The 288358-nt window shown below is 44.3% G+C and overlaps 3 protein-coding genes across 19 annotated transcripts; 1 reads left to right on the top strand and 2 right to left on the bottom strand.

Moving 5' to 3' along the window:
- Positions 1-4351: 4351 nt before the first annotated feature.
- On the top strand, positions 4352-104484 carry AP3D1 (adaptor related protein complex 3 subunit delta 1). Of its 5 annotated transcripts, none has more exons than XM_068108314.2 (33): positions 4352-4602; positions 11473-11568; positions 11676-11756; positions 13604-13684; positions 21394-21501; positions 22359-22488; positions 28401-28540; positions 32343-32416; positions 38658-38707; positions 39320-39348; positions 46955-47003; positions 47370-47515; positions 47649-47797; positions 49169-49399; positions 49531-49798; positions 51926-52071; positions 52174-52327; positions 53407-53478; positions 53856-53925; positions 60687-60889; positions 60983-61062; positions 61305-61455; positions 61745-61936; positions 67507-67566; positions 79798-79872; positions 85283-85429; positions 85979-86026; positions 87329-87518; positions 87645-87733; positions 88675-88760; positions 88986-89107; positions 93598-93680; positions 102758-104484. In XM_068108314.2, exons 1-33 carry the CDS (start codon positions 4507-4509, stop codon positions 102851-102853), a joined length of 3792 nt encoding a protein of 1263 aa, XP_067964415.2. In that variant the 5' UTR covers positions 4352-4506; the 3' UTR covers positions 102854-104484. The 5 variants fall into 5 exon arrangements, with proteins under 5 accessions (XP_067964415.2, XP_078623979.1, XP_067964408.2 ...); XM_068108307.2 differs by having other exon boundaries at positions 4361-4602; positions 39299-39348; XM_078767853.1 differs by lacking the exon at positions 67507-67566.
- A 570-nt stretch (positions 104485-105054) lies between these two features.
- Positions 105055-192239, bottom strand: LOC137415187 (carnitine O-palmitoyltransferase 2, mitochondrial-like). Of its 6 annotated transcripts, none has more exons than XM_078767913.1 (11): positions 192199-192239; positions 174064-174123; positions 158968-159135; positions 158550-158630; positions 140534-140640; positions 140082-140289; positions 139686-139890; positions 136380-136730; positions 136018-136221; positions 123780-124062; positions 105055-107377 (listed from the first exon to the last, which is right to left on the bottom strand). In XM_078767913.1, the coding sequence occupies exons 1-11, from the start codon at positions 192222-192224 to the stop codon at positions 107031-107033; spliced, it is 2040 nt and encodes a 679-aa protein (XP_078624039.1). In that variant the 5' UTR covers positions 192225-192239; the 3' UTR covers positions 105055-107030. The 6 variants fall into 6 exon arrangements, with proteins under 6 accessions (XP_078624039.1, XP_078624189.1, XP_078624162.1 ...); XM_078768063.1 differs by lacking the exon at positions 192199-192239 and adding an exon at positions 188748-188914 and having other exon boundaries at positions 174015-174162; XM_078768036.1 differs by lacking the exon at positions 192199-192239 and adding an exon at positions 174305-174341 and having other exon boundaries at positions 174015-174123.
- A 16474-nt stretch (positions 192240-208713) lies between these two features.
- Positions 208714-287040, bottom strand: LOC137412770 (carnitine O-palmitoyltransferase 2, mitochondrial-like). Of its 8 annotated transcripts, none has more exons than XM_078769695.1 (11): positions 286920-287040; positions 284429-284547; positions 281513-281680; positions 278762-278842; positions 273810-273916; positions 273383-273590; positions 272982-273186; positions 263238-263582; positions 260362-260565; positions 214273-214555; positions 208714-209371 (listed from the first exon to the last, which is right to left on the bottom strand). In XM_078769695.1, exons 2-11 carry the CDS (start codon positions 284470-284472, stop codon positions 209025-209027), a joined length of 1992 nt encoding a protein of 663 aa, XP_078625821.1. In that variant the 5' UTR covers positions 284473-284547; positions 286920-287040; the 3' UTR covers positions 208714-209024. The 8 variants fall into 8 exon arrangements, with proteins under 8 accessions (XP_078625821.1, XP_078625778.1, XP_078625827.1 ...); XM_078769652.1 differs by having other exon boundaries at positions 286914-287015; XM_078769701.1 differs by having other exon boundaries at positions 286893-286958.
- Positions 287041-288358: the final 1318 nt, after the last annotated feature.

Here is a 288358-nt window from a genome sequence, read left to right on the forward strand (position 1 = left end):
CACTCACTTCAATCACACTCCTCCCTCCAGGTCTTCAAAACAGCTGTTCACCACCATCTCTTATCTTCCCCCATCCAAAACCTTGATCTTTTCTACCCCCACTAATTCACCCCAGATCCACCTTGTTTGAAATTCCAACTTCTTTCCTGGAAGTCTTGGCAGTGTCCATATGTTTTATACCTCTCCCACCCCCCCCCCCCTTCCCATGCCTTCCCCCCAAAGCCCTCTCCCTCCCACAGTTCTCTCGATGTCTCCATGTCTCTCGGTCCCTGCTCTCAAATGTTGTGTTTGTGTCCTTCCCCCTCTCTCCCCATCTTGTCTACCGCTCCCGATGTTACTTGTTTTGTGTGTCTGTTTGTCTTTCTGTGTGATTAATGTTCGCTCTTTCACGAGCCTCGATCTTGTATACAAAAAAAAAAAAAAAAAAAAAAAAGGTTTAAAGGGTGTAAATGGTCTTAAAAGGTCCAAAGCGTATAAAAGGTTTAAAATGGTCTAAAAGGGTTTCAAAGGTCTAAAAGGTGTAGCGGGCTCTCAATGTCTACATGTCTAAAAGGTATGTTACAATAGTCTGTAATTAATGTAGACGTACGCACTCCTGGCACAACTCACGTTCAAACAGTAGGTATAATTAAGAGACATACTCACAAGGGTCGACCCCTCACTTCGATGAGGTTTCACCATCCACCCTTTTTTCAGTTTTACATACAGTAGATACATAGATATCATGTGAATCGGTTGAAAATTGGCGATTTCTGTGAGCGTGACCTTTGACCCATTGCCCTTAAAAAACAATAGGCTTACAGCGTGTCACTACCTCTACCAGGTAGGTGGTGGAGTTTTGTAAAGATCAGAGTAAAAATGTGACCTGTAGACAATTGACATACATACAAACAAACAAAAAAGACAGACAGACAGACAGACAGACAGACAGACAGATAGATAGAATAACAGACCAGACCGACCAATATACTTGCGAATATTAGATTTCGCAAGTAAGAATCAGACAGTCAGACAGAATAGCACATGCGACCAACCAAAACACTCGAAAAATCTTCAGTTTTCGCGAGTAATTACAGACAAGACCACCAATATACTTGCGAATCTTCAATTTCACAATACCAAACAAACAAACAAACAAACAAGAAGACGTCATGCAGAGGGCGATACTTGCAAAATCCACTTGCCCCCCCCCCCCCCCCAAAAAGTTGAAATGGATACATGAAATTGTTCATTTCATTAAGATTAAAATTGATGATCTAAATCAAAGCTTGGGTCAATCAGATTAAAATTGATGATTTTTCAGATGAAAATTGATATTAGAAGTTTGATGTTGAGTGGACCTTTGACCTTGAGTTGACATTTTGCCCTGAAATAGTTGGTTTCCCAAATCAGTGATACAATATGTAATTGCTGTTAAAATTTCAAGTCAATCGGATGAAAATTTACGGTTTTTCAGATGAAAATTGATGATTTTAGAAGTTTTACCTTGAGTTGACCTTTAACCTTTTGACCTAAAATGGTTGGTTTACCAATTTAGTGACTCCATGTGCAAATGCTGTTCAATTTTCAAGTCGATCGGATGAAAAATGGCGATTTCCAGATGACCTTTGACCTCAAAATCAATAGGCTTCTTACAACTTGGTGAAGTTTCAAGACGATCGGTTTAGAATTGTGACCTGTAGGCGAGTAACAAACAGACAGACAGACAAACAAACAGACAGAATAACGAACGCAACCGACCAATATACTTGAAACATAGGGGCAAAACCCCTGGTGCTCACCTGAGAGAATAAAGAGTACACTACACTTACGAAAGGTATTTTAAACCAACTTCAATGGTCGCTAGAAGACAGGGCAGCATGTACAACCATACTAACATAATCATAAAACAAAAAAAACAAACAAAAAAAACAACAAATAAAAAGCACCTATTTTGGGGGCAACCCGCCTCCCCCCTCCCCCTCCCTCCTCAGACCCCAATTTTTCTAATGCCTTGAACAAACATTGGTACATCACGGGCGATTGAGGTTTTTTTGAAGTTTCATTGAAATCGGTATGCAGTTTCAGAGAAAAGACCAAATACCTACTTTGGGTGAAGTTGGGGTGAGGGAGTGTGGTGGGGGAGAGTGGAGCAACATGCCCTCCCCCTAGACCGCCTTAGACCCCGATTTTTTTTAATGCTGTGAATAAACTTTAGTCACAACACAATAAATATCATTTGTGCTAAATTTGGTCGCAATCCCATCAGTGGTTTTGGAGAGGTTTCAAGTGTTTCCGGACGGATGGACGGACTGACGGACGGACGGAATGATGGACGGACGATGCGCCATCGCATAAGCTCTCCTGAACTTTGTTCCAGGTGAGCTCATTAGGAAATGTCTGTATGTCTGTTCTTTATGTAATCTAAAACCGCTTGGTCGACCTCCACCAAATTTTGGATTTGTCTTATGGGTACACAGGGTCAGGTCCTGGTCATTAAATAAATGTCCTCCCAGACCCACTGCGAGTGTGGAGACGACTTGCCATTTCCGCCTGTGTACGTGGAATAGTGCGAGTGCTTCCAGGGGTTTTGTTGGTGGAAATCGAGGCTAATCCTGAAAACAAGAGTGAACAGGTGTTTGTGACTGGTATGGTGAGTATGGTGCAATACGTTTGAGACCACCCACAAGGCGGTGTCGGTGTCTGGTACCGTAAAATGGGGTGAATAGGGACACAAACTGAAAAAAAGTTCGGAAACTTTTTTCACTGAAAATTGATAACCATACTGATTTGTTGATATTTGGGTTGAAAGTGTTCTCTTTTAAAAAAAAAAAAGCAAATTATAGTTCCTATTAACCCCATATATGGGTTAAATAGGAATAAATAGAATTTTTATGGCTGTCCCTATTCACCCCGTTTTACGGGTGAATAGGGACAGTCACTAATACAAAAAAATAATAATCAAGAAACAATCCTGAGTTTCCAACTTATTGCTAAATTGATAGCTCAGATGGATGCACATAATATGCACCCATAATATAAACCACGGTGCCAATGAGAAAAAATATGGGGTAAAAAGTTTCTCCAAACTGTCCCTATTTCTTGATTATTATTTTTTTGTATTAGTGACTGTCCCTATTCACCCGTAAAACGGGGTGAATAGGGACAGCCATAAAAATCCTATTTAACCCATATATGGGGTTAATAGGGACTATAAGTTGCTTTTTAAAAAAACAAGAGAACACTTTCAACCCAAATATCAACAAATCAGTGTGGTTATCAATTTTCAGCGAAAAAAGTTTCCGAACTTTTTTTCAGTTTGTGTCCCTATTCACCTTGCTGTCCCTATTCACCTTGCTGTCCCTATTCACCTTGATGTCCCTATTCACCTTGCTGTCCCTATTCACCTTGCTGTCCCTATTCACCTTGCTGTCCCTATTCACCTTGCTGTCCCTATTCACCTTGCTGTCCCTATTCACCTTGCTGTCCCTATTCACCTTGCTGTCCCTATTCACCCCATTTCACGGTAGACATTAAAGACCCCAAGGTGTCTTTCGTGAAGAGTAGGCCATTGTGTACTGAACTAATGGACAAATTACCAATTCCTGTCTTGACTTCGGCTAGGAAGGCAATGGCAAACCATATAATGAATTTCTTGCCATGAGATTGCTTGGATAACCTGCCTACGGTAAGACTACACCACAACTCAACAACTAACTTAAACGTTATCCCGCAATCCCCACTTTTCTTTTTTTGGTATACAAGATCGAGGCTCATGAAAGAGCTAACATTAATCACAAAAAAAACAAAAACAGACACAACAATAAAGGGAGCGGGAGACAAGATGGGGAGAGAGAGGGAAGCGCACATAAATATAATTTAATTATAATTTTTAATATTAATATTTATACATATTTTCCACATTTCATAGGCAGGTTTTTAATAAATCGGTAATTTTTATATTCCTAACAAAGCTTTACGTATACAGTATATGGAGAAAATTTTCTCTGAAGAAATTTACTCACGTGATGCAGGGATAATGTTCGACCCATTTATGTATTACGTACGCACATAGATGCTCGGTGCGTATGGGAGGGTGGGGGAGGTATGGATATTATGGTGGGGTGGGGTGTGAGGGAGCTGAGTGGGAAGAGGAGGAAGAGTGCCAAAACCTCCGCCGTTTTTGCGTACATAATAAATAGATGGCCTCATACAATTTGCGTTGCCGTGTCGTTACAAAATACTGTATATGTCGTCGTTATTTAGCGTTAGGAAATCATTGTATTTGCGTCTTTAAAGGCTGTGGTGAAACGGAACCTGAAAAGGGAGGGAAGGAAATCAGAAGGAAATGCGGAAGGCGAGCCCTCGATTCACGATTGTCACATCGCGTCACGTGGTGTTTGCTCCTGGCGCCATCTTTATCGGATCCTTCGTCCCTGACGTCCCGCCGCCCGCGTGTCTCCGCTTCTGGCGCCCTTCGGTCCACTTGCGATGCGTCTCTAGTTCGCGGGACGAACCCCAGCCGCCATGGCGCTGCGCATCGTGAAAGGCAGCTTGGATCGCATGTTCGACAAGAACCTCCAGGATCTCGTACGTGGCATCCGCAACCACAAGGATGACGAGGTGGGAGACGAGACGAGGGGCAATCCTCTCAGAGTCGTGTCCAGTCTTTCCGCAATGTCGTCCGTCGGCCGCGTCACAATAACCGTATTGCGGTGAGGGAACCTGCTCGGGCCTGACGCGTCACGCAGGTTCATCTCGACCACCTCCACCTCGTCCTTTTGCCTCCGGCGTGTGACGTTTGCGGTTTGCGGCGGTTGTGCCGAGTCACGTGACGGCTTCACCTGTCCTGTGAACAGTCACGTGGGCTCACGTGATCCGGTATTGCTGCTGTGAAGTTAAATGGGAAAAATCTGCAAATAGGTGCGCAGGTATCCTTGGCCGAGTGAAGGTGTGCAAGCTGTTAAGTTAAGTTCTATCTAATTAATTATTAAGTAAAGCAGGGCATGCTTGAGGTTAAAGTTTCTTTAATAACTTTAAGGTATAAGTTGCATATGCATGGAGATATTAAACAGGAATTCTCTCTGGATTTCAGGTTGGCAATATTTAGGAGCTCCGCTCATCCAAAGCTTGCACTCAATATACGGATAGTCTGGCCAGGTATATCGATTACAGGATATGTGAGACCCAGTGCACTTTTTACTGTGGACTACAATAGAATATATATACTGTACTTACTAGTACTGTATACTGTACTGTATATACTGCACTGTATACTAGGGGGTATATAGGGATCACGTGACATCTGATGATGAGCATGGAGGATCTGCTTGCTGATGTGCCTGCGGGTTCATACGCTCTCACACTCACCTGCACACAGGTGACCTCTCCCATACCTTCAGGAGTGGACACGACAAATTAAAGCGATTTCTTTCCCTTTGTCCAAAGAAAATCCCACAATTGATCAGGTATGAGATCGGTGCTGCGATCGGTGCTGCGATCAAATGGGTCATTCTAGTCTCTCCTAAAATTAGACAGCCAATCAGAAGTCACGCATTGTACACCTATCTCTCATACTATATCACGTGCCCGTGCCGCATGCATGCTTCAGATCATTCTAGCATGCGGCTAACGATGTGATGCCTGCATGTATTGCAAGCTCGCGGCCTTGCTTCTATCCGGAGGCGGCGATAGGGGAATGCAAACCAAGTGCGGTCTAGCATGCGTGCTGATCAATTTGAAATTGTTTGTCTTTCACAAACACGACAAGATCTTTCGAAAAAACATTTGGTCGTTTTCCTTGTTTGTGCATTGAGGTTGCCATGGCGTCCTGTTTATTACCCAACACACGCAAAGCGAAAAGCATGGTTAGGCATTCAGGTGCGTACGCGTAGCGTGCGTGTCTGCATTAAAAAAATGCATTTTCTCAGCAACCGTTGGTCCGATTGCCACGACATTTTACCACAGGAGCGCCTCCGCCTGTATGATTTTTTTTATTCATAATTATGACGTCATATGTCACGTGGTACGGACGCCATCTTGTTTGAACGTTAATCGGAAAACGAATCTGCACTTTTGCAGTACTTTGGCTCTAAATCAGTCCCTATCGCACGTGTACAGAATGAGACAATTTTTATACTCTGTCTTATCTGACACTCAAAATTGAAAGTCATTCCAAGCAGGAAACTTCTGTTTTTAAGGATGTCATAAAGGACACAAACAATAGGCACGAATAACTCGTGTAACGTGTTAAATAAGGCGTTGTAAAAGATGGTGCATCAACGATGGTAGACCTCGAAATTTTGTTTTCTCCAACCTTTAAAATATTTATTTAATTATATACCTGAAAACTAGAACACAAATCCTCTTTTTAGCATTTTCAAAACCTTTTCTGTTTAGCAGTACTTGGACAAAATATTGCAGCATTTTACGTCATCACCTCCAATCAAATTTGCCGCTCGCAGACCCCGCCCTTGTCCTTGTTTTTCAAGACCGTGCGGAGTAAGGTGTTCTATTAACTGTAGTTATGTAAATAAATGACTAATGCTTTCGATTTTATAACCTTTGATTGCCAAGTGAGTCAGGCGATGATCTGCGGCCTTTGCAGCAAATTATTTGCATTTAGTGAGGAGTCTTCAAGTTCATTTGTTTTTTAAAATCGAACTGTATGCTCTCCGGTCGATTTGTATAACCTGATGAAAATGAAAAATTGGTTCTGAATCGACGAGGTAGTTTGCAGGTAGATTTTTCTATATAGATTTTGGAGGTAATTTGTCTTATGTTGCTAAAGCAAGACCAACAATCAACAATGATGTGTTTCCATCACAGATCAAGATGTTGGCAAATGAGATGATAACAGAGGGTGAAACAGCAGGATTTATGAAATTTGTGGTCTACAAAAGCATCAAATTTGTTTATATTTATAAACAATTGGCTGCCCACTCTGGTGGTCATTGTCTGTAAAATACATTTTTGTCCCCCGTCGCACCGCGGAGCGAAAGGGGGACTATGGCTTTCCCCTCCGTCCGTGTGTCCGTCCGTCCGTGCGTGCCGGCATGCGTGCGTGCGTAAGCAAAGGACCGCCTTCGAATTTGGTGTGGGTGCAACCCACGTCAAAATCCAAGATGGCCGCCGCCATGTATGTCTGATGCCATGTATGTCTGAACCTTGTGAGCTGAATATCTTGAAAAATAAGCGAAGTACCAACTTCTAATCCGGTGTGTGGGTGTATCTAGGCATAAGGAAGAACGCTATTGAAAATTGGGTCGCCACGTCAAAATCCAAGATGGCCGCCTTGCGTCTTCCACTTTGTCAACTCGCATCACTTCACCGACGGGGGACCTAGGCGTAACGCTTGTTAAAATGTACAAAGCTTCCCCTCAAACGGGCCAAGAGTGTTTGAGTTTCCAAATCTGGATGATACGTTAAAAGTAATGCAAGCTGAACTACAATGACACTCTGTAGAGCACATACCTCCGTCGGGCTGAACAATTTATGTTTTGTATCCCACCGATAGGTCGGACCTGGATCCGGACCTGAACCTAAATCGAATCGGCATCTTCTTCTCAACCATCCAATTCATCTACCAAGTTTTAGCCAAAATCCATGCATAACTTTTTGAAACGTCATGCTAAATATTGTTTTTGGCCCTATCACTCTGGTGAAGAATCGCTTAAAAAAATTCTCGTATCCGCATTCAGATCTTCAACAAAATCGAATTGATTCGTCCTTATCACACTCCAACCTGTCCACCAAGTTTCATTCAAATCCGTCAACTTTTTGAGATATCCTGTCCACAGACACATAGAGAGATAGAGATAGGTGTGAAAACATAACCTCCGTCCACCTTTGGTGGCAGAGGTAATATTATGAGTAGGAACAAAATGTGAACTCTGCTTGAAGCACAAAAGATGAACTCAAGTTGAAGGATTGTGTCCATGACTTGGACATCGTCCTGCATTGCCTAGAAGTTAGAAACATTTCCCATCTTTTGACATTTTAGAGAATCTGGTTTATGTCCTCATTAATGCCTATTTAGACGCTTGTGAGCATCTGCTCCGTATGAACCAGATTTTTTTTCTTTTGTAATTCGCACTTATCATTGCACATTGACTCCGTACACGCAAAAGCTATCTCCATAGCAATTGGTTATTCTGAGGCACAGATTTGCCTCATTGTTTCTTATTTTGACTGGGCTGTGAATGTCGCAGCTTTGACTCAGCCAGAAGTACGAAAACCATTTCAGTTTAATTCAAGTCATTGGAGTATTTCAAGAATTGACTTGCAGGCATTTATTGGCCAGTATTTTATTCTTGTTTCAAATTATTTGTCAAGGGTGAGGGGGGTGGAGTGTTCTATTTTTTATGGCACTTGAAAGATTCCTATTTCTAAGTTTTGCTTTTATCATTTTCTGGATTTGGTCATTTTCATTACCTCCACCACCAAAGGTGGATGGAGGTTATGTTTTCACCCCTGTCTGTCTGTTTGTGAACAAGATATCTCAAAAAGTTGTGGACGGATTCGGACAAAATTTGGCAGAGAGATGGTGTATGTGACAAGGACGTAATGATTATATTTTGGTAAATATCCGGATTGGGATCCGGCGAGTAGAATTTTTTAAAGTGATTCTTCACCATTAGGAGTTAGGGCCAAAAACTATATATAGCAGGATATCTCAAAAAGTTATTTACGGATTTGGACGAAACTTGGTGGACAGGTTGGGTGTGTGACAAGGAAGAATCGATTTGATATTGGTGAAGATCTGAATATGGATTCTGATACGAGAGTTATTTAATTCTTTAGTGATTCTTCACCATTGAGGCATCGGGCGAAAAGCGATATATACAACAACAACAACAACAGGCATTTTAAAGGCCATTTTCCCTGCTAGAGCGGGGGTTAGCCTTGCGGTCCCCATTACAATCTTCTCCATCTTGCCCTATTTTCTGCATCTCCCCTTGTTAACCCCCTTGCCCGCATTTCTTCTTCCACCATCTTTAGGCAAGGCTTTCTCAGTCTTCCTCGTCCTCTACTTCCTTCTACATTCATTTCCATCACTCTTCTCAACCAGTCACTTTCATCTTTCCTCAACACATGACCAAACCATCTCAACCTGTTCCTCTTCACAGCATCAATCACAGGCTCTATTCCCATCATCTTTCGCAATTCATCATTTGTCTTCCTCTCTCTCAACGATACTCCGCACATCCATCGAACCATTCGCATTTCCACCCTTTCCAACCTTCGTTGCTGCTCTACGTTCATTACCGATGTCTCGCTTCCGTAAATCGTAACACTTCTCACACATGCAGCATACACCTTTCCCTTCAGCTTCAATGACACTCCCCTCCTCATCAGCACGCCACTCAGTTCCCGAAACTTCTTCCATGCACATCTCACTCGAGCAACCGTTGCCGAGTCTGATCCACCTTCTCCAGTGTGATCCACCAGGGATTGTTTGTCGTCGAGTCCGGCAAGAGGGATTGTTTGTCGCCGCCTCCGGCAAGGGGGATTATTTGTTGCTGCCTCCAGCAAGGGGGATTGTTTGTCGCCGCCTCCGGCAAGGGGGATTATTTGTCGCCGCCTCCGGCAAGGGGGATTGTTTGTCGCCGCCGCCGGCAAGGGGGATTGTTTGTCGCCGCCTCCGGCAAGGGTGATTGTTTGTCGCCGCCTCCGGCAAGGGGGATTATTTGTCGCCGCCTCCGGCAAGGGGGATTGTTTGTCGCCACTCCAGGTCTGCTTGTGTTCTTTTCATTATTGTTTGACACTTATTTTATGCAATGAAACTTATGCAATTTATGACACTTATTTATCCCTGGTGTTGGGCTAGCGGCTAGGGTGCCGGCTTAGGATCCTAGTATCCTGGGTTCGAATCCCGGTCGATCGCTGAATTAACGCCAGGGGGGTTGACTCAGCCTGTCATCCTTCCGAGGTCGGCTAATTGAGTACCAGTTCACTGGTAATTCCCTGTTTGTCGTTAAAGGTGGCAAAAAGGGTTGGCGTCAGGAAGGGCATCCGGCCGTAAAACATTGCTTCAAAAAGGGGACCAAAAAACAACAACAACCACGGTTCCCGAAAAAGGCCAACCCCCGCTTGCGGGGAAAAATGGCCTCTAAAGGTGGTATATATACTTATTTTATGCAAGGGAACACTCAATTTATTTTCAGGTCTTTTATATAATTCTGTCGTCATTTTATATCATTTCTTTTATCATTTTTTATTGTCAAAATCTATCATTCCAAGCACACAGAAATTGTGGTCATATGTGCCGAAGTTGTGACCATATGCAGTTGAAGAGGATAGCAGGGACTTGAGCTAAGATAATTGTGTGAGTTTGAGGGAGGCTGGTATCTTGTTTAAATGTCTATTTGAAGGAATCGTGCTTTATATTTATTTGATGAGTTACTGCAGTTGTGTGTGCACAGAATTTCCAATGTTATAAAAATGTGCTTTTCAAAAGAAAAACAATTGGCAGTTAGAGCTGAAATAAACTTTCATGATTTAATGTTTCCATTACGAAGTAGGAGGTTTGGGATTTGTTTTAGCCAAGATAATGAATCTGAGCATTGTGAAGGTGGTACCACAAACCCCCTCATTACTCTTGTCGAACGAGAGGGTATTGCATTTTTGGTCCGTTTGTTGTCCCCTGTCACACCGCGGAGCGAAAGGGGGACTATGGTTTGTCCGTCCGTGCGGGCGTGCGTGCGTAAGCGAAGGACCGAATTCTAATTTGGTGTGTGGGTGCAACTAGGCATATGGAAGAGCCCTATTGAAAATGAGGTCGCCACGTCAAAATCCAAGATGGCTGTCACCATATCTAAACCTTGTGAGCACGATATCTTGAAAAGTAAATGTCTGAACCTTGTGAGCGAAATATCTTGAAAAAGAGATGAACTGCCAACTTCTAATCTGGTGTGTGGGTGTATCTACGCATAAGGAAGAACGCTATTGAAAATTGGGTCGCCACGTCAAAATCCAAGATGGCCGTCACCATATATATGTCTGAACCTTGTGAGCGAAATATCTTGAAAAATAAACGAACTACTAACTTCTAATCTGGTGTGTGGGTGTATCTTCGCATAAGGGAGAACGCTATTGAAAATTGGGTCGCCACGTCAAAATCCAAGATGGCCGCCTTGCGTCTTCCACTTTGTCAACTCGCATCACTTCACCGACGGGGGACCTAGGCGTAACGCTTGTTTGTCTTGTTTGGCTGTCTTTCCGCACATAATTTGCCAATGTAAACTACAGTTTTTACACGTTATTTTTTTCAACCGAGTACCTCTATAAAGTATGTGCAATTAGAATGCAAGTACGTCTATAAAATACGTACTATAAATCCACACAAGCCAAGTCTGGGCGAAGGTATGTAATCTTTCATTGCTCATTCTAGTTGGCTAATTTGTACAAGCATGTATTGCCTTTCCTTGAATCGTAGTTCATTTGGTTATTAACTTGTTAACAATAACTTCCACCCATTTATGTATTCCACAGCCCAAGTACGTGGCTCAATGCATTGATGAGGTGAAACAGGAGCTGAAACAGGACAACATCGCAGTCAAGGCGAACGCGATCGCCAAGCTTAATTATGTATGTAACAATTCATGAGAGGAGGGTGGTGGGGGGGGGGGGGTGGGGGGTCAGAGTTGAATTTGAAGGTTCAGTGTTGATCATTTGTTGTCCTACTCTTTGAACAGCTTCAGATGCTGGGCTATGATATTGGATGGGCGGCTTTCAACACCATAGAGGTGATGAGTTCACCCAAATTTGCTCACAAGGTGAGGAATGTGTTCTGCTTTCATTCACATTTGGTGGAAATCATTTACCAAAAGAGCTGCTGATAAATGTACTGGACTCTACATTATAGTGCAGGTTTTGAGAAAAAGGGGTTTTATAAAATTTCATTTCCCCATTTAGAAGCGCATTCAACGCCCAATAAAAATATTAGCAGACCAGCCTCAAACATTTTGTGGGAAACTGCTGTTAACAGAAAAGGTGTACTGATCTTGAAAGATTACTCCAGTACATTTGATTTGATTAGACTCTCGATGTGGAACAGAGCGGTTTGTATCCCAGGGCCATAGATTTACAAACTGCCCATATTGTAATCGGCCGTCAGTCGTTCCTCACTCCCCCAAACCCCACGCTATTTCCTCCTAAATGGTTGTGCAGAAATTCACCAAACTTGGTAGTTATCACTACATGGGAAGAAAGTGTGGGAACAGTATCATTTTTGGCCCCAACCCCAGGGCCCTGGGTTCAAATATAAAACATTTTAAAATGAAACTTAGTATATGCAATGAACATTGCAGGGCATATGAAATATGTAACGATTTTTTCGGTTCATGCCCCATAGGGTGGGTCACGGGTCAAAACGGGGGGGGGGGGGGGGGGGGGAAATTAACTTCGAATTGGATATTGGGTCATTCCTGGTGTAACTTTTGCCATCTTCAACCTTAATTTTGGTGGGAAGTGTGGGTATTTGTGATGGTGTGCCAGCGGCTTTGCTCTAATTAGGCTTGCCCTGAAGGGGATGCGAGACTATTGCAATGGCCTTGTCTGTCTGTGTGTGTGTGTCCGCACCTATATATTTTCGTTTTAAAAATGGTTTTCTCTGCAACCGCTTGTCCAATTGATGTGAAACTTTAAACATGGAAGGGACTCCCCATGGAGAATATTTGATTGCAAACTCTGACATCATAGGTCACATGGCATGGCAGCCATATTGGATTAAAGGAATAAAATTTGGACATACCTTTCTCAGAAAACACTCAACGAAAAAAAATTAGAAACTTGGCATATGTCATCGACTTCCCATGGTGTATATAGAGTGATAACGATGTCGTCATTGGTGAAGTGGTATTCCAGCCATAATTGGTTGAATTGAAATTCTTATGTGAAATAACTGAAACTTCATATATCTGATACATGACTCGATGTGAGTGAATAATTAAATTTATGACGTTCATAACCCATGCCATTAAACTATCTGACATAAAATATGGTATATAGGCCACAATATGGGCCAGTGTATGAACCAGAATAGCAGTGGGCCATAATAGTAACGTGTTCAGTTAACGATGGTAGTTTTGTTCAGAATGCACGTGTGAGGTGAGACTATACGCTCTACGAGTGATGTTCTCGTTTATTTGATATTCCGGTTTGTTTACGCACTTCATTTTACTTAATATTTAGTAATATATATATATATAAATAACCACCTTCAGAGGCCATTTTTCCCCGCAAAGCGGGGGTTGGCCTTTTTTGGGAACCGTGGTTGTTGTTGTTTTTTGGTCCCCTTTTTGAAGCAATGTTTTACGGCCGGATGCCCTTCCCGACGCCAACCCTTTTTGCCGCCTTTAACGACAAACAGGGAATTACCAGTGAACTGGTACTCAATTAGCCGACCTCGGAAGGATGACAGGCTGAGTCAACCCCCCTGGCGTTAATTCAGCGATCGACCGGGATTCAAACCCAGGATCATAGGATCCTAAGCCGGCACCCTAGCCGCTAGCCCAACACCAGGGTTAATATTTAGTAATACTCCATCAATTTCGCAAATCTTCACTCATTGTGTCACCCACCTTGCTTCCATCCCTATATTCCTTTATTTGTGCCTTCTCAGAGAACTGGCTACCTTGCAGCTGCTCAGTCCTTCCATGAAGGCACGGATGTGCTAATGCTGACTACAAACCTGATTCGTAAGGTGAGGCACTCTTCATAGCAAATCTTGTACTTTATTGTAGACTGCTTTTTGAGTTTAGAAACAAGCCAATCAACCATGTTCAGAATACTTTTCCCTGATTTGTGATGACTAAAATTTTGCCTCCTCATGTATTACGCATATATCTCCTCACATTGAGTTTGATTGCAGTAGGATGTTTTAGCAATGTGTGATGAATAATGATTGGTTGATGGACTTGGAATTGACTTGGAATTCTGCAAATTACATTTTGAAACATTTCTACTTGGGCATTCCATGTCCAATCCTCATGCCTCAAGGAGGTTATGAAGAGTTTAAAAGAAGGAACGTTTATTCCAAAGTAGTTGATTTATTTATGGTCGAGTGACTTAATTGAACTTAAAAACGATAGGGGATAAAAGTATGCTTTAACTGTCATTGATTTAAGGTCAATATGTGCGTGGGTTGTTCCTTTGATAAATAAAATGGGTGTCAGTCTTGTTGAAACTTTGAAACATACATTTAATAAAAGCAAAAGGAAGCCAAATAAATTATGGATCGATGAAGGAACAGAGTTTTATAACAGACCGTTTATGAATCCTTTGGTACACCCCAGCCCTGCTGGTGCACCCCAACACATTCTCATTGGTACCGACCTCCCGCACTTCTTGTCCACCCTACCCCACCCTCAATGCCTGTGTACCCCACCTCCACCCACCACACCTCCACTCCACCCATGGTACACCCAACTACACCAAAACCCTCAACATAGCGTTTTTTCCAACCTTTTTCCTCCATTTGCAATTGATTTAATTATCGGTGAGATGAAGATAGAGCTTACTGTCATTATTGTTCCTGTTGCATCTTGTAGCTAAGTGTAGATGTAGGAGCAAACTGTATATAAATGTCTGTTGCATTGCGATCAGGAACTCAATGGAGGAGGAACTCTGGGAGCTCTAAGATAAATCCTGCTCATGATGATGATTATAATCGGAGCATATATATGGGCGTTTGTCGCATTGTGATGTGGAACTCAAGAGATGAACGCGGGGAGCTCCAAGATCCATCCCGCATTCCACTAATAATACCTGAAAAATAAAGAAATAAACCGTTTTTTTTGTATTATTTACTATATGATTAAATAATACTCGTATATTTGTTGAAGAGATGTATCTCACCTCACATAATATCTTCCTCATGTGGAATGACTCGACAACTCCAATGTCGGTCGAGCAGAACCCGTTTTGTGGGTCTTTCAATAAGTCATCCAACGAGGTCATAATGCATCATATCATGAGCTATGATAGAAGGGAATGCTCGTTTTGAATTTCACAAAGGATTTCCTGTCGAAACAAAATTTTATTTAATGTTTATTGAGGAACTTTAACATTCATCCAACATTCAAATACCTGCTTGTTTATAGGAATAATAAATTTTTACATTGACGTTCTTGTTTCTTATCAAGTTCATCAATTAGTTCATAACAGGCCAGGGAAGCATAACTTCTGAGGCATGCTTCCACACAGCATGGGTTTTGGGAGACATCCAACTCTCCCGCAACCCTCCCTGAACGTGACTTGCACAACACGACGGTGAGGCGCATCATATAGTTCATAACAAGCAGATGATGGAAAAACACTAATAACAAGAACGGCACTTGGTAGAGGGTATAGTCATGGCCAAAATATTGGCACCCTTGCACTTTTTTCAAATAATTCACCATTTCATTCACAATTTTCTCAAAAATAAGTTGACATTGACAAAAGTATTTGGTCTCCACAATTCTTTATTTCTTAGTTAATATTACAGTTAATATTATAGAACCTTTGTTTTTGATTCAGAACTTAATATATCCTTTTAAATCAGAAAATAAAAATAAATGGCATTGACAAATTTATTGACACCCTGGACTTAATATTTGGTAGCTCAGCCTTTGGACAAAATAACTGCAGTCAAGAGCTTCCTCTAGCCATGAATGAGCTTCCTACACCTTTCTACTGGCAGTTTGCCCCATTCTTCTTGTGCAAACTGCTCCAGTTCTCCCAGATTTGAAGGGTGCCTTCTCCCAACTGCCGTTTTTCAGATCTCCCCACAGGTGTTCAATGGGATTTAGATCTGGACTCATTGCTGGCCACTTCAGCACAGTCCAGCGTTTTGTCTTGAACCATTCCTGGGTGTTTTTTGAATTGTATTTGGGGTCATTGTCCTGCTGCAAGACCCATGACCTTCGGAGACCCAGCTTTCTGATACTGGATTGAACATTGCGCTCCAAAATGCCTTGGTAATCTTCTGATTTCATGATGCCATGCACACATTCAAGGCACCCAGTGCCAGGGGAAGCACAGCAACCCCAAAGCATCACTGAACCTCCTCCATGTTTGAAGGTGTTCTTTTCTTTGAAGGCTTCCTTTTGTTTTCTGTAAACATAGAGATGATGTGCTTCACCAAAAAGCTCTAATTTGGTCTCATCTGTCCAGAGGACATTCTCCTGGAAGGATTTTGGCGTGTTCAGGTGTGTTTTGGCAAACTCCAGTTGGGCTTTCTTATGTCTCTCTCTCAGCAGTGGGGTCCTCCTGGGTCTCCTACAATAGAACCCCCTTTCATTGAGTTGGCGACGGATGGTGCGAGTTGAAACTGTTGTACCTTCTGTCTGAAGGTCAGCTTGGATCTGTTTGGCAGTTGATTGAGGTGCTTTCTCCACCATTTGAACAATCCTTCGCTGCAATCTTATGTCAAGTTTTCTCTTGCAGCCTCGTCCAGGGAGGTTGGCCACAGTGCCATGGGCCTTAAAGTTCCTGATAACATTGCGTACGGTGGACACAGGAACATCAAGGTCTCTGAAGATGGACTTGTAGCCTTTAGATTGTCCATGTTTGGCTACAATCTTGTGTCTGGCCTCCTCAGACAATTCCCTGGTTTTCTTTCTTTTCTCCATGCTCATTGCACTTGGTAGAGTGCAATGTGCGCTGTGCTTGGTCATTTGGTTGGTAGAGTGCACTCATTGTACAATGTGCGCTGAGTGGGTTCATCAAAAATGTAGTGGTTTGAGAGGGTCATTAACCAGTGTGGCAGCTACATTCAAGTGTAAGGTGTGCACAGAGGGAGGAAATGTTGAGTTGGATTTTGGAGAGGGTGTGAAGCTGGAAGGTGTGAAAACATTTTGCTACCTATGAGACATGCTGAATGGAGAAAGTGGATCAGACTCGGCAACGGTTGCTAGAGTGAGATGTACATGGAAGAAGTTTCGGGAACTGAGTTGTGTGCTGACGAGGAGGGGAGTGTCGTTGAAGCTGAAGGGAAAGGTGTATGCTGCATGTGTGAGAAGTGTTATGATTTATGGGAGCGAGACGTGGGTAATGAACGTAGAGCAGCAACGAAGGCTGGAAAGGGTGGAAATGCGAATGGTTCGGTGGATGTGCGGAGTATCGTTGAGAGAGAGGAAGACAAATGATGAATTGTGAAAGTTGATGGGAATAGAGCCTGTGATGGATGCTGTGAAGAGAAACAGGTTGAGATGGTTTGGTCATGTGTTGAGGAAGGATGGAAGTGACTGGTTGAGAAGAGTGATGGAAATGAATGTGGAAGGAAGTAGAGGACGGGGAAGACCGAGAAAGACGTGGCTAAAGGTGGTGGAAGAAGAAATGCGGGCAAGGGGGTTAACAAGGGGAGATGCAGAAAATAGGGCAAAATGGAGAAGATTGTCATGGGGACCGCAAGGCTAACCCCTGCTCTCGCAGGGAAAATGGCCTTAAAATGTCTGTTGTTGTTGTTGTTGTTGTTGTCTCCATGCTCATTGCAGTACATGCAGTGACATAAAACAGCAGAATCACTCCTTTTCTCTATTCAAACTGCTTGAAAGAGTGATTTTTATATTGCCGGCACCTGCAACTCACCATAGGTGAGTTCAATTCCAAAGTAAAGGAGAATCACCTGCTTATTTCTAACAACTTCTAAAAGGTGCCAATAATATTGTCCGGGCTATTTTAGGATTTCTGCGTGAAATACGCTAAGATTTAGTAATTTTTTCAGCTTTTTTTGTTTTGTTCACTGCAAACCAAAGAAATACAGATGTGGACACCAAAATATTTTTTAATTTCAACAATTTTCTCGAAGAAATGGTGCATTATTTGAAAAAAGTGTAAGGGTGCCAATATTTTTAGCCACGACTGTACCTCCACCCGGCTTAACAGTTTACGTTTTGTATCCCACTGATCTGCTGACTTGAACCAAAATCTAATCGGCTTGTTTTTGTCATTTAACCAACTCGTCCACCAAGTTTTGTCATAATCGATCCACAATTTTTTGAAATATCGAGCTATATATCCTGTGTGCCACCAACTCTCAGTGGTGATTAATTATTGCAGAAATTAAAAAATTCTCGTATCTGGATCCGGATTGGGTCTTCACTAAAATCGAATCACTTTGTCCTTTTCACACACCCAACATGCTCACCATGTTTAGTCTGAATCCGTCCACAACTTTTTGAGTTATCTTGCACACAAAGAGACAGACAAACAGACCGATGCAGGTGTGAAAACATAAAGGTGGACAGAGGTAAAAAATAAACAATTAATTAGAGGCAATGTAAATACATCGACGTTGAACATAGTTATACAGGAGACGCTTCAGCTGGGACTTTCTCTCCCAGGCACAGTCGTGCGACGGCGTGCGCAATGGATCCTCACCCATCCACTGGCGGGCCCGCTTTCGCTAATAATATAAAATTTATAAAGTAAGGAAAACCTACCTGTCTTTTCATGGAAGTGCAAAAACATCCCACTTCATCAAGTAGAGGTTTAAGTGAAGAAACTGATCGGGAGTTCCTGAAACTCATATTGCCAGTCCATTTCAAAGTCTTGCCTTGGCGAACTATGCAGAAGGCGATGGAGAAACATGACTTTTTATATTCTCTGACAGTCATAAAAACTTCTCTGAAGACTGTCTAGACATGCTCCCTCGTAAAATGTTTTCAGGGCACCACAAGTCCGGGTAGGGGCAGATAAGTTTTTCTTAATTTGTAAATCCAACTAATGATACGTAATGAGCAGTTCATGCAAGCGTAAGAGATATTAATCATTCATTTGGAAGCCTCCTTTTTAACTTTAAAAAAATACTGACTTGTTATTTCAAATGACTACATAAATACCAAATTTTGAAGGATGTATTTAAATTATCTTGGGGGCATGGGGGCTATTAAAGGTCAAATGGGCAATTGTCCCAGAACTTTGTTTTTTTGTTATTTTTTTTAAGCACAATAAAAAAAACAAAGATGAATAAGTAAATATAAATTACATGGTTATATGATCATTGGAGGGTTGGAGTTGTCTCAGGTCAAGTGACCCAGAACTGTCATTTTCACCCAACTTTCCGGCCAATATAGTAAAAAGTGAAGACGGATTAAAACATTTTGATGGAGACTCTACAAGACGTCTAGAGACTGTGTATGGAATGAGAATCGATGTGAGGAAGACCAAAGCGATGATGATAAATAATAATTTAGGTAAAGGCTTAAGGATAGACATCAATAGATATGAACTGTAGCAGGTCAGAATTTTCAGTACCTATCTAGCTATCCTGCCAGCTCTATAGGGGAGACAGAGAATGATGATGTTTGATTGGATGGGGATACAAAAAATGAGACAAAAAAAACAAACTTTTATCGACTTGAAAAAATACTTACAAAAAAGAAGTACCAAGTGTTACGGATTCGTCACTTCCGTTGTTGTGGTTTTCATCCACTGTAAACATTTTTGATTCCATGTACTATTATTGTTTTCAAAAGGTTTATTGTGTATGAACTGTTTTCAAAAGGTGAAAAAGTTAGAGTTAAAAGAAACAGGAAACCGGATCGGGAACCGGACGACGACGAAGAGGAAGAGGAAAAAAAAGAAGGCGGAGCGAGTGAAGTCGGACAAGACGCCTAGTCGCTTCGAGGTCTAGAGCGAACTATTGACGAATGAGAGTCACGAGTGAACTTTGGGTTTCCCAGGAAAGGGATTCCTGCGACGGAGTTGTTATCGCTGTGACAGATCAACCTGCGTGTCAGGTTTTGCGGTGGATTCTGAAGAGAATCATTGTCATCATCGTCGTGCCGTTACGTCTCGAGTACAGGCCGTCGGCCATTTTGACTCGCGCGCTTTGCGCGTCACGCAAGGTTGCTTTGCTTCGCTTCAGCCGTTTTCACCGCATACAGACGTCTATTTGGCGTGTGTGTGTGTAACGCGGATTTTGAAGATAACTTGCGGTTCGCCGACTGTGAGCCGTGAAACGTCCATACCCGAGGGTGTGATTTCCCAGTCGCCTGGAGGGCACCTTTGGATTTCCCAGTCGCCTTGAGGGCGCCTTTGCGCAGCTTTGGCAGCGGGACTGTACTTGTCATCCGAATGGGATTCTGGTCTCGATTGGACATCGTTCTGACGATCGCTGGAGCGGATCGACTTTGGCTTGAAGCCAGAATCAACTTGGGCTTGAAGCCGGGAAAGAGACAACGACTTTGGTTTGAAGCCGGGAAAAGAGACATTGGGAATGTTCTTGTTTCACTCACTTGGAGCACAGTGAGTTATATATTACGAAACTGATGGTACCATCATAGGATATATATTGATTGTACTTTTGATTACTATTATTGTTGTACTGTTATTCTTGTGTGATCTTAATACAATATTTGTTTGTTGGTAACAATTGGTGTGGCTTCACCATTGATCTTTGACATACAGAATAACACATTTTCTGCCGTGACTCCTCTCGGGGCTCGGAGGTACACCGTGACCAGGGGGTTGGGGAGGAGCACGTAACACAAGCTTCAATAATACAGAGATGTTCAAGTTTTATGGATATTTTGAGGTATGGTTATACAGTAAACCCCCAGCATTCGCAGAGGATACATTCTTGAAAACTATCGCGAATCCGCGAATGTTGGGGCATTGTTTCAAGGGGGTTAGGTTCACAGTGGTTTGTGATTCATAAGGGATAATGTTTTAAGTTTAAGAACACCAATGCACAAAATTACAGTTTCATTGTCAACAAGCCACACATTCAATGCCTTCTCCATTCTATCAATATGGACATCCCTGACCTGTGAAACGACTTTGGCACCGGGTGCTGTGCTCGCCGCGACACTTTCACCAATCGCCTTCTTGTTTTTCTTTATGTATCGGAACGTGGACTCATTCATACCATAATGTCTGTCCACCCCTCGCTAGTCGGTTAAGCAACTCCACTTTCTGGCTCAAGCTCATAACATTTTCTACCTCTTGGGAGCAGAGGTATCTCCTGCACTACTCTTACACTTAGGACCCAAGATTGAATTGAAACAATAAAGCACAAAAGTTCAAAAGCGCGAGAATCACAGCGGGACAAGGCCGCAGGACGAGAAGAAAATCCAAAAGTTAGGCCCAGGACATGCTCTGCAGACTGACCCACACAAGGGATTGTGCATAAGGGAATTATCACGAAGGGGAATGTGGGTAGATAGAGGAGGGGTGAGTAGTGACCATTGTTTGTGGGGGGTGGTTTATGCCCACAAAAAACACAAGTAGCTGGTGCAAAGGGGCCACAAAAGTAAAAACAGTAAACAGTACACGTTTTTGAAACCGCGAATAGCTTAGTTCCACTAATTCACGTATGTCGGGAATTTATGGAACAATGCTTTGTTATTCTTTACCATCATGTTATGCCAAACTATGTTACAACAGCTTCTCCTTTCCATTCCTCTTCTTATACCCCTTCACAAGGACTTGAATAGTCAGAACCAGTTTGAGGCTGGATTGGCGCTTACTGGAGTCGCATGCTTTCTGACCTCTGACCTTGCACGTGACCTTGCCAATGATGTAATGACATTGGTGAGTAAAAGAATGTGCTATATTGTATTGTTCAAAAAGTTTCTCTCTCTATATATATATATATATATTTTTTTTTTTTGCAAATATTTTAGTGCATTTTTGTTTTAAGAAATGTTTTCTCAGTTATTTGAAATGGAAATATTTGGTTGAACTTATTTTCCATTGTTTTTAGGTCATCACATCTCGATTCTTGAAGAGATTAACTTATAAAATGTGTCGATGTCTGTATGTCCGTCAGTTAACATTTTTCTACTCCTCCCTTATCACCCGGCTGATTGGTATGAAATTTGACACATGAACACAAGACAGTAGCCCCCACAATCGCTCAGACTTAAAATTTTCGATTTCGGATCATGGAGACTCCCGAGGGATTATGGTATGAATCCATGTGTTTGCATGGATTATAGGATTTTTCTCGCTGCATTAAGGACCAGTCTATTGGGACAAGTCATTCTGTTTGTTTTTTGCTCTACCGGAAGATGGTGGTGTAACTACAGGTGTTTCCTAATTGCGGTGTTTATCTCGAGTGTTTTACATGCGCATTTCCCAATAGACCCGTTACCGGATTTTGTCACAGATAAATGACCACATTGTGTTCAGTCTTGTTACATAGAGAGAACTGCTGTCCTCCCTTCCTCCCTACTGAATCTCCAGGACTTTGAATTCCCCCCACCCTCCATCTAAAACCCTCCCATGCACACCTCAAGGACAAACACTTTTTTCAACTCATTCCATCCAGCAGTTCAGGAATGCATTGAAGCCAAACAAACAAATTAACACACAAACGGACAAATCGCAAATTCTAGTATGGTATATAACTCAAGCACAATGTAACCCTGATCATCACTGCCTCTCAGATGGCCTCATCTCGTCCATATGTGCGCAAGAAAGCGGTGCTTCTCATGTACAAGATTTTCTTGCGGTACCCAGATTCCCTTCGCCCAGCTTTTCCACGACTAAAGGACAAGCTGGAGGACCCAGATACTGGTAAGTGTCTACCGCTCAATGTTTGCTTGCAGCACTCTGGGACACCCCCACCATGCCATTCATTTTTTTAGTGTGTGCGGGTGCGTGCATGATTTATTTATTTATTTTAAAACTTTTGTACGTGTTATTATTAAATTATCTCATTATTTGCTAGTTATTTCAACCAGGCACTGCATTAGCCTCATCAGTCGTTAGCGTGAAGTTAAAAATGTCAGTTTGAACAACATGAGGTCATCAAGTGTAACACAAAAACAGGTACATCTGCCACCCAAGGCATTGTAATTGTTACCTGGTGTCTATGGACTGGATGCTTTGGCAAGTCTTTTGTGGATGTGCAGTTCACAATATGAATTATCCATTTCAGAAAATTGTGAAAATATATTGCGTGACTTCACACTTTGTTCCCAAGACATTGTGAAACAATCAGAAGTAGCAACGGCTTTATTCTTTCAGAACATTGAAAACAGCTGTGCTCAACAACCCATCTATTTCGGACAGCATCGTCACAAGGAGCGAAAGATTGTATAGAGCATCGGCAAATATCAACCACAACTAATCTGTGGTTAGTGTTTGCCGGAGATTTGGTGCCTCTAAAAACCCATAAAAAGCATCTTCCTGGCTCTAAAAGCCTCTTTGTATAAATGTGATTTTGAAAATGGAATGATCTCCAAATAAAATGTGATCCAGTTCTTTATGGGTGTAAGCATCGTTGGAGATCCAGGTGAATCTGTGTATGTCTCTCCTTCTGAAACAAGAACCCTTGACGGATAAGTTATGGGAAGAGCAGAGGGTGATCATACGAAGAGAGTCGTCGTTCATATAGCCTGATCCGTAGTTCCCGATAACACTTTTGAATCCTGTATGATCTGTGCCAGATAATGCATTTAGGTCAGCGAGAATCAAAAGTTGGTCATGGAGGGGGAGACCGATGCTACAAGAGACTCCAATTACTCATAGAATGTGTCTTTCTCTGAATTTGCAGAGATCTCGGTAGGGGCGTATGCCACAATCAGAGCTAGGGCGCCATGTCAATGCTTTTGGCAAGCCAAAAGGAGACGGCCTGAAACAGGGAGCCATGATCTCACTGAGTGGCTCATATCACTTGCCAGTAGTAGGAATGTTATAATGCTGATACCAATTTGGCTTTTTAATCTAAACGTTTGTATGACACCTGGGCCAAGGCCTGGAGAACCAAAGGGGAGGAGGATTGGGTTTGACATCTAGGAATAATTTATTCTAAGATAGAATTATCATTACTGATCATTGCAATGTACATTCATAACTTGTACCTATCTGTCAAGTCTCTTAAAATAAGTTAGTGTCGCCGAGCGGCATTCGGTGGTGTGATGGCGAGAGTTGACCCTTCGGTAATTTGAATTCTTGCTGGGGCAAATTGGAGGTGGTAGTGAGAGGCGTGACTAGCAGCAGAAAGGGAGGCTTGTAATTAATAATCTCTACCTACCTTTCAAGGCTGACCTCTGCTCCTGGCTGTTCTAACTTTGTGTGGGATTAGTGGGGAAGGCATACTCGACCATGAACGTCCAGGAGATAGAAAATGCATCAATTGTCCAAGTCGCCAGATCCTGTGTCCGAGAACAGTACACCGGAAAGTGGTGGCAGATCTACGACACAAACAAGTCAATTTGTGGACACCCGGAACACTTGAACATCGTCATTACGACTTTTAGATGGATTTATGGATGGAGTGGTCTTATGTTTTTCTGGGACATGTGGAGGCTTATTGTGGTTGTATGGGCCAGGCTTTCCGACCTTCATGCAGGATGTTCTGGGCACTGATCTGATTTAAAGTCCATGTGTGGCTGTGCACTGACTCATACTTGCTCCTCTTGTCTCACAAACTCCCCTCAGTCCTTTGCTAAGCCAAGCGGCAGCTGATGACGATAGCAGCTTGGCAGGCAGCTTACAACCCTCAGCTCACACCTCATCACTACTGAATATGACCACACTAACTCCTCGGTGTCTTAGGGTGGGTGGCTGCTTTAAAGCCACAGAAAAAGCAGAGGGTCCAATACTATAAAGGAAGAGGTGTCTTTTAAATATTGCTCATCTGTTTTGCTGAGTTTCTTTGGCCTTCCAATCCGCTTCTATCATTAACTTCTCCAGTCTTGATTTTGTGGGATATTTATTTCTGGGAACAGGCAAATCTTGTAAAGCTATTATTACTTGCAAAATCGAAGATTTTTCAAGTATATTGGTTGGTCTTGTGCATTATTCTGTGTGTTTGTCTGTTTGTTACTCGGCAAAAAAAATAATTTTTGGACAAGTATGATGAGCACTCGGGTTTGTGTGTTTGTTTATCTGTCCACTCACTTATACTTGCCTATTGGTCACAATTTTAAACCGATCTTCACAAAACTTTAACCAAATAGTAGAGTTTGTGGTCCGACAAAATCCTATTTATTTTTGAGGTCAAAAGGTCAACATAGGCCATGTAAAAGGGGCGCCATACATCTGGCAAATAAAATACATTTACGTCTTCATACAGCTGTATGAATCAGATTGGCACCCCTTTATATGAAATTTTCTGGAGCATTACTTGGTTCCTCCTAAGAACACGAGGGTAGTACAGCATGCAAATGAGTAAGTGAAGGACCGTATTCGAATTTGTTGTGTGGGTTCAACCCACATCAAAATCCAAGATGGCCACCGCCATGTATGTCTGACGCCATGTATGTCTGAACCTTGTGAGCGGAATATCTTGAAAAAAGCATTCTGAGTATTGCGCTGCAATACATGTCCCCTACCGGCAGTCTGTCGTCCGGAAAACTGTTCAGGAAATTACCAAGGGTGATTTACCCACAGGTTCTGAATCGTTCTCGTTCCCAATCGCTAATTACCTCAGGACGGGCTCACCTGTGATTCGCGCTCGGGACTTCGATTTATACACCTCACAGACAGGTCAGCAGAAGCACGAGAAAATAAGTTGTTGATAAAGAACCTTTCGAGTCGCCAAATATCAGCAATTTATTATATTTTCCGGTTCACGATCAATGATCGATGTGTATATATATATATATGTGTTGCTCGGCTTGGCTCCGCCCCTCCCGAAAGCGCACGCTGTGTCGCGCTTTTGACGTTCGCAGTTAAGGCTGAGGGCCTTAAGGCTGACGGACCTAACTTAAGGTTAAGGCTGACGGACTGGTGCGGCTTGAGGAGAACTCTAGAATAAACAAGAGATATCCATTTAAAAAAAATCTTTTCCTTTAATTAACGATATCTGCCATACCACGTGACCTATCGCAAATTCCAAAAGGACATTTTAGTAGACTGACATGCTGAACAGATCTGTGAAGTTTCCCCTCGATTGGATCAATAATGAGGGAGGAGCTCGGTTTCAAACGTTCATGCTTAAAAACGTCATAACTCTGAAACCATGTGACGCATGACGTCAAGCTCGTTGACTTTTTTGTTCGGCATGGGTATGCGATTCTGTATGCAAAGTTTGGCCTCGATCTGTTCAGCCGTTGCAGAGAAAAAGGGGTTTTCGTGTTTTCATGAAAAACAATATGGCGGCCGAACCACGTGACCTGTGACGTCATAATTACCATTAAAATATTCTACAGACCGAGTCCCTCCTATGGTGAAAATTTGATCTCAACCGGTCCTATTATTGCAGAGAAAATCTTTTTTAAAGGAAATTAAAACTTAAAATGGCACTTAGTTAAGGATCATCAAAATTATCAGAATTCCCAAAGTGCCATAACTTTGTCAAAAATGATCGAAACGTCGTGAAGTTCGAACTTGACCTGTAGCTTACCATGAGGAAACCATGTGCCAAGTTTGAAATCATTAGCATTAAGCGTTTAGAAAAAAACGTCCGGAAAACTGCTCTTTGCATGACGGACGGACGGACTGACGGACTGACGGACTGACGAACTGACGAACTGACGGACTGACGGACTGGCGGACTGGCGGACTGGCGGACGGACTGACGGACTGACGGACTGACGGACTGACGGATTGACTGACGGACGGACGGCGTGCAAACCTATAGTCCTCTCCGGTGTACACCGGTAGGGGACTAATAAGCGAAGTACCAACTTCTAATCTGGTGTGTGGGTGTATCCAGGTATAAGGGAGAACGCCATTGAAAATTGGGTCGCCATGTCATAATCCAAGATGGCCACCACCATATATATGTCTGAACCTTATGAGCGAAATATCTTGAAAAACAAGCATTCTGAGTATTGCGCGGCAATACACGGTTGATGCTGGTTTTCAAACTTGATCTGAGGTATGCTGAGACACATGTGTCACGCCTCGCCTCGTTGATAAGCCCGCAAGGTCGCTCCGTGGAGCAGCCTGCACGTATTGCACTGTGTGAATTATATAAATTATTACCAACTCACGGTCTGAGGTACCAGCGATTCAAGAGATATCCATAAAAAAAATTTTTTTTTTCGTTTAATTAACGATATCTGCCAAACCACGTGCCCTATCGCAAATTCCAAAAGGACATTTTAGTGCTGAACAGATCTGTGAAGTTTCCCCTCGATTGGATCAAAAATGAGGGAGGAGCTCGGTTTTAAAGGTTCATGCTTAAAAACGTCATAACTCTGAAACCATGTGATGCATGACGTCATGCTCGCTGACCTTTTTGTTTGTCATGGGTATGCGATTCTGCCTGCAAAGTTTGGCGTCGATCTGTTCAGCCGTTGCAGAGAAAAAGGGGTTTCCGTGTTTTCACGAAAAACAATATGGCGACCCAACCACGTGACCTGTGACGTCGTAATTACCATTAAAATATTCTACAGACCGAATCCATCATATGGTGAAAATTTTATCTCAATCGGTCTTATTATTGCAGAGAAATTGGTTTTTAAAGGAAATTAAAACTTAAAATGGCACCGAGTTAAGGATCATCAGAATTATCAGAATTACCAAAGTTCAAAGTGCCATAACTTTGTTAAAAATGATCGAAACGTCGTGAAGTTCGAACTTGACCTGTAGCTTACCATGAGGAAACCATGTGCCAAGTTTGAAATCATTAGCATTAAGCGTTTAGAAAAAAAGTCCGGAAAACTGTTCTTTGCGTGACGGACTGACGGACTGACTGACTGACGGACTGACGGACTGACGGACTGACGGACTGACGGACTGACGGACGGCGTGCATACCTATAGTCCCCTCCGGTGTACACCGGTAGGGAACTAATAAACGAACTACTAACTTCTAATCCGGTGTGTGGGTGTGTCTACGCATAAGGGAGAACGCTATTGAAAATTGGGTCGCCACGTCAAAATTTAAGATGGCCGCCTTGCGTCTTCCACTTTGTCAACTCGCACCACTTCAACGACGGGGGACCTAGGCGTAACGCTTGTTTTATATTGCTTGGCATTTTCTACAAGCTATAGAATGTCCCTTCCTTTCTGTACTTTGCCACATGGCGCATATCCTTATATAAATGGGCCTTTTCGATGCCCCTGGCATTTTGCCCAAATATGCCAACAGCAGGACAGAGGGAGAAAGTAGACATAGACGGAGACGGACAAACAAGGGATGTGGGTGCCGATTAGGGTTAGGGGAGTATGCAAGGGGTGGACAAGATGGATACATGAGCAAAAGTTTGGGAGATAAAAATACAATTCATTTTTGTTTCTTCAATAAAACATGATAATTGTAAGTTTTAACACCTATTTATCAAAAAATATGTCAATGTGACAATAAAAATGTTTATTTTCAAGGTTGTGTGTGTGTGTGTGTGTGTGTGTGTGTGTGTGTGTGTGTGTGTGTGTGTGTGTGTGTGTGTGTGTGTGTGTGTGTGTGTGTGTGTGTGTGTGTGTGTGTGTGTGTGTGTGTCACGTGTGTGTCACGTGTGGCGCGGCGCCATTATTCACTGCTTTCATGATTTCTGCATACTTGCTTTTAGTTTGTCTATGCGTGGTGCTTAGGTGTACAGTCGGCAGCAGTGAATGTCATCTGTGAACTTGCCCGGCGAAACCCCAAGAATTACCTTTCGCTGGCTCCACTTTTCTTCAAGCTTATGACTTCCTCGACCAACAACTGGGTGCTCATCAAAATCATCAAGCTGGTACACGCAAGGAAACATTTGGGGTGGGATTTGCAGCAAGTTTGGTATCCTCATTTCTGATATTCCAACGTTTGTTGTAGTATTTTATGAAATGCCTTCATCGTTTTCACCGTGGTTGCATCAGCACGATTTCGTTTATGGGGACGTATCCCTGGAATATGTAGATGAATTTTGTTACCTTGGTGATGTGATTGGTACAGGTGGTGGTGTCAAGGCAGCAGCGATTGCAAGAATTAGAAGTTAGAAGTGGTTGTAGGACATTTAGGGAGTTGTTACCCCTATTGACATCAAGGGGGATGTCTCGACAACTGAAGGGAAAACTTTATGTAGCTTGCATTAGAAGCACGATGTTGTATTATGGAAGTGAAACCTGGGAAATCAAAAAGGAGGATGAACAGGTGTGAATAAAATGAAATCAGAATGGTGAGATGGATGTGTCATGTGACACTGAATGATAGGAAACCTAATGTGGAATTAAGAGATAGTTTAGGTATAGAGTATTAGTGAGGTTATATGTAGGGTTAGGTTGAGGTGGCTTGGACATGTGGAAAGGATGCGGGTGGGCAGCTGTGTGAAGTGGTTTATAAATATGAATGTGAATGGAAGGAGGACTAGAGGCCTTTGAGGATAACACGGAATGAGTTGCTGAGAGAAGATTTCATTGTAGAAAGCCTATCGAGACCTAACGAGGGATCGTGAAGCCTGGGAAGCAGCCATTCTGTGAATCATGGCTTACATGTAATCATGTAAACGGCCGTAAAAGCGATGATGTTGCTTTGAATGAATTTGGATTGGCTTTTGATTTCGAATGAATTCTTGATGGGAGTATGAGTTAATGTTCATGCATCCGAGTTCATGCAATTAATAATTCCATGATTATTGCAAACAAAATCGATTTATTCACACTGCAACAGTAATATTGTTACATTGGAAGTTGGTATGAAATAAGTAGAATGTTAAGTGGGTGTGTAGGTGAGAACACTTTCTGTAACCAATGCCCTCTTATCGTGAGTGACTTGTTCTCTTTTTATGTATCCTTATGCGTGTCCGTATAGTTGACTTTTTTTTCTTTTTTTTCTTGAAATTCCTCTGAGGAAATTCCTCACTCCAAATTCCTCTGAGGCTTAACATGGTGAAAGTTGTTGCCACTTGTAAGAGTGGAAAATAATTATGATTACAACATTTCAGTGTGAAAATAAAACGAGGCCAAATATCATTTAAAATCACAAAAATCACAGTTATACAAGTAATTCTCAACCTGTTGTTATATCTGCAATGAAGAAATTATTACAAAAGGTAAATTATGGTTAAACTGCCAAAATCTAGGCTCTCTGCTCACCTTCAGTCTTTCATTCCCCTTTTCTCCCACCTCTGGAACAAACTCCCCCACTCCCTTCAATCCCACTCCTCCCTCCAGGTCTTTAAAACGGCTGTTCACCACCATCTCTTATCTTCCCCAATCCAAAACCTTGATCTTTTCTACCCCCGCTAATTTCACCCCAAACCCACCTTTTTGAGGTGACTCTTGTCTTCTTTCCTGGAAGTCCTTGGTGTCCTTGTGTTTTATACCTATCCTGCCTCCCCCCAGGCCCTCTGCCTCCCACACATCTCCCGATGTCCCTGCCCTCAAATGTTGTGTTTGTGTGCTTCCTCCCCTTCTCTCCCCATCTTGTCGACCGCTCCCACTTTTATATACTTTGTTTACTTGTTTGTTTGATTTGTTTGTTTGATAAATGTTAGCTCTTTCACGAGCCTCGACTCTGTATACAAAAAAAAACAAAAAAAAAACACCAGGCACGCTGAGGACTGAGTGGGAACAGATTTGGTTTTGGACGTGTCTGCGTCCTGTGGCTTTTAAAAACCTCCCCGCAACCCGTGTTGGTTCGAGGGGCACTGTGATGCCAACCGGCCTGCATGATGCCACCGAGAAGGCAACTGCGCTCCATATGATTGGCGGAGCCATACAGGGAGTGAGATACGCTTGGGCGTGGCCGCGGGGCAGATGATAAAAGGGGCCACACATGGGAGGCAGGGAGTTAGTCGGAGGTGGCCCTGGAACTGAGTGAGTCAGGGGCTTTTGTTGCCCATTTCGAGGCTCATTGCTCTCTTTGGTAGTCTGGGCAGCCATGATTAATGTTGGCACCATGACTGGCGGCTCCTGTGTTGCCCATCCAAGCCTGTTCACACCCTGTATCCTCAGCTGTTCCTGTAGGTTTCCTCTGCTGGGTAGCGCATTTCACAGCAAAGAATCGACCATGAGCACCAAGGAGCTTTCAAAATATCTCTGGGATAAAGTTGTGGAAAGGCACAGATCAGGGAATGGGTATAAAATATTTCAAAGGCCATGAATATCCCTTGGAGCACAGTCAAGACAATCATTAAGAAGTGGAAGGTGTATGGTACCACCAAGACCCTGTCGAGATCAGGCCATCCCTCCAAACTGGATGACCAAGTGAGGAGACTAATCAGAGAAGCCACCAAGAGGCCAATGGCAACTTTGAAGGAGCTACAGACCTTTATGGCAAAGACTGGTCACTGTGTGCATGTGACAACAATATCCCAAGCACTTCACAAGTCTGGCTTGTATGGTAGGGTGTCAAGAAGGAAGCCATTCCTCAAAAAAGCCCGCCTTGAGTCCCACTTGAGGTATGCAAAAAACCATTCCGGAGATTCTGAAGCCATGTGGCAAAAAGTTTTTTTAGTCTGACGAAACCAAGATGGAACTTTTTGGTCTAAATACAAAACGTTATGTTTGGTGCAAACCCAACACCGAACATCACCCAAGGAACACCATCCCTTCTGTGAAGCATGGTGGTGGCAGCATCATGTTATGGGGATGTTTCTCTTCAGCAGGGACTTTGGCACTTGTTGGGATAGAAGGGAAAATGGATGGAGCAAAATACAGAAAAATCCAAGAGGAAAACCTGCTGCCTTCTGCAAGAAAGCTGAAATTGGGACAGAAGTTCACCTTTCAGTATGACAACGACCTGAACCACACAGCCAAAGCTCCATTGGAGTGGCTAAGGAATAAAAATATTAATGTCCTTGAGTGGCCCAGCCTGAGCCCCAATCTAAATCCAATCAAAAATCTGTGGCATGACTTGACGATTGTTCTCAACACTTCCCACGTAACTTGACTGAGATTGAACAGTTTTGCACAGAACAATGGGCAAATATTGCCCAATCAAGATGTGCAAAGTTAGTAGAAACTTACCCCAACAGACTCCACAACTGCAATTGCTGTCAAAGGTGTTTCCACCAAGTATTAACTCAGGGGGTGGGGGGGGGGGGGGGGGTGGGTGGACACTTATCCAACCAAGATAATCTAGTTTTGTATTTTTAATTAATTTTCTGATATTTGTAGAATTTGTTTTTCACTTGGACGTTGTGGGTTACGATGTGTAAATAAAGGTGAAAAAAGCCTGACTTAATGCATTTAAATTCCAGGTTATAGGGCAACATTAGGTGAAAATTTCAAAAGGGGGTGTAGACTTTCTATAGGTACTGTAACTCCTTCCCTTTTCTTCGACTGCAGCTCTAACTCGTATCATTTACCTGTCTTAATAGCCCTCAAACCTTTTTATGATCACTCATTTTTCCTTCCCTTTTAATTATTAACATGTTCATTAACCAAGTAAGCTATTTTGTCATTTTGACGTCATTTCAATTTAATGTTAAGATGTTGAGAAACTAAACCAGTGTGATTTGCTGTATTTTGTTTATGATGCTGCAGTGTGAAGAATGGTCAAATATATGTGAAGAATGGTCAAATTGATCTGTTGTTATCTGGCTTTGGCTACAGTTTGGAGCATTGACGCCTCTGGAGCCACGACTTGGCAAGAAACTCATTGAACCATTGACAAACCTCATACACAGGTAGGCTGCTGAGGTGAGTGGTGTGAGTTGTTGCTGCACTTCCTCGTTGACGAGGATGAGAGTAATTGTGGGGCTGTGACTTTGTAACAAAAACTCAAAAAGTAGTTTGGATTCGGCTCGGTAATTTTGGGAGAAACCTAGCAGGGTCACGCATAAACTCGGAACTTAGATAAGTTTGCATTATATTTAGCCTATATAAATCGATTGAATGGCCTCAATCTAAGTTGCAGTGCCTGATTGTGATAATCATAATCCTGCACATTGCTGATATTACAATTGTTTGTACTCTCTTTATTCTCTTCTCTCTTCTTTTTTTACTCTCTTCTTTTCTTTAAGCGCCATGTGCAGGCAACAACTCGACACATTCCTTATTTTAGAGCTCTTTCAACCAATGCCAGAATAAAACTTTTTTTTCCTTTTTTATATCGTAGTATTTTTACCATGAGCTTCTGTTCCTACAAATTAAAATGCAAGTGATTTGATTCCAGACAGTGAATTCCGTACGAACACTGAAGCGCAACGGCGCAAGCCAAGCCTCACCAGTCTCCCCACCAAAGCGTACACCTGACATACGGCGATCAATCGGCCAAAACGCTGTTGTTTCATGCTTTAACATCAATTTGATTAATAATTGAAAGTTTTTATTGTGATGTTGACCTGTGAGTGTAAATGTTGTGGTACAGCAAATTTTGGGGGAATTGGCCCAGGGGTATGGAATTGTATAAAAATCAAAGAAAAGGCTTCATATAGAAACAAGTTGCTTTTGTACACATTGTATACAGTGCATTCAGAATGTATTGTTATGTCTGGGGGTAGAGCAAAATCTAGAGCCAGGTAGATCTGAATAGGTAACATGCTTCGACTGTCGCAATAGGGAATCTACCTGTAATAAGTTCTATGTTAGTCCGGTTTGTCAGGTTAAGATGTCTGCTTGTGAACATACCAGGATGTTCGAGTGTTAAATAGTGTAGGGATTAAAGAGAAACCCCTGTGTGTCACACCTGGTAATCAAACCTTTGTCCCTTATGGCAATGCACTCATTTAAACACTTAGACAGGCCCTTAGTACAACATTAAATAATTCCCTTCCCTGACACGGACTTCGGAAGAAAAAAGGCAAGAGGCCAGTTCGGGGCACCGCCGCATGGGCTGCAGCCAGCTACACCTCCGGCAGGCCTAGCCACATCGAGTAGCACGAGCTATGACCACGCCACAGGCCTGTGATTCGGTGGAGGGCACTGATTGGGTGGCGTGCCAAGGCTGACGTCACCGCCGCAAGGTTATATGAGGGGGCGGCGAACGACATTTGCGGTCTTGCACATCCGGCTCTTCTTGCTTGCGCAGCACGTCTCTCTTGCAGTTTGAACTCTCTTGCGCAGCACGTCCCCCCCTGGCTGCCTTGTGCTCTCTGCGCTTTTCCTCTTGGTCTTGAGAGGTCCTCGTGGTCTTGGCTCGCCATCTGCGTGGTGCTTGGAGCGGTGCTTTCGGAGCGAGGGACCTCGTGGTGTGCGATCGATTGGAGCGAGGCGTGGTGGCACGCGAGCGGGGCCGGAAGGAGCCGTGTTTGGACGGCAGACAATACAAGACGACAGACGAGATAAGGCTGCACCCACACCTCACATTTACAAGGACACGACGTTTCCTTTTATTAATTCATCTTCCCTTGTTCGTTTCTGAAGTGAGTTGTGGGGACGTCCAAATTTAGGACTTTTATTTAATATCGCGTTTCCCTGTCCCGACCTTTGCAAATAAACCCTTGTATTATTTTCCGTTCCCTGCAAATCTTGTGCCGTTTGAGTTCATTTGCCTTCCACAGTTACGCACTCCCGCTTCTTTCTCTTCCCTTCTTCTCTTCCCACGTTTGATAGTAAAATCCGTATTGATCGTCGCCTCCGTTAAAGCCGTTCTTTCCCTGGTATTAACCGGAAGGGTCCGCGCGACAGTATTCAGACTCCTTCACGTTTTTCACATTTTGTTATGTTGCAGCCTTATGCTGAAATCGTTTAAATTCATTTTTTCCCTCATCAATCTACACTCAATACCCCATAATGACAAAGAGAAAATAGGATTTTAGAAAGTTTTGCAAATTTATTAAAAAGAAAAAACTGAAATATCACATTGACATAAGTATTCAGACCCTTTGTTGTGACACTTTAAATTTAGCTCACGTGCCTCCCATTTCTCTTGATCATCTTTGAGATGTTTCTACACCTTGATTGGAGTCCTTCTGTGGTAAATTCAATTGATTGGACATGATTTGGAAAGGCACACACCTGTCTAAAAAGTCTCACAGCTGACTGCATATCAGAGCAAAAACCAAGCCATGAGGTCAAAGGAACTGCCTGCAGAGCTCAGAGACAGTATTGTGTCGAGGCACAGATCTGGGGAAGCCTACAAAAAGATTTCTGCTGCATTGAAGGTTCCTAAGAGCACAGTGGCCTCCATAATTGTAAAATGGAAGAAGTTTGGAACAACCAGGACTCTTCCTAGAACTGGCCGCCTGGCCAAACTGAGCAATCGGGGGAGAAAGGGCCTTGGTAAGAGAGGTGACCAAGAACCCGATGGTCACTCTGGCTGAGCTCCAGAGATCCTGTGTGGAGATGGGCTAAACTTCCAGAAGGACAAGCATCACTGCAACACTCCACTGATCTGGGCTTTCTGGCAGAGTGGCCAGACAGAAGCCTCTCCTCAGTGAAAGACACATGAAAGCCCACTTGGAGTTTGCAAAAAAGCACATAAAGGACTCTCAGACTGTGAGAAACAAGATTCTGTGGTCTGATGAAACCAAGATTGAACTGTTTGGCCTCAATTCTAAGCGTCATGTCTGGAGGAAACCAGGCACCGCTCATCACCTGCCCAAATACCATCCCAACAGTGAAGCATGGTGGTGGCAGCATCATGCTGTGGGGGTGTTTTTCAGCAGCAGGGACTGGTCAGGGTTGAGGGAACAATGAACGAAGCAAAGCACAGAGATATCCTCAATGAAAACGTGAAACAGAGTGCTCAGGACCTCAGACTGGGCCGAAGGTTCACCTTCCAACAGGACAATGACCCTAAGCACATAGCCAAGACAATGCAGGAGTGGCTTAGGGACAACTCTGTGAAGGTCCTTGAGTGGCCCAGCCAGAGCCCTGACTTGAACCCAATCGAACATCTCTGGAGAGACCTGAAAATGGCTGTCCACTGACGGTCCCCACCCAACCTGACAGAGCTTGAGAGGATCTGCAGAGAAGAAAGGCAGAAAATCCCCAAATCCAGGTGTGCAAAGCTTGTTGCGTCATACCCAAGAAGACTCGAGGCTGTAATCGATGCCAAAGGTGCTTCAAGTAAGTACTAAGTACTGAGTTAAGGGTCTGAATACTTATGTCAATGTGATATTTCAGTTTTTTCTTTTTAATAAATTTGCAAAACTTTCTAAAATCCTGTTTTCTCTTTGTCATTATGGGGTATTGAGTGTAGATTGATGAGGGAATAAATGAATTTAAACGATTTCAGCATAAGGCTGCAACATAACAAAATGTGAAAAAAGTGAAGGGGTCTGAATACTTTCTGAATGCACTGTATATATTTTTATTATTTTCCCCATGCTTTTTAAGATAAACAAAAATGTAATTATAGGCACATTTTACCACATTTTAAATGATGCTTTGTGTATGTAATCACCATTATCAAATACGTAGTGTGTTCAAAAAGTATCCGACCTTTATTTTTCGTGCGTTAAAAAAAAAGAAGCTAGGGAGGCGTTGATTGGTGCACGTATGTAGGCGATCCTAATGCGCACGCGTGAATTTTTTCCCACCTGCAGAAGCTGTCATTCGACGGCAGACCGCCGATGAGTGAGGACATGTAAGCGAGCGCCGTCGGATTTTCGTTTTTGACAAAATGACGGAAAAACTTGAACAACGCTACTGCATCAAATTTTGTGTTTTTTGGTCTCGGGGATGTTGGATGCTTCCATTGTGATGACTGCAACTTGGTTTCTGGGTCGTACCCATAAACCCAGGACTCATCGCCAGTGATAACTGTGTTGAGGAAGCTGGGATCGCTGTTCACAGTCTCCAGCATGTCCTGTGCGATCTCCAAATGGAGTTGCTTCTGCTCAATCGTTAGCAGCTTTGGTACGAACTTCGCTGAGATTCTCCTGAAGCCCAAATCCTCCTTCATAATGGAATGAACGGTGTTGAATCTTGCGGATCGTTTCCACTTGGGAATCGCCAAGCTTTACACAAAATTTGATGCAGTAGCGTTGTTCAAGTTTTTCCGTCATTTTGTCAAAAACGAAAATCCGATGGCGCTCGCTTACATGTCCTCACTCATCTGCGGTCTGCCGTCGAATGACAGCTTCTGCAGGTGGGAAAAAATTCACGGGTGCGCATTAGGATCGCCTACATACGTGCACCAATCAACGCCTCCCTAGCTTCTTTTTTTTTACGCACGAAAAATAAAGGTCGGATACTTTTTGAACACAGTAGTATGTAAAGATTTTTTGGATTTGATCCCCAGTTCATGCCCCTTGGATCACATGGGTCAAAACAGAACATTTTTTTCTCAAAACTTAATATTGAGTTATTCCTTAGGGAACTTTTTGCCATCTTTGAAATTTTGCTTTAGTTGTGAAGCGTGGGGATTTGTGATGGCTCGCCATCGACTTCACCCTGCTTTGAACCTTGTAATTGAGTTACATTGCAAAATAAGCTGTCTTTCAGAAACTTGGAGATGCTTGGAAAAGTTTCAGATGGGTCACCCTTCTACCAGCTGTTAGATATTGCTCCTTTGCTTTTGAATTGTTTGATCCATTAATATAACTAGGGCATTGCCCGTACTATATCTATATCTAAAATTATATCCCCCCCCTCTATTTACATGAAATGGTTTGGTCCAAAGCGAACGGCTTGCGAGTACGGTGACAATCCCCCCCCTCTATTTACATGCAATGGTTTGGTCCAAAGCGAACGGCTTCCGGAGTTTGGTAAAGAAATCGCCATCGCGTGCACAAACGCGCAGGAAAGCGAATGAATCGCAAATTCGGTTTTATTAGTTTTAAAACATAGTTTAACGCCAACATAGTTTGCAAACGTGAAATAAATGAATACGCTCTCAAATGTGCCATCCGAGGCAGAGTGTGTCCTCCACGTTCGGCACACGCGATCGTTCGCTGCTCTCTGATTGGTTGAATCGTTTTTTGGACATAGCTCGGTAAGTAATTGTCCGATTAATATGAAACCTTGAAAAGGCACATCCTCGGGTCCCCAGCAATATACCTGGCAAGTTTCAAGTATATCGGACCGGTAGTTGTCGAGAAACAGCGGTCACAGACAAACAAACAAACGTACAGACGTACAGAGATTACTGGAATTATAGATAGATAATTTATGTTGTTATGCTGTAATAATGTTAATAAATGATAAGAAACGTTAAAGAAACCCTGCACAGCAGGAGACGGGATATTGTAATCGTGTGTGTGTGTGTGTGTGTGTGTGTGTGTGTGTGTGTGTGTGTGTGTGTGTGTGTGTGTGTGTGTGTGTGTGTGTGTATCTGTCTGTGTGTGTATCTGTCTGTGTGTGTATCTGTCTGTGTCTGTGTCTCTCTGTCTGTCTGTCTGTCTGGCCCATAACTTTTTTACCATTTGAGCTATGGTCATCAAACTTTCACCAAACCTTTATTATGACAACACAGAGAAGGCAAATTAATAATTTGGTTCAAAGGTCAAAGGTCAGCATCACATAAAATTGTCAATTTGCATCTGATTGACCTGGAATTTTAAGAATTTGTATATTGGGTCATTGAGTTGGTTCACCAATCAAAAGCAACGAGCCGATTGTTTTTTAGATCAAAAGGTCAAGGTTGCGTAAAATCACTAATTTGCACCCGATTGACTTAAAATTTCAGGAATTTGCATATGGGATCACTGAATTGGTTCACGAATCAAAAGGCAGGAGTCGTTTATTTTTTTTTTTAGATCAAAAGGTCAAAGGTCAAGGTTGCATAAAATCATCAATTATCATTTTGTATTAAAAAAAAACTGTTTTCATTATTTTGAGCACACGGTAGAAGAAGAAGATGACTAAATACAAACGGATGTGGACGGGCTTTGCATTTTCATATGCTTTCTAGTTTATTTTTTGTTTTGCTAACCTACAGAATTATTTATTTTACACTGTTTTTTCCCCATTATTTATTTGCCTGTCTGACATTTCTCATGCTGTTTTAACAAATCGTTTTTCTCTTCTCTTCACTTGCAGCACTTCAGCGATGTCTTTGTTGTACGAGTGCGTGAACACTGTTATAGCAGGTATAACTCTCTATCTTGTGTCTTTCTTAAAAAAAAAATGTTTCCAAGATTTCCTTAATTTACTTCCTTTGTCATTCACCAATCTTTCATTTTCTTTCCGTATATTTCTCCTCAAAATCGATATCCTACCTAACCCTTCATCGTCATTTCTTTTGTACGCCTGTTTTGATTTGGTAATCTCGTATCTGTGCGGAATTGGTCTTTGCATGCATGACACATTTTGCATTTCCCATTCATGACAAATTATTGGTGTTTTCCCATGTTTAACAACATTGGCTTATGTTCATCCTTGCTTCATTCATCGCAAATTGCTCTCGGTGCTCTCTTCCATGCTGTAAAGCTCTTGTTTATGCCACGAAGTTCCTTTGCCAATTTTTAAAGGCCAGTAAAGCTGGAGCTTGTTTCTGCCGAAACCCTCATCGTACATGCAACAGCGCAGAATTGTGCACAAGCTTAACCATGGACCTCTGGATTCTGGAGCCTAACCCGGTCATGCAAGGCGCCTGCAGTTGCTTTCCTCACGACTCCTTTGCTGCTAACCTTTCTATCTTCTCTACTTCTTTCTCTTTTCCTTTGCTCCCTTGCTCACAGTTCTCATTTCCCTGTCTTCAGGGATGCCCGACCACAGCGCAAGTATTCAGGTAAGCCAAATCCGCCCTACAATTTATCTTACTCTTTTTCCTCCGCTTTCACACTTTCTGTCATCTTTTTTCTTTTTCGCTGTCTGTTTAAAATCAATTGTTATCTCTCCCCCTCCACCCCATCCACTGTTCAGATGAAACCCATGCTTGCACAATCCTTTACTTTTACTAAAGCAGGACCTTCATACTCTCAGCTGTATTTCTCTTTGTTGCAGGAGTTTTTGACTCTTTTGGGTTTGCCAAACCTTGTTTCTTTATGAGGGGTATGTTTTTTGGCTTGTAATTTCCCGTATTTTCACGCAAATAACCAGCCCTCTGTCATACCCCACACCTGGAGAAAAAAGTGCTCTTGGAAAATTTCAGGAACGTATAACCTGCATGTGGGTGTACCCCACATATTAGGGGTGTGTTCAGTTACCAAGTTTGTTGTAAAGCGCTCACCTAATGGCTTAAGCACTCCATTCAAAACAATTGATAAGGAGCGGCTGTCTTGGCAAGCGCTAGCTATAGCTCCTTGTTAACTGAACACCCTTGCTTTCCTCTCCACATGACCGGGAGATGCGAGATCTCAATATTTCCAGCAACCGGCATGGCTTAGTCGTCAATGGCCAACGAACGGCTCTTGTCAAATATAACTGCAGTAAATAACCAATTGACATTAAAATGAATATTTTGAGAATAGGTTATTATGATAATTAAATGAAATTGTTTTTTGATAATTTTTTATTGTGATATTGTGGTAATTAATAAGTAAAAATAAGAGAAAACTTTCAAGTTTCACAGCCGAATTCAAACTGAAAGTTTACGAATAAGTGGGCTGATTTCTGTAGAAGAGGATGAGAGTGATGACATGAATTGTGACAGAACAGGCATGTATTCAGTTACCAAGCAGCTTGCCAAGCCGTTTTGAGTGCAATGCTTGCTTGAGTGCTTATGCCACTTGGCGAGTACTCTTCAAGAAACTTGGTAACTGAACACACACCCCACACAGACTCTGAGCTACTTTACAGCTGTTTCACAGCTACACAGAAGACGAGGACTTTGTGGGCTTTACGGAACCTTACGGTCTCGTAACATTACTTTTCCGGAACCTTGTGGGCTTTATGGTCACGACTTACCGGGGTCCTTGAATAGCTTTGCAATTGTATATATATATATATATATATATATATATAATATATATATATATATATATATATATATAGATATAGATATATATAGATATAGATAGATATATATATATATATATATATATATATATATATATATATATATATAATATATATATATATATATATATATATATATATATATATATATATATAATGTTACGAGTTATATATATATATATACTAGCAGAAGTACCCGGCATTGCCGGGCGGGGGAGGGGAACGGGGGGGGAGGGGAGGAGGGGAGGAGAGGGGGGGGAGGGGAGGAGAGGGGGGGAGGGGGGAGGGGGGAGGGGGGAGGGGGGAGGAGAGGGGGGGAGGGGAGGGCCAGTCAACAATGACGTTGCAGTTCTCATGGTCGGAGAGCAGCACAACAATCGCGACATCGTCCTGAATCTTCGCAATAGCACGAAGCGGATTTTGGAGACTCACCGATCCTGTGACGCCCTCCAGTACCGGCGTTGCCGGGTGGGGGAAGGGAGACCCGTACATTCCCAACCCGTACATTCGCCCTCTCGACTCAAGCTCACTCGGACAAAAGCCTCGCACAAATTACACCGTGAAGGCCCAATGGCCATGTCTATGCCACAAATCAAGTACGTGAGCGAGTCGGCGCACTGAATTGAAAATATATAGAACGCTCAGTGAAAGCCAATATATAGAACGCTCAGTGAAAGCCAATATATAGAAAAGTGAAGCCAACTGGCGGCAGAGATGGAACATCACGTGATTGCTCTGAGCGAATCAGCGCGCTGCTCTGCCACCGGTCAGAATCCGTGAAAAATATTCCTCGCTGAAAAAAAATCTGTGTGAAACATGCTACTATCTATGCTAAATCATGCTAAATCATGCTAAATTATGCTAAATCATGCTAAATGCTAATCATGCTAAAATCTATGCTACTTGCTGTGAGTTTATGGCGGCAAGGAACATCACGTGATCGCGTCACGAACATCATTCGTGATCACGTCATCACGTGATCGTGATCGTCATCAATGAGCGCGAATGAGCGAATCAGCGCGCTGGAAATTTTCCTTCCTTACTCATGGCGTAAATAAATATACTGCCGTAAATATGGTACATTATTAAAAAATAAATGTACTACAATATTTTTGAAACTTTCATTGGTTGCTAGGAGACGGCAGCATGTAAAAACCGTTTGAATATTTGAAATACAGTTTGATCCAGAGGTAAGTGGTATGGGCTTGCTGGTTGGTGGACACGATATGTGTAAGGGAAATTATTTTGGTGTCCTGTATCTGGTCGTGCTAGTTGGTGAACACGGTAAATTTAAGGGAAATGATTTTCTGTCATTCTTCTGAGTGGTTGCTTCTCCTTCCCCGTATTTTTGTTCATTTTATTGTTTTTTTCCACTCTCTTGAGTTGTGGGCCTTCCTTGAGTGGTATTACATTTATCATCATCATCATTGGAATGTCTGTTGTAAAGATACGGACATCAAGTCCGTATCTTGACGCAGAGAGCATCAAGCACCATCTTTTTATACCAGGCAACGGCAACGCACTAACGCAGACCTCGCTCGGCCCGCCCACAGCGACCTCTCTCAGCCCCGCCCATAGCTGCCTCGCTCGGTCCCACGCACAGTGACCTCGCTCGTCCCGCCCACAGCGAACTCGCCCGGTCCCGCCACAGCGACCTCGCTCGGTCCCGCCCACAGCTACCTTGCTCGGTCCCTCCCACAGCGGCATCACTCCGCCCTACACGGCACTATCTATATATTATTCGTACAATGACGGGTACTTCTGCTCGCTGAAAAAAAATCTACGTGAAACATGCTACTATCTATGCTAAATCATGCTAAATCATGCTAATCATGCAGAAGTACCCGGCAAAAACGCAATTGCTTTTCGCTCTGAAATACGTGCGAAGTTAATGGCGGCAACGAACATCACGTGATCGCTCTGAGCGAATCAGCGCGCTGCTCTGCTACCGGTCAGATTCCGGTCATAATATTTCGCGCTGAGGTAAAAATATGGTAAAAAAATATTATGAAATCAATTTTTAGGTCGCCATGTTCGTCCCAGGCTCAATGGCCATGTCTGTGCCAAATATCAAGTACGTGAGCCTCTCCGTTTAGGAGTCTACCGGTAACATTACACACACACACACACACACACACACACACACACACACACACACACACACACACACACACACACTCACACACACACACACAGTCACGTGAAAAAGTAAGTACACCCCATGTAGAGTTTTGGCTTTTCAACATATTTCAACACGTAGCTATTTGATCTTCATTTCAACAATATTGACGGATAAAGGTGATATGATATAACAAATATCATGAAACATTTACATTTTGTAGTCCATTGTATAATTTAAATAAACATAAATGCAAATTTCGCATGTGGAAAAAGTAAGTACACCCCTACATTTATCACTACTTCAAACACCTAAAATTAGAATCAGGCGCACCAGCTCAGGTGCAAATGATTAGAACATCTTGAGAGAGGATCTTGAGGAACCTGTCTTATTTAAACCTCAGACATTTACTTTGGTTTGCTCTTTGTTGTTGATGTGTGTGGCGTCACCATGCCTAGATCAAAAGAGCTCTCTGAGGCCTTCAGAAGGAAGGTTATAGATGCGTACGAGTCTGGGAAGGGATTTAAAAAGATCTCCAAACAATTTGAAATCAATCATTCGACTGTCCGGAAGATCATCTGCAAGTGGAGAAGATTCCAAACAACTGCCAACTTGTTCAGGCCAGGCCGCCCCAGCAAGTTCAGCCCGAGAGCAGACCGCAAGATGCTGAAAAAAGTCTCCAAGAACCCCAGAATGTCATCACGGGACCTACAGGTATCTCTTGCCACTGTTGATGTCAAAGTGCACATGTCTACCATGAGAAAGAGGCTGCACAAATTTGATCTGCATGGGAGGTGTGCCAGGAGGAAACCTTTGCTGGCCAGAAAGAACATCAGGGCAAGACTAAAGTTTGCCAATGAACACCTAGGCAAAGACCAGCACTTCTGGAACAATGAGCTCTGGACAGATGAGTCAAAGGTAGAGCTATTTGGCCACAGTACCAGAGACATGTTTGGCGAAAACCAAAGACAGCATTTGACCACAAGAACCTGATACCAACTGTAAAGCATGGTGGTGGAAATATTATGGTTTGGGGCAGCTTTGCTGCATCAGGGCCTGGGCAGCTCACCATCATAGAATCCACTATGAATTCTTCATTGTACCAGAGGGTGCTTGAGGATAATGTGAGGCCATCTGTCGGAAAGTTGAAGCTCAACCGAAGGTGGACCTTGCAACATGACAATGACCCTAAACATACCATTAATCCACCAAGGAATGGCTGAAAAGAAAGAAAATGGAGGGTTCTGGAATGGCTAAGTCAAAGACCAGATCTAAATCCCATCGAGATGTTGTGGGGGGATTTGAAACGAGCTGTGCATGCAAGAAACCCTCAAACATTGCACAGCTGAAAGAATTCTGCATGAGGAGTGGGAAAAAAATTCTCAGTCGATGTCAGAGACTGGTAGACAGTTATAAGAAACGCCTACTTGAGGTTGTTTCTGCCAAAGGGGGCAATACCACCTATTAGAGCCAAGGGTGTACTTACTTTTTCCACATGCAAAATTTGCATTTATGTTTATTTAAATTATACAATGGACTACAAAATGTAAATGTTTCATGATATTTGTTGTATTATATCACCTTTATCGATCAATATTGTTGAAATGAGATCAAATAGCTGTATGTTGAAATATGTTGAAAAAGTCAAAACTTTACATGGGGTGTACTTACTTTTTCACATGACTATATATATATACACAAATATAGAGATACATACATACATAAACACACAAGCATATATATATATATATATATACAAATTGTATACAAATATAGAGATACATACATACATAAACACACAAGCATATATTCATATCCCATTTATATTCATATAATATATTTATATATTTATATAAATGACATATAAAGGTAGAATGAATGAATGGGTGAATGTATGAATGAATGAATGAATGGGTTACGGTTAACAATTTGATTGGGTTGATGTAGGAACATGCTTTAATCATCAAAATTTATACCATGAGGGATTTTTGTCCGAAGTTTATGTATCCAAAAGGACTCACGTTTCAGAATCGTGGTGTGTGATCGATTTGTGATTGATTCAATGGCAGAGATTTGAATGTCATTTATCGAGTGATCGGTTGATTAAAGTGTATCGTGTAAGGTAGAGATTTGCCCTGACTGGTGTGGAAGTTATTGATTTCTGACCGGGGTGTTATTAAATCGTGTGTAGAGTGTATTCTCAGTTTTTCCAACATATTGTTTGTTGCACCTTTGGCAAGTGATTAGGTATATGACCCATGTAGATTTGCAGTTCATATAGGAGGTGATGGCGAATTTTTGTCCAGTGCTAGAACTACAAAATTTGTTTCCTTCTAGTAAATGCTTGTGAATAATACATTTGTTTGCTGTGCATTTATAGAAGCCAGGGATCCTAGTTTGTTTGTTGTGGGGCTGTGGGTGCTTTGCTTTTACCAAGAGGTCCCTGAGTGTCCAACCACGTCGAAATGATGTTCGTGGAGGTTGAAGAAATGTGGTGCCGAGTGTTTCTGATTGATGGAGAGGAAGGGCCTTATTCAGAATACTTGGCAATTGGGATGAGGTAGCAGAGTAGGTGGTTACCAGTGGGACACGGTTAGTTGCAGGTTTGGGTTTGTAAGTCAGAAGGTCTGCTCTCGGTATGTGTTTTGCTCGGTTTATTGCTTCTTTCACAGAGTGAGGGTCATAGTTTCTTGCAATGAAGTGTGTTTCTAATTGGCAGAGAGAAGTTTCTTCTGCCATTTTTGTTGAGCAAATGCGTCTTACTCTGAGTGCTTGACTGTATGGTATGCTTGCAATTGTATGTTTAGGATGAGATGAAGAAGGGAGAAGGTAAGAGTGAGTGTCTGTTGGTTTGGTGTATAGTTCTGTTTCGAGTCTGTTATTTTGAAGCGTGAGTGATGTGTCTAGAAAGTGAACTTCGGACTGTGAGCTGTCGAATGTAAACTTGATGGTCGGATGAATCAAATTTAATTCATTTTGGAATTGTGTGAGACTACGGGGGGATTTTGACCAGATGAACTGGATGTCATCAATATAACGTACCCAGGATTTTTCCAAGATGCCGTGATGAGGTTGTGCATTGACTTGTATTTCTGTCCCTGCCTACCCTTCACCATTCTCACACACTTCCCTTCCATCTCGTCTCTTGCACACAACATATGTCCACTCTTCTTCTGACCAATACTTCCACCACTTCTCCTGATCTCCCTGTCATTGTCCCTACATTCCATGTCCCAAACCTCAGAAACCGATCTCCACTTCGGGCTGTACCCTGCCCATATGTAGTTGTAATTGTCATGGTTCTCTTTTTGAGGCAATGATTTTATGGCCGGATGCCCTTCCTGACGCCAACCCTCTTAGTCGTCTCTTACGACACGCAGGGATACGGTGTACCTATTCTAATCCAGGGTACACACTGGGAAACGTTTAAAACATTGAAATTTCTGGGGGGGGGGGGGGGGGGGGGGGAGGGAGGGCGGCGTCAGCATCACGGCTGCGGTTTAAACATATTTAAATAATATTTAAACAAAACCATGAAAAACAATCTGGGAAAAGTCTCTAAGTGAGAACGTGATTTGAGAAAGCAGGAGCAGAGGTGGAAGAAAAACGAGATATAGGGGGCGGGGCACAAGTCGAGACGAGGAGGAGAGCGAACAAGCACGTGTCCGGGAGGAGAGAAAGAATTAATACAAATTTTTTTTTGTTTGTTTATTTGTTTGTTCTGTTTTCAAAACGCTGGACAAAAAGGGTAAGATGTTCGTGAGAGGTAGGGGGGAGAAAAGAAAATCAAAGAAACAAGCAAATACTCTGAAGGAAAGAACCCATATTCACAAATCACGTACGGGGGGGGGGGGGGGGGGGAGGGAGCCCGGAGAGTAACATATATATATATATATATATATGTATGTATTTTTACATATATATAAATTTGTGTGTGTGTAGGTAAAATATGCGAAAGAACTGTAATAAAACTATGTATTACAATTAACTTGTAAAAAAAACTGCTTCATTTTTTATATCCTTGATAATTAACTTGCCTCCCTGTGGTATGGCACGTGTCATAAAGTGAAATACCATATAACCCGCACACGAGTATATCCTGCATTTGCAATTTTTGAACGAATATAACTTGTAGCCCATGCGTTATTTACATAAAAATACGTAGCAGTTTCCTCTCGGAGAATCTTGGTGGAAAATGATGGATTTTTTAATGCCCTGCTTACATCAACCTTGTTTCTGAGAAAAAGGAGGTATAAATTAAACATCTGTTATTTATTTGTCAATAGAAATATTTGTTTTTGTTTTTTCTTCTCTGTAGCTTTGTGTCCAGAAACTTCGCATTCTCATTGAGGATTCTGACCAGAATTGTAAGTTTCGATCTAAAGTGAACATTTATATTCCTGACTCAACCAAACTTTAATATCCTTTACATTTCCAGCCAAAGGCATTCTTCGTGTGTGTGTGTGTGTATGTGTGTGCTCGCTCGTGAGTGTATAGATATAGTCAAATTCCGTTGAACTGATTGCAAAGACCAATTCAGATTTTAGATATGAGTACTGCACTCCCTGAATCTTTAAAAAGCAGTAGAGATGACAGTCCCCATCCATCATTAATATCCTGTTCTCATTGCCATAACTGTCAGGTGTCTGCGCCATAACTAATCTTCTTTGCCCTTCTCTTTTTAATGTATTTTTTTTGAATTCCTACTTATTAATTAAGTATGCTTTTTTCAGTGAAATACCTTGGGCTGTTAGCCATGTCCAGGATTCTACGTACCCATCCACGCTCAGTCCAGGCACACAAGGACCTGGTGTTACAGTGCCTCGATGACAAGGATGAGTCGATTCGCCTCCGTTCACTTGACCTCCTTTATGGCATGGTATGGTAGACTATCCTGTGCAAGCTGCATCTCGCTGGCGTTTACATGGGCGTCACAGCTCAAGACTAGAAAAGGCATGTGTGACACATTTGACCTGGTTGGTTTGAATGGCTGTTCATGTTGTCTGCGTCAGGTGAGCAAGAAAAATCTGATGGAAATTGTACGCAAGCTGATGGTGCACATGGACAAAGCAGAAGGCACGGCATACCGAGACGAACTACTCACCAAGATCATTGATATCTGCAGTCAGAGCAACTACCAGCATGTCACCAATTTTGAATGGTTGGCTCTTACAAAGATGGAGCATTCACAGTGGACCATTTTGAATGCTCATGTTTGATCTGATGTTTAAACTCTGTATACATTTGTGGTATTGTAACGAAGAAAAAAATAATCAACTTGTTTACCTTATTTGATCTAAAGGTAGAGAATCTAAGCAGGGCTCTGTTGCACAATTTCCTTATCTTTTTGAAAGTTGTAGGATACTTTAATGTTCACAAGGCAAATGCAGGTGGGCCAACCAGACTTGCATTCCTTTCTGAAGAACAGAGCGCTTTGAAATGTGTGTATTTTTCGGCTATTGTATGAAACCTAAGCATGTTTTTGACTATTGTAAGTATTTTCTTAATGCAATTTTTTGAAAACCACTCATTAAGATGAGTGGAGGAGAGATCTCTTCAAAGACAACATATAAGGAGAACTTTACATCTGCAGCATCATAAGCATCACTGTTGGATATGTTTTAAATATATACTTGCTTAAAATGCAGAGCCTACAGCAAAGCAGTACAGTAAACCCTTAAATATTGCGGGGGTTACGTTCCTGGAAAATGCTGCGATGTTCAAAACCGTGATAGTTAAAACCAATTTCCTATGTGAATCAGGAGGTTATGTTCCTGGGCTTCGAGAAAATGTTGAGGAAGGAGGGGGGCAAAATAAATGCATCACAATTGAAATAAACATACGTGCACTTTTTTTAAATTATCGTGTTTTTTGTTTTATATTGTAAATCATTCACAACTCAGCTTCTGGCTGCAATGATTTGATAATAAAACCATGGAATGAATTTGATTGAATTTGAACGTGCTTCAAAATGAAGTCTCCTGCTGCGTTGAAGCAGATTAAACATGCCCCTCTGCCCCACCATTCCTCCCCTATTAATCTCTTAAAACTTAAATTGTTTCCTTTGTAAACTGTCGGTGTATTTATTTTATATATCGTTCTGCAGCTCCATAAGCCAGTGGATAAATAAAATAATGACTTGTATCGATCGTTTTACATTTCGGCGCCATTCCATTACAGTAGTGTAACTGCGTATGAAACAAAAGGCTCAGTGGTGCGAGATAATCACAGTTCGGCTCAAAACCTGCAATTTGTCGAAATTAAACGCCTCGATAACTAAATTGGCACATAGAGGTTTCCCACGATTGGACATAACCGTGATGTTAAAGCCCGTGATATTTAAGGGTTTACGGTATACTGTCTTGAAAGGACATACCATGGAGGGTTACAAGAAACAAATTGAAGTAGGATGCCCTGGCCAGGCTATTGAAGATGTTAAATAAAGGGTGATTGACTAATTGCTTGTGACTGTGGATAGCAGGTTACTTGCTCATATTTAATGTGAGAAGTGACCGGTGCCATTGCATTGCAGGTATGTGAGTGTGCTGGTGGAACTGACAAGAGCGGAGGGCACGCGGCATGGCAAGATTATCGCAGCTCAGCTGCTTGACGTTGCGATCCGCGTGCGTGCTGTGCGGCCGTTTGCCGTCATGCAGATGGCTCAGCTTCTGCAGGATGGCCCACAACTCGCCAGTTGTGCTCAGCGAAATGGCATGTCCGACGTGCTTTATGCCGCTGCATGGATCTGTGGAGAGTTCGCACAGTAAGTCTGCAGCATGTTGTCATGTAGCGTTTGCCCCTCTGTATTATACCCTTTGTCCTGTTATCTGTCATTATAGTGGTGTCTTTGCCTCCTATGTGTGTGAATGATGTGCATCATGTGTACGTACACAGGCATCTACAGGATTCACGACGAGCATTAGAGGCCCTGTTACAACCTCGTGCCTGCAGCCTTCCCAGTACAACGCAGGCTGTGTACCTTCACAATTCTCTAAAGCTCTACGCTGGTCTTCTGTTGCGATCCAATGGGTGTAGTGAGGAAAAAGATGCTGACCAGCTGCCCGATACTCCACCGGCTGAGGAGATGGCTGATCCGAGCCAATTAATGCTCGATCGACTTTCAGCTTTTCTCCAGAGTGGGAACCTTGAGGTTCAAGAGAGGGTGAGTGATTATTGACCTGCAAACTGCTCTCCTTTTCATCATAGGTGATGCTTTTGACATTTTAATATGTGTGAAAAAAAAAAAGCTGAAACACAGTGGACTCTTGCCCATTCAAATTCAACAACTTGAAAAGGGGAAGGTGTGTAGACCACTCTAACCTAAGATTATATGATTTATTCACCGACAAACAATTTCTTGATAAACTAGAACGGCACTCGGTAATGGGTATAACTCCACCAGGCCGAGCGGTTTACGTTTGTATCCCACTGGATCTGCATCCGGACCTAAACTAAAATAGAATCAGCTCGTTCTTGTCACCTACCCAACTCATCTACCAAGTTTTGTCATAACCTGTTCATGACTTTTTGAAATGTCCTGCTACATATCGGTTTTGGCCCCATCTCTCAATGCTGATCTTCACGAAAATCGTTCGTCCTTGTCACCCAACCAACCTGTCCACCAAGTTTCATCAGAATCCATCCACAATTTTGAGATATCCTGCTCAGAGAGGCCGACTTGCAAATACGAGACAGAGGAAAATGAATTAATAAAATAACTGTCCCATCGTGTAGTGTTCTGTGGGGTGCGGCCTTAACTGTCAGTAGTCGTGTCCGCCGTCAAACGCGACTCCGAGCTCCGGCGTGAAGATACCCTCCGTCCGCTTCGCCCACGCTCTGCCAGGCCACAAGCCAACTCGCTAGCCCCAGCCTCGTCCGCTGCACGGCACGCCTCGCTCCAAGTCCAAACTCCTCGTCGGTCGCACACAAGGTCCGTTCGCTCACAGCACTGAAAGCACCGCTCCAAGCTCCGAGCACCAAGCACCTCACACCGCACCAAGCACCTCACACCGTACCAACGCAGGGCTAGCGATCTCCACGCGAAGCCGATCTCCAACACGAGGCACGAAGAGAGACAGGAACGGAGAGAGCATGGGAGGAAGGAAGGAAACGAATCAGCCCAGGCCAGCAGAGAAGAGTGCAATTCCAGCGAGCCGGCAGTTTTACTGCTCGCCCTGTGATGTCAGGCCTTGCTTTTTCCAACCAGCGCTGCGACCCTCGTCTTCTAGAACGTTCACACTCGCTGGCTTTCTTCCATTTGTCGAGTGCCTCCCGCTCCAACCAATCACCCGTTCCCTGGGCGTGGCTATAGCCTGCCACGAGGCTGGTTGCTAGGCCAGCTGGTGGTGTGGCTGGCTGCGGCCCCATCGGCGGTGCCCCGGTCTGGCTTCCTGCCCGTTTTCCAAAGTCATTGTGGTAAGGGAGGGGAATTATTTAATGTGTACCAAGGACCTATCTAAGTGTTTAAATGAGTGCGTTGCCATAGGGGACACAGGTTTGGCGACAGAGGGGACGACGAACAAAGGAATCTTATCCATAATCCCTGCACTATTTAGCACGCCCTGCTCCCTCGTGGCGGGGACACCAATACAGCTTATACCGACATACCAGGCTAAACATAGAACGTATTACAGGTAGATTCCCTGTCACGACAGTCGAGTGCCTACCTATACAGATCTACCTGGCTCTCGATATTCCTTTACCCCCCGACATAACAATATGTTAATGATGATGTCATCGGTGCCTCCATTATGACGTCATAATTCGACAAGTACAAAACTTCATCCTATCAAGATGAAATTTCTTGAGCGTCATGCAGGCATAAATTGGTGAAGAAAAAAAATAATGATGACGTCATCGGTCACGTTGTTCGGCCGCCATATTTGTTTTAACACAAAAGCCTTAAAACCACTGAAAATACATCCTGGCGAGGGTTTGCAATCTCTGATTGCTCTTTCTTGTTGTGAGCGTGTATCACCCTCACTTCTGCATTTAAATGCTGCTTGGAGTCAAGTTTGATGGACATGTTGGCCAATTTTGGGCCACGGTCTATACACATATTGAATCAACAACAGCATCCACATGTTGAATCAAACGCTTTTCATTGGAGGAAATGAGGGCTAAAGATTGCTCCCCCACACAAAATATAGATATTTTGCCCTCCTCAAATTAACTCCCCAACTCCCTCGATCCTATTATTTTGTTTTACAATGGAAGAATGCATCAGTTTTTGAGCTTTTGCCACTTACTTCTTGTATCCATTGCCATACAATTGTTTTGCACTTCCCAGGCATCTTGCGCGCTCCAGCTCGTACGCTACGTTCAGAAGCTGCGTGCACGCGAACCCAGCATTGTGAATGAGGTGCATTCCCTCTTCCTTGGCGAACTCAATCCGGTTGCCCCAAAAGCTCAGCGCAAGGTTCCAATCCCCGAAGGGTGAGAGACATCCGATCAGCTTGCCCCTTAATCCTCCAAAGTTTGGTGTTCATCCTCACAATGTTGTAGCCTGGATGTTTATGTTATGCTATGCTGATTTAGGTTGGACTTGGATGCTTGGATCAACGAGCCGCTGGGTGAGAGCTCATCTGAGGAAGAGGCTGAGAGCACGTGGCCATGTCAGTCTTTGGCTGGATTGGACACCCGGTCGACCATGACTCTGAGAGTTGAGCCGAAACCTGAGGAGATTGCTAAGGTGTGTTGCACATCTCGTTAGGTAGTTCACATCTTCCTTAGTAATGTGCAGGGCTTCATATTTGCATTTTTCTTTGTTTTATTGAATTCCAGTTTTTGTTTTGCATGTCTTTTTACCCTGTGTTCACGAAGCAAAAAGTGGGGTTAAGCGACCGTGTGCATATGTACTTACGTATGTCGTATGTGTCTGCATTTTAAAAGTTCATTTTCTTGGCAACTTGTGTTGGTCTGATTGCCAGGAAATTTTCACCATAGTATGCGTCTACTCGTGTATATTCTTTTTCGTGATAATTATGACACCATAGGTCACGTGGTATTGGCGCCATCTTGTTTAAATTCATTTCATCATTTTCTTGGCAACCTTTGGTGCGATTGGCACTAGATTTTCACCACAGCATGTCTACTCATGCAGGATTTTTAGTGATAACTATGATGTCATAGTTCACGTGGTACGGGTGTCATCTTGGAAAAACCGAAAAACTTTTGACCTCTATCTCTGACACTGCTCCATGGAATTTTTTTTTAAGCATAGCACATTGTAAAGATCTCCACAGGGAGAATAAGTGTCGTTAACGATGATGTCATTAGTGCCTTCATTATAATGTCATAATTTAAGTACAATGCTTAGTCCGATAATTTAGAAATTTCTTGAGCGTGATCTACACAATGATTATATTGGAGAATGTAAATTTATGATATCATCAGTCACATGGTCTGGCAGCCATATTGGATCAAAGAAAAAACAAAAAAACAAAAACCAGAAGAGTTAGCCTGCGTCAAGTCGACTGCTGTGTAAGTCTTTTATCCCTGTTTTCAAAACGATTAAGACTGGAGGCTTCTTTTTTCATTTTAAGTTTGAGTTGATTGTGATTTTTGGTAAAAGGGAGAAATGCTTGCTTTTCTGCCTCCCTCCCATCCCTCTAATATAATTCTGTCTTTTCTTCAGAATATTTTTTATGAGTCAAAAGTTCCATTTAATATAAAAAACGATCTGCTCCCTTTGTACTTTCAAAGTGCAAACCTCGGCATGTGACCTAACTATTTGTGTTTTGCCATTTTACCTGATTTGTTTTCGGACAGATGCGGGAAATACGCAAGAAGGAGCAGGAGAACAATCCGTACTACATTAAGAGCTCTCCTTCCAGGCGCAAGGCACTTTGCACGACTTGCTCATCTACGCACTGCCTGTTTTCTGTCATTAAACGTTTGAGATGCTTATTTATCCTCATACATGTGCTGTGCTCATCTAGTGGTAGTAACTAACATTTCAAACCATTGGAAAAAGGAATCGAATAAAACATTTTTCAACACAAGTTTTCACTTAACAAGTTTAACAGCAGAGAGGATTTCCCTTTAATCACATTTAGTGTTGTCCGCGATGCAAACTTGTTCAGTTTGTTATTTCGTGCACCATTCTTATTCATAACCCATTATAGCTCTTAGATTATTTGTGAATGTGGAACATTTCTCTACTTTGCACAATCGCAGAATTTATCATCCGTGTTTTGTTTTTTTCTACTTGTTACCAGGATCCATTGCCAGGTGTGGATCACATTCCTGTTGTCCAAATAGACCTGACTGTGCCCCTGAAAGTGCCAGGTAAGTCGGCAAGCAAAACATGCAAGTTTTGGTTGGGTGTGATCTGACTTTCTGGTTTTTTTTATTTGCAAAATCAAAGATTAGCAAGTATATTGGTTCATCTGATTGACTTGAAATTTGATTGGAATTTGAATATTGGGTCACTGAATTGATTCACCAATCAAAAGTTAGAAGGCTATTGTTTTTGACGTCAAAAAGTCAAAAAGTCATTTACATCTGATTGACTTGAAGTTTGAAAGAGGTTTGCATTTTGGGTCACTGAAGCCTATTGTTTGAGGTCAAAAGGTCATGGTCACATAAGATCATCAATTTCCTTCCTATTATAAAATTCAAACAGGGTTTTTACATTGGATCACTGAATTGGTTCAACAAATATAATGATTGCTTTAGCTGTTTTTCTTTCTTGTGCTAACGGTTCATTGTGAATACATGCACCAGGTGCGCTTGTGCTAATGCGAATAAGCTGGTTCATTGTGACTCGGCCTTGTATGATTCACCCTCTTTCTTTCTAAAGGTGTTTGTCAATGCAAACTTTATTGATTGAAATACATGGTAGAAAGCAAACAGATTTGATTACACACTTGTAGACATTGATAGTTATTAAATGAATACTGAGGATCCAATTCCAGGAATTGCAACTCTGGAATGCAAATGTAAGTGCAAGTAATTGGTGCATGTACAGACAATTATGGTTTTGCATGAAAGGTGTTTTTAAAATGCGTTAATTTTTCTCATGGAGGAGCTTGCACAAGACAGTTATTTTGGGGTAAATCACAAAACATTCAAAGGAAGATTGAAGACTGAAATACACAAACCTAAGAGCTTCTAAAGAGCATGTCAAAGGATGTAACTCATCCGTCGCTTGACTGTGGACTCGACTTGCACCTTCAAAACCAGTTTTAAAGCTAGCATTTTCTGAAGAAGTCTTCTTTTTGATGACCTTGATATAATTAATGAGCATGACTTACAAACTGCCACATTGGCTCATTAAAGGCCCAAGAACACTGATCCTTCATTGGGGGAGTCATGACATCAGGGAGGTGATCATAAGGCATGCTTACTAGGCAGAGCTTGCGTGATGTATTAAATACAAATTGCTCCTCCATAACTTTTTTTTATTTAAAAAAATACAAGATCGAGGCTCGTGAAAGAGCAAACATTCATCACACAAAAAGTCAAACCGACACATAAAACACAAAATAAGGGGAGCGGTAGACAAGATGGGGAGAGGGGGAAGGACACAAACATAAGATTTGAGAGCAGGGACATCGAGAGAAATGTGGGAGGGTGAGGGCTTGGGGGGAGGTGGGAGAGGTGTAAAACATATGGACACTGCAAGGACTTCTAGGAAAGAAGTTGGAATTTCAAAAAAGTGTATCTGGGGTAAATTAGCGGGGGTAGAAAAGATCAAGGTTTTGGATGGGGGAAGATAAGAGATGGTGGTGAACAGCTGTTTTAAAGACCTGGTGGGAGGAGTGGGATTGAAGGGAGTGGGGGAGTTTGTTCCAGAAGCGGGAGAAAAGGGGAATGAAAGAGTGAAGGTGAGCAGAGAGCCTAGATTTTGGCAGTTTAACCATAAGAGGGTTGCTGGCAGATCTTGTGCGACCTGCAGGAATATTTGGGGGACAGAGCACAGAGAGAGCTGGGGGAGCAAGGCCGGAGAGGAGTCTGTAGAAGACAGAAAGAACACCAACCTGCCTGCGGTGAGTGAGTGAAAGGCCCTCAGAGATAGCTTCATCGCAGGAGATTCCAATGATTCTGAAAGCTTTGGTTTCAACAGCGTGAAGCCGAGCTAGGTGTGAGGCAGGAGCACCGGCCCAGAGGGGGGAACATTATGCCATTGAGCTGCGGATGAAAGCCTTGTATGTGGTGAGGAGCTCAGGTGTGCCAAGGAAAGGAGCTCAGGTGTGCCAAGGAAGGAATTCGCATGACGGAGGATGCCCTGTCGGCGACTGGCTTTGGAGGCCAGCTTGGAAATGTGGTTTTCTCAAGAAAGATCATGGCAGATAGTGAGACCCAAAAGCTTGAGTGACAGAACTTCTTGGAGAGGATTGTTGAGAAAGTGGATGGGAGGGTTTTCCAGTCGGTCTTTTCGGAGAGATATAGTAAGAGTGTGAGATTTGTCAGGATTGAAAGACATGTTCCATTTGTTTGACCAGTCTGTGATTTTGTCCAGGTCTGCAGAGAGTGAGGAGGCTGCAGACTGCCGATCTGAGGGATGAGGAATGGAGCGGCAGAGAGTGGAGTCATCAGCAAAGAGATAGAGAGGATTTTCCAGAGAGTCAGAGAGATCATTAATGAGGACCAGAAATAGCACAGGGCCCAGAAAACTACCTTGTGGAACTCCAGCCAGAACAGGAAGGGGAGATGATAGAAATCCATTCAGGGCCATATGTTGATTACGACCAGAGAGGAAGTCCGCAAGCCATGAGTGGAGATTTCCATGGATACCATAGGAGGAGAGTTTGGTGAGCAGACCTGGGTGCCAGACCGTATCGGAGGCACGTGATATGTCAAGGGAGACAGCTGTGATTTCCTGTTTGGCATTGATGACCTCCATCCATTGTTGAGACAGCAGAAGCAACATGTCCAGAGAAGAATGACCTGGTCTGAATCCAAATTGATGATCAGAGATCAAGCTATTGGAGAAGAGGAAGGATTTGATATCCGAAGCAATGACGGATTCCATGACTTTGCTGATAATTGGGAGAAGGCTAATTGGTCTGTAGTTGCAAGGATCTGTTTTTGCACATTTTTTGTGTAAAGCGCTAATGTTTCCTCATTTCCAAGATGCTGGCAGATGACCTTGAGCAAAAGAAAGGGTGAAACGAACAGAGAGAGGGTGAGAAAGAGCGGCAGAGCAGGATTTTAGGACCCGTGGGCTGATGCCGTCTGGTCCAGTTGCAGAATCAGAGTTGAGGTTTGACAAAAACTTCTCCACCTTGTTAGGAGAGAAGAACACAGTCCAGGAGCAGGTGGGTTCGACTGTGTAAGGTGGGAACAGAGAGAGATGGGTTTGGGACACAAGATTTTGAGGCAAACACAGAGTTGAGGCATTCGGCTTTGTCACGTGCGGTGTCAACTGTGTCGCCATTTGAGGTAAGGGAGGGGATGGAGGGGGAACAAACACCAGAAACGGATTTGACCAGACGCCACCAGGATTTGGAGGAAGGAGACAGGTTTGAGAGTTCATTCTTGAGTGTGGAGAGATAGTGCTTCCTGGCACTCCTGAGGGTAGACAGTGTAGACACACACTTGTTCCGAGCTTGGTGGAAGGAACTGAGATTGCCTTCAGTTGGATTTGCCTTCGAAGAGGCAAAGGCAAGTTGTTTCAGGGCAACTGCCTCACCACAAGACTCAGTGTACCATGGACGGGAGGAAGGGTAAGAAAACTGAAGACGAGATGGGATAAATTTGTGCATGAGAGAGAGCAGTTTGCTTTGGAATAATTCCCAGGAAGAATTGATGTTAGAGGCAGTAGAGATGGGAGACCAGTCCAGTTGATTGATGGCTGCTTGCAGACCGTGCCAGTCAGCCTGAGTGAAATGCCAGACTCGTCGGCGCTGAGGAGGCTCTCTGAGAATGGTCAGAGAGATGTCCACTTTAACAAGCACATGATCAGAAGAACCGATTGGAGCAGAAGAAGAGCAACAGACATTTGCAGGGAAGTTTGTCATAACCAAGTCTAGAAGAGAAGATACTCCATTGACTGAGATCCGGGTCGGGAAATTGACGGATTGTGTCAGTCCCAATGAGTCGCAGAAGTCCTTTGCAGAGGTGCCATGCCTGGTGAGAGAGGAACCCACACACAGCCTGCTGGCATGATGACAGTTGAAGTCGCCACATATGAGGAAGAGAGAGTTTCCTTTTTAATACTTTTAGGCTCGTGAAAGAGCTGACAACCACGAGGGAAAGACAGCACAGGGGGAAACATTCATTAAAACACATTCAACAAAAAGACATCCAGGAACACAGCACAAGGGGACCGCGAGGGAAAGACAGTACAGGGGGAAACATTCATTAAAACACATTCAACAAAAAAACATCCAGGAACACAGCACAGGGGGACCGCGAGGGAAAGACAGCACAGGGGGAAACATTCATTAAAACACATTCAACAAAAAAACATCCAGGAACACAGTACAGGGGGACCGCGAGGGAAAGACAGTACAGGGGGAAACATTCATTAAAACACATTCAACAAAAAAACATCCAGGAACACAGCACAGGGGGACCATGAGGGAAAGACAGTACAGGGGGAAACATTCATTAAAACACATTCAACAAAAAAACATCCAGGAACACAGCACAGGGGGACTGCGAGGGAAAGACAGTACAGGGGGAAACATTCATTAAAACACATTCAACAAAAAAACATCCAGGAACACAGCACAGGGGGACCGCGAGGGAAAGACAGTACAGGGGGAAACGTTCATTAAAACACATTCAACAAAAAAACATCCAGGAACACAGCACAGGGGGACCACGAGGGAAAGACAGTGCAGGGGGAAACATTCATTAAAACACATTCAACAAAAAACATCCAGGAATACAGTACAGGGGGACAGCGAGGGAAAGACAGTACAGGGGGAAACGTTCATTAAAATACATTCAACAAAAAAACATCCAGGAACACAGCACAGGGGGACCGCGAGGGAAAGACAGTACAGGGGGACCGCGAGGGAAAGACAGTACAGGGGGAAACATTCATTAAAACACATTCAACAAAAAAACATCCAGGAACACAGTACAGGGGGACCGCGAGGGAAAGACAGTACAGGGGGAAACATTCATTAAAACACATTCAACAAAAAGACATCCAGGAACACAGCACAGGGCGACCGCAAGGGAAAGACAGTACAGGGGGAAACGACATTTTATCAATGAGTTGATAGATATCAATGAGTGATATCAATGAGTTTGAATGAGTTGATAGAAGTTGGTCCATGTTCTCAGACAGCGAAATGCAAATGGAGCCATCACTGTTTGGAGGACGGTACAGAACACATATATGAACAAAAGGTGGGAGTGGAGAGGAAGCCGTAGCCAGAGGTACTCCTGGGGGTGGGGTGGAGAGAGGGCAGTTCAAGGAGAGTGAGGAAGAGTTTTTGATAAAGATAGCAACCCCACCACCAGGACGAGGCTCAGTTCTATCATACAGGAGGAGGGAGTAACCAGGAAGAGATATTAAAGGACCAGAGACATCTTGAAGGAGGAAAGTTTCTGTTAAGGAGATCAAGTCTGGATTGTCAGAAGCAACCTGAATGGAGAGATCAATCAGGTTTGAGCGAAGGCCCCGGTTGTTTGAGGCCCATACCGTTAATGAGGAGAGAGGGGGAGCATCGGGTGCAGGACAGGGGAGGGAAGGGGTAGGGTCAGATGAAGGATGAGAGGGGGAGGTAGGGAGAGCAGATGATAGTGTGTCAGAGATTACAGAAGAGTTACAAGAAAGGGAAGGATGAGCAGGATGAAAGGTTTGATGGTGATGGGATGAGGTACAGTGAGGGGTTGTTTGAGGGGGGGGGGGGGCAGAGGAAAGTAGAAGGTTGGGGGAGGTGGAGGTATGAGATAGAAGGGAGACGAAGTGGGGAGGAGGCAGCTTTGAGGAGGAGGGGGGAGGGGTGAGAATTGGAGAGGGATGGTCGTGGGGGAGATTTGAAGGGGAGGGGTTGGGGGGAGTTTTGAAGGGGAGGGGCAAGGGGGGAGTTTAGGAGGGGAGGGCAAGGGGGGAGTTTAGGAGGGGAGGGCAAGGGGGGAGTTTGGGAGGGGAGGGGCAAGGGGGGGAGATTTGGAAGGGAGGGGCAAGGGGGGAGTTTAGAAAGTGGATGATTAATGAAAGATGAACATTTATAACAAATTGGGTTTATTATGATTTTCAAGTTAGCGATCCGTTTGAGAACGATGGAGGAGGGGTGGAATGAATGTGAATTTGGAGCATGTAGTGAGGAAGAATTGTAAGAGATTGAATTTTTTTTTGAAGTGGAATGAATTGAAGAGGAAATTGAAAAAAGCTTTTTAAATCGGAAGAAAAACAGCGTGTTGTAATATACCACTGAATAAAACACTGCAGGGGAAAGTTTAAACATATTTAAACAGAACCGTGAAGAACAATCTTGTATTCACAAAAATACCAACGGGGAGAGGGCCAAGAGGGACAACCACGAGTTACATGAACAGGGCAAAAGGTGGAAGGCAAGGGGATAATGGGGGCGGGGCGAGACAGCGCATGTGGACAGAAGCACACGGTGGGACAACAACACACGTGGAGAAAGCGAAATAAATGTTGTTGTTTTTGTTTGTTTTTTTGGGGGGTGGGGGGGGGGGGGTTAAAACGTTAGACAAAGAGTAGATGTTCGGGGAAGTTCGGGGGAGAAGGGAAAAATCTAAGAACCAAGCAAAAACAGCGAAGGAAGGAACTTAAGTGAACAAACTTCGATGGGGGAAGCCCCAGGCTGCAAGGCCGCACTCGGGGCAAACAAACGATTAATTTATGAAAGATTAACACCGAGAATCTTCCTAGGGACACACTATAGGTACACACACCAAAAGATAAATACAGTTTCGACAAAAATACAATTGTGAACAATTACTTAACTTCGAAAACGTGGAGAATGTGTACAGTTTCGAAAAACCGTGCCGTCGCCGGCAAGATCTTGCGAGATCTGAGATCTCGTGCGAGATCCGAGAACTTGAGCGGTGATGCAAGAATTATCAGCATTCAAAAGACTTTGATAATTGTTGAATGTCATTTGCACACGCAGGCTTACCAAAGTCTGACCAGTACATCAAGCTTGAGGAGGAGAGGCGCAGGAAGCAGCATGAAGAGAAGAAGAAGAAAGCGGTAAAAAGGAAAGAGAAAGATAGACGGCATGGTCGACGGCGGAAAGAAGCTCCTCATTCGGAGAGTGATGAGGATATCGCACCCGTACACACCGTTGACATCTTGACTGAGGAGATGCCAGAGGTTTGTCTTTGTAAAACTACTACGTAGATAATTGCTAAATTGGGCATCTATTTTCTTCACTTACCATTGTCCAACGCTGCACATGTGTGACAGAATGCACTGCCCAGCGATGAGGAAGATAAGTCGTTTGACCCTAATGACCCTTACAAGGCCTTGGACATTGATTTGGACATGTAAGTTCAAATATGGTTCGTGGAGTGTTGCAAAAATGAAGCTTATGCTTTCTGTAATTGATGATTACTTTATTTTGTGAACTTTTCAGTTGGCATTTAAGCTTGAATAAATTTTCTGGTTTTCATTTTGAGGTCATCCCTCCTTTTGTGTAGAAGTGCATTTTTTGTGATTTGTGTAACAACATTTACTCCTGCCCTAACATACTTCTGCAAGTTTTATGCCAATATGATTTCTCTCTCAGGCCGGTTGAAAAACCTGCACCTTCAGTTAAGAAGCCTGAACAACTTGGTGAGACACAGAAAAATGTGTTGCCTGAAGAACTGGTTAAAGTCAGCAAGAAGGTGAAAAAGGAGAAAAAGGATAAAGAGAAGAAAAAGAAAGTCAAAGTAAAGGTCGGCGATCCTTTATTTTGACGTTTTGATCACCTTGACGTAATATTGCTCTGACCGATGTAGTTGTCGCTTCAGTACTAGATGGAATCTCATTTAAACTAAAGATATTAGTTAATTTTTTCAGGAATAACGAATTGTATTTTGCCCAAAATTACAATCGTTTGAGGTAGCAAATATGATGCTTTGCTGTTTTTGAAAAGGTTGATACATCGGCTGCGGTGCCAGGATGAAGCATTGCTGATATTGCATTTCTCCATTGTTGCTTGCTTTACATCTCTTTTTTCTGCAGAAAAGCAAAGGCAAGTCATGGGAAACGAGGGCACCTGTGCTGAGAGAGGAATCTGTGAAGGAGGAAGAAGAGGAAGATGAAGTTATGGAGGAATTGGTAGAAGGCACTGTGGGCAATGGAATAATGGCTGCTCAAAGCATGACTTCACCAACTTTGGATGGAGAGGACCCACCACAGGCAAAAGAGGTTGACGTAAGCATCATTTAATTTTACGATAAACAAGTCGGGAGACGACGATGGTTCACGAGCGAGCGGTATTCAATGACAAAGGACGGACTATAACCGAAACAGGCCCGGACAGGCCCGGACAGGCCAGGTCCGGAAATGTCAAAACGAAGGTTACCGACCTTGAAATGAGATAGAAAATAATGTATAATCAGTTATGAGGTTAGTTAGCTACACAATACCGAAAATTCGGTTCGATTCCGACAACTTTGAAACTTTTACTTTTGTGACCTTCTAAGGTCGAAGATTCTGAAATTTGTTGGAAAACTTGTATTTCATGATGTATGTGATAATATAAGATCATGTACGACATTTCACCCTTTCATTAAGCGAACAATCTAATTACACCATAAAAAAATAGACTTTTCTAAATTTCGTGACCTTGTGACCTTGGGGCGAAAATGAAAAATCGAGCTCCTTGGGGCTAGACACATGACATTGGCCTAACCCAATACCGAAACCCCTGTCAGATTCCACCAACTCCCTCGGAGAAGATGTAGCTTGAACTCGATTACCCCCTAAAAGGACATCTTTTTCGGGCGTCGCTCCACCCACAATGGGCGCAATCCGCCCACTCGAGGCAGGACACAACTAGATCATGATATCAACGTCCCACCCAAGTTTCATCAAGATCGGATGATATCATCGGGTAGTTATGCTGCCGACAGACAGACACACAGACAGACACACACCCATGACGAATATAGGGGTCACTGTTTGATAACTCGTGAACCAATAATTGGTGAAGTGTCTGTTTGTTTATGGGTTTGCTTGTTGTATACAGAGTCGGGCCTCATGGAGGATCGAGAAGACACAATAGACAATGACGTAACCGAAAGATAAGAACTGTAGAACAGTAGAATGGAGTGTGGGAGGATGTTGGGGGTATGGGGAGAGGGGGGGAGGGGGGAGGAGGACACAACAATAGCAGAATAGAGGGAGGCTTGCAGGAATAAAGGACATGAAGAGGACACAGGTGAATGGGAGCAGAGGAACTAATGAGCGGAGGTGAGTAAGTACCCTGTAGAAACCTGGTTTGGAGGTGCAGGGGGGAAATGAGATGGAGCACGCAAAAGACAGAGGGTGAAAGATCGGTAAGGAGGCAGGAGGCAGGAGACAATGGAGAATCCACCGACTTGTCTGCGATTGAAAGTAATGGGCCCAGAGATTCAGCATTGTCGTGGGGAGATACCAATCATTTTGAAGACGTTGGTTTCCACGGCATCAGGCTGAGCAATGTGTGAGGCCGCGGTGCCAGCACTCAGGGTCCTAACCAAGCTGAGAAGAGTAGTACTCCATCGGAGCAGAATAGCAGTGCCCCTTTGTATGCATTCCTAAACCGCTGGATGGAATGAGGTGAAAACTGCTGGTTGTACTGGTAAGTTTTTATTATTATAATTTTTATGACATGATTAAATTTCATATCCCCCAGGGTTCAGGGTAGGGTGAGCATGCAAATGCTCTATGTAAGTATGTATCGCATCGCACAGCTCCTGGTGAGGATATCACATCTCATATTAAAATATGCCAATTCTCTGCATCAAAACCATAGACATCAAGGTAGTGGGAAACTATCGTACTATGATATCATTACCTGTGTGTTTGTTTTACTAACATGTTTGTTGGGGGTTGAGGGGATGGTTCCTTCTACCTTTGACCTGACCCTGGGTACTGCCAACACTTATGCAAAATTTAGTGGAGATCGGGTCAGCCCTGTTTTTTTTCTATGATTTTTAGATGTACATACATACAGGAAATTGCCTTATTTATTTAATATAATAGGATTCATCATTAGAATTCAGCTTCACCTTGGTACGCATCAGCCATGCTTGAATGTCATCGAGGCATTTAGAGAGACGAAAGTGAGCACACGCAGCGTCACCAAGTGTCTGATCAGGGCAAACATTGCATATAACTGAATCCCTCAGCATGTCCTCAGCATTATCTTTAATGAGCAGTTCCAATCAAAGCTCCATACAGCTGTTGAGATTCGAGAAATCTATATGAATTTTTTTACAAGGGTTATCGATGCATTGAATAACGATGCCAATTCTATCGTGTGCTGCAGTCGCAAAATCAAGGTTTATGGATACACGGTATGAAATTGATTTTGTAAACTTTGACATAAACACAAGCCATATATACAATAATAATGCAACTTTTAAAAGGAGATTTGAGGGAATTTCTGTGCTGCAAGTGGTAACGGAATCTTGAAGTACCAAAGGTGATTTGGAAAATGGTGTGGTGAATAAGTGGTGTATCACCTCTTTGTTACATGCAAGATTTGATGTACTTCTCATCACATATGGAGCAGAAACTGGAGTTCCACTCCCTTTAGGTGACTTTTTTTTTCTGGAAGACTTTTTATTGGCAAAAAACAAGGCAAGTGAGGTCACTTTCCACAAGCAAGATAAATTTGACATTGGGTGTAGTAGGGCAACAATTGGATACAAGCAGCAAGGGAATAAACGAATCGGAAAGGAGGAGAGAGGGAGAAGGGGATGAAACATTGAAACCAGCAATTAAAGGGGTTGAGTTAATAAAGGTTAATGGGGGTAATAAAGATCATGGGTCAGGGTGGGGGATGACACAGGGTGGCAGTGCACTGCCTTCTTGAACTGTTGGAGGAATGAGTGGGAAATAATGGCCACTGGAATGCAAATTTGCTTGCTTTTCTTTCAGACAGTTCTCTGGTCTTCACGTTGGTTTATGCCGACTGACTCCAAAGGCAGACCCCAAGGCAGACCCCCAAGGCAGACCCCCAAAGCAGACCCCCAAGGCAGACCCCCAAAGCTGACCCCCAAAGCAGACTCCCAAAGCAGACTCCCAAAGCAGACTCCCAAAGCAGACTCCCAAAGCAGACTCCCAAAGCAGACTCCCAAAGCAGACTCCCAAAGCAGACTCCCAAAGCAGACTCCCAAAGCAGACTCCCAAAGCAGACTCCCAAAGCAGACTCCCAAAGCAGACGCAAAGGCTAAAACCAAGACTAGACATTCACAGCTGTTTTATAAAGACTTGGCATTTAATATGGAATATTTTTTTGTGGGGGTGAACTTACTTTTCAAGATGACTTACAACCAAAAGTTCATTGGAATTATGTTGAAATTATTCTTGATTTTGTTAATGTGACCTTTAAAAGATACAAAAACCACATTTGACATTTCGAAGTAAATAAATTGATCCTTGAAAGTGATGTAAACTGATATCGAACTCAATTCACGGACAGTACTGTGTTAAACTTCTGTACGTTTTCCAGAAGCATCTCTTTATTTTGCACATTAGCCCAATTTTTTTTAAACAAAAACAAAAGTTAAATTACGACTGGGATTACGGACAGTAAAATTACAGTTCAGTACTGCGTGTAACCCCCACGAGCATTCAGGAGAGCACGTACATGTTGAGGCATGCTGTTCACAAGATTTGCCAACGTTTGGACAGGAATTGCTTGCCATGCAGCGACAATAACCTGCTGCAATTCACGCACATAGGCAGGCTGCTGGCCCAAGTTGTCGATTTGACGCTTTAATTCTGCCCACAAGTTCTCTATCGGATTCATATCCGGGGACATGGCAGGCCACTCCATATGCTCTACACCACGGTCAGTAAGAAAGTGTTAGATCATGCGAGCACGATGAGGCCGTGCATTGTCATCTTGGAATACAAAGTTTCCTCGAAAGGCTGCACAAGCAAATGGAAGCAATGTTTCTTCCAGAATGGCCCTGTACTTGAACTGGTTCAGGTTTCCATTCAGAACAACCAGGTCAGTTTTGCCCCCTGCATGAAAAGCAGCCCAAACGGTCACCTCACCACCTCCAACTTGGACTCTTGGCACTATACAATCTTCGTTGTAGGCTTCATGCACTTGTCTGCGCACTTGGTCGTGGCCATCTTGACGATAGACCAGAAATCTGGACTCATCACTGAAGATCACGTGATGCCATTGTCCTGGCTGCCATTCACGGTGCTCTCTGGCCCACTGCAATCGGCGCTAGCGGTGTTGTCTGGTCAGGCGTGGCTTTCTCAGGGGATGCCTGGCACGATAGCCTGCTTGAACCAGTCGTTGGTTGACTAGCCTTCTGGATACAGGCACATTTGTCAGTTGCTGCCACTCAGCCCTAAGCCGATTAGCTGACTTGTTACGGCCATTGCGGACTAACCGGTGCAGCTGGCGATCATCCCTCCTTGTGGTTCTGTGTGGATGTCCTGGCCTCAGTATTGAAGTAGGGACACCCCTCCGAGCATTTCGTTTCAGGATCTTTGACACCTGACCTTGAGTGATGCCATACTGCCGAGCAATAGCACGCTGTTCCATGCCGGAATTTCGTAAAGCCACCACTCCACGACAAACAGCATTGTCGAGTTGACGGACCATCTCCAGAGGAAGCGGCAATAACTTTTGTAGATGTGCAGCAGTTGTTTTCCACTAATACAGAACAACCCTTATATACCCGATTGTGAAGCCCATCGTCAAATGTACCTGTCCGTACATTTTGTCACGCCACCTGTGATATAATCTTGTTATTGACTTCTTGCTGCGACAGTCAATCAGTGACATATTTTTGTTTTAACAAAGAAATCACTGAAGCGTAAAATGAACTCCCCAGATTGATATACTGAGTTCAGAAAGTAAACCCAAGTCAAGAAACAAAAAATATTCCATATTAAATGTGAAGTCTGTATGTGAATGATCAATGCAACATGAACCACAGAGTGCAGAGCAACAAGAAACACCTGTCAGTCCTTTGTTCCAATACTTATGCTTATCGAAAATGGATGGACTGAACATAAAAAGTGTTATTGTTCTACAATGGTAAACCATATAATATAAATAGCAAGAAATAAAAGCTGACCTTCTGAACTCTTGCCTCATATTCATCTTTGGATCTCAAATCCAAATTTATTGAGTATATAGCAATAATAACACATTTGACGTCACTGTTCCAATACTTATGGCGGGGCACTGTACCTGCATAGGACAGGTGTCTCGTTGCTGCCAAACGATACCAGAAGCACTGTCCATCAGAGTGCTGGTATTTACCATCCTTGTATTTATATGAGGAGCACCTTTTTCATAACACGTGCTTTCCATTTAGTCATTCGGAATACCTTTTTAAAATTGGAAACAAATGTACTCAGTTTAGGGCCAAAAGGTAGTGAAGTCCCTGTACTTCACTTTAGGGACTTCACCAATACTATTCTTAACTTGAATAAAAAAATCGTTGGTTTACATATTTTGGTGACAACGGTGAATAGCAGGGAATCCTGGGATTCACACAAATGTTGGCAAACGGTTGGTTTTCACCTTAAATTTGACTAATTAAAAAACAATCTCTGCTGAAGTATAGATAGGAGGATGTATGACCTCCTTTTGTTATTTGGAGGTTTGATGTGTTTATCACTGGCTTGTTCTTAAGTGATCTTTGTTTTAGTTTAGTTGCTTCCTCTCTTCTTTTATTGTTCTTACCTCTCGACGTTTCTTTTTCCTACCTCCTTAACCAACCCCACCCCTTCTTCCCCTCTTTGGCCAATCTCTGCAGCTCGATGACTTGTCATTCTGGCTTTCTGCCTCTGATGCCCCGCAACCCTCAAAATCTAAGGTCGGTCGGCTGTGTATTCGGCAGTCGCTCTCTCATCTCGCATCTCAACCATTTACTGTGCTTGTTTATACATATGGATGGTTCATATTTTAATTCCTTGAGCCGTTCATCTTATTCGGATCTTTTTTTAAGCAAAACATTCCTCAAAACTATTGCATGGATGAATTATCTTGTACCGTCATTCTTATTCCTTGAAAGGTCATTCACCTTGTTGAACTTTAATACATTTGGTTGACAATAATCTTGGCCAATCTGATTTGCATTGGTTGCATTTGCATTTGCATTTGGTTGAAAATTTCCTTTCGATTTTAGTCTCAGTCCGTCTTTGATAATCAGACAATGTCAGTCAGACAGGTGATAATCTGTGGCAGGAAATATATATATATTTTTTGTTACGGAATCGGGCGACGGCACTCCCCTTACCGAGGGGGGTTTAATCCCCTCGTCTTGTTAAGCTGGCCGTCTCCGTTCCTGGACCCACCCCGCTCCTTTGTGGGATAGGATTGGCCAAGCTGATTGGTCAAGGGATTCCCGGACACCTCCGCCAATCCCTCCACAAAGCAGGTGGATGGCCCCGCTCGAATCCCGGACAAGATGGTAATTGCCGAGCGGTTTAGCAATCCAGAATCCGAGCCGTTAGCAAAGGACTAACCCGATTCATAAGCGGTTCGGCCAAAATTGTGCCACAGGAACTCAATGGGGAAATCACTAAAGCGGTCGGATGAGAAAGAAAGCCAAGGTAAGGAGGAACAGGTATTTATTACTATTATTTACACAACCAAAGAAACCAAAGGAGAGAAAAAGAAACGAAAGTAATTTACAGAAGAAGAAGAAGACAGTGCAATCCTTATACAAGCTTACTTATTCCCAGGGACAAGACAAAACAGAACAAACTCACGTACACTAATGTCAGTGTACGTACACTAATGTTTGGCAGGGATGTCAGAAATTTATATCTGCACAGCTCGGCAGAACCAGTACAAGTTTACCTTTCGAAGATTATTCTAATATCCTTTGGCTTCCAGAACAGGAGAGTGTGCATGGTGTATGATTAGTATGATTTATATTAAATGGTGGAATAAACTATTGATGATTGCTTTGATAGCATTATTGTACCTATCTATCGATAAGAAGCTAAAGATCTGTTACTCGCTTCATCTTATTGAGGGATCAAATTGTTGGAGCAAACCTTGAAAATGAGATTGGGGAAAAATTAAGGGAAGTTGTGTATAGATGGAAACCAGTTTGGATTTATGAAAGGATTGTCTACAATTGATGCAATCTTCATTTTTAGACGGATCCAAGAGTAATATTTCGGGAGTAAAAAGAGGAAAGTGTATGATGTATTTATATTTGTATACAGAGTCGAGGATCATGGAAGAGCTAGAACGCAGAATGGATCAGCATGCAACAGCAGAAAGAGAAGGGGTAATGCCAACAGCATAGCTGAGGGAGAAAATGGACAGAGATGGGCAAGCAAGGAATGCAGGTAACGATGAGGGGTATGGGAGAACACAAGGAATGGACAAGATGGATACGGAAGCAACTAGAATGACACTCAGTAGAGAGCATACGTCCGCCAGGTGAACAGTTTACGTTTTGTATCTCAGAGTAGACCAGAAAATCACAATACAGAATCACATTTGATCAAAATCATCCGTCCACAGCTTTTTGAGAAATCCTGCTGTATTACGGTTTTGTCCCCATCTCCCAATGGTGAAGAATCACTTTAAATATTCTACTAGCTGGATCCGGATCTTCACCAAAATTGAATCGATTCTTCCTTGTCACACACACAACCTGTCCACCGAGTTTCGTCCAAATCCTTCCATAAATTTTTGAGATATCCTGCTATATGCTGGTTTTGGCCCTATCACTCAATGGTGAAGATTCACTTAAAATTTTAAATAATTCTCATATCCGAATCCATATTCAGATCTTCACCAAAATCAAATCGATTCATCCTTGTCACACACCTAACCTGTCCACCATGTTTCGTCCAAATTCGTCTACAACTTTTTGAGATATTTTGTTCACAAACCAACAAACAGACAGACAGACAGGGGTGAAAACGTAACCTCCATCCACCTTTGGTGGCGGAGGTAAAAATTGGGGGGTAGAGCGGGGTTTAGCTGCTGTGGAAAAGATGATGGTTTTTGCATTGGGGATGATCTGAGATCGTGGTGAACAGCTGTCTTGATGATCTAGACCCTAGAGGGAAGAATGAGATGGAATAGAATTTGGAAGTTGGTTCCGCAGGTGAGAAAAAAGTGGAACAAATGAGTGAAAATGAGCAGTGATTCTGGATTTTGGGAGTTTCTCGAGAAGGGGTTAAAGGTGGACTGCATGCTCCCTGCAGATACCTTGCGATTGGGGACAGGACCTTGGGAAGGAAGGATTGGGGACAAAGCACAGAGAGGGCATAGGGTGCAAAACTAGAAACGAGGTCAAAGGAAACAGATACCTTTCAGCAATGGCAAAGTAATAGGCCCATAGGTACAGCTTAATTGCAGGGGATTCCATTGATGTTGCAAGCCTAGGTTTTCACGGTGCCAAGTTAAGCAAGATGTGAGGCAGAGGAGCCAGCCCATACAGGGGAACAGTATGCCATCGAGCTGCAGATGAAAGAATTGTAGGCGGATAAGAGTTCAGGTGTGCCATGGGAGGACTTTCCACGACAGAGGATGCCCAGTTGGCGTTTGGCTTTGAAGGCCAAGTTTGAAATGTGGCTTGCCCAAAAGAGATCATGGCTGAGAGAGACCCAAGAGTTTAAGTGACTGAATCACTTCAAAACGGATGTTGAGAAAGCAGATGAGAGGGTTTGCGGAATGGTCCTTTCGGAGAGGGAGAGGGAGAGAGACTGAGACTGAGAGCGTGAGACTGGGAGAGTGAGACTGGGAGAGTGAGAGAGTGAGAGTGAGACTGAGAGAGTGAGACTGAGAGAGTGAGACTGAGAGAGTGAGACTGAGAGAGTGAGACTGAGAGAGTGAGACTGAGAGAGTGAGACTGAGAGAGTGAGACTGAGAGAGTGAGACTGAGAGAGTGAGACTGAGAGAGTGAGACTGAGAGAGTGAGACTGAGAGAGTGAGACTGAGAGACTGAGAGACTGACTGAGAGACTGACTGAGAGACTGAGAGTTTTGTCAGGATTGATAGACATTTAAAATGTTTGACCATTTTGTGAGTTTTGTCAAGGTCTGAAGAGAGGGAAGAGGCTGCTGCTTGTCTATCTGAAAGACGAGGAATGTTACAGCAGAGGGTGTTATTTGTAGTTCTTTGTAAAGCGTACGATAAAATACCATGAAAAGATGGTGAATGGGCACTAATATGGCACGGAGTGACAGCAAGAGCTAATAAAATTGGTGACGTCAATTCAGGAAAGTCGAAAAACCGCTGTGAGAATAAAATAATTATGTACAGAATCCTTTGATGCAAGGGTTAGTTTACTTCAGGGATACAGTCACGTGAAAAAGTAAGTACACCCCATGTAAAGCTTTGACTTTTTCAACATATTTCAACATGCAGCTATTTGATCTTCATTTCAACAATATTGATAGACAAAGGTGATATAATATAACAAATATCATGAAACATTTAGATTTTGTAGTCCATTGTATCTATCTATAATTCCAGTAATCTCTGTGTGTTTGTTTGTACGTTTGTACGTTTGTACGTTTGTACGTTTGTTTGTTTGTCTGTGACCGCTGTTTCTCGACAACCACGGGTCCGATATACTTTAAACTTGCCAGGTATATTGCTGGGGACCCGAGGATGTGCCTTTTCAAGGTTTGAAATTAATCGGACAAGTACTTACCGAGCTATGGCGATTTAGCCGTTCGCCGTTCGCTTTGGCGTTGCGAATGGACCAAACCATTGCATGTAAATAGAGGGGGGGGTTCTGTGGTCGTTGCGAATGGACCAAACCATTCATGTAAATAGAGGGGGGGGGGGGGGGGTTCTGTGGTCGTTACTGCCACGTGGTTTCAAAGTTTTTTTTTGTTGTTGTTGTTTGCACGCATGTTTTTTTGCACCCACGTACGGGCACGCCCTAGGATGTTTACACACACACACCCCTACACAAATTTTTTTTTTTTTTTTTTTTGGCAAGGAACGGGCACCCACGTACGGGCACGTCCTAGCTTATATATAGTACGGGCATGCCCTAGTAATTTAAATAAACATAAATGCAAATTTCGCATGTGGAAAAAGTAAGTACACCCTTGGCTCTAATAGGTGGTATTGCCCCCTTTGGCAGAAACAACCTCAAGTAGGCGTTTCTTATAACTGTCTACAAGTCTCTGAGATTGACTGGGAGAAATTTTTGCCCACTCCTACATGCAGAATTTTTTAGCTGTGCGATGCTTGAGGGGTTTCTTGCATGCACAGCTCGTTTCAAATCCCCACACAACATATCGATGGGATTTAGATCCGGGCTTTGACTTGGCCATTCCAGAACCCTCCATTTCTTTCTTTTCAGCCATTCCTTGGTGGATTTACTGGTATGTTTAGGGTCATTGTCATGTTGCAAGGTCCACCTTCGGTTGAGCTTCAACTTTCCGACAGATTGCCTCACATTATCCTCAAGCACCCTCTGGTACAATGAAGAATTCATAGTGGATTCTATGATGGTGAGCTGCCCAGGCCCTGATGCAACAAAGCTGCCCCAAACAATAATATTTCCACCACCATGCTTTACAGTTGGTATCAGGTTCTTGTGGTCAAATGCTGACTTTGGTTTTCGCCAAACATGTCTTCTGGTACTGTGGCCAAATACCTCTACCTTTGACTCATCTGTCCAGAGCACATTGTTCGAGAAGTGCTGGTATTTGCCTCGGTGTTCATTGGCAAATTTTAGTCTTGCCCTGATGTTCTTTCTGGACAGCCATGTTTCCTCCTGGCACACCTCCCATGTAGATCAAATTTGTACAGCCTCTTTCTAATGGTCGACTCGTGCACTTTGACAACAGTGGCAAGAGCTACCTGAAGGTCCCGTGATGACATTCTGGGATTCTTAGAGACTTATTTCAGCATCTTGCGGTCTGCTCTCGGGCTGAACTTACTGGGGCGGCCTGGCCTGAACAAGTTGACAGTTGTTTGGAATCCTCTCCACTTGTAGATGATCTTCTGGACAGTCGAATGATTGATTTCAAATTGTTTGGAGATCTTTTTAAATCCCTTCCCTGACTCGTAGGCATCTACAACCTTCTTTCTGAAGGCCTCAGAGAGCTCTTTTGATCTAGGCATGGTGACGCCGCACACTTCAACAACAAAGAGCAAACCAAACTAAATGTCTGAGGTTTAAATAAGACAGGTTCCTCCAAGATCCTCTCTAACGATGTTCTAATCATTCGCACCTGAGCTGGTGCACCTGATTCTAATTTTTAGGTATTTGAAGTAGTGATAAATGCAGGGGTGTACTTACTTTTTCCACATGCAAAATTTGCATTTATGTTTATTTAAATGATACAATGGACTACAAAATGTGAATGTTTCATATTTGTTATATTATATCACCTTTATCTATCAATATTGTTGAAATGAAGATCAAATGTTGAAGTATGTTGAAATATGTTGAAAAAGTCAAAACTTTACATGGGGTGTACTTACTTTTTCACGTGACTACATTATAAGTCCGCTGTTGTTTATTTTAGTGTTGGAGAAACTCATGAAAGAAGTTAGAGGAGCGTTTGCTTGGGGATTATTACATGTGGATGAGTTTAGCTTTTACAGCCGAGAAAGCAACGATGATGTTTTATCAATGGAACGCTGGAGAACAAAAGAGAATGTGGGTAATATAAGACCAAGTTTATGGTTAGCAGTGAAGGAAAGGGGAAAGTGGCGTTATGCTCTTTGTGAAAAGATTGGTGGGGAAAATTTAATGAATTGCCGGCTCATGAAAGACCATGCCTCAATAAATGTAGCGGAGTGAAAGGTCGTTTGAATTAGGCTGCCCGCAGTTTTAAATGTAAAAGTAAATGTAAATCCTGCTTTATAAAATGAGGTGTGTGTGTGTGTGTGTGTGTGTGTGTGTGTGTGTGTGTGTGTGTGTGTGTGTGTGTGTGTGTGTGTGTGTGTGTGTGTGTGTGTGTGTGTGTGTGTGTGTGTGTGTGTGTGTGTGTGTGTGTGCGTGTGTGCGTGCGCATGCATGCGGTGTATATGTGTACGTCTGATAATTATATAATTTAAAACAGCTTTCCCAATCTCCACCAAACTCTGCATATGTGCTCGGGGTACCCAGTGTCAGCTCATGGGCACGAAATAACTCCCCTCTATCCCAAGCTAGATTGGTTGGATGACTTGCGTTTTTCACCCATACACGGAGAATTGTGCTAATGGTGTAACTACTGAGCCCTGCCAGAAGGAGGGGGTATTGACACCATATTTTGTTCCCAACGGGAGTGTGGATTACTAGTTTAAATGGAACTGAACACTGCGGTCACAGTACAGTGGAGGAACTTATGCGATTTGGAGTGAAATTGAAAAGGTGAAGGATTTTTGTTACTTGGGAGACATGTTGTATGTCAGCAGGGGAGCGGACATGCTGTTCCAGCTAGGATTAAGGTGAAAGAGTTAAGAAGTATCCTAACAAATAAGCATATTCCAAGTGCAGTAAATACGAGAGCATTTGGCCTGTGCAAGGTCAGTCCTACTGTATGGGAGTGAAACTTGGGCAGTGACGATATAATATGAAAGAAGAATAGAAAGAACAGAGATGTGATGATGGATGTGTGGCATCTCATTGGAAGATAAATGGTGGAGTGAAGATCTTAGAAATACTCTAAGGATTAGTTGTATTGACATTTAATTGAGAAAGAGAAGGCTTGATTGTTTAGTTAGGTCGTCAGAAGGACAGAGGATTAACCATTTAAGAAGACAGCAAGTTTTGATTTGAAAAACCAAGAGGAAGACTGAAGAAAACATGGCATGAATGCATAAACGCCTAGAACGGCACTCGGCAGAGAGCATACCTCTGCCAAGCTGAACAGTTTACGTTTTGTATCCCACTGATAGGTCGGATTTGGATCCGGACCTAAACCAAAATCTAATCGGCTTGTTCTTGTCACTTACCCAACTCATCCACCAATTTTGTCATGTCATCCACAACTTTTTGAAATGTCATGCTATATATATATATATACATATATATATATATATATATATATATATATATATGCATACACACACACACTGTATATAGTTTTTGGTCCTATCATTCAATGGTGAAGAATCACTTTAAAATTCTCAGATCCAGATATTCACCAAAATCAAATCATTTTGTCCTTGTTGCACACTCAACCTATCCACCAAATTTCATCTAAATCCATCCATAACTTTGAGAAGTGCTGTTCACAAACAGACAGACAAACAAACAAGAAATATATCGTGCATAGCACGATACTTGCTGAATACTTAAAATAAGTTGTTGACCTTTGGCCTATGTTGACCTAAAAATAATTGGTGGTTGAATTCAGTGACCTGGTATGCGAATCCTCTTCAAATTTCAAGTCAATTGGATGAAAATTGGGCCTTTGTTGACGTCAAAAGTAATTGGTGGTTTAAGTTGCAGACATGATTTGCAAATCCTCTTCAAATTTCAAGTCGATCAAATAAAAATTGATGATTTTAGAAATTTGACAAAGTTATTGACCTTTGGCCTTTGGCGGAAAGCGAGGTCCATGCAGAAATGGTTTGTCGAGATCGGTGTGGAGGAACTTGACTGTGGAAGAGCTTGAACTTGACAGAGCCCTGACCTCAACCCCATCGAACACCTTTGGGATGAATTGGAACGCCGACTGTGAGCCAGGCAGAATCGCCCAACATCAGTGCCCAACCTCACTAATGCCCTTGTGGCTGAATGGAAGCAAATCCCTGCAGCAATGTTCCAACATCTAGTGGAAGGCCACCCCCAGATGAGTGGAAGCTGTTATTGCAGCAAAGGGGAAACCAACTCCACATTAATGCCCATGATTTTGGCATTGAGATGTTCGATGTTCGGGTGTCTACATACTTTTGGTCATGTAGTGTATATATACACTGTATGTATATATACAGTCACATGAAAAAGTAAGTACACCCCATGTAAAGTTTTGACTTTTGACACCGTTTCCCGGTGTGTACCCTGGATAAGAATAGGTACACCGTATCCCTGCGTGTCGTAAAAGACGACTAAGAGGGTTGGCGTCAGGAAGGGCATCCGGCCATAAAAACATTGCCTCAAAAAGGGAACCATGACAATTACAACTACATATGGGCAGGGTACAGCCCGAAGTGGAGATCGGTTTCTGAGGTTTGGGACATGGAATGTAGGGACAATGACAGGGAGATCAGGAGAAGTGGTGGAAGTATTGGTCAGAAGAAGAGTAGACATATGTTGTGTGCAAGAGACGAGATGGAAGGGAAGTGGTGTGAGAATGGTGAAGGGTAGGCAGGGACAGAAATACAAGTTTGTGTGGCAAGGGTGCCTGGAGGGCGTGAATGGTGTTGGTGTCCTGTTTTCTGAGGAGTTTGTAGACAGTGTGGTGAGTGTGACTAGAGTGAGTGATAGGTTGATGATGGTGAAAATGATAATTGGAAAGCTCTTGGTGAACGTCATCTCGGGATATGCTCCGCAGGTTGGTCGAAGCGATGAAGAAAAGGACAGGTTCTGGTGTGCGATAGAGAAGCTGATGGAAAACGTGAAAGATGAGGAAGTTGTTGTGGTAGGAGGAGACCTAAATGGACATGTGGGAAGGAGTATGGACGGTTTTGACGGAGTTCATGGGGGTTACGGATATGGTGTGAGAAATGGAGAAGGAGAAAGGATTTTGGAGTTTGCTGATGGAGCTGATTTGTTGATTTGTAATACTCAGTTCCAGAAAGAGGATAATAAGCTTGTTACATACACGTCAGGTGGGTCGACGACAACCGTTATGGTGCGTAGGCGAGATAGGGGGGGGCCCCTCCGGGACACAAAGGTGATCCCGGGGGAGGAGGCTGTTTCACAGCACCACTTGGTTGTCTGCGACGTAAGGGTGAAAGGTGCGAGGAGAGCTCGGCGGGTGAAGTACCAACCGAGAATGAAGGTGTGGAGGTTGAAAGAGGTGACAGTAAGGGAGGCATTAAAAGAGAGGCTGAGTAGGGTCGAGGATGATGTGGTTGAGCTTGAAAGTGGTTGGATGTCAATGAAAGCTAGTCTGTTGGGAGCCGTTGGTGAGGTATGTGGATGGACAAAAGGACCACCGAGGCACTCGGAAACATGGTGGTGGGATGATGAAGTTGGAAAGAGGATTGACGTGAAGAGGAAGAAGTTCAAGGAGTGGCAGAAGGCGAAGGGTACGGGAGCAGAAACAGCAGAGCATGAAAGTTATAAGGCAGCCAGGAAGGCTGCAAAGAAAGAGGTAGCAAAGGCGCAGGAGGCATGTAGGAAAATGTTCGGAGAACGCTTGGATTCGGAAGAGGGTCAGAGAGCGGTATTCAGGATTGCAAAGCAGATAGCGAAAGAGAGGTGTGATGTGATGGGGGTGAGTTGCTTGAAGGATGAAGTGGGACAAATCGTTGTCGACCCAGATGGAATTAAAGGAAGATGGAAAAGATGTATGGAAATGCTGTTGAATACAGAGAATGAATGGGATGGCAACATAGAGAGTAACCCAGTTTTAGGACCGGCAGAAAAGATAACTGAGAAGGAAGTTGAGGAAGCGATAAAAGCAATGAAGGGTAGAAAAGCGGGAGGGCCAACGGGAGTTGTGGGAGATATGTTGAAGGCAGCAGGAAGTTGGGGTGTGAAGAGAATGACAGAGATCTGTAATCTGGTGGTGAAAGAAGGCCGCATTCCAGTGGATTGGGAAATGAGTACCCTCGTCCCTCTATACAAGGGGAAAGGTGACCCTCTGGAGTGTGGCTCGTACCAAGCGATAAAGTTATTGGAGCATGGAATGAAAGTCTTGGAAAGGGTGTTGGAGAGGAGGATAAGGAAGAAAGTGAAGATCGACGAAATGCAGTTTGGATTCATGCCAGGAAGAGGAACGACAGATGTGCTTTTCATTGTGAGGCAGTTGCAGGAGAAGTACATGGAGAAGAGGAAGAAGTTGTTTCTTGGGTTTGTTGATCTGGAGAAAGCATTCGATAGGGTTCCATGCAAAGTATTGACATGGGCATTGAGGAAGTTAGGAGTGGAGGAATGGTTGATCAGAGTAGTGATGGCAATGTACAAAAGAGCGCGCACAGCTGTAAGGACGAAGGACGGGAACAGTGGTGAGTTTGAGGTGAAGGTGGGAGTGCATCAGGGGTCGGTACTAAGTCCACTACTATTTGTAGCTGTGATGGAGGTGCTGGCTCAGAACGTAAAGGATGGTTTACCGTGGGAGTTGTTGTATGCAGATGATCTGGTGTTGATTGCGGAAAGTATGGATGGACTGAAGGAAAAGATGAACACGTGGAAAGAATGTATGGAGACAAAAGGTCTGAAGGTGAATATCGGAAAGACGAAGGTGATGGCAAGTGGTAAAGCATGTGGTGAGGTGGAAAGAACTGGGAAGTGGCCCTGTGCTGTGTGTAGGAAGGTGTCGGAGTGAACTCCATTCAATGTACAATGTGCGCTGAGTGGGTTCATCAAAAATGTAGTGGTCTGAGAGGGTCATTAACCAGTGCGGCAGCTACATTCAAGTGTAAGGTGTGCACAGAGGGAGCTGCAGATGGAGGAGATGTTGAGTTGGATCTTGGAGACGGCGTGAAGCTGGAAGGTGTGAAAACATTTTGCTACCTCGGAGACATGCTGAATGGAGAAGGTGGATCAGACTCGGCAACGGTTGCTCGAGTGAGATGTGCATGGAAGACGTTTCGGGAACTGAGTGGCGTGCTGATGATGAGGGGAGTGTCGTTGAAGCTGAAGGGAAAGGTGTATGCTGCATGTGTGAGAAGTGTTATGATTTATGGGAGCGAGACATGGGTAATGAACGTAGAGCAGCAACGAAGGTTGGAAAGGGTGGAAATGCGAATGGTTTGACGGATGTGCGGAGTATCGTTAAGAGAGAGGAAGACAAATGATGAATTGCGAAAGATGATGGGAATAGAGCCTGTGATTGATGCTTTGAAGAGGAACAGGTTGAGATGGTATGGTCATGTGTTGAGGAAGGATGAAAGTGACTGGTTGAGAAGAGTGATGGAAATGAATGTAGAAGGAAGCAGAGAACGGGGAAGACCGAGAAAGACTTGGCTAAAGATGGTGGAAGAAGAAATGCGGGCAAGGGGGTTAACAAGGAGAGATGCAGAAAATAGGGCAAAATGGAGAAGATTGTCATGGGGACCGCAAGGCTAACCCCTGCTCTAGCAGGGAAAATGGCCTTTTAAAATGCATGTTGTTGTTGTTGTAGTATTGACCTTTGGCCTATGTTGACCTTTTGAACTGAACATCAATAGGCTTCTTACTTATGACCAACTCTACCATTTCGCGAGGTTTCGTGAAGATCGGTTTAAAATTGTGACCTGTAGGTGATTGCCATACAGACACACAGACAATAACGCACACGACTAACCAATATACACCTCGACCCCAACATTTGCGTTCCTTACATTCGCGCCCCCGCGCATCCACGGTTGATAAATTGCGACCTGCTTCTACGTTCGTAATAATTGTATTATAATGATGTAGCTGACACTGTCCTGAGTTGGTATTCTAATATCGAGCCGTAGATCAGGTGAGGACTTCAAGAAGTTTTGCAGTCATCTCATGGCTGACATTAATCAGACATTGAATATTTTGTATTTTTTTTTGTTTTGGTTTGGTTTGTTTGGCTGTTGCATCCACACTATATTCCTTATCTTCGACTTTAAACTCTTTACCAAATGTGCATATTAACGTGTTCAGTTATCAAGCGCTACCTGTGGTGTTGGAATTCTTGATCAGATAATGGAATTGGTTTCCTATTATGCAGGCAATGGATGACCTTGATAACCAATTTTCTCAAATGTTGAGAAAGGTTTGCTCACCACCTTGATAAATAGGTGAAGTGATGTTTAGGGCATGAGCCCTTCTTAAAAGCTCCTTACTTTGAAGGCCTTACATCTGGACCGTTGCCTCACCTTTTCTCACGGCGGTTAGCATACCTTTGCCAACATTAGGGTGAGAAAATCAGTTGTCGTTGTCTTTATGTAGTTAGTGCATCAGAATCACTGTAACGATACTAGCTGTGATTGTCAAATATGATTTGAGGACTTCACTGCTTATGTTATCATTTTTTCTTTGTACCGACAGTACGAGCCAATCCTGGGAACGCCAAAACAAGAATCCCCAGAAGCTGAGAGGCTTTATGCAGAGAATAAAGTGCAGGTGTGTGCAGTATTCATTTTTCATTTCATTTTTTGCACCCTTGTGACCGCACGCATGCGAATCAAAAAGTGGGTTATGATTGAGGAACAACTTTATTTCAATTTATTGTTACATTTCAAACACAAATCAGAACATTAATCTGAAAACGAACCTGTAGTTTAGCAGTTCTTTGGCTCTGAATTTGTCCCGACCACGTATGCGCAGATAGGAATGAGATAATTTTCTTATGGTGTCTGTCTGGCTGTCAGGCAGGCAAACAAAATTGAATATCATTCCAAATGGGAAACTTAGTTTTTAAGGGCGTCATAAAGGGCACAAACAACAAACATGAAAAACTGGGGGAATTTATAAATAAGGTGGTGTAAAAGACGCTGCATGAACGGTGGTAAAACTTCCAAAAAATTTTTGTTTTACGATCTTTGAAATCTTTATTTTGTTTATATTGAATTATATACTTGAACACTGGAACACAAATCCCTCTTTCAAAACCCTTCTTTGAGTACTTGGACAAAATATTACAGCATTTTACGTCTTCGCGACCAATTAAAATTTAGAAATTGATATATGCGGGAAAATTACACACCTAGACCAGGAATCGAACCAAGGTCCTCTGGTGAACTGCACCAGTGCTCTACCATCTGAGCTATCAATTTATCTGCCATCTGAGCTGGCGGGGGTTAGCCTATAGCTAGGTTAGGTTAGCCGAGGTTAGCCTGAGCTATAAATTTAATTACCCATAATCCTGTTCATCTATCTATAATTCCAGTAATCTCTGTGTGAATGTCTGTGTGTATGTCTGTGTGTCTGTGACCGCTGTTTCTCGACAACCACGGGTCCGATATACTTTAAACTTGCCAGGTATATTGCTGGGGACCTGAGGATGTGCCTTTTCAAGGTTTCATATTAATCGGAGAAGTAGTTACCGAGCTATGTCCAAAAAACGATTCAACCAATCAGAGAGCAGCGAGCTATCACGTGTGCCGAACGTGGCGAACAGACTCTGCCTCGGATGGCACATTTGAGAGCGTATTCATTTATTTCACGTTGGCAAACTATGTTGGCGTTAAACTATGTTTTAAAACTAATTAAAACTAATTTGCGATTCATCGTAACTGCGATATGCGACCTTCCGGACAGTCAAATGAGGACGTCACTTCCGGACTTACGGATAGTCATAGTGACGACGTACTGATGCTGAACGTGGCGAGCAGACGCTGTAAGGTACGATCGATTGTAGTACACGTTTATAATAACTCTGCCGATACAGGCCCGATTAACTGCAGCGCCATCCGAGCTGCGGCGTCGGGACGATACATTCATTGTACGGTCACATCATGCACTTACGGGCACGCCCATGGGCCCATGGGCATGCCCATGCATGCATGGGCGAAGACATTTTTTTTTTTTTTTTTGGCAAGGAACGGGCACCCACGTACGGGCACGTCCTAGTTAATGTAATTGTGTTAATACGCCCCCAGTGGTGTTTGTAATAGCGGACATTGATTTGTCCCCCCCCATTGGAGGAAGACTCTCTCGTGTTCAGACCGTTGGTGTTCCTATGGTTGGCAGCGAGTGCGCCGGAAGCATTGACCGAGAGAGAGTGGCAGTCATATGTTTGGGAAAATTGCATGCTTGGTCAGGGTCGCCCAGATAGCTCAAATGGTAGTGCACTGGTACAGTTTTCCAGAGGACCTGGGTTCTATTCCTGGTCTGGGCATGTAATTTTCCGCATATATCAATTTCATTATTTATAATCCTCTTCATTAATGTAATAATTACAATTTTGGTACTCATAAAACCCGCCCATGTCATTGTTTTTCAAGACTGTCTGTGGTAATAGTCAGGTTCACTATGTTAACAAATATAATTTCGTTCAAAATTTTGGTAGATTAGCAAAACTATACATTTTTGGAATATTCAGAGCATGAGGAATCCAAAAATTAATGTTTGCATTTGCGTAGACACCTTTGCGAAAATGACACTCAGGACAGTGATGAAGATAGTCAGGTTCACTCACTATGTTAACAAATATAATTTCTTTCAAAATTTTGGGATTAGCAAACCTGTACATTTTTGGAATCTTCAGAGCATGGAGAATCTGAAAATCAATGTTGGCATTTGCACAGACACCTGCATGGCCGCCATTTTGGATTTTGAAAATGGCCGCCATTTTGGATTTTGAAAATGGCCGTCATAAAATACATATTTTGCGCGATCTCGGCTTCTAGTCAACCTAGAGACTTAATTAAATATGCTAATCCTATGTTTTCTGGGTCAAGGAATCCAATAAAGGCCTCAAAATAGTGCTCAGGATTATAGAAAAGCAACAAACAAAGGTGATTGAAAACCATTGTCTTTATATTTGTGATATAACTGTATTACATAATACATGATATTGCAAGTCCTTTGAAGTTATAGGTTGTTATAGGAAGTTATAGGTAGTATCAGATTGAACTATAAGTCCTATACACAGGATCTACGAGGTCTATACCGTTCAGGAATATGCTTTTACAGATCTTCATCACTGTCCTGAGTGTCATTTTCGCAAAGGTGTCTACGCAAATGTAAACATTAATTTTTGGATTCCTCAAGCTCTGAATATTCCAAAAATGTATAGTTTTGCTAATCTACCAAAATTTTGAACGAAAAAACATAGTGAACCTGACTATAAGGTGTTCTATGAACTCTCTAGTTATGTAAAGAAATGACATGCCAAAGACATTTTATAACCTTTGCTTGCCAAGTGAGTCAGAGGTGATGATTTGCTGCTTCAGAAATCGGACTTTGCATTATAATAAAATAAAATAACCACCTTTAGAGGCCATTTGTCCCCGCAAAGCGGGGGTTGGCCTTTTTCGGGAACCGTGGTTGTTGTTGTTTTTTGGTCCCCTTTTTGAAGCAATGTTTTACGGCCGGATGCCCTTCCTGACGCCAACCCTTTTTGCCGCCTTTAACGACAAACAGGGAATTACCAGTGAACTGGTACTCAATTAGCCGACCTCGGAAGGATGACAGGCTGAGTCAACCCCCCTGGCGTTAATTCAGCGATCGACCTGGATTCGAACCCAGGATCCTAGGATCCTAAGCCGGCACCCTAGCCGCTAGCCCAACACCAGGGTTAAACTTTGCATTACTGCACACAAATCCGTTAATCTCTAGTCTCTAGTTCTATGACCTCTCAAGTTTGAATTCTGTATCTCAACCAGCTCTTGCATAATTTAACTCTATAAATATAATGTTGTTATTTTGTAAACATAACTTATTTTGATTTGTGATTGTTATTGTTTTACATTGTTCTTCCACATGAAATGCTTTGCAGTTCTCCTATTATATACATGCTAAAGGCATTGTTTCAGTCGTTGAACCCTTTGTAGCACTGTTTATGGTGGTTTGAGTGAGATGTTCCTCGTTTGTTTTAAATGTTTGCGTTTAAAGGTCGAAATAATGTGCAAAAGACTTCAAGAGAATGTGGGTTACAATAGAAGAAGCTTCTTGACCTACAACCGACCTACAACAGAATTTTATCCGGGGAAGGCATTTGGGAATGGCCAATAAGTAGAGCTAGTGATTTTCCATGATTGTGGAAAACGGACAAAATTAACAGAACAGAAAACCGACCTGCACCAGAAAACCGACCTGCAAAAGAAAACTGACCTGCACCAGTTAACCGACCTGCACCAGAAAACCGACCTGCACCAGAAAACTGACCTGCACCAGTTAACCGACCTGCACCAGTTAACCGACCTGCACCAGTTAACCGACCTGCACCAGTTAACCGACCTGCACCAGAAAACCGACCTGCACCAGAAAACCGACCTGCACCAGAAAACCGACCTGCACCAGAAAACCGACCTGCACCAGAAAACCGACCTGCACCAGAAAACCGACCTGCACCAGAAAACCGACCTGCACCAGAAAACCGACCTGCACCAGAAAACCGACCTGCACCAGAAAACCGGCCTGCACCAGAAAACCGGCCTGCACCAGAAAACCGGCCTGCACCAGAAAACCGACCTGCACCAGAAAACCGACCTGCACCAGAAAACCGGCCTGCACCAGAAAACCGGCCTGCACCAGAAAACCGGCCTGCACCAGAAAACCGGCCTGCACCAGAAAACCGGCCTGCACCAGAAAACCGGCCTGCACCAGAAAACCGGCCTGCACCAGCAAACCGACCTGCATCAGAAAACCGGCCTGCGCCAGAAAACCGGCCTGCGCCAGAAAACCGACCTGCGCCAGAAAACCGACCTACGCCAGAAAACCGACCTACGCCAGAAAACCGACCTACGCCAGAAAACCGACCTACGCCAGAAAACCGACCTACGCCAGAAAAACGACCTACGCCAGAAAACCGACCTGCAGAAACTGAATGTAGCAAATTGCAGAAAAAGTTTATATTCGTGTATTTACACGTATATAATGTGCATTTGTGCATAGGTTGTGACTTGACATGGTCTTACTTAACACCATCTCCTTACTGGATGGCCGTTGGCTTACTAAGGGACCTCATCCGCCCTTTAACAGGTGTTGTTTTAGTCCTGCAGGGTGTCACAGTCGCCCTCCACACTGGCAAACCAGTGAGGGTATATGGCAAAAATGCCTGCAGGTTGGCTGACGCAAGCACATACATACATACATACAGACAGACAGCCAGCATAATATTATTTCCCGAGGATGGCAAACATTTGATGTAATGCAGTATGTTCGAGTTAATAATCAAACTCAGATTAGACAGCTGATTTATTGATTATGCTACCTCTGCACTATTTTGCCAGCCCGTTGCAATTTCAGAAGTATTAGCCAGCCAATGTTATTATTTTCGTTGCTTGTCAGCTCATGGAGGAGCTTGCAAAGACATCTGGAGACGATGGAGAAATCGACAGAGTCGATGGAATGTGAACATTGTATCCCAAAATCCTAAGCTTGGTGCTCAGATAGGAATGCAAAAGAGGCCAACCCAAGTTGTTGGTCTTGCGCTAAAACAATTTGGATTTTATATTCCAGCTCTATTTGTTGTTGCAATTTCTGGGATAGCTTGCCGCGGGAACACCAAGTTACCCTATGTGCATTATGAGGCATATAAGATTTTGTTCATGCTGACATATTGTACACTACTCACAATAAGTTGGGGATATTGTGGGAGTGAGTTTATTTTTTTTTATAGGGGTTAGGGTTAGGGTATTGAAATCAAGAATGCTGTTTTTTCACACATTAATAACCATAGAATTAGGACCAACAACTTTTTTCAACATAATTAATACACAAAATCAACCACACCGAAGAACCTGCCAATATCCCTAACTTATTTTGAGTAGTGTATATTGTTGTTGTCTACTTTGAGAATCCATCTGATTGAATAATTATAATAGCATCAATGCCCTTCTTGTGTTTCCTACTTGTTCTCATGCAGAAGGCTCCAAAGCAAAAGAAGGAAAAGAAGTCTAAGGAGAAGGGGGATAAGAAGAGCCATGAAAAGAAGAAAAAGAGAAAAAAGTCAGAAGGCGATGAGGCAGTTCAAGCTGTACAAAATGGGGGGCTTGAAAGTGAACCACTGCAGGTTTGGCTTGAACTCATTGAAGTAGATTGTATGCAACTTTTGCATTGAGTCTTCCTTTGCGGTTTTATATCCTTGCAGGCGAAGGAGCTGAATGCATTGTTTCAGAGCTGTCTGTGTCTGCAACAGAGTTGTCTGTGCTTGCGTAGCAGATTTCCGTTTCCGTGATAACTTGTGAACCGTTGAAGGTGATTTTAATTGGGTACCTTCACCTTAATATAGAGGTTATTTACGTTTCATATCTAGTGCAGGTGGGTTGGGGTTGAAGAAAACGAGACCAGAGAAGGGACTGGATAGGGGACAGAAGGAATCAAGAAAATGAGGGAAAAGAGATTTGTTGGAGTAAGAAGGAAGAAATTGTTTGTGGAATAAGGTGGGGGAGGGTGGCGGCTGGGTGGGAAAGGGGGGTGGGGGGAGGGAGGGCAGAAGGGTCAAAGCTTTGTCACTTATGCATATGTAACTATCACACTTTGATGTTTTTGAGCTTTTATGCCACTATTTTTTTTGCCATGTTTATCATACAATTTCAACTTACAGAGGTATCTCCCTCAGGCATTGTCTCCATACAAGCTGCTTACACAGAACGACGACTTGAGACTAGTGAGTCAGACTGCTAGTTTCAACATACTGCAAATCTAATCTATTTTGATGTCTTGCATTTCTTTACCTCACGTTTATGATCATCACTAAAGACTTTTAATTATTTTTATCTCTGCGATGGAACCTGGAATGACTGATTTTCAGTGGCCCGTCCCCCGTGCAGCGGGCGACAGGGTTTGGCAATCACTTCTGTGTGTGCCTCTCTGTCTGTCTGTCTGGGCCAAACTTTTTTTTAACCATTTGAGCTTTTGGCATCAAATTTTTAACAAAGCTTTATTATGAGAGTATGAAAAGACAAATTAATAATTTGGTTAAAAGGTCAAAGGTCAACGTCACATAAAATGATCGTTTTTCATGTGATTGACCTGAAATTTTAGGAATTTGTATATTGGGTCATTGAAATGGTTCATCAATCAAAAGCTAGAAGCCAATTTTTTTATTTTAAGATGAAAAGGCCAAAGGTCAAGGTTGCATAAAATCGTCAACTTTCATCCGTTTGACCTGAATTTTTAAGAATTTTCATATCAGGTCATTGAATTGGTTCACCAATATAACACTAGAAGCCGATTGTTTTGAGGTGCTCAAGATCACAAAATCATCAATTCTCATCTGATCGACTTGAAATTTGAGCATGGTTTGCATATTGAGCCAGTGAAGCCTTTGCTTTTGAGGTGAAAAGGTCAAGATCACCTAAAATCATCAATTTTCTGTGCTTTTTTTTGGCTCTTTTTGTCATGTTTAGCTTACGGAAGAAGTCCGAATACAAAGCAGACACAGACGCTTTGCATTTTCAGATGCTTTCTCGTTATGATTGATTTGCTATGTACACAATATGGTATATTGCATCAAAAGAACATAAATTCTATCAAATGCCGTCCTCACGTGCTCGACCCACCCAATATATTGCATCAAAGAAGAGTAGTATACTTTTTACCATTCATTAAATTTCTGGTTGAGGAAAGCATTTTTCTCATCCTCGTATTTGGAACATGTAAGAGCGTCCAATCTAAATCTGCGTACTTATTGTGCTGTTCCTGCTTTTATTACTTTTTTCATTTGGATGGTGTATGTTAGGTGTGGAATCCACTTTATATCTAGAATACCATATTTTTGGTGGCCTGTGGAGTCTCAACCCTATTTTAATGAGAGGAAATGAGAGGTTGAGGATGAGAGGGAATGGAATATATACCAGTGATTTAAAATACGTACTATGAAAACATAAAGGTTGTGACAATTAATAATTTCACTGTTTACAAGACTTGCTGATCACATAATAAGACTGTAATTCAACCATTGTGACAGACTTACGGCGTTCACTGCAGCACAGCCAACACTGACCACGTCACTGTCTCTGTGGTCATCGAGAACAACTCTGTAGGACTTCTGAAGTCTATGGATTTTGAGGTCCTGGACTCGCTAAACATGCGGCTGGTGCGAGGGGCAGGAGAGTTGAGTAGTGCTGCAGTTTCGGTGCCTTTCCAGCTTCCTCCGGGTGAACCTCTTGGCCTAGCAAGCTTGCATGGCTTGCAAACCAGATCAGCAAACAAAAAGCTATTATCAAACAAAACCATGTTAATTTATTTAAAAATAATTTGGGGGACAATTTTCCTTGCTCCAGGTGTTTCCAATGAAGCCCATTTTACCTTCACCGTCCAGAGCATTGTGATGCCTCAGAAGCTGAAGGGGACCATGTCCTACATTGTTAAGGTAAGCTTAATTGTTGTGTAACATGATTAGCAACACTTAAATGCCATCCTCACGTGCTCTACCCACCTAATATTTAATGTACACTCTTCAGCACTTTACCAGTGTATTTGCTTTATCAACTAACAGGTTAATACATGCCACCAACTGTAAAATCCACAGAACATGTCTGCGTTGTGAATGCATTGTGGACGTCTGTATTTTTTTTGATTTTTTTTTTGCAAAACTTCATTGAGTAAAGAAGGAAAGTTAAAATTCAGCCAAACAGTTGTTAAAAAAAAGTCGTTGAACAATTGTTTTTTTTTCCACTTGCTACGTTTATTTTGTTTAGTTGCATTCCAAGGGATAGGCTAACCCCCTATTGTAAGCACTCCGATGTCTAGCATGGAAAATGGCCTGAAAATGCCTGTTGTTGTTGTTGTTGTTGTTGTTGTTGTTGTTGCATTCCAAGGGATGTATCAGGTAATGTTTTATCTGCATAAGCTTAAGAGTCATACACAGGTAGTGGACAAAAAAATGGAAACGCCTGAGTAAATGACAGACACCAAGTAACTGTTTTCACACAGGTGTGGCTCATGTGTTAATTGAGCAAATAACATCCCAGCATGCTTAGGATCATGGATAAAAATGCTGCACAGGCCTGGTTGCATATAATTATGGTTAGCACGAGGAGACCCCCCCACCCCCCTCCCAATGCCCCCTTCCACAGAGCATGTGTGGTCACCCAATGGTTTGATGAACATGACACCTATGTTATCCATATGTCATGGCCTTCTCAAAAACAAAGCCAGCAGACATTCTTGTTAATTTGAATAGTAACAGTTAATTTTGAATGATTTTTATTTATTTATTATTGAGCGATTGCTTCAACTCTATTGGTATTTGTTTTCTAATGTGATGGTTAAATTTCAAAAAATATATGGTGTGTTCTTAAAACCCTTTAGTTGGAAGAGGAATCTCGGCAGGAAAAGATTGACTTCACTCTGCTCTTCTCCTGCTCTTCTTACCTCCTCTCTACGCACCTGAACAGGTATGTTACTTTCAACAATATACTCCAAAGTGTTTGCTCAATTGTGAATTCAAAGTGTTTGCAGTTCCATTCCTCTTGGCAGTCGACACTGCTTCCATCTGTGTCATGATGGAGTTCAAATCACATGATGGAATATCATACAATTAAAATAATAAATGATGACCAATACACTAACAATAGCACAACAAAAACCCACGATCAAACTATGGTCGTTTGCCTGTGCAGTGATGATTTTGGAACGCTGTTAGCTGAGGAGGAATTGGCTACCAGCTCGGTGAGGACAGGCACAGGAGATGTCACATTCCCGCAGGTCCTATCACGTTTATGCAGTTTCCACCACCTGACAGGTAAATCCATTTCCTTTGGGATTGAGATGCAATGCAGCTGATTGTATAAATCAAAATGAGCAAACACTACATTATAACGATTGTATCAGTCATCGGAGTGCTTACAATCATTGAAGGGCAGTTGGTATGTTATTTTAAATACGCATTTATAATTATTTTTCAAATCGAGCAATGTTTGCTGGTATTTTAGCTGCATTTCTGTATGTACACAATCCCACATTGCACTTTTCCTTAGGCTTATTACTCCCGCCAGGGAGTAATGCATTCACGTGTGTGTGTGTGTGTGTGTGTGTGTTCGTGTGTTTGTGAAAAAGATTTTTTTTTTTTTTTTTTTTTTTTTTGTATACTGAATCGAGGCTCGTGAATGTGCTGACATTTACTTCACAAACAAATCAACCAGACAAACAAAATATATAAAAAGAGGGAGCGGAAAAACAAGATGGGGAGAGAAGGGGAAGCACACAAACACAACATTTGAGAGCAGGGAGATGTGTGGAAGGGAGAGGGCTTGGGGGGCGGAGGCGTGGGAAGGGGGGGGGGGGGGGGAGGGAGAAGTATAAAACACAAGGACACCAAGGACTTCCAGGACAGAAGTTGGTATTTCAAAAAAGTGGAATTGGGGTGAAATTAGCAGGGGTAGAAAAGATCAAGGTTTTGGATGATGGGGGAAGATAAGAGATGGTGGTGAACAGCTGTTTTAAAGACCTGGAGGGTGGAGTGGGATTGAAGAGAGTGAGGGAGTTTGTTCCAGAGGCGGGAGAAAAGAGGAATGAAGGAGTGAAGGTGAGCAGAGAGTCTTGATTTTGGCAGTTTGACCATAAGAGGGTTGCAGGCAGATCTTGTGCGACCGGTAGGAATATTTGCGGGACAGAGCCCAGAGAGAGCTGGGGGGGCAAGGCCAGAGAGGAGTCGGTAGAAGACGGAAAGACCACCAACCTGCCTGCGGTGAGTGAGTGAGAGGCCCTTGGAGTTAGCTTCATCGCGGGAGATTCCAATGATTCTGAATGCTTTGGTTTCAACAGCGTGAAGACGAGCTAGGTGTGAGGCAGGAGCACCAGCCCAGAGGCGAGAGCAGTATTCCATTGAGCTGCGGATGAAAGCCTTGTATGTGGTGAGGAGCTCAGGTGTGCCAAGGAAGGACTTTGCACGACGGAGGATGCCCAGTCGGCGACTGGCTTTGGAGGCCAGATTTGAAATGTGGTTTTCCCAGGAAAGATCATGGCAGATAGTGAGACCCAAAAGCTTGAGTGACAGAACTTCTTGGAGAGGATTATTCAGAAAGTGGATGGGAGGGTTGTCCAGTCGGTCTTTTCGGAGAGACATCGTAAGAGTGTGAGATTTGTCAGGATTGAAAGACATGTTCCACTTGTTTGCCCAGTCTGTGATTTTGTCCAGGTCTGCAGAGAGTGAGGAGGCTGCAGACTGCCGATCTGAGGGATGAAGAATGGAGCGACAGAGAGTAGAGTCATCAGCAAGGAGATGCAGAGGATTTTCAAGAGAGTCAGAGAGACCATTGATGAAGACCAGAAAAAGCACAGGGCCCAGAACACTGCCTTGTGGAACTCCAGCCTGAACAGGAAGAGGAGATGAGAGAAACCCATTCAGGGCCACACGTTGACTACGACTAGAGAGGAGGTCCGCCAGCCATGCGTGGAGATTTCCATGGATACCAAAAGAGGAGAGTTTGGTGAGCAGAGCGGGGTGCCAGACCGTATCGAAGGCACGTGATATGTCAAGGGAGACTGCTCTAATTTCCTGTTTGGCATTGAGGACCTCCATCCATTGTTGAGAAAGCAGAAGCAGCATGTCCAGAGTAGAGTGTCCAGGTCTGAAACCAAATTGATGATCAGAGATCAAGCCATTGGAGAAGAGGAAAGATTTCATATCTGAAGCAATGTTGGATTCCATGACTTTGCTGATAATTGGGAGAAAGCTGATTGGTCTGTAGTTGCTGGGATTTGTTTTTGCACCTTTTTTGTGCAAAGCGGTGATGTTGGCAGATTTCCAAGCAGATGGAAGATGACCTTGAGCAAAAGAGAGGGTGAAGAGAACAGAGAGAGGGAGTGAAAGAGCGGAAGAACAGGATTTTAGGACCCGTGGGCTGATGCCGTCAGTTCCAGTTGCAGAATCCGAGTCTAGGGTTGACAGAAACTTTTCCACTATGTCAGGAGGAAAGGACACAGAGTCCAGGAGCAGCTGGGTACGACTGGGTACGGTGGGTACAGAGAGGGATGGGTTTGGGACACAAGATTTAGAGGCAAACACAGAGTTGAGGCATTCAGCTTTTTCATGTGCGGAGTCAGCCGTGTGGCCATTTGAGGTGAGGGAGGGGATGGAGGGGGAACAAACACCAGAAACAGATTTGACCAGACGCCACCAGGATTTGGAAGAGGGAGACAGATAAGAGAGTTCGGTCCTGAGAACGGAGAGATATTGTTTCCTGGCTCTCCTGAGGGTGGACACACGCTTGTTTCGGGCTTTGTGAAAGGAAATGAGATTTCCTTCCGTTGGATTTGCTTTCCAGGAGACGAAAGCAAGTTGTTTCTGGGCAATAGCCTCACCACAAGATTCCGTGTACCATGGACGGGAGGAAGGGTATGACAACAGAAGACGAGATGGGATAAATCTGTGCATGAGAGAGAGCAGTTTGCTTTGGAAGAATTCCCAGGAAGAATTTATGTCAGAGGCAGTAGAGATGGGAGACCAGAAGACCAGATATCTAGAAAAGTTCTGAACGGATTTGGATGAAAATTGGTGGGATGATTGCCCTTGGGATAAGGAAGAATTGATTAGTTTTTGGTGAAGCTCAGGATATTATTCCCGATCCAGGAATTTTTTGAAGGATTTTTTACCATTGGAAGATAGGGCTCATTTTAAAAAAACATTATCTTCTATATATTCTATATTTAACATTGTGATATGAAAATAGTTTTCATATTTGTTGTAAATATAGTTTAAACTTGTGGTTATGCGTTAGAGCGATGTATTTTTTTAGCAGCGTCATCTTCAATGTTCATTTTTTAAAATTATAATAAAGACATATTCTGTCATTTTAAAACCACCAATGTGTGTATTAGGTTTCCCAGTTTCATAAAATGTATCGTTTGATACGTATCATGCTTTAAAACTGTTTTTTTTTTTTTAACCTCAGAAGAGATATCAACATTTAGCTCAGCGAATGTCAATCGCGGTGTCAGTATTTGATGAACTTATAAAGACTTAGTTCCAGATTTGTCAATGGCTGAGGTATATTAACAAACAAATAAAACAGATTTGGCAAAATTCCAACTTTTTAAAAAAAGATCGCATATTCACCCAGGGTAGTGAGAGCCTGAAGAAGAAGATACCTCGCATGGGCTTCCCAGACCAAATAAATAATTCTGGTTCTGGCTCTGCGATTTTCAGGTTTATTACTCCTGCTAGGGAGTAACGCATTCGATCGTGTGTGTGTGTGTTCGTGTGTTTGTGAACAAGATATTTGGAAAAGTTCTGAACGGATTTGGATGAAAGTTGGTGGGATGATTGCCCTTGGGATAAGGAAGAATTGATTAGTTTTTGGTGAAGCTCAGGATATTATTCCAGATCCAGGAATTTTTTTGGGAAAGATTTTTTTCTGTTTTACTGCATTAAAGCTTTTATTCTTATTCTTAAATGATGTTTTTCTCCTCTAATTCCGAGATATATCAAAATAAATTCTCTGACAGTTAGGGCTTACTTTCTTTTTCATTTATTGTTTTGTGGAGAGGGGATATTAAACAAAACGTATTATTCCAACTAAACCCACGGTGGGAGTATGCACTCTACTGAGTGGTGTTCTAGTCATTGATATGGTTTTAATGGACAAATTAAGATTTTTTATTTATTTTGCAGATACAGTTACTTCAGTATAAACTTGACCCATAAAAATATTTTGAGAGAAATATCCAGCAACTGGTAGGAGGATGGGGGATTGGGGAGGGATTGGATACAAAGTCTAGGTTCATGGAAGATCTAGAGTCTAGAGTCTCGACTGTAGAACAACAGAACAAAACATAACCTGGAAATAATCCAGTGGAAGTGGTAAAACACGCCAATAGCATGTTAGAGGGACACAACAAAGCTACACAGAGGAAGAATGGACGAGGGGATGAATGAGAGCAAGGGAAGGGGGAAGAGTACAGGTAATCCAGGTAAAAGTACAATAATGACACAAAATGTTATTTTGCCTCCAGGTGATTGTATGTACAAGCTACTCAATGCACCTTATGTCGTTGTTTAAAAATGGCAAAGGTTCATTTTGGATACTTGTTCAAAGTCTTTAAAATTCTTAGTCATTTTGCTTTTGAAGGCCGTATTCTCAAGTATAAAATTTTGAAGGTCGTATTCTCAAGTTAATTTTTAAACCTCATTTTGAAAGTTGAATCTAATCTGTGTATTTTGAAGTGTTAAATGACCTTTGAGGTAAACTGTCTTGTGTTCTTGAGTAATTGCTATTGCTTATATTCCGACAGTGGTAGAACGAATGGCATCTTGTTCCTCCCTGTATGCAAAGTCCATCCAAGGTCACCACATCTGCCTGCTCGTCAAACTACTGGTAAAGGTTTATTGCAAATAATGTTATGGTAGAGTATAACATCACAGCTTTAAAACAACAGATTGCATTTGAACAACAACAGTTCACTTTCCATTGTTAGTATTAAATTACCCATCTGCCTCCTCTCCCTTCCCCCCACCCCCCAACCATGCTGATCAGGAAAAAAAAAATCGCACCCATGTCCGAAGGAAGCGATTTCGTTTGGTATTTTTAATATGAAATGGGCAAAGCCTAGAAACGAACAAAACCCATTATAACTACCCTTTTGAATCCTATAGAATTACCCTTTATAACCCTCTAGAATTACCCTATAGAACCCTTCAGAATTGCTCTTTAGAACCCATCAGAATTACCCTTTAGAACCCTCTAGAATTACCCTTTAGAACGGTCTAGAATTATCCTTTAGAATTCTTCAGAATTACCCTTTATAACCCTTCAGAATTACCCTTTGGAACCCTTCAGAATTACCCTTTTGAACCTTCTAGAAATACCCTTTAGAACCCTCTGGAATTACCCTTTAGAACCCTTCAGAATTGCACTTTAGAATCCTCTAGAATTACCCTGAAGAATTCTCTAGAATTACCCCCTTAGAACCCATCAGAATTACCCATTATAACCCTTCAGAATTACCCTTTAGAACCCTTCAGAATTACATGTGAGAACCCTCTAGAATTACCCTTTAGAACCCTTTAGAACCCTTTAGAATTACCCTTTAGAACCCTTCAGAATCTTTCAGAATTGCCCTTTAGAACACATTAGAATTACCCTCTAAAATCCTCTAGAATTACCCTTTAGAACCACCAGAATTACCCTTTAGAACCCTCTAGAATTACCCTTTAGAACCCACCAAAATTACCCTTTAGAACCGTCTATAATAACCCTTTAGAACCTCTAGAATTACCCTTAAGAACCCATCAGAATTACCCTTTAGAACTCTCTAGAATTACCCTTTAGAACCTCTATAATTACCCTTTAGAACCCTTCAGAATTACACTTTAGAACTCTCTAGAATTACCCTTTAGAACCAACAGAATTACCCTTTAGAACCAACATAATTACCCTTTAGAACCAACAGAATTACCCTTTAGAACCCTCAAGAATTACCCTTTATAACCCTCTGGAATTACCCTTCAGAACTCTTCAGAATTACCCTTTGGAATCCTTCAGAATTACCCTTTAGAACCCTCAAGAATTACCCTTTATAACCCTCTGGAATTACCCTTCAGAACTCTTCAGAATTACCCTTTGGAATCCTTCAGAATTGCACTTTAGAACCCTCTAGAATTACACTTTAGAACCCTGTAGGATTAAACACGGTGGGGTAGAAAGGTTTTTCTTCATTTTTTATGGACAGGACATAGCCAAATATTGAAGTGGTTTCACCACTTTAAAATAATAGTCTCTTGGACCAGAACTCTACTATAGTTTGTCAAGTTTCATGGCGATGCATCAACCTGCAGTTAAATTGTATAGAAAAGTACATCGCAGGTAGGTCAGTGGTCTCTGTTTTCTACCATTTATTATCCAACATTGCTCCCTCCCCTTTCTCAGTCTTCCGACCCTCCCAAGTAACTCCAAGATGCACGCATATGTAAATCATTGCCTGGAACGCTTGCCAGTTCCTTGAGCAATTCAATGTTGAATCCACTCACGAGCGCAGGCAAAATTATCCAAATAACAAACAAGCTTGCACTCACCAATTACGTTTGGTTCATTCCTTTAAATCCCAATCGTATGTATCCATCCTTACTACGCCATCTCAAAATGCCTCCCGTAAAGTCAGGAAAGTCGTACACGGCAGCTTTTAAGTTCAAAATTGTTGGTTCGCTGAGGAAAATGGTGGGATTATGGCTGCACACAGGAAATACGGTGTCGGTGAGAAATGTGTCCTGGCCTGACAAAATGTAATGTGCTTTGAGCCAATGCTGATGATTCTGCAGCTTGTTTTATATACTGTACCTATACATGATAACAAACATGTTGAAAAATGATTTACATTCCTAATTTATCCAAAAGGTCGTCTCATAGCGTAGTTCAAATAATATGGACAAAGCAGCTCGTGAATATTGTCGTGTCCCCGAGGTTAAGACCCCTGGGTGACGAATGACCAAAACGATGCTTTAACTCCGAGGCGTATTTTGAAACTTGGCGGAATTATCTTTTCGCGCGCGCAGGAAGGTTCGAAGTCTTACCTGATCGGACAGCCGCCACGGGGTTTAATGACTCAACGCACAAACACAAATACGAGACAGCAGAATTCACAATACAACAATGAAATGCAAAAATAAAGGATTAAATGAAAATATAGCACGGAAATAAAATGAATAGTGAGTAAATGTATAATCCTACTGTGAGACATCTCCACGAGACACATATACAGACAAGGGGAAAACTAAAGTAAAAATAAATAATGGCTTTTTTTATGGTGCCGGCACTTATCTCTCTCAACGAGGTCGTTGAAGGAAATGGCAGTGCAAGGTGGCCCGAAGCCGCTCCAACAATGGCGCGGAGTCGCTCTTCACAGCGCCACGTACGTGAGGTGCCAAGAGCTTCACAAGCTGTCGCCCTTACCTTCTCCTCACGGGCAAACAGGCCACAAAGGCTAACACCGCTCTTTCTCAGCACCAGCGCCCCAAACCAGAAACAGCGCAGCCGAGCGACCCGAAAAGACTAAGAGACCAAGCGTGTCTGCTCGCCACCAACCCAGAACAGACAGAGAGACAGAGAGAGAAACTCACCCTCCTCTCTTCACGCTGACGTCACACTCGAACCAATCCCCACGCCCCACCACTTCAGTCTATAGCCATGACCAATCGTTTCCCTTTGGGGCGGGGCCTCACGGCCTTTCTTGATGCCCATCGAGAATGTTCGGGGGCGGGAGTCCCTTGCCGATTGGCAAATGTGTTGGGTTTCTGTCAGGCTTGTCGGTGTGGTTGTGGCAATGTGCCGATTGCTTGGCTGGGCGAGTGACTTTTGTAAGAACAAAGGGAAAATTACAGGAGGCATCACACTGGGGATTATTAACCATAAGCCCTATTTAACTAGCACAAAACCACTGTCCTTTTGGCAACATGCAAATGCTCTTACCCGCACAGTTGGCCTAATTAATACAGAGATTCTTATTTTTCGCGGCATATGGTCCATTCTAAACTCCATTCTAAACTATACATTCCTGACTTTACTAAGGTATTTCATCTCCTACCCCCACAAATGTAACAATATTCATGACCCTGAAAGTACCACAGACAACGATATTTATTTAATATTTAAAAGTAGGTTTTCATTTTTCAATTGGCATTATTGGATCGGATTGCCTGATTTGTAAATCCTTCTCTTTTGTCTGTAAATACTGTTTTCCAAAATTGAATTAAATGTTTCACAGTTGTGTGCATTTGGAATTACCATGTAGAATTACTAATTGGTGCTTTAAAAGCAAAAAAATTTTTTAATGTCCTACAGTTTTTTTGGGGGGGGGGGGGGGGGGGGTTTTACAAGATCGAGGCTCGTGAAAGAGCTTACATTTATCACACAAAAAAATCAAACGGACATAAAACATTTAATAAGGGGAGCGGTAGACAAGATGGGGAGAGAAGGGGAAGCACACAAACACAACATATGAGAGCAGGGACATCGGGAGATCTGTTGGAGGGAGAGGGCTTGGGGGGAGGAGGGTTGGGAAGGGGTGGGAGAAGGGGGGGGGGGGGGACACATGGACATTGCTAGGACTTCCAGAAAAGAAGTCGGAATTTCAGAGTATACCCGACCAACTTGTCTTGCTGTCACAGATCTGCTTATTTTTGCAGCCCCAAGTACGTTATTCACATCTGGCTGTTGAAAAAAAAAATCATTTGGTTCTACTTCAACAAAGTAGTTTTTTAATTTTCGTAAAATAAAGACATTTTTGGTTCAATCAACCCGAGTGCTTGAGTAAATTGTTTTACAAGCTTTGAAGAGTAATTAATTAATAACGAGCAGAAACCCACGGAACTTCCACGTAGTATCCCTTGCTCGAGAGAATTCCACATACATGGGAGAAAACAGGTTGAGGTCAGTAAATGCCAACCTTATCCAATTTATGGCCTTGAGCTTTGTTGGATGTCAGAGTATACAATACGTATTGGAACCTGCATTTTATTGTAAAAACCACTCCTTCATCAATTCTAGCAATAGAGAGGTACTGAATCTTGGACTGATTAGTTTGATTATAGCAGGGATTAGATAAAATTATGCTAGAAATCTGAATCTGCTAAAAACAGAAATCAGATGGTGAATCCAGCCAGGATTCAGGTGTCTGCTACACCTGGATAACCAACAACACAGAATATGCATCAGTCAGTACACTGAGCAGAAAGGCCGTCACAATGACGGGCGACTGTTCTGTATTTCCGCACAATACATTCGACCGGTTCGGCGTTTCACACTATTTCAAGGCATGCCTTGAAAAGTCGGGATAAAGGCAAAAAAATAAAACAAACAACTCGGTTTATTTCGCCGGTGTGTAGCATCGTTCAGTCAAAAGGCCGTCAAAATGACGGGTTGAAGTTGTTTTATTAAAAACTTGAAAAAAACACTATGTAGCAGCAACATGCATTACCTCCAAGACTATGTTCTTTCCTCTACCTGTGTTGTAATCAAAATGTACCTTTCTTTTATGATATAAGACGTGTGGATCGGTCTTGAAATGTACATAGTCTGAAGTCCTCTTGAGTGTGAGTGCAACTTAAAGCAGTTACCTTATATTACCATCTTTATTTGCGTGGTGTATAGGCAACAGACAGCTGCCCCGTTCACTCCCGATACAAAAAACTCTGTTTATGTAGATGAAGCAAAAGCATGCCTACTGCTCATGTGCGTATACTGTATAATACATCATGGTTATATAGCTCGGATAGTTTACAATTGCACTGGCATATAGGCTGACATCAGGGGCCTGAAACCTGAGGCCGATACGGACTGTGTCCTTTACAAGGCCTGTGACGTTTATCAGCTCCAATCCTTCCGTATTTGATTATCCTTTTTTTAGTCGCTCTTTGGTTGTTTTACACTGATCGGAAAACTTGTAGTGGCGTGGTGATTGTGAAACAACAGCAACACACAACACCATCAGTCAGTGTGCAGGGGGCGGAGCACAAGCATTATAGTGTTGGAGCGTATGTCACTGTATTGGGGCCCGTGGGCATTTTGTGAACATTTTGTTTTCTTTGTTGGGATTTGTTATTTAGACCTAGCTGAATAATTTAAAATATGGCGCCAATTTTCTAATGCATATTTTCGACCATTTTTATGCAGATTAAAGATTACGTCATAATACCTATTGTATAGGACTAGGACCATATGCTCCTGTTATTGTTCTTGAACACTTCATAGTTTTAAACATTTTAATGCTTCCTTTTGGTAGTTGTTATTTAGAATACGTTTAGCCACTAAAAAATAGTAATTGAAATCAAATTGCCTAATTTTAACCCTTTGTATGCAAATTGCATTTGATGTAATAAAACCCATTGGACAAGTTCATACATGAGCGTCAATTGTTCTTTGAGTATTTAAACGTTTCAATAATTTTTTGGGTTTAAAGAGTACATCTTGCTTCTATCGAAGATAGAACAAATACTTTGATTATGCAAATTACATTTGGGATAGGAATGTACATTTGAACAATCTACTAGTTTGTACCCATACCTGCGTTTATAAGTTAAATGTGGAGATCTCCATCGTTGCTCTCGTCTTCATCGCCAGCATTCCTCAATAGTTCGTTTCTGTTCTCACAGTTTTTTTCACAAGCGATGTGTTGCTTTCCTGTGCCCAATCGTACCAACGACTGTCCTATCGCCCATGCGAAATCATCTTTCTGTGAAGCTTCTGTTACATCGATTGATGGATTTATATTCATAGGATCATACTTGGGACACGGAGGATGTGTATTAGCAGGAACGTGACAAGGCAACAACTCTGTAGTAAGGCCTGGACCAAGCGGAAGTGATCTGGCTGTGGGAGTCTCATTCACGTCAACTGTTACAGCACTGGTAGCTTCAGTAGTTCGTTGGTACACCACCATTGCTGGAGCATGCAGGGTGCCTTTTCCCTCTGGGGTATCTTCTGAAAAGTCTGAATTGTCAGCAGCAAAGAAGATGAATTCATTTCTAACAAGACTTGGTGGCACATATACATCATATTCAGCAGAACGGTTCAGAACAGCCTGTGCTAGTTGCGTTTCAATGCGCAATATACGGTCATAGTCTACAGACAAGCCGAGATGGTGAAGATAGTGTATTAATGTTTTGCTTCTAGTTCTTTGGTGAACAAAGATGCCAGTTCCAACTTGGACAGGGTACTCCCGCCGATGGCGAAATGAAGCTTCTTCTCCTGTTGATTCTGGCCAGTAGCGCACCTGTCTGTCAGATTTTGCTTCATACATAATGTTGTGCTATCGTTGATGCTTTCTGATTTGCGTAATTTCTGCGCTTTTCAGTTGGGAGCTCAGTTGCCACGCCTCTCATAATCCATTGGAGAAATGTAAGAAGCCTTGTCGGAATGTTTGCACTTAAATCTGACCCTAGTGTGCCATCAAAAGACCAACGTGGGGCGTCAAGAATGTCCTTTCGCAGAACTTTGGCACAGTTGAAGATCATTTTCATGTCATCGATGATATTGGATTCACAGAGAGCTGCTTCAATTGCGGCTATCTTAGCTGCACTGAAACAGAACCGATCTGACTCATTTCGACGTGTGGCAGGGATAAAGTCAATGCCCTCAATATTTTCTGTGAGCAAACGTCGCGTGCTTTTACGACTAGGCGTAATCTCGCAGTTATGTTCTTCTAAGATCGTCAGGTAAGCTGTATGCGCAGCATCCATCGACAGTATCTTACTCTTTTCAAGCAAATCTCGTATGATATCAAGATATTCCACCTTGGCAGTAACCTCTTTCTCATTTATCGGCTGTTTCTTAGAGGCGGTACCAGAACTTGAACATCCAGAACCATGAGCAACCTGACTTTGCCAGCAAATTCGATGATATTTCACATCTATGGAGAGTGTATCTTCGGAATGAATAGCACTACTTAGGTACACTTTGTAGATATCTTTGTCACAATTTTTCACGTAATCATGAAGCTGCTTTCCACGGCTTGCACTCTGTATAGCATGGACAGGTTCTTTCTCTTTATGCGTTTGACAAAAAAGCATAGATTCTTGTCATATCTAGCAGTGAACGAACGGGAAGGGCGCTGTTTATATGAAGATCCTGCAGGCTCAAATTATTGAGGGGATGACGAAGTCGATGGCCGCCCTGATGTCCGCAATAGTACGTTGACGTTCTTGGAAGTGAGTGCTTTTTGATATCTTCTTTTGGCCCTGGAAAGTTTCTGTAAATTCACAAGATCTTTTCGACAACTGACATGATAAGTTGCACCGTCACGTTTTAGCGTATCCTCAGTGGCATTTTCCAACCGTTTACTTGCTTCATGGTGTTGGGCTAGCGGCTAGGGTGCCGGCTTAGGATCCTAGGATCCTGGGTTCGAATCCCGGTCGATCGCTGAATTAACGCCAGGGGGGTTGACTCAGCCAGTCATCCTTCCGAGGTCGGCAAATTGAGTACCAGTTCACTGGTAATTCCTTGTTTGTCGTTAAAGGCGGCAAAAAGGGTTGGCGTCAGGAAGGGCATCCGGCCGTAAAACATTGCTTCAAAAAGGGGACCGAAAAAACAACAACAACCACGGTTCCCGAAAAAGGCCAACCCCCGCTTTGCGGGGAAAAATGGCCTCTAAAGGTGTTTTTTTAAATTTTTTTACTTGCTTCATGGAAGACAATTTCACCATATTTTGCTCGGTCTGTCACATAGTGAAGAATGTTCTTTAAAGTTCCTTTATCAGGTTCCTTCACAAGCCGCTCACTAGATATTTTCTGACATATTATACACATACTGTAGTCGTTTAAAAGTTCTATCCGTGGCCGTTTCACAGGAGGACTCTCCATGGTTGAATCTCACAGTAGTAATGGTTTGCTTGGGCGTGCCTTTTATTTCTTAATTGTTCAATAGTCTTGAGATACCTGAAAGAAAGCATAAAGATTGACATCACATTTTAGGTATTGCATTTGTCATAGACAGTTACAACATTAGAAACATGAGTTGTTTTTGTAGTGATCTAACAATAATAAAGGGCTATTCAGATTTGTTAATTGTTGTGACGAAAGACCAATTCACTTATAATTATATAATAGTAATAACAGTACAAAATAAAAATCTGAGGCAAGTTTGATACATTTTCACTCGTATTAGGAGCGAAATAACTGAATACATACCATTGTCAAATTTTGGGGGCATGCCAGGGCACAGTATTTTTTCAGGCACAGTACCCTTATAGACCTACAATAAGCAGAACAATCCACAAGTATCAGCTGTTCAAATGATGAACAAGAACCAGGAATTTGTATGACCAGAGCATGGTGGTGAGTTGAACCGCGCTCCTCCCATAGACATACGTGTGCAACGCGTACCCTTATTTACATAGTTAATTATTCAGCGCTATACGATTCGGATACTTGTTTACTTTGCGAGAAATGACGTCATAATTCATTTGCATAAAAACACACTAAAACTCGCTGAAAAAAATTGGCGCCCTATTTCATTTGTTTTCTAACATCCTAAACTACAATTTCCAGCCAAGAAAGTAAAATGTTCAAGAAATGCCCACGGGAAAACAAATGCTCCAACACTTACATAAGGACGGGTGGATGAACAAGCATGTTATTATTTTTATTTAGATTAGAATTCCATACCACACATGTATGCAATATACCATGATGACAGTTAGCTGGACTGAGATTCCAACCCAGGCCAGACAGTTCAGAGGCTAGGACCACATCTCAAGGCCATCCTCCCAGCCCTGAGTACAAATAAAGGTAAATGAAATGGATCAGAATTACTTTCATCATTGCATTGGGAAAATGCTCTGGCATTGTAGCAGATGATGATCTGCTTTTATCTTGACTTGCATAAAATACCCCAATGCCACTATTACTATACTTTGTGAGCCACAAACTGCAATGATGAGTCTTCTTCTTCACTTTTCCCAACAGGACGATAAGGTTGTGTCCATTGAGGGAAAAGCGGTTGACCGTACTCTGCTTACCAATGTGCTGGAAGAAGTTAAGCAGACCCTGGCTGCCCCTTGAGCTACTTTCCACCTTGTGACACCCCTTCCTTTGGACTTTCTGTCTGTCAGTGCAGTTTTTTTTTTGGCAAGCTGTATTTGTTGAGATTATTTTGTTTGAGTTCAGTTGTCATCCTGTCTGAGGCAGAGTTTGATGGTGTGGGTGGACATGCTGCACCAGAAACTTTAATTTCTTGAGAAGCTACACCAACAACCGTTAATGGAAGTAGAGCGATTGGGATCAGCATGGGAGTGTTCTGATAGCCAGCTAAGCCATAAAGACCCAGCTCCCCAATAATGGAATGCACCTTGGTACAATATTGTCCTGATCTTGTATTTTTCGCAATTTTGTTGGTTACCGTTTGTATATCAAGCATCTTTTTGTTCTTTTCTGGAACATTCCAACCAAAGGCATCTTTCCAATCTGTTCCATCTTTATTTCTGTTTCTATATCTTGATGCATTCAACAATTGGAGGTTCAAACCCAAAAGATGCAACTCTTTTTGGTATTGGACAAAGTTAGCAAGCTGAAGTTTCGCAACACGAACGTGGTACTTGTGAACGGTCACACAAATACTCGTGAGTGTAACCATTTGTTTTGCTGGCAGGTCACAAATAGTCATACGGTTTGTAACACAACAAAGATTTTGACATCTGCACTCAACAAAATAAATGCAGTTTTTAATTTATCCCAGTTACTGCACGAGGGTGTAAATTATGCTTTCCTCCAGCACATGCCAGGTTGCTGCCTGCACCTTGCTTGGAACAAAAATCTTCCATTTCACCTTTTTTCTGATGAGGGCACCGTTTGAAATGCTTTGGAGGAGTGCTCTTTCTTGTGGTTTACAAGTGTAGTTTAAACAACTTTGGGTGATTGTTTTTATTTCTGAGCACAATGGTTTTGTTTGCAAAGTATTGTACATAAAATTGCCACCAATTTACTTGCTTGGTAATTATCCCCCTTCCTCCCCCGACAATAATTACTGTGATTCCATTGATCCTCCTCCCCCCCTTCCCCCCTCCTCTCTCTCTCTCTCTCTCTCTCTCTCTCTCTCTCTGCATGTGTACATACTGCTGTGGGCAAAATGATTTGTAAGCTTTGCTTTCTGTCTGGCTCTTTGTCATGGTGTGAATTGAACAGTATAGCTGTATGGGATGGTCCAACAAATTTTGTCCATGGAAGTCGAGTCTTGCAACTGTAGTTACGAAGCTGCAAGTCGAGATGTGCACAAATGGTTCCAACAGTATAGCTAAAGCTCCAAATAGTAAGTATTTTTTTTCTTTGCACCATTTGCATCAGACAAGAATAATTGGTACTTGAAATGTTTGTACTTTATTTTTTCCATAGTGTTACCTTTCCAACAAAACCTTACTTTCCCTTTTGTTTGTGTTGGTTTGTGATTGGATTTGCTGTTTTGTTTTTTTAACCTTTGACATTTTGAATCCAAAAGCTGTTGTGATTAATTGTACATGTGTGGTTCTCCATAAAGCAGGGCAGCCAGGAGAACTGTTTGTATCAAGATTGTTGTAATTGTCAAACGGGACCGATTTTGGATGCATTTTGGGAATCCTGTGTGCCGTGCATTTGCCCGTGGCTCATACGGTGCATTGTTGCTGTACGAATGTGAAATAAAATGAATATGAATGAATATATATGGCTCTCCAGATCTACATTAATTATACAAAACAGTTTAAAATAATTCTTCCAGCGCTGTTTTTATTTTTAAGAATGCCTTTTTAACTCAACTGGACTCCCGTCCAGTTGAGTTCATCACATACTGAACCTTCCGGCGTCCGTCGTCTGTCGTCGTTGTCTGTCGTCCGTTAACTTTTCGACATTAACACTCCAGCATCCACAAATATCAACCGATTCTGATCAAACTTGACATGCAGCATCCTTACCCCAAGGACCAGGTTGGTATTACATTTCAGCCCGATCCGTTGAAAAATGGCGGACTTAGGCGACCATTTTGTTTTTGGTCATGAAAACGACGTTAGCATTCTAGCGTCCACAAATATTAACAGATTTTGATCAAACTTAGAATGTTTAACCCTTACCACACAAGGTAGGTTGCTATTGCATTCCAACCCGATCCGTCACAAAATGGCCGCTATAGGCCGCCATATTGTTTTCAGCTCCGAAACGACATTAAGACTTTAACGTCCACAAATATTTATGGATTTTGATCAAACTTGGTGTGTGAAGTTGTCCAGTCAGTTCAGTTGAGTTCTGCTTCCCTGGAAGCTCGTTTATTGATTCCTTTTCAAGAAAACAAAATGTTGTTAAAAAGAATTCATGAGTGCTCTTCAAAATTGTTTGAAGAATATTCAAGTGCTCTATTTGAAATGTTTTTTTTTTTTAAGAACATTTTTCATCAACCAACTGAAAATCTTCATGGAACACGAATTATTCGCTGTTTTTGTTTACTTATCTTTGATGGATACTAGAATGTTTCCGAATAAGACAAAAACACCATAATGATGGGAATTAAGAAACCGTTTTACCAAAAATTATAAACAAACAAAAAAAATTCTATATATACAGTAATACCCTGGCCTACATCATTAATTGGTTTCATAAGCCGTGACGTAACTCGGTTTTTGATGTAAACCGGGTATTATGTCTTAAAAATGCCTTAAAATGAAGACAAACATCGTAATTCGTAAAACTAGAGTAAATAACTGGAGGAGGCTGCGGCTTCGCCCTGAATCTTTGCCGCTCCCCGTTGGGAGTCCCTCCGTTGTTTTCTATCGGTCGGGTTTTCTCCTCGAACGGGGTGACCGGCACGGACGTGTTGACCGTGAGCTGGCTTGTGTGCCGAGTGGCCCCGCGGCCCGCTTCACCACGGCGTGCTTTACCCAACGTGTCTGAGCAGTTCCACCGGTGGTGGTCGTGTCGTGTCGTCTGTGACGAACGAACGAGCTCAGGGTTCCGTGAACGAGTGGTAATTATCCGAGTCGTAGGCGTGCCCCGTCTTTCCTCGAGCGGCCGAAGTTGCTTGCTTCTTTATTTTTGGACGATGCGATATATGCAGAAATGACGACGTACAGGCAGGCATTTGCAAATCCATGCACATGTGCACATGCACACGTCGATCGGTTCTTTACAAGGATATGCATCAACAACAAATTGCTACTCCCTGCATCACAGATGTCAATTTCCAAACAATTTACCTCCTCCCTCTACCTAACTTTAAACTACCCTCCCCGGGTATTCGTGAAGGGGTCCATCCTCCCCCATCCACTCCTTCGCACCATGCACTCCACACCACTCAATCCACACTACTCACTCCACATACCATTTATTCCCACACACCAAGTATTCTCTCCATTTATCCACTTGCACCCCATGCAAGTCAATCACTCAACACCATTACACATGTCTTCAATACACCACTCATACACTTTCTCCGGTCATCCCAGACCATTGCCTCATTTCACCAAGTTCAACGATAACCAGATTCTCACACACACAACCATTCTCGACCAATGCCTCATTTCACCAAGTTCATTCCAAAGATCCTCATTCAATTCCCCATTTGCACCTAAAGCTCATCCTCATACTCACACACATGAAACACCAAGATACACCAAGAGCGGCTTCAGCTTGAAGTCGCCGGTGCAATTACCCCCAAACATTAGCGTTAGCCGCTCCTTCGCGACTTTGTAGCCTGGCATGGTCTTCTCCTCCTTCGAGATAAAGGAGATGATGATGTCGGAGTGATGTAAAGTCGCACATAATGACGTTCGCTGAACTCAAATTTACTCTAGAAGAGTGGTGTAAAGTCGGATTTGACGTAGGTCGAAATGGCGTAAAACGGGGTATGGCTGTATATATATATATATACACATACACATATACACACATCTGACTATTTATTGTGAAGAATCCCCACACTTTGTCAATGTGCAGAAATGGTTATGTCGTACGGAGCTATAACCTGGCTGCCAGTATGAGTACAATTAGGCCTTGCTCTATTGGCCAGTTGCTGTCCAGTTAATTGGATAAATAGTTTTCACACATGACGTATGTCGCATTCAAGACGGACATTAAACAATGAGTAGACAATGGAAAAATAATCACATATATGGGATCTAAATATGACATCCTGAGAAAGGTTATCACACAGGTTCACGAGTGTTTCCACTGAAGGAAAAGAAACATCCATCGTGTTTCCAAGTCAATCTTATTCAGTCAATTAATACATTTGTTTCTGGTGCTCACCAGCTAGTACGTCCCCTATGTCCTTTAGGCTCAATTCCAGAGTTTTACTATAAGCCTGAAGGTCTCTGCTGGTCGATACCGTGCAAAGGTAACAAGACACACTTGTGTCCCTTATGCAATATACAAAAACGATTCCTTCAGGAACCCGTGGCAAGCAAAGCGATGCTTGAATATTTGGTACATGGGTGGAGAGGATGTCCTCATGGTATTGCAGTTGGTATGCTGGATCCAAGAAAAATTCTGGAAGATCGGATAAGTGTTGTTGGCTGCGCCTCAAGGCAAGGAAGTAGAGAACAAACAGGTGTCGCTCAAAGCTCTGACCTGGGGTGGATGGTGGGTTGGGACATAGTGGGTGTATGATGGGATGGGTGAGTGTTAGGTGTTGGGTGGAGTGGATGATGGGGGTGTGTGTGGGTAGGGAGGGGGGGCGGGGGTGGGAGGGAAGGGGGTTGGTGGATGGTGGGGAGTGTTCAGATCAAAAGCAATATTGCTTGGCATCGTCTCTTGGTAAAAGGAACAGCGTCGGTGTGTGTGCCACATTTTTATTGTAGTTTTCCTGCTCTCGTGGAGTAATAAAAATGGGATAGTTGTAAAGTGAATAATTGATTTACTTGGAACAAATTTTTCAAAGTTGTAAAATGTCATGTGCCGTTTTCTTCATAAAGATGCCTTTTAGCAGGATTGGAATTTCTGTAATGGTTCCAACGGTACCATTTTTATTATTCCATGACAGCAGGAACCTTTTAGAGAGTAATGCGCGATGTACACAGGAGCACACAACATTATATATAGCAATACTTCTCAAATTCATAGAAAATATATAAAAGTACACAAAATAGTAGTGTGGGAATCCTTCAAAAGTATCATACCTATTTCTCCCACTGTCAAGCAAGCTGGATGGATATTAAATTACCGCTAAACAAATATTGAGGATATTTTATTATTTCATCAAGTAAACAATTGTTGATTGATTAATTAATTATTCTTATCCTCATTTTCCTTTTATAAGGGGTGAGGTCCAATGGTACCAAGCTTCTGCCTTGCCATGACCACAATACTCCTCCACTTCCTTCTGTCCTCAGCCAACTTTACCCACCCTCCAACTTTCCCTCCCCCCACCTTACTGATATCCCTCTTCACACAATCCTCCCATCTCAACAGCGATCTACCTCTTTTCCTCTAACCTTGCTCCTTCAACCTATCCACTCTCTTTGCCATTTTCTCTTCCACCACCAACACCAAGTTTCCAGCCCATCTCAGCCGACATTTCACCAATATCCTCGTCAAGCTCATCTGCACACCAATCTCCTCCCTCAGTTCATCCATCCTCCTTCTATCCACCTACTTCACTCCTGCAATCCTCCTGACCCGTTTGTTCTCGCAAACCTGCAGCCTCTGTTGTTGTCTCTCTGTCAGTGCCACAGTTTTAGTCCGGGAGCCCAGGGGGGTCAGCCTAGCTGGAAAGTTAACCAATTTTCATGTATATAGCAATGGTCCATGTTAGGAAATGGACGTCTGCTGGGCACATTCTGGTGGGTGTGGTCAGAAGGGCCATTAGAAAGGGACCACAAAATTGAGCTCGATCAGTTCTGTGAGTTAACCTGATGAAACCTACTGGAAAATGTTCGGCGTAGTCCCACATATCATGAATGACCACTGCCAGACATTTTCAATGGTGGGGTGTGCCTGCCAGAATTACATAACCGGTACCCCAAAATTGAGCTAGATCAGCTCTGTGAGTTAACGTGGTGAAACCCACTGGAAAATTTTCGGCATAGTCCCAGATATGATGAATGACCACTGCCAGACATTTTTAGTGGTGGGTTGTGCCCGCCAGATGCCCCCGAATGCCCCCACCCCCAAAATTGAGCGAGATCAGCTCGTGAGTTAACCCTGTGAAACTTACTGGAAAATGTTCGGCGTAGTCCCACATATGATGAATGACCACTGCCAGACATTTTCAGTGGTGGGTTGTGCCCGCCAGATGCCCCCGAATGCCCACACCCCCAAAATTGAGCTACATCAGCTCGTGAGTTAACCCTGTGAAACCGACTGGAAAATGTTCGGCATAGTCCCAGATATCATCAATGACCACTGCCAGACAGTTTCAGTGGTGGGGTATGCCCACCAGACACCCCCGAATGCCACTACCCCAAAATTGAGCTATATCAGATTGTGAGTTAACCTGATGAGAATAAAATTGAGAATAAAATACTATGGAATAACAGCAACGTAACTTTTGAAAATCAGATGTTCTATTTCAAGTCATGGGAAAAGCAGGGATTTATAAGATATAACACGTCATTTGTCGTGGGTATTATAAAGACGCTGACGTTATCTGTTAAATGTAATACGTTGCCGAAACTATTATTTCCCTTTAAGTTCGTAAAATTAAAGAAAGCGTTTCCGATATCATGGTTGGATGAATTGCGTATTGCTGAAACAGGTATGGATTAATCAGGGGAACAGTTTATAGAAATGTCAACTGGAGATGCTGTCAATGTTTTAAACATGAAAACAAAACACCTCTACTCATTGTTTGTAGAGAAAAAAAAAGATGAAACCTGATGTATTTAATCTTTGGCAACAACGATGAGCTGTGGTACCAAAACACAACGATGAGCTTTGGTACGAAAACGCATGCCAGAGCTCTTTTGCACGAGTTGAAATCTGAACTGATATTTTATTTGAGCAGTAAACCAAACGAAAGAAATAACAGAAGCCAGGTAGAAAGATTGTTTGACATGCTACTGTACAGAGTTTGATTTAATTTGTCTGTACATTTATGTTTTGTAATGTGATTCTCATATGATGAAACAATGAAGTCCCTCGAATGAGGCAAAGAAAAAAAATTGAAAATGAATGGCCACTTGACATTTTCTGTGGTGGAGTTTGCCCACCAGACACCCAGAACCCCCTTCCCCAACTCCAAAATACAGAACTAGATCTGAGCTCATGAGTTACCAATCCCGATGAAAGTGACTGAACAATGTTCAGCATAATACAGCACTGTATAGCCCATATGAATGACCACAAGCAGATGTCAGCCATTCATTCAAACAAATTTCAAATTCTTTCGAGGTGTCTCCTATCAGTAATCCGCGTCTTCCTTCTCTGATTCTGAGTCTTCACTTCATGCTTCGCCATCTGAATCTCTCAATAATCCATCAATACTTTATACTTCCAACTCCGACTCGCTGTCACCTACGACCTCCATGTCCTCTGCGTTGTTTCTGCCATTCGCAAACAAACTGCCTGGTATGACTGGCCCTTCAAACCAGGTTGGCTTCAGGATGTTGTCATTCACAGACCATCCATAATCGGTTGGTGACAAACCGTCCCCAGGAGATGCTGTCACGGCATGTGTCCACAATGCTGTTACACACTGCGTTCGCCAAATCATGTCAAGGGTCCGACGAGAAGGTGGCAACAGGGCAGAGTCGATCCGTTTGATGTTTGCCAGTGGATTCTCATGAAAGGTATGATTAGAGCTGTTGTGAGGTATTCTGATTTTATAATGATGATCATATTCTCAGTTTCTCGTGCCTTAATTACCTGATCAACTTTGCCAGTCATTTGCATCAGTTTGTTGTATCGTGCTTCATTGACATCTCGAGTCTTGCTTTGTCCGTACATGCGGCAGACAAACGCTGATGCGACATCCGGATCAAGACTACCATCCACCTCACCCACAGTGATGAAGAGGTTGACGTAGCAGCCAGTTTTGTCCTCTACGAGGTCGAGGGGTTTACTTTTGCCTTTCCTGAAAAATCAAGTACAAATTCCAAATGTAACCATTCAACCACTGCTCCAATGATTTTACTTTGATAGAAACATTTTATTGAAACGCAAATATCTTGTGCCTACCTGTAAGAGGCCGAGGTGAAGTCTCATCCAGTGAAGGCATGGTGTCCGGGTAGTGCTCTGGGAAGTCCAGGTTTGCGCTCTTCAAGGACGTCAGCAATGTTGGTCACGTTGATATACCTACTGCGGTTTTCCCATCCCGCAGTCCATGATGTTGGCCATCGACCGGACTTCTCTGCGTTGCTGTCCAAGGGCACCAATCAATATCACAAAGACATCGGTGTCGGATGCCCTCACCATGACATTCCCTGCTGTAATATTTGCGATATGGAAAGCAATCAGCGTTTCGGCCTCTTCATGGTCGCCTTGAAGGTGTGCTGGGCTGATTACAGGAATATGATGGTGCTCCTCGGGGACGTACTGGAAGCATTCGCCACCATAAGAAGCAAGCAAGGTCTTTCCACCAAAGATATTCCAGTAATGATCTTTACCCCACTCTATCAAGAGAAACTTGGCGAGTTCATTCTTGAACACTATTGGTGAGAAGTTTTTGCCCGCTCTGTCTGATTGTCTCATATGGCCCGGTTATTACTTATACCGAGTCAACTACACCCCGCAACTTTCTCTCACTGTCCTTTATGGAGTTCTCCACGTACTTGTCGAGACAAACATGTGCTTCACTAGCTCTCCCTGAACATACCACTGACAGCATGGTCCGAGCAATTGATGCATGTGATGCTCCCATGTTTTGTTGCGAGAGGACGGAATGGAGAAGAAGTCCTTCGTCATAGACCTGTACATAACTCCTCGGTAACTCGGTTTCTGTGATCGTTTCCGTCTGGAGGGACTCAAGCTTTTTCATAAAGTCTGATTTTTCGGTTTTCACATGCGCCCCATCACAGTGTGTGAGTGGCAGTGGGTACGTGGTAATAGTCAAGTTAACTATGTTTTTTTCGTTCAAATTTTTGGAGATTAGCAAAACTGTACATTTTTGGCTTATTCAGGGCATGAGGAATCCAAAAATTAATGTTGGCATTTGCGTAGACACCTGCATGGTCGCCATTTTGGATTTTCAAAATGGCCGCCATAAAATACATAATTTGCGCTATCTCGGCTTCTCGTCAACCTAGAATCTTAGTGAAATATGCTAATCCTATGTTTTCTGGGTCAAGAAAACCATTGGTGGGATCATTAGACTTATAATCCTAACACTTGCTTCACTTTTAGGACTTTCCAGATGACACTCAGGACAGTGATGAAGATCTGTAAAAGCATATATTCCTGAACGGTATAGACCTAGTAGATCATGTGTATAGGACTTATAGTTCATCTGATACTAACAAGGCTGCTTTCTTGCTTTATAAACCCATACCTATAACTTCAAAGGACTTGCAATATCATGTATTATGTAATACAGTTATATCACAAATATAAAGACAATGGTTTTCAATTACCTTTGTTTGTTGCTTTTCTATAATCCTGAGCACTATTTTGAGGCCTTTATTGGATTCCTTGACCCAGAAAACATAGGATTAGCATATTTAATTAAGTTTCAAGGTTGCCTCGAAGCTGAGATAGCGCAAAATATGTATTTTATGGCGGCCATTATGAAAATCCAAAATGGCGGCCATGTAGGTGTCTGTGCAAATGCCAACATTGATTTTCGGATTCTCCATGTTCTGATGATTCCAAAAATGTACAGGTTTGCTAATCTCCCAAAATTTTGAACGAAATTATATTTGTTAACATAGTGAACCTGACTATAATTGGGTAAGAGAGAACCTTCGGAAGGTCAAATGTTGTCTTCTCTGCAACGACTACGATCATACGTACAAACATATCCCTCAGGCTCTCAGCATTTGTCTTGGCTTTCTGTGAGGCGGGTAGCCTAATTTTGTTCTTCACGTTCTGAGCAGCGAAGTTCTGTACACGCGTGCGTTTCACAGGTTCAAGAAATCGACTGCTGTTGCTGTCCCACTCATCTTGAAAATTCTCTCTTTCATCCTGACCCCTTTTCAGCATATTGAGTAGATATGCTTCGGTAGCCTTAGATGCTGCTTGATCGGTTGCAACATTCACCAAGGAAGTTAGAGCATCATCTGTGAACGGATTGCAGAATTTCAATTTTTGCACTCAGTTCAGCCATCTGACTATTGTCCCTTTTCATTCTTGAGGGACGGCATTGAGCTGTTGCATTTTCCCCCAGTTCAAGCCCAGCGAATGTTCTTAGCTCGGTGACTGCCATAGCCCGCTAGGTTACAGTCATAGACCACCGGCGCATTGCGTTCTCAGAATTCCATCTAGCTCAATGGATGGGGTGGGGGGAGGAGGGGCATTCGGGGGTGTCTGGTGGGCACACCCCAACCCTGAAAATGTCTGGCAGTGCTCATTCATGATACATTGGACTTTGCTGAACTATTTCCTGTAGGTTTCACCGGTTAAGTTACGAGCTGATGTAGCTCAATTTTGGGGGTGAGGGCATTCGGGGGCATCTGGCGGGCACAACCCACCACTGAAAATGTCTGGCAGTGGCCGTTCATGATACCCGGGACAACGCCGAACATTTTCCAGTAGATTTCATCAGGTTAACTCACAGAGCTAATCTAGCTAAATTTTGGGTCCGTTTCTAATGGCCCTTCTGACCACACCCACCAGAATGTGTCCAGCAGACGTCCGTTTCCTTACATGGACATGCACATGGACCATTGCTATTTACATGAAAATTGGTTAACTTTCCAGCTAGGCTGACCCCCCTGGGCTCCCGGACTATTTCCAGACCCTAAAGGTAGGCCAGCGTTACACACAGCATCAGAACCTTCTCTTTCAATTTCCTTGATATCCTTGTCTGCGATTAATCCCTCCACCACCCACCATGCATTCGCACTCACCTGGATCCTCCGCAACTCTGCCTCTGACTTACTATCCCTAGTCACTGTTTCCCCCAGATACTCGAACCATTTTCCCTGTCTGATGTCCTTCCCCTCTAACCTGATATTCATTTATCTTCTCGACTGCCCAACCTCCGTCTTGTCCATACTCATTTTCAGCCCATGTTTCTCAAATGTTTCCTTCCACTCCCCCAGTACTTCCTGCACCTTCCACCCACTCTCCACCAGAACATCCGCATCCGACATCCTTCCCAGAATAACCCTCATATTTTCCTTCTTGCTTTTCAGCTCCATCACATTGATAACTAGAACGACACTCTTTGACGTCACGGCATCGACTGATATGCCTCCACCCACATTATTACATCATTATACATGCTTGTACCAAGTTTGAGTTAAATCCCTTCAGCTGTTCTCAGGTTATCACATTTTATCTGACATGACCTCTCATCTTTCACCTCTTGATGGCATAATCCAATCAGTTAATCTTTGCATAATATTTTCCTACCAAGTTTGTTCAAAATTCCATCACTTGTCAAAAGTTGGTATGGCAACATAATTTTTATTTAACATGACCCATTGACCCCAAAATTTAATCAGTTCATCTTTTCATCATTATACATACCTGTACCACGTTTGACTTGGATACCTCCAGCCATTCTTAAGTTATGGTGGTAATGATATAATTGTAACTTAACATGACCTCTGATCTTTGACCTCTTGACCCCAAAATCGAATCCGTTTATATTTGCATCATAATATATAATTATACGATTTTGGTGAATATCCCATGACTGGTTCACAAGTTAACGCAGTAACAGAATTTCTACCTGACGGGAGTCTGACATTTGACCTTTGACCTCTTCATCCCAAAATCTAATCGGTTCATCTTTACATCATTATACATACCTGTACCAAGTTTGACAAAGAACCCTTCAGCCGGTCTCAAGTTATCGCGGTAACGAAAACCTATCACGGACGGCTGGACAGACAATCCAAAAACATAATGCCTCTGACGACTTCTGCGGAGACATAAAAACGAGTAAACTGCCAAATTCGCTGGCACATTTGGTTTGAAGTGGATTTAAAATATCCTGAAGAACTCCATAACAAACACAAACTTGCCCTTTGCTCAATAAAAAGAAACCCCTAAAGAAGAGTGGTTAAGTAATTATCAACAATCATTTCTTACCACTCATTCTCATGAAACATCAAAATCAAAACGAATGAGCACACTATATGATAAAGACGTCTATGTAAATTCACAGAATTTTATTAAGTTTAATCAGTGTACCATAACTGATAAACCCATTCACATAGGAACTTCAATACTTGAATTGTCAAAGTCATTAATCTATATAATAATAGCATAAGGACTCGACTTTGTTATCCCTTTTACGCCGCACCCAGTGACCCGATGCCCACGGCACTAATGGATTTACGATCTATGAACTGCGCTCTTTGTTTATCACGTACAGACATACTCGAAAAATCTGAATTAGCCGACGTTGGGGCCCAAAAGCATCCGATTAACTGCCGATACGACGCCATCTTACGACGCCATCGTATTGGCGTCTGCTGGGCGAAGGCGAAGCAAGCCGTCCGCTGATTGGACAGGCGAAGGCGAAAGCAAGCCGTCCACTGAGTGGACAATCCTGAGCATGCATTTGTGCTGGTGTCGGCGATCGTTGTTCATAGACGCACTCTTCATTCTCATCTTTCTTCCTAACTCTTACTCGGACAAGCAAATCCCCTATGCCATCCATAATGGTACACTCTATCCATACACCACATCCTCCCTTCCGTGGATGTTCCACGGGTTTCGGCTAGTGTATAACTATTTCCCCAACAATTTAAAGAAGAAATTTGGTGACCAAGTTGATCTCCTCTATATGATATTTTTATTTTGCAAATTTCTTACAGACGAGGTTTATAAACATATGAAAACAGACAGAAATTTACGACACAAGGAACTATGAAAATGAGAGTACTTATTGTTTATATAAAAAATAAAAAAGTTATTAGAAAATTTAAAGATGAGTTGGGTGGAGCAATCGTGAGTGAATTTGAGGGATTGAGAGCAAGAGCTTGTAAATAGAAATATTATAATTCAAAAGATGGTGTTCCTAAATCTAATTTTAAAAAAATTGAAAGGGATAAAGAAGAATGTAATCAGAGACGATAAATTTTAAACATTATTACAACTGTTTAATTATGTGGAAGAGGAATGTATAAATATCAAAAATATTGTCAAGTCCGTGGCCGATGTCAGACGAATAGCCGAACGTTGTTCCTCCGAGGCATATACCTGAACTTGGTGGGATTATCTTTTCGCGCGCGTGGGAAGGTCCCAAAGCCTTACCTGAACGGACAGCCACCACGGGGTTTATTACTCGAACCCACAAACAAGTAAACGAATACAACACCAAAAGTAAAATGCAACAAATATACTTCTTCTTCTGTCGCGATAGCTGTTCTTATTCTTCTTTTTTTGCGTGTGCTCGCTGACTGGCACACGTGAAATTATGCATCGCCTGCCAGGAGTTTGGCTATACTGTATGTTAAAACGTGGGATCATCCAGCAGGAAGGTGGGCTTCATCACTACACATGGTACCACAAAAAGACAACTGGGGATTGGTGTCCTTGCTGGGATTACCGGTCTTTAAAGAACCCGACTAGTCCAGATCGTTACCCTATTCCACACATTCAGGATTTAACCGTTATATTCAGAATCAGGTGCTCCAGGAATTACACCTGCTATGTGCATACAGGTGATATTCTAATAGCCAGCGCAACTGCTGAGAAACATCCGGAACACCGACATCTCCTCTTCATCCATTTTCCAGACTTTGGCATCGTCATCAATCCCGCAAAGTGCACATTTGGCGTTCCGGATTTGAATTCCCTCAGCCACTGTATTTAACCGCTCAGGCATCCGTCTGCTCGAGGAGAAGGTGCAGATTATTGTGGATTTCCCATTACCATCATCTCAGCTCAAACTGCAAGAGTTTTTTTGGCCTTGCCAACTTTTTCCATGATATATTCCAAATGCAGCAACAACACTGCAGCTGCTGAGCGAGTTAATCGCAACTGGTAAGCACCCTGAAGTGTTTGGATGGTCGGAGCAAACCGTGTCAGCCTTCCACACCATGAAAGACGCACTAGTCAATGCCTCACTCCAGAGTCATCTGAAGCTAGAGGCACTAACAAGCCTGATGATCGACACATTTGAGGTCGCGGTGGTTGCGGCCCTTCACCAGTTCATCGTTGCAGACTGGTGTCCACTGGCCTTCTCGAAAATGCTGAAACTAACAGACGCTCTCTCATGGCCGACACTCTCTCATGCATCAAAGTATTGGCATTGTTTTCTACCAACACACCGGCCATTGATTTTAATGCACTTGCATCGGTGCAATGGGAGGACTCGGAGCTCCACCATCTACAGTTTGCAACCAGTTCCTTTACATTTTGCAAGTTACCTCTCCCAGCAACAAACACGACCTTCATGTGTGATACATCATTGAGACAGCCAAGCCCTTTCCTTTCTGTGACATTCCATCGTACAGTCTTCGACACTTTTCACTCACTCGTGCTCCCGGGTTTTGGAGCAACTCAGCGACTCCACACCATGCGCTACATCTAACCACACATCAACGCCGACGTGCGTCGTTGGGCCAAGCAGTGTCTTCAATGTCAACACTCCAAGATCCATCGCACCACTAGATAGCTTTTCAACACCAGATAAGTATTTCAACAGGGTCCACGTGGATCTTGTCAGTCACCAACCACCTTAAAACGGACACTGCTAATTGCTGACTTGTGTTTACCACATCACCCATTGGCCAAAGGTTACGCGATAGCTGGGCTACGATAGCTGGGCTACGTGATAGCTGGGCTACGCAATAGCTGGGCTACGCAATAGCTGGGCTACGCGAAAGCTGGGCTACGATAGCTGGGCTATGATAGCTGGACCACGATAGCTGGACTACGATAGCTGGGCTACGGTAGCTGGGCTATGCGATAGCTGGGCTATGATAACTGAGCTACAATAGCTGGGCTACACGGTAGCTGGGCTATGATAACTGGGCTACGCGATAGCTGGGCTATGATAGCTGGGCTACACGGTAGCTGGGCTACGATAACTGGGCTACGCGATAGCTGGGCTACACGATAGCTGGGCTACACGATAGCTGGGCTACGCAATATTTGGGCTATGATAGCTGGGCTATGATAGCTGGACTACGATAGCTGGGCCTTTGTCCAAGCCTGGATCGCACATTTTGGTGATCCATCAACCATCATTACGGATCGTGGTAGCCTTTTCGAATCGGCTCTATTTCGCAAGCTGACTCGACTCCTGGGCACAGTCCATGTGCAACCCACCATTTACTGTCCAGCAGCAAATGGTATGGTGGAGCGTTTCCACCACCAACTCAAGTTAGGCTATGAGCCAAGGGGGTTGGTCGGTACCATACAGATGGAGTAAGGCTCATTGTGATTTTTAGCAAGATATATGTCCCTAGATATGAAAAAAAAGTGATAGCAGTGTATAACTCTCGGCCATCTCTGTGTTATCACCCGAAATATTATTATAGGCTATGAGCCAAGGGGGTTGGTCGGTACTATACAGATGGAGTAAGGCTCATTGTGATTTTTAGCAAGATATATGTCCCTAGATATGAAAAAAAAGTGATAGCAGTGTATAACTCTCGGCCATCTCTGTGTTATCACCCGAAATATTATTATACGCCTGCTTCGCTTCGCCAAAAAATGTGATATTTGCTAAAATTGGAATAAATATGTTTTTAAGGACCACCGAGTGCCAATAATTTGCATACTGGATGCCAACTAATATAGTAATAGAAATATAGAACATTTGTGGGGGTTATTTATCAAAATATTGATATAATGACAAAACATATGTTAAATTTAGTGAAAAAGTGGTCGAAATCGCTTCGAGTTCAGAATTGACATTGTACATTTTTGTCAATATTTCAAAACTGAAAACTCCCAGAGTAACATTTGACCCCTCAAAATCTTCGCAAGGAACCACTGCATTGGAATATATCATTACTTTGCAATATGGTGGTTGTTTGGGGCACATATTTTGGCAAAGTTCAAAATATGTTCAACCATACCCCCTAATTTTGATATTTTGGAACGAAACATAGCTTTTCAACATTTTAGGTTTATTCGTCTACTACTTTTGGTATCTCAGTGTAATTTTTGGTATTAGCTAGTATTCTAAAGTAGGTTTGTAACATCAGCTACATTATATTTCACAATGCATGCAAACTTGCTCCACACTCTAGGTTTATCATGATCTCTCGAACAAATACGATCTCGATCTCGATCTCGGCACTCTGTGGTCCTTAAAAACATATTTATTCCAATTTTAGCAAATATCACATTTTTTGGCGAAGCGAAGCACGCGAATAATAATATTTCGGGTGATAACACAGAGATGGCCGAGAGTTATACACTGCTATCACTTTTTTTTCATATCTAGGGACATATATCTTGCTAAAAATCACAATGAGCCTTACTCCATCTGTATGGTACCGACAGGTCAATTTGGGGGGTCTGGCTCATAGCCTAAGTCTTTGAAAGCACCTGACAACTCCATGCATAAAACGAATGTTGTACCTATCGATGGGAGCCTGGTGTTGACTTAGCGGTTAGGGTGCTGGCTTGGGATCCGAGGGTCCTGGGGTTGAATCCCGGTCGATCGCTGAATTAACGCCAGGTGGGTTGACTCAGCCTGTCATCCTTCCGAGGTCGGCAAATTGAGTACCAGTTAATTGGTAATTCTTTGTTTGTCGCAAGAGGCGACTGACAGGGTTGGCGGCAGGAAGGGCATCCGTCCATAAAACGTTGCTTCAAAAAGGGGACCACGGTGCCCCAAAAAAGGCCAACCCCTGCCCTGCAGTGAAAAATGGCCTCTAAAGGTGGTTCTGTACCTATTGATGGTCCTGCTTGATATGTGAGCTATTCTAAAAGACGTTGGATGCCAAAGATGTATTATAAACCACAAACACACATGATTAGCTTTTCAAACAGTTGCTAATGCTGCTTATAACATTAAACATAGAAATTTGGAGGAATCCCGACATCGGTGAGGTAAGTTTTACTTACAGAACTGAGCAAAGATCTACTGTGATCTATATACCCCCCAAAGGTTGAAGGTGTGCTCATTTACCAAGCAGCTAGCTAGCGCTTGCCAAGCCAGCCGTTCCTTAAGGGTTTTAAATAGAGTGCTTGCTCGAATGCTTAAACCACTTGGCGATCTCTGCACAAGAAACTTGGTAAATGAACACACACCCAATGTTCTTGAGACCCGTCCATAGATCGACTATAATCTATATACCCCAAAAGAGGAATGACCCTTCCTGCCCCTCCCTGCGGGTGTACTAGTATATATAAAAGCGAAATGTCCGTTTGTTTCTTTGTGAACCTTCTCCTCTGAGCTCCCAAGGTTAATCGGCGCGAAACTTTACAGGATAACATATTTTACCACCCTGCACATAAATAGGGGTTTTAAAATAGTTCTTTTTTATCACAATTCATAACTTAAAACCATCCGAGCCGCCACCTGTCGCAATGATCTTCGAGGGTCGATCCACATATCCAAATCTTTATAAAAAGCCCAATATTTATCGGATTTAAACACGGATATCGATATAATTTGTTTGAATTGTGAGTTGCAATCATCAAATATGTTATCATATGTGAGCAACAACCCTTAATTAAGACGTTACCATGATCGGTAAGTTCGGCAAAGAAGGGGTCACGTGACCTCTCAAATGCGCTAATTATTCAAAAAAACTAAAATAGTACAACACAACTTATACATCGTTTTAAAGTTAATTTTACGGCTCATTTAACATCACTCTCAAGTGTGAAAATAGATTGTAGAAAGAAGGACCCACGTGATGCCAACTACAAACCACCACTTGACAACGGGTGAACCTCCAATGAATACCTTGTGGCGGACACAGTCAGTGGGCAATAATTCCGCGCACCAGTGGGTGGCGCGAGCGTCCGGGCGTGGAAGCGCGGCTCGGGCCACGCCCGGAGCAAAGGCGTCACGAGGCGCAGGGTGGAACTGAGATACAGGCCCCGCCTTTCGGCCGACCGGCCACGCCCAGGGGCAAGGCGTGGCCTCGGGACATATATGCGGGCTCGAAAGTCGAGCCCGCCCAGTGCTTACGTGCGAGCTGATAATAAAGTGTTTCGGTTTGTTCAACGCGTTGTGGCCTACCTTCTTGGCAAACGAGTTGTGTGTGCACATAGCTTTGTCTCTTCACCTGATGAGATCTCCAGAAATGCCTTTGGATCAAGGCACAGAAGGCAAAACAAACACAAGTGCTTTGCTGGATCGCATGGAGAAAGGTGGAAACAACATGGTCCAAATGCAAAGACAGCGAAGGTTTGGGCCCCCACCTGACTGGATCGGCCCTCCCCCTCCACGGGGTTGTGAGGTATTCATCGGGAGGATCCCTTATGATGCATTTGAGGATGAGCTCGTGCAATTATTTGAAAGTGTCAGTCAAATATACGAGTTTCGACTCATGATGAACTACTCAAGGGAGAATCGTGGCTACGCTTTTGTGACCTACACAAATCAGAAGGATTCTCAGTCTGCCATTGATACTCTCAACAACTACGAACTGAGACCGGGCCGCCAATTTGGTGTTTGGATCAGCATTGACAACCGCCGTCTTTTCCTTGGAGGAATACCCCGGGGTAAAGGTCAAGAGGAACTCCTAGAGGAGATGAAGAAGATGACAATTGGTGTCAAAGATGCGGTGGTTTATCTACCCAAAGGGAAGGCAGCTGCAGATCGCAAAGATGCCTTTGCTTTTGTGCAATATGAATCCCACCAATCAGCAGCCACGGCATGCAAACAATTGCAGTCTGGATCCTTTCATCTCTGGGATCATCCAATACAGGTTGGGTGGGCCAACCCAGATGTGTCTTGTACGCTAACCTTAAATGTGAAGAACTTGTCACATGTATCACGCTTTGCTTAGCATTCCCGCGTCGCCCAGCTCCTGCGCCCCCTGCACGAGGCCCTCCGGGGGAACCCGGGCAAAGGTGACCGCCTGGACGGAGCAGATGGCCGCGGCGTTTGCGGGCGCAAAGCCCGGCCCTGGCCAACGCCACCATGCTGGCGCACCCGGTGCCCGAGGCACCGATCGCCCGAGGCACCGACGCGTCGGACTATGCGGTGGGTGCGGTGCACGAGCAGTGGGTGCGTGGTGCTTGGCAGCCGCTGGCGTATTTTAGCCGGCAGCTTCGCCCGCACGAACGCCGCTATAGCACCTTCGACCGCGAGCTGCCTAACCCGAACCCTAACCCTAACCCCCCCCCCCCCCGTCATTGACGGATACCTTTGCTAGTTCACTATATTATTAGTATTACCGCTATTATTATTATTTCGAAAACAATACTACTGTATTAAGAAACCTGGGCTAATTTGTCCGAAGCTGCCTGAAGGTGAGCCATGAAGGTATGAAGCCTAAGGCCTCTAAGTACTGTGTCGTTGGAAGACAGGTAACACCGATGCTTTCGATATTTGATGATCATTTTAACAATCGGTTTGTTTGTGTTTCATACTGAATGAAAAACGTAGAGGTAGAGCATGGCGATTGTGATATATGACAGGTTCGACGATATGTTCGGCCTGAACGAAATTGGAATCAAAATGGTGGTGTGCGGAGTCAGCCACCATACTGCCGTAATGACATCATATCACCCCTATCATGTGACCAGATCCTCAGCTCTGATTGGTGTACGTTTGAGGAGACATACGGACAGACAAACACTGTTCCAGACGGCTTTGCCCAGTGGGCTACGCCATAAAAAGTTGTGGACGACTTATGACAAAACTTGTTGGATGAGTTGGTTTGGCAACAAGAACAAGCCAATTAGATTTTGGCTCAGTTCTGGATCCAGATCTGACCTATCAGAGGGATAGAAAACGTAAACTGATCTCTCTGGCTGAGGTATGCTCTCTAGTTTATGAGTGACATTCTAGTTTATAAATGTTGTAGTCCAAACTTGAAAGATGTACTCACATTGTAATGGTACACTGTACAGCACTGTATACACTTTATAGAAGATCTAACATTCTAATTAGTACATACGGTCAAATGTGTTTTGTGGTCCCGCCCCATCAGGCTGATTGACAGTCGTCCCGCCCACCCCGCTTGGCACTACATTGCGCAATGTGTAAATATGCAAAGTCATGCCTACTTTTCGTGGAATCCTTTCAAGTTGTGAAGAATTTGAATTTCAGTTGCTGTCTGAAAAGAATAATTACAAACGGGCTATTATTTGTTCTGTCAATTTTGTAGTTCAGCGATGCTGTCCATACGTTTAACCATTTGTGTGCTGCTGTGTCACAAGATGAAAAATCTTTTTTTTTTTCAACGACAAAAAAAAATGTAATTTTTTAATGAAAAAAATAATAATAATAATAATAGAAGATGCAACACATAAAGGGTTAATGAGTGTTATTTGATGTGAAATCCCCCACAGACGACTGATTGGTTGGCACTTTTATAGGTTTACAAGTCCCTATCTTCGTATATTTTATTTTTTGATGAATTGTGTGTCATTCCTACATAGGAAGTCTTCCAACTTCCTGTTATATCGTCATTTCAATTTCAAATTTGATATAAGATTTCAAATTGGTGACTATTTATGCGATTATATCAAATTTATGAAAATGACAAAAAACATAATCATCTTCTTCATAGCCACTTCAAAATAATTTGCCCCCCTCCCCCCCCCCCCCCACACTTTTCAATAGCGATCAACGCCCCTAGATGACGCCATATTGTATTTTCTTTGTACCTGTTTGATTAATGCACTAGGAGGGAGAGTAGTGTACGGAAAAATTACATTTGGTCCGTCATGCTTGTTGTATCTACTGTGTAACCCAGGTAAGATGATTACCTCCTGTGCAAGCTTTCATGTGTTTATAATCTCAATTTTTCGATAGAAGATGCAATAAATGGTATACCTGTGGCAGCTTCTGAGATGAGTTGCTTGTGCTCCGCGGAGGTTGCTTCAATCAACTGGCGCAGAAGTGTAATGCGATGCGAGCCATGACTTCGAGAATCCGCACCGAAAGCCTTGCAACATTCAAGAGCCTCAGTCGTGGCTGTTATAAACCTCTCTGTGCGGCCATGTAGGAAGGTGCCTGTGCTGCAAGGTTCGACTATTACAGCATGGCGTCCATACATGCGGGTGAATGCCAGTTGTAGTGCTAACTGCACAATACTGTCTGGACTCACACCACATCCCTGGAAGGTGAAAATGAAAGGCAGATAAACCGATAAAGTTAAAGGGGGAGGAGAGTGGTGTCGGTCAGGGGGGAGAGGAGAGAGGGAAGGGGGGTTGGAATTGGTGTTGGAAGTGGTAGTGGAGGAGGGGGGAGGGATGGGTGGGAGTGGAATGTGGAGGGGAGAGGTATAGGGGGAAGATGGTGGGAGGGGAATGGGGAAGTGAAGGAGGAGAAGGGGTGAAGGGAGAAAGAGGGAAAGGGAGAGTGGGAGCAGGGGGGGGGGGGGGGAAGGGATAGGGAGGGGAGGATGACAAACTTAACCATGCAAAGAGTGCTTTAACCTCAGCATTCCCCAGCTAAAAAAGGAAATTGCAATATCCTGTGCCACCGCCACCAGGTGGCGCTACACAGCACACATTTACATCGATATAATTTATGCTCCCTTCCCCTCCCGGCCCCCCACACCCTTGCGTGAAGCCGCGGCCACTTCACCTATGTTGACCGCCACACAAAGTTGTATACAAAGTTGGAGACAAAGTTGGAGATATTGGAGACGGTGGCAGGGGTTTTCGACGGTCCACACGGTCTCCACGTTTTTCAAAGTTAAGTCTGTTCACAATTGTATTTTGTCGAAACTGTATTTATCGTTCGGTGTGTGAACTAATAGTGTCCCCCTTGGAAGTTTCTCGGTGTTTATCTTTCATAAATTAATCGTTTGTTTGCCGCGTCGCGAGCAAGGCCTTGCAGCCTCAGGCTTCCCCCGTCGAAGGTTGTTCCTTCCTTCGCTGTTTTGCTCGCTTTTTTGATTTCCCCTTCTCCACCAAGCTTCACCAAACATCTACTATTTGTCTAACGTTGTAACCCCCACACCCCCCCCCCAAAAAACAAACAAAAAAACAAACAAAAAATACTTTTATTTCCCTTTCTCCTCGTGTGCTTTTGCCTCTGACCACGTGCGCTGTCTCGCCCCGCCCCCATTTTCCCCTTGCCTTCCACCTTTTGCCCTGTTCAAGTGACTCGTGGTCGTCGCTCTAGGCTTCCTCTCCCCATTGGTATTTTTGTGAATATAAGATTGTTCTTCACAGTTCTGTTTAAATATGTTTCAACTATCCCCTTCAGTGTTTTATTCAGTGGTTTATTACAACATGCTGTTTTTCTTCTTATTTAAAAGGCTCCTTTCAATTTCCTCTTCAACTCATTCCATTTCAAAAAAATATTCAATCTCTTATGATTCCAAATCACTCCATGCTCTAAATTCTCATTCATTCCATCTCTCCTCCATCGTTCTTAAACGAATCGCGAACTTGAAAATCACAACAAACCCAATTTGTTATATATGTTCATCTTTCATGAATCATCCACTTTCTAAACTCCCCCCTTGCCCCTCCCCTTCAAATCTCCCCCCCAACCATCCCTCCCAAATTCTCCCTCCTCCCACCTCCTCAAAGCTGCCTCCTCCCCACTTCCTCTCCCTCCTATGTCATACCTCCACCTCCCCCAACCTTCTACTTTCCTCTGCCCCCCCTCAAACAAACTCTCACTGTGCCTCATTCCATCACCATCAAACCTTTCGTCCTCCTCATCCTTCCCTTTCTTGTAACTCTTCTGTAATCTCTGACACACTATCAACTGCTCTTCCTACATCCCCCTCTCACCCTTCATCTGACCCTACCCCTCCCCTCCCCTGTCCTGCACCCGATGCTCCCCCTCTCTCCTCACTAACGGTATGGACCTCAAACATCCGGGGCCTTCGCTCAAACCTGATTGATCTCCCCATTCAGGTTGCTTCTGAAAATCCAGACTTGATCTGCTTAACAGAAACTTTCCTCCTTCAAGATGTCTCTGATTCCTTAATATCTCTTCCTGGTTACTCCCTCCTCCGGTATGATAGACCTGATCCTCGTCCTGGTGGTGGGGTGGCTATCTTTATCAAAAACTCTCTTCCTCACTCTCCCTGCACTGCCCTCTCTCCACCCCACCCACAGGAGTACCTCTGGCTACGGCTTCCTCTCCGCTCCCACCTTTTGTTCATATGTGTTCTGTACCGTCCTCCAAACAGTGATGACTCCATTTACATTTCTCTGTCGGACAACATGGACCAACTTCTATCAACTCATCCAAACTCTCTCTTCCTCATATGTGGTGACTTCAACTGTCATCATGCCAGCTGGCTGGGTGTGGGTTCATCTCTCACCAGTCATGGCACCTCAGCAAAGGACTTCTGCGACTCATTGGGACTGACACAATCTGTCAATTTCCCGACCCGGATCCCAGTCAATGGAGTATCTTCTCTTCTGGACTTGGTTATGACTAACTTCCCTGCAAATGTCTGCTGCTCTTCTTCTGCTCCAATCGGTTCTTCTGATCATGTGCTTGTTAAAGTGGACATCTCACTGGCCATTCTCAGAGAGCCTCCTCAGCGCCGACGAGTCTGGCATTTCACTCAGGCCGACTGGCACGATCTGCATCAATCAACTGGACTGGTCTCCCATCTCTAATGCCTCTGACATCAATTCTTCCTGGGAATTCTTCCAAAGCAAACTGCTCTCTCTCATGCACAGATTTATCCCATCTCGTCTTTAGTTGTCTTACCCTTCCTCCTGTCCATGGTACACTGAATCTTGTGGTGAGGCAGTTGCCCTGAAACAACTTGCCTTTGCGTCTTGGAAGGCAAATCCAACTGAAGGCAATCTCAGTTCCTTCCACCAAGCTCGAAACAAGTGTGTTTCTACCCTCAGGAGTGCCAGGAAGCACTATCTCTCCACACTCAAGATTGAACTCTCAAACCTGTCTCCTTCCTCCAAATCCTGGTGGCGTCTGGTCAAATCCGTTTCTGGTGTTTGTTGCCCCTCCATCCCCTCCCTTACCTCAAATGGCTACACAGTTGACACCGCACGTGACAAAGCCGAATGCCTCAACTCTGTGTTTGCCTCAAAATCTTGTGTCCCAAACCCATCTCTCTCTGTTCCCACCTTTCCCAGTCGAACCCAACTGCTCCTGGACTCTGTGTCCTTCTCTCCTGACAAGGTGGAGAAGTTTTTATCAAACCTCGACTCTGATTCTGCAACTGGACCAGATGGCATCAGCCCTCGGGTCCTAAAATCCTGCTCTGCCGCTCTATCTCACCCTCTCTCTGTTCTTTTCACCCTCTCTTTTGCTCAAGGTCATCTGCCAGCATCTTGGAAATCAGCAAACATTACCGCTTTACACAAAAAAGGTGCAAAAACAGATCCTTGCAACTACAGACCAATCAGCCTGCTCCCAATTATCAGCAAAGTCATAGAATCCATCATTGCTTCAGATATCAAATCCTTCCTCTTCTCCAATGGCTTGATCTCTGATCATCAATTTGGATTCAGACCAGGTCATTCTACTCTGGACATGTTGCTTCTGCTGTCTCAACAATGGATGGAGGTCCTCAATGCCAAACAGGAAATCAGAGCTGTCTCACTTGACATATCACGTGCCTTCGATACGGTCTGGCACCCAGCTCTGCTCACCAAACTCACCTCCTATGGTATTCAGGGAAATCTCCACTCATGGCTTGCGGATTTCCTCTCTGGTCATAGGCAACGTGTGGCCCTGAATGGATTTCTCTCATCTTCCCTTCCTGTTCTGGCTGGAGTTCCCCAAGGTAGTGTTCTGGGCCCTGTGCTATTTCTGGTCTTCATCAATGACCTCTCCGACTCTCTGGAAAATCCTCTCTATCTCTTTGCTGATGACTCCACAATCTGCCGCTCCATTCCTCATCCCTCAGATGGGCAGTCTGCAGCCTCCTCACTCTCTGCAGACCTGGACAAAATCACAGACTGGTCAAACAAGTGGAACATGTCTTTCAATCCTGACAAATCTCACACTCTTACAATGTCTCTCCGAAAGGACCGACTGGACAACCCTCCCATCTACTTTCTCAACAATCCTCTCCAAGAAGTTCTGTCGCTCAAGCTTTTGGGTCTCACTATCTGCCATGATCTTTCTTGGGAAAACCACATTTCCAAGCTGGCCTCCAAAGCCAGTCGCCGACTGGGCATCCTCCGTCGTGCGAAGTCCTTCCTTGGCACACCTGAGCTCCTCACCACATACAAGGCTTTCATCCACAGCTCAATGGAATACTGTTCCCCCCTCTGGGCTGGTGCTCCTGCCTCACACCTTGCTCGGCTTCACGCTGTTGAGGCCAAAGCTTTCAGAATCATTGGAATCTCCTGCGATGTAGTCAACTCCGAGGGCCTTTCACTCACTCACCGCAGGCAGGTTGGTGGTCTTTCTGTCTTCTACCGACTCCTCTCCGGCCTTGCTCCCCCAGCTCTCTCTGTGCTCTGTCCCCCAATATTCCTTCAGGTCGCAGAAGATCTGCCTGCAACCCTCTTATGGTTAAACTGCCAAAGTCTAGGCTCTCTGCTCACCTTCACTCTTTCATTCCCCTTTTCTCCCACCTCTGGAACAAACTCCTCCACTCCCTTCAATCCCACTCCTCCCTCCAGGTCTTTAAAACAGCTGTTCACCACCATCTCTTATCTTCCCCCATCGAAAACCTTGATCTTTTCTACCCCCGGTAATTCACCCCAGAGTCCTTGCAGTGTTCATATGTTTTATTCCTCTCCCACCTCCCCCCAAGTCCTCCCGATGTCCCTGCTCTCAAATGTTGTGTTTGTGTCCTTCCCCCTCTCTCCCCATCTTGTCTGCCGCTCCCCTTGTTTTTTGTTAGCCACTTGTCGTTTGTCTGCCGCTTGTCTGCCGCTCCCCTCGTGGTACAAAAAAATGTACCACGAGTTTGGAGTTTGAAACTTAGACGATGTGGTCGTGCATAGGAGAGAGAGAGAGAGAGAGAGAGAGAGAGAGAGAGAGAGAGAGAGAGAGAGAGAGAGAGAGTGAGTGTGTGTGTGTGTGTGTGTGTGTGTGTGTGGTCGTGCATAGAAGAGAGAGAGAGAGAGAGATAGATAGACGTTTTTGCCTTTTATATGTATACTTTTATGTACACTTTGCCATCACTGCTCCCTATGTCCCACCGATAATTATTTCTGTATTTATTTATACTTAACCATCACGCTATTTCCTAGCTAACGCTCAGTGGTGAAGAATCACTTTAAATTTTTTTTATCGGATCCGCATTCGGATCTTCACCACAATTGAACGGATTCTTCCTTGTTACAGACACAACCGGTCCAACAAGTTTCGTCCAAATCCGTCCATAACTTTTTGAGATATCCTCCTATGTATCGTTTTTGGCCCGATCTCTCAATGGTAAAGAATCACTTTAAAAACTCTAGTATGCGGTTCTGGATCTTTACAAAAATCTAAACAATTTGTCCTTGTTATACATCCAACCTCTCCACTCTATTTTGTCCAAATCCGTCCACCACCTTTTGAGATATCCTGTTCACAGACAAACAGGCAGACAGGGTGAAAACATCTTAGGTGGCGAAGAAAAAAAAAAAATCATGTTTGGGAGAGGGGCGGGAGAGGATGGGAGTGGGAGCTGTAAGGGCTGTGAGTGCCATTGCAAATATATCTTTACTGTGCGCTCGCGAAGCGAAAATCAGGCAGGGTTAGGCATTCGGTTGCGTATGCGTGGCATATGTGCGTCCATGTGGCGTACGTGTGGCATACGTGCGTGTCTGCATTTAAAAATTTCATTTTCTCAGCAACCGTTGGTCTGATTGAAACGAAATTTTACCATAGGAACGCCTCTACCTGTATAATTTTTTAATTCATAATTATGATGTCATAGGCCACGTGGTACGGACGCCATCTTGGAAAAACGTTGCACCTCCATATCTCCCAAACCGCTGAATGGAAAAAGTTTAAACGTGGCTCATTGTAAAGAACTCTTTATGTGGAATATGTGTTGTTAACGATGATGTCATTGGTGTCGTAATTATGACGTCATAATTTGACAGGGACAATGCTTAGTCTGATCAGTTTGAAATTTATTGAGTGTGATCTATGCAACAAGTATATAAGATAATATAAATTCATGATGTAATCACTCACGTGGCCTGGCAGCCATATTGGGTCAAAGAAACAAACCCGTTCAAAAACAGAAGTTTGCTCGCACCAAGTTGACTGCGCAGGGTAAGTATTCTATGAATAACATCGAGTTTTGGTTTGGTTCTCGGGCCACAATACAAATTATTCTCCATTTTTGCATCTATTAGTGAAAGGACAAGCGTCCGAGTGTGTGTGTGTGTCTGTGTGATTTCTGTGGCGTTCTACTGGAGCTTTCTGACGTGTAATGTGATACACCAAAATGATCGTTATGATCGCATGAGTTGATTAGGGTGAATAACTATAAATAATCCGGAAGAATTTATGTGTTTTTGCATTTGCCATTTGCAGCAAAGCATTTATTAATTAATATACTAATAATATTAATAACAATTGTTTTTTTTTTTTGTTTTTTTTTTTGTATACAGAGTCGAGGCTCGTGAAAGAGCTAACATTTATCAAACAAACAAATCAAACAAACAAGCAAACAAAGTATATAAAAAGGGGAGCGGTCGACAAGATGGGGAGAGAAGGGGAGGAAGCACACAAACACAACATTTGAGAGCAGGGACATCGGGAGATGTTTTTGGAGGGGGACAAGTACTACTAGCAGGGACAAGTGGAAATTCCATGGAATGCAAAATGTGACTTCAAGTCCTCAACTTCCTCCGCACCCTCCTCACAAACCCCAAGTCCTCAACCTCCCAAAACCAAGTCCTCACCTTCCCCCTGTCAACCTTGCTGAATAATGTCGGCTGTCCAACTCACAATCCAGCAAGATATGTGGAAAAGCTATGTGTCCATGAGCAGGTCATGGCCCGTCATTGTTTGCCTGTCCAACTCACAATCACACGAGATATGGAGAAAATACATGTGACCATGAGCAGGTCATAGCACATCACGGTCACCTGTCCAACTCACAATCACACAAGATATGCGGAAAATATATGTGACAATGAGTAGGTCATGGCCCATCACTATCGCCTGTCCAACTCACAAAACCACGGGATATGCGGAAAAGATATGTGACCATGCGCAGGTCATGGCCCATCACAGTAGCCTGACCAACTCACAATCCCATGAGATATGTGGAAACTAACAATCGTATTATTACAGACTTGGCATTTAATATGGAATATATATTTTTTCTTGACTTGGGTTTCCTTTCTGAACTCAGTATATCAATCTGGTGAGTTTGTTTTACGCTTCGGTGATTTCTTTGTTAAAAGAACCATGTCACTGATTGTCTGTCGCAGCAAGAAGTCAATAACAGGATTATATCACAGGTGGCGTGACAAAATGTACGGACAGGTACATTTGACGATTGGCTTCACAATCGGGTATATAAGGGTTGTTGCGTTCTGTATTAGTGGAAAACAACTGCTGCACGTCTACAAAATTTGTTGCCGCTTCCTCTGGAGATGGTCCTTCAACTCGACAATGCTGTTTGTCATGGAGTGGTGGCTTTACGAAATTCCGGCATGAAACAGCATGCTATTGCTCGGCAGTATGGCATCACTCAAGGTCAGGTGTCAAAGATCCCGAAACGAAATGCTCAGAGGGGTGTCCCTACTCCAATATCGAGGCCAGGACGTCCCCGCAGAACCACAAGGAGGGATGATCGCCAGCTGCACCGGTTAGTCCGCAATGGCCGTACCAAGTCAGCTAATCGGCTTAGGGCTGAGTGGCAGCAACTGACAAATGTGCCTGCTTCCAGAAGGCGAGTCAACCAACGACTGGTTCAAGCTGGCTATCGTGCCAGGCGTCCCCTGAGAAAGCCACCCCTGACAAGACAACACCGCCAGCGCCGATTGCAGTGGGCCAGAGAGCCCCGTCAATGGCAGCCATGACACTGGAATCACGTGATCTTCAGTGACGAGGCTTGATTTCTGGTCTATCGTCAAGATGGCCATGTCCGAGTGCGCAGACAAGTGCATGAAGCCTACAACGAAGATTGTATAGTGCCAAGAGTCCAAGCTGGAGGTGGTGGGGTGACCGTTTGGGCTGCTTTTCATGCAGGGGGCAAAACTGACCTGGTTGTTCTGAATGGAAACCTGAACCAGTTCAAGTACAGGGCCATTCTGGAAGAAACATTGCTTCCATTTGCTCGTGCAGCCTTTCGAGGAAACTTTGTCTTCCAAGATGACAATGCATGGCCTCATCGTGCTCGCATGATCCAACACTTTCTTGCTGACCATGGTGTAGAGCATATGGAGTGGCCTGCCATGTCCCCGGATATGAATCCGATAGAGAACTTGTGGGCAGAATTAACGCATCAAATCGACCACTTGGACCAGCAGTCGACCTCTGTGCATGAATTGCAGCAGGCTATTGTCACTGCATGGCAAGCGATTCCTGTCCAAACCTTGGCAAATCTCGTGAACAGCATGCCTCAACGTGTACGTGCTCTCCTGAATGCTCGTGGGGGTTGCACGATGTACTGAACTGTAATTTTACTGTCCGTAATCCCAGTCGTAATTTAACTTTTGTTTTTGTTAAAAATTTTTTGGCTAATGTGCAAAATAAAGAAATACTTCTGGAAAACGTACAGAAATTTAACACAGTACTGTCCGTGAATTGAGTTCAATATCAGTTTCCATCACTTTCAAGGATCAATTTATTTGCTTCGAAATGTCAAATGTGGTTTTTGTTTCTTTTAAAGGTCACATTACACAAATCTAGAATAATTTGAACATAATTCCAATGAACTTTTGGTTCTAAGTCAACTTGAAAAGTAAGTTCACCCCCACAAAAAAAATATTCCATATTAAATGCCAAGTCTGTATATACAGTCACGTGAAAAAGTAAGTACACCCCATGAAATGTTTTTTCAATCTTTTTAACATATGTGGACATATCAATATTGATCTTCATTTAAACAGTATCTATAGATAAAGGTGATCTAATAAATTGAACAAAAAACAATGAAAAATTGACTTTGCAATAATTTAATCAACAAAAAATTAACAGAGATGCCATTTCCTTCTGTGGAAAAAGTAAGTACACCCTTGGCTCTAATAGGAGGTATTGCCCCCTTTGGCAGAAACAACCTCAAGTAGGCGTTTCTTATAACTGTCTACCAGTCTCTGACATCGACTGGGAGAAATTTTTGCCGACTCCTCCATACAGAATTCTTTCAGCTGTGCGATGTTTGAGGGGTTTCTTGCATGCACAGCTCGTTTCAAATCCCCCCACAACATCTCGATGGGATTTAGATCCGGGCTTTGACTTGGCCATTCCAGAACCCTCCATTTCTTTCTTTTCAGCTATTCCTTGGTGGATTTACTGGTACTAGGGCATGCCCGTACTATATCTATATCTAAAATTATATCCCCCCCCTCTATTTACATGAAATGGTTTGGTCCAAAGCGAACGGCTTGCGAGTGGTGACAATCCCCCCCCCTCTATTTACATGCAATGGTTTGGTCCAAAGCGAACGGCTTCCGGAGTTTGGTAAAGAAATCGCCATCGCGTGCACAAACGCGCAGGAAAGCGAATGAATCGCAAATTCGTTTTTATTAGTTGTAAAACATAGTTTAACGCCAACATAGTTTGCAAACGTGAAATAAATGAATACGCTCTCAAATGTGCCATCCGAGGCAGAGTGTGCCCGCCACGTTCGGCACACGCGATAGTTCGCTGCTCTCTGATTGGTTGAATCGTTTTTTGGACATAGCTCGGTAAGTAATTGTCCGATTAATATGAAACCTTGAAAAGGCACATCCTCGGGTCCCCAGCAATATACCTGGCAAGTTAAAAGTATATCGGACCCGTGGTTGTCGAGAAACAGCGGTCACAGACAAACGTACAGACAGACAGAGATTACTGGAATTATAGATAGATGTTTAGGGTCATTGTCATGTTGCAAGGTCCACCTTCGGTTGAGCTTCAACTTTCCGACAGATGGCCTCACATTATCCTCAAGCACCCTCTGGTACAATGAAGAATTTATAGTGGATTCTATGATGGTGAGTTGTCCAGGCCCTGATGCAGCAAAGCTGCCCCAAACCATAATATTTCCACCACCATGCTTTACAGTTGGTATCAGGTTCTTGTGGTCAAATGCTGTCTTTGTTTTTCGCCAAACATGTCTTCTGGTACTGTGGCCAAATAGCTCTACCTTTGACTCATCTGTCCAGAGCACATTGTTCCAGAAGTGCGGGACTTTGCCGAGGTGTTCATTGGCAAACTTTAGTCTTGCCCTGATGTTCTTTCTGGACAGCAAAGGTTTCCTCCTGGCACAACTCCCATGTAGATCAAATTTGTGCAGCCTCTTTCTAATGGTAGACTCGTGCACTTTGACATCAACAGTGGCAAGAGCTACCTGTAGGTCCCGTGATGACATTCTGGGGGGTTCTGAGAGACTTCTTTCAGCATCTTGCGGTCTACTCTTGGGCTGAACTTGCTGGCCTGAACAAATTGGCAGTTGTTTGGAATCTTCTCCACTTGTAGATGATCTTCCAGACAGTCGAATAATTGATTTCAAATTGTTTGGAGATCTTTTTAAGTCCCTTCCCAGACTCGTAGGCATCTATATCCTTCTTTCTGAAGGCCTCAGAGAGCTCTTTTGATCTAGGCATGGTGACGCCGCACACTTCAACAACAAAGAGCAAACCAAACGAAATGTCTGAGGTTTAAATAAGACAGGTTCCTCCAAGATCCTCTCTAACGATGTTCTAATCATTTGCACCTGAGCTGGTGCACCTGATTCTAATTTTAGGTATTTGAAGTAGTGATAAATGTAGGGGTGTACTTACTTTTTCCACATGCGAAATTTGCATTTATGTTTATTTAAATTATACAATGGACTTCAAAATGTAAATGTTTCATGATATTTGCTATATTATATCACCTTTATCTATCAATGTTGTTGAAATGAAGATCAAATAGCTGTATGTTGAAAAAATCAAAACTTTACATGGGGTGTCCTTACTTTTTCACGTGACTGTAGATAATAATAGCAGCTTCATATGGCAATAACAATAACGACCAAAGGCCATGAAGACAGATGAAAATTTGGTCCAATGGACCAACGGGCCCACTCGTAATATAAATAATAGGTGTGTGTGTGTGTGTGTGTGTATGTGTGTCTGTGTGTGTGTGTGTGTGTGTGCCTGTAACATTCCGTTCCTCCGATTGGTTGGACAGCTTGCCTGACTCCACCCACAATTTCAACCTGGTGAAAAATTATATGGCCACCATGTTTCTGTTTATTGTTATGCAAAGCCAAATACCTCTTTGGAACTGTCATATTCACAATCGCCATGCCCTCCATGTAAGTTTCCCATCTGTGTAAAATGACCAAAGCGACAGTTAAAAGGATGCCAAAAACAAGATAGGCCTCGGCAATCAAGGGAGCAGTCTGTTGCCTTATACACCGCCGAAATAACGATGTGGCATTCTCTCAAGCAGAGCTTAAACGCATGTCATTATAAAACGTCTTTCTCTGAGGTCATTATTTACTTTTAACGATAATTGATTTTGGGTCGTTGGCACAATTAAACTGCTCATGGTCACATATCTTTTTTGCATTTCTCATGGGATTGTGAGTTGGACAGGTGACCGTGATGGGCCATGACATGTAGGAGCTGTTTCAATCTCTGTTTCTGTGAAGTCTGTGATACTTTCGTCGGGGAATGAAGGGGGCATTGAGGAGTTGTGTTTGGGTGGGGGAGGGGAATGGGTTTGAAGGCTTGAAGTGGGGTTAGGAGGAGAAGGAGGGTGAGGACTTGGGGTTGTGGGCGGGGGATTGAGGACTTTCTCATTGGGTGGAAGTGAGGAGGGGGGTGGGAGGGGGGTGTTGAGGAGTTATGGTGGGGAGAAATAGTGTCTGTTCTTCCATGAGTCAAAGAAAGTCCTCAGCCTGCCCCCCAGAAGGTCCTCAGCCCCCTCCGTCAAAACGAAATATTCATCAACATTCAAACCGACACGTGCATAATGGTATTGAATCGATTTCTGCGGCAAAAAAGAATTTTGAGGTTTAACCCACCTTGAGAAAATTGCTTCCATAATCTTGGAATTCAAGGCGGTGGAAGGAAGTAGAGGCAGAAATTGTTTGGAGATTGCATTTGGCTGTTACAACGGCAGTCTGCAGGCTGCTATCAAGGTCAAACTCCAATCTCTGTACACCGGTTGTAGGTTCCAGATACATCCCAGAATTTACATGGGTCACAGTTGGTCGGTTCTGAATGTCCTTTTATTTAGAGACAACAACAAAAAGTAAGGAGAGGGTAAAATGACCAAAATAAATACACAATGATGTATGCAGAGTGAAATAAAATGGAAAAGTGGATAACAGAAAAAACAATTGATGAAAATTGCAGATGCTATACAAACCTGCTACCAACACACCTTGGTGATCATATTTATGAGGTACATTGCCATCATTGCATTGGACCACGAATGCTCCATTTGAATCCCACTAACTCCATCCTTTCCCACGATGACTTGTACAGACTTGTCAAACCATCGATCACCCCTACAGCCAAATAGGAATTTATGTGTACTGTCTTCTTTGAGGTCCTGCTCATCCAGGCAGAGACAAAAGAGGGCCGACTCAATGAGTGACAAGGCCGATCCATGCCCTTGAGCTTGCAGTTGCTTTCTCAAGCGTGCCCAAACATCTCGTCGCTCTGCAGTAAGGCTGGCCACAGGAAACTGGACTGGAGGTCGTGAGTCTGACAGAATATGATGAAGATTCCTCTGTACAACAAAGAGAACATCACTGAGAGGAAGGTCTTTTGAAGAGAATCAGATGGAAGACATACAAGAGCAAAATAAAGGAACAAAGAAGATATTGATCATTTGCTAATCGACATGGTGGACATTCATAGTCTAACAAACAGGACATAAAATGTCTTTCAGTCAAGTGTGAATGGCAAGGTCATTGTTTTGTTGTTGCTCTTTAACGGCCGATATTATCCCACCTTGTGGGGTCGGCTTGGCCCAAGTCTTTCATGAACCGGCCTGGCTAGGCCTGACATTCGCCTAGTTAGGGCCTATTGGAATTTGGCCATGGTGCTGGCGATATTGACCTACTCTTTGCGAAGGACACCATGGGATCTTTAATGTCCGCCAACCCATGCTGGCAGACAGGACTCCCAGTTTAACGTTGTGGAGGTAATTTGGGTGCGCTTAATTAGCTAGTGAATACACATATAAAAATGCAATGCTTATATGAAATATACACTCTAAATAGCTGCTATATGTGCTTGTTTGCTAAAATACTATTATATATTAGTGAATGCTTAATAGTGCATTGTTATTTATGGATGGATGGTTTCAATTAGCTCCATTTGTATTTCTAATGCTATGTACCAAAAGGCATGTAGAGACTGCTGAATTGCTACATCCGTTTTAACTCTCCACTTGTGCGTTATCGTGTTTTGACCTTGAGCAAGTGTTTCACCCATCTCTCCCCATCACCTCTTCTACAGTGGACAAGCAGTAAATCTCCCTGGCTTTCCAAACTTTGTTTGCACAAAACTTTCTTATTTAACTGTCAACTTAAATTAAATAAGTATTATGGCAGTGCAGACCTCCTTTCCTATTGTGGCGCTTGATAGACTGCTGGAATGTTAGTATCACTTTGAAGACCACTGTATCTGCCTGGGAACACTTGGGCGGGGATGTTCACATACAGGCCCGACTGGGTTTCTGGCCTTGACTGTCAAGTCGTATTTCATTTTGTTTAAACCTTATCTCGCCCCAAAAAGTACACCATTGTTCAATACTAGCCACAATACTAGAGTTCAATACTAGAGTTGCTCATGCTGTGTTCAGTTGTGTAGCTACTTCTCCATACATGCATGATTAATGCATCAACTCTGTTGGAATACATTTCCTATCCGAACCGTATTTTGAATTCTTCCACAGTTATTGGCGTAGTCGGCAGGATCACAAACCCTGGAGGAGAGAAAGGAGACTGAAGGACTCTGGCTGGGAGACAGCAGACATGGACAGCCGGCTGGAATAAAGGTAAATTCCCTAATTTTTCTGTGTCTGCTCTCACTGCAGGTTGTATGCCCATCTCTGACCTACCAGGTAACATGATCCGAACGTGTTCAGAGTTTAAACGTTTATAAGGCCATAGGAAGCAGGTTTGAATCCTGTTGCCTTTGTGAAGGTTTGGAAACAGGGAGTCTCCTCAGGCAGGGAACCTTGAGTCCCCAGACAGGTTAAGATTGCTGATGCATTTGAATGTTAAGAGTGCCAGCTGGATTGCACTGGGTTGAAACTCATCAGCTCGAGGTCTCGTGTGTTGGTGATCCAAATGTTGTTAAGATGCAGGCATCCAGGAGGTGAAAGTCCCCAAAGTGAGATACGGGGTAAAAGTCCCCTCTGTGCGCACAGTGTAATGTCCTGCTGTGCCCTTGCATGAGGTTAGAATCGTCAAAGGCATAGAGAGACAGGTTGACGTCTGCCTATACTTTTGCATGGGAATGGCATTCCCAGAGGTATAGAGGATGGGTTTTATGGGTTGAGAGGTCCCATTGGGTAATAGTCACACCAGCTGGATGTTTTGGATGTTTCGGATATTTTTAAGTGTTAAATAGAACAGATTTGTGTACAAGTTATATTGTATGTGTGTGTAACAGATCACCAATTTGGTTTCAAACCAGGTCACTCTACCTTGGATATGCCGCTTCTACTCTCCCAACAATGGATGGAAGCCCTTAATGTCAGACATGAGATCAGGGCTGTCTCTCTGTACATATCTCGTGCTTTTGATCCAGTATGTGGTCCTGCCTTGCTCTCCAAACTGTCTGCCTACGGCATCCAAGGCAAACTCCACACATGGCTTACTGACTTCCATTAGTCTCGTAGCCAATGTGTGGCTCTCAACGGAATCCTTTTATCTCCACACCCTGTTAAGGCTGGACTGCTCCAATTCAGTGTTCTGGGCCCAGTCCTATTCCTGATCTTAATCAATGATCTCTCTAAAAAAAATCCTCTATATATTTGCTGATTACTCCACCCTCTGCCATAACATCCCTCATTCTTCATACAGGCAGGCTGCAGCATCCTCCCTCTCTTCAGACCTTGAAATGTCTTTCAATCCTAACAATTCCCAAACTCTCACTAACCAGGAAAGGACCATCTGGCAAACCCTCCGATCTACTTTCTTAACAATCCTCTTTGGGAGGTTCAGTTATTCAAACTCCTGAGTCTCACAATCAGCCATGATCGTTCTTGGACAAAACACATATGAACGTTGGACACCAAAGCCAGCCGCCGACTGGGCATCCTCTGTCATACAAAGACCTCCCTTGGCACACCTGAAGTCCTATCCAACTGCAAGGCTTTCATGCACAGCTTGATGGAGTACTGCTCCCCCCTCTGGGCTGGCTCCCCTGCCTCACGTCTTGCTCAGCTGGAAGCCATGGAAACCAAGACCTTTAAGATTATTGGAATCTCCTGCTATGAAGCTGATTCTATAGGCCTATCCCGTTGCCATCACAGACAGTTTGTTGATCTCTTTGTCTTCAACCACCTCGTTTATGGTCTTGCACCCTGTGTCCTTTCCCTGCTTAATCCTCCTTATAAACCTATGCCTGACTGGTGGGCATCTGGCCCACTTTGAACATTATCAGTTGGAACTAGCAAAGGTATAGTGTGCAAGGTTGTGTGCAAATTAATGAAGGCCATTTCCCCTACCATGATGGTGCTTGCAGGCAAAATGTAGTCCATGTCATCAAACAGGTTGCAGGTGTATATGTATCCTTTATGAAGCACAACAAAATGGCGGGTGCCAAGTATGGTCTGGAGCTCATCTCGTGACTCCTGAGGGATGCGGCTTGTACTGAACAAATGATTCAGTTGGGACATGCACATCAGGAATGATTTTGGACGAGAACCCGACCTGTCAAGACAATTGTGGAGTGAGCAACTGAAGAAGTTTGAAGGACAATGTATTCGTGTTTTATAATTATCTCAATTCTAAACTTGTGGTATCATATCCTTTTAATGAGAAACAGTTTGTGAAAGTTTAATCAATGTCATAGTTTACAAATATAAAAATCCAAGGCAGCGGGAATAGCATAGGGCACTCACACAAAACCAGTGCCATCTCTGTGAGCCAGGCCACCACTATCTGCTGGGGTAAGCAGATCAGCCTTGAGAGTGCGATGAAATCGAGCGATCGAGACAACCAGGTTTGTGGCACACACCAGCTGTGAGGCAGGAGTCAATTCCATGTTGATACTATAATTGGTGGTGAGGAGAGATTCTCTGCGATTCAAGAACGAGTCCTCCAAGTGGGCTTTGAGGTGGGGGTTTTGGGGGGTAAGGGGAGACGGTGGGGGGAGGAGGGAGGAGGAAGAATGTAGAAAGCAGGATCGGTCGATGAAAGACATTACAATTATTTTTTAACTTTTACAATTATCATTTTCTCTGCTGCTATTCTGTCAAATTAAATAATCTCATTTACCACGTAATAACTCTGTGATTTCCTAACTGAGCCTTCAAAAGTTATTTGAGATTGGTAAACAACACCAATAACTTACCAGTGGTGTAGCTCGTGTGTTGGTTTTCCTTGTTATAAGCCAAGAGTTGATTCTGCAGCAACCGACCCTCTCCGTGTTCAAATGAACTACAGATTTGCTCTGTCCTCCTGTTACACATAATTCGTCACGAACGAGAAACACATCAAGATACAGTTATGTTTAGAATTCACGTGTATGTATATTGTTACAGACGTGGCTTGGATGTTATTCACCGAGCGGTTTTGGGATGACCACGTCTGCACAAGATTATACTCGATATTATACCCGAACGTTGACTAGTCGCGCGATGCTAGGTCAATGAAGGAACAGACACACGGCTGGGATTAAAATGACGACACCAGGGATACGGTTCTCAAGACCTCCGGAGGAGATTATATTCGTTACGGAAGGTCAGATTACAGGGACGAGAGGGACAGCAAAGGAAGATAGGCACTTAGACACAACCTTATATTAACCCCAACAGACGACAGGTAAACGGGACAAGGCTGACTCACACGGGGGTTGATGGCAGGAAAGCGGTTGTCGATGGCTCCAGGTGCACCTGGGCTCAGGGCAGGATCGACCCGGTCCGGTCCAGAGATGCGGAAGGTTGCACAGCGCTCGAGGTGGCGTCTTTTCGTCTCAAGCTGGGGGCGCATCTCACGTCACATCCGGCGCGGGGCCGCGTATATCCGGCGGGGAGTGACACGCCCTCGGCTCGTTAGCTCCGCCTCGTGGAATCGGCACGTTGCTTCTCATTGGGTGCGTGCGGGGGGGTTACCGGCTCCGCCCTTGACGAGGAGCTGACAAGGAGCCCCTTTGTGGTAACCCCGTGGAGCGCATTGTCGATGGCGGCTAACCGAGCCGGTGGGAGGACGCACACTCCCCCCCGCGCAGTGCCGTGCCCCTCTGTTGTTGTAGACGGGGAAGAAGATGGGAGGAGGTATGGGAAAGGTCCTAAACTCACTACTGGTGCCATATAATCACATTCTGGTGCAACGAAGAGTCATAATTAATGGAAACGAGGCCTTAACTGACATAGACTAAGAATAACTAGCAAGATGTCCGAAAGTTGTCTACGTGTGGTGCGGTGGACCTGGGCACGACATTTAATGGGGGAATAAGGGGAAGGTCGGCTCTACTGATTGTTGTTTACAGACAATGGGACTAGGGAATGGGGGATTGGGGATAGTTGGGGAGTATTGGGGAAATAGGGGAATATTTACAAGCGGATATGGAGGCCAAATTCCATATTCGCAACATTGCACCCTTCTCTACCCTCGGGGCGTCCCGACCCGATAAATTTTTACCTACTTTAGTGTGGCACGCAATGTAGTTCCCTCTACTATTAACTCTACCCTGAGTGCGACAGTTTTACAGATATTCACAAATGAGTAAATATGTCCCCCTGCGACGTTGCACCCTTCTCCTCACAGAAACACACCCACAGGATAACCGAATCCGGAAAGAATCCTCAAACTAAACATACAGCCGGTAGGGAGCATTATTTACACAAGACTACGCTGATATTTACACTACGATCCAGGACCTGTTTTTGGAGGAACACATGCAGATGTTATGCATAGAGAGAGCACGCATGCTAGCATCGATACACCAACCCACGAGTGCTCTGTGGCCGACGGCCTTTAATAACGTGCAGAGCACCCCTTCCAAGCATCAAGCACCACCCCCATCACACAGTGAGCACCATCCGGTGCACCAATAAAGTGTCTATAAATCACCGGTGGTGTCGCAGCCGGCCGATGTTCTGCCGCTGGTCTTGCCTTCGTGTGGTGCACTTGGCCTTCTTACTTCTTTTCAAAAATAAAGAAAGGCGCCAACCGCGTCCATTTCTGTATTTTGGCCTTCAGTGGTGTCAACTATAAGTGGTTCACCTGTTTGGCATAGGTGCCACGTTGACCCATAGGTCCTTCCACGGGTGGTGCTTGGCCGCAAAAGAACTGCGGTCCATTGTGGGTGGCCACAAACATTGCGGTCCGTATGGTGTATCGATCCAAGCAGCAAGCAGCGAAAGTGCAGGCCCACAACTGCGTAGCCAGCACCGCTCTCTCCTCTCTCTCTACCCCAAAGCCAGATCCTCGGAGGTGGGAGACAAAAGAAGAAGACAAGTGAGTAAGGTGGTAAGGGCGCAAAAGTGCACGCAATATAAGATGATGCACACTGGGGGCACATGGGAACCAGGTGAGACAGGTACGTTCCTATCGTACGCCCCCCCCACCAGGTAACCTACATGGCCCCTCCCTTACCCCTTACTGTATCCACAAAACTCAACACTACCCATAAACATCTATTTTACAAATCAACAAACATCCCTACTGTCTTCCCCGTTCCTCCCATAAACCAAATTCGTCTTCTCTCCCTCCTAACCAATCAAATTTGCCATTTTCAACTCTCATCAAAATTTGCCATTACCAATTCATCATCAGTCCCTCCTAGGGAGGGAGAGATGGAATCACCCCAATGTCTCATCCACGTCGTGATGCGTCTCACCAATCCACACAGCAATTCTCATTTCCTGCAACAAAACAAAGAAAACACAGGTGTGGAGTCATCATCATCACCACAGGTAAGTGGCTGCGTATGGTGCGACAGGTTCATCAATCCTAACTATTTCCTAAGTGACTTTAACAACTTTACACTACCCGGGGTCTTTCTCCGGCCAAACCATTGGCCCTCTTACACTATGGGTTCTAAAAACCAATTCCCATTGGCCAAACTGTGGTGCTCTTCAATTTGGGGTCTCACTCCCCCGATTCATCTCCCGGTGCCCTCGTACAATTTCTGGGCTGCGACGTGTACCTCTCCCAGTGGGTCTACCCACCTGCACACCTCCACCACTGCAGTTGCCTCCGAGCTTACCTGCTCCTTACCCTAACCTAACTACCAGGGGAAGGCCCTCTGGCACTCTCCCCACTCGGTGCCCTCTCTGGCACTGGGCTACCCGGGTCCATCCTCCGGATCCTCGGGCCCCATCCACAACTCTACCGGCTCCCAGAGCCCACCTGCGGCCTCACCTGGCCGACATCCTCACAGTGGTGGAGTGCCCAACCAACTACACACACTAACAGGCTACACGCCCAGCCATTTCCACAACACTAATGCACCCATCCACAATACCATTCTGCAACCGCACCACAAATGCCAATATCCAACCACAATTTACCTGCACCCTCTACCTAACACTTACACTACCCGCCCCGGGTACTCGTGAAAGGGGTCCACTCTTCCCCCATCCACACCTTCGCACCATGCACACCACTCCGTACCACTCACTCCAACTCTCTCCACACACCTGTACCTGCACACCTGTGCTCTCACACCTGGTGCCACCTGCACCCTTCTCTCCCCAAGCGCATTCGCGCTGATCCACACACTCACTACTCATACACTGCTCCACACACCTGTCCAGTTGCACACCTGTGCAATCACACCTGTTCAATTCTCACAAACACGGCATCATCTCAGCTAACTACTCCCTTCTGAAACTTGCGCTTCCCAGTCGTCCCTTTAAACTATTGCGCTCCCTCGTCATTATCAACCACACTAATCTACCTGCGTCCCCACTACAGGTATCAGTCACTACCTAACCTTATCGTCACCTAATGTCATCTTCGCTAGATCCCTATCAATATAACCTAACCCACCCGGGCTAGTTTTCACTGTCATACACCCCATAAGCTATTGCTCCTTTGCCCCCACATGGGAAGGATGGTGGATTTGCCATCCCACCACATCGGGGGTCTCTCACTACCAATTTTGCACATCAAATTTCAATAAATCAAAAATTTGCCAATCACTGCCCATCATCTGCCAATCACTACTGCCAATCCCTTGCCAATCATCAAATTTTGTTTTTCTCTAATTTTGGGTCCAAAACACTAACCTCATCACCCAGTCGACTCACTAATACCTCTCGGTGCGCCAATCCCTGTCCAAAGCCCGGCTTCGTAAAGCCAAGCAATGGATGCTGGTTGTTTTGTGCCAGCGGCTGGACACGTCCGGTACTCGGTGCAGGGACGGGGGTTTACCCGTGCCGAGATCCCACACATCACCTCGGCGTGGAGCCATCCAATGTCCCGATCTCGACCTGCCGGCACGTCTCAACAAAACGTGGTCGCCATAACGACCCTTCCTATCGGGCTGCCCGCTCCGCCTAGTGGAGCACGGACGCGGCCGTTCAAAGCGAAGCCCAGCACGCACCGAGGGCCCGATTCGGCTATAAGTCGCTCTAACCTCTAACCCGTGTAACGTCGATGCTTCACCTGGACGCTTACACCCCGCAGCCCGTTCCTTGCTCACACATCCAGCCGTGCCCATGCGCCTCGTACCTTTCCTTACGCACCCAGGTACCCTCATTCCACTCACAGCCTTGGTCACACACCTGACCACCGAACACTTCGGCACACATTCGTTGCTCGCACACCTCACCAATACACCGCTTCGCGCCCCCTCCTCGGTCACCTCCTCTGTGACAATCACAGGTGTGCCCTCATTCGCACACCCAACCACGTGCCTCACCACCAACTCCAGCGTGCATTCCCACTCACGCTCTACCATTCCAGGTGTGCATCCTTCCATCCCAGGTGTACATACTCGCTCACCTGTCATAACCAACTCACTCTCCTTGTCACTCTCAATACTCTCACCTCCATTCTTGACAGCGCACTCACCCTTACTCTTGACAGCGCACTCTTTCCTCGTGCACCTGTCCGTCACACACCTTTCTCGCGCACACTCTCCCGTTACACCCTCTGTAACACTCACCACAGGTGGACACTCTTCCTTACTTCTGACAGCGCACTCTTTCCTCATGCACCTGTCCATCACACACCTTTTTCGCGCACACTCTTCTCGCGCACACTCTCCCGTCACACCCTCTGTAACACTTACCACACCGCGCTTCCATGTGCCCCCTCGCACACGCGCTACGACCGACTCACTCTCGCCAGCACCCTCACTCCTTGGCACGCACTTTTTCCTCACACACCCCAGAGTCGGACTTTCTCGCACACCTCCTTTTTCGCACACCAGACCTGTCGCACACTTCACCAATGGCCTCTCACGAACACCCGGGTCCATCTCGACCCCCAAGCTTATTAAATCCCCTGGCGCATCATACGCACGACCATATTGGTCACCACTTACACCGGGTCCTCTTCCTCTTCGCTTCTCCTCCATCACCTGCGAATCCCTCATCCGGTTAATGAGCACATCATCACGATCCAAACACAGACTTTGGACCAATTCTTTTATCTCATCTTTTATTTCTTTCTTATCCCCTCTCCGTCGCTTCTTAATTTCACTCATCCCTTCTTCCACTTCTTCTAATTTGTGCTTCACCTCTTTTATTCCCCGGTACGTCTCCTCAAGCTCATCCTCTAAGGCTACCTTGACCGTTTCCAGGTGCGTCCTCACCTGCCGGTCCTTCGTCTCCATTACCTCTATCACCTCGTCCAACCTCGTTGTCAGTCCCTCACGTACCATCTGACATTCCCTCTTTGTCGCTATTAAGTCGTTTTTTATGTCGTTTTGTGTCGCTTTTAAACCTCCTAATACCGCAGTGTTCCTTTGAACCTGCTCCACTAACTCCGTCTGTCCCACCGTCAGCTGCTCCACCTCCTGCGTCAGGTCCTCTATGCCCCCTTGTAACTTTACAGTCCCCTTTCTCACCTCTTTCTCCATGTGCTCCTTACAGTGCCTCACCTCCTCGCGCACTCCTGGGACCCTTTCGCCCAACCCCCGGTCTCTGTCCCTCTGCTCCCTTGCCTCTCTATCGGCCCTCATTCCGTTCGTTGTTTCTTCAATTTGGTTTCCCAATCGCTCACCCTGAGCATCCATCCGGTTCCCCAACCGCTCACCCAATCGCTCAATTTGGCTCTCCATACTCATCTGTACAGCTGCCTGTAACTGCGCAATGAGGGCCTGCATGTCAATCGGCTGCATGTTAAAGCCCGTTGATACAGCGGCCTCGGCTACCACGCGCTCTTGCGAGGCGCCATTTTGCGCGCCCGCTACTTCGTGCGTGACGGCGCTATTTTGCGAACCTGCCGCCCTCACTGCTTCGCTCTCCTCTTGTCCCTCAATTTGGTCCTGGATCGACCCTACCTCACTCTCCTTTACCGGACCCCAGCTGTCTTGATCCGCCATAGCGCGACTTTCAAAATTCGTTTTTTATTTTATTTTCGTAAAACAAATTCAAATTTCGCCGTTATAATTTCGCGCGGGAAACGCGCTCCGAATCGATTCTACTTGTTACAAATTTGGGCCTAATAAATTTAGTCCCGGGTTCGAATTCCACTCCTCGACACCAATTGTTACAGACGTGGCTTGGATGTTATTCACCGAGCGGTTTTGGGATGACCACGTCTGCACAAGATTATACTCGATATTATACCCGAACGTTGACTAGTCGCGCGATGCTAGGTCAATGAAGGAACAGACACACGGCTGGGATTAAAATGACGACACCAGGGATACGGTTCTCAAGACCTCCGGAGGAGATTATATTCGTTACGGAAGGTCAGATTACAGGGACGAGAGGGACAGCAAAGGAAGATAGGCACTTAGACACAACCTTATATTAACCCCAACAGACGACAGGTAAACGGGACAAGGCTGACTCACACGGGGGTTGATGGCAGGAAAGCGGTTGTCGATGGCTCCAGGTGCACCTGGGCTCAGGGCAGGATCGACCCGGTCCGGTCCAGAGATGCGGAAGGTTGCACAGCGCTCGAGGTGGCGTCTTTTCGTCTCAAGCTGGGGGCGCATCTCACGTCACATCCGGCGCGGGGCCGCGTATATCCGGCGGGGAGTGACACGCCCTCGGCTCGTTAGCTCCGCCTCGTGGAATCGGCACGTTGCTTCTCATTGGGTGCGTGCGGGGGGGTTACCGGCTCCGCCCTTGACGAGGAGCTGACAAGGAGCCCCTTTGTGGTAACCCCGTGGAGCGCATTGTCGATGGCGGCTAACCGAGCCGGTGGGAGGACGCACACTCCCCCCCCGCGCAGCGCCGTGCCCCTCTGTTGTTGTAGACGGGGAAGAAGATGGGAGGAGGTATGGGAAAGGTCCTAAACTCACTACTGGTGCCATATAATCCCATTCTGGTGCAACGAAGAGTCATAAAATTAATGGAAACGAGGCCTTAACTGACATAGACTAAGAATAACTAGCAAGATGTCCGAAAGTTGTCTACGTGTGGTGCGGTGGACCTGGGCACGACATTTAATGGGGGAATAAGGGGAAGGTCGGCTCTACTGATTGTTGTTTACAGACAATGGGACTAGGGAATGGGGGATTGGGGATAGTTGGGGAGTATTGGGGAAATAGGGGAATATTTACAAGCGGATATGGAGGCCAAATTCCATATTCGCAACAATATACAGTCGTGGCCAAAAATATTGGCGTCCTTGCACCTTTTTCAAATAATTCACCATTTCTTCCAGAAAATTGTTGAAATTAAAAAATATTTTGTTATCCACATCTGCATTTCTTTGGTTTGCAGTGGAATAAAACAAAAAAATGTGAAAAATTACTAAATCTTCGCTTATTCCACACAGAAATCAAAAAATGGCCCAGACAATATTATTGGCACCTTTTATATGTTGTTAGAAATAATTAGATTTCAAGCAGGTGATTCTCCTTTCCTTGTGACCAAAGCAGGTGACCTATGGTGAGTTGCAGGTGCCTGCAATATAAAAAATCACTCATTCACCCAGGTGAATTGAGAAACGGAGTCATTCTGATGTTTTGTGTCACTGTGTGTACCACAATGAGCATGGAGAAAAGAAAGAAAACCAGAGAATTGTCTGAGGAGGGCAGATGCAAGATTGTAGCTGAGCATGGACAATCTCAAGGCTACAAGTCCATCTCCAGAGACCTTGATGTTCCTGTGTCCACCATACGCAATGTTATCAGTTTAAGGCCCATGGCACTGTAGCCAACCTCCCTGGACATGACCGCAAGAGAAAACTTGATCGAAGATTGCAGCGAATGATTGTTCGAATGGTGGAGGAAAGCATCTCGATCAACTGCCAAACAGATTCAAGCTGACCTTCAGACACAAGTTACAACAGTTTCAAATCACACTATCCGTCACCAACTCAATGAAAGGGGGTTCTATGCTAGGAGACCCAGGAGGACCCTACTGCTGAGAAAGTCCGACTGGAATTTCCCAAAACACTCATGAACAAGCCAAAATCCTTCGAGGAGAATGTCCTGTGCACAGATGAGGCCAAATTATAGCCTTTTGGTAAAGCACATCATCTCTATGTTTACAGAAAACAAAATGAAGCCTTCAAAGAAAAGAACACCTTCCCTACAGTCAAACATGGAGGAGGTTCAGTGATGTTTTGGGGTTGCTGTGCTGCCTCTGTTACTGGGTACCTTGAATGTGTGCATGGTATCATGAAATCAGGAGATTACCAAGGCATTTATAGCACAATGTTCAACCCAGTGTCAGAAAGCTGGGTCTCCGTTGAAGGTCATGGGTCTTGCAGCAGGACATTGACCCCAAACACACTTCAAAAAGCACCCAGGAATGGTTCAAGACAAAACGCTGGACTGGTCTGAAGTGGCCAGCAATGAGTCCAGATCTAAATCCCATTGAACACCTGTGGGGAGATCTGAAAACAGCAGTTGGGAGGAGGCACCCTTAAAATCTGGGAGAACTGGGGCAGTTTGCACAAGAAGAGTGGGACAAACTGCCAGTAGAGAGGTGTAGGAAGCTCAATCATGGCTATAGGAAGCGCTTGACTGCAGTTATTTTGTCCAAAGGCTGAGCTACCAAATATTAAGTTGAGGGTGTCAATAATTTTGTTAATGGCATTTCTTTTTATTTTCTGATATAAAAGGATATATGAAGTTCTGAAACAAAAACAAAGGTTTTGCAATATTAACAGTGAAATAAAGAATTGTGGAGACACAATACTTTGTCAATTTCAACTTATTTTCAAAGAAAATTGTGAGTTATTTGAAAAAAGCACAAGGGTCCCAACATTTTTGGTCACAACTGTATGTATGTATGTATGTATGTATATTGTTATGTCGGTGGGGTAGAGATAACTTTAGACCAGGTAGATTTGTGGCGGTAGCATGCTCTGCCTATTGTGAACAAGAAGAACCACCACCAGGTAATAAGTAGAGTATCTTTTTAGCCCGGATGTCTGATGAGTTGTGTATTTGTCCTTGTCATGAGGGGACGGGGCATGTTATTTAGCTCAGGGATTAGGTTAAGTAATTCCCTGTTCGTCGTTCTCTGTGTGATTTATCCTTTATCTCTTTTGGCACCGCACCATAGACACTAGCGCAGGAAGTGCCCATTAAATTTCACTAATAACAATAAAAACCAACCGGAAGCCATTCTGAGCACTTTGTTTTCTCTGAAATTTTTTTCTCTGAAAGCACTTAACCTATCGATGTGAAATTTTACAAATATAATTTCACAAGATTGCTGCATATAATGTGAAAATGCTGACATCGTAGGTCACGTGATGTGGCAGCCATCTTGGATAGAAAAACAAACCTCATCCAAAACAAAAACGAAAGAAACATCACACAAAATACACCACACAAACAAGTACTGGTGAGGGTCTGCAAACTCTGATTGCTCTTTCTTGTTTTGATTTAATTATTATTTTGATTTCTGGTTTCATGACTCATTTCTTCATCTTGATTTTTAAAAACCTTTTTGGAATAATATTAACCATAAAAGTTTCCCTCGACGCTGTTGCTGATGACTTGCCAATAAGTGATGAAACCAGTCCGGCAACTGAGGGAGACATGTAGTGTTGGGATTCTCATGTTTGTACGACTTGTGGATGTCTACAGCTGTAGAGGAACTCGGGTAGAGTTTGAAATGGCAAAGCGCTTACCTTGAGTCGGTGTTTTTTTATTGTTGAAAAAAAAAATACATATTCAAGGCTCGTGGAAGAGCTAGAGCACAGAACATATCAGGACACAACATAACAAAAGGATCAACAGGAGAAGGGGGTAACACCAAAAGCAGGGCGGAGGGAGAAAATAGACAGAGATGAAAAAAAAACAAAGGATGCAGGTAACGATGAGGGGAAGGGGAAAACGCAAGGGGTGGACAAGATGGATACAGAGGCAAAATTTTGGGAGGGCTGGGGGATGGTTTAATGTGTGTAGAAAATATCATGGTTCTGGATGGGGAATGATGGTGGTGAACAGTTATGTTGAAAACCTGGAGGGAAGAATGAGTTTGAAGAGAGTCTCGAAGTTGGGTCCACAGGTGGGTTAAAAGAAGAACAAATGAGAGGAGATGAGCAGTTGTTTTGTATTTTGGCAGTTTCACTAGGAGAGGTTATTGAGGATCTCATGCATCCTGCAGATACCTGGGGGCTGGTGGCAAAGCACGGAGAGGGCAGAGGATGCAAGACCAGGAATGAGGAGGAAGAAGAAGACAGAGAGTCCAGCGACCTGTTGGCGATGGCGAAGTGATAGGCCCAGAGACTCATCTTCATCGCGAGAGATCCAATGATCTTGAAAGCCTTGGTTTCTATGGCGTCAAGCTGAGCAAGGCGTGAGCTAGGGGAGTAATACCAGAGAGGAGAGCAGTACTCCATCAAGCTGCGGATGAAAGCCTTGTCGGTGGATAGAGCTCAGGTATGCCAAGGAAGGACTTTGCACAACTGAGCATGTCCAGTTTGCATCAGGCTTTGGAGGCCAACTTTGAAATGTGGCCAACTTTGGAGGCCAACAAGAAAGATTGTAACAAGATTGCTTGTTAAAGTGGACATCTCTCTGACCATTCTCAGGGAGCCTCCTCAGCGTCGATGAGTCTGGCATTTCACTCAGGCCAACTGGCACGGTCTTCAAGCAGCCATCAATCATCTGGACTGGTCTCCCATCTCTACCACCTCTGACATCAACTCATCCTGGGAATTCTTCCAAAGTAAATTGCTCTCTCTCATGCACAGATTTATCCCATCTCGTCTTCAGTTGTCATACCCTTCCTCCCATCCATGGTACACGGAATCTTGTGGTGAGGCTATTGCCCAGAAACAACTTGCTTTCGTCTCCTGGAAAGCAAATCCAACGGAAGGAAAGCTCATTTCCTTTCACAAAGCCGGAAACAAGTGTGTGTCCACCCTCAGGAGAGCCAGGAAACAATATCTCTCCGTTCTCAGGACCGAACACGCTTATCTGTCTCCCTCTTCCAAATCCTGGTGGCGTCTGGTCAAATCTGTTTCTGGTGTTTGTTTCCTCTCCATCCCCTCCCTCACCTCAAATGGCCACACGGCTGACTCCGCACGTGAAAAAGCTGAATGCCTCAACTCTGTGTTTGCCTCTAAATCTTGTGTCCCAAACCCATTCCTCTCTGTACCCACCGCACCCAGTCGTACCCAGCTGCTCCTGGCAAGGTGGAAAAGTTTCTGTCAACCCTCGACTCTGATTCTGCAACTGGACCTGACGGCATCAGCCCACGGGTCCTAAAATCCTGTTCTTCCGCTCTTTCACTCCCTCTTTCTGTTCTCTTCACCCTCTCTTTTGCTCAAGGTCATCTTCCATCTGCTTGGAAATCTGCCAACATCACCGCTTTGCACAAAAAAGGTGCAAAAACAGATCCCAGCAACTACAGACCAATCAGCCTTCTCCCAATTATCAGCAAAGTCATGGAATCCATCATTGCTTCAGATATGAAATCTTTCCTCTTCTCCAATGGCTTGATCTCTGATCATCAATTTGGTTTCAGACCTGGACACTCTACTCTGGACATGCTGCTTCTGCTTTCTCAACAATGGATGGAGGTCCTCAATGCCAAACAGGAAATTAGAGCTGTCTCCCTTGACATATCACGTGCCTTCGATACGGTCTGGCACCCCGCTCTGCTCACCAAACTCTCCTCTTTTGGAATCCATGGAAATCTCCACGCATGGCTGGTGGACTTCCTCTCTAGTCGTAGTCAACGTGTTGCCCTGAATGAGTTTCTCTCATCTCCTCTTCCTATTCAGGCTGGAGTCCCCCAAGGCAGTGTTCTGGGCCCTGTGCTTTTTCTGGTCTTCATCAATAATCTCTCTGACTCTCTTGAAAATCCTCTCTATCTCTTTGCTGATGACTCTACTCTCTGTCGCTCCATTCCTCATCCCTCAGATCGGCAGTCCGCAGCCTCCTCAGACCTGGACAAAATCACAGACTGGGCAAACAAGTGGAACATGTCTTTCAATCCTGACAAATCTCACACTGTTACGATGTCTCTCCGAAAAGACCGACTGGACAACCCTCCCATCCACTTTCTGAATAATCCTCTCCAAGAAGTTCTGTCACTCAAGCTTTTGGGTCTCACTATCTGCCATGATCTTTCCTGGGAAAACCACATTTCAAATCTGGCCTCCAAAGCCACTCGCCGACTGGGCATCCTCCGTCGTGCGAAGTCCTTCCTTGGCACACCTGATCTCCTCACCACATACAATGCTTTCATCCGCAGCTCAATGGAATACTGCTCTCCCCTCTGGGCTGGTGCTCCTGCCTCACACCGAGCTCGTCTTCACGCTGTTGAAACCAAAGCATTCAGAATCATTGGAATCTCCCGCGATGAAGCTAACTCCAAGGGCCTCTCACTCACTCACCGCAGGCAGGTTGGTGGTCTTTCCGTCTTCTACCGACTCCTCTCTGGCCTTGCCTCCCCAGCTCTCTCTGGGCTCTGTCCCGCAAATATTCCTACAGGTCGCACAAGATCTGCCTGCAACCCTCTTATGGTTAAACTGCCAAAATCAAGACTCTCTGCTCACCTTCACTCCATTCCTCTTTTCTTCCGCCTCTGGAACAAACTCCCTCACTCTCTTCAATCCCACTCCACCCTCCAGGTCTTTAAAACAGCTGTTCACCACCATTTCTTATCTTCCCCCATCCAAAACCTTGATCTTTTCTACCCCCGCTAATTTCACCCCAATTCCACTTTTTTGAAATACCAACTTCTGTCCTGGAAGTCCTTGGTGTCCTTGTGTTTTGTACTTCTCCCCCCCCCCCCCCCCCCCTTCCCACGCCTCCTCCCCCCAAGCCCTCTCCCTTCCACACATCTCCCTGCTCTCAAATGTTGTGTTTGTGTGCTTCCCCTTCTCTCCCCATCTTGTCTTCCGCTCCCTCTTTTTATATATTTTGTTTGTCTGGTTGATTTGTTTGTGAAGTAAATGTTAGCTCTTTCACGAGCCTCGATTCAGTATCCAAAAAAAAAAGAAAAAAAAAAAAGATATCATGGCTGACAGTGAGACTCAGGAGTTTGAGTGACTGAAATTCCTCAAGAGGATTGTTAAGAAAGAAGATGGGAGGATTTGCCATGCGCTTCTTTTGGAGAGAAAGGGTGCGATTTGCCAGGATTGGGATACATGTTTCAATTGTGTTTGACCAGCTTGTGATTTTGTATAAAAAGAGTATTTTAGGATAAGCATTGCTTTTAGGATAAAGAGTGTTTTTAATATAAGTAAGTAGAAAAAGACTCCTGAGCCTTGGTAGTCTGTGGAGCAACAGCGCTGTGATATGTCTCTCATCATTCAATGTGTGCACTGTTTTCATTCTGCATAATGCAGCCGAAGCATCACATATATCAAGTAATTACATCGCCTTGACTACCGACACTTAGTTTGAATTTTCTTCTCCTTTTTCCCCAAAATGTCATTGTCATTTACCAGAGACAAGGACCACACAGTACATGACAAACACGACCGGGAAGAACAATTAAAACCTGTTTCATTTGTCAGCTGTCACCAGACTTTTAGAGTTAGGTGCTGTGCTTAAATAAGGTTAAGATGACGGAGGCTGAAGTTAAAGAATAGTTTGCTTGGGTCCATCATTACATAATTTTTGACTTTAGCTCAGGGATATTATAGTCATAGTAAAGACATTACTTTTGTATTCTGGAAGTGTATTGTGATCTGATGTCCATTCATCCCTTCAGTTTCTTATTCTGTTTTAAACATAAGTCGTTTGGTTGTTGGAGGAATGCAGGTGATTATGTGATTGGATGTATCATGCCCATTGATTGGATGTATAATTGGTGTGGTTTTGTTGTGCCTTTTACTTCTGTGGTCCCAGTGTGCCATCTATAAAAAAATCTACCCAACTAAGGTCTACCTATATGTCTTCCGGTCCGGTATACCTTCCGGTCCCTCGAGCGACGGGGCTTGCTTCGATCTCTCCACGGCATCAAAGTTTGAGTGTTTTCCCGTTCGTGTCTTTGTCAAATTTCCGCTGGGTATTTTGTTGTGTTTGTGTTATTGTGTGTTTCTATTTGGTTTTGGTTTTGTAGTTGTTGCAAATTTGTGTGTAATTAGTCATTTTTTTGTTCGTGCCTCGTGCGCGGCCTGGTGTCTCCGGGCTCCCTCCCCCCCGTCAGTGTTTTGTGAATATGGGATCTTTCCTTCATAGTATTTGTTTGTTTCTTTGATTTTGTTTTCTCCCCCCTACCTCTCACGAACATCTTACCCTTTGTCCAGCGTTTTGAAAACAGAACAAACAAATAAACAACAACAACAAAAAAATTCTATATTAATTCTTTCTCTCCTCCCGGACACGTGCTTGTTCGCTCTCCTCCTCGTCTCGACTTGTGCCCCGCCCCCTATATCTCGTTTTCCTTCCACCTCTGCTCCTGCTTTCTCAAATCCACGTTCTCACTTAGAGACTTTTCCCAGATTGTTTTTCATGGTTTTGTTTAAATATTACTAAAATATGTTTAAACCGCAGCCGTGATGCTGATGCCGCCCTCCCCCCCCCCCCCCCAGAATTTCAATGTTTTAAACGTTTCCCAGTGGGTGACCTGGATTAGAATAGGTACACCGTATCCCTGCGTGTTGTAAGAGATGACTAAGAGGGTTGGCGTCAGGAAGGGCATCCGGCCATAAAAACATTGCCTCAAAAAGAGAACCATGACAATTACAACTACATATAGGCAGGGTACAGCCCGAAGTGGAGATCGGTTTCTGAGGTTTGGAACATGGAATGTAGGGACAATGACAGGGAGATCAGGAGAAGTGGTGGAAGTATTGGTCAGAAGAAGAGTGGACATATGTTGTGTGCAAGAGACGAGATGGAAGGGAAGTGGTGTGAGAATGGTGAAGGGTAGGCAGGGACAGAAATACAAGTTTATGTGGCAAGGGTGCCCGGAGGGCGTCAATGGTGTTGGTGTCCTGTTTTCTGAGGAATTTGTAGACAGTGTGGTGAGTGTGACTAGAGTGATTGATAGGTTGATGATGGTGAAAGTGATGATTGGAAAGCTCTTGGTGAACGTCATCTCGGGATACCCTCCGCAGGTTGGTCGAAACGATGAAGAGAAGGACAAGTTCTGGTGTGCGATAGAGAAGGTGATGGAAAATGTGAAAGATGAGGAAGTTGTTGTGGTAGGAGGAGACCTAAATGGACATGTGGTAAGGAGTATGGATGGTTTTGACAGAGTTCATGGGAGGTACGGATATGGTGTGAGAAATGGAGAAGGTGAAAGGATTTTGGAGTTTGCTGATGGAGCTGATTTGTTGATTTGTAATACTCAGTTCCAGAAAGAGGATAATGAGCTTGTTACATACACGTCAGGTGGGTCGACGACAACCGTTGACTACCTGATGGTGCGTAGGCGAGATAGGGGGCACCTCCGGGACACAAAGGTGATCCCGGGGGATGAGGCTGTTTCACAGCACCACTTGGTTGTCTGCGACATAAGGGTGAAAGGTGTGAGGAGAGCTCGGCGGGTGAAGTACCAACCGAGAATGAAGGTGTGGAGGTTGAAAGAGGTGACAGTAAGGGAGGCATTAAAAGAGAGGCTGAGTAGGGTCGAGGATGATGTGGTTGAGCTTGAAAGTGGTTGGATGTCAATGAACGCTGGTCTGTTGGGAGCCGTTGGTGAGGTATGTGGATGGACAAAAGGACCACCGAGGCACTCGGAAACATGGTGGTGGGATGATGAAGTTGGAAAGAGGATTGACGAGAAGAGGAAGAAGTTCAAGGAGTGGCAGAAGGCGAAGGGTACGGGAGCAGAAACAGCAGAGCATGAAAGTTATAAGGCAGCCAGGAAGGCTGCAAAGAAAGAGGTAGCAAAGGCGCAGGAGGCATGTAGGAAAATGTTCGGAGAACGCTTGGATTCGGAAGAGGGTCAGAAAGCAGTATTCAGGATTGCAAAGCAGATAGCGAAAGAGAGGTGTGATGTGATGGGGGTGAGTTGCTTGAAGGATGAAATGGGACAAATCGTTGTCGACCCAGATGGAATTAAAGGAAGATGGAAAAGATATATGGAAATGCTGTTGAATACAGAGAATGAATGGGATGGCAACATAGAGAGTAACCCAGTTTTAGGACCGGCAGAGAAGATAACTGAGAAGGAAGTTGAGGAAGCAATAAAAGCAATGAAGGGTAGAAAAGTGGGAGGGCCGACGGGAGTTGTGGGAGATATGTTGAAGGTAGCAGGAAGTTGGGGTGTGAAGAGAATGACAGAGATCTGTAATCTGGTGGTGAAAGAAGGCCGCATTCCAGTGGATTGGGAACTGAGTACCCTCGTCCCTCTATACAAGGGGAAAGGTGACCCTCTGGAGTGTGGCTCGTACCGAGCGATAAGGTTATTGGAGCATGGAATGAAGGTATTGGAAAGGGTGTTGGAGAGGAGGATAAGGAAGAAAGTGAAGAACGACGAAATGCAGTTTGGATTTATGCCAGAAAGAGGAACGACAGATGCGCTTTTCATTGTGAGGCAGTTGCAGGAGAAGTACATGGAGAAGAGGAAGAAGTTGTTTCTTGGGTTTGTTGATCTGGAGAAAGCATTCGATAGGGTTCCACGCAAAGTATTGACATGGGCATTGAGGAAGTTAGGAGTGGAGGAATGGTTGATCAGAGTAGTGATGGCAATGTACAAAAGAGCGCGCGCAGCTGTAAGGATGAAGGACGGGAACAGTGGTGAGTTTGAGGTGAAGGTGGGAGTGCATCAGGGGTCGGTACTAAGTCCACTACTATTTGTAGCTGTGATGGAGGTGCTGGCTCAGAACGTAAAGGAGGGTTTACCATGGGAGTTGTTGTATGCAGATGATCTGGTGTTGATTGCGGATAGTATGGATGGACTGAAGGAAAAGATGAACAAGTGGAAGGAATGTATGGAGACAAAAGGTCTGAAGGTGAATATCGGAAAGACGAAGGTGATGGCAAGTGGTAAAGCATGTGGTGAGGTGGAAAGAACTGGGAAGTGGCCCTGTGCTGTGTGTAGGAAGGGTGTCGGAGTGAACTCCATTCAATGTACAATGTGCGCTGAGTGGGTTCATCAAAAATGTAGTGGTCTGAGAGGGTCATTAACCAGTGTGGCAGCTACATTCAAATGTAAGGTGTGCACAGAGGGAGCTGCAGATGGAGGAAATGTTGAGGTGGATCTTGGAGATGGCGTGAAGCTGGAAGGTGTGAAAACATTTTGCTACCTCGGAGACATGCTGAATGGAGAAGGTGGATCAGACTCGGCAACGGTTGCTAGAGTGAGATGTGCATGGAAGAAGTTTCGGGAACTGAGTGGCATGCTGATGAGGAGGGGAGTGTCGTTGAAGCTGAAGGGAAAGGTGTATGCTGCATGTGTGAGAAGTGTAATGATTTATGGGAGCGAGACATGGGTAATGAGCGTAGAGCAGCAATGAAGGTTGGAAAGGGTGGAAATGCGAATGGTTCGACGGATGTGCGGAGTATCGTTGAGAGAGAGGAAGACAAATGATGAATTGCGAAAGATGATGGGAATAGAGCCTGTGATTGATGCTGTGAAGAGGAGCAGGTTGAGATGGTTTGGTCATGTGTTGAGGAAGGATGAAAGTGACTGGTTGAGAAGAGTGATGGAAATGAATGTAGAAGGAAGTAGAGGACGGGGAAGACCGAGAAAGACTTGGCTTAAGATGGTGGAAGAAGAAATGCGGGCAAGGGGGTTAACAAGGAGAGATGCAGAAAATAGGGCAAATGGAGAAGATTGTCATGGGGACCGCAAGACTAACCCCCGCTCTAGTAGGGAAAATGGCCTTAAAATGCATGTTGTTGTTGTTGTTGTTGTACCTACCTATATGCTTCATCATCAAGCAGCGCCCGTTGTGCTCTGAGGTACCGCTGGATAGTGTCTTCCAACCTTGGTACAGGTAACCTGCAGCACAACACGACTTCACATCATATAATTCACAATAAATGAGACAGTTTATAACTACAAGTTTCTGGTTACCTCTAATACACACCTCACTAAGCTGGACAGCCATGTCACAGCACTTCTCTCTTGTCCATCGGAGGCCAACTTTGCAAAAATAGGTGAGGATTACCAGATAATGACGTGTCACAGAAATCGGGGCAAACATCAGAACCGAAAGTTTTAAAACACATCTGAGTACAGACACATAATTTGGAAATTTTAATTTCGTGCAAACTATTTTCTTATCTCCTCCACAAAGAAACCTGGCAAATGTTTTATGTGTCATCAATTTCCCCACCTGGGAAGCTTCTCATCAAGGTGTGACATTTGCTGGTTTGTCATTGACAATAGATGGTAGCTAGGATCTGCAACATTAGATGTAGTAGCCAAGTATCTGTTCCAAGATTTATTGCAGTAGCAGGAAAGATGCTTGTGAATTGTTGCCCGTCGTACCAATGACCAATTCCTGGAGCATAAAGAGATTATAAAACAAGTAGAGCTTCATTCAAAATACAACGCCCCCATGCCAAATAAATAAATAAATAACATATCCACAAGCACACGACATTGCCAGGTGACCGACATTGCCATTGCCAGGTCGCCGGGTGTGGCACCCGACGATGTCGCATTGCAGCACATGGAGATGGACTTGGGAGGGAGTGGTGTACAATAATTGATTGATTAATTGTGTAACTAAAACAAATAAATAACAATCATAAAATAAGTGATTTCTTAATCAATTGGCTAATTGAGTCGAGTAATCCTCTTCCTCATATGTGGTGACTTCAATTGTCACCATCCTAGTTGGCTGGGTGTGGGTACCTCTCTCACCAGCCATGGCTCCTCAGCAAAGGACTTCTGCGACTCATTGGGACTTACACAATCTGTCAATTTCCTGACCCGGATCTAAGTCAACGGAGCATCTTCTCTTCTAGACTTGGTTATGACTAACTTACCTGCAAATGTCTGCTGCTCTTTTTCTGCTCCACTCGGCTCATCTGATCATGTGCTTGTTAAAGTGGACATCTCTCTGACCATTCTCAGAGAGCCTCCTCAGCGTCGACGAGTCTGGCATTTCACTCAGGCCGACTGGCACGGTCTACAAGCAGCCATCAATCATCTGGACTGGTCTCCCATCTCTACCGCCTCTGACATCAACTCATCCTGGGAATTCTTCCAAAGTAAATTGCTCTCTCTCATGCACAGATTTATCCCATCTCGTCTTCTGTTGTCATACCCTTCCTCCCATCCATGGTATACAGAATCTTGTGGTGAGGCAGTTGCCCAGAAACAACTTGCCTTCGCCTCCTGGCAAGCAAATCCAACGGAAGGAAATCTCTTTTCCTTTCACAAAGCCCGAAACAAGTGTGTGTCCACCCTCAGGAGAGCCAGGAAACAATATCTCTCCACTCTCAAGACCGAACTCTCTTATCTGTCTCCCTCTTCCAAATCCTGGTGGTGTCTGGTAAAATCTGTTTCTGGTGTTTGTTCCCCCTCCATCCCCTCCCTTTCCTCAAACGGCTAAACAGCTGACTCCTCTAGTGAAAAAGCTGAATGCCTCAACTCTGTGTTTGCCTCCAAATCTTGTGTCCCAAACCCAACCCTCTCTGTACCCACCATAGTCCAGTCGTACCCAGCTGCTCCTGGACTCTGTGTCTTTTTCTCCTGACAAGGTGGAGAAGTTTCTTTCAACCCTCGACACTGATTCTGCAACTGGACCTGAAGGCATGAGCCCACAGGTCCTAAAATACTGCTCTGCCGCTGTTTCACTCCCTCTCTCTGTTCTATTCACACTCTCTTTTGCTCAAGGTCATTTGCCATCAGCTTGGAAATCAGCCAACATCACCGCTTTACACAAAAAGGTGCAAAAACAGATCCTTGCAACGACAGACCAATCAGCCTTCTCACAATTATCAGGAAAGTCATGAAATCCATCATTGCTTCAGATATCAAATCTTTCCTCATCTCCAATGGCTTGATCTCTGACCATCAATTTGGTTTCAGACCAGGTCATTCCACTCTGGACATGCTACTTCTGCTGTCTCAACAATGGATGGAGGTCCTCAATGCCAAACAGGAAATTAGAGCTGTCTCCCTTGACATATCACGTGCCTTCGATATGGTCTGGCACCCTGCTCTGCTCACCAATCTCTCCTCCCATGGTGTCCATGGAAATCTCCACGCATGGCTTGCGGACTTCCTCTCTGGTCGAAGTCAACGTGTGGCCCTGAATCGGTTTCTCTCATCTCCCCTTCCTGTTCAGGCTGGAGTTCCACAAGGCAGTGTTCTGGGCCCTGTGCTTTTTCTGGTCTTCATCAATGATCTCTCTGACTCTCTTGAAAATCCTCTCTACCTTTTTGCTGATGACTCCACTCTCTGCCGCTCCATTCCTCATCCCTCAGATCGGCAGTCTGCAGCCTCCTCACTCTCTGCAGACCTGGACAAAATCACAGACTGGTCAAACAAGTGGAACATGTCTTTCAATCCTGACAAATCTCACACTCTTACTATGTCTCTCCGAAAAGACAGACTGGACAACCCTCCCATCTACTTTCTGAACAGTCCTCTCCAAGAAGTTCTGTCACTCAAGCTTTTGGGTCTCACTATCTGCCATGATCTTTCCTGGGAAAACAACATTTCCAATTTTACCTCCAAAGCCAGTCGGCGACTGGGCATCCTCCGTCGTGTGAAGTCCTTCCTTGGCACACCTCAGCTCCTCACCACATACAAGGCTTTCATCTGCAGCTCAATGGAATGCTGTTCTCCCTTCTGGGCCGGTGCTCCTGCCTCACAACTTGCTCGGCTTCACGCTGTTGAAACCAAAGCTTTCAGAATCATTGGAATCTCCCACGATGAAGCTAACTCCGAGGGCCTTTCACTTACTCACTGTAGGCAGGTTGGTGGTCTTTCTGTCTTCCACAGACTCCTCCCCGGCCTTGCTCCCCCAGCTCTCTCTGGGCTCTGTCCCCCAAATATTCCTACAGGTCGCACAGGATCTGCCAGCAACCCAGTTCTGGTGAAACTGCCAAAATCAAGACTCTCTGCTCGCCTTCACTCCTTCATTCCTCTTTTCTCCCGACTCTGGAACAAACTTTCTCACTCTGTTCAATCCCACTGCTCCCTCCAGGTCTTTAAAACAGCTGTTCACCACCATCTCTTATCTTCCCCCATCCAAAACCTTGATCTTTTCTACCCCCATTAATTTCACCTCAGATCCACTTTTTTGAAATATCAACTTCTTTCCTGGAAGTCCTTGCAGTGTCCCTGTGTTTTATACTTCTGCCACCTGCCCCCACCCCTTCCCATGCCTCCTCCCCCCAAGCCCTCTCCCTCTCACAGATCTCCCGATGTTCCTGCTCTCAAATGTTGTGTTTGTGCTTCCCCTTCTCTCCCCATCTTGTCTATCTCTACCCTTATGATATGTTTTGTGTGTCTGTTAGATTTTTTGTGTGATAAATGTTTGCTCTTTCACGAGCCTCGATCCTGTATGCAAAAAAAAAAAAAAATTGCATACTTAAACTTTATAACATATCCACAAGCACACGACATTGCCAGGTGACCTACATTGCCATTGCCAGGTCGCTGGGTGTGGCACCCGGCGATGTCGCATTGCAGCACATGGAGATGGACTTGGGAGGGAGTGTTGTACAATAATTGATTGATTAATTGTGTAACTAAAACAAATAAATAATAATCATAAAATAAGTGATTTCTTAATTAATTGGCTAATTGCATACCTCAACCACCAGTCTTTCATCCACAGGTGTAACTTTTTGAAAATAAATGGAATAATTAATTAAATGATTTAAACAAAATTGGTTTAATCGATTAATCAATAAATCAAAAATACCCTTTTATTCAATTCACTTGGTCACTACCGTGTCCAAATATCAGCTTCCTCGCTCAAAAGGTGACTGAAATATTGCCCAGATGAGAAAGAAAATAAATAAATTGATTGACTAATTACCTAATTAAAATGAAGAAATAATCATCGTAAAATAATTAATTTATTAATCAATTGGCTAATGGCATAGCGAAACCACCAATGCTTCATTGGAATATTTAACTTTTTGAAAATGAATGAATGCATTTTTTTTTTGTATACTAGATCGAGGCTCGTGTAAGAGCTAACATCAATCACAAAAAAATACCCGACACAAAACATACAATAAAGGGAGTGGGAGACAAGATGGGGAAAGAGAGGAAAGCACACAAGTACAACAACAGAGAACAGGGACATTGGGAGATCTGTGGGAGGGAGAGGGCTTGGGGGAGGAGCTGTGGGAAGGGGTGGAGGTGGAAGAGGAATAAAACACATGGACACATGGACAAGTTTGTATTTCAAAAAGGTGTATCTGGGGTAAATTGATTTTTTTTTTGTATTAATTAATTTTTGTATTGGTTTGTATTGGTGGTGATAATTCAATAATGAAATAATTAAGCAATTAAATGATTAATCAATAAATCAAAAACACCCTTTACAGCCAAATCACTTGGTCAATGTCACGTCCAAATATCAGCTTCTAGCTCAAAAGGTGCCTGAGATATTGCCAAGATGAGAAAGAAAATAAATAGTACTTAATAAATCGAAATGTGCTTTACAAAGAAATGGGTTTGTGTCCTCTTTGTCCAAAAAAATTATTAACCATCTTCTCACATATTTTTTGCCAATTGGAGAAAGTGTTCAACAGTCGAGGACGCAAATTGACTCGATCGGTCCAAACGTCCCGCTATCTGCTTTATTTTCGCTCATACTGCGAAATAAAAGTGACCATTTCTTTTTAAAAAGTTTTTTGTTTTTCATGAAAGAAAGTTCCTTAAAAAGTTACAAAAGAGAAAGGGTGGGTGTGGGGGCCCCGGAGTTGTTTGCTTCGGGGCCCGGGCTGGCCCTCGATGGTCCTGCCCACACCTATCCAATTGGCTCAGTCCTGCCATTTTGTTAAAGGTATTTTTGTTGTGCCCTTGGTCTTCATCATTTATTATGATTCGTTCTCTCCTCCAATCCCTGCCGGCCAACACCACAGGCTTAGCTCTCCACCACTCAGCGTGCAGTCCACCTCTGACGTCATCGGTCATGCCCTTCCAATTGGCGCGCTGCTTCCTCCTCGGCATTCTTTCACCAATCAGTGAGTGCCTTCTTGCTCCGCCCTGGCCAATCACGGCTCCTCGGGACGGGTCTTCGGCCTTCGTGGTGATGTAGCTGGCTGCCGTCCCATCAGCAGTGCCCAGAACTGGGTTCCGGTTGGTTTTATTATTTAATGTGTTGTTTAATTTCCATTCTCACTCGTGTCTATTGTGGTGCCATAAGGGACAAAGGATCAATCACATCGGGAACAACGAACAGGGAAGTAGTTAACATAATCCCTATAACTAGTTAACATGCCCCATTCCTCGAAATGGGGACGAAGATACACCTTAATCCGATATCCGGGCTAAACATGCCTCTGAAGGAACTGCGCTCCAACGCGAGTCGAAAGAATTGACGCGACCAAAGACGGAATTCGTCCGAGTTGCTTTATTGAAACAAAACAGCTCAGGTATTCTGACAAGCCCGTTTATCGGGCAGCAATATATATACCCATTTATGTCGGGAAGTTTGCCCGGCAAAAGCTATACCGGGCATGCCCAGGTGTCAAGGGCGAGCCTTGGAAAGGCGAGTCTGGACCTGCCCGGGCGTGTTTGGCTGCGGCCTGGCATGTCGAGGCTGGGCGTGCCCGGGCGCTCTGGGCGAGCCCTGGAAAGGCGATAGCGGGCATGCCCGGACGCTCTGGGCGAGCCCTGGAAAGGCGATAGCGGGCATGCCCGGACGCTCTGGGCGAGCCCTGAAAAGGCGATAGTGGGCATGCCCGGACGCTCTGGGCGAGCCCTGGAAAGGCGAGAGCAGGCATGCCTGGGAAAGACGAGACCGGGCATGCCCGGGAGGTTCAGGCGTGCCCGGGAACAGTGAGTCCGGGCATGCCCGGGAGAGGCGCGTCTGGCCGTGTTCTGGCCGGTGCAAGGCGATTGTGTGCATCCAGCGGTAACCGCTACACACGCCCCTCCAGAATCGACCTGCACCGGCAGGGTCAATTTAAGGGGGGTCCGGATGACCCGGCCGAAGCGACCCCTGGAGGGTCGTGGGGAGGGGTCCGACGTGGTGGTGGGTGGTCGAGCGGGGGGAACTGTGGACGGGGGGCGGCCTCGCCGCGGAGGAAGGGCCAACCGTGGTGGTCGGTCGACGTCCATGTGCGCCGGTTTGAGGCGGTCCACAGAAATCCGGTCCGGCCGGCCGCCGAAGTCGACGATGAAAGACTTGTCGCCCCGTCGCAGGACCCGGAAGGGCCCGTCGTATGGCGGCCGGAGAGGCCCCCGGTGAGCGTCATGACGCACAAAGATGTACTCCACTGTGCGAAGCGCCGGGGGGACGTAGGACTGGGGGCCACCGTGGCGGGACGTCGGCACGGGGGCAAATCGTCGGGCGGCCTCCTGGAGGTCCAAGCGCTGGCGAGCGGCGGACCAGGGAGTGGTAGCGTCGGGCACGAATTCGCCCGGGACGAGGAGCGGCTGGCCGTAGACGAGCTCGGCGGCGGACGCCTGGAGGTCTTCCTTGGGGGCCGTGCGAAGGCCCAAAAGGACCCACGGCAGCCGGTCGGCCCAACCGTCGTCCTGAAGGCCGGCCATGAGTGCGGCCTTCATGGAGCGGTGAAACCGCTCGCACAACCCGTTGGCTTGGGGGTGGTAGGCCGTGGTGCGGTGCAGCGTGACCCCCAACGAACGGGCGACCGCGCCCCAAAGCTCAGACGTGAACTGTGGGCCGCTGTCGGACGAGATGTCCGCTGGTGCACCGAAGCGCGTGACCCAGGTGGCGATGAACGCCTGCGCCACGTTGGTGATGGAGGCGAGGGGCACAGCCTCCAGCCACCTGGTGGTCCTGTCCACCATGGTGAGCAGGTGGGTGAACCCCCGCGAGGGGGGCAGGGGACCCACCAGGTCCACGTGGACGTGGTCGAAACGCCGTTCAGGCACAGCGAAATGTGCCAGCGGGGCCTGGGTGTGGCGGTGGACCTTGACCCACTGGCAGGCCGTGCAGGCATTGGCCCAGTCGCAGATGTTTCGTCGAAGGCCGTGCCAGACGAAACGCGCCGACACCAGCTTCTGAGAAGCTTTCCGGCCCGGGTGAGAAAGGCCGTGGATGGAGGCGAAGATGCGGCGCTGCCAGGAAACGGGCACGATGGGGCGAGGCTGGCCCTGGGAGACGTCGCAGAGCAGGACGGTGCCCGCGAAGGGAATGTCGGCCAGGCGGAGGCCCGTGTCCGCCGCACGGAGTGCCTGCACCGAGGCGTCGGTGGTCTGGTCGGCCGCCATGAGCGCGAAGTCCACGCCGAGGTGGACCGCGTTCGCGCTGGCCCGAGAAAGACAGTCGGCCACGGCGTTGTCTTTGCCGGCGACGTGCCGGATGTCCGTGGTGAACTCCGACACGGCGGAGAGGTGGCGCTGCTGGCGGGCCGACCACGGCTCCGTGACCTTAGTCATTGCGTAGACCAATGGCTTGTGGTCGACGAAAGCCATGAACGGGCGGCCCTCCAGGAGGTGTCGGAAATGGCGAACGGCCAGGAATAGCCCGAGCAGCTCGCGGTCGAACGTGCTGTAGTTTAACTCGTTCGGCCGGAGTTGCCGGCTGAAAAAAGCGAGTGGCTGCCAAACCCCGTCCACCCACTGCTCATGGACGGCGCCCACCGCGTAGTTGGAGGCGTCCGTAGTGAGGGCAATGGGCGCATTGAGCACCGGGTGAGCCAGCAGCATTGCGTCGGCGAGGGCCCGTTTGGTGCTGGCGAAGGCCGCGTCCATGGCCGCGGACCAAACAATGTCATGCTTGGCCGGCTTGCCCCGGAGGGCCTCGTAAAGGGGCCGCATGAGCTGAGCAGCGCGGGGCACGAATCGGTGATAAAAATTCACCATGCCGAGGAACTCTTGGAGGGCCTTGATGGAACGGGGACGCGGGAACGTGGTGATGGCCTCGACCTTGGTCGGCAGCGGCACGGCCCCGGTCTTGGTGATGCGGTGGCCCAAAAAGTCAACGGTCGTCGCGCCGAAGTGGCATTTGACCGGGTTGACAATTAAGCCATGCTCACTGAGGCGACCGAACAGTCTTCGGAGGTGGAGGAGGTGCTCGGCGCGGGACGTGCTGGCGACGAGGATATCGTCCAGATAGACGAAAAGAAATGGCAGGTCGCGCAGCACGCCGTCCATCATGCGCTGGAATGCCCGGGCCGCGTTCTTGAGGCCAAATGGCATCCGCAAAAATTCGAACAGGCCGAACGGCGTGATGACGGCCGTCTTCGGGACGTAGGCCGCCCGGACAGGTACCTGGTGGTAGCCCCGTATCAGGTCAATTTTCGAAAAGATGACCCGTCCTGCCAAACGGGCGGAAAAGTCCTGAATATGCGGGATCGGGTACCTGTCGGGGGTGGTAGCGTCGTTGAGACGGTGGTAGTCGCCACACGGGCGCCATCCACCCCCCGGCTTTGGCACGATGTGCAGTGGCGAGGCCCACGCGCTATCGGAGCGCCGCACGATGCCGAGGTGCTCCAACGCGTCGAACTCGGCCTTCGCCACGGCGAGCTTGGCCGGGTCGAGGCGGCGGGCCCTGGCGTAGACCGGCGGGCCCGTAGTGGGTCTGTGGTGCTCGATCCTGTGCCGCACCGTGACGGCCGAAAACGTCGGCCGCGTGAGCGCCGGGAATTCCGCGAGCAGGCGAGCGAACTCGTTCGCTGCCGGGAGGGCGCACGCCAGTTCGGTCGGCGCGGAGCTGCTCATCGTGCACGCCAGGGAGCTGAAGGTCTCGGCGTTGACAAGGCGACGACGTTTGACGTCGACCAGCAGCCCGTGTGCGCAGAGGAAGTCGGCGCCCAGCAAAGCCATGGGGACGCAGGCGGTCACAAAAGTCCACTGAAAACGCTGGCTGCCGAAGCAGAGGGTGACGACGCGTGGGCCGAAAGTGCGTATGGCCGAGGCATTAGCAGCGACCAAAGAGGGGCCGCAAACGGCGTCCCGCCTGTCCTGCTCGGAGGCGGGTATGACGCTCAGTTGGGCACCGGTGTCACACAGGAAACGCCGCCCAGACGCTTTGGCCCGAATAAACAGCAAGTTGCCCGAGTGGCCGGCGCTCATGGCTGGGAATGAACGCCGGCCCGGCCGTTTCCCGACCTGCCGAAAGTGCACGGGGGCCGGCACGTCCGAGCCTTGTGTCCGAACCTGGCATGGTAATAACACCACGCCCGGTCAGGTGGAGGCCCCGGCCGTCGTGTCGGAAGCGGGCGGTGCGGTGTGGTGGCCGCCAGTTGCACCGGCAGTTCGGCCTCCAACCGCGCAGGGCACTCGGGCGTCGTGGGCGTCGCCTCGGACGGCGGCGGGCTCCAGGTAACCGCGCCGATGTGCTGGCCCGCCGAGGAGATCTTATCGGCTTCCCTGGCGAGGGTGCGGGAATCCGTGATCAACGTGCCAGCCAGGGCGAGGCGTACCGGGTGAGGCAGCTGGCGAAGGAACAGCTCGCGGAACAGAAAATCCGGAGAGTGCTCACCGAGCAACGAGAGCATATAGTCCATGCGCTCTGACGGGCGCGTGTTGCCGAGCTCGGGCAGAGCGAGCAGGCGCCGTGCGCGTGCTGCCGGTGAGAGGGCGAAAGCATCGAGGAGGAGTGTCTTCAGCGCGTTGTATTTGTCAGCAGCCGGCGGGTGCTCGAGGAGGCTCAAGGCGCGGGCCGCGGTGGCGTAACCGAGCGCCGCCACAACATGGTGGAAGCGGGTGTCGTCCGCGGTGATGCCTCGCAGGGCGAACTGAGAGTCCGCCTGAGCGAACCAAACAGCCGCGTGAGCCTCCCAGAAGGTAGGCAGTTTAAGCGTCACTGCCGTATCCATGTCGGTAGGTCACCAATGAAGGAACTGTCTCGCGAGATCTCGGAGACGGTGGGAGGGATTTTCGAAGCTCCACACGGTCTCCACGTTTTTCGAAGTTAAGTCTGTTCACAATTGTATTTTGTCGAAACTGTATTTATCTTTCGGTGTGTGAAGTTATTGTGTGCAACTTTGGTTGTTTCTCGGTGTTTATCTTTCATAAATTGATCGTCTGTTTGCCGTGTCGCGAGCAAGGCCTTTGCCGCGTCGCGAACGATTTGAAATCGAAGTTAAGTGATTGTTCCCATTTGTATTTTCGTTAAAACTGTATTTATTTATGGTGTTGTACGTATATTGTGTCCCAACGAAGCTTTTTCGGTGCAAATCTTTCATACCTGTATTGAAAATCGTGTTAATTCGTGTCGTGTCTTGAGGCCTTGTACAGTGTGCACTGTACAACCTTGAGGCTTTGTTTTTCTCTCAGCGGTCCGTCGTTTGTGATCCAATAACTTTCGTTCTCTGTATTCCCAGGCTTTTCACCCATAGCCTACTTCCTTGTGTAAATCTCAACTCAAAAAAAAAAAAAAAAAAAAAAAACATTTCCTTCTCTGTTCTCATTCGTTTATTCATTCTTATTCGTTCGTTCGTTCTTCGACCACGTGTTTCTCCCCCATTTCCCCAGATAGTGTTCACTCATTAACCTTCAATGTTTACACTTTCCCCTCAAGTTATGTATTCCGTCATATTTTATAACACCTTTTCTTCTTCTTCTTTAAAAGGCTGCTTTCGACTTGCTCACCAAATCAATTCATCCCAAAAAAAATATCCATCTCCTATAGTGCCTTTTTTCTACATTCCCTAAACTCTCCTGCACTCCATCCTCCATCCAGCGTCCTTAAACGTATTTTTAACTCGAAGGTCACAAGAAACTCATTTTGCAATAAATGTTCGTTTCCCATAAATCGTACACTTTCAAAAATCCAATCTCACCCCTCCCCTCCAAATCTTCCCCATAACCCCTCCCCTCCAAATCTTCCCCATCACCCCTCCCCTCCAAATCTTCCCCATCACCCATCCCTTTCAAATCTCCCCCCTTGCCCCCTCCCTCCTAAACTACCCCCTCACCCCTCCCCGCCAAGACGCCCCCTCGCCCCTCCCCTCCTAGACTCCTGCCTCACCCCTCCCCTCCAAATCTCCCCCATATCCCATCCCTTTCAAATCCCTCCCCTTGTCCCTTCCCTCCCAAACTCCCCCCTCACCCCTCCCCTTCAAATCTCCCCACCCTCATTGCTTCTCAATTTCCCCCCTCTCACTCCCCCTCCTCAAAGCGTCCTCCCCGCTTCTTCCCCCTTCAAACTCTCACCTCCATCTCCCCCAACCTTCTGCCTCGCTCTTCCCCCTCCTCAAATAACACCTCATTGTGGCTCACCCAATCACCATCAAACCTTTTGTCCGCCCCATCCTTCCCTTTCTCCGAGCTATTCTGAAATCTCTGACACACCTTCAACAGCTCTCCCTACCTCTTCCACCTCTTCCACATCTTACCCTACCCCTCCTCCCCCCTGTTCTGTATCTGATGCTCCCCCTTCCTCTTCATTAACGGTATGGACCTCAAACATCCGGGGCCTTCGTTCAAACTTAACTGATCTCTCCATACAGGTTGCTTCTGTTAAACCAGACGTGATCTGCTTAACAGGACCTTTCCTCCTTTATGATGTCTCTGATTCCATAGTATCTCTCCCGGGCTACTCCCTCCTCCGGTATGATAGACCTGAGCCTCATCCTGGAGGCGGGGCTGCTATCTTTATCAAAAACTCTCTTCCTCACTCGCCCTGCACTGCACTCTCTCCACCTCACCCCCAGGAATACCTCTGGCTACGGCTTCCCCTTCGCTCCCACCTCTTGTTCATATGTGTGTTGTACCGTCCACCAAACAGTGATGACTCCATCTACATCTCGCTGTCTGATGATATGGACCAACTTCTATCTACTCATCCCAACTCTCTCTTCCTCATATGTGGTGATTTCAACTGTCATCATGCCAGTTGGCTGGGTGTGGGTACCTCTCTTACCAGCCATGGCTCCTCAGCAAAGGACTTCTGCGACTCACTGGGACTGACACAATCTGTCAATTTCCCGACCCGGATCTCAGTCAACGGAACATCTTCTCTTCTGGACTTGGTTATGACTAACTTCCCTGAAAATGTCTGCTGCTCTTCTTCTGCTCCGATCGGATCATCTGATCATGTCCTTGTTAAAGTGGACATCTCTCTGACCATCCTCAGGGAGCCTGCTCAGCGTCGACGAGTCTGGCATTTCACTCAGGCCAACTGGCACGGTCTTCAAGCAGCCATCAATCATCTGGACTGGTCTCCCATCTCTACCACCTCTGACATCAACTCATCCTGGGAATTCTTCCAAAGTAAATTGCTCTCTCTCATGCACAGATTTATCCCATCTCGTCTTCAGTTGTCATACCCTTCCTCCCATCCATGGTACACGGAATCTTGTGGTGAGGCTGTTGCCCAGAAACAACTTGCCTTCGTCTCCTGGAAAGCAAATCCAACGGAAGGAAATCTCATTTCCTTTCACAAAGCCCGAAACAAGTGTGTGTCCACCCTCAGGAGAGCCAGGAAACAATATCTCTCCGTTCTCAAGACCGAACTCTCTTATCTGTCTCCCTCTTCCAAATCCTGGTGGCGTCTGGTCAAATCCGTTTCTGGTGTTTGTTCCCCCTCCATCCCCTCCCTTACCTCAAACGGCTACACAGCTGACTCCGCACGTGAAAAAGCTGAATGCCTCAACTCTGTGTTTGCCTCTAAATCTTGTGTCCCAAACCCATCCCTCTCTGTACCCACCATACCCAGTCGTACCCTGCTGCTCCTGGACTCCGTGTCCTTTCCTCCTGACAAGGTGGAAAAGTTTCTGTCAACCCTCGACTCTGATTCTGCAACTGGACCCGACGGCATCAGCCCACGGGTCCTAAAATCCTGCTCTGCTGCTCTATCTCACCCTCTCTCTGTTCTCTTCACCCTCTCTTTTGCTCAAGGTCAACTGCCATCTGCTTGGAAATCAGCCAACATCACCGCTTTGCACAAAAAAGGTGCAAAAACAGATCCTAGCAACTACAGACCAATCAGCCTTCTCCCAATTATCAGCAAAGTCATGGAATCCATCATTGCTTCGGATATGAAATCTTTCCTCTTCTCCAATGGCTTGATCTCTGATCATCAATTTGGTTTCAGACCAGGTCACTCTACTCTGGACATGCTGCTTCTGCTGTCTCAACAATGGATGGAGGTCCTCAATGCCAAACAGGAAATTAGAGCTGTCTCCCTCGACATATCACTTGCCTTCGACACGGTCTGGCACCCCGCTCTGCTCACCAAACTCTCCTCCTTTGGTATCCATGGAAATCTCCACGCATGGCTGGCGGACTTCCTCTCTAGTCGTCGTCAACGTGTGGCCCTGAATGGGTTTCTCTCATCTCCTCTTCCTGTTCAGGCTGGAGTTCCCCAAGGCAGTGTTCTGGGCCCCGTGCTTTTTCTGGTCTTCATCAATGATCTCTCTGACTCTCTCGAAAATCCTCTCTATCTCTTTGCTGATTACTCCATTCTCTGCCGCTCCATTCCTCTTCCCTCAGATCGGCAGTCTGCTGCCTCCTCACTCTCTGAAGACCTGGACAAAATCACAGACTGGTCAAACAAGTGGAACATGTCTTTCAATCCTGACAAATCTCACACTCTTACTATGTCTCTCCGAAAAGACAGACTGGACAACCCTCCCATCTACTTCTCAACAATCCTCTCCAAGAAGTTCTGTCGCTCAAGATTTTGGGTCTCACTATCTGCCATGATCTTTCTTGGGAAAACCACATTTCCAAGCTGGCCTCCAAAGCCAGTCGCCGACTGGGCATCCTCCGTCGTGCGAAGTCCTTCCTCGGCACACCTGAGCTCCTCACCACATACAAGGCTTTCATCCGCAGCTCAATGGAATACTGTTCTCCCCTATGGGCCGGTGCTCCTGCCTCACACCTAGCTCGGCTTCACGCTGTTGAAACCAAAGCTTTCAGAATTATTGGAATCTCCCGCGATGAAGCTATCTCTGAGGGCCTTTCACTCACTCACCACAGGCAGGTAGGTGGTCTTTCTGTCTTCTACCGACTCCTCTCCGGCCTTGCACCCCCAGCTCTCTCTGTGCTCTGTCCCCCAAATATTCCTACAGGTCGCACAAGATCTGCCAGCAACCCTCTGATGGTTAAACTGCCGAAATCTCGGCTCTCTGCTCACCTTCACTCTTTCATTCCTCTTTTCTCCCGCCTCTGGAACAAACTCCCTCACTCCCTTCAATCCCACTCCTCCCTCCAGGTCTTTAAAACAGCTGTTCACCACCATCTCTTATCTTCCCCCATCCAAAACCTTGATCTTTTCTACCCCCGCTAATTCACCCCAGATCCACCTTGTTTGAAATTCCAACTTCTTTCCTGGAAGTCCTGGCAGTGTCCATATGTTTTATACCTCTCCCACCGCCCCCTTCCCATGCCCCCCCCCCCCCCAAAGCCCTCGCCCTCTCTCAGATCTCTCGATGTCTCCATGTCTCTCGGTCCCTGCTCTCAAATGTTGTGTTTGTGTCCTTCCCCCTCTCTCCCCATCTTGTCTACTGCTCCCGATGTTATATGTTTTATGTGTCGGTTTGTCTTTCTGTGTGATTAATGTTCGCTCTTTCACGAGCCTCGATCTTGTATACCAAAAAAAAAAAAAAAAAAAAAAAATGGCGCTCCAACGCGAGTCGAAAGAATTGACGCGACCAAAGACGGAATTCGTCTGAGTTGCTTTATTGAAACAAAACAGCTCAGGTATTCTGACAAGCCCGTTTATCGGGCAGCAATATATATACACATTTATGTCGGGAAGTTTGACCGGCAAAAGCTATACCGGGCATGCCCGGGTGTCAAGGGCGAGCCTTGGAAAGGCGAGTCTGGACCTGCCCGGGCGTGTTTGGCTGCGGCCTGGCAAGTCGAGGCTGGGCGTGCCCGGGCGCTCTGGGCGAGCCCTGGAAAGGCGATAGCGGGCATGCCCGGACGCTCTGGGCGAGCCCTGAAAAGGCGATAGCGGGCATGCCCGGACGCTCTGGGCGAGCCCTGGAAAGGCGAGAGCGGGCATGCCCGGGAAAGACGAGACCGGGCGTGCCCGGGAGGTTCGGGCGTGCCCGGGAACAGTGAGTCCGGGCATGCCCGGGAGAGGCGCGTCTGGCCGTGTTCTGGCCGGTGCAAGGCGATTGTGTGCATCCAGCGGTAACCGCTACACCTCTACTTATTACATGGTGGTGGTTCTTCTTCTTCAAGACAGTCAGAGCATGTTACCTATGCAACTCTAGCTGGTCTAAAGTATCTGTACCCCACCGACATAACAATATAAACATCAATGAAGATTGAGAACTAAAATGTGCCCAAAATAATGATCGATAAACTTACCTAACTTTCTTGAAAATCCCAAAGTAAAAAGAATTTCTTGACATCTCACTTTTCTAACAGCTGAAGCAAATTCCCTCCTGCGCGTCTTTCTCGCCGAACAGAAGAAAATCTGCAATCACAAAAAACAGTTTCAATTCATGTTCACAATCTGTGGAAAACAGAAACAAAAATGAATCACGTATAACTGGAGATTTTGTCCAAAAATAAAAGCACAGTCTAACATTACAAATCCAATTTGTCTGATGTCCACCGAGCTCCTTTTCCCAATCTGAATCACAGCAATATTAAACCTTGTGTCCTTGACTCTTCAACTTTCCATAAATGATTGACAATGTATTATCTCCAGCCACTGACTACACCATTCCAATCGTCATGTTGGAATGGAATGTTTTACCCTTTTTGACGAGCAAGCATCGTTTGTCTTTCTCGGTGATTTTTTTCCACTTTTTCCACTTTCTAGGTGCTTTTTCCACTTTCTAGGTGCTTTTTCCACTTTTTCCACTTTCTAGGTGCTTTTTCCACTTTCTAGGTGCTTTTCTTTCTCGGTGATTTTTTTTTTCCACTTTTTCCACTTTCTAGGTGCTTTTCTTTATCGGTGGTTTTTTCAACTTTTTACATTTCCGAGGTGCTTTTTCCACTTTTTCCACTTTTTAGGTGCTTTTCTTTACCGGTGATTTTTTTTCAACTTTTTACACTTCTGAGGTGCTTTTCTTTCCAGGTGCTTTTTCCACTTTTTCCACTTTCGAGGTGCTTTTATTTCCAGGTGCTTTTCCACTTTTAAGGGGTGCTTTTCTTTCTCGGTGATTTTTTTTCTCCAATTTTTTCACTTTCAAGGTGCTTTTTCCACTTTTTCCACTTTTTAGGTGCTTTTCTTTTCCGGTGATTTTCTTCCCACTTTATTTATTTTTATTTTTTTGGTATACAAGATCGAGGCTCGTGAAAGAGCGAACATTAATCACACAGAAAGACAAACCGACACATAAAACATATAACATCGGGAGCGGTAGACAAAATGGGGAGAGAGGGGGAAGGACACAAACACAACATTTGAGAGCAGGGACCGAGAGACATGGAGACATCGAGAGATCTGAGAGAGGGCGAGGGCTTTGGGGGGGGGGGGCATGGGAAGGGGGCGGTGGGAGAGGTATAAAACATATGGACACTGCCAGGACTTCCAGGAAAGAAGTTGGAATTTCAAACAAGGTGGATCTGGGGTGAATTAGCGGGGGTAGAAAAGATCAAGGTTTTGGATGGGGGAAGATAAGAGATGGTGGTGAACAGCTGTTTTAAAGACCTGGAGGGAGGAGTGGGATTGAAGGTAGTGAGGGAGTTTGTTCCAGAGGCGGGAGAAAAGAGCAGAGGTGGGCGGTCCGCTTCGAAAGTCCGCTTATCCGCTTATCCGCTGCAGCGGACTAACGTTTTCGAAGCGGATAAGCGAATCGGAACAACCCCCGGAAACCGAAGCGGATAAGCGTAAGCGGACTACCGAAAAATTAAAGCGCATCGCGATTCGCCAAATCAGCTGTTAGCCTGAGCCGTTACTCTAGAATTGTGAATATTTATTTAAGTGAATAATAAGTGAAAACTGAATATTTTATTGGACGCTAGAGCGGCAATAACGTCAAGATGGAGAGATTTCTGACTCTCCAGCCCAGCGGCAGTGCCAGGAACAGGCACACGAGCGACGCAAACCAGCAGTCCCAGCACAGCGACATCCACAACCCGGCGGTCAACATGATGGGGGACGTGGAGGACAGTCAGGAGATCTGTGCCCTGACCCCTCAGCTCGCGCGCAGCGAGAGCAGGATGTCGCTGGACTCAATCGAGTCGGCTGAGATCAACGTGACAATGGACACAGACAATTCCAGCCTCAGCCAGAAGTGGAGGCACATCGCCCCCTTCTTCAAGGTCGTGGACAGCAAGGCCACGTGCACCAAGTGCTCAAAGACACTCAAAGCCCAGCCCGGATCAAGTTCAAACTTGAAGGTGCACTACCAGAGGTACCACGATGCCCAGCACAACGACCTCAAGGCGGCATGAAGGAGCAACCTCCAAATCCTCAAGAAGGCCCACGAGGTGGAGGTGGAGGAGGAAGACGAGGACTAGTCAACAGACTGCTAGTCTGTTGACTAGTAGACTCTCTTGTCAAAGAAAGGATGGGCAAATTGATTTTTCTTTAATGTTACTTGCATATATTAAAATTATATTTAAATTAACTGTAGAGTAGAGTAGAGTCGAGTGGAAAACTTTATTTCAATAAATTTTGAATAAATTTTATTTAAATAAAAATGTATATTTTTGATCTTAAAAGCTTTGTTTGTCTTTGTAGTAGTTAGAAATGGCTATTTAGGCTTAAAAAGCATTAAATTCCCTTTAGAAACGTCAAAAATCGCTTTTAAAACGTCGAAGCGCTTTAAAAAAATCGAATCGAAGCGGATAAGCGGATAAGCGGTAAGCGGACTAAGATTTTCGGCCGCTGAAGCGGATAAGCGAATCGGACTACACGGGCTGGCGGAGCGGATAAGCGGTAAGCGGACTTAAAATTTTCCGAATCGCACCCACCTATGGAAAAGAGGAATGAAAGAGTGAAGGTGAGCAGAGAGCCGAGATTTCGGCAGTTTAACCATCAGAGGGTTGCTGGCAGATCTTGTGCGACCTGTAGGAATATTTGGGGGACAGAGCACAGAGAGAGCTGGGGGTGCAAGGCCGGAGAGGAGTCGGTAGAAGACAGAAAGACCACCTACCTGCCTGCGGTGAGTGAGTGAAAGGCCCTCAGAGATAGCTTCATCGCGGGAGATTCCAATAATTCTGAAAGCTTTGGTTTCAACAGCGTGAAGCCGAGCTAGGTGTGAGGCAGGAGCACCGGCCCATAGGGGAGAACAGTGTTCCATTGAGCTGCGGATGAAAGCCTTGTATGTGGTGAGGAGCTCAGGTGTGCCGAGGAAGGACTTCACACGACGGAGGATGCCCAGTCGGAGACTGGCTTTGGAGGCCAGCTTGGAAATGTGGTTTTCCCAAGAAAGATCATGGCAGATAGTGAGACCCAAAAGCTTGAGCGACAGAACTTCTTGGAGAGGATTGTTGAGAAAGTAGATGGGAGGGTTGTCCAGTCGATCTTTTCGGAGAGACATAGTAAGAGTGTGAGATTTGTCAGGATTGAAAGACATGTTCCACTTGTTTGACCAGTCTGTGATTTTGTCCATGTCTTCAGAGAGTGAGGAGGCTGCAGACTGCCGATCTGAGGGAAGAGGAATGGAGCGGCAGAGAGTGGAGTCATCAGCAAAGAGATAGAGAGGATTTTCAAGAGAGTCAGAGAGATCATTGATGAAGACCAGAAAAAGCACGGGGCCCAGAACACTGCCTTGGGGAACTCCAGCCTGAACAGGAAGAGGAGATGAGAGAAACCCATTCAGGGCCACACGTTGACGACGACTAGAGAGGAAGTCCGCCAGCCATGCATGGAGATTTCCATGGATACCAAAGGAGGAGAGTTTGGTGAGCAGAGCGCGGTGCCAGACCGTGTCGAAGGCACGTGATATGTCGAGGGAGACAGCTCTAATTTCCTGTTTGGCATTGAGGACCTCCATCCATTGTTGAGACAGCAGAAGCAGCATGTCCAGAGTAGAGTGACCTGGTCTGAAACCAAATTGATGATCAGAGATCAAGCCATTGGAGAAGAGGAAAGATTTCATATCTGAAGCAATGATGGATTCCATGACTTTGCTGATAATTGGGAGAAGGCTGATTGGTCTGTAGTTGCTAGGATCTGTTTTTGCACCTTTTTTGTGCAAAGCGGTGATGTTGGCTGATTTACAAGCAGATGGCAGTTGACCTTGAGCAAAAGAGAGGGTGAAGAGAACAGAGAGAGGGTGAGATAGAGCAGCAGAGCAGGATTTTAGGACCCGTGGGCTGATGCCGTCGGGTCCAGTTGCAGAATCAGAGTCGAGGGTTGACAGAAACTTTTCCACCTTGTCAGGAGGAAAGGACACAGAGTCCAGGAGCGGCAGGGTACGACTGGGTATGGTGGGTACAGAGAGGGATGGGTTTGGGACACAAGATTTAGAGGCAAACACAGAGTTGAGGCATTCAGCTTTTTCACGTGCGGAGTCAGCTGTGTAGCCGTTTGAGGTAAGGGAGGGGATGGAGGGGGAACAAACACCAGAAACGGATTTGACCAGACGCCACCAGGATTTGGAAGAGGGAGACAGATAAGAGAGTTCGGTCTTGAGAACGGAGAGATATTGTTTCCTGGCTCTCCTGAGGGTGGACACACACTTGTTTCGGGCTTTGTGAAAGGAAATGAGATTTCCTTCCATTGGATTTGCTTTCCAGGAGACGAAGGCAAGTTGTTTCTGGGCAACAGCCTCACCAAAAGAATCCGTGTACCATGGACGGGAGGAAGGGTATGACAACTGAAGACGAGATGGGATAAATCTGTGCATGAGAGAGAGCAATTTACTTTGGAAGAATTCCCAGGATGAGTTGATGTCAGAGGTGGTAGAGATGGGAGACCAGTCCAGATGATTGATGGCTGCTTGAAGACCGTGCCAGTTGGCCTGAGTGAAATGCCAGACTCGTCGACGCAGAGCAGGCTCCCTGAGGATGGTCAGAGAGATGTCCACTTTAACAAGGACATGATCAGATGATCCGATTGGAGCAGAAGAAGAGCAGCAGACATTTTCAGGGAAGTTAGTCATAACCAAGTCCAGAAGAGAAGATGTTCCGTTGACTGAGATCCGGGTCGGGAAATTGACAGATTGTGTCAGTCCCAGTGAGTCGCAGAAGTCCTTTGCTGAGGAGCCATGGCTGGTGAGAGAGGTACCCACACCCAGCCAACTGGCATGATGACAGTTGAAATCACCACATATGAGGAAGAGAGAGTTGGGATGAGTAGATAGAAGTTGGTCCATATCATCAGACAGCGAGATGTAGATGGAGTCATCACTGTTTGGTGGACCGTACAACACACATATGAACAAGAGGTGGGAGCGAAGGGGAAGCCGTAGCCAGAGGTATTCCTGGGGGTGAGGTGGAGAGAGTGCAGTGCAGGGCGAGTGAGGAAGAGAGTTTTTGATAAAGATAGCAACCCCGCCTCCAGGACGAGGCTCAGGTCTATCATACCGGAGGAGGGAGTAGCCCGGGAGAGATACTAAGGAATCAGAGATATCATAAAGGAGGAAAGTTTCTGTTAAGCAGATCACGTCTGGTTTGACAGAAGCAACCTGTATGGAGAGATCAGTTAAGTTTGAACGAAGGCCCCGGATGTTTGAGGTCCATACCGTTAATGAAGAGGCAGGGGGAGCATCAGAAACAGAACAGGGGGGAGGAGGGGTAGGGTAAGATGTGGAAGAGGTGGAAGAGGTAGGGAGAGCTGAAGTGCACTTTCCGAGCACTTTTTGCACTTCCGAGGTGCTTTTATTTCCAGGTTCTTTTTCCACTTTTTCACTTTCGAGGTGCTTTTCTTTCTAGGTGCTTTTCCACTTTTTCCACATTTTAGGTGCTTTTCTTTCTCGGTGGTTTTCCACTTTTTCCACATTTTAGGTGCTTTTATTTCGAGGTGTTTTTTCCACTTTTTCCACTTTCGAGGTGCTTTTCTTTCTAGGTGCTTTTCCACTTTTTCCACATTTTAGGTGCTTTTCTTTCGAGGAGTTTTTTCCACTTTTTCCACTTTCGAGGTGCTTTTCTTTCGAGGTGCTTTTCCACTTTTTCCACTTTCGAGATGCTTTTCTTTCTAGGTGCTTTTCCACTTTTTCGGTGCTTTTCTTTCGAGGTGCTCTTTTAGGCTTGGTTTCAGAAAGGGAAAAGGCAATTTTTTAATTTTCTCTGCCGATCTTCTTCGAAGAGAATGACGTCACCGATTTTTTTTTTTTTTTTTTTTTTTTTGTATACAAGATCGAGGCTCGTGAAAGAGCTAACATTAATCACACAAAAAGACAAACCGACACACAAAACACAAAAAACAAGGGGAGCGGCAGACAAGATGGGGAGAGAGGGGGAAGGACACAAACACAACATTTGAGAGCAGGGACATCGGGAGGACTTGGGGGGAGGTGGGAGAGGAATAAAACATATGAACACTGCAAGGACTCTGGGGTGAATTACCGGGGGTAGAAAAGATCAAGGTTTTCGATGGGGGAAGATAAGAGATGGTGGTGAACAGCTGTTTTAAAGACCTGGAGGGAGGAGTGGGATTGAAGGGAGTGGGGGAGTTTGTTCCAGAGGCGGGAGAAAAGGGGAATGAAAGAGTGAAGGTGAGCAGAGAGCCTAGACTTTGGCAGTTTAACCATAAGAGGGTTGCAGGCAGATCTTGTGCGACCTGAAGGAATATTGGGGGGACAGAGCACAGAGAGAGCTGGGGGAGCAAGGCCGGAGAGGAGTCGGTAGAAGACAGAAAGACCACCAACCTGCCTGCGGTGAGTGAGTGAAAGGCCCTCGGAGTTGACTACATCGCAGGAGATTCCAATGATTCTGAAAGCTTTGGCCTCAACAGCGTGAAGCCGAGCAAGGTGTGAGGCAGGAGCACCAGCCCAGAGGGGGGAACAGTATTCCATTGAGCTGCGGATGAAAGCCTTGTATGTGGTGAGGAGCTCAGGTGTGCCAAGGAAGGACTTCGCACGACGGAGGATGCCCAGTCGGCGACTGGCTTTGGAGGCCACCTTGGAAATGTGGTTTTCCCAAGAAAGATCATGGCAGATAGTGAGACCCAAAAGCTTGAGCGACAGAACTTCTTGGAGAGGATTTTTGAGAAAGTAGATGGGAGGGTTGTCCAGTCAGTCCTTTCGGAGAGATATTGTAAGAGTGTGAGATTTGTCAGGATTGAAAGACATGTTCCACTTGTTTGACCAGTCTGTGATTTTGTCCAGGTCTGCAGAGAGTGAGGAGGCTGCAGACTGCCGATCTGAGGGATGAGGAATGGAGCGGCAGATAGTGGAGTCATCAGCAAAGAGATAGAGAGGATTTTCCAGAGAGTCGGATAGGTCATTGATGAAGACCAGAAATAGCACAGGGCCCAGAACACTACCTTGGGGAACTCCAGCCAGAACAGGATGGGAAGATGAGAGAAATCCATTCAGGGCCACACGTTGCCTACGGCCAGAGAGGAAATCCGCAAGCCATGAGTGGAGATTTCCCTGAATACCATAGGAGGTGAGTTTGGTGAGCAGAGCTGGGTGCCAGACCGTATCGAAGGCACGTGAAATGTCAATTGAGACAGCTCTGATTTCCTGTTTGGCATTGAGGACCTCAATCCATTGTTGAGACAGCAGAAGCAACATGTCCAGAGTAGAATGACCTGGTCTGAATCCAAATTGATGATCAGAGATCAAGCCATTGGAGAAGAGGAAGGATTTGATATCTGAAGCAATGATGGATTCCATGACTTTGCTGATAATTAGGAGCAGGCTGATTGGTCTGTAGTTGCAAGGATCTGTTTTTGCACCTTTTTGTGTAAAGCGGTAATGTTTGCTGATTTCCAAGATGCTGGCAGATGACCTTGAGCAAAAGAGAGGGTGAAAAGAACAGAGAGAGGGTGAGATAGAGCGGCAGAGCAGGATTTTAGGACCCGAGGGCTGATGCCATTTGGTCCAGTTGCAGAATCAGAGTCGAGGTTTGATAAAAACTTCTCCACCTTGTCAGGAGAGAAGGACACAGAGTGCAAGAGCAGTTGGGTTCGACTGGGAAAGGTGGGAACAGAGAGAGAGATGGGTTTGGGACACAAGATTTTGAGGCAAACACAGAGTTGAGGCATTCGGCTTTGTCACGTGCGGTGTCAACTGTGTAGCCATTTGAGGTAAGGGAGGGGATGGAGGGGGAACAAACACCAGAAACGGATTTGACCGGACGCCACCAGGATTTGGAGGAAGGAGACAGGTTTGAGAGTTCAATCTTGAGTGTGGAGAGATAGTCCTGACAAATCTCACACTCTTACTATGTCTCTCCGAAAAGATCGACTGGACAACCCTCCCATCTACTTTCTCAACAATCCTCTCCAAGAAGTTCTGTCGCTCAAGCTTTTGGGTCTCACCATCTGCCATGATCTTTCTTGGGAAAACCACATTTCCAAGCTGGCCTCCAAAGCCAGTCGCCGACTGGGCATCCTCCGTCGTGCGAAGTCCTTCCTAGGTACACCTGAGCTCCTCACCACATACAAGGCTTTCATCCGCAGCTCAATGGAATACTGTTCTCCCCTATGGGCCGGTGCTCCTGCCTCACACCTGGCTCGGCTTCACGCTGTTGAATCCAAAGCTTTCAGAATCATTGGAATCTCCCGCGATGAAGCTATCTCTGAGGGCCTTTCACTCACTCACCGCAGGCAGGTAGGTGGTCTTTCTGTCTTCTACCGACTCCTCTCCGGCCTTGCTCCCCCAGCTCTCTCTGTGCTCTGTCCCCCAAATATTCCTACAGGTCGCACAAGATCTGCCAGCCACCCTCTGATGGTTAAACCGCCGAAATCTCGGCTCTCTGCTCACTTTCACTCTTTCATTCCTCTTTTCTCCCGCCTCTGGAACAAACTCCCACACTCACTTCAATCACACTCCTCCCTCCAGGTCTTCAAAACAGCTGTTCACCACCATCTCTTATCTTCCCCCATCCAAAACCTTGATCTTTTCTACCCCCACTAATTCACCCCAGATCCACCTTGTTTGAAATTCCAACTTCTTTCCTGGAAGTCTTGGCAGGGTCCATATGTTTTATACCTCTCCCACCCCCCCCCCCCTTCCCATGCCTTCCCCCCAAAGCCCTCTCCCTCCCACAGTTCTCTCGATGTCTCCATGTCTCTCGGTCCCTGCTCTCAAATGTTGTGTTTGTGTCCTTCCCCCTCTCTCCCCATCTTGTCTACCGCTCCCGATGTTATTTGTTTTGTGTGTCTGTTTGTCTTTCTGTGTGATTAATGTTCGCTCTTTCACGAGCCTCGATCTTTTATACAAAAAAAAAAAAAACAAACAAACAAACAAAAAAACAATCGTGCTTCCTGGCACTCCTGAGGGTAGAAACACACTTGTTTCGAGCTTGGTGGAAGGAACTGAGATTGCCTTCAGTTGGATTTGCCTTCCAAGACGCAAAGGCAAGTTGTTTCAGGCAACTGCCTCACCACAAGATTCAGTGTACCATGGACGGGAGGAAGGGTAAGACAACTGAAGATGAGATGGGATAAATCTGTGCATGAGAGAGAGCAGTTTGCTTTGGAAGAATTCCCAGGAAGAATTGATGTCAGAGGCAGTAGAGGTGGGAGACCAGTCCAGTTGATTGATGGCTGCTTGCAGACCGTGCCAGTCGGCCTGGGTGAAATGCCAGACTCTTCGGCGCTGAGGAGGCTCTCTGAGAATGGCCAGTGAGATGTCCACTTTAATAAGCACATGATCAGAAGAACCGATTGGAGCAGAAGAAGAGCAGCAGACATTTGCAGGGAAGTTAGTCATAACCAAGTCCAGAAGAGAAGATACTCCATTGACCGAGATCCGGGTCGGGAAATTGACAGATTGTGTCAGTCCCAATGAGTCGCAGAAGTCCTTTGTTGAGGTGCCATGGCTGGTGAGAGATGAACCCACACCCAGCCAGCTGGCATGATGACAGTTGAAGTCGCCACATATGAGGAAGAGAGAGTTTGGATGAGTTGATAGAAGTTAGTCCATGTTGTCCGACAGAGAAATGTAAATGGAGTCATCACTGTTTGGAGGATGGTACAGAACACATATGAACAAAAGGTGGGAGCGGAGAGGAAGCTGTAGCCAGAGGTACTCCTGTGGGTGGGGTGGAGAGAGGGCAGTGCAGGGAGAGTGAGGAAGAGAGTTTTTGATAAAGATAGCCACCCCACCACCAGGACGAGGATCAGGTCTATCGTACCGGAGGAGGGAGTAACCAGGAAGAGATATTAAGGAATCAGAGACATCTTGAAGGAGGAAAGTTTCTGTTAAGCAGATCAAGTCTGGATTTTCAGAAGCAACCTGAATGGAGAGATCAATCAGGTTTGAGCGAAGGCCCCGGATGTTTGAGGTCCATACCGTTAGTGAGGAGATAGGGGGAGCATCGGGTGCAGGACAGGGGAGGGGAGGGGTAGGGTCAGATGAAGGGTGAGAGGGGGATGTAGGAAGAGCAGTTGATATTGTGTCAGAGATTACAGAAGAGTTACAAGAAAGGGAAGGATGAGGAGGACGAAAGGTTTGATGGTGATGGAATGAGGCACAGTGAGAGTTTGTTTGAGGGGGGGCAGAGGAAAGTAGAAGGTTGGGGGAGGTGGAGGTATGACATAGGAGGGAGAGGAAGTGGGGAGGAGGCAGCTTTGAAAAGGAGGTGGGAGGAGGGAGAATTTGGGAGGGATGGTTGGCGGGGAGATTTGAAGGGGAGGGGCAAGGGGGGAGTTTAGAAAGTGGATGATTAATGAAAGATGAACATATATAACAAATTGGGTTTGTTGTGATTTTCAAGTTAGCGATTCGTTTAAGAACGATGGAGGAGGGATGGAATGAATGAGAATTTAGAGCATGGAGTGATTTTGAATCATAAGAGATTGAATATTTTTTTGAAATGGAATGAGTTGAAGAGGAAATTGAAAGGAGCCTTTTAAATAAGAAGAAAAACAGCGTGTTGTAATAAACCACTGAATAAAACACTGAAGGGGATAGTTGAAACATATTTAAACAGAACTTTGAAGAACAATGTTATATTCACAAAAATACCAATGGGGAGAGGAAGCCTAGAGCGACGACCACGAGTCACTTGAACAGGGCAAAAGGTGGAAGGCAAGGGGAAAATGGGGGCGGGGCGAGACAGCGCACGTGGGCAGAGGCAAAAGCACACGAGGAGATAGGGAAATAAAAGTTTTTTTTGTTTGTTTTTTTGTTTGTTTTTGGGGGGGGGGTGTGGGGGTTACAACGTTAGACAAATAGTAGATGTTTGGTGAAGCTTGGTGGAGAAGGGGAAATCAAAAAAGCTAGCAAAACAGCGAAGGAAGGAACAACCTTCGACGGGGGAAGCCTGAGGCTGCAAGGCCTTGCTCGCGACGTGGCAAACAAACGATTAATTTATGAAAGATAAACACCGAGAAACTTCCAAGGGGGACACTATAAGTTCACACACCGAACGATAAATACAGTTTCGACAAAATACAATTGTGAACAGACTTAACTTTGAAAAACGTGGAGACCGTGTGGACCGTCGAAAACCCCTGCCACCGTCTCCCAACGGGAGAGGACAGAGAGAGGACAAATCTCACTGCAGATGATGGTTTGGAGATGAGGGAGGGACACGCGTTCTTTAAAAGAACTCAATTTTACGTTCTGCCAAATTAGAGGTACCCGACGCAACATCATTTTCGAGGAACACCTTTTACGTGACTGGTTGTGGATTTTATTTTATCACTTGAATATTTCACCAGTGCTTTCGCTCGCGAGAGATGTTAGACATTCCACATCCACAGTCCACATTAGATGTTGGACACTCTTTGATTCATGGACATTCCACATCTTCCCTGAAGAGTTTTACTCTGAGGTCTCGGATATATTATCACAGATTTTCTGCGAGTTATTTAGTTTTCTCATAACTGCTCGCCATTTGTTTTATAACATGAACACCCTGGATCGGCTCGCTGCGCTAGCCTCACCACATGTCGTCACTGCAGAGGCACGGTTTTGTTTTAACTGAGGAGGATTTAAGGATTTGATTTGAGGATTCTTTTAAGAAGAGGTTTGCGCATTTGGTCATTGATTTTGACCAATTATTGAGGTCAGCATAGGCCAAAAGGTCAACAACTTAAAGGTGAGATATGCTCAATTTTTATCCAATTGACTTGAAATTTGAATAGGATTTTCACATCAGCTTACTGAAACCAACCACCAATTATATTTGAGGTCAACTTAGGCCAAAAGGTCAACAAAGGCCAAATTTCTAAAATTGTCAATTTTCATCCGATTAACTTAAAATTTGAAGACTATTTGCATATCAGGTCACTGAATTCAACCACCAATTATTTTTCAGGTCAAAAGGATGCTCTACTGACTGCCATTCTACTTTGTTCTCTTTTGCCAGGTGTTGCTCTGAGTGATTTTTCATTCTGTCTGTTTGTCTGTCTGTCTGTTTGTCTCTCTCTCAGTCAATTGCCTACAGGTCACCATTTTAAAACGGTTTTCACGAAACTTCGCCAGATGGTGGAGTGGTTCATAAGGAAGAAGAAACCTATTGATTTTTGGGTCAAAGTTCAAAGGGTCATTTTGAGGTCAAATTTCTAAAATTGTCATTTTCATCTGATTGACTTGAAAATTGTATAGCATTTGTATATTGAGTCATTAAATTGGGAAACCAACTATTTTTGAGATCAAAAGGTCAAAGGTCAACTCAAGGTCAAACTTCCAAAATCATCAATTTTCATCTGAAATATCATCACTTTCCCACCCATTTTTGTATACAGAGTCAAGGTTCGTGTAAGAGCTAACACATTAAACACGAAAACATGCACGGACACATAAAACATGCAATAAAGGGAGCGGGAGACAAGATGGGGAGAGAGAGGGAAACATACGAGCACAACAACAGGAGAGAACAGTGATGTCGGTAGATCTGTGAAAGGGAGAGGGCTTGAAGGGAGGGGAGGGGATGACATGGTATAAAGCAAATTAACACTACGAGGCATTTTAGGAAAGAAGTTGGAGATTGAAAGAGGTTTATTTGGGGTGTTTTAACGGGGGTAGAAAAGATCAAGGTTTTGGACGGGGGAAGATTCTTATGGTGGTGAACAGCTGTTTCAAAGACCTGGAGGAAGGAGTGGGATGGAAGAGAGTGAGGGAGTTTGTTCCAGAGGTGGGGAAAAAGAGGAATTAAAGAGAGAAGGTGAGCAGAGGGTCTTTATTTTGGCAGTTTCACCAGAACTGGGTTGCTGGCAGATCTTGTGCGTCCTGAAGGAATATTTGGGGGACAAAGCACAAGCAGAGCTGGGAGAGCTAGGCCTGAGAGGAGTCGGTAGAAGACAGAAAGACCACAAACCTGCCAGTGGTGAGTGAGTGATAGGTCCTCAGTATCAGCTTCTTTGCAGGAGAGATACCAATGATTCTAAAAGCTTTGGTTTCAACAGTGTGAAGCTGAGCTGGGTGTGAGGCAGGAGCACCAGCCCAGAGGGGAGAGCAGTATTCCATTGAGCTGCGGATGAAAGCTTTGTATGTGGTGCGGAGTGCTCAGAAGTGCCCATAAAGGACTTTGCACGACGGAAGATGCCCGGGCGGCGACTGGCTTTAGTGGCCAGCTTGAAAATTTAACTTGAAAACTATAAACTTGAAAATAAAACAGCAATTACAAAGTGCATCAATGAATTGGGAATCCAACTATTTTTGAGGTCAAAAGGTCAAAGCCTAACTCAAGGTCAAACAGTTCAATCTTGGTTTCATCAGATCACAGAATCTTGTTTCTCACAGTCTGAGAGGCCTCTAGGTGCTTTTTTGCAAACTCCAAGCGGGCTTTCATGTGTCTTTCACTGAGGAGAGGCTTCCATCTGGCCACTCTGCCATAAAGCTCAGATCGGTGGAGTGTTGCAGTGATGGTTGTCCTTCTGGAAGTTTCTCACATCTCCACACAGGATCTCTGGAGCTCAGCCAGTGACCATCGGGTCTTGGTTACCTCTCTTACCAAGGCCCTTCTCCCCCGATTGCTCAGTTTGGCAGGGCGGCCAGCTCTAGGAAGAGTCCTGGTTGTTCCAAACTTCTTCCATTTAAGAGTTATGGAGGCCACTGTGCTCTTGGGGACCTTCGATGCAGCAGAATTTTTTTTGTAGGCTTCCCCAGATCTGTGCCTCGACACAATACTGTCTCTGAGCTCTGCAGGCAGTTCCTTCGACCTCATGGCTTGGTTTTTGCTCTGATATGCATTGTCAGTTATGAGACCTTATATATACAGGTGTGTGCCTTTCCAAATCATGTCCAATCAATTGAATTTACCACAGGTGGACTCCAATCAAGGTGTAGAAACATCTGAAAGATGATCAAGAGAAATGGGAGGCACCTGAGCTAAATTTCAAGTGTTACAGCAAAGGGTATGAATACTTTTGTCAATGTGGTATTTCTGTTTTTCTTTTTAATAAATTTGCAAAACTTTCTAAAAAACCTGTTTTCTCTTTGTCATTATGGGGTATTGAGTGTAGTTTGATGAGGGAAAAAAGGAATTTAAACGATTTCAGCATAAGGTTGCAACATAACAAAATGTGAAAAACGTGAAGGGGTCTGAATACTTTCTGAATGCACTGCATATAATGGTATCTCAAAAAGTTATGGACGGATTCAAATGAAACTTAGGGGACAGGTTGCGTCGACCATGGACAAATTGATTGGATTTTGGTGAATATCCGGATCTGGATACGATAACTTTTTTTTTTGCCTCCGCCACCAAAGGTGGACGGAGGTTTTGTTTTCACCCTTGTCTGTCTGTCTATGTATCTGTGAGCAAGATATCTCAAAACGTTGAGACGGATTCGGACGAAATTTGGTGGACAGGTTGGGTTTGTGACAAGGAAAAATTGATTCGATTTTGGTGAAGATCCACATCCTAATCCAGATAAGAGATACCGGTATTTCTATTTTTTAAAGTGATTTCACCATTGAGTGATGCTGTGATACTGTGATAGGGCCAAAACGATAGATGGCGCGATGTTTCAAAAAGTTGTGGACGAGTTGGTTTGGTGACAAGAACAAGTGATTCGATTTTGGTTCAGGTCCGAATCCAGATCCGGCCTATCAGTGGATACAAAACATAAACTGTTCATCCTGGCATCGGCACGGACCCCACCGAGTGCCGGTCTTGTTTTGACATATGAAAGCATCAGCCAGACTTCACTTAAACTCCTTCACACGAAACGATATAAATACATTTGTATTGCACAGATAGTTGTTCGTTCACAAAACCACTTTTGAATATTGAAGAGTAAAGGTGGAAAACGCCTTTTGTTCAGCTTACATTACAACTGCTATACACCTCGGAGTTCGAAACAAAGTAAAATTATATTATAGTTCGATCCCTCAGTCCCTGTACATTGAACATCAAACATTAAACATCAAATATTGAATATTAAACATCAAATATTGGACATTAAACATAAAAACATTGCACATTAAATATCAAATATTGTGCATTAAACATCAAATATTGTGCATTAAACATCAAATATTGGACATTAAACATCAAATATTGTCCATTAAACATCAAATATTGTACATTAAACATCAAATATTGTGCATTAAACATCAAATATTGTACATTAAACATAAAAACATTGCACATTAAATATCAAATATTGTGCATTAAACATCAAATATTGTACATTAAACATCAAATATTGTATATTAAACATCAAATATTGTCCATTAAACATCAAATATTGTACATTAAACATCAAATATTGTACATTAAACATAAAAACATTCCACATTAAATATCAAATATTGTGCATTAAACATCAAATATTGTACATTAAACATAAAAACATTGCACATTAAATATCAAATATTGTGCATTAAACATCAAATATGGCACATTAAACATCAAATATTGTACATTAAACATCAAATACTGCACATTAAACATCAAATATTGTACATTAAACATAAAAACATTGCACATGAAACATCAAATATTGTACATTAAACATCAAATATTGCACATTAAACATCAAATATTGCACATTAAACATCAAATATTGTACATTAAACATCAAATATTGCACATTAAACATCAAATATTGTTCATTAAACATAAAAACATTGCACATTAAACATCAAACATTGTACATTAATAATCAAATATTGTACATTAAACATCAAATATTGAACATTAAACATAAAAACATTGCACATTAAACATCAAATATTGCACATTAAACATCAAATATTGCACATTAAACATCAAATATTGCACATTAAACATAAAAACATTGCACATTAAACATCAAATATTGTACATTAAACATCAAATATTGTACATTAAACATAAAAACATTGCACATTAAATATCAAATATTGCACATTAAACATCAAATATTGCACATTAAACATCAAATATTGTACATTAAACATAAAAAAATTCCACATTAAATATCAAATATTGTGCATTAAACATCAAATATTGTACATTAAACATAAAAACATTGCACGTTAAATATCAAATATTGTGCATTAAACATCAAATATGGCATATTAAACATCAAATATTGTACATTAAACATCAAATACTGCACATTAAACATCAAATATTGTACATTAAACATAAAAACATTGCACATGAAACATCAAATATTGTACATTAAACATCAAATATTGCACATTAAACATCAAATATAGCACATTAAACATCAAATATTGTACATTAAACATCAAATATTGCACATTAAACATCAAATATTGTACATTAAACATAAAAACATTGCACATTAAACATCAAACATTGTACATTAATAATCAAATATTGTACATTAAACATAAAAACATTGCACATTAAACATCAAATATTGGACATTAAACATCAAATATTGTACATTAAACATCAAATATTGTACATTAAACATCAAATATTGCACATTAAACATCCAATATTGCACATTAAACATAAAAACATTGCACATTAAACATCAAATATTGTACATTAAACATAAAAACATTGCACATTAAACATCAAATATTGCACATAAAACATCAAATATTGTACATTAAACATCAAATATTGTACATTAAACATCAAATATTGTACATTAAACATCAAATAGTAAACATAAATATTGTACATTAAACATCAAATACTGCACATTAAACATCAAATATTGTACATTAAACATAAAAACATGGCACATTAAACATCAAATACTGCACATTAAACATCAAATATTGTACATTAAACATAAAAACATTGCACATTAAACATCAAATATTGTCCATTAAACATCAAATATTGCACATGAAACATCAAATATTGCACATTAAACATCAAATATTGCACATTAAACATCAAATATTGTACATTAAACATCAAATATTGCACATTAAACATCAAATATAGTACATTAAACATAAAAACATTGCACATTAAACATCAAATATTGTACATTAAACATCAAATATTGTACATTAAACATCAAATATTGTACATTAAACATAAAAACATTGCACATTAAACATCAAATATTGCACATTAAACATCGAATATTGTACATTAAACATCAAATATTGTACATTAAACATCAAATACTGCACATTAAACATCAAATATTGTACATTGAACATAAAAACATTGCACATTAAACATCAAATATTGTACATTAAACATCAAATATTGCACATTAAACATCAAATATTGTACATTAAACATTAAATATTGCACATTAAACGTCAAATATTGTACATTAAACATCAAATATTGTACATTAAACATCAAATATTGTACATTAAATATCAAATATTGCACAATAAACATCAAATATTGTACATTAAACATCAAATATTGTACATTACCCGTGCATAAGGTGACGGTGGTCGTGCGGATGGCTGCGGTGGGTGGTGCGGGTGGTGACGGTGGGTCGTGCGGACGGCTGCGGTGGGTCGTGCGGATGGCTGCAGTGGGTCGTGCGGATGGTGGCGGTGGGTCGTGCGGATAGCTGCGGTGGGTCGTGTGGATGGCTGCAGTTGGTCGTGCGGATAGCTGCGGTGGGTCGTGCGGATGGTGGCGGTGGGTCGTGCGGATGGTGGCGGTGGGGCGTGCGGATGGCTTTGGTGGGTTGTGCGGCTGGTGGCGGCGGCCAGCGACAGCCACCCTTCTTCATTATGGACCACACCTCTGGTTTGCTCCAAATTAATTTCAGTTGCGACTGTTTGAAAAGGTTTGAGTTCGGGTTGGTAGTCTGCCCCCACGAAACGCTATGCTGAGCTATTTATACACCTTAACATGGAGTTCGACCAAGGCAGAGACCCCCCTTTGGTAGGGGTATAGGTTAAGTCGCTCAACCTCAGTCGTGTGACCCTGAGGCCCCCTGACAAGTTTGGTTGAGATTGGATAAGTTATAGCCGATTGTATCGCGGTCAGACAGAGATGAACGAAATTGCATATTTTCATATGAAAAGCAGGCTGCTTAATATATATATTTTTAAAGCGATCGTAATGTACGCAGTAAAGCCACCTTTTACTGCACATGATGTAATGTAAAGATGTTGTCTGTTTCACCAACCTTTCCATATGACACTGCAGTGACATCGTTCGCAAAACCCCCACTGTCAGGCCGCTCCTCACACAAGAAAGCATTTCATGGAAGACTGCGCGGTCCTGGCTTCTTGTGGACAAGAGCACAACATCTTGGAAGTGAGGGATCTCCAGGTCGCTCTTCTGAGATCGATTGGCTATCTCCGTGCCTTTGGTCTGTTCAACCAGAACTGATTGGGGCAACACAACAACAACTTTCTGAAGGCACTGTAAATGAAATAGATCAGAATTTATTTCCTGATTGCATTGCGGAAAACGTCATAGCATTGGAGCAGAGTTTCATTTCATTTGGGATGCAGCTGCTGACTGCTGGTTGCATCATTGCTGGCAGTGCAGCTGTGCTGATGATGCAGTGCCCCTGTGGGTTCGAGCAGGAATTTGGCAAGTATGCCAGCTCGAGCTTGCTTACTCTTCGCAAAGGACACTGTGGGATCTTCAATGTCTACCACCTGAAGATGTTGGATGGGACGCCCAAATTATCGTACACCTGAAGGGCGGCACACATCATTCAAGTGTCATGTCACCCTGCTTGTGAAACAGCAGGAAAACAGTTTATAGCTGTTTCTGGATTCAAAACCAGGCTCGACATTGAAGCAGATAATTAGGTGCTTTTATTTTAACTTCCACAAAAGTTTGTTTTCGGGAAGCTGTATATGTTGATACTACTACACCCGCAGACTCCGGGAGGGGCAAGAAGGGTCATTCCTCTTTGGGGTATATAGATTACAGTCAATGTATGGACGGGTCTCAAGAACATTGGGTGTGTGTTCATTTACCAAATTTCTTGGGGAGAGATCGCCAAGTGGTTTAAGCATTTGAGCAAGCACTCCATTCAAAACCGTTAAGGAATGGCTGGCTTGGCAAGCGATAGCTCGCTGCTTGTTAAAGGAGCACAACCCGAGCTTCTCCCTTTCAGTTTCGTATCAAACAGCAGGGGGGAGTTTCAAAAGTTCACTCCGAAAAATGCCACGGTGGCGTCAGAAAGGGCCATGTTATTAACCAACATTTGTGGGTTATATAGAGTACAGTAGATCTTCGCTCAGTTCTGTGAGTAAACCTTACTTCATGGATGTCGGGATTCCTCCACATTTCTTCATTTGGAATGATAAAGAGCATTATCGACTGTTTAAAAAGCTAAGCATACGTGTTTGTGGTTTATAATATTTTTACTTCCTGTTGTTCCCATGGAAACGCCATTATAACTTCTAGTGAGGTACCCGTGCTACGCATGGGTGGGAGGCCAGAAGCAAACAGACAATGCAGAAACGGCGAATGCTAAAGCATGAAACCAATAAATGCCCCATTCCTGTGGCACCTTCAGTCACACGTCAGACATGGACAGCAAGTTCGTGAAGGACTTCCATGAAAAACGTACCCGTTTGTAAACAAATGGGTACGTTTGTTCTATCAGACTGCCGAACACATAATTACCACCTGCCCCTATACAGACCACCTTCAGAAGCCGGCCTCTTCGACGTAGGACCAGAGACGAGGGCATGGCTGCACGACACTGAGCTGGCCATCTGATGATACACGAAAGAAGAAGAATATAAAAAATAAACTTTTAAGAACATTCGTGACATAAACAAATATTTAAATCCTGATGTGAAGTTCCATACGGTTGGGTGAATACAATTACGAATTCAAAATCATAATTGTATTCACTCAATTCCAATCATCAATTGATACTTTAACAAAACGATTAACACGATCAACGTTTAACGATTTAACATTACGATTGAGTGACGGTTGTATTGGGATATTTTCAATCCCGTGCATTGCCATCATCTGTGCACTTCCGCATTCGCGGCAGGTTCGTAATTCTCATCAAAATCTAAACAGTATTTGTAGAATTTCCATAAAAGCCACATCACTGTTCATATCGGTAAATATTATTCCATCGTGTTTGGAAAAACTGGAAAATTGGAAAAATTGGAAAAACAATATAGCCTATTTTACTCCAGGGTAAAAGCTCCCAGGATTACCCACCCAAAATATCGTTGCGATCGGTTCAGCCGTTTTTGCGGTACCTTCGAACAGACGGACAGATGGACATTTGGTGAATTATAGTAAGATAAGCGATTTATACACGTTATCACTGCAGGAAAAACGCCTTGGGGAAGTGGGACATTATTCGTATTAATATTGCTTTGTAATAACATTAATAATACTCGCACCGGTACCCGCCCTATGGGCAGGGCTTCAATTGGGAGGGCCAAATGAAAAGGCAAAATATCAGAAATTGAAGGTTTTTTATTTTAAACGATTCATATAAACATCTGTTGAATCATATCACACGCAAATCATCAAAATCTAAACAGTATCTTTAGAATTTCAATAAAAGCCACATCACTGTTCATATCGGTAAATATTATTCCATTATGTTTCAAATCGTGATCGATACACTATGATCGTGATGACCGTGATCATGAATCGTGATCGATAATCGTGTTTCACAATCGCTATGTCGTATGTACTCCCGATACGTGTACCAAATTCCTGATAGGTGTAACTGAACCAAATCAACAGTTAAAAGGATTTTGAGCCGATAGCTGTTACAGCCTTGGCAAGATCGATGGAGACATGTTGCTTTCCCGGGTGCCGCACAAACGGCTGCACTGATCACGCGGCACCCGGGAAAGCAATATCGTCACAATGAGAACAATGAACGTTATGCGAACGCGATTGTTATGTGGGAGTCCAAACCTGAGAATGCTGGAGACTAAAGCTGAAATTGGGAAAACTAAATAGCCTATTTTACTCCTGGAGATCCCAGGATTATCCACCCAAAATATCTTTGCGATCGGTTCAGCAGTTTTTGCGGTACCTTCAAACAGACAGACAGACAGATGGACGGACGGACATTTGGTGAATTATAGTAAGATGCATGAGCATTAATTTTGTTTTGAAAAGCGTCTTTGGAAAAACGCTCCGATAAATCTTATTTGGAAATACACCATGATAAATCTAATTTAACATTTATATACACCTCAACGTGCAACCCCATTGATGGCAATGGCGGGCAAACTTTGCTCGGGGGGGGGGGGGGGGGGGGGGGAGGGGGAATCCCTTGGGGTGGGGGGCAAATTAATGCGCTACAACCTTCATTATGTAACACTTTGTCATCCTGTCAAGTTTGGTTGAGATTGGATAAGTAACAACGGCATGTATTGGTGTAGTGGTTACCTTATGCACATGTCGCGGTTACCTTAGTCACTTGTTGCGGTTAACTTATCCGCATGTGATGGTTACCATTACGATGGGTTTGGTCTAACCCACGCACACGGGCTTTTGGTTGTGTCGTCGTGACGCACAGGCGGCTGTTGGAGCCACGCCCTCTGAAGAGGGTTCTTGGTTTTATATAAGCCGTTACGACTTCCGTTCGCTCGCAGTTGCTGGAGATTTCTGTACAATAAACAACCTTTTGTACCCAACGAAATGGCCTCTTCTTGTCATCTTCGGCAACCGCTAAACTGGTGACCCCGTTGCCCCCGAACGTATTCGGGGGCCAAATGAACACGGCAGGATTGCGACCGCAATTTCTTCCACAAGACCTAAACTCAAACTGCCGGAGTTTTAGCTACGGCGAGCGGCCATGTGGTTCGCGCATCGTGTTCGGTTCCTCCTCTACGACTAGAGGGGCGAACCAGCTCCGGGACCCTCTGAAGGAACGCCGTTACGGGGCGTTGGCGGCATGGCTACTTCGTCGCCTTTGCGCACACAGGCCGAGTACTGCTACTTCGTCGCCTACGCGCACACAGGCTGGGCACGGCTACTTCGTCGCCTTCGCGCACACAGGCCGAGTACGGCTGCTCATCGCCTTCGCGCACACAGGCCGAGTACTGCTACTTCGTCGCCTCCGCGCACACAGGCCGAGTACTGCTGCTCATCGCCTTCGCGCACACAGGCCGAGTACTGCTACTTCGTCGCCTCCGCGCACACAGGCTGAGTACTGCTGCTCGCCACTCCTACTACTGCTCCTCCAGCGGATCCCGAGGCTGATGCTCCTGCAACTACAGCTACTACCGCTGCTCATCTCTTACGCATGCACGGCTGCTTTGTTACCTTCGTGCGCACTGGCACCTCGTTGTCTTCGCGCGCACGGCTGCTCACCACTCCCGCAATTCCTACTGCTGCAACTACAATGGCTACCGCTGCTCAGCACCTGCGGCCCGGCTCTCTTCCACCCGTGGCCCGGCTCTGTTCCACCCACGGCCCGGCTCTGTTCCACCCACGGCCCAGCTCTGTTCCACCCGCGGCCCAGCTCTGTTCCACCCGCGGCCCGGCTCTGTTCCACCCGCGGCCCGGCTCTGTTCCACCCGCGGCCCGGCTCTGTTCCACCCGCGGCCCGGCTCTGATCCACCCGCGAACTACGTACACGCCCGTGGCGTGCCTTCTGGGGTGGGGGGGCGGGGGGGGCGCATGTTGTGGTTACCTTATGCACATGTCGCGGTTACCTTATTCACTTGTCGCGGTTAACTTATCCGCATGTGACGGTTACCATTACGTGGGTTTGGTCTAACCCATGCACACGGGCTTTTGGTTGTGTCGTCGTGACGCTCGCGCGGCTGTTGGAGCCATGCCCTCCGAAGAGGGTTCTTGGTTTTATATAAGCCGTTACGACTTCCGTTCGCTAGCAGTTGCTGGAGATTTCTGTACAATAAACAACCTTTTGTACCCAACGAAATAGCCTCTTCTTGTCGTCTTCGGCAACCGCTAAATTGGCATAAAAAATTCATCAGACAGACAGACACAAATGGCGTATTTTAGTATGATTATTTTGTTGGAGTCACCATCCTGTCTGAAGCATAGTTTGATGGTGTGGGTGGAAGTGCTGCACCAGAAACTTTAATTTCATCACAAGTACACCGACAACTCTTAAGGGAAGTCGGGGGATTGGGATCTGCTTGAAAGTGTTCCGACAACCAGATAAGCCATGAAGACTCAGCTCCCCAATAATAAAATTCACCTTGGGACAACATAAGGGTATCCATCTCCGATTAATTCGTGGATACCTCATCTCAAATGATGAGTTCATACTCATTTTGCCCACATCAGAAGGATGACAGTCTGAGTCAACCCCACTTGGCATTAATTCAACAGGATTCAAACTCAATACCGAAGCATCCCAAGCCCACCAACCTAACCATAAGGCCAACACCAGATATATTGGAAGAAGTGGGAATTCTTCATAAAGAGTTCATGTGGATGTGACACATGGTACATGTTCAGAAGAATAACTATCATTAGTGATTAAAAAGCATGATAGTTGCGAATCTAAATAAACAATAGTTGCCAAGGAAACAGCAATTTGGGAATTTAGAAATCAAGTGTTTTACAAGTTATCTATCTATAATTCCAGTAATCTCTGTGTGTATGTATGTATGTATGTATGTATGTATGTATGTCTGTATGTCTGTGACCGCTGTTTCTCGACAACCACGGGTTCGATATACTTGAAACTTGCCAGGTATATTGCTGGGGACCCGAGGATGTGCCTTTTCAAGGTTTCATATTAATCGGACAAGTAGTTACCGAGCTATGTCCAAAAAACGATTCAACCAATCAGAGAGCAGCGAGCTATCACGTGTGCCGAACGTGCCGAACAGACTCTGCCTCGGACGGCACATTTGAGAGCGTATTCATTTATTTCACGTTGGCAAACTATGTTGCCGCTATGTTGGCGTTAAACTATGTTTTAAAACTAATTAAAACTAATTTGCGATTCTTTCGCTTTCCTGCGCGTTTGTGCACGTTATGGCGATTTCTTTACCAAACTCCGCAAGCCGTTCGCTTTGGACCAAACCATTTCATGTAAATAGAGGGGGGGGGGGGGGATTGTCACCGTACTCGCAAGCCGTTCGCTTTGGACCAAACCATTTCATGTAAATAGAGGGGGGGGGGGGGATTGTCACCGTACTCGCAAGCCGTTCGCTTTGGACCAAACCATTTCATGTAAATAGAGGGGGGGGATATAATTTTAGATATATATATAGTACGGGCATGCCCTAGTAATGTTAATGGAGTGTTATAATGGAGTGTTACGTGTAACAAATTTATTGATGCATTTTCTAATTGTGGCCTGATCGGTGTTTCACATGCTTTGTATGACATTTAACTTGACCTTTGATGAATGTTGACCAGTTGTTATGCCCATGCACATGTACTACACATGCTCATTGTAAAGTGCTATTCATGCGGAATAACATATGTTAATGATGATGTCATAGGTGCCTCCATTATGACGTCATAATTCGACAAGTACAAAACTTCATCCGATCAAGATGAAATTTCTTGAGCGTGATCGAGGAATAAATTGGTGGAGAAAAAAATTTGAAGATGTCATCGATCAAGTGATTCGGCAGCCATATTTTTATGGCATTGCCTTGTGGGATCAGCAGTCTGTCTGTCCGTCCGGTGTATGTATGTGTGTCCCTCACAAATGTCCACCAATCAGAGCTGAGGATCTGGTTACATGACAGGGGGAGAGAGATCCTCCACCCAGCAGATCCAAGCTGGGCTCTACTTTTGTTAGACTGACGGTCTTGTTAGATTACAAATGAATTACAAATGAATAATATTGTGATGAATTTTGGGGTAGGCATATATAGATTTAGGTAGATCTGTATAGGTATCATGCTTTGTCTGTCGTGCTGGAGAATCTCACCTGTAATAAGTTCTGTGTTTAGCCCGGTTTGTCGGATCAAGTGTATACCTGTGATCATACGGGGATGATCCGGTGATAAATAGTTCTAGGGGATAAGGATACGACTCCATTGTATGTGAAACCTGTGATCTACCCTTTGTCCCTTTTGGCAACGCACTCTTATAGACACTTAGATAGGCCCTTAGTGCACACATTAATTAGATCCCCCCCTTACAATGACTGACGATAAAACAAACCGGAAAGACAAGCAGGCAGCGGCCGTGCAGTACGCCACCATGGCGACAAATATCGAACAAGCAGGCAAGAGCCATGCCCAGGAGGACTCTTGATTGGCCAGGGGGAGGGGCGAGCAGCAAACACCACACCGATTGGCAGAGTAGGGGAGGACGTGCGATTGGTCAGAGGAAGGGCAGAGAGCTTCCCCGTGATTGGAGAGAAAACGAAGAACTTGTGGCTGGCCACCGACCAATTTAATGGGAGGAGGGCGCAAAGCGCTCAGCCAATGAGAAGACACCAATGCGGTGAGAAGATTCGGGAAGTTGAGAAGTGAGGCACTGGTTGGAGAAAAAAGACCGTGAGTAAAACCGCTCGCTCGCCGGCATTTTCTCTCTTCTTCCCTTGGCCTTCTCGTTCCTGGTTCCTTCCTGCCTGGAGCTTTTCCCTTTGCCTCTTGCCTTCCCTTGACTGTCCCTTCATGTTGGCTGCCTTCCCGCTTGGACCTCCCTTTTGCCCTTGCTTTTCGTTTCCGGTTGGAGTTCGTTTGGAAAGAGGTTGGAGCGCCGACGATTATCTTCCCCGGCGTTCACGTGCGGACAGTGAGCGCATGAACTGCAGCAGCCGGGAGACAATTGCACGCTCGCTCGCTTGGCGCGAGAGGCCTGGTGAACGGGGGGTTGGGGGGTGATGGAACGCCAGCAGACGGGACCGAGCGGTTCGTGCTGACCAGAGCCGCGTCGGACGGTGCCTGATTGAGCTGATGCTACACTGCCAGACACAGATAAGACGCACCACATTTCACCACACGACGGTTTATTTGATTCATTCTCCCATTGTTTCGTTTCTGAAGTCTGTGTGGGGACGTCCCAACTTAGGATTTAGTTTCATCATCGCATTTCTCTGTCCCGATATTTATTTTGAATAAACCCTTGTAATATTTTCCCTTTCTATTCAAAACCCCGTTTTTGTTTGATTTATTAATTCCCAGGTCGAAGACATCCGGCCGTGAAGGTAAGTCGGCACTGTTCATCCCGGCTCGTGTTTTGGTCCGCCATCAATTGGATAAACGCCTCCAAGTAAGCTCGAGTCCATCCGCGATCCCACAGTCTTAACCGAGGGGCATTTGCGTGACAATATCACCAATATGGCAAATAATTTTTTTTACAAAAAATGTTTGTATTTGGATTGATGTAAATCATGACAACAAGGCAACCCAAGTTCAGTCAGTTCATTATTCTCAGTTAAAACAAGCCCGTGCCTCTCTGAAGCGATTACGCTAGTCCTTCAAGCCTGTTTTAGATTGAAGAAATCTATCTTTTGACATTTGAAGAAAGATTTTGACATCTGCACTCCACAAAATAAATGCATTTTAAAAAATTTATCCCAGTTATTGCACGAGGGTGTATATTATGCTTTCCTCCACATGCCAGGTTGCTATCTGCACCTTGCTTGGAACAAAAATCTTCCATTTCACCTTTTTTTGATGAAGGCACCATTTGAAATGTTTTGGAGAAGTGCACTTTCTTGCGGTTGCCAAGTGCCGTTTTATAATATTGGGTCATTGTTTTTATTTTTGAGCACAATGGTTTTGTTCACAGTGTTTCCATACAGAGCCTTCAGAAAGTATTCACACCCCTTGACGTTTTCACATTTTGTTGTGTTATAGCCTGAATTTTAAATGGATTAGATTTAAAAAAAATTGTTACTGATCTGCACATAACACCCCATAATGTCAAAAGTGGATTGTTTCAGAAATTCTTGCCCAATAATAAAAAATGAAATACAGAAATATCTAATTTACATTAGTATTCAACCCGCCCCGAGTCAATATTCCCCATATCTATGCCTCCTCACAATTCTTTCTCAGAGTTATATCGGCAGTTCCTTGGACTTCATGGACATCTCAAGAATGATCAATGGAAATTGGATGCACCTGAGCTCAACTTGGAGTGTCATAGCAAAGAGGTTGAATTCTTATTGACTCAAGCCATTTCAGCTTTTCGTTTTTAATTATTTTGCAAAAATTTCGAAAAAAGAAAAATTCCACTTTGACATTATGGGATATTATATGTAGATCGGTGACCAAAAAAATCTCAATTTAATCCATTTTTCATTCAGACTGTAACAGAACAAAATGTGAAAAAAGTCAAAGGGTGTGAATACTCTTCTGATTTTGGGGTAGAGTGATAAATAGATCAGGCAGATCTGTGTAGATATCATGCTCCGACTGTTGTATTTGACTTTTTTAATCCAAAAGCTGTTGTGACTAATTGTGCATGTGTGGTTCTCCCTAAAGACACGAGATCTCGCGAGATCTTGGAGACGGTGGCAGGGGTTTTCGACGGTCCACACGGTCTCCACGTTTTTCAAAGTTAAGTCTGTTCACAATTGTATTTTGTCGAAACTGTATTTATCGTTCGGTGTGTGAACTTATAGTGTCCCCCTTGGAAGTTTCTCGGTGTTTATCTTTCATATATTAATCGTTTGTTTGCCGCGTCACGAGCAAGGCCTTGCAGCCGAAGGCTTCCCCCGTCGAAGGTTGTTCCTTCCTTTGCTGTTTTGCTAGCTTTTTTGATTTCCCCTTCTCCACCAAGCTTCACCAAACATCTACTATTTGTCTAACGTTGTAACCCCCACACCCCCCCCCCCCCCAAAAACAAACAAAAAAAACTTTTATTTCTCTTTCTCCTCGTGTGCTTTTGCCTCTGCCCACGTGCGCTGTCTCGCCCCGCCCCCATTTTCCCCTTGCCTTCCACCTTTTGCCCTGTTCAAGTGACTCGTGGTCGTCGCTTTAGGCTTCCTCTCCCCATTGGTATTTTTGCCAATATAAGATTGTTCTTCACAGTTCTGTTTAAATATGTTTCAACTATCCCCTTCAGTGTTTTATTCAGTGGTTTATCACAACACGCTGTTTTTCTTCTTATTTAAAAGGCTCCTTTCAATTTCCTCTTCAACTCATTCCATTTCAAAAAAATATTCAATCTCTTTTGATTCCAAATCACTCCATGCTCTAAATTCTCATTCATTCCATCCCTCCTCCATCGTTCTTAAACGAATCGCTAACTTGAAAATCACAACAAACCCAATTTGTTATATATGTTCATCTTTCATTAATCATCCACTTTCTAAACTCCCCCCTTGCCCCTCCCCTTCAAATCTCCCCCCCAACCATCCATCCCAAATTCTCCCTCCTCCCACCTCCTTCTCAAAGCTGCCTCCTCCCCACTTCGTCTCCCTTCTATGTCATACCTCCACCTCCCCCAACCTTCTACTTTCCTCTGCCCCCCCCCCCTCAAACAAACTCTCACTGTGCCTCATTCCATCACCATCAAACCTTTCATCCTCCTCATCCTTCCCTTTCTTGTAACTCTTCTGTAATCTCTGACACACTATCAACTGCTCTTCCTACATCCCCCTCTCACCCTTCATCTGACCCTACCCCTCCCCTCCCCTGTCCTGCACCCGATGCTCCCCCTCTCTCCTCACTAACGGTATGGACCTCAAACATCCGGGGCCTTCGCTCAAACCTGATTGGTCTCTCTATTCAGGTTGCTTCTGAAAATCCAGACTTGATCTGCTTAACAGAAACTTTCCTCCTTCAAGATGTCTCTGATTCCTTAATATCTCTTCCTGGTTACTCCCTCCTCCGGTACGATAGACCTGAGCCTCGTCCTGGTGGTGGGGTGGCTATCTTTATCAAAAACTCTCTTCGTCACTCTCTCTGCACTGCCCTCTCTCCACCCCACCCACAGGAGTACCTCTGGCTACGGCTTCCTCTCCGCTCACACCTTTTGTTCATATGTGTTCTGTACCGTCCTCCAAACAGTGATGACTCCATTTACATTTCTCTGTCGGACAACATGGACCAACTTCTATCAACTCATCCAAACTCTCTCTTCCTCATATGTGGCGACTTCAACTGTCATCATGCCAGCTGGCTGGGTGTGGGTTCATCTCTCACCAGCCATGGCACCCCAGCAAAGGACTTCTGCGACTCATTGGGACTGACATAATCTGTCAATTTCCCGACCCGGATCTCAGTCAATGGAGTATCTTCTCTTCTGGACTTGATTATGACTAACTTCCCTGCAAATGTCTGCTGCTCTTCTTCTGCTCCAATCGGTTCTTCTGATCATATGCTTGTTAAAGTGGACATCTCTCTGGCCATTCTCAGAGAGCCTCCTCAGCGTCGATGAGTCTGGCATTTCACTCAGGCCGACTGGCACGGTCTGCAAGCAGCCATCAATCAACTGGACTGGTCTCCCATCTCTAATGCCTCTGACATCAATTCTTCCTGGGAATTCTTCCAAAGCAAACTGCTTTCTCTCATGCACAGATTTATCCCATCTCGTCTTCAGTTGTCTTACCCTTCCTCCCGTCCATGGTACACTGAATCTTGTGGTGAGGCAGTTGCCCTGAAACAACTTGCCTTTGCATCATGGAAGGTAAATCCAACTGAAGGCAATCTCAGTTCCTTCCACCAAGCTCGAAACAAGTTTGTTTCTACCCTCAGGAGTGCCAGGAAGCACTATCTCTCCACACTCAAGATTGAACTCTCAAACCTGTCTCCTTCCTTCAAATCCTGGTGGCATCTGGTCAAATCCGTTTCTGGTGTTTGTTCCCCCTCCATCCCCTCCCTTACCTCAAATGGCTACACAGTTGACACCGCATGTGACAAAGCCGAATGCCTCAACTCTGTGTTTGCCTCAAAATCTTGTGTCCCAAACCCATCTCTCTCTGTTCCCACCTTTCCCAGTCGAACCCAACTGCTCCTGGACTCTGTATCCTTCTCTCCTGACAAGGTGGAGAAGTTTTTATCAAACCTCGACGCTGATTCTGCAACTGGACCAGATGGCATCAGCCCTCGGGTCCTAAAATCCTGCTCTGCCGCTCTATCTCACCCTCTCTCTGTTCTTTTCACCCTCTCTTTTGCTCAAGGTCATCTGCCAGCATCTTGGAAATCAGCAAACATTACCGCTTTACACAAAAAAGGTGCAAAAACAGATCCTTGCAACTACAGACCAATCAGCCTGCTCCCAATTATCAGCAAAGTCATGGAATCCATCATTGTTTCAGATATCAAATCCTTCCTCTTTTACAATGGCTTGATCTCTGATCATCAATTTTGATTCAGACCAGGTCATTCTACTCTGGACATGTTGCTTCTGCTGTCTCAACAATGGATGGAGGTCCTCAATGCCAAACAGGAAATCAGAGCTGTCTCACTTGACATATCACGTGCCTTCGATACGGTCTGGCACCCAGCTCTGCTCACCAAACTCACCTCCTATGGTATTCAGGGAAATCTCCACTCATGGCTTGCGGATTTCCTCTCTGGTCGTAGGCAACGTGTGGCCCTGAATGGATTTCTCTCATCTTCCCTGCCTGTTCTGGCTGGAGTTCCCCAAGGTAGTGTTCTGGGCCCTGTGCTATTTCTGGTCTTCATCAATGATCTCTCCGACTCTCTGGAAAATCCTCTCTATCTCTTTGCTGATGACTCCACTATCTGCCGCTCCATTCCTCATCCCTCAGATCGGCAGTCTGCAGCGTCCTCACTCTCTGCAGACCTGGACAAAATCACAGACTGGTCAAACAAGTGGAACATGTCTTTCAATCCTGACAAATCTCACACTCTTACAATGTCTCTCCGAAAGGACTGACTGGACAACCCTCCCATCTACTTTCTCAACAATCCTCTCCAAGAAGTTCTGTCGCTCAAGCTTTTGGGTCTCACTATCTGCCATGATCTTTCTTAGGAAAACCACATTTCCAAGCTGGCCTCCAAAGCCAGTCGCCGACTGGGCATCCTCCGTCGTGCGAAGTCCTTCCTTGGCACACCTGAGCTCCTCACCACATACAAGGCTTTCATCCGCAGCTCAATGGAATACTGTTCCCCCCTCTGGGCTGGTGCTCCTGCCTCACACCTTGCTCGGCTTCACGCTGTTGAGGCCAAAGCTTTCAGAATCATTGGAATCTCCTACGATGTAGTTAACTCCGAGGGCCTTTCACTCACTCACCGCAGGCAGGTTGGTGGTCTTTCTGTCTTCTACCGACTCCTCTCCGGCCTTGCTCCCCCAGCCCTCTCTGTGCTCTGTCCCCCCAATATTCCTTCAGGTCGCACAAGATCTGCCTGCAACCCTCTTATGGTTAAACTGCCAAAGTCTAGGCCAGGGGTCGGCAACCTTAGGCACGCGTGCCACCATTGGCACGCGGCAGCGTAATCATTGGCACACTGGCGAAAGCAGTGCCCTCTCAGTTGCATGACAAATCACTTCTTGAACAGCCATTGGCTGTTGCGCGGCCTGTCTTATTTAGTTTGATTGACGGTACGGCCTCCTGCTCACATTTCCCACAGTGCAGTGAAGCGGTTCAGGTTCGGTAGATGATGGCAACCCTGCTAGCTAAGAAAGCTGAAGTAAAGGTTCGGGCATTCCAGCCCTCATGGACAGAAGAGTGGGGTTTTGTTTTTCAGAAGGACCGTGCTGTGTGTACTTTATGTTTTGAAAATGTTGTTTGTCGAACGTCGAGTGTTAAGCGCCATTTTGAGACAAAGCACGAGAAAACTTTCAAAGATCAGGCAGACAAGGCAGAATCCATCAAACGTGCCGTGTCCAGGTATGTGAAGCAAGACAACACCCTCAAAATCTTTGCCACTGCTAAAAACCAAGTGACTGAAGCAAGCTATCGCATTGCTCATTGCATTGCGAAACGTGGAAAGCCATTCACGGATGGCGAATATATTAAGGAGGCTTTTCTCTGTAGCTCAGAGGTTCTGTTTGAAGGCTTACCATCAAAGAGACAATCAAATCAAGAATAAAAGATATTCCCGTGTCAGCTAGAAGTGTTGAGCGACGCATTGAAGAAATGGCCTCCCGTAGTCATTTGACAACCGACCACTCCGAAGCATGTTTGCAACTTAAAGTGACTAACGACAACCCCCAGATAATGGAGCTCAGCAAAGGAAAGCAGGGCCAGGGCTCACACTGACTGGTAGGCATCTGTTTATTTGTAGTACACATGGGTTTGCATATGTCGCTGTTTGTCCATCTCTTTTTTTCCAACTCAGATGTGGATGTTTTCATGAGGATGGCAGCATTCTTGTATAGTACTGGTATTTCTATTTGATACAGTTTATTCTCACTTTTTGACATTTGTTCCCAATGCAATACTTTGTAAATGAGTTACTGAAAGCAGTGTTTTGAAATGGGGTCCGTGCATATAATTTGTAACCTCATTGGGGACAAATTTTACAATGATAAAATGATCATTACAATGTCCTAATTATGAGAGATAAATGTTTCTTTAAAATGTTGTTGCTATGCATGTAGCCTGTATGGATGTTGTTGCTATGCATGTAGCCTGTATGGATGTTGTTGCTATGCATGTAGCCTGTATGGATGTTGTTGCTATGCATGTAGCCTGTATGGATGTTGTTGCTATGCATGTAGCCTGTATGGATGTTGTTGCTATGCATGTAGCCTGTATGGATGTTGTTGCTATGCATGTAGCCTGTATGGATGTTGTTGCTATGCATGTAGCCTGTATGGATGTAGTTGCTATGCATGTAGCCTGTATGGATGTTGTTGCTATGCATGTAGCCTGTATGGATGTTGTTGCTATGCATGTAGCCTGTATGGATGTTGTTGCTATGCATGTAGCCTGTATGGATGTAGTTGCTATGCATGTAGCCTGTATGGATGTTGTTGCTATGCATGTAGCCTGTATGGATGTTATTGCTATGCATGTAGCCTGTATGGATGTTGTTGCTATGCATGTAGCCTGTATGGATGTTGTTGCTATGCATGTAGCCTGTATGGATGTTGTTGCTATGCATGTAGCCTGTATGGATGTTGTTGCTATGCATGTAGCCTGTATGGATGTTGTTGCTATGCATGTAGCCTGTATGGATGTTGTTGCTATGCATGTAGCCTGTATGGATGTTGTTGCTGTGCATGTAGCCTGTATGGATGTTGTTGCTATGCATGTAGCCTGTATGGATGTTGTTGCTGTGCATGTAGCCTGTATGGATGTTGTTGCTATGCATGTAGCCTGTATGGATGTTGTTGCTATGCATGTAGCCTGTATGGATGTTGTTGCTGTGCATGTAGCCTGTATGGGTGTTGTTGCTGTGCATGTAGCCTGTATGGATGTTGTTGCTGTGCATGTAGCCTGTATGGATGTTGTTGCTGTGCATGTAGCCTGTATGGATGTTATTGCTATGCATGTAGCCTGTATGGATGTTGTTGCTATGCATGTAGCCTGTATGGATGTTGTTGCTATGCATGTAGCCTGTATGGATGTTGTTGCTATGCATGTAGCCTGTATGGATGTTGTTGCTATGCATGTAGCCTGTATGGATGGAATAAAATTCCATGTCTGTTGGAAGTATTTTTTTGATGTGGTGTCATAATTAAACTTAATGTTAAACTTAATGTTGATATGGCACACTAATTAACAAGAACATTTCAAACTGGCACTTCATGTCAAAAAGGTTGCCGACCCCTGGTCTAGGCTCTCTGCTCACCTTCACTCTTTAATTCCCCTTTTCTCCCGCCTCTGGAACAAACTCCCCCACTCCCTTCAATCCCACTCCTCCCTCCAGGTCTTTAAAACAGCTGTTCACCACCATCTCTTATCTTCCCCCATCGAAAACCTTGATCTTTTCTACCCCCGGTAATTCACCCCAGAGTCCTTGCAATGTTCATATGTTTTATTCCTCTCCCACCTCCCCCCAAGTCCTCCCGATGTCCCTGCTCTCAAATGTTGTGTTTGTGTCCTTCCCCCTCTCTCCCCATCTTGTCTGCCGCTCCCCTTGTTTTTTGTGTTTTGTGTGTCGGTTTGTCTTTTTGTGTGATTAATGTTAGCTCTTTCACGAGCCTCGATCTTGTATACCAAAAAAAAAAAAAAAAAAAAAAAAAGCAGGACAGCCAGGAGAACCGTTTGTATCAAGATTGTTGTAATTGTTAAACGGGACCGATTCTGGATGCATTTTGGGAATCCTGTGTGCCGTGCATTTGCCTGTGGCTCACACGGTGCATTGTTGCTGCACGAAGATGCAACGAAACCTACGATGAGGAGCAATGCACAAAACCCCCTCCAACAATTGTCCATGGTGCTGCCATTATATGCAAGTGCATCATTGCAATTGGATGTTGGAGATGTGGGCGGGGTTTCACAGGCCTATGATCGTGGGTTTGGGTAGCACTAAACAGATGTTAATCTCCCTTCGTAAATTGCTGTTTATATGTGCGTTTTTACAAAGACGTTTTTGTCAGCGTTTAAGTGTTAGGCGTGTGTTCGCAACACGCTCGCAAAACACCTTTCGTAAATTCGGCCCTTTGTGTTTGGAAGTTTTTTTTTCACTCTCTTTTTCTGAAAGGAGGTTCTCTGTAGAGGCAGCAAGTAAGCCAGAAACATGTCCAAATTGTCCATGGATCGATTTCTTCACACAAGGGAGCACCGGAAAGCTTTCAGTTTGACTGACACTGTGGGGAGCAATGAAATTCACGCCTTCACAGACTGAAGAAACCAAAAGTTGTATTTCCATTTTTTTAAAATTGTGACCAGTGCAATCAAACAACATAATTTTATGAAATGCTCTTTCAATCATTTAAAGCATTTTATTCAAACAACATAGACATCTGAATGTTGCCTATCCTTGCTTTGTTTTTGAGGCGCTATAACTTGGCCGCACATGAGTAAAATACGGCCTTGTTCTATTGACAAGATGCTATCCAATGAAAGACAAGTATATGAAACAATTCGTAGACAATGGGAAAATCATCAAATATATGGGATCTAAATCTGGGATCCCAGGATTCTGATAAATGTCATCACACAGGTTCACGCGTATTTCCAAGGAAGGAAAACAAACATCCAAATAGTGTTACCAAGTCAATCTTTGCAGTTACCTATTGCATTTGTTTCTGATGCTTACCAGCGAGTGCATCCCCTATTTCCTTCAGGCTCATTTCCAGAGTTTTACTGTAAGCTTGAAGGTCTCTGTTGGTCGATACCGTGCTAAGGCAACACAACACACTTGTTTCCCTCATGTAATATGCAAAACCGATTCCTTCAGGAACCCATGGATTTCCAAGGGTTGCTTGAATATTTTGTACGCTGGTGGAGAAGATGTCGTTATGATATTCCAGTTGGTACGCTGGATCCAGGAAAATTTCTGGAATATCGGTCAAGTGTTGCTGGCTACGCCTCATGGCAAGGCAGTGGAGAACAAACAGGTGTTGTATAAAGCCCTTTCCTGGGGATAGATGGTGGGTTGGGAGGGAAGGGTTGGGTGAGTGTTCATTGGGTTGGGATGAAGGGAGTGGGTTGGGATGGATGGAGGGAGTGGGTGGGTGATAGGTGGAGGGGTGGGTGGAAGATGGATGGTGAGAGTGATGGAGAGATGGATGGATGATGGAAGGGATGGTGGGTTTGGGTAGTGATGCATGGATGAGGGGTTGGAGATTGATGGGGAGGGTTTGCAAAAAAGCAACAATATTGTTTGGAACCTTCTCTTGCTAAAAGGAATAGCATACATGTGTGTGTGGCACGTTTTATTGTAAAACGTTCCTGCTCTCGTATAGTTATAAACATAGGGGCAATACCCCTGGGGCTCACCTGGTAGAATAAACAGTATACTGCACCGACTAAGGGTATTTTAAACCAATTTCAATGGTTGCTTGAAGACAGGGCACCACGTACAATCATGGTAACATAATCATAAGACTTTAAACAAACAAAGAAAAAAAAATACCTATTTTGGGGAAAAACCTCCCCTCCCCCCAACCCAATATACCTCCTCAGACCCCAATTTTTCTAATACCTTGAACAAACATTGGTACATCATGGGTGATGAAGGTTTTGCTGAAGTTTCATGGAAATTGCATGTGCAGTTTCTGAGAAGAAAGCAAACCCCTCTTTTTGGGGGAAACCCCCCGGAGACGCCCAAGGCGGCAGATTTTCTTCGTGCCGTGAACAAACTTCGGTACATGATGGGTGATGGAGGTTGCGGTCAAGTTTCATCGTAATTATATGTGTAGTTTCAGAGAATAAAGCAAATACCTATTTTGGGGAGTCAAACCTCGATCCACTTTGACCCCCGGTACTTTAGTCACAACACAACTGATATCATTTTGCCAAGTTTGGTCACAAACCCTTCAGCAGTTTCGGAGAAGAAGTTGCAAGTGTTTACGGAGTGACGGACAGACTGACGGACAGACTGACGGACTGATGGACGGACTGGCGGACTGGTGGATGGACGACGCGCCATCGCATAAGCTCCCCTGAACTTCATTCCAGGTGAGCTTATAATGTGATTGTTGTGAAGACAATAATAGATTTACTTGGAACAAATATTTCAAAGTTGTAATACATCATGTGTGGTTTTCATTATAGAAATGCCGTCCTGCAGGACTTAGAGCTTTCTGTAATGGTTACAACGACACCATTTTTAGCTCACCTGGAACGTAGTTCCGGGGAGCTTATGTTATGCCGTGTGTCGCCCGTCGGTCCGTAAATACTTCTTCTCCAAAACCACTGATGGGATTGTGACCAAACTTGGCACAAATGATATTTGGTATGTTGTACCTCAAGTTTGCTCACGGCATTAAAACAATGGGGACGAAGGGGGTCGACTGGGGGTCAAAGTGGATCCAGGATTGACCCCCTAAAATAGTAATTTGCTTTTTTCCTCTGAAACTACACACACAAATTCGATGAAACTGCACCACAACCTTAATCACCCATGATGTACCAATGTTTGTTGAAGGCATTAGAAAAATTGGGGTCTTAGGAGGTGTATGGGGTTGGGGGGAGGTGGGTTGCCCCCCAAAATATGTTGTGTTTGTTTGTTTAAAGTCTTATGATTAAGTTAGTATGATTCTACATGCTGCCCTGTCTTCTAGCAACCATTGAAAGTAGTTTAAAACACCATGATACTGTTTAAAATACCTTGAGTCTGTGTGCTGCACTGCTTTATTCTACCTGTTGGGCACCCGGAGGTATTGCCCCTATTTTTATTATTTTATACCAGCAGGAACACTTCAAAGTAAAGAATAATGTGGGATTTACAAGGAAGGTGCACACAAAATTATATATTGTAATACTTCTCAAAGTCACAAAATACATATAAAAGTACACAAAAGGAACACACAAATAACGACAACCACAGCCACGACAACAGCAACAACTATGGGGGACGCCTCTTTGCGGTGGTTGTAGCCCCCCAACACAAGTCTTGGGCCAAAGCTTTCCCATTCTTCTCTGCTGCCCGGATTCATAAGGGCAGCGCGGTCACAGTTCGAGTGCCGATTGGTCCCCATAAACGGCGCTTTCCCTCTTGTTTCTGTCTCTTCTCTCTCTGTCTTTCTAACTCTGTCAAGGTGTTGTGCATGTACTAGAATGCATTGGGGACTGATGTCCAAGCTCTCCTCTTTTGGCTTTCCTCCTTCACTCTTCTCACTATCGAGCTTTCTCTCCAACCGCTCTATCTCCATAATTGTTGATGGTTCAATATCTCCCTCCTTCCCGATCAACAGCGGTGTCCCTCAGGGTTTTGTCCTGTCGCCAACACTCTTCCTTCTTTTTATCAATGACCTCTTTTTTTCTGCAAATAACCAAATGCACTCGTATGCTGATGAGTCAACATTACATTCCTCCATGTTTGTCCCATCTGCCCCATCTTCCCTCAGTCGATCTTCACCTCATCTTCCCTCACTCAGGAACTAGAATCAAGCTCACCACACTGAGTCTTTGTCTTCTCTTCACATCTTCACATCATCTTCTTTGTGACGTCATTCACCCTCAAGGAAGATCAGCTAAGAAATAAAAGAAATGGTCTTTTCTCCTTCCGAAACCAAGCCAAAGAGTGGAAAATGCACCCACTGATTTGTATCCCTTCTTGGCCCATAGCAACCTTCAGAATACCGAGCGGATCTGGTCCGTCTTCCATGAAATAGTCAAATTGGTTTTTAATGGTACAGATAACACCCTCTTACGAGTTCCCTTGCATGATATCTCACTGAAGCACTGGATTGCGCTATAATGCAGTGCATTTGGATAAAGCCGAACATCTCCCATTAACACCCAAAAACTCCCAAAATCCCGAATCGCTGCTCACATCCACTCATTCATTCCTCTTTTTTCCCGCTTGCAGAACTAACTTCCACAGTCTCTTCAATCTCATTCATCCCAACAAGTCTTCAAGACTGATGTTCACCACCATCTCAGACTTTCCAAGTTTCTAGTTTTCCTTCTTGAGAGTTTGTGGCTGTATCCATCTTTTCCACTCCATTTGTTCCTCCCTTACTCTCATTCTTCCCCTCATCCCTTATTTCTCCAAGTCTTCCTCCATTTTGTCCCTTTTCACCACTGTTGGTATGGTGTGTTTTCCCATTTCTTTCTCCTGTTCTTTTTGTTCTGTTATACCTGACCGTTCTTTGTTCTAGCTCCTGTTTGAGCCTCGACTTTGTGAACAAAAAACCCCTCGCACTTTAATTTTCTTATGCAAGATGGTGGTCACCCTGCCTGAGGCACCGTAGACTATTTTGCGTGGGACATATAGCCCACGTTACTTCTACAAACAGTGGACTGCAGAGGGTGTCGCTCTGGGCTCTGGCAGATAGCTGCCTCATTCTCTGCTGATCTGGAATTCAATATGTATTGTCTGACATTGATATAGTCTGATTAATGGAACTGCACATCTTTCATTTAAGGCTAATATTCAGGTTACATGCTGTCAATATCAAAGGATGATAATATAAACCCTCCTATCTATTTCCATGATCAGCTGTTGGAAAAGGTGCAGTGTCTTGGACATCTGTGCCTCACACTCTGTGATGACACTCCTGGGTTGATCATGTGGCGAAGCTGCCATGCAAAGCCAGATGCAGATTTGTTCAACTCCAAGTCGGAGTTCAACTCCCAAAATCCAAGGTCACTGTTTTTATCCGCTTTCTCGTTCCTCCTTTCCGTTATGGAACAGCCTTCCTGTAGCTGTACAATGCCATTCTTCCCTCCAGGGATTCAAAAGCAGGCATTGCACTCCCATCACATGTCACTCTCTAGAAGTAACCACAATATTTTCCACTGTCATAGCCCTACTTAACCCAAATCTCTTACTTGCAAGTTCCTGTGTTCCTTCCCCTTCTCTTGTCTGCCCTATTTTGCCTGTGTTTATTCCCTTGCTTGTTGAGTCTACATCTGGCCCAGTACCCCAACTTCAGTTTGTTACTTTTTTACCCTGCATTATTTTGCTCTTCCATGAGCCTCGATCTTGTATAAACAAGACTGAAAGTCTAACAGCGGCTTAGCTGGGCTTGTTTGATACTTTAGTTGAAGAGGATAGTATGACCTGGGTGGGGATACCAGTTAGCAAATTAAAGCATTGAATTATTTTGAAGTACTCTGTGTCTCTAAGCTCTGACTCCATGGAAGTGAAGAGATTGTATTGAGACACTGGTTTATTCAATATGTTTTGAGTCAACAATGAACCAACCATACACCGCTTCGATCGAGTAACTTTGCAGTCATGACAAAGGGATTGCAGTGCTACGATTATATTTTTTATATTATTATTAACGTTATTATTATTATTTTGAAAACAATACTACTGTATTAAGAAACCTGGGCTAATTTGTCCGAAGCGGCCTAAAGGTGAGGCATGAAGGCATGAAGCCTAAGGCCTTTTATGTACTGTCGTTGGAAGACCCGTAACGCCTTTGCCTTTGATATTTGATGGTCAATTTAACAATCGGTTTGTTTGTGTTTCACACTGCATGAAAAACGTAAAGGTGGAGCATGGTGATTGTGATATGACAGGTTCAATGATATGTTTGGCCTGAATGGCATAGGAATCAAAATGGTGGTGTGTAGAGTCAGACATCATACACCGTAATGAGATCATCAATCACCTGTCTTCAGCTCTAATTGGTGTGTGTTTGAGGGGCATGCATACATACATACATACATACATACATATGGACAGACAAACACTGTTCTGGATGGCTTCGCCCTACGGGCTGTGCAGTAAAAATTACATTTGGTCCGTCATGCTTGTTGTAACTACTGTGGATCCCCGGTAAGATGATTACCTCCTGTGCAAGCTTTCATGTGTTTATAATCTCTATTTTTCGATTGAAGATGCAATAAATGGTATACCTGTGGCAGCTTCTGAGATGAGTTGCTTGTGCTGTTCAGAGGTTGCTTCAATCAACTTGTGCAGAAGGGTAGTGCGATGTGAGCCATGACTTCGAGAATCTGCACCGAAAGCCTTGCAACATTCAAGAGCCTCAGTTGTGGCTGTTATAAACCTCTCTGTGCGGCCATGTAGGAAGGTGCCTGTGCTGCAAACTTCGACGATCACCGCATGGTGTCCATACATGCGGGTGAATGCCAGTTGTAGTGCTAACTGCACAATACTGTCTGGACTCACACCGCATCCCTGGAAGGTGAAAATGAAAGGCAGATAAACTGATGGAGTGAAAGAAAGTTTGAGAGGGCATAACAAACAAACTGGACTTGTCACATTCGGCAGATCTGCAGTGAGATTTATCAAACATCTCCACCATTACAGTGGAGTCCCAGTTTAACAAATATGTGATGCAACGAATTTTGTCAAATCTATGCATACATTTTTTGAGAAATTTTAGTACATAATAACCAATTTGGACTTCAGTACACCAACAGTCAATAAAAGGAATGCAATCTGTTTGAAAGTATCGTCGATAAATCGAGAAATTCTTGCATCACCAGATGTGAAAAATTCAAAAAATTTTCACCGTCAAGCCTGCCCTAAAAACCCTTGTACTGTGAAATGAATCTTCCTCATTTACACAGGTGGTAAGACACAGCAGCTTGGCAAAGACAGGGAAAATGGATGCAATAACTGGGCACGAGGCAGGTCAAATGGATTTGGAATCGGGACCAACGATCATTAGACACACGATGGTAATTCCGAATTTTGGCTATTTTAAAAATAAAATTTACAGGAAAGAATATAGTACAGGCTTTTTTATGCACCTATTTTTCCACAATATATAGACCGATCCGATAACGATGATCGTGCCCCCTTCGCCGATAGGCGGCGCTCTTGCGTCCGCCATTACTGGGAGGCATCCCGATCCAAACTTAACTCCAGCTCGCTGCGCCAGCATAACTATCATCGCGATCGTACATGAAAAGTGTCTGTGATAATTAATCATTCTCAAGTGTTTCTCTATATGTGTGGAGCGGTCGTGGACATTGGAGAAAAGGATTTAAATGATTAAAAAAACATTTCAAGTGGGAGGAGCAAGAGGAGGGGGGAGGAGCGAAGAGAGGGGAGGAGAGCAGTAGGATTGGTTGGGCAAAGTTTGGGTGGGAGGGGACAAGTGGAGGGGGGAGGAGCAAAGAGAGGGGAGGAGATCAATCGGATTGGTTGGGCAAAGTTTGGGTGGGAGGGAGTAGGTGTCGAGGATGAGGTTGCCTCCCGCTGAGAGTAGGTTTGCATCCCAAATTCTTTCTGCTTTTCCATTGTCTCCTGCAAAACACCTGGAGCCCTGTCTCTCTAATCCCTTCAAGAACATCTGAAGGTCATTCTCAGTGAAGTGGATATATCTTTTACTCATTTTTGACACGACAAGAACAAAGACCACTTACTTGATTTCAAACCACATTTTTTAAAACAATATTTTCCTTAGTCACAACCAAATAATTACAGCGCCTCCATTATTAAAACTATACCAAATGATTTACCATTCTGTGGTTTTATCTGTAAAACTTCAAAATAAAACAGTCACTTCAATAGCTATGGCAATCCCCATCCTTTTTCAATCTGCAAACTCATCTTTTCCCTCAAGAGTCAAATCCTACTACAATCCCACAAAAGATTTTAATGAGAAGCCGAGAGCCAGAGAGAGCTAGCCTACATGGATTTTATACTTTATTATTTCCGAACCGTTGTTCAGTTTAGCTTTGTTTTAAAACTCAATAACATTAAGTTGAGGATGGACTTCAGAACTACCATCCCCCAGAAGTCACGTAGGCAAAGGTGGGAGGGGACAAACCCGACAAATATTTACATCTAATTTATTAAACAATGGTAGTTTGCCAGACCTCGAGCTGAAACCATTAAGCCTTGATAACCCAGCAAATCACCCCAAAGAACCCTGGTAGACATTGTGGCTACAGTTGTATTATTTAATTATTTACCAATAAACAATATCTTTTCTCCAATAAGACAAACTCGATCCAACCTTACATTATTTGGAAAAACCCTATTTGTAATATTATTTCCCTCAGTCATTTATGACAATATGTGCTCCGCCATTGCCTCCACTAATAATTTTTACTCTTCTCGAGCCACGATTCTGGGCAGTGCCGGAGATAACTTGCCAATTGTAGCAACTCCCAAATTCTGGATGGAAACCACAAAAAGACACCTGCAGACTAGGAATGGAGGGTTGAGGCTCATAGAAATTGCTTGCTTCATAAATTTACACTTCCACACCACCACTGACACCACCAGCTGAGTCAACGAAAAGTATAGGAAGACGGGCCATGAGGCCCCGCCCCAAAAGGTGATGATTGGTCGTGGCCGTGGAGCGATGCGATGCCTCTCTTTGATTGGCGCACACATAACATCAGAGAGAACATTCCAGCACCAGGCACAAAAAGGCAGAGGACCGCCATTTTGCCCTCTCGTGGCTCTGGTTTTCATAGTGTGTGAGCACGTCTCGCTCTTGCGCTGGGTTTTCATTTCGAACTGGTCACATTCTCTCTTGGTCTTGGCATTGGTCGCAGGTGGATGCACTTCCATTTGTTCTCTTGGTTCGTCGCTGACATAACTAGCGGTCGCAGATACTCTCTTGGTTGGGACATTCATTACAAGCAGACACATCTCTCTCTCTCTCCCTGTGCTCTCGACGGAGACGGCGTGGAAAGTGGTCACAGTTTGTGCACTCTCTCTTGGTTCGTGGCTGGCATAAGGAGTGGTCACAAGTGTAGTTGAATGTATCTCCGGTTCATGACAGGTGGTGGCATCTTATTATTTTTTTCCGATTGCCCTGGTTGTATTTTCGCTCTCCCTGTTCCGGGCTACGGGAAAGGTGGATGCATCCTTCTCTTGTCTCACCTCAGTGCTTTGTGGAGTGGACAGCGACGAAGGAGCGAGGGCCTGTTCTCTTCACGTTCGGTGGCTGGTGGGCGAACGGACTTGGCACCAACACATGTGTTACCACGCAGGGACATGGGACCTGTGATGACCCTGGATGGTCACTGATGCCAGGCGGAGTAGCAGGCAAACGCACCACACACATTTTATTACTTTTGTTATTTTCCCTTTGTGTTGCAATTGTGTCTGATGGAGGATCCTCAATATAGGAATTTTAGTACCGCACATTTCTTGTTACGCTGGCATTTATTTTATTAAACCCTTTATTTGTTGCATTTCAATTCCTTGTCTTGTCTGTTTATTTGTTGTGGGAATCGGATAACCATGTGCCGCATCCATCCATCCAGGTAAGCTCGCTGCCCTCCACTACACTCTCGCACACATAAATAACACGACCATAGTTTTAGTGAACGCCTCAGAGTTAAAGCTCGATTGGTTCACATGGTTCACATTCACCCCCTCTAAAACAAAATTCCAAAACGATTTTTAGCACCCCAGGACATCTATGTAAAGAGTTTTGCTATTGCCAGCAGGGAAAAATGTCCCAAGGGGTCCTAATTAGCATATTTCCAAGATGGCTGCCATCCGCATCCATTCAAACGCAAAGTATCATATGTCAGTAACTCATGAGCCGATTTTGATGATCTTGGTGTCGATATTATGGTTTTCTGAGGTGCTGAATCGATTTCCGAGGTTCCCAAAACGATTGGAGGTCAAGGCCACAGGATTCAGATGAAGGTCAAGGTCATTTTGTTAAGAAATCGCTTCATTTTTATTTTCCGACATGCATTATTGTTGACCCAGTTCCCATAGATATGGTGATAGAAGCTTACTTATTGCTTTAAAAACGTTTCTTATTATCCCAACTAACAAGACAATTTGAGGTCAACATCATGGGGTTAAGGTCATCTTCAAGGTCATAGGATGTGTCAATAAGGGATACTTAGCGCATTGACCTCCATGCATGTGATGGAAATTTGTGACTATCATAACTCCTGAACCACACATCATGGAAAGATAACTGAGCCCTTTTATATTTATTGTTTTATATTTATTATCTATTATAAGTGACATTGTAGCAATGTATTAGAGTCATCTTCAGTATCCATGAGAAGATAATCATCATCTATCTGCACATGCCCCCAGCACTGTTGACCACGTTCGAGCCATGGATGTTCGTGGTGATCATGTTGAGATTGTCCCACTCACCATGGAACACAGCATTGCCCTCGCCACAGATGATCTGAGGAGCAAGGTAAGTTGAATCCTCACCCAGTGCCTTGGCTATGGCTGTCTCCAGCTCTAACCGGAAGTCATAAGACTCGCATTGACCCAGTCGGTTCAAGATCGTCGTCAACTGCTTACTGCTATAGAGGTGTCGGACAGTTGTGCACAGGAACATGTGCTTCAACAACTTCCACTGTTCATGAGTCACTCCTCGACAGAGGTCCTGTCCGATAGAGTAGACAAGCTGGCACGTCCTCTCACACTTCTCCACCTCAGGGTTACAGCCAGACAGGACAAGGTTGAGGAACCACTTGAGCTCCTCAGGCAACTCCTCCCCAGCTCGCTTATCCAACTCGTCAGCAGTGGGTGACCAGGGCAGATCGGCTGACTCCTCAAAAGCCTTTTGGGTCACTTTTCGCAAGTACAGAGCAGTGTCCTTCAACTGGTCAGCTGTCCAAAACTGATAGGCACATGCTATCGCATCAGCTAGGGTGATGCTAGCGCTGTCTACTTGCCAGAATGAGAAGCAACCTCGCTCATTGAGAGCCACTTTTGAGAAGGAAAGGTGTTTGCCTCGTTCCTCGTCCTTCTCAAGGCTTGCCATTAGCTTTATGAATCTGTATCCAGGGTTGGGTGCTCCTTGCACATCGAGCTCAATGACATAGCGGTCACGAACAGTACTGAGGGGTGTTACGTGGTCCTCCCAGTGACTACCTGGTCTCGGTGACCCCCGGACCGTGAGAGGAACTCCGCCAGAAAGATCTATGATTTATACGCTTTCGTAACGCAATCAATATGAATTCCAGTCAACAAGAAACCCCACACCAAGGATCCGGAGTAATCAATAATATATTCCCCAAGCAATCAACAACCATCAACAATCAATCACCAATATTACTAAGATGGCCATCTTATATATGTTCCCCCCTTTCCCCACTCACGACCCCTTTTGGTCACTGTCCCTCACAATGTCTCTGGGCCCCTCCAGACCAAGGTGAAGGTCGGCTTCTCCGCACACGGGCGGTTGAACGAACCCCGGGCTGACGTGCTCCCAAACGTGCACGTCACGTACCGGGAACAACGGCTGCAGCGCACACCTCCTTGCCAAGCAAAGCGGGCAAAGCAACGCGTGGTTTGCCCAGCGTGCGAGACCCAAGGTGCGACCCGTACGCGTCCTTGTAGACGGTGAGGCGAACTGTGCCGGACGCTTGGTTCCGTGCACGAACCCATGGCAACTTGACGTGTAAATGGGTAATTACCCCGCGCAGGTAACTCCTTTCGCCAGACGGGCTTTCAAACGCAGCGTCCCCCACGCTGCTCGATATCGACACTGCTTGCGTCGGAGCTGGGCGAGGAAGAAGAAGACGGCAGCTTCTCCCGGACCTCGTGTCTTTTCTTCTTCCGTTTCCGGTCTCCTTTTCCCCAGAAGGGCTCCTGACCCTTTAATCACAACAACCTTTAATCGAATAAACATTAATAAGCAATGACCTGAATGGTAATTCACATCAATTCACATAAATCCGTAACAGGGGCAAGACCTGTTGGTTGTGTATGACCTGTCTCTTCAGCAGCTCCTTCACAACATTGTATGCTGCGTTGTGAGCAGCAGTCTTCCGAGCTTGCTCCGTGTCAGACTCATTGCCCCACGTATGCGACATCGACAACAGTGCTTCGAAGTATCTACATCAAGCCATGAAGTGTGGTTTATACCCGATACAAGCTCACTACATGAAGGCAGGACCCCACGGAATCGCTCGAGCACTTCCTTCAAGAACTCCGTCAGTTGGGGAAGGAATGTGCACACGAGGTCCAAACATTTGAACAAATGTGTGACGATTTAATGCGGGATGCCTTTGTGTCCTGGCTCCATTAACCTTCAATTCGTCAATGTTTGTTGGAAAAGCCCACCTTGACCCTCCAAGAGGCGTGTGATCAGGCACGAGTACTCCAGCTGGCACAGGCTCAATCGGAGTCGTACGGTCGACCCTATGTAACTGCCGGTCTCACTGGGGAGAGACGTACAGAGAATTTCTCTACTACGGAGCGCGAGGTTGTTGATACCCCTATGGAGTTGAGGCCGTCAGAAACCCTCGGAGCCAAAGGTACGAGTCTGGCTGCGACCGCCTATTTCGGAGGCAACAATGAGTGCTTCTTTTGCGGCAATCGGAGTCACCCTAGAGCTACATGTCTGGCTCGGGATGTGACGTGCCACACGTGTGCCAAGAAAGGTCATTATGTGAAGGTTTGCCATGCTTGGAGAGGACGGCGTCCGACTCTGGCGAGAATCACCGACGCGCGAAGCACGACCAGAGCCTATAGAAGTTCCAGCACTGCCCGGCCCACGCGGTTTGGCAAGCGACGTAGTACCGGTGCTGATCAAAGGACAGACTGCTAACGCTCTTTTGGACACTGGGTCGATGGAGAGCTACGTCGACATGGGTCTTGTACGACGGCACGGATGGCCAATTCTGGGGACCTCGCAAAGAATTTTCATGGCCTCTCAGTCTCTCTGGATGCGCACCAAAGGGGAATGCCGCATCAAGTTAGTGTTTAATGGCACAATGTATCCGGATGTCCGTTTGATGATTCTGTCTACCCTATGCACTAATGTACTGTTGGGACATGATTTCCTTCATTGGCGTGGGCGTTTGGAAATGACGTTTATCAGTGACTGTACTCTCTCTGTGTGTGCTTTGACAGGAATGACTGTAGAGCCGCTGTCACTATTTCTGAGTCTAACCTCCGACGGCACACCAGTCACGATCAAGTCAAGACGTCACTCACAGGCCGATGCACAATTCATTGCTGAAGAGACTAGACGGTTTCTAAAAGAAGGGATTATCGAACCGAGTCGATCACCTTGGCGGGCTCAAGTATTGGTTGTCCAAACTGAGAATCATTGTAAGCGGCTCGTGATGGATTCCTCACAAACTATGAATAGATTTACGCAGCTGGACGCCTACCCACTTCCGGATCTAGACGCGCGAGTTGGACAGGTCGCTCAATATGCAGTCTACAGCACGCTCAAATTGTCCAGTGCGTATCATCAGATCCCCATCCGTGATGACGGCAAAATCTATACGGCATTTGAGTCGGGACAACGGTTGTATCAATTCATGCATTTGCCCTTCGGCGTAACTAACGGAGTTGTGTGTTTTCAAAGGGCGATTGACAACATAATTGCCAAAGAGCAATTAACAGATGTCTTTGTGTATCTTGATAATCTCACAGTATGCAGACGAGATCAAGCGGATCATGACGCTAATTTGCGGCGGTTCCTGCAGGTCACGCGCCAGTATAATCTAACTTTCAACGAGGACAAATGTCGCTATTCCGCAAGGACGATTGATCTTTCAGAGTACACGGTGACCCAAGGGAAGATAACTCCTGACAAAGATTGTCTGCGACCCTTGCTAGATATGGCGGCGCCGTGTGATCGTGCGTCCTTGAGAAGAGCTCTCGGTTTGTTTGCACATTATTCTCTTTGGGTCCAGAATTACTCCAAGAAGCTTCGTCCCCTCCTTGATTGCCAAATATTTCCAATGACCGAGGCAGCCAAAGCCGCTTTTCAAAGGCTGAAGCTAGACATAGCTAACGCGGCGGTCTCCTCGGTGGACGAAAACATACCCTTTGTCTTGGAAACTGACGCGTAGGACTGTGCCATATCGGCGACCCTGACTCAAGGGTGGAAACCGGTCGCCTTCTTCTCTCATACTCTCTCAGATAGTGAGATACGCCATTCAGCTGTTGAAAAGGAAGCCTACGCCGTGGTGGAAGCAATACGACAATGGTGGCCATACTTGCTTGGCAAGACATTCGAAGTGATGACTGATAAACAGAGCGTTGCATTCATGTACGACACACGACACACCCAGCGCATTAAAAACGAAAAAATAACTCGATGGCACATCGAATTGGCTGACTACAGCTTCAAGATCACATATCGCCCGGGGCGGGAGAATTTAGCTGCAGATGCCTTTTCCAGGCGGGGGTGTGCGCGGGCCTCACCACAGGTGATCTTCGCGACCTTTATGAATCGCTGTGCCACCGGGGAGTGACACGATTGGTGCATTTTGTGCGTACCCGAAACTTGCCCTACTCCATGGAGGACGTTCGTCGTTTGTGCTGAGCATGCCCTGTTTGCGTGGAACTGAAACCACGCTTCTGCAAACCTGAAATGGGGACTTTGATTCAAGCTAGTTGACCGTGGGAGAGATTAGCCATGGATTTCAAAGGACCTTTGCCAGCGTCCGGCTCGTATCATTATCTTCTCACAATTATTGATGTGTATTCCCGATTCCCGTTCACATTTCCGTGTCACGACATGTCTTTCGGGTCGGTTATTCGCTGCGTGAGGCTCTTGTTTGCGATGTACGGCTATTCTGCGTTCATCCATACCGACAGGGTCACTGTTTTCATGTCTCAGGATGTACGAGCATGTTTCTTGCAGCGGAATATTGCTTCTAGTTGCACCACACCATATCGCCCGGAAGCGAATGGACAAATTGAAAGATTTAATGGCATCATATGGAGAGCCATTAACTTGGGGCTCAAGACCCGGGGGTTGGGGACGGACAAGTGGACTTGGGTGTTGCCGGGGGCTCTACATGCGATTCAGTCCCTACTGTGTACCGCTACAAATGAAATTCCTCATTATCGTCTATTTTGCTATCAGTGTCGTACAGGTAGTGGACAATCATTGCCCGCTTGGATCTCCACACCCAGACAGGCGTTTCTCAAATGTGCTGTGCGTCCGAGCAAATACGATCCGCTCATTGACAAGGTACAGATCATTCATGCTAATCCGGAATTCGCTCATGTCAAAATGCCGGTCGGTCATGAAACCACTGTGTCAGTGCGTCATCCTGCCCCTTGCAGGGAAGCTGATGAGACTGGGCCCAATACGGTCGGATCTCCATCTTCTCATCAGTCGCGCGACCCGACCGGGAATGTCGTACCGACTCAGACGCCAGAGTTGCTTAGCATTCCGACCGGGGAAGATTTAGGTACATCTGTCGACAGCTCTGATGTGTATTGAATCCGCATGGGGAGAGAAAGTCGTCGACTGGAGCGCTTTGGTGAGCAGTAACTCCTTGATAGGTGTTCTATGTTCTTTTGCATTCTATATACTTGTTTGCTGATTAGTACGACATGTATACATTTAAATGGCTTGCTTGCACAGTTTTTGTACTCTGGGAGGAATGTAGTGCAACGTAAGCATCTAAGTTATCGCCTAGGTGCAGTAACATCTTCTGCCCACTAAATTGCTCTCATAAATATCCGTTCGCTCCGAGCGAGAGGCAGACCTGTGACCATTACGCGCTTACTCAGGAAGGTGAGAAATCATATTGGCATGAGGCTTGCTTATTTGTATCCCATATGATATACACTCCTGATGCCTATTAGAGAACTGAAATGATGGTTGTCATGTATTCTTTCGAGATGCTGTTCGAGATTGATTCAGATTAAACTTGGAATGAGAAAGCGGTTGTGACTCTGATTTTTACAACAGTGGGAACGGGAGATATGCGTATGCAACAGCCATGGAGGGGTCTTCTTCTTCCTCCCTCCATTATCCTCTTCCACCTTCATCCCCCTTTCATAACTCTGACATTCACAGCAATTAGGTTGGTAGCCTTTGCACATTTTAGACACAGTATTTAATTCGGCTTCTCTTTCCAGACAAAGTCAAACACAGTTCAAATTCGGTTTATTTATAATTTACCTCTCCAGATACACCTTTGAAACATTAGCAGCCTTTATACATGAAGATAGCCTTTGATACTTTAGCAGACTAATACTTTAGCAGACTTCTGGTCCCTCGAGCGACGGGGCTTGCTTCGATCTCTCCACGGCATCAAAGTTTGAGTGTTTTCCCGTTCGTTTCTTTGTCAAATTTCCGCTGCGTATTTTGTTGTGTATGTGTTATTGTGTGTTTCTATTTGGTTTTGGTTTTGTAGTTGTTGCAAATTTGTGTGTAATTAGTCGTTTCTTTGTTCGCGCCTCGTGCGCCTCGTGCGGCCTGGTGTCTCGTGCGGCCTCCTCGTCTCGACTTGTGCCCCGCCCCCTATATCTCGTTTTTCTTTCACCTCTGCTCCTGCTTTCTCAAATCCACGTTCTCACTTAGAGACTTTTCCCAGATTGTTTTTCATGGTTTTGTTTAAATATTTATTTAAATATGTTTAAACCGCAGCCGTGATGCTGACGCCGCCCCCACCCCCCAGAATTTCCATGTTTTAAACGTTTCCCAGTGTGTACCCTGGATAAGAATAGGTACGCCGTATCCCTGCGTGTCGTAAGAGGCGACTAAGAGGGTTGGCGTCAGGAAGGGCATCCGGCCATAAAAAGATTGCCTCAAAAAGAGAACCATGACAATTACAACTACATGTGGGCAGGGTACAGCCCGAAGTGGAGATCGGTTTCTGAGGTTTGGGACATGGAATGTAGGGACAATGACAGGGAGATCAGGAGAAGTGGTGGAAGTATTGGTCAGAAGAAGAGTGGACATATGTTGTTTGCAAGAGACGAGATGGAAGGGAAGTGGTGTGAGAATGGTGAAGGGTAGGCAGGGACAGGAATACAAGTTTGTGCGGCAAGGGTGCCTGGAGGGCGTGAATGGTGTTGGTGTCCTGTTTTCTGAGGAGTTTGTAGACAGTGTGGTGAGTGTGACTAGAGTGAGTGATAGGTTGATGATGGTGAAAATGATGATTGGAAAGCTCTTGGTGAACGTCATCTCGGGATATGCTCTGCAGGTTGGTCGAAGCGATGAAGAGAAGGACAAGTTCTGGTGTGCGATAGAGAAGCTGAATGAAAACGTGAAAGATGAGGAAGTTGTTGTGGTTGGAGGAGACCTAAATGGACATGTGGGAAGGAGTATGGATGGTTTTGACGGAGTTCATGTACTAGAGTAGCTCATGGTGGTTGAGTATGCACTTTATTGTACAGACCTAAACTCTTCAGGAATCCACTAATTGAAGGTCCAGGAACAATATTTGGTTGGTAACACATTTGCCACTGACGGCGAAATAGCTGAAATGGCCACACCCCTTTTTGGGCCACGCCCCCTTTTTGCCGTGACTGTATCTACAGAACCGTTGGACCTAGGAGGTTGCCCGACCACTCAAAATTTGCGCAATGGCCACATTATGGGGGGTCAGTAATACATTTTCATATCCAAAAGTCAATGGTTTTTAAGATAATTGCCAAAAACCGATTTCAACATGTTACGAACTACAATATTATTCGTAATTGTTCCTGTTCCTGTTCCTATTGTTCAATTACTTGATTCCTGAAGAGTCTAGGCTAGACTAGAGTCTAGACTAGAGTCAAGACTAGAGTCTAGACTAGAGTCTAGACTAGAATTTAGTCTAGAGTCTAGACTAGAGTCTAGACATGGCTATAAATTCCGGTCATGGGTGTTTTGTCGTTGAGCCTGCATGCAGGCAGCGGTATCCCATAAAACAACATGGCGTCGCACCGAGAAGCAAGTAGAGGCCGAAGAGAAGCACCTACATGATACAATCCCTACCAACCGCAAGACTGTTTTCGTGAAACGTACTTCTACTCCGTTCACAGCGAAGAAATCGATGGCGAAAAAGGATGCAGCGGAAACGGTTAGGTACATTGACTATGCTAGAGAAAGAGGGTACAGCATGCTAGAACTCCTGAAGTATGAATTGACCAGCACATCCCAGTTCCTCACCACTGAATGTAAAGATGGCATCAAATTGAAGAAGCCCGATAAAGCCTCCTTAGCCAGGGAACTTGTCAGTCGCCTTCCACAGGAGACGAGGAATGTAAAGAGTGACGCTCAGATGACAATAGTGGACTTCATGGCACTTGTGCGTAAACTACCGATGAAAAAGATGGGCCTTCACACATTCGGGAAATTGGCTGAGAGTCTTTCCAACAGGATTCTTGCTACAGGCTCCGTGTCCACAAGAATAGACATTATTTTTGATGTTTATCAAAAATCATCAATCAAGCAAATGGAACGGGCACAGCGAAGTTCCTCAGAACAAATCACAATCACCATTGGGTCTGACAATCAGAAACTCCCTGTCGATCTTGATATGTTCTGGAGCTCAATGTTGAACAAAGTTCGGTTGCAGGAGTATGTCTTCAAGTGGATGCTGCAGAATGTCGAGTCGGACAAGGAAATATTCTTTGGAGGAGTATATGGGGGTGAATGCAGGAAACTGTTAGCTGGCACTGAAACACAGATCGCAGAGCTCTCAAGCAACCAAGAAGAAGCCGACGACAGAATCATGTTCCATATTAATGATGGTGTTGTGAAACACGGGGTTCAATCAGTCTTGGTCGACTCGCCTGACACAGATGTCTTTGTCAACCTCATCTTCCACTTCAACACAACCTGGCAACTACAAAAGCTGTACGTGAAGCTTGGTAACCGGAAAACAAAGAAAACTGTACCAGTCCACATGTTGGTTGATCAACTGGACAACGGTTTGGTGTCGTGTCTCCCAGCCATTCATGCTCTCAGCGGTTGCGACAGTACCAGCAAGGTGGGTCCAAAGCTGTCTGGCCTGAAAGCATCCATCGATCTCTCCCTACTGGAAGGGTTTGGTGTAGAAGAACTGTCACCACAGATAACAAGCAATGCTGAAAAGTTCCTTGTGTCTGGATTAAAGAAGACCGACTGTTCCACTTTCGATGAATATCGATGGGAGCAGTACCACAACTCCAAGAAAGAACTGGACTTCAACCAGCTTGTGTGCTGTTCATCAACGCTACGAGAACACATAAAGCGAGCATTTCTTCAGTGTAAGATGTGGTTGCAAGCCCCAACTCCTGCCGTCACCAAACCAGATCCACTCCAGTATGGGTATGAAGCAACGGACGTTGGCATAACACCAGTGATACTGCCAGTATCGTGCAGGCCCGATGACCTGCCTCCTCCATGCAAATGCCCAAGAGCATGTATGAGTACCAAAACGTGCACTTGCAGAGCCAGGAACATTAAATGTGTCACGTTTTGTGGCTGTAGTAAAGGCGAAAAGTGTAGAAATCCAAATAAGTAAATTCCAAAATAGGATGATGCAAAAGGTATAAGTGTCATATAATGTTGTGGCCTTGGTGGTATCATACAATTGTAGTTCGTAACATGTTGAAATCGGTTTTTGGCAATTATCTTAAAAACCATTGACTTTTGGATATGAAAATGTATTACTGACCCCCCATAATGTGGCCATTGCGCAAATTTTGAGTGGTCGGGCAACCTCCTAGGTCCAACGGTTCTGTAGATACAGTCACGGCAAAAAAGGGGGCGTGGCCCAAAAAGGGGTATGGCCATTTCAGCTATTTCGCCGTCAGTGGCAAATGTGTTACCAACCAAATATTGTTCCTGGACCTTCAATTAGTGGATTCCTGAAGAGTTTAGGTCTGTACAATAAAGTGCATACTCAACCACCATGAGCTACTAGAGTAATGGGGGTTACGGATATGGTGTGAGAAATGGAGAAGGTTAAAGGATTTTGGAGTTTGCTGATGGAGCTGATTTGTTGATTTGTTTTACTCAGTTCCAGAAAGAGGATAATAAGCTTGTTACATACACGTCAGGTGGGTCGACGACAACCGTTGACTACCTGATGGTGCGTAGGCGAGATAGGGGGCACCTCCGGGCCACAAAGGTGATCCCGGGGGAGGAGGCTGTTTCACAGCACAACTTGGTTGTCTGCGACGTAAGGGTGAAAGGTGCGAGGAGAGCTCGGCGGGTGAAGTAACAACCGAGAATGAAGGTGTGGAGGTTGAAAGAGGTGACAGTAAGGGAGGCATTAAAAGAGAGGCTGAGTAGGGTCGAGGATGATGTGGTTGAGCGTGAAAGTGGTTGGATGTCAATGAAAGCTAGTCTGTTGGGAGCCGTTGGTGAGGTATGTGGATGGACAAAAGGACCACCGAGGCACTCGGAAACATGGTGGTGGGATGATGAAGTTGGAAAGAGGATTGACGAGAAGAGGAAGAAGTTCAAGGAGTGGCAGAAGGCGAAGGGTACGGGAGCAGAAACAGCAGAGCATGAAAGTTATAAGGCAGCCAGGAAGGCTGCAAAGAAAGAGGTAGCAAAGGCGCAGGAGGCATGTAGGAAAATGTTCGGAGAACGCTTGGATTCAGAAGAGGGTCAGAAAGCAGTATTCAGGATTGCAAAGCAGATAGCGAAAGAGAGGTGTGATGTGATGGGGGTGAGTTGCTTGAAGGATGAAGTGGGACAAATCGTTGTCGACCCAGATGGAATTAAAGGAAGATGGAAAAGATATATGGAAATGCTGTTGAATACAGAGAATGAATGGGATGGCAACATAGAGAGTAACCCAGTTTTAGGACCGGCAGAGAAGATAACTGAGAAGGAAGTTGAGGAAGCGATAAAAGCACTGAAGGGTAGAAAAGCGGGAGGGCCGACGGGAGTTGTGGGAGATATGTTGAAGGCAGCAGGAAGTTGGGGTGTGAAGAGAATGACAGAGATCTGTAATCTGGTGGTGAAAGAAGGCCGCATTCCAGTGGATTGGGAACTGAGTACCCCTCGTCCCTCTATACAAGGGGAAAGGTGACCCTCTGGAGTGTGGCTCGTACCGAGCAATAAAGTTATTGGAGCATGGAATGAAGGTATTGGAAAGGGTGTTGGAGAGGAGGATAAGGAAGAAAGTGAAGATCGACGAAATGCAGTTTGGATTCATGCCAGGAAGAGGAACGACAGAAGCGCTTTTCATTGTGAGGCAGTTGCAGGAGAAGTACATGGAGAAGAGGAAGAAGTTGTTTCTTGGGTTTGTTGATCTGGAGAAAGCATTCGATTGGGTTCCACGCAAAGTATTGACATGGGCATTGAGGAAGTTAGGAGTGGAGGAATGGTTGATCAGAGTAGTGATGGCAATGTACAAAAGAGCGAGCACAGCTGTAAGGACGAAGGACGGGAACAGTGGTGAGTTTGAGGTGAAGGTGGGAGTGCATCAGGGGTCGGTACTAAGTCCACTACTATTTGTAGCTGTGATGGAGGTGCTGGCTCAGAACGTAAAGGAGGGTTTACCGTGGGAGTTGTTGTATGCAGATGATCTGGTGTTGATTGCAGAAAGTATGGATGGACTGAAGGAAAAGATGAACACGTGGAAGGAATGTATGGAGACAAAAGGTCTGGAGGTGAATATCGGAAAGATAAAGGTGATGGCAAGTGGTAAAGCATGTGGTGAAGTGGAAAGAACTGGGAAGTGGCCCTGTGCTGTGTGTAGGAAGGGTGTCGGAGTGAACTCCATTCAGTGTACAATGTGCGCTGAGTGGGTTCATCAAAAATGTAGTGGTCTGAGAGGGTCATTAACCAGTGTGGCAGCTACATTCAAATGTAAGGTGTGCACAGAGGGAGCTGCAGATGGAGGAAATGTTGAGTTGGATCTTGGAGACGGCGTGAAGCTGGAAGGTGTGAAAACATTTTGCTACCTCGGAGACATGCTGAATGGAGAAGGTGGATCAGACTCGGCAACGGTTGCTCGAGTGAGATGTGCATGGAAGAAGTTTTGGGAATTGAGTGGCGTGCTGATGATGAGGGGAGTGTCGTTGAAGCTGAAGGGAAAGGTGTATGCTGCATGTGTGAGAAGTGTTATGATTTATGGGAGCGAGACATGGGTAATGAACGTAGAGCAGCAACGAAGGTTGGAAAGGGTGGAAATGCGAATGGTTCGACGGATGTGCGGAGTATCGTTGAGAGAGAGGAAGACAAATGATGAATTGCGAAAGATGATGGGAATAGAGCCTGTGATTGATGCTGTGAAGAGGAACAGGTTGAGATGGTTTGGTCATGTGTTGAGGAAGGATGAAAGTGACTGGTTGAGAAGAGTGATGGAAATGATTGTAGAAGGAAGTAGAAGACGGGGAAGACCGAGAAAGACTTGGCTAAAGATGGTGGAAGAAGAAATGCGGGCAAGGGGGTTAACAAGGAGAGATGCAGAAAATAGGGCAAAACGGAGAAGATTGTCATGAGGACCGCAAGGCTAACCCCCACTCTAGCAGGGAAAATGGCCTTTAAAATGCATGTTGTTGTTGTTGTATACACGAACAGTGCATGCTTTATCCTTAATTCCTCTCATAACCAATATTTTTCCTCAAATAACCCTCATAACCTAATTATTTGGATCAGATCGTACTTGATCAGACGCACAGCGCATTTGAGAAAGGCCGGTCCTGGTGTGGAGATCCAAGCGGGCAATGATTGTCCACTACCTATATGACACTGATAACGAAATAGACGATCATGAGGAATTTCATTTGTAGCGGTACACAGAAGGGACCGAATCGCATGTAGAGCCCCTGGCAAATCCCAACCCTCATAACCCATAACATGGTTCCTCTCGTAACCATAACCAACAATACATAACCTCTCATAACCATCCCGACACATTTATTGAACACAAACACCGCATTCGTTAAACACGAACATGACACATTTAAACAGCCACGTCCTCTCCGCTTTAACTCCGCCAGTATTGGTTGTTCATTTAGTACATAGGACGTGACGTCGCCTGGCGCCATCCCGCGCATGCTCGGTTGTGCCTTTTTGTTGTATTGATGATCCTCTTCCTCTTCGCTCTTTGATTTCCTTGAGCTTGATGTGTTTTGCGTGAGCTCCAATAAAGCCCGATCTATTCACAGAAACGGTGTGCTGTGTGTGATCCGATGGAGTGAGAACACGATTAGGTCTCTCTCAGCTAACTGGCATGATGGCAGAGATTCCGACTCTACGTTCCAGCCTTACAGCTGACGAAATGTGCTGCAGCCGAAGGCCTCGTGCTTCTTTTTCACCCGGGCTCTTACGACCTGAGTAACACAGCCGTCGACACGGTTTCTGTGAGTAATGTTTGTATATTCACATCAGACGATGGCAAACTCACATCGGGCTCCCAAACATTGGTGCCTTACTAAATCGGAGACAATTAATTCTTTTGAAAACTGGAAACAAAATCTCCATTACACGTTATCGCTAGACCCCAGTTTCGCCCCGTTTCTTATGACTGGCTCACAATGGCTCAAGAAAATGTGGACAACACCTCTCCGGAACTTCACCGACGATGGTGAAGATATTATTCAAGGCAATCCCTGCACAGCTCAGCTAAAATTCAACGCATTGGATTTGATGCTTCGTCAAATAGCCAATTATTACACAGTCATTGCACGCAACACGATCGTCCATGATTTTAAGTCCTTAGATCATATATGGCAAGTCATTCACTGCATTTCGGTTTTCAGTCGACCGACGCACATTTCCGAGATTTGTCTGATATCCGTTTAGAACCAGAAGAATGCACAGAAGACTAACCAGCATTTGGCAGGTTTTATCGACGACAATCTGTTGCGCCATGATGGAGGCATCTCACACCATGGTGAAGTTCCTGCAGATGACGAGGAGCTAACTCCATCCCTCGAAAATGTCGTCGTCTTCAGCTGGCTTTAACTAACCCACCTGACGCTACCGAAAATAGTTAAACAACGTTATTGGTACTGAACTATGTTCTCGTACATTGGCTTCCATTAAACCGGAAATCTCCCTGGCCCTACAGTCCTTGTTAGATGAAATACGGTCCAGTAAAGATACAACAGCCATGCTGGCCTGTCTTTCTAAACCTCAAAAGAGAACTGTCTTTCAATCGATAACATATACTCCTAAATCTAGATACAAACCTTCTCAGCGCTCCCAAAGATACTGCCCATTATGTCACAAAGCGGGGCGTGCGGACTGTCAGCGAGTTCTCAGCGAGTGCAGCTCCCTCCCTGAACAAGATCGTAAATATATGGCCAAGGCGAGGCAGATATCCAACATATTGGACCCCTCTGATGATGATGAGGAAGTGACAGACCCCACCATCGACTCTCCAGATGACTCTGACAAGACCGCCATACCTGCGTATAGAATTCAAGTATGCCAGTCACCTTACTTGGACACATTTTACCGTCAGCACACTATCCATGCCACAATTGACAGTGGAGCCACTGGAAACATGATGAGCCTACCGACTGCCAAACGTCTCGGTCTACCCAAGAGAAAGAGTTCTCAGTCAGCTCATCAGGCTGCTGGCTCCTCCCCACTCACAGTGATTGGTGAAGTCAGTTTTATCATGACCTCTGGCAACTGACAGTTTACTACCTTCAAAAGCCTTGTTGTTGAAAACCTGGACTTTGATGTCCTGGCAGGAACACCTTTCATGGAGCTGAGTGACATTTCTGTTCGCCCGGTTTGACGCCACATCATCCTCAATGATGGGTCCATATACTGATACAGTTCCTCTGATTTCTCTCCCACTCACCATGCAGTCCGCCGTGCCCATTTCTTATGTGCCCCTCCACGAAGTACAACTGTATGGCCTGGCGAGTACATAGAGCTAAACCTCCCTGACAATTTGTCTGATTCGACATACGCCTTTGAACCTCGCAGTGACTATTGGGCTCATCGTCCTTCAACCAAAATATGGCCTTCTCCAAGTCTCGTATCGAGCGTATCTGGCAAGATCTCCATTGCCAACTTGACTGGCGATCCTCAAATTGTTCTATCACATGAACATTTTTGTCAAATCCGCCCCATCTTCATGCCTTTAAGCCTCACCGGTGAAACTTGTACCCCCCACCCATCCACACACACGAAGATTCAACCAAAACCAAATAAAACTGCCCCAAGCCTTTACTCTGCCAGTGTCACACTCGACCCGGACAATTCCCTTCCCCTTGACATTAGACGTAAATTTCAGACCCTTCTCCAAGAATATGACGATGTCTTCGACCCCAGGCCCAAAGGGTACAATGAATGGTGCGTCTGGTCCATTCCAATCGGAAGTTAACATGGGTCCTGTCCTGCCCCCTCAACGTATGGGTCGCCTCCCTTTATATTCTCACAGCAACCTTGCAGAACTACAACGCAAGTTTGACGAACTAGAAGATATGGGTGTCTTTGTCAAACCAGAAGACGCAAGAGTCAACGTCAAGTACCTCAATCCATCTTTCTTGGTGAAAAAGTCCAGTGCCGGGTTCCGACTGGTCACGGCATTTGCCGATGTTGGCCGATAAAGCAAACCCCAGCCTTCCTCGATGCCCAACGTCGATTCCACTTTTCGACAAATTAGGAGATGGAAGCACATTATCACAACTGACATGACTAATGCTTTTTATCAAATCCTACTATCTAAAGAGTCAATGAAGTACTGCGGCATTGCGACTCCATTTTGTTGTGTTAGAGTCTACACCCGATCCGCCATGGGTGTGCCTGGCTCTGAAACGGCACAAGAAGAACTAACTTGTCGCGTCCTTGGAGACCCAGTGGAGGAGGGTGTTGTGGCCAAACTCGCCGATCTCTATTGTAGGTCTTGCGATCTCTATTGCGGTGGAGACGAACTGTTAGTCAACTGGAAATGACTGCTTGACGCACTTAAAGCCAACCGCTTCAATCTGTAAGCATCCAAGACTGTCATTGGCCCATCTTCCATCATTATCCGAGGGTGGGTGTGGCAACAAGGCACTACAACAGCCAGCCCCCATTGCATCTCCACATTATCCATGTGTGCCCGCCCCCCCCCCCCCCGCCCCGAATAGGTCTCCGGCTTTCGATCCTTTATTGGAGCTTGCAAATTCCGAGCTCGCGTTAGCTCTGGCTGTTCGAGCTTACTCTTGCCATTAGACGGTGCTGTGGCTGGCCGCATATCCCAAGAGAAAATTGCTTGGACCTCCGACCTCATTGAAGCATTCCACTCTGCCCAAAAAGCCCTTTCTTCAAACAGAACCATTATCCTTCCACACTCTGAAGACCAATTGTGGATTATCACTGTTGATCAGTGAAGAATGGCATAGGAGCTACGATGTACATCAATCACAATGGGACCCAACGACTTGCGGGGTTTTTTTTAGCGCCAAGTTTTGAGGACACCGGGTCACCTGGCATCCCTGTGAAATTGAAGCACTCTCAATCGCTATGGCTACTAAACACTTTGGACCATTCATCATTCAATCCAATCATAAAGCTTGCAAACTGACCGAAAGTAAGCCATGTGTACAAGCCTTTGAAAAGCTATGCTGAGGAGAGTTTTCAGCTAGTCCCCTCATGTCAACCTTTCTGTTGATGGTCAGCCGGTTCCAGGCCTCAATCCGCCATCTTGTGGCTCCGCTAATGTACCCTCAGATTTCGCCAGCCGTAATGCCCTCGATTGTGACAATCCCCAATGCCAAATTTGCTCATTTGTAGAGCAGACAGAAAACTGTGTCGTATGTCATTCCTCCAGCCAAGACATCATCACCGGTTACTCCAAATTACCGTTTACAAACCGTTCTGCCTGGCTAGCCCTACAGTCTGAGTGCGCAGATTTACGCAGAACACATGCCCATCTCATATAAGGTACCCGACCATCGAAAAAGCTGACCAATATTAAAGACGTGAAAAGGTACTTGAATTCAGTCACGATTTCAAAAGACGAGTTATTGGTTGTCCGATATCACGGCCCCTTCTAACCTTCTGGTGATCGCATCGTCATTCCTCGCCTGGTCCTGGGCGGCCTTGTCGCGGTTCTCCACATCAAGCTTGATCACCCATCTTGCCACCAACTTAAGCAAGTGATGCATGGCCACTTCTTTGCCCTTGACATGGATAGGTCCATCAACCATGTAACTACCAGTTGCCACCACTGTGCTTCCATGTGAAAAATCATTCCGCATGCCATTCCTCAATCGTCCAATGATCCTCCCGATACAGTTGGTGTGACTTTTGCAGCAGATGTCCTAAAGTGTTGGCGTCAACTGATCTTGGTCTTGCGTGAGTGCATCACTTCCGACACCCATTCCGCTCTCATTTATGACGAATGCCATGATACCCGACGTGACAGCCTGCTCTAACTCATCAGTAAACTTCATCCGATGGAGGGGCCACCTGCCTTCAAACGGACTGATCAAGCCTCTGCATTCAAGTCTCTCACTAATGACAAGTTCCTACAAGATCACCGCGTCTCCCTTGAGCTTGTTCGTGCAAAAACCCCAACAAAAACCCTGTCGCTGAGAAAGCCATTCAGGAATTAGAAGCTGAATTATTACACCAAGACCCGCTCGGAGGTCCAGTGTCGCCTCGTCAGCTTTCCACGACTACTGCCCGATTAAACTCACGTATCAGATCTTGCGGTATGTCTGCATGGGAAATGTGGACACAATATGACCAGCGACCAGTTCACTAACCAGCAGATTCCAATCTTGGATCAGAACCTTATCCGAGAACAGCATGCCCAACACTCTAGGAACCATACTTATAGCGAGACATCCAAGTCCCCATCAACAAAACGCTCTGCTACTCTGACAGTTCATGTTAGAGACCTGGTGTACTTGCACTCAGATGGATCCACGTCTCAAACACGGGATCGTTACCTGGTTGTGTCTGTGGACGGGACCTGGTGCGACATCCGCAAGATTGCTGGCTCTCAACTCCGACGCTCGTCGTATTGTGTACTACAATCTGAATGTTACATGGTACCCACGTGGACTACACATACCATCCCGCATCCGCACAGAGATTCATGTGATGATTCTCTCGGTGATGAAGACGACTTGGATGGGCCACCTATTGCTATCACCGATCCACCTCACATACCTCCCATTCTCACGACTCCAGCTGAACGTGTTCTGCCCCCAAATCCTCCTCCTGCAGTTCTACCCTCTATGCTTGCCCATCCCTGTGATTCCCAGGTCCAACGCCATGGTGTTGACAGCACGGCAACCGTGTTGCCTCCTATCAGGATGTCAGGCCGTCGACGTTCACGCCTCAAACACTTGGATGACTACGTTCTTGATGGATGAGTGGTTGCATATGTGTCAATGGGGCAGTATAAATCCCAAGGTACCTAAGGACAGCCAATACAATGATGGTGCTTTTCCTCTAACCTGGCATCATCGGTCTACTGTCTTCAGGCACATGTGCAAATACTGTTGTGGTTTTCAGTTTTGTGATAGTAGTGTATATATGTTGCTTCTGGGACACTCTCATTTTCCCATTGACTTACATGTTAATTTTTCTCTTAACCTCATTGCCCATTAACACCTCTATTTCTCCCACCCTAATCTTTATGAACCTTTTGTCTATAGTACCTATCCTTAATGTTGTTTATTAGACCACTCAAACACTACAAATATTTGTTTTCCCTTATAGACCTATAATCCTTCTTTTACATATCATCTGGCAGATTATCTTTGACCCACTCAAACATCGACCCATTCACTTACATGTTAATTTTCCTCTCACCTCTTTATGAACCTTTTAGCCTTTTGACACCTATCCTTAATGTTGTTCATTCGACCACTCAAACAATGATTCCCCCTTGGTCTTATGGTACTCTTACTATCAATGATCCCGAGTAGACCACTCAAACATCGATCCTACAAATATTTGTTTATGCATGGGAAATAATTTAATTCTCTTGCCACTCCCTTCACCATCTAATATATTAACAAAAAATATGTTTGAGTTTGGTTCTTTATTAAGATATTTTAACTGAGCTGAGATAAAATGATAAACCTCCCTCAATGTTCTTGTTTGAGCACCTCCAGTGCCACACACTTTTTGGTAGGCTCTGCCCACTTTTTGTTAAGCTCCGTCCACTTTTTACCCACTTTTTGTTAAGCCCCGCCCACTTTTTGTTAAGCCGCGCCCACTTTTCACTAAGCCCCGCCCACTTCTGCTAAGCCCCCCACCCACTTCGTTAAGTCCCACCCACTTTATAAACTCTTCAGCATTGTATCATTTCCAGGTAATACATTACATCATTTTCAGGGAATTTCCATCACATCATTTCCAGTTAAGACACGCCCAGGTTTGCCCAGGGAATTTCCACAGGAAATGACACACACCCAGCCCTTCTTATAAAAGGCACCGACCACACAGGCTTTTTCAAACACGCTTTCTGCTTCACTTGAGAATGGAGTACTATGCCGAAATGGAATGGGATAACTTTGCTATTCCTTGGAGTCCTACTACCTGTGTAGAACTCAACCTTCAGATTGATGAACTGGACTGGAACCTCTTATCAATGGAGGTAAATTTGTTATCTTGCCAAAACGAAGTTTTTGCAAGATGTATTAGTCAGCTTGTATGTTTGTTTTTTTGTTTGTTTTTTTTTTTGTTTTTTTGTTTGTGGTTAATCATTTTTTTTCCACGTTTAGATCACTCTGTAGACCACAGTTATTATTGGAAACTCCTGTAACTTCGCATATCAGAGTCCTATAGAGATACCCTTCAGCACCCAAAATTTTGAAGGTCAAGGTCAAAGGTCAAGGTCACTTTGTGGTCAATCATGGAGGTCGACGAAACCCTTATTTTTTGAGTAACTTTGATCGGATCGTCTCCAAACTTCATGGGAATCTAGTATATGGTCCGGCGCTCAGCTGATTAGTTTTTGGTGGCGATCGGCCTTGACCTTCATGGTTAGCGCTGGAGGTCGAAAATTATTGACCCCAAGGTCAAATGTTGAAATCGTTATTTTTTGAGTAACTTTGATCGGATCGTCTCCAAACTTCATGGGAATCTAGTATATGGTCCGGCGCTCAGCTGATTGGTTTTTTGTGGCGATCGGCCTTGACCTTCATGGTTAGCGCTGGAGGTCGACCTTGACCTTTGACCTTGACCTTCAGATCACTCTGTAGACCACAGTTATTATTGGAAACTCCTGTAACTTCGCATATCAGAGTCCTATAGAGATACCCTTCAGCACACAAAATTTTGAAGGTCAAGGTCAAAGGTCAAGGTCACTTTGTGGTCAATCATGGAGGTCGACGAAACCCTTATTTTTTGAGTAACTTTGATCGGATCGTCTCCAAACTTCATGGGAATCTAGTATATGGTCCGGCGCTCAGCTGATTAGTTTTTGGTGGCGATCGGCCTTGACCTTCATGGTTAGCGCTGGAGGTCGAAAATTATTGACCCCAAGGTCAAATGTTGAAATCGTTATTTTTTGAGTAACTTTGATCGGATCGTCTCCAAACTTCATGGGAATCTAGTATATGGTCCGGCGCTCAGCTGATTAGTTTTTGGTGGCGATCGGCCTTGACCTTCATGGTTAGCGCTGGAGGTCGAAAATTATTGACCCCAAGGTCAAATTTTGAAATCGTAGGTACCATATCGAGTAATACCTCATATGAATGCCCTTGATGAGTGCTTCCCAGATCTGTAAACAGTTTGACGCTATGACGTCATTTGATGACGTCATGACGAAAAAACGGAATTTTCATGAAAAAATTATTTCCTCAGTTCTCATCAAAATCTTTCAATATCTCGTGGGCAGACATTCCTCAAAGAGTCGCTTCTAGTGGATAGCAGTTCTGTTCACCTCAGTGTGACCTGAAGCAAGTCACTCATGTTCACATTTTGGCAAGATACGGTTCACCCTGTGGGTGACATAGGTTTATTTATTTATTATCTTGCCAAAACGAAGTTTTTGCAAGATGTATTAGTCAGTTTGTATGTTTGTTTTTTTGTTTGTGGTTAATCATTTTTTTTTCACGTTTAGATCACTCTGTAGACCACAGTTATTATTGGAAACTCCTGTAACTTCGCATATCAGAGTCCTATAGAGATACCCTTCAGCACACAAAATTTTGAAGGTCAAGGTCAAAGGTCAAGGTCACTTTGCGGTCAATCATGGAGGTCAACGAAACCCTTATTTTTTGAGTAACTTTGATCGGATCGTCTCCAAACTTCATGGGAATCTAGTATATGGTCCGGCGCTCAGCTGATTAGTTTTTGGTGGCGATCGGCCTTGACCTTCATGGTTAGCGCTGGAGGTCGAAAATTATTGACCCCAAGGTCAAATTTTGAAATCGTAGGTACCATATCGAGTAATACCTCATATGAATGCCCTTGATGAGTGCTTCCCAGATCTGTAAACAGTTTGACGCTATGACGTCATTTGATGACGTCATGACGAAAAAACGGAATTTTCATGAAAAAATTATTTCCTCAGTTCTCATCAAAATCTTTCAATATTTCATGTGCGTTGGTCATGAAGACATACTATTCACCATACGAAATTATTAAGGTCAAGGTCAAAGGTCAAGGTCACTTTGTGAAGTGAAGCTTTAGACATTTATAGGTCAAGGTCAAGCTTTAGACATTATATAAATGACGTCATTTGGTGACGTTATAAGGCAAACACGTATTTTTCAAGGTCACTCTCTAGAACGATTATCATCGGAATATCTCGTGGGCAGACATTCCTCAAAGAGTCGCTTCTAGTGGATAGCAGTTCTGTTCACCTCAGTGTGACCTGAAGCAAGTCACTCATGTTCACATTTTGGCAAGATACGGTTCACCCTGTGGGTGACATATGTTTATTTATTTATTTATTTATTTAAATAATTATTTGTTTAATTATTTATTTTAATTTTTTTATTTTTTAGATGAGACTCGTGTAAGAGTTAACAAAGTTGATTTTAATATTCATAGAGCTTGATTTATACAAATAAAAATATTGTATTTAATTAATACATTGTTATTTTCTTTCACAGGAAATTGTCTCTGATACGAAATGAAAATTCTGTTTTTAACACAACTTGGGATGAAGTTATTTTTTTGTTTGAAGACATTTTGAACAACCAAGACCCCCAGAACGAGTTCTACCTTGATGACCCAGCCAAAGAGTTATACCTTGGAGATCCACAAAATCCTGAAAAAGAGTTTTACCATGATGATACTTGTTGTGAGTTATCAAAACAAATCCCACTGAACAAGTTCTACCTTGATGAGCCAGAATACAAGTCATACATTGGAGACCCACACATTTCTGAAAATTGGGAAAGGGGAGTTCTCCCTGATGGTCCGCAGTTATACTATGTGAGACACATCATAGAAACCCTAAAAAATTGTGAAACGGGAATTCTCCCTGATGGTCCGCAGTTATACTATGTGAGACACATCACAGAAACCCTAAAAAATTGGGAAAGGGGAGTTCTCCCTGATGGTCCGCAGTTATACTATGTGAGACACATCATAGAAACCCTAAAAAATTGGGAAAGGGAAGTTTTCCCTGATGGTCCGCAGTTATACTATGTGAGACTTATCACGGAAACCCCCAATATTTCTGAAAATTGTGGTTCTACCTTCGAGACTTGGAAAGATGGTTATATTTTTGGAGACTCGGAATGGGGGTTTTGTTTTGATGACTCGGAATGTGATACCTATCTTGGAGGCTCAACAGGAATGTGGTTATACCTTGGGAACTTGGAAAGTTGGTTTTATTTTGGAGACTCTACCTGTGGGGTCCATCTTGGAGACTCTTTGCATTCTAAAGCAATGAACAATGTTCTTTGTTTAATGACGCTTGATTTAAGCAATATCAAGAAAGTTCGAGGAAGAAAATGCTGGAAAATTCTTTCTTCCCATTTCTACTTCTTCAAACTTGAAAGCCTTGAAAGACAGAATTGGAGGGAAGAGAAAAAAGAAGAAGAAATACGTATTTAAAAAAGAAGAAAAAAAAAGATTATGTTAGGGTTAGGGTGGGATTTTGAATGTGAGGGTTAGGGATGGGGTTGGGTTAGGGATGGGGTTTGGTTAGGGTGGGATTTTGAATGTGAGGGTTAGGGTTGGGGTTGGGTTAGGGATGGGGTTGGGTTAGGGTTGGGATTTTGAATGTGAGGGTTAGGGATGGGTTGGGTTAGGGATGGGGTTGGGGATGGGGTTGGGTTAAGGATGGGGTTGGGGTTGGGTTGGGGATAGGATTGGGTTGGGGATGGGGATGGGGTTGGGTTCGGGATGGGGTTGGGTTAGGGATGGGGTTGGGTTAGGGATGGGGTTGGGTTAGGGATGGGGTTGGGTTAGGGATGGGGTTGGGTTAGGGATGGGGTTGGGTTCGGGATGGGGTTGGGTTAGGGTTTGTATATTATTATGACTCACTCACACATACACACACACACACAAAAGTTAAGCCCCAACTGAAAAGTTGAGGGATTCTGTGTTTGGGGTTCACAGATCTCAAGAACGTATCCCCATTGTACACACAAAAGTTAAGCCCCAACTGAAAAGTTGTGGGATTCTGTGTTTGGGGTTCACAGATTTAAAAACGTATCCCCATTATACACACACAAAAGTTAAGCCACAACTAAAAAGTTGTGGGATTCTGTGTTTGGGGTTCACAGATTTAAAAACGTATCCCCATTACATTTTATTTATTTATTTATTATTTTCAAGGATATTATCTGCTTACTTGTGTTTTTTGTAATTCTTGCGAGTAAAATGAACCCAAGATTTCTTCTCCATTTAAATCATATAATTTGTAGGTCCAAGAGACTGTATCCATTACATCAATGATTTTAAATAATTCACTAGTCCATTTTTGTGTATAATCTTTCTCAAAATGACTTTTCCATTTGTATATTCTTACAATATCACCAACTTTAAACTTGGGCTTTCTCAAATTAATCTCCTTTTCATATTCTAATTTTGTAAATGTTTCCGATGGTTTTGATTTTGTTGATGAATGAACTGTATTATTGTAATTATCTAAAATATCCTGAATTAAATACACCCATTTTTGAGAATCGAGTTGTGTGAATTTTTTATATAGTCTCTCTTTCAAAGTACGATTAAAACGCTCAATAACAACTGCCTTTCCTTCATTAAAGGTGCTGTATAATTTAATACCCTCCCCCTTAAGAAATTTCATAAATATTTTGTTATAGAACTCTGTTCCCTCATCAGTCCATAACTTCTTTGGTTTCCTTTTATTCCTATCAAATATTAGCTTAAAGGCTAACATTAAAGTATTACCTCTCTTGTTTTTCAAAGGAACAACCCAGGCAAATCTACTCCTCAAATCAATAACGGTTAAAGCATACCTGTATCCCTTATCATTATTTAGTTCGATTAAATCAGCGGACCATATGTGGTCGGTGTATTTAGAATAAACTTTCCTTCTTTTAAACTTTGTGATTATAAGTTTATGTAATTCATTAGCCAAAAGCTCCTCAGTCTTGATAACATCATTGGAGTTTAATAGTTTTTTGGGAAATAACCAAGACCAAGTTTCAATTTAGCACTTATCATTTTTTTCACAATAAACCTATCAACTTTCTCTCTCAATGTAGGATTTCGTATCAAGGACAAATTATACAACATTTTTCTGTCTGCTTCATGTTTTTCATCCAATGTAGTGGTATTCCCATAAGCAATATCATGCTTCATACACACTTCATCAACCCTATTTATCGGCTTGGACCAAGGTTTAGGATTGTCAGCCTCATCTAATCTTTTATCCAGGTTTGTTTCAGGACCACAGAACGAATATCCAAGTAGATGTAGTTCCCCAAGAATTCCAGTTGTTGTAAATTTACTTCCTGACAGAAACTTTTGTATGTCTCCTCCACTTTTAGGAGAGATGAATTGGCACGTTTTAGAGCCACACACTTCACATATTCCTTTTTGATAAACTCTATTATTTTTAGCTTTAACATAAGAGATATTTTTAGATTTGGTTTTCTTTTTACATTTGAGACAATAACTCATATTTATTTATCAGAAAAATTCCGACAGAGTATCAAAACCTTTTTGGTTTTTAACATATACATTTCAATCTTAATTTTTAAAACATAAAGAATCCTTAGGAATGCCTTCACTCTCTCCTCCATTTATTTACAAATAAAAACTAACTAAAGTCAATAACACCAACATCATCAACTATATGACCTTTGTCTTCTTCATGTAAATCTCATCGCTGAACTCATCTCAACCATTTTTAAAATCATTATCTTAGTAAGAGTTGTTAATTCTTTATTTTCCTCTTCGGTGCATTGAGATTTATTTATTTGCTGTAATACACTCAATCTTTTACGAATCTCACTGATTTCCATCTTTTTATATTGTTCCTCCCTCTCTCTTTGCTCCCTTTCCTCCCTCTCCTCCTTCTCCTTTTTCTCCCTCTCCTCCTTCTCCTTTTTCTCCCTCTCCTCCTTCTCCTTTTTCTCCCTCTCTTCCTTCTCTCTTTTCTCCCTTTCCTCCCTCTCCTTTTTCTCTCTTTCCTCCTTCTCCTTTTTCTCCCTCTCCTCCTTCTCCTTTTTCTCCCTCTCTTCCTTCTCTCTTTTCTCCCTTTACTCCCTCTCCTTTTTCTCTCTTTCCTCCTTCTCCTTTTTCTCCCTTTCCTCCTTCTCCTTTTTCTCCCTTTCATCCTTCTCCTCCTTCTCCTTTTTCTCCCTTTCCTCCTTCTCCTCCTTCTCTCTTTCCTCCTTCTCTTCTTCAACTCCTTCCTCATCCCTTGCTACCCTTGAGCTTGAGCCCCAAAGAATATTATACATATACTCATCTGGATTTTGAGATATTCTTGTATCAATAATTATTTTTCTCATAATAGGATACCAATAAGATTTGTTGATGATTTCTAAAAGAGTTTTATATTTCATAACTTTGAGAAGTTCATTTTTATTTAATATTTTAAACAAGTCTCTATTTGTGGGTTTAACAATATCAGTATAAGGCCAGTTTTTTATGACAAAATTCCCATGTATATGCTCCAAATCATAAGGTATGTAATACCGAGCACCCTTTTCTTGTAGGTATCCTTGAATACAAAAATTATAATTCTCTTGTAGTCTTCTTCCTGCCATTTATGTATCAGAAATATATGTGAGATTAATATTATGACAGGTAATACCACCCCATCTTCCCACTACCAAATCGGTTTGTATTCCTCGGCTTTCTATCCTTATCTCATTACCTTCCTTCTTTGTCATGCTAACCATCGCTATACTATCATATATTTTTCTTTTCTTAAAATTATGTATTTGTTGTTTACTAATTGTACTTCCACATAAATCCTTATCCTCGCCAAGCGGATAATATTCTTCTTTACGAGACTGATTCAAATCATGTAGGTCTTCTAAGTTTATTGAAAAATACCAATTATACCCTAAATCAGGCATATCATACCCCCATTTATTAATTTGCATATTAACTATATGTCCTTCTTTATAAAATTCAATTGTAAGCAGGTAGTTAAATTCAATGAGGAAAGGTGTATGGTTAGTATAACCAGGTGTTGTGGTTGTAAATTTTACTTGTTTAACAAAACGTGCTGTTTTCTTTAAAAATATATATTGTGATAAATCACTGAATCTAATTAAGTCATTCGCATCTGTAGGGTTTGGATAATTGATTAATTTATAAGTATTCTTCATATTAATATTTTTACTTATACTATATTTTTGTCGTTCAGCCTGTGCCTTTGTATAATAATTTGATAAATCAATATCCTGAGAGGATTCTCCAAAGATAGAACCATCTTTTCCAACATAAGTCATTTATAGTAGATTAAAAATGATATCATAAAAATTTTCATTATTGTTGAGTTCAAATAATACATATAAACATAATTGACCACAACATTTAGAATTAATTTCTTGAACTTGAAATGTTTGATAAACACCATTCTGTAAGAATTGTATTACTTCAACAGGCGGTGGCATACCATAACTATCAAAATAATATTTATCCTGACTATTATGAATACAAACCCAATGAGAACCATTCTGTGTGTCTAAATTCATAATAATATTCTTTGTATTTTTATTTATATGTATTAATTCATCTCTCATACAAATAACCACATTATCAATTTTTAGTGTTTTACAATACTTAGCTAGTTCTATATTTGACGTCGTATTCTTTCCAAATTGTTCAAACCATTTATCCATTTATTTATGAGAAAGATACAATCCATTACCCCATTTAGTTAGTTTATCACCCGCTTGAGCGATAGAGGAAAGCATATCTCTAACCAACAATCTAGCTTTATCAGGTAGACTTTCAAGTTTTTGAGCAAAATCTACAATTACACCACTTCCACTAATTTGTTTCTCCAACTCCTTGTTATGTCTTTCCAATTCTTTTTGAGCTTTTAGTTGTGCCTTCCTTTCGTTAGCAGTTTTTACCGCTGCTGAAATACCACCAGTCAATGCTCCCGCCGCACTTAAACCAGCAAATAAAGGAATTAGAAACGGGAGAAATCCTCCTCTTGACTCGTCTATTGAATATTTCTTCAACATAGGTTTTGTCATTTTAATTTTAAGTGAACCAGTATCATTTAGTGTTTTTACTTGTGTGTGTGTGAGTAAAACATCAATTCTTAAGGCTCCTTTTCTTTGAATTGTATTAACATTAATAATACAAGGCTTTTGATTTTGAATACAAGATGTTAATTTATTAAGATTGATTTGATTAACATATACCCCTACCATTTATTTATGAGAAAAAACCTATGTGATATTAATCATAACACCATTATATGTATTAATCTGCAATTCTGTTTCCACCAAAAGCAAACAATAAGCATCTACTTCTTCATTCTCTCCTCTTTCAATGTATAGAGAAGCATCCACTCTATTCGACTTTATAGTTTATTTTTGAGAACTCAGGTCAATTGCGTAGATTGTATAAAGTTTTTGAAAAGCAACCATATCCAAAATTGGATTATTATTACCGTTGCTTTCACACACCTTTTGGTAAGACTTGTAGGCTTCCGCATAATCATTTTTTTCCCAATCAAATTCCAATCTATCTCGCGGATAAAATGTACCATCAAGAGAAACCCGAAGTTGTTTCACCTTAGCATTATCACTCAGCGCATTATTCTTATCAGTACCTTCATCTCCATCTGGTTTCTTAAAAATGAGCCATAGATATCGTGGCTTTCCTTGAAGAACACCTAAATTCCAAGTGTAGGTAGTGTGTTCCAGTTTAACGTGTTGACATCTTATTTTAAGGTATGATACATTTAGTGGTTTCTTTGAGTTAAGTCTTCTATTTAACATCTCTTCCATTTTAAGATTAGGAGTATATTCACTAATATACCAACACAAATCATTAATAACAAATTTATTATTATCACCAAAAGCATTTTGAGCCCCAAAAAGCAATCTATTTACATTATCATTTCTTTGTAGTTGAAATCTAATTTTAAGCCCATACAAAACTTTATCATAATCACAAAATCCAAATATACCTTTAAGAGGTACTGCTACGGTAAAACTATTTTCTGCTTTTTTTTCATCATTATACATTGCCTTCCTTTGAATATAACCAGGGTCAGCATTTGTTCCCATTGACATATCAGGAATAAAACCTTCAACAGCTCCCTTACCCATTCTATCACTAAACGAATATAGTGTAAATTTCATCATTTCAGATGTAGCAGAGACATCATCAACTGCTTCAACCTCTTGTGTTCCAATATACAGGCGGACACTATCAAACATTTTCCAGAAGAAATCATTTACGAGTGTAGCATTAGTATTATTCGCAGCCTTAGTGAATTTAAATTTACACAGCAAGAAACTATCAGCTATATTCAAGTAAGTTTGTTGATTATTTATTTCAAAACTTTTTGTTCCATTTGAATTCCAGTCTGTTCCTGTTATAGCATTTACCTTAAAATAGTCTTCCTTTTTAGTAGAGTTTGAAATGATAATCGTATCATCCAAATCATAGATACTATCAATCGCTTCCATACTTGTATTTATATAGCATTAAAATTGTTGAAACCCTGACCCAAGTATTTTAATGATTTTTTGTCGTTCTTGTGAAGATAGTTGAGTTTTACCTTTTTTAATTTCTTTGATTGCTTGTAATTTATGAGACTCCTTTTGAGAATCTTTTATACTCTTTATAGCACCCGCTACAAAATTCCCATGGCAGAAGCAGTTGAACCAATTAGGTCTTTATGTTTAAGAATGGTTGACCCAATACCCATAAGAGTATCAATTATCCCATCTCCTTTATTTCTAAATTGATGTCCCACACCCCGTTGTCTCTTTGGTTTATAGTATCCTCTACCAAGAAACATACCTTCACCCTTATAGTATGGTGAAAGGAACATCCCATCCCCTGTAATTATTTTATATTTTCCCAACTCGTGTTTTCTCACAATAACCATTATTTATTTAACAAAAAAAACTTCACGAAGGTGAATTCTGATGGATATAATTTCTTCATTAAAGGAGATCATACGATTATCTTGATAGGTTATCCTAAAATTTACTCTGTATATGGTTTTTCCTGACACAGGTAAATAGACAAGATTTTTTGGTTCCATATTGAATTTATAACCAATCGGTGTTGAGTATGCGCTGAATGAAAATATTGTATTTGTTCTTATTCCATCGTTATAAGCACCATCAATCAAATCACAATGAATGAATACCGAATTTATACCGGAGGATATTTGAATGACATTATCACTGTAAAACGTCCCGTTAGTTTCAATCTTTTTTGAAGAGAAACCCAATAGCTCTCTGAACGAATTTTTAATCATGAAATCAACTTTATAATTATTTTTAAGTTTAATAGTTGATTTTGAAGTGTGTTTTTGAATATCTATTACAATATTTTTTGGTTCATCACCTTTTTATTTCATAAGGCGAGAGACTTCTGAAGATATTTGAAAAATCTCGTAAGCTCCGGCTGAAACGGTTATAGTTTTATATCCACTTCCTGGATTATAACTAAACTTGTTGTTTTTCTCTGTGATATTAAAAAGTGTATTGTAAGTCTCCATTGACAACAAAGAAGCCTCATATTCTTTTGTGGGGTCAAGTTGTAGTGGTTAAGGGAATGAAGCTGTGTAATCACTCGTTGTGAAATTAAAACTAAGAATTGTGCTTCTCATCTTATTTAATATCTAATAAAATATCTTTGTATTGACATTTATTAATTATTTTCATATTCATCAACTGATCTAAGATGGCGGATGCTTCATTAAAACAATTGTTGTTTCCAGCCTTCTTACTACCTAACAACAATAATAACCTATTAACTAATTGTGATGGGTCATTTGGAAGAAAGCTAACACCCGAACCAAGCTTACTTCAAGCATCAATAATATGTTTCTCCTTCTCATTCTTCTTACTTTTACCAGCAACAGAAACTCTATAATCCAGTGCGTTTAGTAAATCAATATATACCCTATCTTCCTCTCTTTCCATATCAAGTGGTTCCTCAAAATATTTTGAACCGCTGAATCCGGAGTTTGTTAGAAGAAACATTAATCTTGGAGATAATTCAACATTTGGTTGAGCAGAACTTAACAACACCAATTTATCATTAAATATCAATAACTTTTCTTTCACAAGATGGAACTGTGCTGGTTCTTCTGTTGGAATGAGACCTGCTCTGGTTTTTGAACCCGCCGAATACTCATTGTTTTGAAGAGCTTCCACAACATAATTAGGGGGTTGATTTACCTCCTCAAGTTTCCAAAATAATCCCTCGTCATCATATTCTAATTCACCAAGTTCTTGCTCTGTCATTTGACTAAAATCTTTGATCATTTGAAGTTTTTTTTGGAGTAAATTCTACCGTGGGGACTGTAGGTGAGTGTTGAGTTTTCAAAAGTGGTTTAAAGAATTTCTCTTGTTTTCTTTCAAAGACTTCTTCGCCAGTCAGTTTTTGTCTCCGTTTCTTCTTTATCCCTTCCTGTTGTTTAACAACTTTTGAAACTAATTGTTGATGTTCCTTAAACTTTCTTGCTCTTTCTTCGGCATTCATTTAGTATTGAAAAATATCATTTAATGAATTGTAAAGGTCAATGGGAAAATTTTCCTTTTCTTCATCATTATAGTAAATGTGTTGAAATAAATCCTTTTCTTTAAATATTTCATCAAATTCTTTATTGGTATTAATACGAGTTGTTATTTCTTCTTCACTAATACTTGTATCTCTGCTTTTCATACGTTTGCGTTGAGTCTCCTCATCGATATCAAAACCGAATGATAAAATCTTAACTCCATCACCACACAATTGTTTAATAATTTGTCTCATTCCTTCAGGATTAGTTTATAAAATCCCAACACCATGAGATTTTACTTTATTTAACTCACTCTTACAATGTGAATATTTTGTAGAACCAAGAGAGACCTCCTCAAATATTTGACCTTCGTTCCTCAATCGCATATGTTCCTCCATTGAAATGTAGTAATAATCTTTCCCTTCTACTTCTCCTGGTCGCTTTGCTCTGGTTGTAGTACTCACAAAACGAATCATAGGGTGTTTTTAAAAAAAACTTACAATCTTTTCATTTTTACTATTCAAGAGTTTAGATTTATGAAAGTTCTTTCCTGAAGCAGATTTACCCACAAGATTAATAATAATAGTTATCATTTATGTGTGTAAAATATCAGTTAGTATCTCATCTTGTTTCACAACAATATATTTATATTTTCCAATCGTGTGTTTCATATAATTTTCAAATTCCTTTTTTACTACATAATGTAGAGCAATTATCTCTCCAAAAATTATTTACATCTATTGAATTTAACTTCAATAAAATAAAAGTATTGGCATTGTTTCTTGTTGAGCGTCGAGGGAGTTGAAAATATGATTGACTAAGATAAATACTATTACAAGAAGAATGACTCCCTCTTGTATAGTAGCTATCCATTACTGTTTGGTTTCTCTCATTAACACAATCATCAAAGATAACGAGGTTCTTTTTTTATTTATCTAAATCTTGAGGTGAAGGTATATCATCCGTATTATCACTGAGAATACAAGTTATGGGTTTTGGTTTCGGTTTCTGTGTATCACAAAATAGTTGTATTATATCCTCAATGTTAAAATCATTTAGTTTGTTTTGAAGTTTAAATAAACCGATAATGTCTTCCTTTTTAAGACCCGCATTAAAACCTTGTGAGAGTAGTTGATACTCGGGTTGAAAACTTTTAGTTATCTAGAACTGTCACTAGCTAGAACTAGTGGCAGTTCGAGTTATATTTAGTTAAAAAGTTATCAACTTTAGCTCTTTCACGAGCCTCGATTCAGTATACAAAAAAAACAAAAAAACAAACAAACAAAAAAAAACTTGGCTTTGTAAAAATTATTAAATTATCATAATCTAAAAAATTAGGATGAAGGAGCATCTTTAAAAGCAAACAGGTTTTTCCACATCCGCTTGAACCAACTATTAAACATCTCAATGTATTTGGAATATTTTTATGGTTATTAAATTTTATCTTATTTTCCCAAACGGGTAAAAAATCATTCATTTATATATTTGGAAAACAAGTCATCTCACTTTTTTTGAGCTATTTTAGAAACTCTATATTTTATCCTGAGTTCAGGTTTAATTTCAAAATAATTCATTATTTTATTTATATAGTATCTTGTATTAACATTTCCATTAAATTATTTTGAATAATAAATATCATTAAACCCTTATACATTTCCTCAATACAAATAGTCTCTTCACTTGTAAGAAATGGTGTATTATCATCATAATACTTAACATTCATCTCTCTTATTAATCTTGTAAAGTAATTCATTTTTGGTTCTAATTTAAAAGAGTTATATATATTTTTATATTTTTTATTATCATTAATTAAAATTAAATCACAGAAAATACATTGTTTATATGAACCCTCATTATTAAGCCCCACTCTATCACAAGCCGGACAATTCTCTAATTTATCATATGGAGAGTCTGGAAATTTTAAATATCCTTCTGTCATATTTATAGAGTAAATTTTTACTTAAACTAAACGCAAGTTTATTCATTAATAAATACAATGTTTCAAAGCACAAAAGACAAATTTCAATCAATCTCTACTTCGGTGGAAGATATAGAAAAATATGTCAAAGATGTTAAATTGAACAAAGATAAATATGGAAATTTTTGGGTAAAACCAGTTATGGAAAATAACATGAGCCCCTCTATTTCATTTAAAGGAAGAGCTCTAACTATACCTGGAAAGACATCCATTAAAGTAAATCTAACAAAAGTTTCTCCTCTACTCCTGGCAATTTATTCAAAGCTTGAAAAAGTGATCGATCGCGATACTTTGAAAAAGAATGATAAGACCATTAATAATTCTAGAGGAGACATTTGTATTTTCTTTAATAATCCAAAGAGTGTAGATCTAAGTAAAATGAATGATGTTAATATTTCTGGTGAAATGTCATTTCGTTCTATGATAGTTAGAGATTATTTAAAGATAACTTTTGATATTAAAAATGTAGAGATTGAATCTGTTAATGAAAGAAAGTATATAGATATTGATGGGAATATTTTTCATGCTAATTAAATATGAGTCATTACAGCAGTGAAGATTTTACTATTTTATTGAACTCGGACGATAGTGATGATAGTATTTCATTGAACTCGGACGATGGTGATGATAGTATTTCATTGAACTCAGATGATAGTTATGATGCTAATAGTTTGTGCTCAAATGATAGTTATGAGAGTAGCTTTATTGATGACTCTGAGTATGATTCTGAGTATTCATGTGATAGTTATGACTCAGATGATTCTGAGTGAAAAAGTGTTTTAGTTTAAGTATAGTTTCATATATAAAAAGCCTGTAAAAAGGCACTTTCTTCTAAAAGTGTTTTACTTTAAGCACAGTTTCATCTTTAAAAAAGCCTCTAAAAAGGTGTTTTACTTTAAGTATAATTTTGCTATATAAATATGATCAAAGCAACGTATTGCGACGTTTGTGAACAAGAATATAAACAATACAAAAGACACCTGAAAACTAACAAACACACATTTAATCTACTTCACCTACTATCTCCTATTCAGAAGGAAACAAAACAATGTTCTGCCTGTAATAAAAATATCCTCAAGAAAGGCTTCGAAATACATCTTAAAACAAATCAACATTTATCAAATTTTATCACAACTAAAAACTCTGATGGCGCATTCAAAGGACATATTAAAATAAGAGTCTTTAACTTCAAACCTCCTGAACCAGAGTCTATAGTTAATGCTGTAGAAATAGTTAAACCTGCTGTTCAAACGTTGATTGAAAAAACACTAAAATAAATGAAACCACTTAAATTTTATATGGGAGTAAAATTAGAAATGACAAAGGATGAAGGAGTTATAGATACACCATACATGAGAACTGAGCCACACTTTATATCTTCATATCAAGATTTTAAAACATCAGGAGTCTATGATGAACTTATTAAACAAGAGCAAGATGTGGATAATTCAATCGTAGGAAGTGGATTCAATATAGGAAAAATTATTTACATAGACATTCATATTCTTAAATCAGATCCTCTAAAAGCTTCTTCTTACATTGATTTACCCAGTGTTATCAAAAATAGAAAAGCAGTTATCAATATCAAAAATAAAGACAATAAATGTTTTCTCTGGTCTATTCTGGCACATTTACATCCTCCACATTTTCATGATGAAAGAGTATCTCATTATAAAAAATATGAGAATACATTAAATACGAAAGATCTAAAGTTTCCTATGGCTTTAAATGATATTCCTAAATTTGAAAAGATGAATAATTTATCAGTTAATGTTTATGGTTTAACAGAAACAAGCAACATTCATGTTTTAAAGCTTTCTGACAATTGTAAACAAACTCATATTAATCTCTATATTTTAATTTCAGACGAAAATTCACATTACACATACATCAAAGATATTACAAAATTAATAAAACCACAAGTATGTAAAAGAACAAATAAAATATATATTTGTATGCATTGTCTTAACTTCTTCCATACACAAGAAAGATTAGATAAACATTCAAATTATTGTGGTGAACATAAATCAACGGTAATCAACATGCCTAAAAAAGGCTCAAATATCACATTCAAAGATGAAAATAAATCAATAAAACATCCATTTGTTATATATGCTGGTTTTGAAAGTATTTTAGAAAAAATTGATACTGCTTCTCCAGATCCAAAGGAATCATACACAAATAAATATCAAAAACATACTCCTTGTGGTTTTTGTTATTATATCAAATCATCCGTTGGGGAAGGAATATAACAAGGTAGAGATGTATAGAGGCTCAAATACCCCAGAGGAGTTTGTGAAACGACTAGAAAAAGACTGTGTTCGATTAACCAAGATAATGAGAGAAACCAATAAACCAGTCCTTAACAAGTAAAGAAAAAAGGGAATTTATAAAAAACAATGTCTGTCATATTTGTGAGGAGAAAATTGGTAAAGGTCGAAAGGTTAGAGACCATTGTCATCTCACTGGTAAATATAGAGGTCCGGCTCATCAAAGTTGTAATATTAATTATCAACTCCCCTCTTTCATTCCTGTTTTTCTTCATAACAATGCTCATTATGATACACATCTATTTATCAAGGAACTCTCAAAGACTTCTGGAAGTATCTCGGCAATTCCAAACACAGATCAGAAATACATTTCATTCACAAAAACAATGCACACATCTCCTATTACTCATATCAGATTTTTTGATACATTTAAATTCATGGCAAGTCCATTGGCTAAATTGGTTCAAAATCTAAAAGAGTTTCCATGTCTTTCAGAGTATTTTTCAGATGAAGATTTACAAACACAAAAGGGAATTTACCCCTATGACTATATGAACTCATTTGAGAGATTCAATGAAACACAACTTCCTTTAAAAGAAAATTTCTATAACAAATTAAATAATAGTCATATATCTGATAAAGATTATGTACACGCACAAAATGTTTGGAAAAAATATAACATTAAGAATCTTGGTGAGTATCACGATTTGTACCTCAAAACTGATGTGCTTTTGTTGGCTGATGTGTTTGAGGCTTTCAGAACAATCTGTCATTCTGGATATGGATTGGACCGTGCTCACTATTACACTGCTTCTGGATTGGCTTGGAGCACGATGTTGAAAATGACAAAACAAGCTTTGGATTTGATAACCGATGTTGATATGCTTTTGATGATTGAAAAGGCAAAGAGAGGAGGAATTTCACAAGTCTGTTCAAAGAGATATGCTAAAGCAAATAACAAGTACATTCCAAATTATGATCCATCGGTAGAGAGCTCCTACTTGATGTATTATGATGCGAACAACCTGTATGGCTGGGCAATGTCTCAGGCTCTTCCTTATGGAAAACTTAGATGGGTAAAGGAAAAAGATTACAAAAAGGTTTTACAAGATGTATGTATCTCTACACAAAAAGAATTGGATGATTCAAAGGTTGGTTATTATTTTGAGGTCGATTTGAAATATCCAGAGGAACTTCATAACCTACACAAAGATCTCCCATTTGCTTGTGAAAAGGAAAGTCCAAAGAAGGAGTGGTTAAGTGATTATCAACAATCATTTAATATAGGTGAATCAACAGAAAAATTACTTACTACATTATATAACAAGAAAAATTATGTTCTACACCAAAGAAATTTGCGACAATATTTATCAAAAGGTCTAAGAGTAGAGAAGATCCATAGGGTTCAAAAGTTCAATCAAAGTCATTGGTTAAAGGGGTACATTGATTTTAATACACAAAGAAGAACAGAGTCAAAAACAGATTTTGAGAAAGACTTTTATAAATTGATGAATAATGCGGTCTTTGGTAAGATCATGGAAAATGTGAGAAAAAGACAAAATATCAGACTATCAACATCTTGGAAACAAGCATCAAAATTAATTAATAGACCGAGTTTTACTAGAGCTGAGGTCTTTACTGAGAACTTTTGTGCGAGCCATTTGATTAAAGAGAGTATTGAAATGGACAAACCTATTTATATTGGAACATCAATTCTTGATTTATCAAAGTCATTAATGTTTGATTACTTTTATAATAACTTGAGGAATAAATATCAAACTGATGTTAATCTACTTTATATGGATACAGATAGTTTTATTTTGCAAATTAATACTGATGATGTTTATTCAGACATGAAAAAGGACATTAATATCTATGACACTAGTAATTACAGTCCAGAGAGTGAGTTGTTCTCTTCTAAAAATAAAAAGGTGATTGGAAAGTTTAAGGATGAATTAGGAGGAAATGTCATGAGTGAATTTGTGGGATTGAGGTCAAAGGCTTATGCTTATAAATACATTGTGAATAACGTTGAAAAGACTGATAAGAAGTTAAAAGGTGTAAAGAAAAATGTTATTCAAGAAACAATAAACTTTAAGGATTATTATAACTGTTTAACAACAAAGAAAGAAGCGTTTAGAAAGATTAATGGAATAAGAAGTTATAAACATAAATTATATTCAGAAGAGGTGAATAAGAAAGCATTGGGGGCTTTTGATGATAAGAGGTTTATTTTAGAAAATGGAATTGATAGTCTCCCTTATGGTTATATAAGTATATAAGTGATAAGTTAAAAAGGGGGGTTAGGGATTTTAACAGGCTACCGCCGCCTTTTTACTATTATATAAATGATAGAACCAAGTACCAACCAGACTAAAGAGTGGAGGTGTAATCAACCTTGGTATATAAATGGTAAACGTAACGAATGTGAAAAATATCAAATAGGTATAATTGAAAAGACAACTGGTAAAAAAATTTACAAAACAAATAAGAGAATTAATTTAAATACCGGTGAATTGGGTAAAAAAGATGGAAATATTTTTGAGTGGACGGAAAACTTTGATGGTTGTCAGGAAAATATATACTTTAATTTAAAAATGGTATGTGGCACTGGAGTGGCTCAAACAAGAACATTGAGGGAGGTTTACCATTTTATCTCAGCTCAGTTAAAATATCTTGAAAAAGAACCAAACTCAAACCTCTTCTTTAATAATATATTAGATGGTGAAGGGAGTGGCAAGAGAATTAAATTATTTCCCACGCATAAACAAATATTTGTAGGATCGATGTTTGAGTGGTCTACTCGGGATCATTGATAGTAAGAGTACCATAAGACCAAGGGGGAATCATTGTTTGAGTGGTCTAATGAACAACATTAAGGATGGGTGTCAAAAGGCTAAAAGGTTCGTAAAGAGGTGAGAGGAAAATTAACATGTAAGTGAATGGGTCGATGTTTGAGTGGGTCAAAGATAATCTGCCAGATGATATGTAGAAGAAGGATTATAGGTCTATAAGGGAAAACAAATATTTGTAGTGTTTGAGTGGTCTAATAAACAACATTAAGGATAGGTACTATAGACAAAAGGTTCATAAAGATTAGGGTGGGAGAAATAGAGGTGTTAATGGGCAATGAGGTTAAGAGAAAAATTAACATGTAAGTCAATGGGAAAATGAGAGTGTCCCAGAAGCAACATATATACACTACTTGTGATGTCTTTTGTCTTTTGTCTATTTGTCTATATCACATGTGCATGCTGACTTGTATGAGGTAATGAGAAATATTAGTTGGTAAAGTTACATTTTTTTTCAAGGAAAGAAAGTGGCCACGCCAGTGTTGGTTGTTGTTGGTTTAGTACAGAGGACGTGACTTGTCTGGCGCCGTCCAGCGCATGCTCGGGTGTGCCTTTTTGTCGCATTTATGATCTTCTTCCTCTTCGCTCTTTGATTTCATTGAGCTTGATGTGTTTTGCGTGAGCTCCCCAAAAAGCTCAATCTATTCACAGAAATGGCGTGCTGTGTGTGATCTGATGGAGTGAGAACACGATAAGGTCTATCTCAGATAACTGGCGCTCACCTTCGCGGGAAACGCGAGAAACTGGACGCTCGGTGGTGAGGGTCCCCAAGCACAGATGATTGACTGCAGCGAGGGGTGGAGCTTCTGCAGGTGTACCAATGGGTATGCTTTGTGCGCGGCCAGGCTCCACCCTGCTTAAGTGAATATAAAGGCTGAACGCAGGTGCCTCTCGCCACCTAGGAATTGAGCCAGAAATCTGCTGTGAACCTGGAGAATCGCCTTCCTGCCATCTGTGGATAAACTGTGTTGTGCTGAGGAAAAGACCGTTGCCATGATGGCTGAGGGAGTGACCTTGATCGACCATGTGTGAGTGACCATGTACTGCACCACACCGACTGACCATCCTCCACCCCCACCCCACACTCCTACCTGTGTCAGGACCGATACCTGTCCGTCGACGGTGCCTAAGTAAGGCATGGGCCGACCCTAAGCCCGAAACTCATTCCCCCCCTCCTCTTCTTTTCTTTCTCTCTACCTTTCCCCGGAGAGTGATTCTGCTGGGTCCATTGTTCATGTCTAAATATGAAATTGGAGATGGAGTAAGCATTAAGGTTAAGAGGGATGAAGCTTTTCAGGTTGTGATTTTTGACTTGTGGTTTTTTTATTATTGTGATTTGCACCCTTGTAAGTTGTATTTGTGCTTGTAATTGCTTTCTCTTTGACCATTGTAAATGTGTTGTTTTTCCTTGGATTTTACTCAGAAAAATGAATTTTATTCCTCCTTCATCCACAAGCACATATTCCCCATGCAACATATATAACAAGCGTCATTTAAAATTACATGTTCATGACGTGTTCTTGCTTTCGGACGTCTCTTCTTATCACTGATTGGTTTTCTGGCATAGCAACAGCGCCTGAGGATTTCCTTAGCTTTAAGGGAATCCTCATCCTTAAGGTTTGTTTATGCAACAACACTTGAGGAAATCCTTCGCTAAGGAATTACAGCGTACCTTAAGGGAAATCTTTCCTTCAGGTTGAGGGAGATTTATGCAACCGGGACAAAGAGAAGAACAGCACTGAATCAGAGTACACCAGGCTAGAGTTCCAAAACCTATTAGATGTGTTTTGATGACATCAGAACTGATTTGTTGGATAATCTGAAATTAGTAAATATGACTGATTGATCTAGTATGCCACTGTCATTCATGCAGTCATGAGGTGTACAGGAAGTGAAGGATTCCACGAAAAAGCATATTTGAAGAAAATCAGAGGCTGAATTTGGAGGTTTATTACACTGAGGTTGCACAAGATGGTAAGAGGCAAGTTGTTGTTCTTCCAGAAAATTTCTCAAGATCCCAGCTTCCAAAGCACATTTTGAGACATGCATGACTTATCCAATACCTCATCCAATTCACCCCATCCAAGTTGTTGAAAAGGCTGCTTTGCGTATTCGCAAATCTATACAAAGTCATGAGACTAACATGCCTTGGCCTCCAAAGCCGTCTGAGCTATGAAAGTGGTATTAGTATTCCTGAACAATTCAGAATATTTTTACTTCCTCTCTTGATCAGCAGCATGGATTGTCAACATGAAGCAGATTCTCTGAGAATGCAATGACTACTGAATTAGTTTGGACAAGACATTGTGTCCGGCTTAAGTCACAGCAAATGAAAGCCTCCAAAGTACGTCCTGCTGCCATATACTGTCAAATTTCCAACAAACAATGTAGAGCCCATTCAAATGTTAAAATCGCTGTGGCCATGGAATTGTTTATTTGCAAATCGAAGAAATAAACGTGCTGCTTTGTGCCAACAAAAAATGGCTGCAACATCAAATAATAAAAACCACTACCAGAAACCATCCAGCCGTATGTGAACACCATTGTGGCTTGGGATAACATCGATAGACTGGAGGAAAGTCAGTCTGGCGAGGTCCCTCTCAGAGTAAATGGTATTGCAGAAATTAAAAGAAAGGCAAAGAAGTTTTGAACTGATATCTGCTGCCAACTTTCTTGTATAAAACACAGGTGAATGTTTTGGGCTTGCTGCATGGAAATGTGTGGAAGTCATTTCCACTGAGGTACTGCAAGGTGCATGGCAAAATAAACTTTGTGGATGGTAGCCCGTTTGCACACAGCTGAACATCATGAAGTTAGTGGATGGACCGGAGTTAATATTTCTGTTTGAAGCGATGTAACAGTGACCCAAGACAATGTCGGATTCCCACCTTTAATCGATACACCTGCTACAAACATGTACACCGTTTATAACGTTTATCTGCAGTCTCTTAAGATCAATGATTCATTGAAACCTCCTTCATACAAAACCGTTCCTTGGCACACCTGAACTCCTATCCACAACCTCCAAGGCCTTTGTCTGCAGCTTGATGGATGACTGCTCTCTCTTTTGGGCTGGAGGCACTGCCCAAAACCTTGCTCAACTCGACGCCGAGGAAACTAAGGCCTTCCAAATCAATGGAATCTCCCACCATTCCACAAATTATATGAGATTCCTTCAAAATCAAAATCATTGAAAACTTTCCCATCACAGAAAAGTTGGTGGTCTCCCTTCCTTCTATTTCCATTCAGATCTTGCACCTTCTGCCCAGTATGTGCTCTGTCCTACTCCTCCCACCTCCAACCCCCTCCCCAAGTTTTCTGAAGGGTGCACTTAGTCTGTGAATAATCCTTTTCCCAAAATCCAAAATCACTTCCCACCGACACTCATTTTTCTCTTTTTCCCCCACCGATGGAACCAACTTCCACAGTCTCTTCAGTGTCATTGTTTCCTTCAGGTCTTCAAGAAATCTGTTCACCACGATCTCAATTTGTATCCATCTTGTTCACCCCGTGTGTCCTCTGCTTGCTCTCATTCTTCCCCGGTACCTTATTTCTCCAAGTCTTTCTCCATTTTGTCCCCCAAGTCTGCTGTTTGTGCCCCCCACCCACATCTGCTGGCTTTATTCTCTTATTTTTGTTCTCTTAGCCCTGATTTATTTCGTGTTCTCACTGGTCCACAAGCCTCAACTGTAAAAACAGAAACAAACTGGACGGCACCCGGTGGAGCGTGTACCTCCGCCACGCTGAACAGTTTGTTTTGTATCCCACGAAATGGCCTGATCTGCATCAGGACGTCAACCAAAATCAAATCAATTAGTCATTGTCACACACCCAACCTGCCCAGCTAGTTTTGTTCGAATACATTCATAACTCTGAGATGTCGTGCTACACAGTTTGTCGTTTTTGGCTGCATCTCTCAATGGTGAAGCATCACTTAAAAAACTCGGTTATCATACATTTTCGAGATATTGTACTCGCAGACAGACAAACAGACCGGGGTGAAAACATAACCTCCATCAGTGGGAGAGGTAATCAGAGTGTTAGCTTTTAGTCATGTTTATTCAGATTAGAAATTATATAAATCATCTCTGTTCTTCCATGACTCGTCATGTCAATTAAAAAAAACTTTAAAATGAAGAAATCTTCATGAACGCTCACACCGACATGTGCATCATGGTATTTAAATGATTTATGTGACCATTTTTTTTTAGGTTTCACCCACCTTGAGAAAATTGCTTCCATAATCTTGGAATTCAAGGTGGTAGAAGGAAGTAGAGGCAGAAATTGTTTGGAGATTGCATTTGGCTGTTACAACAGCAGTCTGCAGGCTGCTGTCGAGGTCAAACTCCAATCTCTGTACACCGTTTGAAGGTTCCAGATACATCACAGAATTTTCATGGGTCACAGCTGGTCGGTTCTGAATGTCCTTTTATTTGGAGACAACAACAAAAAGCAAGGAGAGGGTAAAGTGACCAAAATAAATACCCATAGATGTATGCAGAATAAAATAAAATGGAAAAGAGTACAAATATCTGCTGCCCTTCTTCTGCTCCAATCAGTTCTTCTGATCATGTGCTTGTTAAAGTGGACATCTCTCTGGCCATTCTCAGAGAGCCTCCTTAGCGCCGACGAGTCTGGCATTTCACTCAGGCTGACTGGCACAGTCTTCAAGCAGCCATCAATCATCTGGACTGGTCCCCCATCTCTACTGCCTCTGACATCAATTCTTCCTGGGAATTCTTCCAAAGCAAACTGCTCTCTCTCTCTCATGCACAGATTTATCCCATCTCGTCTTCAGTTGTCTTACCCTTCCTCCCGTCCATGGTACACTGAATCTTGTGGTGAGGCAATTGCCCTGAAACAACTTGCCTTTGCCTCTTGGAAGGCAAATCCAACTGAAGGCAATCTCAGTTCCTTCCACCAAGCTTGGAACAAGTGTGTGTCTACCCTCAGGAGTGCCAGGAAGCACAATCTCTCCACACTCAAGATTGAACTCTCAAACCTGTCTCCTTCCTCCAAATCCTGGTGGCATCTGATCAAATCCGTTTGTGGTGTTTGTTCCCCCTCCATCCCCTCCCTTACCTCAAATGGCTACACAGTTGACGCCGCAAGTGACAAAGCCGAATGCCTCATCTCTGTGTTTGCCTCAAAATCTTGTGTCCTAAACCCATCTCTCTCTGTTCCCATCTTTCCCAGTCGAACCCAACTGCTCCTGGACTCTGTGTCCTTCTCTCCTGACAAGGTGGAGAAGTTTTTGTCAAACCTCGACTCTGATTCTGCAACTGGACCAGACGGCATCAGTCCACGGGTCCTAAAATCCTGCTCTGCCGCTCTATCTCACCCTCTCTCTGTTCTTTTCACCCTCTCTTTTGCTCAAGGTCATCTGCCAGCATCTTGGAAATCAGCAAACATTACCGCTTTACACAAAAAGGTGCAAAAACAGATCGTTGCAATTGCAGACCAATCAGCCTGCTTCCAATTATCAGCAAAGTCATGGAATCCATCATTGCTTCAGATATCAAATCCTTCCTCTTCTCCAATGGCTTGATCTCTGATCATCAATTTGGATTCAGAGCAGGTCATTCTACTCTGGACATGTTGCTTCTGCTGTCTCAACAATGGATGGAGGTTCTCAATGCCAAACAGGAAATCAGAGTTGTCTCACTTGACATATCTCGTGCCTTCGATATGGTCTGGCACCCAGCTCTGCTCACCAAACTCTCCTCCTATGGTATCCATGGAAATCTCCACTCATGGCTTGCAGACTTCCTCTCTGGTCGTAGGCAACGTGTGGCGCTGAATGGATTTCTCTCATCTCCCCCTTCCTGTTCTGGCTGGAGTTCCCCAAGGTAGTGTTCTGGGCCCTGTGCTATTTCTGGTCTTCATCAATGATCTCTCCGACTCTCTGGAAAATCCTCTCTATCTCTTTGCTGATGACTCCACCATCTGCCGCTCCATTCCTCATCCCTCAGATCGGCAGTCTGCAGCCTCCTCACTCTCTGCAGACCTGGACAAAATCACAGACTGGTCAAACAAGTGGAACATGTCTTTCAATCCGGACAAATCTCACACTCTTACTATGTCTCCACGAAAAGACCGACTGGAAAACCCTCCCATCTACTTTTTCAACAACCATCTCCAAGAAGTTCTGTCGCTCAAGCTTTTGGGTCTCACGATCTGCCATGATATTTCTTGGGAAAACCACATTTCCAATCTGGCCGCCAAAGCCAGTCGCCGACTGGGCATACTCCGTCGTGCGAAGTCCTTCCTTGGCACAGCTGAGCTCCTCACCACATACAAGGCTTTCATCCGCAGCTCAATGGAATACTTTTCCTGCCTCACACCCAGCTCGGCTTCACGCTGTTGAAACCAAAGCTTTCAGAATCATTGGAATCTCCTGCAATGAAGCTAACTCCGAGGGCCTTTCACTCCCTCACCGCAGGCAGGTTGGTGGTCTTTCTGTCCATTAGCGACTCCTCTCCGGCGTTGCTCCCCCAGCTCTCTCTGTGCTCTGTCCCCCCAATATTCCTTCAGGTCGCTCAAGATCTGCCTGCAACTCTCTTATGGTTAAACTGCCAAAATCTGGGCTCTCTGCTCACCTTCACTCTTTCATTCCCCTTTTCTCCCGCCTCTGGAACAAACTCCCCCACTCCCTTCAATCCCACTCCTCCCTCCAGGTCTTTAAAACAGCTGATTACCACCCTCTCTTATCTTCCCCCATCCAAAACCTTGATCTTTTCTACCCCCACTAATTCACCCCAGATACACTTTTTTTTAAAATTCCAACTTCTTTCCTGGACGTCCTTGCAGTGTTCATGTGTTATATACCTCTCCCACCTCCCCCAAAGCCCTCCCTCTCCCACATTTCTCCCGATGTCCCTGCTCTCAAATGTTGTGTTTGTGTCCTTCCCCCTCTCTCCCCAACTTGTCTAACGCTCCCCTTATTTTTGTGTTTTATGTTTCGGTTTGACTTTTTGTGTGATTTATGTTAGCTCTTTCACGAGCCTCGATCTTGTATACAAAAAAACAAAAAAAAAAAAACAAACAAAAACAATTTATGAAAATAGTAGGTCCTGTACAATCCTACTATCAACACACCTTGGTGATCATATTTATGAGGTACATTGCCATCATTGCATTGGACCACGACTGCTCAAATTGAATCCCAGTAAATCCATCCTTTCCCACAATGACTTGTACAGACTTGTCAAACCAACGATCACCTCCACTGCCAAATAATACTTGATTGTTTTCTTTTTGGTCTTGGTCATCCAGGCAGAGGCAAAAGAGAGCCGACTCAATGAGGGACAAGGCCGATCCATGTCCTTGAGCCTGCAGTTGCTTTCTCAAGCGTGCCCAAACATCTCGTCGCTCTGCAGTCAGGCTGGCCACAGGAAACTTCACTGGAGGTCGTGATTCTGACAGAATATGATGAAGATTGGCCTGTACAACAAAGATAACATCAATGAGAAGAACGAATTTTGATGAGAGGCTGATGAAACGCACAGAAGCGCAAAAGAATGGAACAAAGGGGATATTGGTCATTTGCTAATATACATGGTGGACATTCATTGTCTGACAAGCACGAAATTTAATTTCAGTTAAAGTGTGAATGGCAAGGGAATTGTGTCAGTCAGTAATAAAGATACAGCTATGTATAAAACTATGGATACTTCGTACAATTTTGCTATTTGCTGTATATCACATACTAGCAGAAGTACCCGGCATTTCCGGGCGGGGGAGGGTAGGGGAGGCGGAAGAGGAGGGGAGGGGAACGGGGGGGAGGGGAGGAGAGGGGGGGGGGAGGGGAGGAGAGGGGGGGAGGGGAGAAAAGGGGGGGGGGGGAAGTACCCGGCATTCAGTGTATAAACGTGAGGGAGAAGAGGGGGGAGGGGAACGGGGGGGAGGGGAGAGGGGAGGGGGAGGGGGAGGGGAGGGGGGCGAGGGGAGGGGGGAGGGGGAGGGGAGGGGAGGGGGAGGGGTAGGGGGGAGGGGAAGGGGTAGGGAGGAGGGGGAAAAGGGAGGGGTAGGGGGAAGGGAGGGGGAGGGGAGGGGGGAAGGCGGAGGGAAGGGGAGGGCCAGTCAACAATGACGTTGCAGTTCTCATGGTCGGAGAGCAGCACAACAATCGCGACATCGTCCTGAATCTTCGCAACAGCACGAAGCGGATTTTGGAGACTCACCGATCCTGTGACGCCCTCCAGTACCGGCGTTTCCGGGTGGGGGAAGGGAGACCCGTACATTCCCAACCCGTACATTCGCCCTCTCGACTCAAGCTCACTCGGACAAAAGCCTCGCACAAATTACACCGTGAAGGCCCAATGGCCATGTCTATGCCACAAATCAAGTACGTGAGCGAGTCGGGCGCACTGAATTGAAAATATATAGAATGCTCATACTCCAATGAAAGTGAAGCCAACTGGCGGCGGAGATGGAACATCACGTGATCGCTCTGAGTGAATCAGCGCGCTGCTCTGCCACTGGTCAGAATCCGTGTATAATATTCATCGCTGAAAAAAAATCAATATGAAACATGCTACTATCTATGCTAAATCATGCTAAATCATGCTAAATCATGCTAAATGCTAATCATGCTAAAATCTGTGCTACTTGCTGTGAGTTTATGGCGGCAAGGAACATCACGTGATCGCGTCACGAACATCATTCGTGATCACGTCATCACGTGATCGTGATCGTCATCAATGAGCGCGAATGAGCGAATCAGCACGCTGGAAATTTTCCTTCCTTACTCATGGCGTAAATAAATATACTGCCGTAAATATAGTACATTATTAAAAAATAAATGTACTACTGTGGCGGACACAAAAGCCCACTGGCGTGGTGACATCATTCCACGCACCAAGTGGGCGGTGGCCACGCCCGAGGGGTAGGCGTGGCCTCAGGATATACACCGGGCGACCAGCCCGGAAGAGTTCAGTGTTACAGTGTAGTCTTACAATAAAGACGTTCATATGTTACCGCTTGTCCGCTTCCTCCTTGCTCACAAGCAGCGCGCGTAACGCCGCGCTTTACTGGTGACCCTCGACGTTGGATCTGCCGTAGCGATCCTTCCGAACACGACGCCATTGCAATGGCCAACGACAAGTCAATGGCGATTAAACTTCCCGAATTTTGGGAGGCCCAGGCTGAGGTCTGGTTCGTTCAAGCCGAAGCCCAATTTCAGCTTCGGCGCCTCACCAACGACGACCTGCGCTACTGCCATGTCGTCGCCTCCCTCGGGCCCGGCACGGCCGCTCGAGTTGTGTCCGTCCTTCGCCACCCACCGGACGGCCACAAGTACGAGGCACTCAAGCGGCTACTCCTAGCCACGTTCAGCCTCACGGACGACGCACGGGCCGACCGCCTCCTGGATCTCCCCGAGCTCGGTGAGACGTGCCCGTCGGTCCGAATGGACCATATGCTGTCACTGTTGGGCGACGAAGCCCCCGGTTCGCTATTCCGGGCGCTTTTCCGTCGCCAACTTCCAGCGCAGGTTCGCCTCGCGTTGGCCGGGACCGGGCTAACGGAACCCCGAGCATTGGCGGCCGAGGCGGACAAGTACTTCGCCGCTTCGGACACGCGGGCGAGCGTTGGCGTGGCCGTCACGGCCTTCGACGCTGCTGTTCCACAGCATCATCTTCTACAGCACGCTGAGTTTCAGCAGCATGCTGATACGCACCTCGTGAACGTAGCCACGCCCCGCCCACCGCCGCGGCGAAAACCGCCACCGCAGGGAAACCCGTCGACTCCACCGGCCTGGCGGAGCCAGCCGCGCTCCTCCAGCTCCACCACCTGGTGCTGGTTCCACGCCAAGTTCGGCCACGAAGCTCGGCGGTGTCATCCGCCGTGCTCCTTCAACGGGTCAGGAAACGCCCGGGCCGGCGCTCAATTGTGGCGATGAGCGCCGGCCGTTCGAGCAGCCTGCTGTTCCTAACGGACACCTTCTCCGGGCGCCGTTACCTGTGCGACACGGGAGCACAGGTGAGTGTCATTCCCGCCGGCACGTCAGACAAGCACGCCGCGGGTGGGGGCCCCGCGCTGCTTGCCGCGAACGGGACGCCCATCCGTACGTACGGAAAACGCTGCCTCTCTCTGCGGTTTGGAGGGCAGGTTTTCCGATGGACGTTCGTCACCGCCGACGTGCCCATGGCACTGCTTGGCGCGGACTTCCTGTGCGCTAATGGGCTCCTGGTCGACATCAAGCGCAGACGGCTTGTCCAGGCCGAGACGTTCAGCTCGCTCGCATGTGCGTTGCCCAGCTCAACGAGCGGCTTGCCAAGCGGCTTGCCGAACGATTCGGTTCCGGCCACGTTGGTCTGTACGCTTCCGGCAGCGGACGCATTCACCCGCCTCCTCGCCGGCTTCCCGGCCCTCACGCGGCCCACCTTCTCGGCGGGGGCCGTCAAGCACGGGGTGGCCCATCACATCCCCACCGTCAGGCCACCGGTCTACGCCCGGGCACGCCGCCTCGAGCCGACGAAGCTGGCGGTGGCAAAAGCGGAGTTCGCTACCCTGGAGCGACTCGGCATCGTTCGGCGCTCAGAGAGCGCTTGGGCGTCGCCGCTGCACATCGTGCCGAAGCCCGGCGGAGGATGGCGACCGTACGGGGACTATCGCCGTCTCAATGACGCCACGACTCCCGACCGCTACCCCGTCCCCCACATTCAGGACTTTTCCGCCCGTTTGGCGGGCAGGTCCTTCTTCTCGAAGGTGGACCTCATACGCGGCTACCATCAGGTCCCCGTCAGGCCGGAGGACGTCCCGAAGACGGCGGTCATCACGCCATTCGGACTCTTCGAGTTCCTGCGCATGCCCTTCGGTCTGAAGAATGCGGCTCAGGCGTTCCAGCGACTGATGGACAGCGTCCTGCGTGACTTGGATTTTGTCTACGTCTACCTGGACGATATCCTCGTCGCCAGCGCGTCCCGCGAAGAGCACCTACGCCACCTCCGCACGCTCTTCGAACGCCTGGGCCAGCATGGCCTGATTGTGAACCCCGCAAAGTGCCGGTTCGGCGCCGCCACAATAGATTTTCTGGGGCACCGTGTCACCAGGCACGGAGCCGTCCCCCTGCCGGCCAAGGTGGAGGCGGTGAAGGGGTTTCCGCGCCCCCGCACGATCAGAGGGCTGCAGGAGTTCCTGGGCATGGTGAACTTTTACCATCGGTTCCTGCCCCGTATCGCCCAGCTCCTGCGCCCCCTGCACGAAGCTCTCCGAGGTAAGCCGGGCAAAGGCGACGTTACCTGGACCGAGCAGATGGACACGGCGTTCACGGGCGTGAAGCTCGCCTTGGCTAACGCCACCATGCTCGCGCACCCGGCGCCCGATGCACCGATCGCCCTCACCACCGATGCCTCGGACTACGCAGTGGGCGCGGTGCACGAGCAATGGGTGCGTGGAGCTTGGCAACCGCTGGCGTTCTTTAGCCGGCAGCTTCGCCCGCCCGAACGCCGTTACAGTACCTTCGACCGCGAGTTGCTCGGACTTCACTTGGCGGTCAGGCACTTCCGCCATCTGCTCGAGGGCCGGGCGTTCACTGCCTTCGTCGACCACAAGCCGCTGATCTTCGCGATGGGCAAGGTCACCGAGCCGTGGTCGGCCCGGCAGCAGCGTCACCTCTCGGCCGTGTCCGAGTACACGACGGACATCCAGCACGTCGCGGGGAAGGACAACCCGGTGGCGGATTGCCTTTCCCGGGCCGTCGCCCACGCAGTCCACCTCGGCATCGACTATGCCCGGATGGCAGCGGACCAGGCCGCTGACCCGACGTCCAGGCCTTGCGGACCGCCGTCACGGGCCTCCGCGTCACCGAGGTGCCGTTCGACGGCGCGGGCGCGGCCCTCTTGTGCGACGTCTCCCTCGGGCGTCCTCGCCCCATTGTGCCCGCGGGCTGGCAGCGCCAGGTGTTTGACGCCATCCACGGCCTGTCCCACCCGGGCGCGAGGGCCTCCCAAAGGCTGATCGCCGACAAGTTCGTCTGGCATGGCCTCCGGAAGGCCGTCCGCGGCTGGGCCAGGACATGCCTCGCGTGCCAGCGCGCCAAGGTGCACCGGCACACCCAGGCCCCGTTGGCCCCGTTCACGGTGCCGGAACGCCGGTTTGACCACGTCCACGTGGACCTGGTGGGACCTCTGCCCCCCTCGCGGGGTTTCACCCACGTCCTCACCATGGTGGACCGCACCACCCGGTGGCCGGAGGCCGTGCCCTTGGCATCGACAATGGCGGCCGATGTCGCGCAGGCTTTCATCGCCACCTGGGTCGCCCGGTTTGGCGCCCCCTCAGACATCTCATCCGACCGCGGCCCCCAGTTCACCTCGGAGCTCTGGGGGGTGGTTGCGCAGGGGCTCGGGGTCCGGCTGCACCGAACCACGGCCTACCACCCCCAGGCTAACGGCCTGTGTGAGCGATTTCACCGCTCATTGAAGGCCGCGCTCCGGGCCACCCTCCGCGACGGCGGCTGGGTCGACAGGCTCCCCTGGGTCCTGCTGGGCCTCCGGACTGCGCCCAAGGAGGACCTGCGCGCATCCGCGGCGGAGTTGGTCTTCGGGCAACCGCTGCGGGTGCCGGGCGAGTTCCTCCCCGACTCCACGGCACCATGGTCCGCGACACAGCAGCGCTCCGCTCTGCAAGAGACCGCCCAGAGGTTCGCCCCGGTGCCAACGGCATGCCACGGGCACCCACCGACGCACGTCGCCCCGGAGCTTCGCACGGCGGAGTACGTCTTCGTCCGCCACGATGCCCATCGGACACCACTGCGGCCCCCGTACGACGGGCCTTTCCGCGTGCTGGAGACCGGGGCGAAGCACTTCACCCTGGACATCGGCGGTACTCCTGACCGCGTTTCGGTAGACCGCCTCAAGCCGGCCCACCTCGATGTGGACCATCCACCGCCAGTGGCCCGACCCCCACGTCGGGGCCGCCCTCCTGCGGGCGGACCCCCGGCACCGCCCAGCCCCGCCGCCACGGCGCCCCCCGGTCCTGCACCCATCCCAGGGGCAGCCAGGGGCATCCCACCTGGTATCCCTGCACCCCAGACGCCGCCGATCGCCAGGGGGCGCTTCGGCCGGGTCATTCGTCTGCCCCGCAAACTGGCCCTCCAGGTGCGCGGGAATTCTGGGGGGGGGGGCGCGTGTGGCGGACACAAAAGCCCACTGGCGTGGTGACATCATTCCACGCACCAAGTGGGCGGTGGCCACGCCCGAGGGGTAGGCATGGCCTCAGGATATACACCGGGCGACCAGCCCGGAAGAGTTCAGTGTTACAGTGTAGTCTTACAATAAAGACGTTCATATGTTACCGTTTGTCCGCTTCCTCCTTGCTCACAAGCAGCGCGCGTAACGCCGCGCTTTACTACAATATTTTTGAAAAATTTCATTGGTTGCTAGGAGACGGTAGCATGTAAAAACCGTTTGAATATTTGAAATACAGTTTGATCCAGAGGTAAGTGGTATGGTCTTGCTGGTTGGTGGACACGATATGTGTAAGGGAAATTATTTTGGTGTCCTGTATCTGGTCGTGCTAGTTGGTGAACACGGTAAATTTAAGGGAAATGATTTTCTGTCATTTTCTGTGGTTGCTTCTCCTTCCCCGTATTTTTGTTCATTTTATTGTTTTTTTCCACTCTCTTGAGTTGTGGGCCTTCCTTGAGTGGTATTACATTTATCATCATCATCATTGGAATGTCTGTTGTAAAGATACGGACATCAAGTCCGTATCTTGACGCAGAGAGCATCAAGCACCATCTTTTTATACCAGGCAACGGCAACGGCAACGCACTAACGCAGACCTCGCTCGGCCCCGCCCACAGCGACCTCTCTCGGCCCCGCCCATAGCTGCCTCGCTCGGTCCCGCCCACAGCGACCTCGCTCGGTCCCGCCCACAGCGACCTCGCTCGGTCCGGCCCATAGCTGCCTCGCTCGGTCCCGCCCACAGCGACCTCGCTCGGTCCCGCCCACAGCGACCTCGCCCGGCCCCGCCCACAGCGACCTCGCTCGGTCCCGCCCACAGCGACCTTGCTCGGTCCCTCCCACAGCGGCATCACTCCGCCATACACGGCACTATCTATATATTATTCGTACAATGCCGGGTACTTCTGCTCGCTGAAAAAAAATCTATGTGAAACATGCTACTATCTATGCTAAATCATGCTAAATCATGCTAAATGCTAAACATGCAGAAGTACCCGGCAAAAACGCAATTGCTTTTCGCTCTGAAATACGTGCGAACGCGTAACTGAGTTAAAGGCGGCAACGAACATCACGTGATCGCTCTGAGCGAATCAGCGCGCTGCTCTGCTACCGGTCAGATTCCGGTCATAATATTTCGCGCTGAGATAAAAATATGGTAAGAAAATATTATGAAATAAATATTTAGGTCGGCCATGTTCGTCCCAGGCTCAATGGCCATGTCTGTGCCAAATATCAAGTACGTGAGCCTCTCCGTTTAGGAGTCTACCGGTAACATTACACACACACACACACACACACACACACACACACACACACACACACACACACACACACACACAAACTGTGTTTTATATATATATAGATAACATTCTTGGGAAAAATGCCATGGGCATAGAAAATGCCCCTTTATATTGTATGTGCCATGTGGCAAAGTATAGAAAAGAAGGTACATTCCATAGCTTGTAGAAAATGCCAAACAATAGAAAAGAAGGGACATTGAAGGAATCTTGTGTGCATGGACTGTGTGCATGTACATGGACATGCAAAAGGACTGCCCTTCACCCTTGTGTTCTGACGAGGGACCAAGTAATGCTCTCGAAAAGTTTTTTTTTTTTTTGTATACAGAGTCGAGGCTCGTGAAAGAGCTAACATTTATCAAACAAACAAATCAAACAAACAAGCAAACAAAGTATATAAAAAGGGGAGTGGTCGACAAGATGGGGAGAGAAGGGGAGGAAGCACACAAACACAACATTTGAGAGCAGGGACATCGGGAGATGTTTTTGGAGGGAGAGGGCCTGGGGGAAGGCAGGATAGGTATAAAACGCAAGGACACCAAGGACTTCCAGGAAAGAAGTCAAAAGTCACCTCAAAAAAGTGGATTTGGGGTGAAATTAGCGGGGTAGAAAAGATCAAGGTTTTGGATTGGGGAAGATAAGAGATGGTGGTGAACAGCCGTTTTAAAGACCTGGAGGGAGGAGTGGGATTGAAAAGAGTGAGGGAGTTTGTTCCAGAGGCGAGAGAAAAGAGGAATGAAGGAGTGAAGGTGAGCAGACAGTCTTGATTTTGGCAGTTTAACCATAAGAGGGTTGCAGGCAGATCTTGTGCGACCTGCAGGAATATTTGGGGGACAGAGCCCAGAGAGAGCTGGGGGAGCAAGGCCGGAGAGGAGTCGGTAGAATACGGAAAGACCACCAACCTGCCTGCGGTGATTAAGTGAAACGCCCTCGGAGATGGCGTCATCGCGGGAGATTCCAATGATTCTGAACGCTTTTGTTTCAACAGCGTGAAGACGAGCGAGGTGTGAGGCAGGAGCACCAGCCCAGAGGGGAGAGCAGTATTCCATTGAGCTGCGGATGAAAGCCTTGTATGTGGTGAGGAGCTCAGGTGTGCCAAGGAAGGACTTCGCACGATGGAGGATGCCCAGTCGGCGACTGGCTTTGGAGGCCAGATTTGAAATGTGGTTTTCCCAGGAAAGATCATGGCAGATAGTGAGACCCAAAAGCTTGAGTGACAGAACTTCTTGGAGAGGATTATTCAGAAAGTGGATGGGAGGGTTGTCCAGTCGGTCTTTTCGGAGAGACATCGTAAGTGTGAGATTTGTCAGGATTGAAAGACATGTTCCACTTGTTTGCCCAGTCTGTGATTTTGTCCATGATACAAACATACAAAGTTCATACAAAGTTCATACAAAGGGGCACCTTACATCTGGCAAATAAAATACATTTACTTCATCAGGCAGGTGTATTAATCAAATTGGCACCTCTTGCAATAATTGTCGCCATGCAATTGTGTGCCTTATCCCGAAGAAAGGAGACTTACCGTCTTTACAAAATTGGTGGCCTATCTCGCTGCTTTGTGCAGATTACAAAATCCTTTCCAAAGTCCTTGTAAACCTCATAAAGCCCCATACCACATATGAGCAAGAGAGAGTTGGGATGCGTTGATAGAAGTTGATCCTTGTAATCAGACAGCAAGATGTAGATGGAGTCATCACTGTTTGGTGGACGGTACAACACACATATGAACAAAAGGTGGGAGCGAAGGGGAAGCCGAAGCTTCATGAGATAAAAGAAGCCGTAGCTCCTCCCCTCACCCCCCCCCCCCCCCCAGATCTGCTTTCATAACAACCCTCTTGAGGAAGTTCAGTTTTTCATACTCCTGGATCTCACTATCAGCCATGATCTTTTTTTTGAGCAAACAAAATTTCAAAGTTTGCTTCCAAAGCCAGCTGCCGATTGGGCAGCCTCCGTCATGCAAACTCCTTCCGTGGCACACTTGACCTGTTATCCACCTCCAAGGCCGACATCTGCATCATGATGAAATACAGCTATCCCCTTTGGGATGGTGTCCCTGCCTGCCTTGCTTAGCTTGAAATAGTGGAAACGAATGTCGTCATGATCATTGGAATCTCGAGCGATGAAGTTGAGTCTATGGGCCTGTCACTTTGCCACTGCAGACCAGTTGGTGGTCTCTGATTTCAAACGCATCCTTTCTGGTATTGCACCCTCTGCCCTTTCTGTGCTTTGTCCCTTTTACATCCCCTTTATAAACCCAAGCCTGAGTGGTGGGGATCTGGCCCACTTTGAACATAATCAGTTGGAAAGAGCACAGGTGTAGTGTGCAAGGTATTAGTGATGGCTATTTCCCTTACCATGATGGTGCTTGCAGGTAGAATGTAGCCCAAATCATCAAGCACATTGCAGGTGTATATGTATCCTTTATGAAGCACAACAAAATGGCGGGTGCCAAGTATGGTCTGGAGCTCATCTCGTGACTCGTGAGGTATGCGGCTTGTACCGAACAAATGATTCAGTTGGGACATGCACATCAGGAATGATTTTGGACGAGAACCCGACCTGTCAAGGCAATTGTGGTATAAGCAACTGAAGACGTTTGAAGGACAATATATTTATGTTTTATCATGATCTAAATTCTAAACTTGTGGAAGCATAATTATCATTTTAATGAGAAACAATTTGTGAAAGTTAAATCAATGTCACAGTTTACAAATAACAAAAATCCAAGGCAGCAAGAATATCAAAAAGCACTCACACAAAACCAGTGCCATCTCTGTGAGCCAGGCCACCACTGTCTGCTGGGGTAAGCAGATCAGCCTTGAGAGTGCGATGAAATCGAGCGATCGAGACAACCAGGTTTGTGGCACACACCAGCTGTGAGCCAGGAGTCAATCCCATGTTTATACCATAATTGGTGATGCATAGAGATTCTCTGCGATTCAAGAACGAGTCCTCAATGAAGGCTTCGAGGCGGGCAGGCGATGTACGTGCGGATTGGAGGGTGCCCAGAGCAAGGTTGGTGGATGAAAGACATGACAATTGCATTGATAATTATCACCATCATTACCTCTGCTGCCATTCCCTCGAATTAAGTAATGTCATTAAATGTGTAATAAATCTTTGATTTTATAACTGAGCTCTCAAAGGTTATTTTGTATTGGTAAGCAACACCAATAACTTACCAGTGGTGTAGCTCGTGTGTTGGTTTTCCTTGTCATACGCCAAGAGTTCATTCTGCAGCAACTGACCCTCTCCATGTTCAAATGATCTACAGATTTGCTCTGTCCTCCTGTGACACATAATTAGTCATTAACGAGATACACATCAAGATACAGTCATCCAAATCTTACCTTTCCACAAGGTGGGTGGAGATGTACATATGTAAACAATTGAAAGCACCAATCTTGGGAAAATGCCAGGGGCATAAAAAATGCCCCTTTATATATCGGTTAAAATACATCTTCGTCTTCATGCAGCTGTATGAATCAAATTGGCGCTCCTTTATATGAACTTTTCTGGAGCATAGCTTTGTTCATCTGAAGGACAAAAGGGTAGTCCAGCAGGCACACGACATTTATTTTCGAATGTCCTTTCTTTTCTATCGTTAACTATTCTTTAGTCTTTTGTAATGTAATGAAGAATTAAAAAAGTAGGCCTCGCCTCACGGACTAACACATCTGCTTATCCACCTCCCTGTTCCTTCGCTTTCTGCTCTCCTTGCTGTCAATCTCCTATTCTTCTGTTTCTGCTTCGGAACCTGTGCTGGAATCCTTAATCCCCCCGAGGAATCCTTCTTGCCCTCATTTCTGGAATTTCCCCAGATGGTTTTCACGGTTTCTTCAAAAAAAATGTTTGAACTTTCCCCTGACATGTTGTATTCTGTTGTATATTATAACACACTTTTCTTCTTCTTGTTTGAAAGGTTGTTTTCGATTTGCTCACCTAATGTCTTCATTTCAAATAAAAATTCACTCTCTTACAGTTCTTCCTTCCTACATTCCCTAAACTCACCTGCATTCCACCACCCCTCCAACGTTTTCAAACGGATCTCTGACTTGAAAATCACAAGAAACTCATTTTGCAATAAATTTTCGTATTCCATTAATTGCACAACACTTTCTAAAATCCAAACTCATTCTTCCCCTCCTAAACTCCCCGCTCACCCATCCCTTTCAAATCTCTCCCCTTTCCCCTCCCCTCCTAAACTCCCCCGTTGCCCCTCCCCTCCTAAACTCCCCCCTTTCTCCTCTCCTCTTTAACTCCCCCCTTGCTCCTCTCCTCATAAGCTCCCCCCTCACCCTCCCCTCCCAAACTCCCCCCTCACTCCTCCCTTCCTAAACTCCCCCCTCACCCATCCCTTTCAAATCTCTCCCCTTTCCCCTCCCCTCCTAAACTTCCCCCTTTCCCCTCTCCTCCTACACTCCCCCCTTTCCCCTCTCCTTCGAAACTCCCCCCTTTCCCCTCCCCTCCTAACTCCCCCCTCATCCTCCCCTCCCAAACTCCCCCCTCACCCCTCCCCTCCTAAATTTCCCCTCACCCCTCAATTTCAAATCTCCCCACCCTCCTTTTTTTCTCCAATTCTTCCCTCTCACCCCTCCTCCTCAAAGCGTCCTCCCTGCTCCCCCCCCCCCCCACCTCCAACTCTTACCTCCATCTCCTTCAACCTTCTTCCTTGCTCTGCCCATCCTCAAACAACACCTCACTATGCCTCATCCAATCACCATCAAACCTTTTGTCCTCCTCATCCTTCCCTTTCTCCTAGCTCTTCTGAAATCTCTGACACACTATCAACAGCTCTCCCTACTTCCTCCTCCTCTACCTCATCTTACCATAACCCGCGCCTCCCCTGTTCTGTACCGATGCTCCCCCATCCTCTTCGTTAACGGTATGGACCTCAAACATCCGGGGCCTTCACTCAAACCTGATTGATCTCTCCATACAGGTTGCTGCTGACAAACCAGACTTGATCTGCTCAACAGAAACCTTCCTCCTTCAAGATGTCTCTGATTCCTTAATATATCTCCTTGGTTAATCTCTCCTCCGGTATGATAGACCTGAGCCTCGTCCTGGAGGTGGGGTTGCTATCTTTATCAAAAACTCTCTTCCTCACTCTCCTTGCACTGCCTTCTCTCAACCCCACCCCCAGGAGTACCTCTAGCTAAGGCTTCCCCTCTGCTCCCACCTTTTGTTTATATGTGTGTTGTACCATCTATCAAACAATGATGACTCCATTTACACGTCGCTGTCCGCCAACATGGACCAGCCTCAATCCACTCATCTCAACTCTCTCTTCATCATATGTGGCGACTTCAACTGTCATCATGCCAGCTGGCTGGGTGTGGGTACCTCTCACTCCAGTCATGGCACCTTAGCAAAGGAATTCTGTGACTCATTGGGACTGACACAATCTGTCAATTTCCCGACCCGGATCTCAGTCAATGGAGCATCTTCTCTTCTGGATTTGATTTTGACTAACTTCCCTGCAAATGTCTGCTGTTCTTCTTCTGCTCCAACCGGTTCATCTGATCATTTGCTTGTTAAAGTGGACATCTCTTTGGCCATTTTCAGAGAGCCTCCACAGCGTTGACGAGTCTGGCATTTCACTCAGACAGACTGTCACGGTCTGCGAACAGCCATCATTAATCTGGACTGTTCTCCCATCTCCACTGCCTCTGACATAAACTCATCCTGGGAATTCTTCCAAAGTAAATTGCTCTCTCTCTCATGAACAGATTTATCCCATCTCGTCTTCAGTTGTCATACCCTTCCTCCCGTCCATGGTACATGGAATCTTGTGGTGAGGCAGTTGCCCTGAAACAACTTGCCTTCGCCTCATGGAAGGCAAATCCAAATGAAGGCAATCTCTGTTCTTTTCACAAAGCATTTCACAAGTGTGTGTCTACCCTCAGGAGAGCCAGGAAACAATATCTCTCTCATCTCAAGTCTGAACTCTCAAACCTGTCTCCCTCTTCCAAATCCTGGTGGCATCTGGTCAAATCTCTTTCTGGTGTTTGATCCCCCTCCATCCCCTCCTTTACCTCAAATGGCTAAACAGTTGACACCTTACGTGACAAAGCGGAATGCCTCAACTTTGTGTTTGCCTCAAAATCTTGTGTCCCAAACCCATTTCTCTCTGTACCCACCTAACACAGTCGAACCCAGCTACTCGTGGACTCTGTGTCCTTCTCTCCTGACAAGGTGGAGAAGTTTCTGTCAAACCTCGACTCTGATTCTGCAACTGGACCAGACGGCATCAGCCCTCGGGTCCTAAAACCCTGCACTGCCGCTCAAGCTCACTCTCTGTTTTATTCACCCTCTCTTTTTCTCAAGGTCATCTGCAATCAGCTTGGAAATCAGCCAGCATTACCGCTTTACACAAAAATGTGCAAAAACAGATCCCTGCAACTACCGACCAATCAGCCTGCTCCCAATCATCAGCAAAGACATGGCATCCATCATCACTTCTGATATTAAATCCTTCCTCTTCTCCAATGGCTTGATCTCAGATCATCAATTTGGATTCAGACCAGGACATTCTACTCTGGACATGCTGCTTCTGCTGTCTCAACAATGGATGGTGGTCCTCAATGCCAAACAGGAAATCAGAGCTGTCTCCCTTGACATATCTCGTGCTTTCGATATGGTCTGGCACCCCGCCATGCTCACTGAACTCTCCTCATATGGTATCCATGGAAACCTCCACACATGTCTGGCAGACTTCCTTTCCTGTCGTAATCAATGTGTGGCTCTAAATGAAATTCTGTCATCTTCACTTCCATTCCAGGCTGGCATTCCTCAAGGGAGAGTTCTGGGCTTTGCGCTTTTCTCGGTCTTCTTTAATGATCGCTCCGACTCTCTGGAAAATCCGGTCTATCTCTTTGCTGATGACTCCACTCTTTGCCGCTCCATATCTCAACCCTCAGATCGGCAGGCACCAGCTTTTACACTCTCTGCAGACCTGGACAATATCACAAACTGGTCAACCAAGTGGAACATGTCTTTCAATCCTGACAAATCTCACACTCTCACCATGTCTCTCCACAAAGACCGTTTATTCAACCCTCCCATCAACTTTCTCAACAATGCTCTCAAAGAAATTCTGTCAATCAAGCTTTTGGGTCTCACTATCTGCCATGAGCTTCACTGTGAAAACCACATTTCCAAACTGGCCTCCAAAGCCAGTTGCCGACTGGGCATCCTCCATCATGCGAAGTCTTCTTGGCACTACTGAGCTCCTCACCACATACAAAACTTTCATCTGCAGATTGTTGGAATCCTGCTCTTCTGTCTGGGCTGGTGCTCCTGCCTTACACCAAGCTCGGCTTTACGCTGTTGAAACCAAAGCTTTTAGAATCATTGGAATCTCCCGCAATGTAGCTGATTGTAAGGGTCTTTCACTCTCTCACAACAGGTAGGTTGATGGTCTTTCTGTCTTCGACCGACTCCTCTCCGGCCTTGCTCACCCTGCTCACCCTGCTCTGTCTCTGCTCTGTCCCCCAAATATTCCTGAAGGATGCACAACATGTGCCACAATCCTCTTCTGGTGAAACTGCCAAATTCAAGACTCTCTGCTCACCTTCGCTCTTTCATTCCTCTTTTTTTCTGCCTCTGGAACAAACTCCCATGCTCTCTTCAATCCCACTCCTCCCTCCAGGTCTTCCAAACAGCTGTTCACCACCATCTCTTATCTTCCCACATCCAAAACCTTGACCTCTTCTACCCTCGTTAATCCACCCCAAATCCACCTTTTCAAATTCCGGTTCTTTCCTGTAAGTCCTTGTTGTGCCCATTTATTTCATACCATGCACCCTGCTCCAGCCCTCTCCCTTCCACAGATCTCATGTCCCTGTTCTTTACAATCGTTGTGCTTCCCTCTCTCTCTCCCCCTCTTGTCCCCCACTCCATTTATGATGTTTCATGTGTGTTTTTGTTTCTATTTATGTTTTTGTGTTTTATGTGTTAGCTCTTACATAAGCCTCGACTTTGTGCACAAAAAATAAGTTGTCAGAGGCATGGATGTGATTCTGTGATTGGATGTATGATGCTCAACTATTGGGTGTGGTTTGGTTCTACTTTCAAACAGCCATGGCTTGGACTTGTGTGCCATCTCAAAAATATATAAATATCTACCTACCGATATGCGTCATCATCAAGCAGCGCCCGGTGTGCTTTGAGGTACCGCCGGATGGTATCTTCCAACCTTGGAACAGGTAATCTGCAACACATAACTACACATCATTAACTGTAATTTTCAAGTATCAAATAACTGACCAAATACAGCAAATACAGCATATTAGTAGGAACACTAAAAGACAAAGATGGAGTTATCAGGAGGAAACTGGATCGAATTCGGGTTTCAACTTCTCCTCCACCTTCAAACCCATTCCAGGTGAAGCAAGGTGATCCCAACAAAAACTATTTGCAAGATTCACCCCTCCATAGACAAAAATGAGAAGGAAAGGAAGGAGAGATAAGGAACATATAAACAAATAAATCATGCAGAGCACACACACACATACACACACACACACACACACACACACACACACACACACACACACACACACACACACACACACACAAACAAACACACACACACACACACACACACACACACACACAAACCTTAACCAACCCAAACCAAATCGAAACATAACCTAACCTCACCAAACCCACCCGAACCTCTTATTATAAACTAGCCAAAAGCACCCGGCGTTGCCCGGGTTCTTTTTGAATGAATTTGCTACGATAATTCAGCTTTTACTCGCGGCCGTAGAAGATTGACTACCATAATTCAGCTCAGCTTTTAATTGCGAAATGGGCCCAGCCCGGCCGAGGTGGGCCTCGACCGGCCTCACCACCTCGCCTATAACCTTCCCGGGGCCCATCCAGACATTTTTTATTTTAGAGGTTTCCTCCTATCTTTTACCGTTAAGGAGATTAGCGCGCGAAGACAAACAAACAAACAAACAAAAACTTTCTTATATATATATAGATACAGTGCATTCAGAAAGTATTCAGACCCCTTCACTGTTTTCACATTTTGTTATGTTGCAACCTAATGCTGAAATCGTTTAAATTCATTTATTCCCTCATCAATCTACACTCAATACCCCATAATGACAAAGAGAAAACAGGATTTTAGAAAGTTTTGCAAATTTATTAAAAAGAAAAAACTGAAGTATCACATTGACATAAGTATTCATACCCTTGGCGATGGCACTTGATATTGAGCTCAGGTGCCTCCCATTTATCTTGATCATCTTTGAGATGTTTCTACACCATGTTTGGAGTCACCTGTGGTAAATTCAATTGATTGGACAGATTTGGAAAGGCACACACCTGTCTATATAAGGTCTCACAGCTGACAATGCATATCAGAGCAAAAACCAAGCCATGAGTTCGAAGGAACTGCCTGCAGAGCTCAAAGACAGGATTTTGTTGAGGCACAGATCTGGGTGAGCCTCCCAAAAAATCTCTGCTGCATTGAAGGTTCCCAAGAGCACAGTGGCCTCCATAATTCTTAAATGGAGGAAGTTTGGAACAACCAGGACTCTTCCTAGACCGAGAGCTGGCTGACCGGCCAAACTGAGCAATCGGGGGAGAAGGGCCTTGGTAAGAGAGGTGACCAAGAACCCGAAGGTCAGTCTGGCTGAGCTCCAGAGATACTGTGTGGAGATGGGAGAAACTTCGAGAAGGACAACCATCACTGCAACACTCCACCGGTCTGGGCTATATGGCAGAGTGGTCAGACGGAAGCCAAACAGTTCAATCTTGGTTTCATCAAACCACAGAATCTTGTTTCTCACAGTCTGAGAGTCCTTTAGGTGCTTTTTTGCAAACTCCAAGCGGGCTTTCATGTGTCTTTCACTGAGGAGAGGCTTCCGTCTGGCCACTCTGCCATAAAGCCCAGATCGGTGGAGTGTTGCAGTGATGGTTGTCCTTCTGGAAGTTTCTCCCATCTCCACACAGGATCTCTGGAGCTCAGCCAGACTGACCTTCGGGTTCTTGGTCACCTCTCTTACCAAGGCCCTTCTCCCCCGTTTACTCAGTTTGGCCGGGCGGCCAGCTCTAGGAAGAGTCCTGGTTGTTCCAAACTTCTTCCATTTAAGAATTATGGAGGCCATTGTGCTCTTGGGAACCTTCAATGCAGCAGAGATTTTTTTTGTAGGCTTCCCCAGATCTGTGCCTCAACACAATCCTGTCTTTGAGCTCTGCAGGCAGTTCCTTCGACCTCATGGCTTGGTTTTTGCTCTGATATGCATTGTCAGCTGTGAGACCTTATATAGACAGGTGTGTGCCTTTCCAAATCACGTCCAATCAATTGAATTTACCACAGATGACCCCAAACAAGGTGTAGAAACATCTCAAAGATGATCAAGAGAAATGGGAGGCACCTGAGTTAAATTTCAAGTGTCATCGCAAAGGGTATGAATACTTATGTAAATGTGATATTTCAGTTTTTTATTTTAAATAAATTTGCAAAAACTTTCTAAAATCCTGTTTTCTCTTTGTCATTATGGGGTATTGAGTGTAGATTGATGAGGGGAAAAATGAATTTAAACGATTTCAGCATAAGGCTGCAACATAACAAAATGTGAAAAAGTGAAGGGGTCTGAATACTTTCTGAATGCACTGTGGATAGATGAGAGAGTTTATAACTACAAGTTTCTGGTTACCTGGAACACACACCTCACTTGATAATGACAACCTGTTACAGATGTCGGGGCAAACATCAGGAACCAAAAGTTGGTATTCTGCATCTGAGTGCAGACATGTCTTAAATCACAGGAATTGGAAATTTTGAATCTGGTGCACCCTGTTTTTCTCACCTGTTCCACCAAAATAGACCTGGAAAGGCCTCACGTGTCAACAATTTCCCCACCTGGGTAGCTTCTCCTGAAGGTGTGACATTTTCTGGTTTCTCATTGACAATAGATGGTAGCTCGAATCCTCAACTTGAGACATAGTCGACAGGTATCTGCTCCAGGATGGATTGCAGTCGCAGGAAAAATGTTTGTGAATTGTTGCCCGTCGTCCCAATGACCAGTTCCTGGAGCAGAAAGGGAATCGTATCAACTATCAGTACATATACCCATTGCTTTACTGACATATTTAATCAAAAGACAGCATGTTGCACTTTACAAACACATTGCATATCTACCTGTGAGTCTCAATGAGAATGCAAAATGATGTAAAAAACGTGAAAGAAGGAACTTTTATAACTGAGTTGTTGTTGTTGCTGCTGTCTTCATGGTTGTGGTTGTTGTTGCTTGTGTGCTTGTCCTTCCATGTACGGTTATTTACGTTTTCTGCTGATTTGAGAATTATTCCTATATATATTTCTGTTTGTCTGTCTGAATGTGAGGAAGATATTTAACATATATATATTTTGATCAGGATCCGGAACTCGATATGAGAATTTATATGTGATTCTTCACCATTGAGAGGGCCAAAAACAAAAATACAGTTGGCGCGATATCTCAAAATTTTGGAAGGATTTGTCTTTGCAGTTCCTTAAGAAAGTATTCACACCCCTTGACGTTTTTCACATTTATTTGTGTTTACAGCCTGAATTTAAAATAGATTAAATTGAGATTTTTGTCACTGATCTACAAATACCCCATAATGCAGAGGATTTTTTTTTTTTTTTGAAATTATTACAAAGCAATTTACTTCTAAACTAATTCACATAAGTATTCAGCTCTTCTGAATCGATACTTAATAGCAGCGCCTTGCCAGTGATTAGAGCTTCGAGTCTTCTTGGGTATGTCTGCATCATCTTTGCACATCTGGAGTTGGGGAGTTTCTCCCATTCATCCTTGCAGATTTGCCCAGACTCTGTCAAGTTGGATGGGGAGTGTCGGTGAACAGCAATCTTCAAGTCTTTCCACAGATTCTCAATGAGATTCATGTCTGGACTTTGGCTGGGCCAGAGGACTTTCACATTCTTGTTCTAAAGCCATTCCAGTGTTGTTTTAGCTGTGTGTTTTGGGTAAATTTCCTGTTGGAACGTAAACTTCGCTGCATTCTGAGGTCTTTTGCACTCTGAAGCAGGTTCACCTCAAGGATTTGCTTGTTTTTGCTTCCATTCATTGTATCCCTCCTGCCTTACAAGTTTCCCAATCCCTGCCACTGAGAAGCATCCCCATAGCATGATGCTGCCAGCACCATGCTTCACAGAAGGGATGGTGTTAGTTGGGTGGTGAGCTGTGCTTGCTTTATCTCCAGACAATTGTCGCCTCATCAGACAACAGAATATTTTGCCTTATGCTCTCAGAATTTTTCACGTGCCTTTTTGCAAACTCCAGGTGTGCTGTCATGTGCCTTTCTCAGGAGTGGTTTCCATCTGGCCACCCTCCCATAAAGCCTAGATTTGTGAAGTGCTGCAGAAACTGTTGTCCTTCCGGTAGGTTCTCCCATCTCAAACAACAGACTCTGTCGTTCTGTCAGTGTTTGTTGGGTAGTTGGTCACCTTCCTGACCAAATACCCTTCTTGCCCGGTTTTTCAGTTTGGTTGGACGGCCAAATCTAGGAAGTGTCTGGTTCATTCCATATTCTTTCCATTTCTTAATGATGGCACTCACTGTGCTCTTGGGAAATTTTATCACTCTAGAAATTGTTTATACCTTTCCCCAGATCGATGCCTCCTCACAATTCTATCTTGGAGTTGTATGGACAGTTCCTTGGACTTCATGGTAGAGTTTCTGCACTGACATGCACTGTCAACTGTGAGACCTCATATAGAAAGGTGTGTTTCTATCTAAATAGTGTGCAATCAATGTATTTAGCCACAGGTGGTCTCCAATCACGTTGTAGAGGCATCCCAAGGATGATCAAAGAAAATTGGATGCACCTGAGCTCAATTTGGAGAGTCATAGCCAAGGGGTTGAAGACTTATTGATTCAAGGCATTTTAGAAAAGAAATTCCACTTTGACGTAAAGTGGTATTATGTGTAGATCATAAAAATATCTCAATGCATCGATTTTAAATTCCGGCTGCAATACAACAAAATGTGAAAACGTCATGTGGTTTGGTTTGAATCCTTTCTGGAAGCACTGCACATCAGTATGAAGTTGAGAGGGAATATTGGTTTGCAGGCCATAGTCTATGGATGTTAAACATCCTATGTTGACTTCCTGAAAAGCGGACAAGTTATCACCATCACCCTGGCCAAATTAAAAATTCCTTTCACTTTCATTCAATGTCAGGCCTGGCTGCTGGTTCCTGAACGATCTGAGTTAAATGTTTCCCCTGGTGACTTCACAAAAAGGTAGGAATAATTTGGGCCGTTAAAAGTGCTATTAGATCATTGCAAACATAAAGATGTTTGCAGATGCAATTGACTTACCATTTCTGGCTGCAGAGAAGCATCATTGAATAAATAAGTGAATTACATCAATGATTATGAGTTCCCTTTCAAGGAACCAAAATTATTGCCCGAACCTCTGGTACCCCCGATACAAAGGGAACAAAAGGACAAGAGGGTTAACCCCAAAGTTGGTCGCTAAGCCCCTTAGCTGGTATGTGGATTAGGAGTTGTAGTAGTTACGAGCAACCTTAACACAAGAGGAGGCCATTAGGCCCATCGAATGTTATACTTTATAGTATCATGGAAAAGAAGAAATCTCCTGTGCAAAAAGCAAATATGCTGTCACGGATGGTTAAGTCAACCCCAGAAACAAGCACAGTATACAGCAAGGGTTTGTGATCACAAGATAACCCAGTTTCCGCATATTATAGAAACAGTAATGAAGATCAAGAAGTAAAATGAGTTCAAATAATTATCAATAAACTCACGTAATTTTCTTGAAAATCCCAAAGTAAAAGGAATTTCTTGACATTTCAATTTTCTATCAGCTGCAAACAAATTCCCTCTTGCACGTCTTGCTTTCAGAATGTATGATTCAGAAGAAAATCTGAAAGTACAAAATACAGTTACAAACGGTCCAACCTCTGAGCTGTGGCTTGTTTGGAGTTTGGGGCCCGCCTTTAATATGGCCCAGAAAGCCTTGGGGTTTTCGACGCTCTCTCATGCATTCTCACGTTTGACTGGGAAGACGGTCTGGATCCACCCCTGGTTATCATTGCCTGTGTTGACCTTCCCATACACACTGACACTAAAACTTTGGTTGTTACCCTTTCCAGAAGAGAGAGCATTGCACTTGACTCCGTTTGTCTGTCTGTTTGTTTATCTGCTTGTCCAAACAGAATAAATATGATTTTTTTTCTGCAACCATTGGTCTTATTTACAGGAAAATTTCAACATGTGTGCACCACCTCCTGTGGAATTTTTTAATGATAATTATGGCGTCGTATGTCACGTGGTACGGGCACCATATTGGAAAAACCGAAAAACTTTGCACCTCTACATCTCTGAAAGTGCTGCATCGAACAAATTCAGACATGGATCATTTTGAAGAACTCTCCACAGGGAAAAAAACATGTTAATGGTGATGTGATAGGTGACCCTAACCCTGACAACCCTAACCCTAACCCTCCATTATGAGGTCATAATTCGACAAGAACAAAAACTTCATCGGATCAAGATGAAATTTCTTGAGCATCATCTAGGGATAATTTGTTGGAGAAAAAACAAACACTGATGGTGTCAACGGTCACGTGGTTCGGCCACCATATTTGTTTTAACACAAAAGGCTAAAAAACCACTAAAACACATCCTGGCGAGGGTTTGCAATCTCTGATTGCTCTTCCTTGTTGTTATTCAGTTGGTGGGTGAAAATCTGCACTTGGCGTTGGGCCAAAATCTCAGAGAGGCTTTAAAATGATTTTCGATGCAGGTTTTTTTAGGCAAACTGTAAATATATTTTTTATTCATAATTCGAGTACATAGATTCCAAAATTCCAATGTTACCGCATATTGGGTTGCACATGAATTTTCTATGACATCATCAAATTTGCATATAAAAAAATTATCTGCCAAAGTCGATCTTAACCATTTTGGAATTAAATAAAACACTTACACTTCTTCGTGAAGCTTCCTCTTTTCTCAGGAAACTGTGGCTTTAGTTCAGTCATTTCACAATGAAAGAAGATCCATTGTATCGGCAGATCCAACACATGGCCTCCTCCACCTCTGGGCACTATGCTTTCCCCAAAACATTGAACAGAGCCACTGGTCTCTTTTATTGGCCCTACATTTCAGCTGATGTCCCAGACTATTGCCAGCAGTGTCCAGCTTACCAGTCATGGTGATCTCCTGTGCTGCGGTATTGGTATATTAGTGCTCAATATACCAATTTGGCCATTTCAAATAATTGCTGCTGACACCAGAACCTTCCACATCCACAAAAGGCAATCACGATGTGTTAGTGCTAATGGACCTCCACACAAAATTTGTTAATCTGTACCCATTACGAGGCCAAACTGCTGGTTCTGTGGCTCAATGTATTTCTGAATGCCACACAGCTCAGCAAGGAGTCCTGCTTTACCTTCAGATCAGGACAAACAGTTTTAATCCGACTTAGTAAAGGACCTTTGCAAATTATTGGAAATGCGAAAGCTCCGCACCTCATCATATCACTGTCAGAGTAATGGAGCAGTGGAATGCTACAATCATACCCTGGAAGATGAACGTGCCATGTCCTTAATTTGACAGAGATATTGAGTGGGATGAACATCTCCATCAGAGTGAAATGGTCTACAACACCACAATCATTCCAGCACTGGCTTTACTCCTTTTTGCCTGGCACATGGGCATGAAGCACAGTTACCCCTTCGTCATCTTTCCCAAGACAACCAACCCATTCTTTTTCCCACCACTGGGCACCAGCAGCATCTGCTGTCTCTCCCAAACACAACAAGCTTTTGATAAGGTTGCTAGATCAAGTAACTGAGGAACAAGTCAGCAGAGGATTTATAATGATAGGCATCTAAAATATCCACTTTATCATCCAAGGGATTGATTGGTGCTTGTGGATGACCCAGCCCACTACCATCATACCCTTGCAACATCGAGGATCGGTCCCGACAATATGCTTCGGCCTCTTTCTGTGTCCGAGGAGCACCCAAATGTGAACTTTGAAATTTAGGAACTTTCATACCCATAGACCGAGGCAAGAATCTTTCACTGCAACTGCTTGAAACCTTACATCACCAACACAACAACTTCATCCATTCTGCATCCTGGTCCTCAGCCTTCAGTGCATGACCACACCACCATTGACTGCTTTACCTGGTTTTCTACCTCCTCCCATAGCACATCCACCATTTCAGGTGCAGCAATGGGAACCCACTTCCTTACCTGCAGAGCACCAGGCACAACCTTTACCGTCAATCTCGCTGCAGCGTCTGTCTGGTGAGCAACTTGTTGTAAGAAGTGTGGCAGAATAACTAGTCCCTCCTACACAACAAAAGTGTTTACCTCGACATATGAGATACGTTTGGTTAACCTAATTACCTTTCTTCTTTTCTGTTGTTGAGTCATAATGGCATAACCTAATTACATTTATTTTCTGTTGTTGAGTCATAATGGCATAACCTAATTACATTTATTCTCTGTTGTTGTTGAGTAATGCTGTTGTTTCTTGCATAACCTAATTACCTTTCTTCTTTTCTGTTGTTGAGTCATAATGGCATAACCTAATTACATTTATTTTCTGTTGTTGTTGAGTAATGCTGTTGTTTCTTGCATAACCTAATTACATTTATTTTCTGTTATTGAGTCATAATGGCATAACCTAATTACATTTATTTTCTGTTATTGAGTCATAATGGCATAACCTAATTACATTTATTTTCTGTTGTTGTTGAGTAATGCTGTTGTTTCTTGCATAACCTAATTACCTTTCTTCTTTTCTGTTGTTGTTGAATAATGCTATTGTGTTTGCCATGCTCGGTAGGTGTAACAAATTTGAAAAAGATGAAGTTGATTTTTTATTTCATTTTCCCAAAGAATGATGTCTGATGTTTCGTGCACAGTATTTTATTAAGTTGTCCACCAGATGATCCTAATTTGCATAAATCTGCACAAACATTATTTTAAAATAATAAAATGACAATTTCGCCTCACATATTGTTGCGGTTTTGAGTCTGTCAAGTGAGAGTAATAAAGGTTAAAGTCTGTCCCCCATCGTTAGTCACACAAGCAACATGTAGCCTCGCAATAGTATAGTTATGTCTTAGTATTTGTGAGCTTAGTTCCCTTCCAGTGTTAACTCTGTGTTGGGTAGGAGCCAGGGAGATGGGCCCTACTGCCACCGATCATCCTATGTCCATAGCCTCAATCCAGTTTGTTAACGTTGGTTCATATTGGGCAAGTTAACACGAGGGAGGCAGAGGAGGATCGGGGCGGAGTCGAGGCAGAGTGGCAGGAGCGATGACGGTAAGCATGAGCCGCCAATCAGAGCTCAGAGGCGGTGGCGTCAGAGGGCGTGGTGAGAAGAGTCTGGTGAGTTCCAGAAGGTTTGGGGGGCGTAGCGATAAAACCCACTGCGCAAAGCCCTCGAAAGGACTTGCAGAGGAGGACTTGCATCGGAGGGCTAATAGGACTTGACTTGCGGCGAGAGAGAGAGACAAGAGGACTGTTGCCTGTTGAACTTGATCATTGCACAAGAACGCGCACGCTAACCAACGCCAAGTGTATTGAAGGAGAAGAGTTGGCCGCTACATATACGCGGGTGCAGCCAGGCGCGTTTATAACGAAATAGTGCATTTTCAGCCGCGCGAGTGAACGAGGCTGAGTAACCGCCAGCTGTGCTAAAGTCCGCC

The sequence above is a fragment of the Myxine glutinosa genome, chromosome 1 (genome assembly GCF_964187855.1).
Source record: "Myxine glutinosa chromosome 1, kmMyxGlut1.1, whole genome shotgun sequence".
Taxonomy (NCBI): Eukaryota; Metazoa; Chordata; class Myxini; order Myxiniformes; family Myxinidae; genus Myxine; species Myxine glutinosa.

Coding starts and splice junctions, on each gene's coding strand:
- AP3D1 (XM_068108307.2), top strand. CDS start 4,507: ATGGCGCTGCGCATCGTGAAAGGCAGCTTGGATCGCATGTTCGACAAG. Junction 11,757..13,603: donor CACCCAAATTTGCTCACAAG/GTGAGGAATGTG, acceptor GTGCCTTCTCAG/AGAACTGGCTACCTTGCAGC. Junction 61,937..67,506: donor CACAGGCAAAAGAGGTTGAC/GTAAGCATCATT, acceptor CAATCTCTGCAG/CTCGATGACTTGTCATTCTG.
- LOC137415187 (XM_078767913.1), bottom strand. CDS start 192,224: ATGTCACTGCAGTGTCATATGGAAAG. Junction 140,641..158,549: donor CTTGATGATGAAGCATATAG/GTAGGTACAACA, acceptor TATGTGTAACAG/GAGGACAGAGCAAATCTGTA. Junction 124,063..136,017: donor ATGGAAGCAATTTTCTCAAG/GTGGGTTAAACC, acceptor TTCACCTTCCAG/GGATGTGGTGTGAGTCCAGA.
- LOC137412770 (XM_078769695.1), bottom strand. CDS start 284,472: ATGTCAAGAAATTCCTTTTACTTTGGGATTTTCAAGAAAATTAC. Junction 281,681..284,428: donor GGGATTTTCAAGAAAATTAC/GTGAGTTTATTG, acceptor TTTCTGCTCCAG/GAACTGGTCATTGGGACGAC. Junction 278,843..281,512: donor CTTCAGGAGAAGCTACCCAG/GTGGGGAAATTG, acceptor TATGTGTTGCAG/ATTACCTGTTCCAAGGTTGG.